General features: G+C 37.1%; 2 protein-coding genes across 3 annotated transcripts; one reads left to right on the top strand and one right to left on the bottom strand.

The window, feature by feature from the left end:
- Window positions 1-3120: 3120 nt before the first annotated feature.
- On the top strand, window positions 3121-14082 carry CHDH (choline dehydrogenase). Its single transcript, XM_026076873.1, has 8 exons — window positions 3121-3193; window positions 4731-5540; window positions 5992-6143; window positions 9928-10057; window positions 10681-10815; window positions 12006-12148; window positions 13012-13114; window positions 13664-14082. Exons 1-8 carry the CDS (start codon window positions 3172-3174, stop codon window positions 14080-14082), a joined length of 1914 nt encoding a protein of 637 aa, XP_025932658.1. The 5' UTR covers window positions 3121-3171.
- Window positions 14083-18410: 4328 nt separating this feature from the next.
- Window positions 18411-230173, bottom strand: CACNA1D (calcium voltage-gated channel subunit alpha1 D). 2 transcript variants are annotated; one of them, XM_026076611.1, is made up of 50 exons: window positions 230137-230173; window positions 227518-227836; window positions 224733-224838; window positions 158103-158242; window positions 154160-154302; window positions 152591-152743; window positions 151817-152013; window positions 138974-139077; window positions 125954-126123; window positions 122040-122117; window positions 115430-115517; window positions 114677-114703; window positions 108157-108317; window positions 107369-107594; window positions 107003-107210; window positions 105174-105294; window positions 103976-104090; window positions 103209-103275; window positions 102494-102563; window positions 100866-101010; window positions 99604-99733; window positions 96081-96140; window positions 91403-91509; window positions 90203-90290; window positions 89614-89721; window positions 89399-89451; window positions 88975-89121; window positions 87955-88156; window positions 86471-86629; window positions 84347-84457; window positions 81240-81269; window positions 78707-78790; window positions 67082-67120; window positions 66539-66667; window positions 65734-65799; window positions 63951-64042; window positions 61289-61448; window positions 60080-60207; window positions 59873-59969; window positions 57946-58048; window positions 56728-56829; window positions 50783-50913; window positions 33029-33145; window positions 31122-31480; window positions 30768-30794; window positions 29983-30132; window positions 27539-27702; window positions 23445-23566; window positions 21555-21875; window positions 18411-20606 (listed from the first exon to the last, which is right to left on the bottom strand). In XM_026076611.1, the coding sequence occupies exons 1-50, from the start codon at window positions 230171-230173 to the stop codon at window positions 20313-20315; spliced, it is 6555 nt and encodes a 2184-aa protein (XP_025932396.1). In that variant the 3' UTR covers window positions 18411-20312. The 2 variants fall into 2 exon arrangements, with proteins under 2 accessions (XP_025932396.1, XP_025932405.1); XM_026076620.1 differs by lacking the exons at window positions 81240-81269; window positions 96081-96140; window positions 122040-122117 and adding exons at window positions 78301-78384; window positions 96221-96280 and having other exon boundaries at window positions 20313-20606.
- Between the last annotated feature and the right edge of the window lie 618 nt (window positions 230174-230791).

Here is a 230791-nt window from a genome sequence, read left to right as displayed (position 1 = left end):
GCGCAGCGAGTGCGTGAGTGGGGCCGCGGCCGGGCGGGACGGGACGGGAGGGTCGGGGAGGGTCCGCGGCGCCATGAGGGGGGCGGGCTGGGGAAGACGCGGCCCCGCCGGGGGAGGGGGGCAGGCCCCGGCCGCCCCCTCCCCGAGGGCCGTGCCTCGGCCTTGCTGGGCCCGGGCAGCGGCAGGGGTCGGCGCGTAGGATCGTTCGTAAAGTAGGCGGAAAAGGCGAGGTAAGCGGGCTTGGACCGTCGCAGCAGTGGACGTGAAGTTTCCCGCAACGCTTTCGCAAGCGGGCGGACTTTTTTCGCAAAGCGAAACTTCGCTGCAGACACTCTCACAGGGATCAGCCGGAGCTGCGGGTCGGAGCGGGAGGAAGCAGGATCCGCTCTCACCCGGCGTCGCTCCTCGTGGCTGCGGGGACAGGCCCGGCAGGACAGGCCCGGCGGCGCAGCCGGCGTCCCGCAGAGATCCCCGAGGCTCTGCTGCGCCCCGCGCTCTGCAGCTGCCCGAGGGGGCCTTTTATCGTCGTGTTCACCCTGGGGAAATAGGGGAGAGAGCAAAAGCTCAGCCGGGGACCACCCGCTGCTTGCGTCAGGCTTGCTCTGAAGGAGCGCGGGTCGGGTACCGCTCGTGCGGGGAGGCCGCCGGCGGATGGGGATGCGCACGGGCCGTGTGGCAGAAGGGCTTGTTCCCCAAAACCAGCGTTTTAACGAGTCCCGCCGTGGATGCTGGATTCAAATCGAGTCGGATCGGTTTGATTTTTGACCTCCACGCTTCGTTTAAACCACTGAAATTCATGAACCACCTACACACCGATTCTCAAATTCGCTCGGACACCATGGTCTGGACACTGTAAACTGACTTCACTCCCTATTTAAGTTTTAAAGTTCAAAAAGTGATTCTTTACTAAGTGGACTGGCAGTGTAATATTTGAAATATTTTTCCAACTTAGGTGAATTTATTGATATAAAACAAGAAAGCAAAAAGACACCCATGAAATAACATTTACATCTAAATCTGATCAACATATGTGATGAAGTAGACTCAAAATACTGCAACACTTACTTGAAAGAAATACTACGTATACCATTCTTGGCTGGCAGTTCTCCCTTCTAGCCCAGACAGCGACTACTGTAACTGACTAGGCACAGAAGGTTTTTTTTTTAAAGTCAGTCTTATTTCCAGTTAGATTAAAGAACAGGACAGCGCTGCTTGGCTAACAGTAGTGCTGTCCAGTGTCCTGTAACTTCCCTAGAACCACTTTCTAACTGTCCTTTTGTTCGTAAGACCCCCTAGGAAAGCAGCTTGCTCTCTTTGTTGTGGACTGCAAGTCCTTTTAGTCTAAAAGGCTAAGAGTCAGCGCAGGAACATAACTCCCAGCACTTCAGCTTAGCTTTCTCACAGAGAGGGCAAGCTGATCTAGTCCTTAGATGGCCTACACAGCCTTGTAGGTAACTTTTTCTCTCCTTTTTGCTTCCCCCCACCTTTTTCAAAGAGTGAAGTAACACTTTCTCCATCTTTCGCATTTACATTGTCCCTTAGAAAAATACATTTTTGTACATAGCCCCAAATCAACAGTCATACAGTTGCAGTGTTAGGTAACTGGGTGAAAAAAATAAATAAATAAATTGGGGTTTATTTACCATGCAAGCCTGATACTGCATTTAGCTATGTTACAATGTTAGAACTGGCCCCAAACATGTAATTTTGGAACTCCATAGACCACTTTTAGTTATGTAGCTTACAACTACATACATTGCTCTTGTGTTGTAGCAATAGAATTTTGCTGCTGAGATGTTCTTCCTCCCCTCACTCTTTTTAAAACCACTGTCTTTAGGCCCTGCTTAGAAGCATCTACCTTTTTTTTTTTTTTAATAAATAAAGTGAGGTACACATTTTTAAGTGCTGAAGTACTCCAGTGAATACGCGTATGTATATTTTATGTTGCTGCATGCATTTCTGCAGGTCTGTTAACTGATTCCTGAGGAACACCTTACTGCATAAGTTCATAAAGAAGGCATGATGCTTGGGAATCCAGATAAAGATGTACAATAATATCCAGAAAGACCAAAAAGACAACTTCTTGGTGGTGGTAAGTATAGAGCACTCCTGCAGGACCAGGTTGTTTAAACCTCCCTATTCCTGTTGTTTTGACACAGCCATTACAATGCTTAATCAGAGCTGGCCTTAAAACTAAAGCTCCTTACTGGGCAAATTTCATAGTCAGCTGTCCCAGCACATCTCAGAGCCTCAGGTGGATCTATTTGTTGGGATAGTAACTTGATGTTTCCAGTTCAGTAACTGGAAAACACACATTCAAATACAGTTCCTAGGAACACTGCACAGGTTATAAGTTCTTGGCAAAAAGAACCAAATAAATTTAAACTTTCCTGTAGTTTTAATACGGCCATAGGTGTAGCAGCCAGCACTTTGGTCAGGAGGTAAAGTAACATTTAGTAGCCTTATAGAAGCCACACCAAAATAGGCTAGGTTTTGTTCTGGAGTTTGTGAACTCCAGGTATCTAAATAATAAGGTCAGCCGTCTTTAGAACCAACATCTGAGAGTTCCTCCTTCCTCAGAGGTAAGTTTGAATACTTTACCTGTCATGGTGAACCTTCACCAGCAAAAGTGTAACTCACATTATAGAAGTGAAGTATCTTTCCCAGATTGCCAGGACCCAGGCCCATATTCCACCAATACCATAAGCCATATGCCTTCTGCTGTTCCCGAAGCAACAAAATACTGCGACCCACCAATTCTGCAGTTTAAATGCTGTAGAATTGTAGTCCTCCCAATGACAAGTAAAATAAATTAGAAACAAGTAAAACCTCTCTACCTTTTGCTTTTTCCTCTGCTGCATCACAAGAAACCACCAAATCTTCCAGTACAGGAAACACCCACATGAAAAACAGTCCCCTACCTTCAGCTGGGATCCATTTTGAATCTGCCATATGAGAATCAGGTGTTTTGACTTCTGAGTCTGAGATCAGACCTATCCCCTGCATTCTTTTTTTTTTTTTTAACAGAGCAAATTGTTTTCTGATGTAGTTGTTTTTCATTTTGTAGAAGTTTCAGAATTTGTACAGCCCATTACAAGTCTTCCTAAAGCAGAATAAGTAAGATGTATGCTTCTTCCCATCCTTTCCCCTTGAGAAGAAAACTATATTTGCATGTGGGATCTTACATCGAAGTGTAAGTAAATACAGTTGTATTTGGAAGACTTTTAAAATTTGTCAGGAGCCTGCACTGAACTTAGTTACAAAGTTGGGTCTTAAGTGATTCTGTGTCCTATCACAAATTGTGCATTAGGATTTCACCCAAGAAAATGAGTATAGTTCTGTTCTGCCTTTAAGTAAGAAAAGGCTGATTATTTCAGCATCCTTAAGACATGTTTCCTTTTAGTGAAATTAAACAGACATTTTATAAAAATACAGGGCTTAAATTACAAAACATTGGATAACTATGAAACTTTGATGTATGGAAATCAATAGACTACTGAATTCCTTTCTAAAAAATTAGATTGCACAAGAATAATGTAGTACTGAATAGATTTCCAGCACAAAGCTTGCTTAACTTTCAGATGGGCAGCACATTACAGTGTTCCAGCCTCTGGATAGGTGGCTGTGTACAGAGTCCACAGCGACCCCTTAGACAGAAACCATGGGCCGGGGAGACAGACTTGTTATAGCTTATTGGTTAGGGCAGCCAGGAATATCCTTTTCTACTGATTGATTATACCAAGAGAAATGGCTGCAAGGGGAGAGGGTGAGAGAAACACACTTCAGATTGGCTAGTAGCATCAGTACTTGGGACATTTACTTACCTGGGCTGAATCCAAAATCTTGGATTCAGTCCCTGTATTTGAACCTCCTACTCAGCCTCAGGATCTAGTGGTATCAGACTGTACCCAGAGCACTTCTGCAGGATCTGATCTTAGTAAGGAGATAGGAAGCCACCAATGTACAAATTTTGCCTTTGCCTCAAAAACCAGTCGTTTTTCACTTTCGGGATAGCTGAAAATGAGGTTCACTGTTAAGCATGTATTTTGTGGAGACATCGTCCTAGGTGTGGTCTGGCAGAAGCTACAGTGGGCATACTCATCGTTTCCACTGTCATGAATTGGCCATGCAGGATCACTGACTGACAGAGAAGTTACAGAGAAATTCATGAGATGATTGTTTTTTGCTTAAATTCTCATCTACTAGAAGTAGATGAAGTGAGACTACCGGACAAGTAAAGGTTTCCATCCTTTATGGTTTTGGCAGAGGCTTGAAAATGTGCCTCATGTATCCACCTCAGGAACCAGAAGCAAGTCAAAAGCAAGCAAACCATTTTTTTATTCAGTTTCATGGATCTTTGAACAACTGTGTTTATCAAGATTAGGAATGGGATAACATGAACTGCTATGGAAAGAAGACATTCTGACCTGCTATATCTTTCAACATCCACTGCCCTGTGCAAAAAAACTACTGTATTTTACAATAGTTGTAAGGAGTGGCCCCTTTTCCTGCGGTTCTCACATTTTTAGTAATTTTTGGGCTTTATTTCTGTTCTACATATGGGAGTCTGCATAACTAATCTGGGAATAAAGACATTTGGATTCTGTTTCTGCTAAGTTGCTAAGGAATCATTAGCATGTACACCTTTCATGTTGAAAACAACTGACATTTTAGAGGTCTTACATTGTAATGATTCTTACATCTTATTTGGGACTTTGTTGTTTTTCTAGGGCAAAACATTGGATTTTATGACAGAAGTTCTACGAGAGTGATGCTATTAGTAAAGATGTCATATTTAATCAAAGGAGTTAAGTGTTACAGTCCTGTGATTGAAATGCACAAAGTAACAGGAGCTCTGTTTAAAGCACGCATACTAAAGAACACCTTAGGCAGCAATGAACAACAATTTAAAACCTCACGTACGTTGTCAAAACTTAGTTCTGAAAACACAAACTCTCATAATTACGTCATTGTTGGAGCTGGATCAGCAGGGTGTGTTTTAGCCAACAGATTGACTGAAGACCCTCTCAGTACTGTACTACTTTTGGAAGCAGGCCCTAGAGATACCCTTCTAGGTAGTAAAAGACTGATGTGGAAGATTCACATGCCTGCTGCATTAACATATAACCTCTGTGATGAGAAATATAACTGGTATTACCACACAACATCGCAAAAGCATATGGATAATCGAATTATGTACTGGCCCCGGGGCAGAGTGTGGGGTGGCTCCTCGTCTCTCAATGCTATGGTGTACGTTCGTGGGCATGCAGAAGATTATAATCGGTGGAGCAGGGAAGGGGCTGTAGGATGGGACTATGAGCATTGCTTGCCTTATTTTAAGAAGGCACAGACACATGAACTGGGACCAGATCAGTACAGAGGTGGAAATGGACCCCTGTATGTGTCAAGAGGGAAAACAAACCATCCTCTTCATCATGCATTCCTGGAGGCAGCCCAGCAAGCTGGGTATCCGTTCACAGATGATATGAATGGTTATCAGCAAGAAGGATTTGGCTGGATGGATATGACTATACACAAAGGTAAATCACAAAGGTTTCCTTAAGTAATTTATGTTTCTGAAGCATCAGTGGTACCTTGGAAAGCTTTGTGGAATACAAACGTATAATCTGCACTAAATGCCATTTCATTGTTTGGCTTAGCAAAGAGTTACTGCACTGTAAATTTACTGCCTGTTCATTTTACAGCAGCTTCCTATCAGTGTAGTGTGTGTTTCAGTGAAAATTATATTGGCTTACAAGTCTTGATCCATAGTTAATTTTGGAAAGGAGGGTAGGTTTTCAGAACGTCTTTGTGAAGTTTGTCATGTTAAAATAAAATCTTTAGTTATTACTTTGCATCACATTTGCTTTGAACTCTACACGAGACTGTTTTCCCCTTTTCCCTATATAAACATCCTGATTGCTATTGGGGAAAATCTTGAAGATGACTGAGCATGACTATTTTGATGTTTAATGTAAATATATGTTGCAGGTCAAAGATGGAGCACAGCTAGTGCTTACCTTCAGCCAGCCATATCACGCCCAAATTTGTCAATCACAGAGAAGACAATAGTAACAAGAATCTTGTTTCAAGGAACAAAAGCCATTGGTGTTGAGTATATAAAAAATGGGCAAAGGATAAAGGTAAGAAATTTCACTTTCCTGTATGAAAGACATTAGTCAAAGCAAAACTAAAACATTGTTTTGAAAAAAAAAAACATTTGTTAAAAGTGACATCTTACTACACAAAATGTCTGCTTTTGAGATGTTATATTGTAAGTTTTTTCTAGTATGTGATTCCTTGTCAATTATTTTACAGTAGGTGATATTTCAGTTGTATTGATTCAGATATTAACATCCCAGTTATATTTCCCTACATGCCCTCTTTCAGAACTGAGGGGACAGGCCATAACTTGATGTTACACAAGACTCTCTGTGAGGTTTGTAGTTGTAACCTATGCTGTAATCACACACTGTCTCGGCATATTGACTGTTCTGCTGAAATGCTGGTGCTTCTGAAAAACAATTCTGAAAATGCTGTTCAGGCATAGGAAAATCTGTCAAAGCTGAATACTGGAGCCTGAATTGCTCAGGGGAAAAATCCTGAATCATTCGCTTCTACACTGCCATTATGTATTGAGTTTTGGGCTAGTCATGATGAAACATAGTGAAGAAACAGGCCTTGTGGCTGTGCAATGAATTTGCAGTCTCAGTCCAACTTCCACTGAACATGTGATCACGTCTCAAAAATCCTCTTAGGAAAGGGCTCTAGAGACCAAATCAAGAATGAGATTGAGACTAAAAAATGCCCTTTTACTATAGTTGTTTTGATAAGAGACGGTTGGGGTACTTTAGGAACAGTGGAAGGAAGTTTGAATCACCATTACATCTTAATTCTGTAGATAAACAGCAGTTTGTCTTAGAGTCCAGTGACTTCCATAAGACCTAAAACATTCTCATTTCCCTGAAGTCTATAATATTACAGCTGATTATGGAGTATGTAACTAGGAGATTGCCTAAAGGGGATTTGTATGTTAATAACTTAAGATTATTAGTAACAAACAATTATAAAACAATTGAAAAAAGTTTCATAGTAACATGCCTAAAGAGAGGAGAGTACTGGTTCTGACTGTCTGAATTCAGTAAGGCTTACAAGACTAACCGGACAAAGGGTAGTTCTGTCACTGAACACCTGCTAAAAGTTAAAATGTAATATAAACAAACTGTTCTTTCGTCTTCTAATTCGCAGAACAGATCAGTTGTTTTCTAAGTGGATTAGTATAGTGATTATCATTAATAATGTAAAACAAAAGTTACAGAAGTTTAACTGATTTCATGAGAGGCTAAATGTCTGTGAAATCAGTGTCTCTGGTTGCTGTTCTTTTGTCATTATCAAGACTAATTTTGTTGAAGAAAGTCTTGGAAAGGTAACTACATATGATCAAAGACATGTTCTGATCACTGGACCACTTTAACTGCAAATTAGTTTAATTGCTATGAATTTCCATATATACAAGTATATATGTATGAATTACATATCATAAATTGTTGTCTGTATCATAAAAAGTACACCTTCAAAGTATTTCCCTTCCATTTGTTAAACATTAGAATTGAAGGACTTATCTGCTTTTACTTTCTGGAAAATTTTATAGCTGTCAGGATGGAAGAGCTAATAATTTTATAACATTATGAACATCGAGGTGAGACACTTGATTGTATTAAAATGTTTCTGTTTTTACAGTCTATTTTGGAATAAAGTTAAAAGATCATCTGGCTGATTCAAAACCCATTCAAGCCAGTGGAAAGACTTAACTGATTTTTGTAGACACTGGGGCTGAGGAGAGCACTCAGGAATCCAGTAAGCACTTTAACAAAAACAGGGTAGGTAGACTGAGCATTCATGGAGCTTCTGAGTTCAGAATCAAGCAGAAGAGTATGTCTAAAGGGCAAAAAAAATATGTTTAATGCATCAGACTAAATAACCACTACAAAAAAGATTCAAAGTCAGTTTTTCCCCCTTGCCTGTTACCCTTAAGCCCAATGAACGACCATATATGGGCTAGGAATAACTATAGTGCTGACTTTGCAGTAAGTGCAAATCAAACTTGCATTGTTTGAACTCTACCTGAAACAAAAATAATACATATCAAAATAGTAAGTTTTGAAACATGCTTTTAGCTAGAAATAAAAATCATAATGTACACTTATGTTACCTGACATACAGAGTCTCTGGTACCTTATATAACACACAAAGTACAGATCTCGGTATTGACTCAGCAGTCCCAGATATGCTGTTTATTAGTCTAAACATATGAGTAATTGCCCAGACCAAAACAGGATCGGACAAAATGTCAGCACTGGCTGTACCTGCAGCAATTTTAGATAATCGATCTTCTTACTAGATTTTCATTTTATTATGAGGAAAAATCTCATTCAGCATCATTCTGTATAGCTGAGGTGTCATTCAAAAATAATAGAATTACTACAAGTTAATATGCATTCCATGCTAATCTGTTAACTGTCACTGTACTACAGAAACAATTAGCACTTTTTTTCATGTTGCTTTAGAAGCTAAATATCCCATCTAAAATGAAAACAAGGAGCTACTCATCATAGAACCTTAAATTCTACCAAAGAGGACAAGCATGCAGCTGAGCAATACAAGATTCGTTTCCTTGCACCCTTGTGGGTTTTGCTGGGTAATGAGAGGAGGTTCAGAGGCCTAATCGTATGCCTAGTCTACTGTGTGCTTGGTGTTGTCAGACGGATATATATTCGCAGATCAATATTATGGTACTACTTCTGCAAATGTGTATTGCTCTAAAACATTGAAATAGCTGAGGTAGCTTTAGAATTTACATCAGATTTAAATTGTTCCTTACTTTTTATTTCTTCCATGGTGAATTTGTTCTTTCGTCAAGATAGTGAGCCTTGAATCTTTCTTTTCTAACATGCAAGAATGCTATTCAGTTGGTGTTTAGTTTATAATCAACCACCTAAGTCAGTGTGCATACAAATGATATCTCGTATGTCAACAGGCAAAATACCTTCGAGTAGGGAGAGCAGAGTGCATCGAATGGGTGTGTTCCTGAGCCATCTCACTGCAACAGAAAGGGGTAGTTTGAAAAAGGCCGAGTTCACCCACATCACCTTCTTTCAAAGAGCAAAGGGAAAGGAAGGAAAAGGGAAAGAAGATGTGCTAGAAACATTGCAGAGAAGGTTTTAGAAAAAGAACTATGCAGCACAGAAAACTGAATCAAAAGCAGATTAATAATTTAGCAGCCTAAGTAGTGACCAGCTCAGGGGCTAATACTCAGACTGCTCTATGAAAAGTCTGGTAGTAAAACAGAATATACATATATATATACACATATACATACATACATACATATATACACACACGCTGTCAGAGTTTTCACAGTTGTGTGTTAGTGACTGAGGGGCTTCTGAGGACTCAAATGAGCAGAGAAACCAAACATCAGTCTTGGTTCAGTTGAGGAAATAAGTTCTTGAGGATTTTTGAGCTACCATACCTCTGAATTCAAAATGTCCTTAAGAGTGTCAGTTTTTATTTACTAAGCCTTACTGAAAATGGAACGGATGCTTGGCTAACTGATCCGATCATAGGTACTTTTTTCCTGGCAAGGAGCACCGGAGTTGCTGGCAGCCATGTTACTGGCTGAACTACAGTTTGAGCACATTATAAACATGGGAATAAATATGGAAATGATCAAATTGAAAGCTTGATCATTTCTCTCTACAGAAACTTGTGGCAAGATAGAAAAAGCATTTAGAATGAGAAGGAGGCGTGAGCGAAGGGTATCAGAACTGAACCAGAGTGGCATAGCTTAACAGAGCCCCTTGACTTGTTGGCTGTATTCAGATCAAGCATAATAATATTAGGTCTTTTGTGCTCATTTCATTTTAGGCATTTGCCAGTAAAGAAGTTATTTTAAGTGGAGGTGCCGTAAATTCTCCACAGCTGCTTATGTTGTCTGGGATTGGCAATGCAGATGATCTAAAAAAACTGGGAATCCCTGTTGTTTGCCACCTTCCTGGTAATTTTCTTATTTCTTTTCACCTTTCATCTTCCGAAGGATGCAATTCAAAGACCATTAAGTGAATGGATTGACGCCAGGGGATTTTAGTAGTCTTTAGGTCAGGTTGTGTGGACTGAAACTAACAACATTACAAAGTTACAGTGGAAACATTCATTGATTCATCTGAAAAATGCCACTGAGCAGCTTTAAAGCAAAACAGCTTAGTTAGTTAGAATTTTGAAGGAAGAGTTTTGATCTGCAGCAGATTGTCCCATTATCATCTATATTCAAAGATGGAAGGAATAACATGAATTTATGAAAAATATCCTTTAAACTAGAAAATCTGATAATGTATTCAGAGGTCATATCTGGCACTTTCAGAACAAATGTTATATCTGCCATTTAACTTTCTATTTTCATCCTGGTTATGCTATCTTTATGTAAAACTTTATTCTGACATGAGCAAAAGACCGACATGACTCAGGGTCTTGGTGTTAGTCATCACTGCCCCTGTAAGAGGTTAGTTTAGTTCCCATTTATGCTGTTTTCTGGTAGCGAATGTTGTATGTAGCTGTTCTGTGTGAAATAACTTCATTTTTTTCCTTTCTTTTCCCCACACCCCATTTTAACCTTTTAATCAGGAGTAGGTCAGAACCTCCAAGATCATTTAGAAGTGTATGTCCAGCAAAAGTGCACCAAACCTATTACTCTGTATAATGCACAAAAGCCAATTAACATGATGAAAATTGGTCTAGAATGGCTTTGGAAGTTTACAGGTATGAAACAAAATATGAAATTGTTCTACCCTTCGTTACTTTAGAATTATCACAAAGTCTTTTATCTGTGAACTTCAAAATCTGGGACCCTTCATATAAAATTTTTTCATATCCTCTGCACAAATTAGAGCTGGAAATGGGCTTGAATGGTTTCTTTTTCCTAAATCGAAATCTCTTAAAACAAATGTTATGTCTTAGGTAACAAGTGAGGTTTTCATACACTGTTTTTTAATGCCTTAAAATCTTTTTCATTTTAAGAAAAATTCTACTTTTAAATCTGGGCACCACTGAGAAAAGCTGTTGTAAAAAATGAAGAAGAAATCCTATTTAGAAATTGATATCATATAGAAAAAAAGATATTGTGAGCTGGATTCCCTTTTTCCTTTTAATTGTCTGAAAAGAGTTATTTTGTTGCTGTCATCAGAACCCTTCAGGCTTGCATGTAAATTAGAAATTACCCTTGTTAAAATAACACTCTCATTTTATAATAATCCAGCGGTAAATTGTATCTTAAAAGGAATCTGTGAAAGTTATCCTTGAAACCAGTAAAAATGGTTTGGCCAAATTCAGGGCCTTCATCACTTGTAGAATCGTTATTGACCCAAAGTGGCAACTTACACTGGGTACGTGTGGCTTTTTATCATACAGTAAATATTTATAGAGGACTGAATCATGGTGCCTCTGACGTTTTAAGTGGATGTGAAAATAATATAGTATAAGAGGCAGAGGCACTGCAGGCTCTTCATCCGTCCCCTGCAGCGTGGGCACTGTGGGTGGCTGTTACCTGTGACGGATGGAGCGGCCGTACTGCATGCGGTGCAGTAAGGATCGGGCTGCTGCGGTCTGTTTCCTGCGCGTCTGGCAGGATCCTGAGACCAAATCTTCATCTGGAGTTAGACCATAGGCAGCGCTTCTGCCAGTTAGAGTGAGCTAGCTGTAACATCCCACTCTCACTCAAATAAGTGGGACTTTCAAAGTTATGCATACTTGTATTTATCTCGTGATTAAAAAGCAGGTGAAAATGATGCATATTGCTTAAATTACAAGTTGTTCGTTACAGATTTGTATTCTTGCAATTTCCACTGTGAATATGACTTATTCATAGTGGTGAAACAAGGGTTAAGAAGTGTTTTTCTTGTTTTTTTTTATGTCTTTAGTGGCATTTTCTCTCTCTTGTTTACACTCTCTAGGTGAGGGAGCAACTGCGCATTTAGAATCTGGTGGTTTTATCCGAAGTCAAGCAGGGGTTCCTCACCCCGACATTCAGTTCCACTTTCTCCCTTCTCAGGTGATTGATCATGGTCGGGTTGCTTCCACTATGGAAGCTTACCAGGTGAGTTGTTGAAGGATGTATTGCAGTAATGTTCTGTAGCAATTAGCAAGGAGGCTTACACTTTATTATAAATGTTGATAATTTGGCTATATACTGAATTTTTCAGTATTATATAAAAGAGGCTGGCTAATCCCCTTCACTGGGGGAAAAATATGGACTTACTGTCTGATACTGCTACCAAAATTATCTTGCCATTTATCTCTGGGAAAGTATGGAAGTCTTGTACTATTATTTGTTTGCGCTGTACTGTAATACCACAGTGCTATGGATTAGGATACCATTGGGCTAGATACTGTACAAAACCAAAACAAGGTGTTCCCTTTTCTACTACAGTTTAGGCAGAGGTTTAAATTGGGGGGGGGAGAGCAATTTATTAATTGGTGCAAATCCAAGCCCTATTTTAGAATGTAATATTGTCCTTTTTTTTTTTTTTTTGCTTATCTTACTTTTGAATCAACAGGGAATGTAGATTCCCCCAAAAATCTGTGCTAATGCCAGGGAACTGTCACTGAATGTACTTGTTCGTTCTTGCTAATCTCTTTTCTACAGTGGTGATAGTAATTTGGTCCTCTGAATGCTCAGCTACTGCTAAATTGGAATGATTGTATTTTAAATGAAAAATCACATTTTTTCATTTAAAAATCAGTTGAAAACACAGGTATGTTTCTCCCTTCCCACCATGCAATATCATATTTACAACTAATTTACATAAAATGGAAAAGTGTTCATATTTTGGCCTTTTTCATTATCCCTCTTTAACACTTGGTTAATTTTCAAAGACAGTTCGAATTGCAAAAAAATCACACTGAGTTCTGAAATGTGTCGGGTAGGACTGGGTCACGAGCGTTGTGTGGGTATTACAGGTCCATGTGGGACCCATGAGGAGCACAAGCATGGGCTGGCTAAAGTTGAAGACTGCAGACCCAAAGGACCATCCTGTCATTGAACCTAACTACATGTCAACAGGTAAATGCAGCTTCTCTTTGTTCTTATGTCAGCTTAATGCCTTCCTGTTTCAGTAGCAGATTTTCATATCTATTCAACCCTGATTCAGAAGTGCTGATTGGTGCATTGTTACTTATTTTCTACTTATAAAAGTCAGTTAGTTTTAAAGAGATCATTGTGCAAAACACTGGGTGAATCAAAAAGAATTCCCTGTCAGGATTGCAGCACCCTCCTCTTCGTCTCATCCCTCTCCTCTGCTGTGGAGGAAGGGGTTGTGCTTGTTTCTCTGTGCTGAGGCTAGTGTTCTTGGCTAGAAAGCGAGTGCAGGGAAATAAAGAACAATTCTTTGCTCACTTATTCTTGGAGTGTGCAATACAACTGACAGTTTTGCTCACAGTGACTGTAAATATCTGTGATTTTGAAAAAAGTTCTGCTTGATTTTGGTTTTCAGTAATAAGTGAGGGGCTTCTCCATTTTTTTTTTCTTTGATGCCATTGTTTGTGTTATGTACAGGGAAGTATAACTAAGTGAAGGGAGTACTTAAACGCATCTTATTTTCTCTCCATACAGAAAGAGATATTTGGGAATTCCGCCAGTGTGTCAAGTTGACCAGAGAGATCTTTGCTCAAAAAGCATTTGAAAAATTTTGTGGGCCTGAAATTCAACCAGGAAACCATGTTCAGTCTGACAAAGAAATAGATGCTTTCATAAGGCAGAAGGCTGATAGCGCTTATCATCCTTCCTGCACCTGTAAAATGGGTCAGCTTTCAGATAGCACTGCTGTAGTTGATCCCCAAACAAAAGTAATTGGAGTTGAAAACTTGAGAGTAGTAGATGCCTCAATAATGCCTAGTGTTGTCAGTGGGAATTTGAATGCCCCAACCATTATGATAGCAGAGAAAGCCGCAGATATAATTAAGGGGCTCCCATCACTTCATGAGAGAAATGTTCCTGTATATAGGCCCAAGACCTTGGAAACCCAGCGATAAACAATGTTTTCATCTTCTCACACCTTTTGCCACTTTGGCTTTCACCCATGTGTTGGTATCTCATACTGGAGCTGCCCACAAAATAAATGCCATGCAAAACAACATATCATTGTTAAAATAGTTATTAATTTGATTCACTCCCTGATCTTAGACTATCTAATTTTTTTTAATCATTTGGCTCAAGCTGTTCATTTTAGTTAGACATGGCTTTTGCGGTACAATTTTAAATTTTTGTTGAAGAGAAGTTATTTCTAAATGATGGGTCAGCTGCACATATAAGCCAGACACACTGTGTAATTGCATGAAGAGATTAATGCATGTTGTTTTGAAAAATCACTATGTTACGCCCTGTTGGTTAAAGGAGGGATTTTTAATTGTTGTAAGCAAGTTATCCAGGATAACAGCTAGCCAGTAATCCCCACATCCTGCAAAGACTGGCTAAGTAAATGTAAGCATTCATTTAAAACTCTCCCATTCACGGGACAAAGTAGTATGTATTAGAATTCCCACATACCTGTATGTGCCCAGAATTTGTCAGATTTCTTTTTTTTTTTTTTTTTGATGGGAGCAACGCGCAGTTTACAAACCCTCACTGAAAGTCGGCTTTAACCATACTTAGCATTCTTAACTATACATAGCATAGAGAAAGAAGATATACATTGTACTTACCAAACACTTGAATTATTTTTCTAATAAATGCAGAACACAAGCTGATATTTGTAAAAAGTACATTGCAAAACTTGAATCTCTCCTTGCTTTTTGGTATGTAGCTTAGCAGCATTCCATTCACAGTTTAAGCTGGTTTGGTTGTACCAGTTTATCACTTACCGCAGCGCTTGCAAAAGAATTTTCTCAGGAAATATTCCAAATGGTGCCTGACTATTGCACAAGCTTTATTAAAAAAAAAAAAAAATAGAGCCAAGATAGAATTAAAATAAAAAGTTACTCAAAGTCACTGCATCAGGTCAGATACAGATGATATGGGAAGAGGTTTTTTTTGCTTTTTTTTAATTAGGGAGACAGCTTAGTGAACCAATGCTTATACTTTAGTTAGGAATTAAGTCTTTGTTTTACTATTTTCAGATGTGTAAAGGAAGGTATGTCATCTTTCATGGCTGTTTTCTGTGTAAATCTAACTTTCAGATACTGATTAAAAAAAACTAAAGAAATTGAACTCAGAATTGTATGGATTTATTAAGTATTCTAAAATAACTACTGACTAAACAGTTGTCAAATTATAAAGCAAATGCTTCTGTGGCCTGACACTTTACAACAGATAATGTAATCATAATCAAGGAACTGTTATCAGCCTGCAGAGGATACGCTTACTACATGCACTAACAGAAAGCTCCGATAGTAGGTCAGCATCCAACTTTTAGAAATTGCTGAAAATACTGTAAATACAGAGTTTAGAGCTGTGAGCGAGTAACCCTCTTACAGTTTGCTCAGGACTTCCAATGAACAGAAGAATAAACTTTTTTCCAGAAAAAAATGGAATTTTACACTGTTTGAGCAGATTGTAAAAAACCTGCTGACTCAAATGTTGGCTAGAGGGACAACTGCAGATGTTTAAGGCAGATACTTCTACCTGGTGCTGCTGCAAAGCAGTGGTGGGAAGCCCTGCTACTAACTGAGGAAAAAGACTTCATTCACTGGAGTATCTGCATAAAGAGTAAACAGAAATACTGAAGATGGGAGACGACAACAGTGAACTCTGCTCCTAAAGGAGTCAGGTAAACCTCTTCTTTTTGATGCATTCTTTAGGAATAAGGGAACAGCAAGAATATTTTAAGTAATAGGTGATTGATTAGCTGTGTCAATAAGATAATCTGATGCAACTGCCTTTGGGGAAAGAATGAACTTTGTATGGTCTGCCTTTTTATGGGAAATAGCTTTTATTTAGGACTTGTGCTTTTAAGATTTTTCATTTAAGGTATCTTAGTCTCATTTGGAATAAGGAGTATTAGGATACTCAGAATAACATATACTGGCGAGACCGCAGTCCTGTACAGTAGAAATGGGAAGCAGTTTGGAAAGACTGACTCTTGAAGTTCCTGCATTTGCAGATTAATAACATGGGCTTGCACGGTGGGAATTGTTATTATACAACTGCAGAGGATTAACTCGCCACTGTCTTACATAACTTACTACTGGACACACACAGAGCCACACACTGGCATTACATCAAGCTTTAAAAGGTCAGGAAATAGCAAGCTTACATATACATGCCAAATTGCATGTGTGTCTTATGTTCGGGTACCCACTGCTGCACTGTGCAATCAGATAATTAGTCATTTCTTCCAAAACATCATCACCTTTTCTAGCAGTTCTAGACATATATAGACATCTTGCAAATTCCTCCCCTTCTAAATACTTAAATTATTTTCATTGCTCTGAAGCTGTAGTTGCTTTATTGATTTAGGCCCCACCGATACTTGCTGTTGAGGCTCCTTTATGCCATTCCTTTGATGCAGTCTTAAAGGAACAGCCCAGTTATTTGATAGCTTTAGCTCCCTGGGGAAATCTGTAGGTGTCATGAAACCACAAATAGTTTCTCCTGCACTGTATCCAGTTGCTGATACAGATTTCCTGGTAAAATTGTTTGCTTCTGGGTGAGCTGAGTCTGCTGAGGGATACTGAGAACTGGGACAAGGTACTGTGCAGCACTTGGAGCCTGCTAGCTAATAATTAGCTGTTTTTATGCTGTTCTGCTATGGTGCAGAGGACAGGTGGACTATTCCAGAGTCTTACTTATTTAACAAAATAGTATGGTGTGTAATTCAGTATTATTCTCAGTTTTATCCAGATTTTTTTTTCTGTAAATGAGGAGGAGATACTTACATTAAGTATTCAAAAACAGTTAACTACAAAAGCTGTTTGACTTAAGAATTTGGAAGTTACTAGACCTGCCAGCATGGCCTGAGCGAGCAATGTCCTGCGAGTGAGAACATCAGCATTTCCATGGTAATAGCTTGTTGCAGATGTTTCAGACAGTTGGAGGGCTCTGGCTGGCGACAATCACATTAAGAAAGAAAGGCTGACCAAAAATGTTTCTTCTTGCACACATCTCATCAGTTCAAGTTGCTTCAGTGTAAGAAGTGCTTTTAAAATCAGCAGAACTAGTATTAGTACTACCATTTACAAAACTGCATTTTGTTTGGTTCATGTAAGGCCACACAAGGTTTTGCACACCAGTTTTGGTGGTGTTTCTCCAATTTAGAGTCCTTTCCAGGTGTCTAATTTCAATTGGTCTGCAACCAAATGAGGGAGCTATGTAAACACTGGAAAATTGAGCAGTGAGATTGTATCATGCATTTTCTGTAAACTCATATTTTGTGGAATAATAAAAGCATTTATGCATCTTTCTAAAATTATAATTAAAATAAGTTATTGTAGAGAGAACACAAGCATATCTTATTACAGTATTATAATTTTTAGTCTATATGGTTGTCATCCAAGCTCCAAAAAGACACTGTTCAAATAAAATATAGTACATATATTTGCTTATTCAATGAAAGTACTTCACTGAAAAACAAAACAAAAAACTTACCTGTGTTTCTTTTCTAATGATTAGCTATAATATTTTCTGTCATTATATACACACATATAAACAGTCTGGAAACTCATGAAATATGTTTTAATTATTGAGATGACTTCTAGTTTTTCTGTATTTAGTAAATTCTATGATTGGCAGTATTATAAGTTGCCATTGTTATAAAAATGTGGTTCAGCTGAATCTGCTGAATTTGACACATGCTATCAAAAAACCCAAGGATTTAAGCAACCTGGGTTGTGGGCTGGGCTATTTCCCTTCTCTTTTTTTAATGTTCAGCTTCAGTTGCCATAAAAATGGTTGATTTTTCAGAAATTTGACAGTGGGTGGAATTGTGAAAACTACTCACTGGTATTTCACAGCGATATCAGATCTAGAGAGTTTATTTTGCTCTCCTAGCATTTGTTTTTGTAAGCTGGGAAAGTGTAACAAATCAGAAGTGACTAATGCTGGGTAACCTACCCAAGTGTTTCCTGGCAGAAGGCATAAAGATTTGGTTTTGACATTTTTAAGGGGATTTTATTCAGATTTTCCTAATTATTTTCATAGATTTGTATCTAGGGGAGTGATACTGATACCCTTTTTCATACAAATACTCTAATCACTTTATTTATGAATGTTGTTAACCAGAAAAAAAAGACAGACTTGCACCTTGTCATAATGTAGACTAATAACTATATTCCACACATTCCCTCCCATTGTCCAAATACCTCAATCAGAATTTAACTTTTGAGCTTCTTGGTGAAAAACTATTAGTAAAAGGAGTCCCAAGTTAAATAAAATTATTACACAGTTTTATTTTGAAGAACATTTTGCATTTGTTTTAATACAAAATGATGTAGGTCAAGAAATAATTTACAAACCTTTAAGTTCTTATCCTGGCATTCAAAATAAGAATGATTCCAGAGGAAGTTTGTAAGGTATTCATAGGAAATTGTTATTATGTACAAAATGTTTATTGACATGTTTTAAACATCACATTTTTAAAAATGTGAACTGGATTGCTATCTAGCATATGAACTACAGGTAAAACCTGATAAGATAACTTGTTAGAACAAGTCATGGTTATCCAGTGCTAATAAAATAGACAGTAGTTTTCAACGCTTTTGATTTTCCTCCAAGGTTGTATGAGCCTCAGTCACATCAGGGTTTTACTGCATTGCGAACAATATCTAAGCCCTCTTTTGATTGCATAAAAATAAATCTTTGAAATAGTACACATAGAACAACAGAAGGGCAGAGGCAACAAAGTAGTATATTTTTCACATAATCAAGGTTTTTTGGTTCTATGAAGAATTGTTTTACCATATTTCTTTTCTTTCTGAGCAGAGTAGTATGCAGTACTGAAGTAAAGCATTTTCATTTACCTGTGAAATAATTTCTGCCCTAGATGTTTCATATCAAAGTAGGTACTTAGGGTGATACACTTTGTCAAAACCAATTGTCTCATGGCCAGTGATACTCTGGCATGAACCTGCTGATTTTTTAATGATTTTTAATATTTACTTATAGCATGGGATTAGTACAAAAATAAAATCACAGCTTATTGTCAATCAAAAAGTTAAAATAATTTCAAATCTTTTACTTTCCAATTATAAGACTGCAGATAGTCAACTGTGCATTCCTTATGTAGAGAGATGCATTTGACTCAAATATTAAAAAAAAAGTGTGTTGTCAAGTTTAAACTTGATAGTTTATCCCAAAAAGAGATTTATACTGAGAAGTGGCTCTATTTAAATATTTATGCTATAGATCTATATATTCCAAGTAAAAATACTTATATCTAGAATTCTGTGGAGAGTTACAATAATCAGGGTCCATAAATATTGCTGCAGTTCAATTACGGTACAATAATTACAAAATATAGAACATCTCTTTACAAATACAAATCATTGTATATTACAATTCATTTACAATAATTTCTACTATATAATTTTTAGCAAACTATCTTATCTAATTCTACTATAACCTGGTTGCAAGTGCATTAGTAAGAATGCAATTATTCCAGTATATTTTGCCCTTAACATGATAGTCATAAAACAGACTATCTGAATGATATTTTCCTATGTAAACTGGTGTTACATATGACAATATTATCTAACTTCTTTTTTCAATGATCTCTAACAGGTAGAGCATGACAAACTATTTTAGAAGAGCAATAAGAAAAGAAATCAGGAGGCAAGTTTGAAAACAAATTAGAATGGATATGCAATGGGTAGCTGATATGCTATTGAGTGCTGAGGTAACGACACTATTGGTTGTCATCACTCATGTAGTTATTTCCCACACAATTTTGTGCTGGACTTATACAGACATTTTCATTGACAAAATCCTGCTCTACTATGACGGACAGCAGCACAAGGTTGAAGGACAGGCAAGATATTACACCTCAGAATCCCACTCTAGCCCTCAAAAAACTGATTGTCAGAATCTGCTTGGTTTCACAATAACCTTTTTCCTACAGAGGAACCAAAGATTCTGTGGTAGGAGACTTGATGTACTGCAGCTCTGATCCCATTTCAGTAACCTGGAGAGAATCTATTTATTAGTTATGGCTTCCTTGAGGTGTGACATCACTTGTACAAAACTCAATCGGTTATTAACTCCAGCTAGTGCCTAGCATCTTTAAACTATGAGGCACTTTTTCTGTTATTAAAATAATTTTCCTTACTAAATACTATAAGCTTGTAATGCATATCATTTCATCAGCTAAGTCTTCTTCATATCGTCCAGTGTCTGGTTCTTCATCGCTGTATCCAGGACCAAAATCTTGAAGCTCATAATCTTGTCTGCTTAAAATGGGAAACATATCCCCATTGGTCCCATTGCTAATGTTTCCATTGAGCAGATTACTTGCTGCACTTTCCATCTCATCAATAGTCATGTCACATGCATCAGCAATCTCATGTTTTGTAGCTGAAACAAATTTAGGGTCCTTTGCATACCTTCCTAGGCCTTCAGATATAAGTACCTGGCAGGTGGAGGGATGAGGGGGGAGAGAATGAAATATTCAGTGCACTTACAGAAGAACAGCTAAATCATTAAAATGTTTCTTATTTATGGCAAATTCTGGAAACTCCATGTTAACTCACTACAGCAACCCACAGCAAAATTGTATATATGAAGAACAATCAAATAGCTCCAAACTGCACTGTATCAATTTTGTAATAATGCAACTGAATCACTTCGGTGATAATGTAAATGCCAGACACTTGGGGTTTTGTTGTTTTTTTTTGTTAGAAACTTACTTAGGAGTCTCAATAAACCTCAAACATCAGCTTGATGTACTAAAGGCAACAGTTTATAAATCCCAGATACTGTAATTGGGGCAACTGTCTGAAAATGTAGAATTCTAGTTTCATTATAGGTACTTAAGAATACATGAAAGAAAGCTGCTGACATCGCATTTAGAATCAAAATTTAACAGAAAGGAAGTGATAGATGGAAGCAAGAACAGTAATTATGATACTTAGAATTTCTATATACTTTTATCTTCAAAGCCCCACCCCCCCTTCAAAGAAGAAATCCCTAATTTTCCTGAATACATCTGCGAATCAGACCTTGTGGTCCTCCTTCACCCTCCTCACCTAGTATATTGACTCACAGAGTTCTTTTTCTTGTATTCGGATTAGTGCAAAAACAGTGATGAATTTGGGCTCTGGATAGAAGGAGCAGATCTCCATCTGTGATACAGAAACCTGACACTAATGTTAAAATTTGGATTCAGTGGAAAACCTTTACAGTATGACAACTGAGAAGAAGTTCCCCTGTCTTCACCTAAAAAGTTTTGGGGTTTGGAACTGAAATACCACATTTTCAGAGAGGTAATGTGGACTGAACTATAAGCTTTTCACAGTTAACACAAAAAACTGAACAGACAGACACTCTTGGCTACTTCAGAGGTTTCTGTAATACTTACCGCTTCTACCAAACTGTCGGCGCTCCTCTGTTTGTCACTATGTTTATGCCTAAAGTCATTAGGTACAGTTAAACTGGCTGGTGTAAATGTTCGGTAGGAAATATCGGGGTCATCTGTGTACCAAGAGCTCCTGTGCAAAGAAGGCAGGCTGCCATTCATCTGTTCTGCAGATTCAGTCCTATCAACTTGGATCAGAGGCGTGTAATACGGCGTGCGGTCCCTGATGGGAGGGGTTGCAGGCGGGGTAGCCCAGGAACGTGTGGAACGACTTGGGGAATGTCTGTGAGCTTTACTGGAATCCAGACCTGCAACAGCCATGACCTGGTAAGGGGAAGAATTTTAAAAGTTAGTCAGTCTCAAAGGGCCCAGGTCAGGCTCATTTCTCATTTCAGCATTTAGTTCAAACCGACTGTTTAGGCAGCAGCTATGCAAAGTAACATTTTCTGATATTTAATAGTCATGTAAAGGAGGAACAGGACTGCAATTGGTAAATTTATAGTATAAAATGGTATTTTTTCTATTACTACTCAGATCATAAAATCTTGGCATTAGCATTAGTCAAGAATAACTGCTTACACAGTATATTAAACAAGGGAAACAGTGTAGGAAGCTGTCAGCTTTACACTTATAGTTGCTTTTAATCACTTTGCTTTCTTTGGCTTCTTTGAGGAAGAGGGAGCTACTCACCTGACATAATTTACAATTGTTTAAAAACTCTTCTTATTGCTACAAATCCTATAAATCCTCTCAGTCAGCCTGATGCTGAAGTAGGGGATAGGAGACTTGGGCTACAGGGAGATTTTGGTTGGTCATATGAAAACAAATGATTTGATTTAATTTGAAGTAATAACAAAAACTTACTAAAATTCAATAGACCACAGATTACAAAGATTTAGTTTAGATCCGATAAGTGGGAGTAAATACCATATAAACAAACAGCAAGCAATAACCTGATTGACACAAATTAGATGCAGCTTCAGGACAAAGCTAGCATAAGGAATTATTTATATTCATCATATATGTTTCCCATGCTTTCTAAAGGTCTTTTCATTATTCCAAACACAGCATCTTTATATTTCAAAGCATCATCTTTATACATTACAGTGACCATTTTGCACTGTATATGTCCATCATATGACATACTAGGAGCTGCTGTTCTCATTGAACCAACAGCTTTTATGCAGCATGAAATAAAACAGCGCACTTTCCCTTGGCGATAAACCATGAGATTTCTTTTTTATTTTATTCAGTCCTTATTTGGGCAAAACATATGGGTTTGCCTAAAACTACTGACTTAAAGATCTTTCTATTTCACCTGATTCAGTAAATCAGTGGAAGAACTTCAGGAATTCACCCAGATGATCAAATTAAATGCCGTTTGCTTAAGAATTCAAGTTTTCATATGCAGCTTGCAGGTACTGATGATTTTCCAAGCATTCTGGATGGTTTCTCTAGGCTATGGAAATCACTATCTTTTTTAAAATACTCAAATCAGAGCTGATTTATGAGCCACAGAAGATGTGCATGTTGTACTTGCAAACTCTCACAAATGCAGCTAACTTTGAGTAACAGCATATGCAAAGATTAATAGATGGTTGCCATATTATTCAGTCCTGGTCAGAAGGCCTTAGAGTATTCAGCCTTTTTGTGGACACTGAGAGTCATGGCAGCAAACTATTCGCTTTCACTGCTTTTTAGAAGGTAGATATTTGAGAAGCCTTGCATCTAGCAACTATAAGAAAGAGCATGCCATACACATGCCTGGAAGTAGTGCATAGGCAAACAACATAATCCACTAGTACTATTTCAAACAACCATGAAAGTCAGAGGTACAATACAGAAGCTAAAATGACATAATTCATTATTAGTTAAAAAAGGTTTTGGATTTACCTGCTGTTGCATTAAGTGAAGTGGTAAAGCAGTGCGGTGGTGGAAAGAAGGAGAGAGCGGTATGTCATCTTGACTACTTTGTCGGCGGAGGCATTCAAAGTTAAAGGAAGATCGTCTATTTACTACAGGAGAACCATAATTCATTAGGAAAATAAAATACTTATTTTTTTTCTTCAAAGTCCAGTATTTTGAGAAATTCAGTGTGGGTCAAATCTCACCCAAATAAAAAGATACCCCCCCCCCGATAAGAAATGTTAATAAATTATGTTGATTAACAGAAGCAGGCGGTGACTAGAAGGTGGAGGACAGATTCCTCACATGAGCAAATGCAGTCCTAGGGAGAAACCGTATGAGTAACCCAACACGACAGGAATTTGAAGCAGCTATGTTTCACACAGCATTTGCTATGCAGCCAATTGGTTCAGACACTACAGAGTTTTGCTGTTAACTGCTGCTCTAATGAACCAGACTTCCCACAGGAAATTGCAACTCCCCAGTTCCTTGGAATTAATGTGAAATATGAAAGAAATATATGCAAGTCAAAGGCAACTAATGTTACATTTTCCTGGTTTCTATTCTGTTGCTTATGACAATGGTAAACCATGGTTTGTACTGTTATGAAGAACATTTACTATTCATGTAAATGCTAGAAAGGAAAAAGCAGAAATCTAAACTGGATCAAGATGTTTGGCCGACGCAGAGATGTTTCAGTTGGTCTCAGTGGAAGTTGCCCAGCAGCCACCCCCGGATATAATTTCTCTGTGTCACTTTCAGCATGAAGAAAATCGTGGTGTTGAACAGCAGCTGGAATCCCAGTACAGCCCCGCAGCTCTAAGCACCATACTGCAGAACTGGAAATACAGCCTGACCGTACAAAGCTAAGATAGAAAATTGTGCTCTCCGGAAACTAATTGAAGCTATTGAAACTATGCTTGGTATCTTTTTTCAACACCCTGAATTTGTGAAAAGAATTGAACATCGACTTAGATCCGTCGCTTAGAGTCATCGTGTTTATCACTAGGCACATAGTGTTGGACACTAATGATCTAGGTTCCCTAAAGAGCCGCTAGAGCAAAACAGGCACCTCCAGAAGTTGATTGTCCATCTAATATGAACTTTATGTCTCTTTTGATTACCTCTACAATGAATCCAAATTTAGGAATGTCAGCCCGAGTCTTAGTTCCTGATCCTAACAAATGCTAAATATCCCAATTTCAAATGAGTAAAAAACAAACCAAAAAGCCTCCTCATCCAAAACAAAATGTTCCATTGCACATGCTTCTCGCCAGGAGAGAATGAAGAACATATGTTAATCACATTTCTCAGTGCACTTCTGGAAGTTGCTCAATTTACTAACTACAGTACTCAGCCAAGGTCTGTATGTTACATTACCTTGGACTGAATTCAGATGCAAGTAGAAACTGCTTAGTGTATTGTTGCAGGTTCTTTTTTTTTCCTGTCTTTTTTAAAGTGAGCACATCAAGGCTTCCTCCCCACACTGAAGAGCACATATGCTAATTAAAAGTAATAGGTTTGATCATCTTTTAAACCCTGCTGAGATTCTGAGCCTCTAAAATTTCTCATCTGTATTCCTGAACATTAAATAAACGGTTATGGCAGGAGGCCTGACTCTGCTCTTATGGCATCATACCAGTATAAGTTAAAGGACTTCAGTAAAGTTCTTCCCACGTTACCCTTATGCAAGTTAGACCAGAACAAGATCCTCTTACCCTAGAATATCAAATATCCTCCTATCTAGTACATTTATCTAGTCTCTCATATATAAGATAAAAAGCACTTTTTTTTTTTCCTATCAGTAAGGTTCCTCTAAAGACATGCCAGCTTAATAGTGTCATCAAAACTTCATTGAAAAAGTTAAACGAAGCCCAAAGGCTGCAGTCACAGGAAGTCTCCAGTCCCCTCCAACCCCATCCCAACACTTCCATGGGAAGACTCAGGAGGATTTTTCCTGCAATGGGTATGGAATGGGTACGTGAAGCATCAATTTCTTTCTTTGGCTTAAAATTCCTCTGCTGTCAGAAACAACTTGTAGAAAGATGTACAAGAGTCTCCTTGCAGAGTCAAGAAAACTGTCTGAGGAAACCTTTTGCTACTGGAAGAAAGCCAGCAACTTTCTGTGCACTTCACTCCCATTCATCTGGAGTTATTCACCCTCTGTAGCGGGAGGCTCACATATACTTTGTGCCCTTTTCCATCTCTGCCACTCAAGGTCGGAAAGCCAAACAGCAGAACGCTTTATTAGTCTTGTCCTAAGGAACTCAGTACCAAAAGTGAGGATGCAGCACAAACAGTATTGCTGAAGAGTGTTTCCTTTATTATACAATGTGTTCTTTGCTTCTGTCCTTGACTACAGCTTTCTGTAGCTTTAAATAGTCTGAGACTTTACCTCAGGCAATGTATAAAGATCCCATTACACTTACCTCTGAAGCACTTTTTTTTTTTTTTTTAAATCTGTATCTGCAGTGTCTTCACTGTGTCTGAGACAGTGAACAGAATGAAACCCATCTGCCTACCCCAGGAGTCCGTACAGTCATACTTCCATAGGTAAATGGGCTGTGGGTCAGACTACTAGTATCACCAAAAAAAAAAAAAAAAAAAAAAAAAAAAAAGACACTCAGGTGTTGCTAGAAGTCTAATCTATGTAATGGCAGACAAATCCTAGGAACTCTTCTAGAAAAATGATCCTGAATTGCCTTGTCTTTATGGCACTGGAGAGATGGCATCACCAAGGACATATGTAATAGGCTTGGCTGTGCTGACCACGCTATAGGTAAGAGTAGCGCTGTGGGGTTGCACAGAGCTTGAGTTTTGTTTCTCATGCACCTCCATACCTGCACTAACCCAGTCTCTTTAGTTTATCTTTGAAACGAGGTTTATTTTGGGCTTCACAAGCTAAACAAAAACTGTTTCCTCTCCATTAAGTGTCAGAAGTCAAAGACCCAAATCCAGGAGCTTTGAGTCTGTGCCTAGTTTCACGGGAAGATTAGCACTGCTAATCTCCATAGTATGGCCCGGAACGTAGAAAACAGAACTTGTAGGATAAGAAACATTAGAGGTTTTAGAAATGCAGATAAACCAATATTATGCTTGAGATAATGGGAAACCAAAGATCTAAGAAGGAGAATAAATGAAAATTAAGGAAAGGGGTGAAAAATCTGAACGCTGCCGGAAACATATGCAAGTCTGTTGGCTGATCCATGCAACAAGATAGGACACTAATGCAATCTATAACTTCACAATGGAAACGTTTTCTCTCTCAGAAGAAATGCCCAGAATTTTAAGCAGAGATGCTTCTGAGATGGCAGAATCAAGTTCCAATGTGAATCTGAACTGAAATGCTTAGCCCGGCACAACAATATTATTTTTCACAGGGACTTGAGAAACTCACATTAAAAAGCTAATGGCACTTCAAAAGTACCAGGAGGAAAAAAAAAATCACCATTAAACTTGCTCTTAGTTCTGCTTTCCCTGAAAATTATCATACTTCAGTCTCTAGTGTTTACTAAAACAGGTTGAGGCAAAGATGTAAATGGGACTGATTACAATGTCATTAAGAGCCTGAGTTAAAAGAGAAATGGGAAGTGCCAGCAGGTGAGTCACTAGAGAGACAACGGCACTGTTTGGCTCATGGCCACATAACGCATTGGTAGGTATGAATAAAGGGCACAGAGATCAAAAACCTCTGATAAAAGTTTCAGAGGAAACCACTGCTGCGTTCTACCTTGCTCTTTCTTCATTTATCAAATCAAGTTAGAATTAGCAATTAAATATTTTTATATTATTTGATCAGTGATGCAAGAGACATAGGAACGATTCACTTGTATGCCTGCGCAGGCTCCCCTGACAGTGGTGTCAGCCCCTCTCCCAGGCAGTTTCAGGCCAGAGCCATGATTCTGTGAGCAATCTCTCAGGGTGGATAGATGCGTCTGCTGCACACAACATTCTGCTAGCAACATTAATCAAAGAATGTCATGCTTAAAATCAGAGGCACAAGAAAGCCTTTTTAAACTAGAAACTCTTAATGAATTTAAATAATTATGGATTTGCAAACAAATAGATCCTAATCTACTTACATGTTGGTGTTGGAGGTAGCAGCCGTCTCCTAGGAGATCTTTTTGTATCATAACAGGTCTGTGAATCATCTTCCTCAAAAAACCCATGTGGGTGATGGTAACCTTTTGGTCTCTCAAAATCTGAGTCATGGCAGTGATATCTACAGTGGTAGTCATATATATGCCTGAGTTAAAATACAATAAAGAAAATATTATTTCAGTGAGTTTCTATAAGTTCATCTATTGGTCTTCTTCTAGATGACTTTCAAACATTTCTTCTCCAGCAAGATAACCAAACAAAACCAGGTAGAACCATGTGATTCAGTATTAAACATCCTGTTTCTGTATTCAAACTGATTTTGAGATAGTGAGCATACACTATTGGATTAGTATAGTTACATAGTAAGTTGTAAGGTGAATGTTTATCAAATTATATTTAAATGAACTTATCAGTACAAGCTAAAATATAAGACCTTGGTTGTACATTGCTTAAAAAAAACCAATACTCTGTCCTACTCCGGCCACGCTCTCTTAAGAGCTCTGGGTAAGCTGTGGAGCACAGAAACTCAGAGAATGGAATTCAGCCTATTGCGCTCTGGGTCTTTCTTTTGTTGGAAATCAGATCTTATAAGGGATGCTATTTGACTGTAATTATCAAAAAATGACTGGCTACAGAGAAGAATGGAAGTTAATATAGCTTAGTTTCTAACTTACATGGACTAATCCTGAGAATTCTGCAAAACTTAGCTTTTATGCAAACCAACAAGATGCAGTTTAGGGAGCCAATCTTGTCAGAGTTCAGGTGGCAAAGAAAGATAGTAGAGGAGGAGAAGAATATAGTGTGGTTGGCACATGAGCACATGCACTTGTGGATCTAGGACAGAATGGCAACAAATTCTTCCTCTTCTGAACTGGACCTCAAAATAAAAATTTATTGATAGAAGTGAAGGATACTTCTGTGGAGTTGTCCAATTTATTCAGCAGAAGTGAAGCATATTTTTTGTAAAGGAGGTGAGTACAGTCTACTCATGAAGCTGTAAGTGCAAATGTCTTTCACTTCAGAGTGGGAAAGGGAATATTATCAAATTCAAAATTCATCAGATATTTGAAAAAAAAAGTTTATTAAAAAAAAAAAGTTAAGTTCAGTATTACCAAATAGAGGTTCTGTTCCATCACAGGTTAGTACTTAGAAAATACTGGAACAATCTCACTTTTCAAGACTTAATCAGGGATTCCCAAATTGTCAGATGCAGATTTTCTTCAAAGTAACGTCCAAGCGTTGCCTGAACAACTGGAAACCTGTTCACGTATCTGAATGGTCCTAGCGCAAAGCGAGGACCTGCTGTTGCTGAAGCCATGACTCCCTGAAGCCAACATCACAGTGGCAGTGCTTAAGCCAAACTAACTTGGGAACCACAGTTCTAAAGTTAAAAAAATCCTACCCCAGACCATTTCTGAGGGAACTGTGTGAAACAAAGCTGGCAGAGAAAAGCTTAGATTTACCAAGATTAAATCAAAGCTTCTTTACTCAAATCTGTGAAACTGAGATTCTGAATGCAAAGATCACAGGTGTTAAACACATGGAATCGGGTAAGAGTTGTTACAAAAATGCTAATGGGCAATGAAAAATTAATACTGGGCAGAAATACCCCAATTAACTCAGTCACCATTCTGAATTTTGGCAGAAGAAAACAGAAATTAGTTAGAAAATTGAGAGGAACTAAGTTACAAAACTAGAACTTTGCAGTTACAGCAAGGGGCCTCAAATTAATACTAGCTTGCACATTATTCAGTAATACAAAGAATATAAGAAATGCTAGTATGTCGACTGAAATTCAATATATGACATTTCCATAAAGTTTATGAATAAACCATAAAAAAAATCCATTCCAGACATATATAGGCCACGACAACTATCAAAGCATTAAGTGTTTGTATTAGGGAGCTATAAAATGGTGCCAAGAGGAAGATTATTAATAAACTGGTATAATGAGAATTTTCAAAAGGAAGTTGAGCCAATACATTATTGGTTAAGCTAATACTACCTTACAATCACATTCTACAGTCTAGCAGTTTCACCTTTCTTTTTGTTTAAGTAAGATTAAAAGAAGGAAACATTTCCAAAAATTTCTCTATGTAAGCTTGATCCTGCTTCCATTAGAGTTGAAATTTTATTTATAAATGAAAGGCCTTCTTTGGTTATGCACTGTCTGGTTTATACTCAGTTCAAATGAACTTTGTGCTTTCCTTTGCATTTGGTACATAACTTTTCCTGGCATCAGCACTTGATACCAAACGCAGAGGTCTATGGTACCTACAGTATTCTTATTCACCATTAACAACCATAGTTGTTGGCTATTAATTTCGTTAGAGGAGTTTCAGCATGAGAAGTGCGCCTAGTGAAGCCTTTAAGGATATATACGTCATTTATTAACTTTTTTTCCCAGTTTAACAAATATCCTCACCTGCTTCCTGACAACATACTGTCTTCCTCATAATATTCTTCTCCACTAAAATAATCCTGCTCTCCCAAATAATGGTCATCATTGCAATAGTCCTGAACTTCATGTTCTTCACGGCAAATAGTAGGTCGATGCCCATCACCAGAGTCAGACCTGTAAGTGGCAAACAAATACTTGGGACTAATTATATTTCATTCATAATTCTTTTAAGGTGCTTTCAAGAAAAAAAGACAAACATTAAAAATTCTCTTTTAGTCCAAATGTGGTTTTATAGGAAATTCTGTGGAACTATAGAATATTGTAGAACATGAGTATCTTATCTGTTTTTTTAAAGATAATCTCCCTTTATTTCCTTACAATGCAAATATAAAAAGCATTAGTATGGGGATGTTGAGCAAAGTCAAATACATTTCAGACGTTTTTGCAAAATATAAATTCAGAGTACTTTGAAGAAAAATAGTCTCTCTCAAATGCCTGAAGTTTGGCAAATGGCTAAAACATTAAGGAGTGTTCAATGAGGTCTTCCAGTAAAAATCTGAAACAGATATGTAAATCCTGCACAAACCTGCCTGGACTTCTACAACAGCTTTAATAGTGTTAAACTTTTGGTAAAGTTTACCCTTTTAGAACAGGCAGTGCAAAATTTGACTTTGAAATTTCCACAGAAGTTATTCAGCATATGCTTTGCTATACAGCCAATTTTGAAAGTAATATTGCTTTTTGCCCCCAAAATTCAGAAGAAGGTACCACTTGTGGTTTTTAATTATGTCAGAACAATATTAACTCACCTAATGTACGTTTCATAGTAGCGGGTTCTGTCCAGGTGAGCCATGAAAATACGGAGAAAGGTATTTTAAAATCACGTAGTTCCCAGAAATTCATTGGTGATTACAGTGACTGAGCTGTAACTAATGATTTTGTTTTAAAGAAAACTATTTTCAAACTTTTTTAAGCAAATGCAAAATTATATACTTTGCTATATATTTTTCCCATATATAAGAAGCATATTTTAAATAGGTTTTACATAACAAAAGCAACAAAAATATCTATAAAAATTAGTTTCATGTAGCATACTAAGTTTTCTTACAGAACAGTTAAAATATGAGAATTTATTTAAATGCAACAAGTATCTCTAAGTTTACCTCCTACTGCTTGGCCTTCTACGCTTCTCATGATCCGCTCTGGAGTATGAATGGTAACCATTTTCTGATCTGTGCTCATGATTTCCAATATTTACGTGCTTTCCATGAACAACTTTGGACATGTTGGCATTATTAAGATTGGCATTTGTTGAGTTTGGAACATGCTTTCCTACCGAGTTGTGATTGTGATATACAGAATTTCCTGCCTGAGGATATATATTTTTCTCAGTATCACTTGCAGATGGAATTGAAGGCCGCTGAACATGTAAGGGACGGTGCGTGGTGTTGATCTGTTGAAATGAATCTCGTCTGTCGCTGCTAATGTGGTTTATGTGGTTGCCAAACAGGGCACCATTCCTCTGTTTTAGGAAAAGAGAGAAAAAAAAACAGATAACAGAACGTATTTTTCATGGTGGTGACTTATTTTTCTTTCTTACATGCATACAAAGGTAACTATTCAATTAATTTGTGTGATTTTTCATTCTAATTTTATAATGATTCAGATGAGATCTCCTAGGGTGATACAGATGTGATTGTGATAACGACGGTATTTGTATTTCAGAGTCAAATCAACACCATGAAGTGATCATTATTCTTTTTGCTTACAACTAAATGTGACATCCAGCTTTCTCCATGTTTTAGTATGCAGGAGAAACCTAGCTTCCCATACACGAACATGCACTAACTGCCTGAGAAGAGAACGTGTCTGCTCAGTTTTTGAGCTCGCTTTGGTGGATTCTCTCCCTTCCCTCAGGGCACCGCGTTGCTCCGAGTGTCGCTCAGACAGGATGGAGCGCCATGCAACAGCTCACAAGCGTATCTCAAGTAGACTAACTTAAGCTTCAGTGGTTCCACTCTTTCTCCTCACGGAGGTACACGATAGAGCAGTAACTAACTGTTTATCAGCCCTGGGAGTGTAATGGAAGGTGAGAGAGTGGAGTGGTAAATTGTGTTGTCAAAAATAGGACGATGACATGCAGCGCTCTTTTACATCTGACCCAGATTACGTAGCCTCCCTGTCTAGCCAGGTGTGGGACTTGGGTGACAGCAATCTGTCCTGAAGCTCAGTCTAGAGAAGACAGGAGGTAAATCACAGTTGGCAGAGAAATGCATCTACTGATGGTAATTGTGGCACTGTCTGCACAGTGCGATATCCTCCTCCTTCGTTAAGGACAACACCAAGCTTCGGGGCTTTTGACTTAGTTACTGCAGAAGCTTGCTTTTACATTTACTTCTGAAACTGCTTGTGAAGAACTAGGCTGTCTTGCTGGCTGACAAATGGTTTGCAGATAGCTCCCGATTATAACACTGACTTTAAGTGTTCATCATTAGATTGAATATCTAAAATGTAAAAAGAGGAAAAAATATTTTTCTCTGATAGATTCTTACTGATATCCATCACAGGAAATCGAAACGGGCACTTATGCTTAGTTGGCTTCTGTGCAATTCCAGGCATTTGTTTCAAACTATGCCGCTCTGTGTCTGTTGTGATTTGGCTGCCTAGAATTTCATCTCTTCTCCCCATCTACCACTGCAGAAGTTAAGACACTTCCAGTTTAAACCACGCCACTGTCACAGTCTGAGATGGCCAACTGTCTAGGCAAAGTGTAAGGCTCATATTTTTTTAAGAAAAATCCTAAGAAAAAGTAGGAATTAATGAAAAAGAATTAAGGGCAGGAGAATGACATTGCACTTAAGAACTACTTTCTAAAATTGTGATGAAATGCACATTAGTGCATTAGTGATATTACGGGTGTGTGTGTGTGTATGTGTAGATACACACATACATATATTCCTGCTTTGGGTTTCTTTTAATTATTATTATTCCATATTCAGGGATGATCTCATTCTAAAAATATCTTATTATATAATAAAAAATTCATCCTGTAATTGTGTTCTGACATTACTTTATACACATCTTCCTCTTCCTCTGGATTGTTTTCCTCTGGTTCATCATCTTGCAAGTCACAGGATATAGCTCGGCGAATTTCAGGGCCAATATCATGAAGTGTCCTTAGTCCTGCCTAAATCAACGACAGTATCATAATACATTAGGAATACGAATTCTTTTTCTAACCTTAATTATAGGCATGTAAAATTTTTAAAGAATAGTCAACAAAGATTTTGTATCCTGACATACATACAATAACTGTTATATGTCTCTTTACTATTATTAATAACAGGCTTATATTCCACTACAACCCTGTTGAGGTGGTCATGTCTTTACTATCACAGCGTAAAGCCTCAGTAAAAGACCACTGATGTTTATGGAACACTGTGGGGAAAAAAAATCATCTTACCATAAAACATCAAGAAGCAGTCAACAAAAACTATAATAAAATGTATTTCAATGAGATGTATATTTAATTCAAAAAAGGTGTTTGCAGCCTCTCTGTCCATACAGGAAACACGAGCAGATCTTTGCTACAGCAACAGCAGGTTTAGCAGAGCTCAGATAGAAAAGGAAGGAGTGAATAATTCCAGCTCATCTACACTGCACTGTGGTATGTGGATACTTGACTTAGAGCTTTGGTTTAGGACAGAAAGCAATCGAGCAGCAGTAGCTTGGACCTCAGCACAGACTGGCTCATTTTCCTTCCCAAGCCCGCTATCACAAGTGATGTCTAGGACGAGGGCTCGCTCCCACTATCAGGCACGTGCCCTGGAGCACACCACTGCACTGCAGTCAGGTCTCAGCTCCGAAAGGAAATAGCTGGTTTGCTGCGGAGCAAAACGACATCCGTGCAGCGTGGGCAATCAGGACCTGGAAAGGCACGAACCAACAAGCTAAGTATCTAACAGTGCAGATTTACCTTAGGTTCCTCTTCAGGTTTCATTTGTACCAGTCAGTATTTCACTTCCCGAAAATGGTGTTTTACTAAGCATATTAGCCTACATATTTTTGGCAATTGTATTTTATTCCTCAGGGATGAATTTTGAGATTGATGTTATAGTTTAACAAGTCTCTAAAATTATTTACCAGTGATAATGTGCAATACAATTTTCATGAATACATTGTGCTTCTTCCTACTATATGAAAAGATCAACCAAAGAACAGATAAAATACATGCAAGAGACATGTTTAGACACTATTCTACGGGGATAACATTAATCAAAACTGCACACTGAATTATTCATGCTGTTCTGCAATAGGACATCTGTTGTTTCTTCTCAAATTTTTCTATTTGGTCCAGTTTTTTTGAGGTAGAGGAAGAAAAGAGATTCAATATTTGAATATTTGAATGCCTCTAAATTTATTTCTGAGATTTTACTCTAAGTTTGAGAAAAATAAGAGTGTTTTCTTATTCATACACTTCCTGTCTGATGCATCTTTGATGCCTTCTGTGCTTAAATTTTCCTTCCAGGCATGGGAAAGATGAGCTGCATCAGTCCAATGGTTAGTTAGCAAACCAGTGACACTGAGTGCGATGAACAACATAATTACATAATAAAACCAACCATGTCTTTAAATAGACTTTCCTGTAAATGCACAAGATGACTTCAAATTAACATGATAATTCCGTGCAGCTGTGCTTTATGAGGCATAATAGCACCTGCAATGTTTTCAAGATGGCATAAGGCATTAATACACCAGTGCTGTGTGCTAAATAGCATCTCAAGAGACAACTAATGATGCCCCTGTCTCTCACAAGGCATTGAGATGACACACATGTTCTTTTCAATGCTGAAATAATAGAACTGTAGGAGTCTCCTAGTGGAAGAAGTGTCATATGACTAACAGCTGTAGTTTCTGACATGGTCATTTACAGAGAGAAAGATAAGCTTAAAGATACTTGAAAAGACCCTCACTCCATAATACCCAAAACATTTAAAAGTTAATGTTTACATTTAACAAACCCCAAATAATTCTCTTTAATCAGTTTTACACATTTACAGTATGCATAAAAAACATTTTAGATACACATTTTATATTAAAAAGATTGTGTATAATGCAAGACTTCAATCATGACCTTAAAAAAAATTTAGATGTTTATAAACACTAGAATGACTCTCAACTGCAAGAAGATAATTTTCACTATATCTAAAGTCAGCCCACATCATTTTTGAGATATAGTGCAACCTAGATATAGATGCAGTTTAAGCTTATTTTAAGAAATGTAATCACAATACTCTAATTTAAATAATAAGAATCATTATCACCACAGTATTTTAAAATATTTATCACCACAGTCATTTAAAATATAACATACACAGCCCTCCCTCTTTTGAAACATTTTATAGCGATATCAGGAAATGGAAGAAATACTTGTAAGTTTTGCTTCCCAGATTTTAGAATAATGATGGATATTTAAATATATTGCTATATAAACTCATTAGGTCTGGAATACAGTATAAATATGAATCCTAAATTGTTAAGATTTTAGAAACTTCAGAATACTGAAAGAATATGACTATGAAGATGTTCATACAAACCACTACATTTGTAGATAATGCACATAAGTTTTTACTACCTGCATATTTTATATCAAAGAAAACCAAAATGAACAAAATCCCCAAAGCTACACTGATACTTAAAAATAAACTGAAGTTAGTATGAACAGAATACAACACAACAACTATTAAATTAAGAAAATAATCATGCAGAAAAATAGCTGAATAGACCTACGCTATAGCAGTGAACATAAGAGACATAGTAGACAAGCCTCGATTCCCCAGCGTTACTCATCTCCACAGAGCCCGTCTCTAACCCTGGCGCCGAGCGCACCGCTCTACAACTACACAAAAGCTCTGTGCTTTCGGTCAAATCCAGACTCCCTTCAGCTAAGCCCTTCTCTGAACACAACGTGAACATGGGAGCACAATTAAATTGAAGTTGAGCAACATTAACCCCTCAGCTGATGCCTACTAGAGGTTTGTAGCGTTCCCCCCCCCTTCAAATTTTAATGTAGGACTGAATATTGCTTATCAAATTTGCATAGGAAAAAAAAGCATAATTAATTTAATCTGAAACACATTCCCAAGATCAAGTTAAGCTCAATAAATCTGTGTTTTGTGAACTTGTGACATGAAGGGAAATATCTATTAACTTTTATTTGTATGTACTAACAAAGAGGGATACATGTAAATAAATGTGACATATAGATAGGTGTTTTACACAGTACAGAGTAAATATCTTCCCTAGGAAAAATAGAGTGAATGAATTAATTCTGCACTAAGCATTAGATGTAAGTAATTAAACTTGTTCATGCTTCACTTAACATTTATTTTACCAGCAACATGACTGCTGTTAGGCTCAATACAAATTTCCATCACCACAAAAAGACATCTCCTAAACTACTGCTACAAATATAAATTTGTTCCGGTTTTGCTCTCGCACTGTATTTGTTCTCACTGCCTAAATATCAATCAATAGCTTAAAAAAAGGCACCGTAAGCAATTCAGCCCTAAGGAATTTTTTGTCTCACTTCCTAAGAGTGTCTGCAACACCATAAAGATGGGAGCAGCTACCTAACCTGAACTCATCAGCCTGAACCACCTGCGCTTACTGCTTCGGTAGGAAGGGCCGAAAAGCCCTGGATCTGCACAGTACCATCAGCTTGGTAGCGCCCCAAGGGCTCTTGGTATTTGAATTCTGAAGATGTTTTCAGTGCAAGTTGAGACAAACTGCAGCTGGTTATAATTTGGTGTCCTCTTTTGACTGAGGAGGAATTTGAAACTTCATGGCATTTAGGAAAGATTCTACTCAATAGCCTGAGCAGACAGTGCTCTTAGGCCCACCTCACCTGACAGCGTACGTCCTCTGCTCTGAGTACACGTACCAAAACAACCACCTGCGGTAGGATAACTACAAGTGCTGCAACTTTGAGGAAAAACTGAGCTACACAAAAGAAGAATCACCCTGAATGCAATTACTGCCAAGTAAGAACTGAAACCCCTGCCTACCACATGCTGGCAGGCATTTAGGAAACAAATCGAGTCTTGCAGGTTACTCAGCCCTGACTTCCCGATTCAAACCCAACTTTAATAGTTTCTTCTCCTCCCCAAACATTTCTCAAATCGAGCCTAGGAGGAAGCTGCTTTCCCTGCTCCGTTTGGGCCGAGGCTCTGACCCAAACGCGGGGAGAGGGCAGCCAGTGCAATTCTTTCGACACGGTGGGCAAATATTGGCCTCGTGTAAACAAACAGAATTCAGCCAAAGGACGAGATTTGCACAAGTTTGCACAAGTTTGTTTGTTAAAACTCCCAATGCCTTAACTATAAAAACCAAGTATTCTCTACCTAGTTTGGTGCTAAGGCACAGGCTGCTGATTTTACAACTCTACTCTGTCTCCTGAGAGGCAGAGCCGCCCCTCTCGCTGCAGGGCCTGGAAGAGTCTCAGCAGACGCCAGACATCGCTGAATAAAAACAGCTTACAAAGGTAGTAAACATTTACCCATCCATCACTACCAATTTTCCCTTTCTTTCCCCAGTTCAGTTTGTTACATTAGCATTACAAGACTGGCACAGTGCAAGAGAAGTATTTTATCAAAGCAAGGACAAAGTATCACTAGCTTGTAGAGGGAGAAATTCATGGCAAGCTAAAGAGAAATGGAAGATGGAGAAAAAAAATTCTTTTAAAACAGATGTTTTTAAAACTCTTTTAGTTTTCCCATAGAGAATTCAATATCCATTTCAAATGTATTCAGTCACGTTAAATAACTGTCACTGACCAAGATCAGCTACAACTTCCTCCTACTAACCAGCCTTTGAAGGGCAGAGGCAGCAGTTTTCAAAGCACTGCATGAAAAGCGAAGCTCACTAAGCACAAATCCAAAGCAAAAGCAGAATCAAGGGTAACAGCATTAAAGAACTGGTTCAATCTTGTTGGCAGTAAGGCAGAGTAAACCCCCGTTATCTCTAACGCACTCTCTGAACCTTGAAAAAAAGCTTGCTGGCTTTTCTTGATGTTTCACTGCGAGGCAAGAGAAGCAGCAACCAAAAGGATCCTCTTGATCTGATTCCTATAACATTTAGGATTTCAGGGCAGACTGTGCAGCTTGATCGCTGATCAGCACGCATTTCTCTTTCTCTGCCTCAGAAGGTAGGGCACCGCCACAAAACTTCACTGGACTATCGCGACCTCACAGAGTTTTATCTTGTTTTATGCACTTCTCTTCAACTAAAGATGTACTTGACTCCTTATCTTTTATACTAGCGTTCTTTAAAGTGGTTTTATTGCTGAAAACATTTCCTTTTATGACCTTGAACCTTTGTTATAATACAATGAAGATTTTGCTCTGCACTTCTGCAGAATTTTTATCTCTTACGTCAAAGGTCTTAAATTACTGCTTGTCATTTTTCTCTAACAAGGTTAACATCAGTCATTCTACCAGAAACAGCAGCATAAGAAGTAAATATTTTAAACAGTTTTAGCTAAACGCATGCCATCCAAATTAATATCCTAGAATGCAACTAAAGGACCAGTAACAAAAAAGGTAGGCCTACTTCTCTTGTAAGCAGCAGTGCCTCAGACCATTTGACAGTTACATAATTTTACCTTCATTATCTTCAAAAGTACTAAACAAGATCACCTTAAAAATATATATATATATATATATCACTACAAGTAGGGAACATACGGAATAAAGGAAGACGAAGAAGGGTGACCTATGTATGAAAATTTTGTCTCACACAGTTGCACAAACAGGGAAAATAGCAACATCCATAAATTTCTTGCCTCAAAGTTGCCCTGGGAATTAAGGCAAGAAATAGATTTTGTCACAAGAAACATGCACCTTCTTTCTCAAAGCGGAAGTTTTCAGTTTTCAGGCAGGAAACATCCACTTTGAGAATCTGCAGACCATAAAACTATACCTGGCCTCTTGTACCATTTAATGGTTAGGGATGTGTTATAAAGCTTGAGAGCATATTGTTCTCTCCCTTTCCTGCAGCAGAAAGAAGATAAGGCTAGATTAGATAATGCAGTGACTGAAGGATTTATGACATTCTTAGGAAGCATGTTCTTAACTATTAACTGATTTTGTGGGTGCTTCCAGCTGTCCCAAGAGAAAATTACAGATGTTAGCAGAAGTACAAGAACATTTATTGCTCGTATAACTTTTGCCACAAACCGGAACAGGTGGTGGTGCTTCCTACCTGCTTGTTAGTTTAAGGATCTTGCAACAAGACAACTGGTCTGCAATCGGGTGAAGTGCTCACAAGAATGTGAAAACATGGCTGGTCTAATAGGTACAGATCAAGGGTCAGGCCTGAGCATCTGTGGACTTGATTACTTCATTTAGGCTCTGACAGTGACATGCAGAATAAAGTCACTTACACTCTTTATACCTCTGTTTCACCATCTGCAGAAGGCATGGTATGGGGCTTCCCTGTCAATAAGCTCTCCGAAAAGTCTCAACTGCAAGGTGCTACATGACTATGCACGTTTAGTACTTGATAGTATCAGTATTCAAAAACTGCTCACTGCACAACTGCTTGGCCTTTGTGTAGTCCTAGGTGCCAACCCCACATTCCAGCACGATCCAGAACAAACTTCAGATCTCATACTGGTGTTTCTTTGACAGAGTCTTCTAATAACAGTTGCATGGAAATCCTCTTACTGTTCATCATCTTTTTAAAAAGCCTACTTAGATAAGTGAAATAGAGTGAGGAACCCACAAAGTGAAAAAGCTATTACTTTCAGCTTTATTTAGTGCCTGCTGACCATTGACTCTAATCCTTAATGCCAAAGAAACTAACCACAACTGAAGACTTAAACTGAGGCTAGATCCTCCTGCATAAATTCTCCATGAGGAAGTAATTTCTCATGAAATGAGAAATTTCCTCTTGACCAACTCTTCCCAGACTATGGACAGTATTTCCAGGAGGTCTAGTCACCCTTGAAATTAAGTTCCTTTTTGCCCTCAGAGCATAGGTGTGCTTAAGGCATTAATATGAGAATTCTATTTGTTCAGCTGGTAGCTAAAAATCTAGAGATACACATGGCAGATAGAGATCCCAACCCTTTAAACCTTCTGGCTGTACTATACATACCTACTTTAGACTATGAGGTCAGAACAGGAACAGTGACATTTCTTCCTTATCTGGACTCAGAAGCTTTCCTTAAAATCAGGAGAAAAAAATCCAAGGAAATCCCCAGCTGATATTTAGACAGAAAAGGTTTACTTAGCCCATCAGTGTTGAACTCATTGTCAGGGACAATAAGTATCCTTTCTAGTGGTGAATTCATCATATAATATTCTCTGCATCAAAATGTTCCTTCTAGGTTTAGTTATCCCCACTTTGTTTTATTTTTGCTCAAACGCACAGCAGAGAATGAGTAATTTCAGCATACCCATGCACAAAATGAGAGAGCATGTAGCTGTGATGCAGGGCTATTGCCACAAGCAGACACCCTCGCTGGAGAACCAGAGACTGAAAACACTTCCTGGACCTCACTGCCTCTCAATTATTTAAATCCAAATATACTGAAACAGATACAGTCTGGGAACACAGAGGGTCTCATGGTCAGATGAAGACTGCAGTTCATGGAAATCGTGTATTTTTGCTACATGCTTTCCACTTTAGAGAAAAAGGTGGAGCCAGCAAAAGACAGCCCTATACTCAACCTACTGAAGTTTCAGTCTCACAGACACCAGAATGGTGTGATAGATATGAAGCCAGCCTCACATCAGGGCAAACAAAATAGGAGCTAACTGACCGCCTCCCTTACCACGCAGGTGGGAAGGGGTTAGGACGAGGCTCCCGACAAACCAGCAGAATAACATGCTCCAAAGCTCACCTTACAGATTTGAAAGGAGAAAATTGACATTAGAAGATATTTACGCAAACCTGTTCTTTACAAATAGAAGAATCATACCTGATAAAAATATCTTCCGTATTTTATTTAAAGCTTTCATTAAACAACTCCTAGCATAGGAAGATTCTGAATAACAGAGCTTGGAAAAGTAAAAGACAAGTTCAGCCCAGCTTCTGCTATTCTCTCCCCTTCTAGCAGTCCAGAAAGCAGATGCTCTTTGGAGTGGTATTATCATGACTACTAGATATTATGAAATCTAAAGTAGTTTAAAGGAAAGACTAAAGAAAAACACTTGCTGAAGTCACATCCCTGCCCTGGTTACAGGAAGCTTCTAATTTCAAAGAGAAAGCTTTCAAAACAACTAAAAGATAAAACAGGTAAATATAGCTCAGAACAAAGACCTAACAGTTAAACCCCCCAAATCAACAAATAAAAGCAAACATCCCCTCTTAGAGTAAGAGTGTAACCATACTCCTTCATTCTCCCTATGACTGACAGAAAGCAGGACTGAAATCTGAATGCTTTTATGTCCAGAAAAAAATCCCAGAAATCTCCTTTTTAATGGGAACACACCATTCATTTCCAGTGAAACGAAAGCCACAAATTCTCTTTTCTCCCATTTACAAGAACCACCCGGCATTTCAGCTGTGCATGTATTCTCTCACATATATGTACAGGCAAACTTGAAAAAGAAATAATCTAGAAAGAGAAACTCATTCTGATCAGTGATCAAGCTGCACAGTCTGTCTTGAAAGCCTAAACATTTTCACACTGCGGCCTGTACTCTGAGCTGTTAATCCTGTAAACTAGTAACGCAGGCAAGGATACACGGCTGCATTGGTATTGACATTCTAATGCTGTTACCAGCAAAACACAGCGGCATGGCAGTCATCCAGCGGGAGCTCTATTGCTGCAAACGAAAAAGCTGCCCTGTGGAGATTTACTACATTATTTTATTCTAGCAAAGAAATTATATTTATTTTAGACATACATGTCCAGCATTAGCTACTTGTGAGATTCTGCAGGAAGGGAGCTCAGTAAACTTCAGCACTGTACTGAAAGCTTCTTGTTGCAAGTTTGAGGGTTTGCTGTGGCTATAAGATCAATTCATAGCACATATAAATCAGCCCAACTAATGTCAATGGAGCTACACCAGTTTGCTTGTGAATATAATGCTTTCAAGACTATTTTTGTCTGCTTTTGCAGGAAATGAAAAGTTACCATGAGCCATTACCAGGCTAGTGATTTCTCAACCCTGTCTGCCAAAAAATGTTGCATCTTAGATTTCTCTGAAGAGGTTAAAGATCAGTCCACTTGCTTAAGATGACATGTTTGCAAGTTATCAGTGTTCATGAATTAGCTTTACTCATCTGCACTTTTAATGAAAGATAGAGACTAATCCCACCCAGCTAGAAAAGGATGAATGTTGTTTTCTTCACAAAATACTGAGATCGAGTTCAATAGTGAAAATGCAGGCACAGCAGCTTGAATACATGACAAGCAGCTACACGGTCTGTCTCAAAAGCCTTCTGATAACAGAAGTAATTTCCCCTGCAAATTTCACTGGTTAGTCATGTGTAGCGGTCATTTTATTGGAGAAACCAGGGGAGCACTGGGAACCTGGACATTCCTAATCAATAGGCCATCTAGTGCTTTATGAATTGTCCAGATTTATGACTTGTCCAGATTTAGCCAAGAATTTACTAGCAAATCAGAAACTATGGTTCTGGCAAGGATAAAATCATAATTCGTAAGTAGTAAAATTCTATCTCAGAAAGAGGCATGTGCTGGCAAGTTTTCTAGTATTTCATCATGAATGACTGACTGTGTATATTTTATAGGGAGGGAAAGATGGGGAAATTATACTAAACTGTTTCAACTGAAAAGTGAGTAATTCTGACCTCAGGCACAGAGGAGTATTCGTGTCCAGTATGGATTGAGTGGATCTCTCTCAGTAGGGTTCAATTCCTTTTCCAGGATGCTCCTGTATTTACTGCTCCAGATATGCTCCCATCGCTACTGCTGGTGAATGCAGCCTTATAGGCTGCAACACCCCATGTATTCTGGCAGACAGAGAAAGGGGAGAAAAGGGAAAGGAGGGTATCTTACCTAAATACTGTCTACTGCTATATTTTATACATTTCCTTTTTTGCTCTTCCCTCATTTTTATTCTTGCCTGTCTGCATTTCTAGGAGAGGGGTTTCTGGAGATTGATTCTGATTCACTGACACAAGCACCAGGCACTAAAACTGCTCCTATTTCAAGAAATAGTGAAATGGTATAGCTCTGCCGCAGCTAACTTCTGGTGGGTCCTTTAAGGGTAACGGTGGTTTAGATGGCCGCCTTTTCTTTGCTCTTTATCCTGAGAAGTCTGCTCCCTGACTGTTTTCATGGGAAAATAGTTGCTCTTATCTACAAATATATCGACAGACTTTGCACCTTACCTTGAGAAGATGATAAGAACAACATTCAAAGACATTTTGCAAACTAATTTTTTTAGCTTTAAAGTTTGTATTGGAAGGACTGGAGATCTGGAAGAAATTTACTGGTATTTAAAGGAGTGTCTGTATTGCCTTCTGAAGAACCTCAGAGGTTGCCCTAAAAAAGAGTCACTTTTTTTGTTTACTCCATAAAGAATCAGAAAAGAGACGCTCATCAGGATTTCTGAAACTGCTCCCAAAAAAAGAGAGCTGTAACCAAAATTCAGAAGATCTAATGCATAAAAGAAATTTTATAAAGCAAACAAGATCCCTACAGGCATTTCTGTAGGCTGACAGAGAGTCCTCAATGCATTCAGACTTGTGTGGACCAGTCTGCAAGACCACCACAGACATGACTTACAGGTCTTCAGCCTGGCAGGCACGCTTCAAAAGGGCAATGCTGATACTCATTACTGCTCATGACCCACAAGTTTACAGTTATCACAGTTCTTGAAGAACTGACCTAATTTTGAAATTTGTGGTGGTGTTCATCACAAAGAAACCAGATGGGATGACCAGATGGGTATAACAACTTCATCAGCATCAAGATCATCTAATGAAATATTGTCACTGTCAAAAGCAAATCTCAGGATTTAGAAATGCAGGGATTATTTTTCCAGGTTTGATTTGCATTTACTTCAGGAAATGCAGCTAACTACAGAAAAGAGCATCCTCTCAGGTGTGGAATTCTCTCAAAATAGGGTTGTCAGCACAGTAAGATTAGCAGACCTGCTAGACCTCTAAAGCTTATTTTTGTTTCCATTCAGTTTAATTTTGTAACTGCCCAATTATCTTAAATAATCCCAAATTCTTTGCCTTTATTTTTATCTTTCTGGACAAACTGTTTTGTTAGACTATAAAGTTAATTTTCCTTTCTTAAGCTCCTCTTCTTACAGTGAGTCTGGAAAGAATCCAATTCTCTCAGTGATTTCTTTCCGACACCCAGCTGGTATCATAAATATCAGTATCCAGCATCCAACTTTCCTTCTTTTGGAAAACTGAATCAATGCTAAGTTTAAACATATCCTGGTTGGAGTTGTTAAACGGCAGAAGCTGAGACAATACGGGGTGAGTCTTAGAGACTGCAGCCCAAGACCCTGCAAAAAATTGAACAGGAGACAATATTTAGCCTAGGACATGCCCCTTCATTTCTCTCTCCTTCCCCCACCAAATATGTGGGGTTAGACAATTTGTACTCTTGCTTTTGACAGCAGAAGAGATAGGAAAACATTACAGCTAATTCTTGAGCAGTAGCTGCAGGACCATATCAGAAGTGCTTGATATCAAGCCTAACAACATTAGATGAATTTGCCTTACATATATAACCTCAGGGCCATTGCTGGAACACCCAGTGCTTGAGATCATATCGCTCTCATGGTGAAATGGAAACGAAATAAATTCAACAGAAAATCATGGCCAATGTATTGTCAGGACTGAAATATAATTTACTGTGTTGACCCCACTGAGTCTTCCTGAATGACTACCATTTTTATAAAGGAAGCTAAAATTTAAATAAGCAAGAATTTTGTAAGAAATAGTGAAGACTTTATTCCAGTAGAAATCTATTCTGACAATACCAGTAACTTGGTTTTCATTTGAGCAAATTATTTAGCAAAAAAATGAGCAAAGAAAATTTTAGCACAATTATTGGCAATATTATCCTTGTTGATAATTTAATTTGGAGAAATAACTGTGTGAATCATGCTTCAGACACACTTTTTCCTTTATCTGAATCTATGCCAGATATCTGTGGGTATGAACAGAGGCACATGCTAGAAAAACCGTAAACCTTTGCAGTGGAAGCAGCTTGACTTGAGAAATGACCATTCAATTAGAGGTAACTGTTTTGTGCTCTCACAGTTGCTGTTTAAGCATTGCTGAATGTGACCTGCCTTGATTTGAAATTTAGTTTTATCACCAATGAAGCAATTATCCTTGAGAGAAATTTATGAAGGTGCAAGTATAGAGCCAAGATTTCTTTCTCTACATATCATATACATTCCTACATGGTGAGGGGAAGGCAAGGGCAAAAGGCAAACCACTTGACCTGATTTACATAGCAAAAAGTGTATTTCCAGGTGGCTGGCTATTCCTCTTTAACTTATATATGAATCAGATAGCTGTACATTTATGGGGAAAGTACTACATTGCATCTAACATTCAGAAATACCAGTGATGTTTATCATGGATATGATACAGAAACATGCATACAGATATGTGGCATATCTGTTCAATCCAAGTGCATTATCTTAACTTTATGGCAAATGTAATTTAGTTTTCTAGACTTGTTAACAGATGAACAATCTGCAATGGTAGGATTTCCAATCTTCACAAAATGTGAAGTCTTGATGACAGCTATCAAAGTCATTTCCTGACTGCTTGTATTTTAAATTTTAACAGATTAATTAATATTTTAGAGGGGCTTATGAAGAACTTAATTTTTTCTTGTAACAGAATAAGTAAAAAAAAAACAGACAAAATGTATAGTATCAAATAACTATGCGAATTATATATGAATTAGATGTGCAGTGATATATTAGTTGTGTTTTTTTCTCTACAGAGCTCCAAAAACTTAAAAATACAGAAACCTCTTTTTCTACTCCAGCTACAAATTTGTAACATGGCAATTCTTTAACACACAAAAGTTGAGATCTTGTGGTTGTGACTTTAGCCACACATTGCATTCACAGGATGACCCACCAGCACTCACTCTCCCTAGCAAAATCTGAGGAGAGTTCAGCTTAGTGATTCACCAACACCAAGTTCCACATCTAAGCAATGACTTAACAAATACAGCTCAAGCTAGCACAGATTCAGTAAGCAGGCTGCAGTACGATTACCTCTCCTATTACCTTCCTGTTTAAATAGGCAGTCTGTCAAACGCTTCCCTCGATGTTCTAACATGTAGCTTATCATCATTGTTATGATATTACTAACTTTATTTTATATCATTTATAAAGCTTAAATAGAAAAAATTCTTATAATAGGAAGACAGCCATAGTTTCTTATTTCTAAGAAACTCAGGAAAAAGGTAGATTTTATGAAAGCAGATGCAAGTTTACTATCTATTAGAAATGTGTGGGAGCTATGCTTTGTGTGCAAATTATATTTATGTTTGTATGTATGCATCTACCTAGCTACGTATCTATTAGAAGCAGTTCACAGGATCTTGCTGAACATCCACTATCAAGTGACTAAGAAATATTGCAAAATGTTGACAGTCCTGAATAATAATAAGAAAAATCTAAAGAAGAAAACTCAGGAATTTTAAAACAGTGATTATAGAGTTCTACTAGTGTTATTACATGGATAAATTAATTTAGATTAGAGTAGGGCTTGAATTTAAAACAAAATAACCATTCCCTATTAAATAATACCCTTTGCAGACACTCTTATTCCCAACTAAGAGTGCTGTATCTCAGTCTAATTAACATTGATGCAGAATACAGCATTCTTAGATTGAAAAGAGAGTGTCCATGCTGGGAGTTCACAGCATCATTAATCATAACTCCTTGTATAAATAGGTCCTGTATTTATCCACAGATTTCAGTGACAGGAACTCTGGTATAGCCGAGCACATTTTTCCTCCAAAGAGGAGAAGAGGCTAATTTAGTTTGCTTGGGAGAATCTGTCATACCTTGTAGGAAAGACTAAACAGCTTCCTGGGAAATCTTCAGGCTATAATCAGGAATGGCAGAAATGCTGTAAGACTGGTTAGAGTAAGGCATTTTAGTTTGCATTGCTTTGAGATTCAGTAATTGGACAAAATGACAACAATTTACTTCTGCAGGACAGGAAAAAGGATTATGGAAACAAGGATTATGAAAACAAGGCAGAGCAGGAGTTAGATAACTTAATACCTACAGGACACAGCCTTTAAAGTTAGATCTGACACTTGTACTGTAGTATCGCACTGGCAATTTTCTTTTACAGTGATAACTGAAGGTCATCAGTCTGCACTTCTTTTATATCCATCAGTTTCCTTCCACGCAGCTAACTATAAGATTTTTTTGCCTGTCTGTAGACCACAACACAGAAAATCATTTTTACCTCATGGAATCCATCTTCATCAGCTAACATTTTTCATTAAAAAGCAATGTTTTCTGTTGTATATGTATTAAGAACTCTGGGCACTGTTCTTAATTGGTACTATACTTCTGAAAGAAACTGTAAAAAGTAAAATAACTGTACTTAACTGTAAAAATCCACAGTGCCATGGATCTTGAATATTGCAAGAGGTTTTGGTCAGCTCCATCTCAAAAGGATTATAGGGGAATGGTAAAAGGTACAAAGTAGAGTTCCAAGGATGACTACATCCATGATACTGCACTTTATAGCATTCCTGTCACGGCCACGGTCCTTTGCACTCAGCCAAGCACTGAGGACCTAAAGGTGCACTGTAGCCAAATCTTCCACTTTGTTACACTTACTCTGTTAGACTTAGTGAGTCAAAAGTAGCCCTCCTCCGAGTATTTCATATGGGTCTTTAGCTGTTGTTGGATTACAGGAACAAACTGATTCACTAGTACAAAAATCCTGATTTAATAAGGAAGTGCAGTAGTTTGTTGGTTTACAATCTGTTCCATCCATACTTAATAAGCAAAGTCAGCTATCAAAGTTATTTAAATAGAGGGGAAAGTATTTTATATTTGCCGTCATCATAGACTGATCTGCTTTACTTCACTACTGTTTTAGGATTTCAACAGGAAAGCAAACACTGCAGTGGGAGGTGCTGGAATCCTGTTTTGCTCTTTGTATGATTAGTTTAAGAAGAGATATACACATAATCAGAAAATTCATTTGGATGAAATGGGTAATATAAATACAAAACCACCATGACTGCTACATGAAGTACCTCCAGTGTTTATAATGAAAGTGTGGCATATATTGATAAAGTATTCATCACAATTTCCCCAAGAAATTGTATGAGAGACAGAATGACATTGTATGTTTCTACTGTTATTAGTATATTGCTTACCAAGGAGACCTACAAACATTAACTTACTTAGAGTGAGCATTTGTAAAAATAAAAGGAAAAAAGAGCTTTCAGTTCTTCACAGAGAAATGACATCCTCATAGTTATAAACTTTTCACAGATCATTCAACAAAATCTTTATAGTTCAAAAAACAAGTTTGATGACAGTGGCATACTCATAAATTATGCTGCCAAAAATATAGTTATGGACATAGCTTTTTGAAAACATTAAAGTTTTATAAACATATAAGCTTTTGAAAAAGCAGATCTGAGGCTGAAAATGGAGACATCTTTTTTTTTATACATTGCAAGGCTAAAAGGATTCACTGTGTTCATTTGTACTAATTTCCTTATAATAAATCCCATAGGACTGCTCTATGGGGCACTGCTCAAGAGAAATCAATTCCTCTTTGAAGTAGAACAGATCTTTTAGAAAGATATCCAGGTCTGACACAAGTCTGTATCCTCACAGAATTAATCTAACATACACAGCATTTTGACTTTGAATTTGAGTTGCTGTAGCTTTCAGCATTGAATTGTATTACTCCTTTATATGCTGTATTGAAAACCAGTAAGAAAGGGCTTTTTCCCAAATACAATTACTTTCAGGTGTCTTGAAATAGTATTTATACTTATATTTGGTAAATCAAGTTGAATGACTACCTGTTTGTTCGGAAAACAAAGGTGGAACAGAGGGAAAAGGAGGGAAAAGGAGAGAAAGAGAGAAATGACCTCCCATCCACCAGCCTGGATAATTTCATTACCATAGCAGCACTATTTTAATCAGCAAAAAATAAATGACATGCCTCAAATCCCATAAGCCTTTATAGATTCAGGGCCAAATTTTTAGCTGTTGTGAATTGAGAAATATTTATCTAAAGACAGAGGAAGAGCTAATTTATCCCAGTTTCGTTCTTCCCCTCTTTATTGAATAGGGAGAAGGAACTGATAATAAACTGAGCATACTCCCACGTTTGGAAACTCAATGTTTGTTTCTATCCTGTTACATGTGCAATTTAGAAAACACAAGTGGAAAACCATAATACTTGGCTTAAAACTTACTTTGAGCTCCTTGTTACCAATTGCTTCTCAAATGAAGAATGACAGAGCCTGCAAAGTCTTTTCTAACAATCTCTGATGTCTTTCACTTTCAACTCTGTATCCAGTCTTTTTTTTATCTCTTTTAGTCCCCATAATATTTCTTTTCTCTTGTGATATGCGAATACAGCTCACACTATACTGGCAAGCCATTTGCTCACACATCAATAGCAAGAATTGTAATGAATTTTTCTCTGCCTATTGCATCTCTTATGCTTATGGAGAGGTGGAACAGAATGCATTGGAGTTAGCAACAGACACACTCCTAGGAAATACGAATGGAACAAATTACCCATCGGATAGAAGTACAAACCAGAAATTCTCATAACCAAGAAAACAGTCTCTGAATCAGGTTAACATATTCCTGGTGGAACTGTGATGTCCCCATTTAGAAAGAGATTCCATAACATCCTCCTAACTTTTGGCATCAGAAGAAAAAAAGCTATCAGAAACATCAAAAATGTTTACTGTTCGTAGGAATCTACTCAGCATTAAGTGAAACTCAGGAAGTCCTAACCCAACACAAAAGATGCAGTGTATGATGTCTGGAATTATTTGAGGATAACCTTCCATTTGCCTGTTTCGAAGTTCATAACAAAGGTTATCAGAAGATAGAAATTTTCAGAATATAATCTTTAAAACACTTATGCTCTATGGACCACTTGTTGCAGGACTGTTGAGAAGTAGATAGCCAACCAGTACTATCAGTTGTCACAGTTTCCATTTGATAGTTTGTTTTAAAAAACAGTAGAAGACATTAACTTAGTGTGTTAATATTACTTCCAAAAATAGAAATTGATGAAAGTGAAGTTCAAAATGTGCAAACATTAAAAAAATACTACAGGAAGGCATTTCACCACTAATTATGAACAGAAAAGAAAAAGAACAAACAAATATGCAGAAAAATTATTCCATGTAACAACCTCTTTATTATGAGGCAATGCATATTAGAAAGTCTTTTGAGACTGAGAACTGACTTAAAAATTGCAGGAACACAAGAAATCGAACAGTTAAATATAAAACAAAGAACAGAAATGATAGCTCAGAAGTACTTATTTTATCTGATTTTGCATCAACAGCATTAGACTGTGATGCCTCAACTAGACTTGCTGAAAAAGTTTGCTGTAACTGTTGCTACTGTTTGAGTAATCCACAGAGAATAACTTTTTGCACTTACCTTGTCAAAGACTGAAAGCAGAATTACTTTTTACTTTTCTGATGAATAAGGGCCAAAAGTGTCCCAGCTAAATAAAATACTTGCAGCACTGCACAATCATGAATATTCATCTACCTGTTATTTCAAGTAAGCTCATAAAATGGTTAGTTAAAATGTAAAAATGAAATCACCTGCAGAGCAATCGTGGTATTCTTCGCAGGATATTTCCCCACCAGTCCTTGTTCTTTGCGTTTCTTGAATTTCCTAAAGTAGTCCTGTATCAGGAAGGTGGCATAGAACTTCCCCACGGTTACCTCATCATCTAAATGAACAGACCAGACACATCTCTCCCAAGTCAGCGCATTTTTCAATAGCCTGTACACTCATATCTGATTTGGGGGCAAAAATGTGATGGGTGCACTAGGCACTATGTTTTCAGCTTACAATAATGGAACCTGCAACTAGCTTAAAGCAATGTTTTAGCAAGCAGTTTAGGCTCATCCTTAATAAAGAAGGAAACATAATACGTTACCAAGTTTCACATACTTCTAAGTAAGTTCATGTAAGCTTCTAATAAAACCAGGAACATGTTTGTATATGCATAGAAGCTGAACTACTGGCTTTAGTTACATGGAACAATTGGATTAACATAAGAGCTACTGTGACTTATATATACTTATGTTCATAGGAGTGACTCTGTAAAAAAAGAAGCCCTGCTTGCAACATGTTTTCGCTCTTTTTTTTCCTGCTGAACCAAATTTTCTTAGCCAGTATATCAATATAACATTACTCTAATTGCACAAGATCTTGCCATCTTTACAGCCTGCTTCGCTTTAAAGTTTTTGTATTGGTGTCATACCCTCGCTATAATACCTGAGCATCTTTCAGTTTGAATTTGATCTGTGTCCCAGATACTCATGCTGGGTTGTATCTTCTATGACCTTACTGTCACCCAATATTAGAAATTCTAGACTCTGAGTTCTGAAGCAAATCCCACAGCCTTTACAATTTCATGTATTTTTTGTGAGCTTCTTGTTTGACTGAAGATTTGGTCCTTAGCCACCTTCTAGAGAGATGATGATGATGATAACAGGAAATATGAAGCAGACATGGCGCTTTCCCACATTATTGTATTGCATCAGCTCTGAAATGCTGACAGAAATGAAAACAACTTCTGCCAGTGAATTTGGTATAAGTCAGAATACACACAAACAGCAAGTGCAGTAAAAACTAGCATTTTTTACAGAGTTATTTCTGTGAACAAAATACAAATTTCAAAGTTTTTGAATTTTAAAGGCAGTTACCTTATGAGGATATTGAAACCCCCTGGTTCACAGCACATACATGCCCATTTTGCGTGTCCCCTTTGAGATTCAGCTGCGGGAGTTTGATACCCTGATGAATAATGCTTGCCAGAAAACTAGGAATAGTTTTCTATTCAAAAACATTGCTTTTGTTTTCACACACTTTTTTTCCCCTAAAGGTATCTCGCATGAAGTTAGCTTTTTGGCTTTCTGCTCTGTTGCTTAGCCTCTTCAGTTTTGTAATATATTGCCATAACTATTTGCAACATGGTTGCTAGTTCCCTAATGGAAGAAGGAAGAAAGGAGGAGTGTGCTGTAGGTGTCCAAGGTCTCTCTATTGGTAGGGCCCATATCCTGATAGATAATAAGCTCCTGTCATTCCAGTTCTCCTTGCTGTGACAGACAGGTGCTTAATACATCTCAGGACCCGGGTCACTCCGTGCTGTTGCGACTTGTTTGGCCAAATACAGAAAAATGAATACATCTGGACACATTTGAACATACCTTTGATAGAAAGTATACTACTATTTTCTTGCTTTCTCCTTATTTTAGCTAACTAATGAAGCTTTAGGACAAACATAAGGGGTTTTTTTGTTTTGTTTTAAACATATGAACACGTTCTCTTAAACAAGCTTTTTCTCTGTTTAGCTAACTAATGTTTTGTTTCCCAGCAATTGTACTCTAGAGTTAAAATTACCACCACCTTGCGTTTCATAATACTGATGATGTAAGTAAATTCTCAAATTGATTATAATATACAGTAACACGTCATATAGTAACATTTGATAAAAGCAGAGCCTCCTGTGTCTTTGCTTTACCCATAATAATATGTCCCACTGTGTCTCACTAATAATAGCATTTCTAATAGTATTTTTACCAGTAGTATAACAGCTTTTGCTAATTTAAATTTACTTAGCTTTCTTCTTTTAATAATGGTTACTGCACAATATTTCATTTTCATGATCTGCTTTCATGGCAATAAAAAGGATGGGGAAATCCAATCCAAGTGCATTACTGTTTAAACTTGCTTTTATCTCTATGACAAAATCTGTCTCAAAATGGATCCTCTGCCATTCAAAACAGGCATCTTTCATAATTCACAGGATGTTTTTCACTATAATGTCGGAAGTGGGCTCTGTTCATCTGAGAAAGTATGATAGCATTTAACTTCAGTAAAAATGCATTGGGGATGTAGTCTCCCAGCATTTTATTTTCTTTGTCTTTACACATATCAAAGCAAAAAGAATTATGGTAATTGCCTTAAAATATCTTCATTGGGAGACCAGTCTGTTGCAGGAAATGATTTATGGCATTAAAAAGTCTGCTCTGATAAATACTGACAAAGGTATCCAAGGTCTAAGTCTCCCCAGTTCCCCCTGGGAAGCAGCGGGGGTTACACAGCTCACAAGAAAAGCTCGCCACTGTGCAGATTCAGTCTCAACAGTAGAAAGCTTTCTAATGGACTCCTCAAATCTAATTTCTAATCTTTCGGTGAGCATTTGCTTTGATGTTCACCTGTAATCTCTCTTGGCAGCTGCTCAGGAGACTAATGGATCTTTGTATTAGGAAGATTTCTCACATGAAATCCAATCTAAAATTATCTTCCTTAGTTTAACTGAGTCCACTGATTTCTGCAATATATACTTGGTCAAATTCCCAAGATAAGTCTTTCCCCATCCTTTATACTATTTTCTTTTAAGTATTTGAACAGAACTTTTAAGGAAGTGATATAGCAAATTGCTCCTAGAAAGAACAAGCACACAGAAGTGACAGACTTGATATAACATGTACTATGGGTTGCGCTTAGAGCACGTCTCAAGTCAGGCTATGACGTCGCGTGACTACTGACTGTACCTGAGATGACAATACCTGCAAAGTTTCAGTATGCACAAACGAAGGGCCCTTCTTCATCACTGTGGACATACACCAATTCTTTTATGAGCATATTAGATGAATGTGTTTCCATTCCACCTTACTGCATTGTGCATGCCAAAGTCTGAACGTACAAACAAGGTGAACGTGTACTTCGCAGGCACAGTCAGTTGTACTGCAGACACGGGCACACAAGAACTGAAGCTTGGTCAAGGGAGCCGTCCTTGACTTTATTTTTTTTGAGTCACACACACATAGCCAGACATGGACAGGTAGGGAGGCAACTAGGCAAAACTGACCACAGTACAGACAGATCTGTAACTACAACTAGTGACAGCAAAAGGAATCATTTCAGTAGGAAGTTTTCTGAAGAGGGCAAAAAGTATTAGGCAGGATTAAATAGGCTTGCAGGCAGAGATTGGGGAATTTAGAGAAGAGAAAGCAGATGAATCTGTAGTTGGTGGTATGAAATTCTCTTACTCTGTATTCTCCTAAGAATATTAACTCCTTCATACATTCAAGCATTTGACTAACTTTCTATGCTTCTGAAAAGCAGTTTCAGCTTTCTGTACTGGAAATCTGTTGCTAACTATTAACAGTTTAATTATAGTAATGAATTATTTAACCAGTACCAAAAATTAGTTAACTGTTCATTTCTAGTGCATCTATTTATAATTCAGGAAAAAAAAAATGCTATAAAGATTATTTTCATTCTGCTCTGCAAATAATTGATTTATGTTCTGGAGGCATGGTCATGAGCACATGAAGGATCTAGTATTCAATAACACAGCAAAAGTAATGCTGGACAAAACCACTATAAACTAGCCAGCTCAAAACTTGTAAGTGCAAGTGATTTTAATATATTGAATTTGGATGCTTTGTTGATTTTTATTGAAGAGGGTTTTCTGTCTCCTAGCAGATTGCTACTTATCAGCTGTCACCTGTGTTATTGTTGCATACAATTTTCTATTGAACAGTAAGCTCCAGTAGAAACTAACTGCTACTGCATAGTAGCTATTATACACTCCTATGACACTGAATGTAAAATAGTTGTATCCCTCTTTTTTTTTTTTTTTTAGGTAAGCTGAAATATTTTCAATTTTGAGGCATGTCATATCAAGGTCTACAGAGAAACAAATTCAAACTGAAATAGAAATTTGATGAATCTTAAGCACTTCCCAGTGTGTTCTTATTTATACTAGGCCATTGAAGCCATAATATTTTCTATCATTTGAGCAATGGTCCAGATTTTCAGACTTCTAGCTACACTGGAGAGCTATATTTGCAGAATTAATATTAGCAATGAATTTTAGTATAACTGAAAGTAAATATACAGCTTATATTCAGCAGCAAAATGAAACTGAAATTAATGGTGAGTTACTATGTAAGATTAATTCCAGGAATGTAATCTTTAAAGATTCTTTGTCAGATTGATTTAGGCAGGCACAGCTCGCTATTCTGAAGCATGCATCTCTATTTCAATAAAAAAAGTAGGGGAATGAAGTTGGCAAGAGGCAACACTAATTCCATGCCACCACCCTAAAACAGAATTGCTTCAGAATATTCGGAAAGACTGATAGTTGAAAGGAACAGAGGCTGCAGAAAAAGCTCAAGCACATAGTTACAACAATAACAAAGCAATTCATCTATGCCATGCAAGCACTTAGGTGTAAAGCTAAAAACAACAAAGTAGAACACAAAAAGTTGTTTTAAATGTGCAGTATCAGTTCCCCTTTTGATAGTCAAATTTGCCAGATTTTTGTCTTCATCCCCACTCTGAGCTGGCAGCCACCACACCAGTAGCAAGTGGCTCCCTCCAGCGACAAAGCTAATGCTGCTTCTTGGGTCATGCTGAACAGCAGTGCAGCCAGCATGCTCTCTCTCCCCAGAGACCAAGAGGGTCACCTTCAGAAAGGGAGCAGCCTCCACCACCATCGGGCCTGGCATCTCGAGTCTGCTTCCAAACCTGAGTCTGAGCAGTCTTGAAAGCTGCTGTGACACTACAGAAGTACAATAAACTACAAAAAATACCAGATGATTACAATGGATCTGCATCTTGGATATCTAGATAGATAGATATATCATGGGTGTGGGTGACACCATGCAACAGATCCTGCACCTTTAAAACTTGAAAAAGCAAGTAAAAAACAGTCGCTTAAAACTACACTACAGCATATTAATAAAGATGTATATATTGAAAAAAGGCTAAATATATATATTAGTCTGTATATGTATATATTTTTTTAAGTGATATAACCAAATATTTGACGTGTCATTTTACAGCACCTAAGAACGAGTAATATAAGTGCCTTGTAGTTCTTGCAAACGTATTAATACCTGGATTTAAATATCTGTTTAGTTGGGCCATATTCATATCTCAATCATACTGGCATAAATCAGAACTAATCCCATTTTCTGTTGGCTATGAAATTGCTCTGGTTTAAACTAGTATAACTGGGCTAATTTAGCCTCTTGCTTTATCAATTTAGCAAAAATGTTATTTTTAATTTGGCAAGTAAATTTTATTAGTTTCTCCCAGAAGTATTCAACATATACAAGGATATAAGCTAAAATATCGTGTACATTGTCAAGCTTAATTAGTACAAAACATGTTATTTTGCTGAATGCATTGAAATCAGGCTAAGTTGGGCATATTTTGCTGAATGACTTGAAATCAAGACTAGGTTTAGGTGTAATAAGGTATTTTTTTCAAGCAAGCAAATAAACTTAAAATATATCTTCCTCTTTTTCTTTTTATCTAAGAAGTTGTACTAATCAGTCCTATCTGTATTATCTAGCCTAACAGGATATAACACTCTCTATATTTATTGCAATTATTGTTTGTGGTCCTTTAATGATATTACAATTTCAAATTTTAATAATTACATTTCTTTGGTTCCTAACCATCTGTAAAGTCCAAAATGCACAGAGAATAGCATGTTGCAAAGTATCACACTGACCGCCAGCTGGAGGGACAACTTGATCAAGTAATTTCATGCTGGTTTTCTTCCATATTTTCTTTATAACTGCTCTAAGTTCTTCATTTGCTTGCTCTAGGTTACCTGTGGCAATGAAACAGAAAAATGGAGGATGGCAATTATGTTTCAACCAGCTGCAATGAATGATCCTTTGGATATTATTAGCTACATACAAACAAAAACTGTGATAAGGATCTTTTGCAGCAGCCTAAGCTACCTAAATATATATAGAAATAATGAGACAATAATTAAAGAGAAGAAATGGTATAAGAAAGTGAACTCCTATGGGATTACCAGATCAGTCTCTGGAGTATTGCAGAGGTCAACAGTTAGCTACAAATCTTGGCTCTACTCTGTAATTACTTAATATTTGCTGCCTAAATTGTGCACAAAGTGGTGACTTGATCTTTGTAAGCCATTGCACTTCCGATCCAAAGCTGAGCCTTTATTTGTTTAATCACAGTAATTACTAACTCGTACAGGCTTGCAAGTTCTGGCAACTGACTACCGAGGAAAGATTTTCTGCTTTGCAGCACCTAAGCCACAGAGATGCCTGGGGCCTTATTCTAATCAGTTTGTTACTGGCTGTGGAACACAAAATCTGCTGAGAATAGCAGAAGACAGGAAACAGTAATAAAAGATAGTAAAATAATGAACAAATATATAATGATAGAAAGCAAAATTCTTTGAAACATACCACTGTTTTTTTTTAAATTTCTCCCTCTTTGATGCAAATGATAGAAGTCTATCCAATTCGGTCAGAACTGGCCTCCACCAAACAGGGGATTTAGCTTTCAAGTGTGAAAAGTTGCAGTTCCACTACTGCTGGGATCCCAAGCTAATAAGTTAAAGAGCAGTGAGGAAGGAGCATCTTGGCTGGACAGAAAGGGGACCTCATTCATTCCTTGCAGTAGAACTCCTGTTATGCCACTGTTAAATGTTTTTACCTGACCAGGTAAAAGCATGTAATAATTTCTGAGATTACTTGGGTTTTGGCCTCAATGTCCCTCTTCCTTTCATTTTCTAACTAACTATTCCCAGCAACAGCGAAGACAACCCATAATTCGCAAGCAAACCAAATCCAGTGAGAGGAAGACAGCCTTATTCATGTCCAACAAAATGAAGAAAGTAAATTACAACTTCTCCTCATTGCACACCTTTTGACAAGTGCAGTAAAGGCTTCACATATAAGAACCTTACCTTCTGTTTTGATCTTTAGAGCAGTCCTAACTAAAGCAAACAAAGTAGCATTGAACATGACGGTTCCATCACTGTTTAGTGGCATATTCATGGCTACTAACCTCTGTAAATGAGAAAAGGAAAACAAACTTTGATAGAAAAAATCTCCTGCAATGTTCATTCCTGAAAGCTGATGTGCTCAAAGAATAACATCCAGTGAGAGGCCTAATAATTATGTAACTCTTCAAAAAAAGGATAGGTCTTCCCTCCCAGCTGCCTACAATATTCATCCCATATCACTTATTTCTGATATTGATCACATGGATGCTTCTACAAAAGATAAAATTGTCCAGTAGTTTTCATGAGCTTCTACTGAGTTAATCTGCAAACTTGAAGCCCAGTCCTTGGCTGAAAGTCACACAAGTGTTAGGGACATATGTAGTTACAGGTCTGCAAATGTGTGTATTTTGGATTTTGCTGCCTGCTATGTGCCAGAATCCACTTGCCCTGCACTGAGCTAAAAGAATTTTTTTTTTTTTTTTTTAAAAACAGAGACACATTCAAATGAAGGCATGACAAAGGCACATGCCAAGATACCTACACTAATCCCATTTAGCTTGCGGGTGGTAGCAGCCGCAGAGCAAAATTGGTAGCACAGGCATTAGTGTGCTTTAGTCATCTGAAAATATAGCAAGGCCTGAGGGAGCCCACAGTCTGGTTGCAGTCACGGTCCAAGTTTCCCACAGATTCCTCCAATGTCATGCTCCAGGAAGAACACAGCATCAGGTCTGGCTTGTGAAAGCTGATACATTTCCCAGACAACTCTTCAACAGTGCCATGCATCTCTCATGCTATCTACACTGAATTTGTCTGAAAGAGGCTTCCTTTTTGGCCATCACCCTGCATTAGAGTGTTCACCTTTTAGAGCAGTATCTCCCTGACCCTGTCTGTTAGAACAACACTATTTGATCTATCAAAATCTTCTCCTAACGTCTAACTGGATTTTTTTCTGTTCTAGTTTAAAAGTATTTACCCAATTGGGTAGTATATCCTAACAGACAGATTTATTACTGGTTTGCCATAAAATCCCATTTAGCATTCCATTTGAATCCAGTGTTTTCTATGTCAACTTAATTATTTATAAACAGATATAAATGAAATCCAAATCACAGTACTGCTATAAGGACCGTTGAATTAAAAGGTTTGATTATATTCCCACTGAAATTGCTAAAACCAGAATAATATCCATAGTTTTGAAGTCCTCAAGTAATATAATAATTATTCATCTCTTTTGTGTTATTTTTGAACTTTCATAAAGAGCTAAAATATCTGCTCAACACCTAAAACAAAAATGCAATTAATCTTCATCTAAATTGCACATTGTGCCTGACAAATTCTAGTTTACTTTAAATTCCCTTTAATTTTCAGTTTTCTTGCTCACTGCTACATATTGTATTGCACAGTGGTTCACTTATTATTATTGTTATCATCTTGCAGTCCCCACCCTTCAATCTCAGTCCTGTGCTTCATGGGCAGCAAAATTCTCACGACTGTGATTATAGAAGTACCGTATCAGAATGTAATTGTGAATTAAGGTAAACAACTACCCTCTTTGTCCCTAGGATTAAAGAGAAACCAGAAATGTCACTGAGGCTCGTAGGACCAGCGCTGGGTTGAGGCAGTTCACAGATGTGACAATAAGAAATAGTGACAGGTTTACAGACCACCTCCTTTCATTTTGATGCTCTGCAAAGGATTTTATGTTGGTGATGACTACTCAAATGAGTATACTGAAAGAAATGATACTAGTTTTTGTGGGTTAAGTTCAGCCTCTATAAAACTGGAAAAACTTGAGTCACTAGACAGGATTACTGTATATATGCAATACAAATTTGGCAGAATTATGAACTATGAAATAAATTTACAAGGAGAATAGAGTAAAACCTACCTTGCAGGCCACTCGGTGAGGGCATAATTTGCCAAAACCAAGCGGGGGCTGAATGCGTCTCAGTAATGTCACCACATCAAGATGCTTTATTCTTCCCCTAGAATCAATATATGCCAATTATCAAATACACATGCATTCCCAAAGAATACACTATGTTTTGCTTTTATTATTAAAAAAAAATCCTATCAGAGAAATGATCTAACTTACTTTGCTTCAGGGTCATATTCTGACCATATCCTTTTGAACTCATCCAAATGATGGGGACCCAAAATAGACCAGTCACGTGTCAAATAATCAAAGTTATCCATAATGACAGCCACAAATAAATTGATAATCTAAAAAAAGCAGTCGAGAGCACAGATTTACCTTCCTTTTTCTGAAATACAAATATTTTCATAATTTAACTCTAAGTTATAAAGTAGCAGGTTTAGAATTCAAGCAACCAAATAAACCCATCTTACAAATAATATTTATTGGAAAATATCATCAACTACCACAGAAAACACTTGCCTGATCATTTAACTAACTGGTACTCTATCAAGTATTCACATGACAAGAATGTTATGCTGTCATATAGCATTCAGTCTTTGACATAGGGTATAACATGGTTTTGTTTCTGTTCCTTGATTTGTTAGGCCAAACTACCTTAAGTTAAAAGATTGGATCAAATACATATATCCAATACACAGGAAACAACTTTTGTATTAACAGGATTCCATGACATGACAATAAGACTTCTGCGTATGCTTTGTTAATGTAAAAGATATTACAGAACAGAAAATACATATGTTTAGGGTAGTTCAGAATTCTGTTCAACCACTCTCCTTTTGCAAGGACAAGGGTACTGTGAATAGAACAAATAAACCAACCTAGACCAGACACATGGAATGAGGAAAACATATTTCAAAGACTATTTTAGTGCAAATAATCCATATTGCCATGGATTAGGAAGAAAGTTTTTAGTTTACATCTCGTGTGTCATAATTTGAGCACACTTACAGATACACATATCCAAATTCTGCTAAGTTTAAATATTTTTAATAAAGTTTAAATAATTCTAATAATATTACTAGTAAGTCAAAGGACCTGCAACTTCATTATTAACGAATTTTTAATGATGTTATTGAAAAATACCTGAAATAATAGCTGATGAAAATTCTGTTAAATTAGCTTTCAATTGGGCAAACAACCATTCCTGCATACGTGGAGGCTTGTAGTCAGAAGAACATCTTGCACATGAGACATTACTGGCATTTAGTAAGATCTACAGGATTTAGGCAAGCATATGAAAAATAGAACCTTGCAAAAATTATTTAGGTAAGGGACTTAAAATTATTCTCTGACCCCACTACTTTGTTAGTTCAGAAAAAAGTCAGCTAAAATTCACTTCTACTACTAAGCACAAGCTGGACTCACCAAAAATGCACAAAGCATGTAAAAACTGATAAAATAAATGATGGCAAAATTGCTTCCACATGTGTATTCTTCCCCTGGATTATAATCAGATTCTGGATCACAGCGTTTTCCAGGCAAACATGCCAACATGATTTCCTGCCAGGCTTCTCCAGTTGCACACCTTTATAAGGTCACAAAGAGAAATTAAGTATTATTAGCTCAAAATGAACTAAAGATGCATTGATTTGTTAAGTTCTGACAAAATGCTTAGAGCTGTACAAGGACAAATGCAAAGACAGATTATAGTTCCTCAGATCTGGAACTAATAAAAACGTACAGAGTATATTTCAGAAATCACAAGCTTAGATCTGACATTGTAGACCCATTTTATAGGGTGCACCAGAAAGGTGTAAAAACTGAACCCAAAACTGTCATTTTCAAGTTACATACTTATAGCTGTAGAGCTGCTGTGTACAAAAACCTGTAATAGAAGTTAAAAGTACCTATTCATAAAAGAGGAATTGCCTTCTCCTCTGCATGGCTGAGGAAATGCTTGTCTAACTTTCTGCTATTGCACTTTTTGCATAGTTGGGTTATGCTTGTGCAAGGACCTATGATTTCAAATATTTAAAAACAGCTACATACCTATGACATTTTTGTCTGTGTTCATTACCTAATTTCAAAGTCATGGCAAAAGTCTTTACAGGCATAAAGTGACTTTACATGCATAAAGATCCCACTGGGTGATGCCCTTGGTCTCAGACAAAGAATGACCTTTCAGTTTTGTCAACTAGATCAAGATCAGAGGAGCTAGGAGAAGATGGTTTCTGTTGCACCCACTGTCTTCTGGCTATACCATGCTATCGTGATAGACAAAAAAGCCAGTAGTTCTTCCATTTTCAGGACTGGATACCATAGGTCAGCAGTCTTTAATATCCAATACCTGCAGCATTGTAGCAGACCACAGATGTTGAACCAATGGGTTTCTCAGTTCATCTTTTCAGTAACGTACTCTCTCCTTTTTCTGTCTTTAGCATATTTTCTGGGGGTAGTCAATCATCTCATGGAAGATGATAGGAATTTTTGTACGAGGAATAACTAAAAAATGATTTAGGGTTAGTTAATGGTTTTCGTTTCACTACCAACATCCTGAAGGTTTGATTCCAAGCTTTCCTGAATTAAATACTGAAGCTTGAGGTTGATGTCCAATGTAACTTGTAACTAGTAAAGACAAAGAAGGGTTTTTTAGGCTTATTTGGGAACTGTATTTGTAGCTCAGATTTTTGAGTGATTTGTATTTAACAGAGAATAAAATGTAGTTATCAACTGAAATATACAAAGTCTGTCTACAAACTATTGATCTGTAACATGATCTGCTAATGCAGACCTCATTCAGCATAGCTCATAAACAACAAGATCCTATCCTATCCTGGTCATATATACCATGAAGTATTCTATAAATTGTGCATGAGCAGATAACAAATGTTAAAGAAATTTTTGCTCGTTTCTGACTGACTGTGATAAAAAAATTCTTAAAATTCAGCTCTGGCTTAAATCTACAGCGAATGTGGAAGAAATGCAACATCTGGGGATACAATTTGGTTGAGGGTCAGAGGACTAGATGCAACACAGCAGTAATGGGGAAGGCTGTGTGGCAGAACATAGGCCCCTCTTTCTCCTCCTCCTGGTCCTCCTTGGAATCTGTCCTAGAAATTCAGAGCGACTCAGAGAAGCCAAGCACAGAACTGTCAGATAGGCTAGCTCCAGAACTATGAGCACTGTGTTAATGTTGTTAGCTGTACGGCTTCTGAGATCTGTACTCTGCACTTTGCCATGCAAACACATCTACTTACTTAGACCTGGCTTTGGTATCTCCACGTAGCCCTGAATTGTATCTGCTATCTTTTGATGTTCTTGCCAAACACATCTGCTGCAAAAGAGGACCCCTCTTTAGGATAGGCTAGCAACAATGCATAGGAACCAAGCGGAGTTACAGAATCCCTGCAGATAGAGCTCTCAAAGTACTCACCTTTAGAGGCATTCCTGATCCAGGTCATTCCCTCTCCTTGCTCCAGGGCATTTTGAAGCACTCCTGGCAGAAGTTTACCCTGTTCTTAAGCTCTCTAGTGATGGAGATTCCATAGTCTCCCAAGATGATCTACATGAATATTTAGCTACCCTTACCAGGAGAAAGTTTTTCCTACTGCTTCTCTGCAATCTCCCTTCTGCAAGTTAAACCTACTATTTCTTGCCATCTTTTCAGCAAACGTAAAGAACGGTTTATTTTCTTCATCTTTGCAACAACCTTTCACATTTCCAAATTGTTGTGCTAGTTGGCCTGTGTTTATAAAGAATACAATGAGGACATAGTCTTTTCTACCTTTCTTAACAGTTGCACAGTGACATCAGTGCTGACTATATTTGGGCTCTGCATGAAGACAATTACTCTACAAATGAGACATTTCACTATAACTGTAATGACTTTAGGTCTGTATCACCTGGTTAGAATTTGGCTGTTCCAGTGACCTGTCACCACACAGCTGAAGAGATTTTGTACTTGTTATGTTAAATTGCTTCTAACTCACAAACACATTTTGAGCAAATCTGTGGTGCAAAAGCTACAGCCCTTTTCCATAGATCAATTAAAAGGGATGCATTAAGCAAAAAGTTGAGGTTTGCTCACCTGAAGAGAAGCAGCACAGCTTGGGGGAAAGTCTGAAAATTGTTGTTTCTGTTTATTTGATTGTTGTCCCTCATGGCCACTTTTCCAAATACCTACAAAGAGACAGGATTTTGACTTTCATCCTAATGAGTTGTAGTGTCTGATGCTGTAACCCTCACTTCAGTATGTATGAAAAACAGTGTCACAAATATTCTTTCAACTCTCTTTAGATTTTTCCTGATAATAATGTAAATGGATTAAATACATCACATTTACAAGATAATTCTTAAGCATTTAATTTGCCACTGCTAACAAACCATTATAATACTAATACACACGCCTGTATTTTAGGTGAGAAAATATTATTTGATTTAAACTAGCACCTAGAGCCCTCAACTCAGATTAGAGCCCCACTATGCTAGGCATTGTGCATACTTGTAATAAGAAATCATCACTGTCCTGAAAATTTTGAATCTAAATAAACAAAAGAGATACAAAGATGGAAACCAAACACAGAGAGTCTGAGCACCTAGTTCCAGTCAGAGCTGGGAAGTGAGTTCAGATCTCCAAAATTCAATTGCAATTCCTTGGTCTTTTCCAAGGACATATTCCTCTTCCAATATAACACATTTATATACTATTACAATGCAGTGGGACTGTTATTTAATTTAGAAAGATTAATGTCACTGTGTTCTGGATTGTAAGTTGCTTTTGGATGAACAGCGAAGAAATAGAAAGAATCAGGAGGCAAAGCCACCCTCCATAGCATATTTCTTCTCATTCCATTTAACTAGGGCCTCACTTTGTGTTGGTTTGGACGGTATTATAACTTTGACAACAAAAGAAATCATCTGTAACTGTTACAGAATGCCTATCCTAAGGGCTTATGACAGGAAAACTAGTGTCATCAAGAAAAAAAAGAGAAATGCAGCCTGAATTCAGGATGCCTAACAGAAACTTTTGCCAATCAAAGTCTTGATGAACTTCCAGCCTTGCTCTTCAGGCACCTCCTTCCCTTAGGCAAAGAGCAGATCTCAGGTGTGGCACAGAGACTACCATGCACCCCAACTGCACTCCACCTCCCAGCTCCATACTGAGCACCTTTATCTGCTTGCTTTTCCGCAGCCTGTGCACTCCTCTCTCAAATGCCTATCCCATTCTCCCACCAGAAATGGCTTAGCAGGAATTTTCCCACAGTTTTCTGACAGGTCTCTCCTACTTCGCTATCTCTAGTTATTAAGACTCTGGGAACCTGTCCTGCCCTCACAGCACGGCAGCTGGTCTGTCGAGTGGCACCTTCATCCCAACACAGTATTCTCACACTAAGTTACCTAAGTCCCGTCTATGCTTTTATATAAATCCTAGCCTTGACTGACCACAGGCTCAGCTGTGGCTAAGTTTTTAGCTAGATTCTTTTCTTAGTTCTATTTTTTTAATATGGGAAAGTCTTATTAAAAAATAAAGACTGGGGTTTTAATGGCTGATTCCCCAAATAAATCTTCTGCAGCAAAAAAACCCATGCATTCTGTCATACATTCACGCACAGGGATAAGCTTCACTGTACATGGAAGATGAATGGCTCCTTTCAGCAAACCAAAACACTATAAACTCACGCCCCGTCCCTTTCTTATATCTTTTGGGGTTTTGTGACTGCCAAAATCACAGCCTTTTTACATTAGTCTGAAAGCTCTGGCTAGTATGTAGCACCACTATTAATGGAATATTTTGATAAGCACATTGGTAAACCAGTCTCAGGTTAGCCAACACCGTACTTTCTTTTAAGACTAAAAAAAGTTGCAATTACCTGCATTCCAATGACAGCATAGATGAAGAACAGCATGGCTATCAGAAGGGCAACATAAGGCAGAGCCTAGGAAAGGGACAGGTGCATTGTATTTTAATAATTTCACAGCATAATTTCAATTTCCACTTACAAAAATAAGTTCTCCATGCAATAGAGGCTTTTCCAAGGTTTTTCTTTTAAGCACATGCTTAAAATGTTATCACCTGTCACTCTTAATATTCTCCCACATATAATGAACACATGAGTTTCATTATATTTTAGATTATTTCTGCCAGTAATCCAGGGGGAAGAGTAATCTTTAGTAGTTTTATATTTCATTTTGATTACTGATTCTGACAACACAAAGGTACTTCCTACTATACAGTTAAAGAGTTCCATTAACTTCACATTCTTTAGAGTTTTCAGGAGCAAGGATTCAAACATCTATTTGCTACATTTATGAAATCACTTTTATACAAACAGAAGATTAAATTCCTTGTTTAATTTCTTCTGTAGCCATCTAAGATCATGTACGACCTATACATATCAAACCTATCTTTTGTTTAATTTCTCAAAAAATCCTATTTAGACTTACAAAATAACTTTTTTGTGAAGTACTGCAAAAATTTCATGATAACAGCTAATATTACATGACCCTTGGACTCAGTGAAGCAACTGGTGATGTTTCTTAAGGCATTAATAAGTAACTATATTTAAATGTCTAACTGTTGGTAGCATGAATTTCAAAAGAAATGTTATTTGCTTCCTAAAATTTAGTGTATACATGCTTGCAATTCAAAAGCAAATTTAAATGAATTTTACTAACCTGAAATGACTTAATAAAAGTCCACAGTAAAGTTCTGATTCCTTCTCCTCTGCTAAGCAGCTTCACCAACCTCATCACCCGGAAGAGACGGAAAAAAGTGATGGAGATTCTAGCGCTGTCTTCGGAGTTCTGAAGAGTATCATGGAGAAGTCAAACCAAATACAAACCCAAACATGCAACACTTCCAGAAAAACAACATCAAATGCAAAGGTGGAAGAGGTAAGATTTGAAAATGTATCTTGAAGGCCTTTTCACCTTGATAAGCATGATATGAAAGGAAAAATTACATGCTAAAAACACAGGACCTATAGAAATGCTTCACACATCACATGCATTTCCAAGTTTTCTGGTTTGTTAATAAGGATCATGTTGGGTTCATTTGTAGTAGACTTCAATAATACATTGACAACAAATGCAAACCACTGCATACACCTTTCTAGAAAGACAGTTATGAAAAATACAGAAAAATTGGTGGAAGAGACATGGTAAAAAGAATAAACTCAAGTAGAGGTAAAACCACTGGGGTCAGTTTACTAATCTTACCCCAGACTCATCAGTTGTGACTGTTTCAGTTGGCTTTGGCTTTAAGAAATTAAGAACATTAAATATTAAAATCAAATAAAAGACCAAAAAATCAGCTTCACCATAAACAGAAGGAAGGACATTTTTCATTTCTAAATGTAAATGAACATATTTTAACTCAATACACTTTCTGAATAAAACATTAATATCTTTATTAAAACTTTCCCTTTAGCATTTCATATTGGCTGACTCATACTAAAACATTGTTGGCTGACTCATACTAAAATCTACAAATATAAAACATCTTTAAAAGAGTAAACTAAACAGTAGATAAAATGAAAGAGTAAACTGTAAACTAAATACAAAATAAAATACCTGCTCCCATGCAAGCCAATCAAAATTAGCCATTGACTTCCACTGGATGTTGGAAATTGTAGCAGTAAGCCTTAAGTAAAGTTCAAGAACAAAGCTTGGGGTAAAACTAGCTTTTCAAGATCCCTTCCCTTCTGTGCTCTTTTTGAAGGTTAATTACTCCATCACTAGAATCCAACCATATTCAAGTAAGTGCATTTTATATCACATTAGTGGCTCCTTCAAAGTGAAGTAATTCGCTTGAGTTACTCTCTTATTCACTGATCAGCATTTGGCTCTGCAGTGCAAGGGTGTATTTTACTCTGCTAAAGTGCTAAGCAAACACTTTTAGCACAATGTCCTGAAAGCCAGCCCTCCCATAGGGGTGCAAATGAGGAGGTAATACTCCTTGCATCCTCTCACCATCTACTAAATATCCATAAACATAAGCTGACATAACAGAATCAGGTATGGTGAAAGGGCTTTAGGGTTTGATCCTGCAGGAAGAATCAAACACAAAGAGATTTCCTTTGACCCTACTGAAACAGGGTCCTATTGACCCTATCGTACAACCCTGATGAGCTACCATAAGGAGCGAGGGAGACACCAACTTCCTGTTCACAGAGACAAACTCCAGGTCCTGTGAAGGAGAATCTCACTTTTCTTTTTTCAAAGTCTGCCTTCTTTCTTTGGAGAAACTGCCTCAACATCCAAAATAGTTGGACACCTAGGCAAAGCAGCTAGCAGAGTTAAAGGATCAAGCGTCTACACTTCCTTGTGTACTGACACATTCACAGCAGCTTCCTCCAAACTGAACAGGAAAGTCCTTGAAAACTTTCCAGCACTAGAACAATGGAATTCTGGAGGGCAGATCCAAGGGATGGGCCTAACTGCTGCTTAAAATGTTCGTATCATCCTTTGAAAGTGGCACCTTTCAACAGTTATTGTCACATATAGCTACAATAACCATGATGCCTCTTCAGTGCTGCTTCCAACACAGTGACTCTGAGAGACATTTTCTCTACGTCAGCCTTTACTGAGTAAAATCTTGAGTATTGTTGCTAGATAGAACCTGGGGGGGGGGGGGGGGTTTTTAAAAAATTTTTTTTTTTTTTTTTTTTTTGTTGGTTTTTTTTTTTTTTGTTTTTGGGGTTGGGGGGGGGGGGGGGGGGGGGGGTGTCTTAAAAGACTGTTTTCTCTATTACTTTTTTGGAAAACATATGAAACACAAAGTTACTGCAAGGGGAGAATTAGGTCAGAATAACTCTTTGTTCGACTACATGCAATTTATACATATATATTAGTGCCCTACCAGGATTCCAGTGATTTCTGAAACAAAGAGTTTTAAAACTGTTTAAGGGGTTATTACTGAATTGCTGCATTAATGTTAACCAAAACCTATATCTTCTCAATAGACTTCAGTAAGCAGAGTATTTGTAAAATCAGTTGTAATGTCTGAATTTTGTAAGCAATATTATAAAACGTACAAAAAAATTAAAATGTGCTACCGATGATAGTTGTTGCATTAGAAATTCCCTGAATATTTAAACAATTTAGAAAAAAATCAAAATACAGATTGAGAAATTCATAATCACAAACATCATAAATGTCAAAATATCACATAATGTAGAAACAATTTTACAAAGCTGTTTACTTACATCAGTCACAAACCTGTACTATAATACACACACCCATACTACTACTGGGTTTTTTTTCCTGCAGAAATAACTGCTTTTTATCTGAAATTTTTAAGGAAAAAGGGTTTCATTTATACCTTCTGCAGATCAAGCCTGAAGTTTCAAATTAATTTCTGGCAACTGACTCTCTGAGATAGATACTGTCTTAATCAGTGGCAAAGGGTCTTAACTAGCATTGGCTATTTTTTGTTATATTTAAAAAAAAAAAAAAAGTATTTGACAGATATAAAACAGACTAAGCTACAGTATCATTACATGCTGATATCATAAGGATGAAATAAAATACTAGATTTTGCATTTAGAAGTTTTTCCACTAGCTTTTATAGGAGAAGGACTGGGCCCCAAATAAACTAGCAACAATGTAAGGATATCAGTATGTAATGGGATATGTAAAAACTTTTATTCTACAGATTTATATTCAATTTCTTTCTCAAAGAAAAATTCATGAAGGGGGCTATGCAAAAACAGTATGCATTATGATAACTGGGTTTCATTAAAAAAGCGCACAAAAGGAAAACTCAGTATTGCTCTGTCACAATCCTGATAAGAGATCTAATAACGGAAAAGAAAAAAAAAAAGATAAACTACTGATAACTAAAGATGCTCTCCAAGGGCAATTGTGAACAAGACTTTTTTTCCTACACATTACCATTTTAATAAGTAATTAATTCCCACTTTTGAAAATGCAGACAGAGATCAGATTACCAAATTTGTATGTGAATAGTTCTACTGCAGGTACTCAGGAGATGATGAGTGTAAAATCCCTCAATGTGTTTTTCTGTCTTAAGGACACAATTTGCCTGCGCACACGCTCTCCTCTCATATGTCACCCCTTCCTCAGCTTCTTTGGACAAAGCTGTCCTAACCCCTTGTTTGTGAGGGCCGATCTGCTGCTGCTGGCAAGGGTTGGGATGTCACACAAGAGATTGTAAATTATGGATACTGGTAAGAGCAAGGCAGGAATGAAAAAGGAAGACACTCTCTTCACAAACACTAAATAGCGCAAAAATATCAGTGCGGATCTAGATGTTAGAAACAAAGAATGAAAATAAATTCCTGGTGTCAGAGCATTTTTTTTCCACTGGAGACCAAAATATTCAAACTCTTTCCATCATTGGCCAGGTGTTTTGGGTACTGACATTTTGAAGTGAATCTATCCAGTTGTTTCCCTTCTCTGGCATTCACCTCTTCTACTATGGCAACTTAGATCATATTATGAAAAATAATTACAATAAATTTAATGTAGTGATATACCACAGAAAAAACATTTTTCATACTTATTTATATAGGAAATGCTCATTTAAGAGAGATTAAAGTTAGTATTTATATGTGTCCAGCCAGTACAAAAATACCAGAAAGATCTGGGAAACTAAGATTCAGATAACACTATTTTTACTAACAATAATGGAAAGACAGACAATATCAGGGAACATCTACTTCCTACACACAGGGAAAAAACATATACTACCAAAACACAAAATCCTATTTAGAACTTCAGTAATATTACTCAACATGTACATAGGATAAGTAGGTGGCATCTTATGTATATGTAGGGAAAGTATTAGAATAGACTTGAGACTGGGGGCAGGTTGAACACATAGCGTCTCTTTGGAAAGAGCTGTTGACAAGAACGCAAATCAAAATGTTTGTTGTGGTCAGGCAATCTACCTAAGGGCTCCTTTCTCTCCCACCTTCTATTAATTATTCCAATACAACTGGTGTCCCAAACACATGGGGCACTGGCTGGTCATTCTCATGATTTTTCTGTATCTGAAATCCCCGCTGGGACTACATGATTCCTAAAAAGAGAGACATGTGCTTCTGGGTCATTGCTAGAGGAAGTTTAGTAATGGGCAATAGATCATAGCACAGCTAGAATAAATGAACCAGCTTCTGCTTTCAAAGCTTGCCTAACAGATGCATTGCAATGAGATAAATGAGGACTGAGACTGGTTTAATTATTCTATCTTTTCTGTCAGCCATGTGCCAGCTACACTGAGAGTCCAGTTTAGCAAGAATGTCATCACTATGTAATTTTAAGCCCATTCTTATAGACTTCAAAGAGGCAGTAAATCAGTAACATATGAAACTTTTTCCCCTCAGTCAAAACTTAACACAGCAGTTTTCTTCCCAAATACTCCCAACCCCCCAAAAAGATTAACCGGCAATAATCTTTAATTTCTGGCTCATTGATTCAAATCTTTGCAACTTGCTAACAATCTCAATCAGGTACTTATTGCTGCTTATGAAAAACTTTGTGCATATAAGAGAGACGTGGAGCTACTGGAATGAGTCCAGCAAAGGGCTACTAAGATGATTAAGGGACCAGAGCATCTCTCATGAGAAAAGGCTGAGAGCTGGGACTGTTTAGCCTGGAAAAGAGAAGGCTTAGGGGGATCTTATCAATGCATTTAAATATCTGAAGGAAGGGTGTAAAGAGCACAGGGCCAGACTCTTTTCAGTGGTGCCTAGTGACAGGACGAGAGGCAACGGGCACAACCTGAAACACAGGAAGTTCCACTGAGCACAAGAAAACACTTGTTTACTGGGAGGGTGACTAAGCACTGGAGCAGGTTGCCCAGAGAGGTTGTGGAGTCTCCATCCTTGGAGATACTCAAAAGCTGTCTGGATATGGTCATGGGCAGCCTGCTCTCCGTGACCTGCTTGAGCAGCAGCTTGGACCAGATGATTTCTAAAGGTCCCTACCAACCTCAACTCTTCTGTGATTCTGGGATTTTCTGAACAATAACTCCTGGTTACACTGCTTATACTGCAATGAAAGCAAAGTTCCAAATAAACATCCTAGCTTTGGAAAAAGCCACCGTATGTCAAAACTGTGACCAGTGTGAAACTGATTGCATCATGCATTGGAAGCAAACTGTAGCTCTGTGTTTAAGAAAAAAATAAACATGGTGCAAACTGGTGGATATTAGTATACAGTGTTGATCAAAAGCTTCTTGTTACAGATTGTGCCAAAGGGTACTACCATATGCCAAAACAAATTAACACATAATAATGATGCAGTCGTGATTGCAAATATAGCAGGAAACATCTGAATGACAAATATGACAATAACATAGATAGGAGAGTATTCAGGTTGCCAAAATATCTTTAGAAACATGTGTGTGTGTGCATGTACATATATGATTTGTTCAGAGAATAACTGCTAGGATTCAAACATGCTAATACACATTTTTTTCATAGTCTTATGAGAGCTCTCTATATTCCCATCTCAATATGAACCAAATACTCATACACATCATTTAATAAAAATTTTGAAGTGATACAGAGAACCCCCAAAGCAGATTAAAAATTATATTTTTCCCTAGTAAAAGATTTATTTAATACATCATGCTCATGAGATGACATAGCATATTATTTTGGTTACTGCCTAATGTAGCCTGAGCTGTCCAATAAAATAACTAAATTGTCAATACTTAATATGTTCACGCAGGCAGCTCAGAAATTTACTTCTATTTCCAAATTCAATATTGCAACACAGAGTAGATTACATATTGCAATAAGGCTTGATGCCAGCTAAAGCAAAACTATATGAGAATATTTTTTTCTGAACTGTCCTTAGGCTTTAAGAGATACATTTGCAAAATTCTATAAAATGTATTCATAGTATTCACAAAAATGAATTAGTATCAACAAAGCACACGATCTAACATGTGATACTGATGCATGAATTGAGTTCCAAACCAAATTGCAGTGCTTTTGTTCAAATCTGGAACCCAAAATCTCTCACAGGAGGTGGAAATGAGGGCTTTAATCCACTCCATCTAAGAAGCAGCATGAACTGTCCCACCAGTTACTATGTGAGTGGGAGGTTATATAAAAGTGAGCACCAGAAATCCCAGTATACGTTCCACTAGCTGTCTAACAAAAGCAAAGTGTGCCCCGCTGTTCGCAAGTCAACACTATGCACTTTATGGTGCTGAAGTGGTAATAACGGTGCTCCTTCACACCAAATGACGAATATCCAATTCTATTTCTGTGAGAGACTTTTTTGATTTATCACATTGCTACTAACCACTGTTAGTTGTTATGGTAGTATATGCCTTTAATAAGTTTATATGTTTACAATGGTGAGTTCAAGACAATTAGATATTCCTGAGGGACTCGGAAAGAGAGTATCAATGCTGTTCCTTTAAGCCCTGTTTCAGCAAAGAATTTGAGTTTTACTTAACTTCAAAGCTTAAGAGTAGTCCCACAGGGTCTGCATAAAATATTTACACAAAAGAGGAGGAAAGTGAACTCTCCATTTCTTGACATTTTGGCAGCACATGAATGGTAAAAGAGATGAAAATAAAAAATGTGAATTAAAACCTTCGTATCTACTACTGTAACAATGTGATCATGCCTCTAAGTCATCCATTGTTGGTCATCCAAATGGTTTCTCAGCAAATATGAACTGCAGGTAACTTCTCTACAGTCAGACCAGATTGAAATATGTCTGTTATTTCCATTTAAGAACTTATTCATTTATTTTCATTTATTCCATATATTTCATTTCATTTATTTCATCTATTTCACTTATTTATCTCTATCTTATCTGTAGGTAAATTACATATTTTAATGTTCCAGAATGGACGGACCACATCTTCTGTGTCACAATCACTACTCTGGGGTTTCTTTTTCGTTTTTGTTTTTTAATTTAGAAGGAACCATTTTTATGACCACACAAGATCTTGTGTGTCATGTGAAACTCTCTGAAAACAAAAGGTTACCAAAATGCAAAAATAACTATATGGGTTTTAGTAGTGCTTTTAAATTTTGTATTGCTATACCATATATGTATTTACTTGTATATACTTGCCTCTAAAATTTTCTAAAAATAAAATGAACATGAAAACCAATTAGGTTCAGAAAAGAAGAACTGGTTAAAGGAAGGGATATTAAATGACAGAGTAAATAAAAAAACAATCATGGCAAATGGTGTATTGTCAAAATACATGTTGCACTGAGGTGGGATTTTTTTGGAATCAGTCATTGATCCAGTCCTCCAGGATGCTGAGCAGTCCTGTAAATTGCTGAACACATTAAACACATTGACTTCCGTGGGGTCTGAGAATATTCAAAGCACAGTGATTTCCTGGATACTGTGTGAATGGGGAGTTACTGGATCAGCAGAATCAGCCTCAGGGCACCATAAACATTATTATAAAACTTTAAATAAAAATAAGGAGAGGAACAAGAAAATAAAGAGATGACATTTCCCAAATTTAATACTGAAATCAAGCTGATATATAACTAGAAAGTCCAACCCACTCACTTGAAAAAAACTGGGTCAGATGCAAACACGACATGTACTAGAGGAACTTGCTGGCAGTTGGAATTAGTCTAAAGTTATACAGCTACAATATCAGAATGATGCCTAGTTGTTTCCACCACATGAGGCAATTACATATGCAAACATATAAGAATGTTTAGCTTATCTTGAAGCTGTGTAGATTATTTTAAGTATTTACATTCTTTTAAGTCTTCATTTACATTGACCAACTGAGGTGGCTGTACTAGTGCAATTACAACTGCAACAACATATGATTTTACATTGGTGCTAGCAATTTACACTGTTTCAGATCACCCCACTTTCAAACAGGGCTGAGCATCCTCAGTTTAAGAAGTTTCCATAGCGGGTATTTACATAGGTGCCATTTCAATGGTGCCTGAAATCCTATTGAAAACAAAGCCTTGTTAGCACCTTAGCAGGGCTGTAGATTTTCCAGGACCACTGTTATTGTTAGATAAAAAGTACAGATGGAATGGCACATTTTAGAGTGTCAAAGAAAAGATTCTAAAATATTCAATTTGAATGACACAGATTTACACAAAACTAATGATGTAGGAATAATTCAGTGGAATCAAAACAATAAAAGTCATGTACAAACCTATAGATTTCCCTGGACAGTTTACAGAATTCCCTGTTTCATGTTGAAAATGGGAAATCAAGCCCAGAAATACATTGAAACCACAGTACATTCATGACTTGCACAAACAAAGCACAATAAAGTGGAAAAGACTGGAGACAGACAATATTTAGTACACAAATAAAGGAATCTGCTGTGCAGTACTAGAAGACATCAAAGATGAGTCTTTTCTCTAGTGAGTGTAGCATGAAAAACTAATAAATGACAGCGCTAGTTCTTGATACATAAAATCCAGACTGTGGTGTATATTTTAGCTGAAGATCACTACTTTGATCTCCAGAATATTTTCAAGACAACTGTGTGAATTACTAAAAAGACAGTGTTCATCACAGCTGTAATTAGTTACAAGTAATGCTGTCAAATCAACACTGTCCATACAGTGTTAAATACAGAGTTAAGTACAGGGCCAAGTACAGGGCCAAGTACAGGGCCACCTTGTACCATAACTGGAACACATTTGAGCTGTTTTTCAATATCTCTTCACAATCAAGTATATTTTGCAGCTATTAGGGAAAGTGATATGCTCCTCAAATATTCTTTCCAGTAATGCAGCCGGTCATGATATTCTCATACAGTTTAACACAAAATCAGAACGAAATTTTAAGGTGAATGAGCCTTAGAATTATTTTGATCATGTTTATTCCTTGAGCTGGCAGTTTGCAAAGCTTGCAGCTGAATAAAGAAATCTGAAGTCCTTAGAGTTAATAGACTGTGTATACTTGAAGGCATTTTGCCATCTTCAAAAAAAGTCGTAACATGATAAAAGAATACATATTTTTTCATATAGGGTTTAAATATATTAGTAATATGTATTACTGTGCTTACCAAACAGACTAGAACCAAAGAAGATTAAAAACTCTTCACATCACTGTTTCTCAACAGCAGCTACTGCAAGTAATTGATGTTGTCCAGGCCAATGTTAATAGGCTCTGAAGGGAGACCTGTATGGGCACAGTATGAGAAGTATTTCTTTTGGCAGCAGCCCCATCCTCCTTGCCCTTGTCCACTCATTCTTGCCCCATCGTGCCCCATACTTGTTGCAACACCTTGCGGTCAGGACCCTGATCCAGCCAGCTCCGAAGCCCCACAAACGCTTGGGGAAGCACAGCTCTCGGAGCTGTGGGAGTAGGAAGAAGGGCTGCGGGTAAAGGCTGCTTAAACTCACAGAGATGCCAAAAGAAATCCTCATCAAACCATAGCCTCAATCTAGATCAGCCTGACAAATCCAAGCTCCTGGTAGCATGGTTTACTGATCTGAACAAAGCACTGAAAGCCCCAACTGTCTTCTAGATGGATCTTGAGTTTTGTCTTTTTCCTCTTTTCTGATCCTGGAACGCTTGGAACAGATCACAACTTTTTCAGCTACAGCTCCTATTCCACATTCCTGGGCATCTTTATTATCCTCGTATTCACAGTTCCAAAACCAAGTTACTGTCTACATGAAATACAAGGTATTGTTTCTGCTATCGACTGGAGGGATGTGATCCTAAGAATTGGGTTCCTGACACAAACCACTGTGGAAAATAAATTTAAAAATGGGTTTTCTCTGAGAAAATGTTCCACTAAAATGGCAATGATAATCACAAGATGGATCATGAACTTTAACATTTAAGAAATTACAAAAGCTTATGTTCAGTCTTTGAATACTTTTTAGTTATGTTAACATTTAGGTTTTACAGAAATGGAAGTGTAGTGTTGAGGTTTTCCTCTCTACCTTCTTTTGATAAAAATGTGTTTAGAATCAAAATCTTAATACTCTTTGCAGGCTCCTCCTTGCATTGCTAGGAGTTTGTAATGCATAGGGCTTAATAGTGACTGGACTTAGTAACTGACTCCAACTACTAAGACCTGTATCATAACTCTTCTGCCTCATTTCCCCCATATATAAAAAAAATCCACCATCTGAGAATATTATTTATTTAAAATTTAAAAAAATTTTGAAAGATGATAAATACTAAATATCCCTACTGAAAAGAAACAATTTGGGTAAGTAATGGAACCCTCTAGAAAAAAAAAAAAAGGGATGTCTAGCAAGGCGCTTACTAAACCAAATTTAAGAGAAAAGGAATGATATTAGCTAGCTCATAAACTGGGTTGGATACAGAAAAATATCTAAGCTGAATATCTTCAAATAAAATAACAGCATGCAGTTATTTACATCTATAGCTTTCTCCAATTAATCTATTCTTTGACACAGGGGAATTATGCAAGTGTTGGGGCCCTGCACCTCCACAGGTATTTCTGGATAACTCAGTTATCTCAGAATGATAAGTAGGTAAGATCCTCAGCAAGTTCAAGAGCCTAACTTCCCCCAGTGATCTGCGCATTCACTGAACATCTTGAGTTGCTGATGTGGATCCAAGACTCACCTTCATTCTCCCTTCCTGAGGTCTTAAGAGGCATTACAGGGAAGAGGCACTTTCCTCTAAAATTTGATTGGGACCAGTTAAACAGAGAAGCATCTAAGTATGGGAAGCACCTGCATATCTGCTTTCATTTTATCTTTTTGTTAACTTTCATTTATCTTTTTCATTATACAGCTCTCCTTGTTAAAGCTAGGAAGTGAGACAGAAAATAGGCAAAAATCAGTGTCTCCCTGTTTGTTCCTTGGAAAGGGATCTTTGTTGTCCAAACGCCTATACGTGTAATGCCTGTCACTGAAAATTTTGGTGAAAAGATGGAATTTTCAAAGTACTTTAACAGTAATTCAACTGTCAGAACATTCACTGCAGGATGGGAAAAGCAAAAGGGATATAAAAAATACCATTTCTTTTTCACAGTATGGAAAGCCTAATTTTCTGTGTACCCTTTCTCCCGCCACCTCATGAGATATGAATGCCAAGATCAAGCTAAAATCAGTCTTCCCACAGAAAAAAATCATTATTTGTTAAACAGCTGAGCCTTTAAAATAATTTTATGCTTGAATTACCAGGGTCAAGCTACCTAAAGAAATTACTGGGCTTCAAATAAAATAGTAACAGAGGCCTAATATTTCCTTTTTTATACATAAAATGAGTTTAAAATATTTTCTGTACATCTATAGAAAAATGTCTTTCTCATTGTTTCATTGTGCTGTGTGTATGTGTATATAGATCCATAATAATAGCTTGTACAAATATCTATATCAATATTTTGGCCTTTGATTCCAGAATATAACAAACTTGTTTCTAAAAAAAGGAGTTTTGGGGATAAAATTTACATTTTCTGTATTTCTTGATGACAGCAATTACTTTTTAGTGCATGAACAGTTGCTACTTACATTAACTTCTGTTATAGCAATATCAACGACGCTACCAACAACAATTAAGGCATCAAAAGTGTTCCATGCATCAGTGAAATAGTGCTGTTAGGACAAGCATTCAGCAGAAAGAGAGCAAGAGAAAAACACAAACAGAAAAAGAGAAGAAAAGGACAGTGTTATAACACAGAAACACTCTAGGCTTCTCCGATGTACCACTATACAATCTTTCCCTTTCATAGCTAAAAAAATTGGTAGAGGAAAAGGCTATTTATTTCCCACATCAACATAATTGACCTGTGACTGGTCTGTACTCAAAGTTTAGAAACATCAGATCAAAATCTGTGACTTGTCCAGATGATGGAAATAGTGGGGAGACAGAGAAAGAGAAGTAGGGACTGGGGAAAGTAAGCTGGGGTATACTCACATCAGCTTCACTGAGAACGACGTCTACTATGCTGCCAATAACGATGAGGGAGTCAAACGTATTCCAGGCATCACTAAAATAGCCCTGAACAGAGCAGGCAGGGTGCAAACGTTTGTGATTACACATGAAATGTCAAATATTTGCATACTTCTGTTTAGTTTTGCATAAACAGAAATTAGTTAAACAAAACCTGTGGTCTAATGAGAAAACAAAACAAAACAAACAATATTGCCTACTGAAGGAAAAGCAACATATATGTACATGTGTGCGTGTGTGTGTATATACATATTATATATACACGCACAGACACACAGACACACACACACACACACACACATACACACAGTACACATGCATAATACACCATCATACAAGCACAAAGTTGGCAAGCAAGCCATCATCCAAAACACTGTTTTGGAGTCCCAGCAGTGCTGAAAAATCCTCACGTATATACCCTAACAAGCACAACAAAGTCCCTTTGACGATATTTCTAAAGGACCAAGCCAATGGAAACCTCCTTAACATTAGTGACTTTGCTCATAAACTAGGCTTAAAATTTAGGAACTCGCGCTACGTTTGCAGTCAGGGCCCGATTCTGTAGCCAGTGAAGACAACACTAAGACCCACAGGAACTTGAACAAGTCCTTAGGGGTATAAATGCAGTTTCTCCAGTGTCTGAAAAGTCATCTTCATAAATTACTTATTCCCCCTTCTGACACTTTCTGGCTTTAACTATATTCCGTATGATGATAGTACTTTATGACCATTTGCAGCAGTGTACCCATGTTATGTTCCGTACTATCATCAGCTAAGAACCCCATTCAGCACTGTCTATTGGCATCAAAACTGTGCAGGTTTGTGCAATAAGATATTTGAAAAGAAACTTTGAGGTGGGTTCCAGGAGCAAACTGTCATTAGTTATGAACACTGGAAACAAATCCAGATATATTCATTTGTTGAAGGTGACTCTATGGAGACAAGGTATGTAGGTTTTCTTCAATATGTGGATTCTGCCTAGTTGTTACAGAATTTCAAAACTGCAAATATTACTGGCCTTCTCTTTCTTCTTATTCAGATATACTGATTTACCAGCCAACTATGCCTAAGGGATGTACATTATGTAACAATGGCTATAATGTACATTTTGTACATGCATTTTGCCTTCTTGGTTATTCATTTTAAAATATTAACTTGCCAGTTGCTACTGCAATTTTTAAAAATAAATTTACAAAGAGTTTAAATGGCAGTATGCAAATTAACCTTATGTCTGGTTAAACTTTTAGACTACTTTAAGATGATGTTTTAGCTCAGTGGGTTAAGTTGCTAGAGATATTTTTAGCACAGAAAAGCAAAATCAGCTAGAAATTTTTTTTAGAAGTGGACAGTATTTTTCTCAAGATTTTGAACTGTCAGAATTTCTAGTAACTTTACAGTTTAGAAGTTACACTCAAGTGAATGATGATTCAAAAAATGCTAATTTCATGTGAAAATTTGCTCTTGGAAGCTACGAAAGCAGAGCTACAGAAGGAGACAGCTCTACACAGTGTTCCAGAAGAGTAAGAACTGAGCAGAGTGTCAGAAAAGTCTCATCATGTTTCTAATGCTACTCTGTTTCCCAGAAATGCCGTACTTACTAATACTATCCTATTTTAAGTCTCATCTCCTTTAAAAAGAGAAGTGCTATAACCATTCCTTAATTTAAGCAAGGGGCTGGGGGAGGAAAATAGGTCTGACTATCGCTACAGCCCTTGTGCCTCATGCTTTGGTTCTCTGGGATTAGTCATCAGTTCCAGTTTTGGGGCATAAGGCAATGTTCATGGATTTGGTCTCCTGAACAAAAATATCCACTTCTGAGAGCTCCTGCACAATTCCCTACCACTCCTCCTTTTAGCCCTCCCACTTCATCAGAACAAGCTGCTCCTGAAGTTTCTGCTAAACATCATGATGGACCGCCTCAACGATACCGAGATGTTTAATTCTAAAGGAGTTAGTACTTGTCAACTAAACAAGGGAAGCTACTCTCACAGTATTCTTCCTGACCATTCACATTCCCTATTTCTCTTGCTTAAAGAAAATATATTTCTTGCTTTTTAAACAATGAAAACTATATATAAAAAATAAGAGACTACTGGCAAATAGCAAACAGATAATTAGCAAAATCCTGAGGAGTGCTACCCGTCTTCCCCTACAACAATGGGAACCAAAGAAAGGTCCTCCAAAGAAAGGCTAATTTCACCTACACAAAAAATAGCTTTACTAGACATACTACAATATATGGCACTTAAATAACATATTCACATTTTGATTCAATACTGCTAAAATACTTTAAACATTTATTTAAGAAACCTTTTCCATCAGTATGGACAAATATTGTTCAAAGTAATATGTAAAGCAAAAGCATACAAATAAACAAAAAACTAAGAGAAAATAAAGATGGTTTTGGAAAAGGGAGGAATGGACAAGTCACAGCAAATAAACATCATGCAAATAAGTTGTTTTCACCACTGCAATGACCCAAGATCAATTCACTTACTAGCCATCTTTCCTTTTTTCTTACAAAAATCTGATGTAAAATGACATGGAAGATCATTACAAGTTTAAGTAACAGTTGGCTATCATGAAGCTGTATATATGGTATGTGTAGATGTATTGTTTTAGATTTCATAGATATATTTTATAATGTACTAACCATGCTAAGTAACAGATTTTAGCATATGTGAAGAACAACATGGATAGAAAAAAGCCTGCCCTTTTAACTTACATTGTGAAAAAGTTATTCATTGAGAAATGCTAAAGGATAAATCACAAATCCTGGGGAATATACAGGCATACAGAATTAAAGACAAAAATATGTTTCTGTTGTTCTATTACATAAATATTTTAGTCCTCATAATGCTCTGTTGAAAAGTTTAGGCCTCACTCTGCAAAGTACTGTGTGTTCCAATCTCCCAATTGACAAGTGTGCCAGACACTAAGCAGCACCTTTAATATCTGCCACTTATCCAAGTTTTATATATTTCAGAGCTGGAAGGCAGTCTTCAGTACCTTAGTTTTATACAACACAATGTCATACCAGGAGTATCAATATTTATAATAGTCTTAGGTTTGCAGGAACAGCAAAAATGGAAGATCACACTTTTTACAGGATTTTTGACAACATATTAAGGGGACACTGTCAAGCAGATCAGATAAAACTAAATTTTTTATATTTTTATTTTTACACAGTAAATAAGAGTTTTCATTTGATGTTTTGAGCATCTTCAAAATAATTTTTTAAATGTACAAAATTAATAAATAAAACTTTCAACTTTGCCAGACTAGACTAAGTAACCCAATGGTGGCACAAACAGAAGAAATTAATCAGTTTTTCCTCACAGATCCTAAAGCAAAAGGTTAAGTTTGGTTTCAGATTGTTCCTAGTATTAATAAATTTTAATAATAATTAAAACAATTCATTATTTTCTTAAACATGTATCTAATTTTAAATTTAGGTTGCTAAAAGACATTCACATTCTGCTTAAGACTGCTAACTGATTTGCAGCTATTAAAAAACTGTAATATACATTGCCTATAGGTGTCTTGCTAAAGAATACTTCACAATAAAAAAAGTTACAAAGAATATCAGGAAACACCTTAAAGATAATTAATTCCATTCCCTTTCTGCTAATTAATCTCTGGCAAAAATCTGATTAATATGATGGCCTTTTAACCTTGTCCTGCTAATTAGCAAGTTTAAGGTCTGCTGCATCTATGAGGGAACAAAATTCAGGAACCGAGGACCTTTCACTGACAGGGTCTTCCCTTCAAACAATCAGCGTTCAGATCCAGAGATCTGTTACAGTAAAAGCATCTAATCAGATAGAAAGCATGTTGCAACAGCTGGAACCCAAATCGTACAAAGTCTTTGAGACTAGTATTAAGACACTGAATATCATTCAAAAGTGAGCAGGAAGTCCATAATACCAATGGAGCACTGCGATTTATACGCTTATGATCAGACCACTGTATTTTGCATTAGCTGCTATTTCTGACTATAGTCACAAGTGCATGGAAAACCATACAAGGATTGACAATCTTCTTTCAAAGAACAGATGACAAAATGTAGCAAAATCTCCTGAGACTTCAGTGTGAAACAAGGATACAGAACAGGAAATGCAATCATGAAATACAGTCAGCATACTCATGGTGCTGTGCTCCACATATCTTAACTCTCTCCTCTGGGGCCTCATGTTATGTTATTTTTGGTGTGAAATCCCTAGCATTTAAGTAAGATAGGTGACACAAAAATACAAATAAATTCATCAGAAATATATACAATGGATTGGCCAGGGCAGAGGGGGACTACGGAAGAGTGGGTAAGCATTCACCCAGAACTCCACACTTCACATCCCAACACCAGACCTCAAGGGATGTATGACTTGTTCACTTACGCAAGCAAATACATAAAGCTAGCTTTAAATCAAGTAGCTCAGGCTACACAGCAAAGCTAATGGCTAAACGCAAGCTCAATAAATAGTCTCGAAAAGCTGGACAGTAGTCACACGTGTTCCCCATGCTGAGCTCTGGGCTGCCATGGCTCTGAAGTGTCAGAGCTAGTTAGTTTAAAGCACCAGTAAGTTTGCCCACAGAGCCTGCAGTCACGCAGTCTGCTGTTTAAAGCACAGGAAGGGCAGAGCCCACATTCAGCTTATGGATGCAGATGTCCTGACTACTTTAAAAGAAGGGCAATGAAAAAAGAAAAATACCGGGCCTAGATGGTGAGATCAGTAAGCCTCAAATGGCATGGCTGGTTTTTTTCATATTCTGTGCAGAGTGAGTGACCACATTTTACTTATTTACATAGATATAAGACCAGAATAAATATTGATTTCATTGTAACTGAAACCAAAATTCAGTTTAGTTTTTCTTTCTTAAATTTCACACTGTCATAAATGGGATGTGAGAACTGAACAAATAAGACTGGATGAACTATCATAATCTGATTTTCATCATTCCTTTTCAATTAGTAATTATAGTTATCAGTATCTCTGTAAAACCTACTTCAGAAAACATGCTTGCATTGTTCATTTTGACAGTGTCCCTTTAAGGCAAGGAATCTAAGCTGCTTACTGTGGGTCCCTCTACCAAATGCTGTGTATACGGAATTGAAAACAAAAAACTAAGAAGGCTACTTGAATATGCAAAGTTATTTATGTGTATGTTTGTAGTACTTAGCTATATTTTATAAAATAAAGATATATTATAATTTTGCATTTTAGAAAACAAAGTATGACATAACATACAAGTCTTTACTGAGCATTAACTTTGTTTAAGATTATGAATACAGTACCATGAATATAAGAAGCGGTAATGCTTGTAACAGGAAAAGATTTATCTGATTTAGAAAGGGACCTTTCCATTACCCTCAAAGTATTCCAAATTTCATCAACTACCTTGTAATATTTTTTCTGATATCTGTATTTCATTTCCTGGAGTTACATATACACATATAATCAAATTAACATTTTTGTGAAGATTTCACTGATAGTTAAATGTGGGAAACATGTAGGTTCTTCTTGTTAATTGAATAATATATAATGTGATACTTGTTATACTTAATTCTTTTGGTGATAACCTAATTAAAGCACATCTAAAACTTACCTTGGGTTTGAACGCAATCACTTTCAAAACCATTTCAACAGTGAACACTCCTGTGAAAACCATATTCATAATGTCCATTGCATCATTAAAGAGCTTAGACTGTCCATAGTGCTGTGAATGAAAAATATGACACTTTTAAAAGTAAAGGATTGTAAATATTAAATGAAAGTAGGATAGCATAAGACGAAGTTGGCAAAAAAGCAGTCCAGGAAGATGTTTTCTCTTAGTATTTATGATGCAGACTTATACGCATAAAGACTAATTGAATATTGCCGGTCAAAAATGGAGTTATCTAAAATTGATTCTGTTAAGGCACTGAGTGGAACAAATTTGTCATTCCTCTACATACTTAGAGGATCTCCAGAGAGACGGTTTTGAGAAGAAAACCGGTCCCTCAAAAATGAGGTATTAAGCAAAAGCAATTTCCCAAGTTGTTTATGATACGCTTAAAAGTTATATAACTTTGTGTTGCACTTATTTAGAAAGTCTGCAGTATGTTAGTCAAAGAATAATATGTATTGTGTAGCAATGATAATTTTAAGGGGATACAGCTCCCACAAGTTTACAGCAAAAGTAAGCAGAATGGGTATGTAAATTGGATTTTAGCTAATCTTTTTCTTATTAAAATCTAAAGTATTGGGGAAGAGAAAGAAATAACTGGGAAAAGTAGACAAGAGAAATAGCTGGTGAAAAACAGTGCGTGTGTAATGCTGGAAAAAGAAGAAAAAGGTAAAAGTATATATACACACACACACACACACACACAGAAAAAACACACAAAAATACGCACAGATATATACACAGCTAATATATGAAAATAGATGTTTGTATGAGGTTTGCATTATCATACAGTTCTATGGTTATTCTACACATGATATTTTTAAGCTTCTGAAGAAGATACAAACACCAGAGATAGAAAGATGGTGTAGTGCGTATACAAAAAGAACACAGAACAAGTACAGAAGCTAGAAGGAAGTGAAGTAATGCTTAAATGCATTATGTAAAAGAATATATTAGATAAAAGATCTAACTGATTGATAGAAATGTTTGCTCACAAAAGTAGGCTTTTATGTACTCTTTAGATTTTCTTGCACATGGATGGTCTTGGGAATACACAAATGTAAATTATATTATGCTGCAGGTAAAAATACGGCACAAAAGCTTGATTTTAGCATAGGTAACTCCAAGAAAAACTGATTTTTGCAAAGTATTTTTTGGTGCAAATTAAGTATTTAACCACACAAGCGGCATTAAAGTATCTTCCAAAGGACGCTTTGGCAAAGACTGCTATTTCATATTTTTGGAACATATAGGTCACAGAGTCCAATATTACCCTTTCTGTACTCAGTGGACTTTGTACAGGAGAGGATTGTGGAATCTTGCATGAAGTTACTCTCTCCACTAATTGCTTTCAAACACTGACTGATGAATATCACTTACAGTGTCCAATATTACTCTGAGCTTTTAGTAGCCTTCACTAATTATAGTGTGTTCTTTCACAAGTACATAATTAATAAGTATAATCAGTACAGCAATTATTATTTTGATCTATCACTAATAATCGGACTGCACAGCATGGCTGGGGAGCAGTGTTGTGGGGGAACATTATATACATAGGAAGAGAAATTTTGACACAACTGTAAAAAATGGTTTGTTCAAGTCTTTGAAACTGATCGAGTTTTCAGGATACCCCTCTTGTACCTCCCCCTTTTATCTCCAGCTGCTTCATCAGTTATCTCATATCCTTCTGTCATCTGAAGGAAGAATAACTTTAGAAATAGCGAAAGCTTAAAACAGAATAGCACCCAGTAATTTTCCTTTGGAACACTAAAGTCTTGAGGGAAGAAAGTGGAGGGAGGGAATCTATGCATTGCTTCTCTCATTCCTGCCATTCTTTCTTGTTAGGGAAACCTTTATCAACATCAAGCAGTTTTAAAGAATTTTACTTCACAGAACTGATACACAGATTGGAATATGTCACTGAAGAGTACTATGTCCAGAGGGTTTTTTTAAATTTCACTACATAAAGAAGTAGATGTTGCCATAAATGAAAGGCACTGTATCTCCCATATTCTTCCCTGAAATTCATGCCAAAGGCTTCAAAAAAGCTTCTGGTTTTCCTACCTGCATAGCCAAGCAAAGTGTGTTCAGCATGATGAGGACAAACATGATGTATTCAAATCCAGTAGAGTTCACCACATACCAGAACTTGTACTGGTAAGGATTTTTTGGAATATATCTACGAAGAGGGCGTGCCTTCAAGGCATATTCTACACACTGACGCTGTAAAAGTAAACACATCAAAAATTGTCAGACTGTACATAACAGTGAATCACTAGGGAATACTATTTATAAGTGCAAATTCTTAAATAGAAGTCTAAAAAACAGGCAGTGTATCTACTTGGTATAGAGTTTTTTATTATTAAGTATTAATCAAGTAATCAAGTAGCTTACCAATCTTCACTTGGTCATTTACAACTGCAACTAACCTTATGCACTACTCAGCCACATAAAAAGAAATCAAAAAATACTCATGGAAATTCTGAAATGTTTTGCCTCTATATAGTGTAGTAGCATACAGTAGTACACTATAGACTACATGTGTGTGTGTATAGGTATAGTATATAGTACAATACCTCATGTGTAGTATGGATATTACTCATCATGGTGCTATCCAGCCATCATAATTCTAATGAATTATCTAGAATTAATTCTAAAGAATCTTAGCTAATAATAAAGATGACTATTAAGTCACCTATAAAAGCCATGCTTTGCCTTTACGCAGTTTTCAATCACAAATGTAACAGCACAGCATAAAACCACAGAGTCAGGAAAATAAATACTGGAGGAGTGTTATTCATAACAGTTCAGTTAAATTGCCCAGTAAAATCATGTTACATAGATGGGAACATAATGGATTCACCTCCAACTCTATCAGGGTTTGAAATCTTCAGAGAGGTTGGGCCTTCCCCCTTTCCTTTTGAAGGATGCTTACATAAGCTGACTGATAGAGCACAAAATGTCATATGAATGCTACTCAAAGTTTCATGGTTAACTTCATTTAAATATGTATTACAGTGGAATATGTGTACCTGAAAGATCATGACCCCTGACTGATGAGTTTCTCAGTCAAAGGATTAAACAATAAGAGGTGCAGAATTTGTTCGAATCTGAATACAAACCATGAGTTTCTTTATAAATAGAAAAAAACAAGCATAAAAATCTACTTTGAACATTTTCCTTAATATGGGACAAATATTCAGAATGTAGTATTTATATTTCTATTCTTATTGTAAAACCTACCCCTGCCTACAGATAAGTTGGCAAATGCTACATTCTTCTTAATGTGACACCAACAAGCGAGACACTAAGAAGCTGACAAGCTTAATGTAACACCCTTCATAACAAAAAGGCTGAGATGTTGGGCTTACAGAAAGAGGAACATCGAGTGACTTGCATAGCTATTGACAGTAGTATTTACTAATTCTGTTTTTTTACTAAGATATGTGCTTGGTGCCCTCTTCAGACCCAAAGCAGAAAGGAAGCTCTTCATGCATAAATAAACAAGGATACTTTCAAAAATTAAAGAGTTCATTATTTATTTTAACCTGATTTTTGTCCAGCTCACAGTTCTTATATTCTTGTTCTCCCTGTTCTTGGAATGTAACAATGACAAAACCAACAAATATGTTCATCATAAAAAAAGCAATAATGATGATATAGATGATGAAAAAAATGGAGATCTCCACTCTATAGTTGTATACAGGTCCTACATTCTCGCCATTCGAATCAATGGCTTTGTACAGCAGTCTGAAAAACAAAAAAGTGTATCTTTATTATCATTAAAATGGCAAAAGACAGTAAAATATGCTGACTTAGAGGATGGATTTTAGAAATGGCCTACTGTTTTACAAGTTTTGTAGTGCAAGTTTTACTCAAAGGCCTAAAATTTTCATATTATTTAAAGGGCATGGAAGGATAAACATCTAAAAGGATTACTTCCATTAGAGCTGAAGAACAGTCCATTATAGCAGAAGTAGCTGAAAGATTAGGAATCAAACAATATAAAACATAAGATTACACTGATTTTAACAGGCACGCACACACACACACAAAAAGGACAATACTATATCCAGAAACCATATGGTGCTTTTATGTTATCCTATGTGGAGCTCACATTTTTAAATTGATTTTACTGGCAAAAGACGACTTGAATAATGAGCATTTTCAGCATTCAGTTTGACCTAATACGCACTAATGATGAGTTCTCAACAGCTGTACTTTGTCTATTCTGTATCCATAGTGAAATCTCAAAATATAAAATGAAGACTGAAATCTCATTTTGTTGAATTCCCGAATCCAACATTGCCCACTCACTGCTCCATTACAGACTGCAAAGGCAGTGAATTGCTGAAATACAATTATAGGAAAAATGCACACAGACTTTTATATAAAGAACAGTACATTCAGAACAATGATATGCTTTTTTCTCTTCCTCCGTTAATAAGTTTTTATATCATCACTTAGGACTGTTTTGCTCCCCCAAAAAACCTGGTAAATGATAGAGAACCGTTCTGGAAAATGCAACTGTGTTAACAATGCTGTGAATACAGGGAGAATTCACTCACGCTGGCCAGCCTTCAAAAGTAGATACTGTAAAAAGGGCCATCATAGCAGACAAAACATTGTCAAAGTTGAAATCACTGTTTTGCCAGACCCTCTCTTTGACCATTGGATTATCAACATCTCCATCTTTATAAACAATATATATCCCCCTGTGGGAAAGGGAAAGAAAAACTGTGATTAGTGAAATATTAGATTAGCCTCAGAATTAATCAATCTTCTATTCAAAATAGTTGATTTGATGCCATCGCTAAACTTGTTTAATTTCCTTGCTAACTTTGGTTGACCACCTTCATGTTTTAGAGTTTGCTGGTGGATTTAAGATGATGATTCCAACTCACATAAACCTACATGGCTTGAGACATACCTGCCCAGTTGCTACAGTTTAAACTATAATGTGTCACATTCATAAATCAAAGGAGTTCTCACCGGCATTCCTCAGGATTCTGTTTTGCCTCATCAGTGCACCTATAGAATTTTCCCTACATACAAAACAACAACAAAAAAGGTAAAATGCAGTACATATAAAATAAACACATTTATACTATGACTGGTTCAAAACAGGACCAGCCCCAGTTCCAGCACCAAGTCACCAAGAAGAGCTTTCTTGTTCTTGATGCAGTGTAAATTTTGAGTTTATTTACCTTGAACAGCTGCACTCCAATACAAGCAAACATGAACTGCAGCAGAGTTGTAACAATCATGATATTACCGATAGTTCTAATAGCCACAAAGACACATTGAACAACATGCTGCAAAGAAAGAAAAAAAGATTTTAACACAATTTTTACATAGTAGTATCATAAAATACATACAAGAGTAAAGGCATATTTTCTCACATTGATTATTTTTTAAAAATAACTATTTTTGTGATGTCAGTATTATACCTAGACTTGTTTTCTAAATTTCTCAGATGTCTGTTGAAATAGACCCATTAACATCTGGTTAAAAATTACAAATGCACAGTGGAATGACAATAAAAATACTGCTGTGACACATTGGCTCATAGCAAGTGTAATGGCCAAAATCTGCACTCAGTGGCATGATACATATAAACTCTTGTAAGAGTGGGCAGAATCGGGCCCAGCATGCTTAAGAATCAGGAACTGACTTTTGGCCTTGCCCTGTGACCCTCTCCAGGCATTTTCTTTTGTAGTACAGTTTTTAACCTGAGGCAGGACTGAAGAAACAGGCCAAAAGAAATGGAAATTAGAAAAAGATAAAAGTAAAAACCTTAAGTCCTTTTGCTCTGTTTATTGCCCTTAGAGGCCTCAAGACTCTTAAAACTCTGAGGATCTTCACAACTGAGATAGCACTTGATCTAGGGAAAAAAGAAAAGTTATTCCGTTACTTTTCAGTTAACTAGTTTTCTTACTACAAATAACAATGCTATTGCAACTTCCTTATATATGAAAATTCAGGAAAGTCTTAAGATTTTTGAAGTCCTTTACAGATCTTTTATGAATATTAAAAATACTATTAATCTCAAATATTGTAAGAATGATTTTGATTTCTGGAGCAACTTGGGAATTAACAGCTCAAAGGCTTGCCTGACACTGTAATGCAGCTAAGTTTGGTCACAAGCAAAATACTCTCTGAAGTATTTTTCAGTGTTGACAAGTCTATCGAAGACATTGTGCAAGTCCCGTAAAGCAATGAATACCTTAATTTCCAACCAATTGGAGATGAAAAGATCTTAAATGACTCACACTTTCTTTGTTTAAGTAGCTAGGCCTGCATTTTGAGAGGAAATAATAGCAGATGGCCTTTTAAAGAACATACCGCAAAACTGAAAGCTTGCATAACAGGTGCTCTAGTACAAGCACAATGCAAATTGGGAAACGGTTGACTGACGCTCAGCCCTTGCTCTTTTTTAAGTCAGTAAAGGTTTCACAGATGATTATAAATGAGGCAGAACCGCTCCTTCAGTGAATCAATAAGCGCCTTTAGACTCTTAGATTACCATGTTTTGCCTGATCCAAAGGGAGCAAAAAATTTCTTCACTACCACTCACCTAACCAGTCCTGATTATAGTATAAATTCTCTCCCCTTCAGATACTGTCAGGTTATACACCACACTATGGCAATGCTGAAAGAACAGGCTCTTAGAACTGGATTGTACATTTGGCAATAGCACAAAAGAGGGAATCTAAACCTCCTGAAGCTCCAGGAATTACTTGCTATACAGTACAGTGTCATGGTGCTCTTCCTTGTTCTCTTGGTAATAGCGGGAAGCAGTAATTTGTTTCCAACCTGTATTAGTAATGAGTTACAACACTCTCCATACAAAGCACTAGCTCGTCCCGTTCCCAACCCTGAATACTGAACTTGCACACCCACACAAAACAGGGGAACAAAAGGAGCTGAAAGACAAGTTCAGTTTAAAACCCTAAAGCAAAAATAAATCATTCACATTATAACTATAATACTTACTGAATACCAAATGATACCAGAGAAACACCCACAACCAGCAAATCCAGCAAATTAAAATAATTCCTGCAGAAGGACCCTTTATGAAGGAATGCTCCGAAAGCTGTCATCTAAAAATAGAATTGTTACACATTTATTCTCTATCTGTATTAATTCAAATTCACATTTAGGCTGTTTACAAGACACTTGCCTAGAGTGCAAATACATACAATAGGATCTCACCTTGTAATTAAGATACAAAACAATCCCACTACGTATATAAATAAGTTTCATTTAAACTAAACAAGCTATGCTCAAGCAACACCAGCAAACGTGCTAATTGTTTCTGATATCAATAAATGTTCTACTTCTGTGTAAGAACTGATTAGGCTGAGCTGATTTCACTGAACTGGTTGGGCCTTTGTTAGAAAAATGACTAGTAGAACCATAAAACTTCCAAGCTTACTAAATTCTAAGGTCCAGATTCTGGCTCCCAATCGTTCATATTGTCTTGGGAACTGGAAGGAGCTGAAAAGGTACTGCAAAAATCTGAGAGTAAAACCCGGTGTAGAACCAGCATAAGGCTCTCTTATGCCCCTTTACACTGGTGCTTGTCATTGTCACGTGGGAGACATGTTAGGAGCATGAGCGTGCATCTTGGTAGAATAGGCATAGCATGCTTGTAGTATTTGTGCTTGTGATTCCCAGGGCAGTGGAAAAAACAGAGACTGTTCTGTATTACATGTAGACAGTAGTCCCTGAAGTTTGCTGGTTTGGTGGAAATACCAAACACTGTTCTTCCCATTGGAAACACTCTCCATTTTTTACTTCCTGCGCTTGTGATTAAGATGAAAAGAGCACAAAAGGGGTATCTTGTGAGGGAAACTGCACAACATTATTTGCAGGTTTCATTAGGAGACAGCAATAGAGGCTCTATCAATTATGGCTGCAGACAGAATCTGGGCAGAAGTCTTCAGGTAGCACAAAGTTGAATTTGGCTCCTAAATCTATAAGTTAGCTTAATTGAAAGTAAATATCATTTTAAGAAATGCATAGAGGGAACCAGTTAGGCCAATTAGAAGCACAGAACTTGCACTTATTTTTTGCATGGATTCTTAACAGTTATGGATTAAGAATGAAACTCTGAAACTAAACTTGAGATTAAAATAAGGATACTTCTGAAAAATACCTACTATTCAGTTCAGGCCCATGGATTCTAATATCTCCAGCTTTAAGCACCTTTTAAGAAGAGCTGAGTACTCTCAGCTACTCATTGTTTTCTAGAGATAAGATAACTCAATACCACTCAGAGAACATCTCATACTGACTGAATAATAAAATAATAGAGAATAGGGCTGGAAAAGATCTCAAAGGGATATATGGTTCTGTGATTGCTGACAGATCTAACTTACCAAAAATTTCCAGTGATGGATAAACCACAACCATCTTAGACAATCAATATCAGTCTTACTACCCTTACCATTAAGAAAGCTCATTTTTTCCCCAACACTTATTCTAAATTTCCTCTGTGCATTTTCAACCCATTACTACTTCACTTCTCTTCCCTTTCCCCTTTTCCCACTTCCCTAGTCTTTTGCATTTCTATTTCTATTCACCAAAGGTGGAAAGATTTTATATCCTTTCCTCTTGCAGCAAACTATTACATCTTTCATTACTGTTATCAATAATAAAAAGCAAACCTTTCCACAAAGTAGAAAAGAGCTACCAACTGTTAATGGGTATCTCAGTCCACTGTATCACTGCTTGTGTGCATAAACTTGCAGGTCTTTTGCATGAAAAATCCATCAGCTTTGGTGGAAGCTATACATGTGAAAAGAAATGCAAGGTCCAAAGGATGCTTTTTTCTTGGAAGCCTTTTCCTTCTTATTTTTATGTGCAACTTTGTCATGATCCAATTACTAAATGTTGCTCAAAATTAAAAGAATAAAAACCCTAAAGCTTTAACCTATGCCATGGCCTTAAGTGAGGCAATACATATTATAAAATTCCCAACTCTTTTCTCTTACAGCTTTATAGAGGATGGCTTAAATCCTGAAGGTAAGTGCCTAACATTCATTAAAATCAGTGGGAGTTAAAGACCAAAATAACCAAAGTTACAAAGTATACAAAGTTTAATGTATAGATGCCCACAAATGCCAAGATATATTGACTTAAAAGTACAGGTGAATTATATTTTTCCCCACATTCATATGGCTACTCATGTTTTAATCATTATAAAGCCCAGTGGAAGCATTTGACTAAAACCCTTCTATAACAAAATCATTCTAACCCTTTCACAGATCAGGACAAAAGCAAGGCCTAGACCACATTTGATGTCGTGAGCGGTGTTACAGCCTTCAGTGGAGTAGGTGCTGGAGAACGCTCACTAAGCTGCGCACCCGTGGGTCCACCAGTATTGCTCTTTTCCTTATGCCCGGAATTCCACTTGAGTGGGAGCTGGTTTAAATGGTAGGGGATAAGCACAGCTGGTGCAAGGTTAAAAGCAGAAGGCCCTAACCTGACCTTCACTTTGATGTTCTCACATTTTCCAAGTACTGCAAACAGGATGGTAAGCTGGATTTAAAAGCCACATAGGGGTTATGTAAGAGAATTCTTAAGTGCTTTAAACTGCTATTGCAGCTTTTCTGTTATTCATATTCTCATTCGTGTCCTTGACCCCATACCACGTGGAAATCCTGATGTCTACAGAGCAGTCAATAAAATACAGTGCAGAGACACTCTCCACATGTTGCGAGTTATTCTGTTTTGCTTGCTTGCTTTTGGGACATTTACAAGTTTCTTCCCTGCAGCTGATGATACTGCCTCTGGTTATTTTAATCCAGTTTCATACACTTTTTGTCTGGAATTTAAGGAAAGCTACTGTCACTACACATCTAGTCTTGAACTTCTTCCTTGCAGAACACACGCAGCTTCTGTAAGACTTGGGTACTGTGGAGAGCACAGCGCAAAACCCAACATAGACAACATCAAGGACTCCAGCCATAAGCAAGCAAAGCCAATGTCTCAGACATGTTAGCAAAGCAGGGCACTGCATATGTACATATGTCTCGTTCTGGTTGTCTATTAAACTTTCTATGCTAGAGTTTATTTTCCTTCATAAATACACATGACTGTTGAGCTTCCTAGAGAAAGCAGAGTCAGGAGCATCAACATTTTTGGCTATGGTGGTGCTTCCTGTTTCTTTGTATCATTTTACAATGCCAAATTTCAGTAGCCCCCACTCTAGTGCTTCCTACTTTCCTTGAATAATTCTGAATCACTCGATGTTAGAATCTTTTACAGTTCGCAGGTATGTTCGTTTTCTATACACATATAGTTTGTGCCATGCTTAATTCCTCTGGCTCCTTCAGAAACACAACTGGAACTGCAGGGGCTCTACAACCTGCTGCTCAAAGGATGTGGATGTTCTCCCGGCTCTCTCCTGCCACAGCAATGGTGGCAACACATCTAGTACAGCTTCTCAAATCCAAAGTTTGGAACTAGTTTGATCTAACAGTATGATCTTTTCAGTGCTTCATTCTTTCCTTTAGTTTGACCTTTCTCTAGCTGAAAACTTATTCTACAATGCCACAAATGTTAAAGATTAACCAAGTCCTTAGCAAGCTTCTCACTGAGGAAAATGAGAAATAAGGGGATAACATAAGATAAATGTAAGTTTGCAAGCATAGAAATAGTTTACTATTTACAGTACAGCTTATCTTGTAAACAGCCCAAATATTGCATTAATTAGTATTAATCAAACCGCACTGCGAAGAATATGCATAGCAATATGAGCAAAAGCTGGGAAAAGAGTTTTTGTTAAGCTTAATTCTCAACAAGAAATGCAAAGTTTATGTACAGATTCTTAGTGTATTGAAAAATCTGTAAATATAAGTATCAGGGTTACTCAAGCAAAAATTCAAGGCGCATATGTACTGCATGAAACTTTTAAGAAATGTGTAAATCTCTGAAAAAAGTATTTCAGCGATTTCCAAAAAATTTTGCTTTTGTTCTGCATTTTCCCATATGTGAACCCAAACCACAGTTATATGGCTTCTTTGCCTCATACAGCCAAAGTGTGAGTAATCCCAAAGGGTATGCTTAATAATCAGTACACAAACTATACATTAAAATGCCAATTTTGGACTCATGCATGGGTAATACATTTAAGCAAGCATATTTATGCCTTTCTGTGTAGTTAAATGTATGCCCAAGATAAGATCAATGCAAAGTATCTTAGTATATAGATAAATGCAAGATATCTTGCAAGTCCTATTGCAAGAAAATAGTTATCTACTATTTTAGCTCTGTGAATATAGATCAGCAAGAGAAATGAGAAATTACATGCTCCCTTCTGAAAAGGCTGATTATCTTTTTTGGAAATGCCAGAGCAGGGAAGAGGAAAAGCTCATGCGCAGTGAATTATTTTTCCCTTTTCTGACAACTGTTAAGTTTAAAAAGGGTAAAAAGTGAATTATTAAATTGATGTAATGATACAAAAATCAGCTTCTACATGCACCCAGTGGTGAAAAATGACCAATCAAAATTATGAGAAACTGTCAAATAAAAAAATCCTTTGGTTTAAAAGATGTTTAGCTTTGATCATTTAGAGAAAAGGCGAAGAACACTTCAAGTGCCTTTTCTTGGCAGGTGACACACAAGGAAAATCCTTTTAAACAAACTTCCTTTAAAAACCTGTTACCTTCAAAATGATCTCAAATGTAAACATACTAGTGAAGACATAATCTGCATACCCTAGGATCTGGAAGGTAAACAAAAAGTTACAAACATTATTGCTAAAGCTGCTTTTGAGCTAACAAGGATCAATTAACAACGCATTACCTTTAACAGGATTTCAACAGTAAAGATGGCTGTGAAAGCATAGTCAAAGTAACCAAGTATCTGCAAGGTATAATATGTGCCACAGTAAGAAATTCATCTATAAATAAATTTTTACAGTTTAGACCACATGCACAAAAATAAATGAATACATCTAAGCAGGCAGATGGGGAGCTTAGACAATGTAGTTTAAACTTCCAGCTATTGTACAACCATTTTTGTTTACTTAAAAATTTATCAGATGACACTGTGCTTCAATATAAGATTTCTGCACCAAGGAGTTAACAGGACCCAATATGCAACATTTTCTTTCAATTCAGACTTTCTTCCATCAACTTTCACAGGTACTTTCTTCACCTTTAGCAAGGATAAAGAATCTTACACAAAGAAAAACTGCTTATCAATAACAGTGTTTTTTAATCACAGCATTGCATCAAAAAAAAAAAAAAAAAATCAAATTTCAGTGGATGTTTCTAGACACTACATCATTCTACATTCTGCTACATTACATTCTCCCTGTACGGAATTGGCCTGAGAGTCACAAAACAAATTAATGAATAAGTACATTACTTAAAACCAACACTACAGCTATTTTTTCCTGAATATTGAAGATACAGCAGTGATTTATTTGTAGGAAATTTAAAAGAATCAACAATAGTTGTATAGTGATAAGCAAACTTTTAAAAAGATCTTGGATTGATATCGACTTCACTGTTGTCAGTAGAAACACTGCCATATATTTCAGTAGAACCAGGATTTCACCCTTTCAAGGTGACAATATCATTAGCACCTAATCTAGTGCACACCATATACTGCAGTACTGTACTAGTTTTATTTTCAAGGGAAGTACTCAAGGATGCATCTACCAAAGAGTTCTGCACAGAAACTTGGTATCAGTGGTTTAACAGCTAATTGAATGCGAAGGAGAAATAAGACAAAGGGACAACAGACAAAAAAAGTGTTCCTATTAGATTAAATGCATGAAAAACTTTTTTCCCCCCATGTTCCGCTGAAGATCACATCCTTCTGTCTCTTGCAGTTGCTGAAAAAGCAGGTAAATATTAAAACCATTCAACAAAGATCAATCAGTAAGGAATTCATCCTAGAGTTAAAAGGAAATATTCAAACCATTCCAGCTTCTAAATCTGTTTTGTCACTCCTGTTCTGTGTCATGAATTTTAACAGGGAATGGTGTTGAAGCTAAGAGACTCCTCAAGATGGTTAGCTACCATGTTCATCAGTGCGTTCAGCAGAGCGTGACTTGTTTGGTTAAGGACACAGCCAATGTGCTGTCCCTTCTGCTGGCACCTTACCATGGTAGGATGGCTACAGACAAAACAATCTTCAGCGAAGAACAAACACAGCATATTCAACATGAAAAGCACAGGATTCTACTCAGTGACTTAAAGGAGTAACTCCTGCTATTAGTAGAAAGCAGGGATATTTGCAGAATGGACTAAGACCCATTAGACAGCCACATATTGAACTGGAGTGCCACCTGGAATAAGCAGAGTCAACTCTTGCAGAGACATAACAGCTGACTGTTGACATCAAACCTTCCAGTACTTTTGAGACTTCCAGCTTCCAACTCAAGATCACCACTAAACTCTGCCCATTGTCATTCCATAGCAAGTTCTTTCCCTTGCTGAGCTGGTCAGCTGAAGGAAACATGATCATTCAAGGTAATAACAAGAAAAATACGCAGGTCTAGTGCATTTGTGAATATCTACAGCAAGGGCAATGTCCTTCTTGAAATCACTCATACATTTTACCTGCCTGTGTCCCAAATAGAAACAATCCCTTCAGTTACCACCACTCTGGAGTTACATCTTCCTAGCATTCCTCTAGCTACAAAAAGTAATATCAGCTCTTCAAGTCATTTCCACAGTAACAATTTCAGTATTGCCTGCCAGCTCGGTTCTTCTTATCCATTAGCTGATCTTTTCATAAGACAGAAGCACACAACCCCACTTAGTGTGTTTGTGCTTTGACCTCTTTTTACCCTTTAAGAAAGTTTTAGCTTTTTGGTATTTAGTTTTGTTACTGAAAAGATATTCAGAGAATGTAAATGGTCCAAAGAGGACTCCAGAGGCTACGTCTACATTAGCAAGAAATTCAGTGATATAGGAGCAGAAGTTCTGTCAAAGTATCCCAAAAGTTCCCACAGAGTATTATCAGGTTGCATTATTAGCTGTTTCATACCAAATCTAAAGCACACATAACCCACAATAATTTGAGAGGCTTTTTCTTACTTAAACACTAATATAAGTAGTACAACGATAGTGAGAAAGTTATTGTTGGCCCCGAGAGTGGATTCCTTCTTGTTTCTCTAATAATTGTTTATTTGAGTCCCAGACAAGTCTTCTAATGAATTAAGAACTTAAAACGGTGGACTCAGGAACTTGTTTTAGGAAAATGCAGATGTTTACTTACCATACTAACTACACTTTTAGTGAAAATAGACACATTTCTGTAATTTATATTCTAATACAAATATTTCATTTCTACAACTGTATCTAAACAGAGGGATGCAGAAGCGCTTCTAAACTTTCAAGTTTGTATATAGGCTGAAACTGCATCTTGACTGCACAATCGTGACTATATGACTCATACCCAGCAAGAGCTGAGCATGCTCTGATCCTCCTCCCATGTGCAAGTTTAAGCAAAAGTGAAACTTGTTTTGTTTCTGATTTAAACAATCAGGAATTCAGGATTGTTAGCTATGCTGTGGCACTCTAACACACAGTAGTGTGGGTGCATCCTAATCTACTACAGATTAGAGTATTTACAGTACTGCAAAAAAAAAAAAAATGGAATATGATATTCATGGCACCAGACACTTTGGAAACTAATTGTGCTAAGCTCTCCTCTTTGAAAGAAGAGGTAATATCCTTACAAACACATACACTCGCTAACAGAGTGATAGTCCAAGTTCCTCAAGACCAGATAATAGAATTAGTGCTGGAGAAGAGAGGACAGGTCAAAGTCGATTCCCAACATGTTATAAACTGATATTTTTACTGTCACTTTTAAATCACTGTCAAACACTGAGAAGCACCAAAAGTGATTCAGGAAATGCACAGCAGTCATGGCCAACTGCAAAAGTTATGCTCAGCTTGAGCATAATTTTATCCTGATATATTAATATCCAACACAGGAATAATGTTCTGTAGATAATAAATAGTTCTAATATCTCTGCTCTTTCATTAATAAAGTTACCTTTCTTTAGAGATTTATGTTTTTTTAAAGCAAAATATATAAATTTATGACTGGAAAAGGGAAAAGGAAAGTTTCTTAATTTGAAAATTAAAAAACAGGCACTAGTTCTGAGGATTGTTACTGTGTGAGGATACATTTATCTTCAGACATAAAAATGATGGGCTTACATTATTTCGAAAAGAGTGGCTGCGAATTGGATCTTCTGCTGCTAGGGAAACACTGCTCAGCATGATGAAGACAAGGATAAGATTAGTAAAGATGTGGTGATTGATGATCCTGTGGCATCCCACTCGAATTCTGAAAAAGAGATACAAAAATACATCACGTGTGGGGAAAAAAAAAAAAAGCAGATGGTTTATAAACAAAATGTTTTCTATTACTCTGCCAACAATGACAGAGCAGAGCAACTATCATCAGTTAAAAGCAGTGTAAACACTGAAGCTATTCCTCTGGCTCATAAAAGTGTAAATGGATTCAGAATGTGATCCACCTGTTGTGAAGGTGGACTTACTGAAGGAATTTATGAAAGAGGACCTCCCAGCTCCTACTGGTTTTCAGTGGGTTATGAAATGCTAAACATTCCAGTGCTTTGCCCCACTGCGCACACACATAGAGGCCAACGTCAACAGCACCAAATGCCAGATAAGTCACTCAGATCCTGAGTTTGATTTCATTCTTATTAAAGCTGTCAAAAATATTCAGTGAGATGTGGATTAGGCTGCAGATCTCACTGTACTTCTTAGACTCTATCCAAATCAGAATCTCCTGTGAATATTCTTTTTTTTTTTACAGAATTATAGGACAAGTGGGTGCTGAAGATCAAACAGATGCTAAGATTTAGCCACGTAACGTGAAGTGGAGCTGTCCATGTGCTTAGAGTCACTAAACACAATAGTATTACGATGCTGTTGAGTACTTCCATGGAGCTGGTCCAGGATTAAATCGGCAAAAAGGCAGGATCAGGTTCATAACTCAATAACATTAAAGTTGTCTGAAATATTCCTCTGAAGAATCACAAGGATCTTAAGCAAAATTCATTCTCCTGTTATTAATGAGATGATTTGAGTACAGTGTATCTCAGTTAAGTAAGATGGCCATTTTGGCCTGAGAATCTATAGCATTAATTGAGGCCAAAAGGAATTTGACATGTTCAGCAAATCTAAAATTTTTGCATTCAGCATATGTGTTCTTAAAATTACTGATTCAAATAACTTTTTTTTTCCAGTGTGTTTGGAAATTCTGAAAAGTATTAGACAACCTATGCAATAAATAAGATACAACAAGCCCAAAACATATCTTGATCCACACATCATCATCTAATCTTAACCGTGAAGACCTCTACCATGGAGAAGATTGCGTTCTCCCACACTAAATAGCTTAGTGCTAAACCTCGAGGGGCTAAATAAGTACTTTTATAAATTATACTTACGGATTGGTGCTGCTGAAAATGAAGAAGGCACTCCCTTCAGGGATTGGTGTTATCTTCTCCTTCATATTTAGTTCTGATATTCTTCGGGGACGTGGGCCTGCTGGTACCTCTGGTTCTTCTTCCTCATCTTCCTCATCTTCACCTACTTTAAATTAAACACTTTTTTACTATAAAATAAAAAAGATTGAGTTTTTGTTCATAACAGTATAAAAGTATGACTTATATTAAAATATATATTCATAGCATGGTTTTTAAAAAAATCTATGAATACATGAATATCCATCTAGTTGTCATGAACTTATATATGTGTATGCATATATATGGGCGAGTATGTCAGGGCCCTGAGAGCACTAATAGGCCTTAATGGCCCTGCCCAGACTTACCTGGGGCCTCAACCCACACCGCTGCCCAAGAACCCAGGATCTCCATTTCAGCTCATCCCGGGACCTTCAGTCCCTGCCTGAGCTATGCTGGAGGAGTGCTGGTCTCCAGCTCAGCCACAGCCATGCCTGTACCTGGCCATGGATCCTGCTGATCTGGACCCTGACTCACAGACTGACTTCCCAGCTTGCCCTTGGACCTCTCTCATCACTATAGACCTACGTGGCGATCACTGGACTATGTCCTACTCTGGTCACCCTCACTAGATGTGATCCTTACCCTGACCTGTGGGCTGATTTCCTGACTTGTCCTCAGACCTGCCTCATCACCATGAACTTGCCTGATGATCTTGACTGCTCTTGGTTCAACCTAGCTACCATCTCCAGGCTTGCACTGCTCGTCTTTCTTGGGTACTATGGGGCTGAGCCCTGGCCGGCAAGGTCCCTGCCCTGCTGGCTGTGTTATCTGGCTCCCCATCCTTTGGGTAGCAGCTGGCCCTCACTGCTCTCTGACAGCATATATAGAATACAACACACAAAATAAAGGGATATATACACATACATACTAACAGGAATGCGTAACAAGAGGTTTTAAAGGCAATTACTTGTATAACTCCAGGTAAAAAAAAGTGCATTAATTCAAGGCATTTTTAATGTCTTACAGCTGGGTGCGGAAGTGATCTTAGGCAAGTTCTCAAAATCTTTTTAAATACCTCTGAGGATGGAGATTCCACAACCTCTCTACCTCACAACTTTCCACTTTCGTATGTGCCAAATCCTCACATATCAATGTCAAAGTACATAGACTCCGTGCACTGGTTGAGCACTGAGTCTCAAAAGGTAGTTGAGAACAAGATTTCTGTAACAGGAATCCAGTCAATCTGACAGAACTGTTTTTTAAATAAATACATTCACTGGACTGGAAGAAGCTAAGATAAAAGTGATCGAATGTCATGAACTCTGGAATGTCCCTTTTAGCCAAACATTTCAAAGAAATTTATAATTCCCTCTCACATTAAGTAATACCAGAGCAGTCTTCAGGCTCACAGTATTAATTCTCTTATGCTGTTTGTACTGTCTAGTGAGGCGCAGAAAAAGATAGTATTTTGCAACCTACAGGCCCATTTATCTGCTGATAACAGAGTACAACTTCACTGACTTCAAAGGGATTGATTCAGAACTTAGTGAGAGTAAGTTTAGCGTATTTCAGCAAACAAATGTTTGTTTTCTGGCTTGTAAGTCCCATACCTGGTACATCACAGGGTGGATAGGGATCTTTATCCTCATCTTCTCCTTCTCCATATTCAGCAATTGTCACCTATGGCAATGAAAGAGACACAGCAGAAGAAAAATAAATTTCAATATAGCTTGGAGTACAATGTTGAATTGAGAGCAAATCAAAAAAGCCTCTGAAACCAGGGAAGTAACTCCCATGCTTACTCTCTGAGGTTCTCAATACAGGATAACTCTGAGAATGGAGGAGAGCTGACATTTCAATATGTATTTTTAAAAGATGAATTTTTTAATAATTCTTATGGCTGTGTAGATTACAACAAGAATATAACTAACAGGCTTCTATGGAAATTACCTAGAATATTTAAAAATTCTGTGAAGAGTTTATCATTCGCTAATCTCTTCCATTGGATTTTTCAGCCAAAACACCTACAGGGATCCTAAGGTAATGTCAAATTTGTCCAACATTAACTATTTCATGCTCTAAGAGCTTTCCTTCCCAGGATTCTTTGAAACCAAAAGGCACTTATAGGTTAAGAGGTTCTTTGAGGGTGTAAACCACCAGAACCAAGTTTCCTAACCTTTGCCTGAAAAAAAAAAAAAAAAAAAAAAAGTAGGTAGAATGGATTCATAAAAGAAATCACAGAGGGCACTGTAGACTTAAAAAGTCTTCCTTAGCAGAATTACTAAAACAGCTTCTTAACTAAGACACAACTTTCAAAATAAACACCTTACTATCCTTGGGCTTCTGGTCACTTTCCGACTTCTCGCTTTTTTTATTTTCCAGACTCTCTTTTCTACAAAAAAATAAAAATAAAAATAAAATTACAAAGCACATCAGGTTAAGACAGATTTTAAGTGAGCTATACCCATTTCATGAAAAGTTAAGAAAGTATACCAAAAACATATAGTAAAATATCTGAAGTGAATTGAACAGCGGTAAACACCAGGGCAATAACATTTATTGCATTTGAATACACTTGATCCATTTAAAAGATTATAATTTTGAATAAAATTCCAGAAGCTAATCCCTAAAACATTCAATGTGTGAGCATTACTCCTTTCTGTGGGGATAAACTGTGCCCTTGGACTCATACAAACAACTTGTATTGACTTCAATAGGTCAGTACTCATTTCAAAAGAAGGTTTTCTTCTTGTATATATAAGACTTGTAGAATCGATTCCCCAGGGAGTTGTGTGCCAGCAACAACAGATACACTCTTGTTCCAATTGTGCAATAAAATCCTACCATTGCAATGTTTAAATATCAGCTGGCTTACCATTATCTCCTTAGTTCATCCCATTTTCCCAATTACTAGCCAACTTTTATCTAAAATCATATTAATTGGGTCTTGTTTTAATGTTTAGGTAAATTCTTTTCTTTTTTTTCTGTCTGACAACTTTTGAAGATGGCAAAGGTATTTATATAAAGAAACCCTTTATAAAAGAAAGACTTCAGTACTCTCCTCCTCATTCGATGTGCTTGTGCGATTTTACCTTGCATTCTTTTTCCGTTCTTTTTCTTCTGCTTCTTCTTTCTGAGCTGTATTTAGACTTTCAGCATCTGCCAAGTTATCCACAGCAATGGCCAAGAAGACATTTAGCAAGATATCTATTTCAAATCAGATTAAGGGTATTATGTGTTATCATACTTGTTTGGTTTATTACCAGCATAAACACTGACAACATGAGAGACATGAAACCTATGTTCCCAGCCTAAGCGTAGAGATATGTAATGCTGGAGAGTAGTGGTAAAAACACCCACTTAATGGACCATATTAATACTGGGTGTAAAATAAGCAGAAATCCATTAAAGCCACCAATTTTAAAACAGCAGAATACTTGACATTTTGTAAATAAATGAAATTTAAATTTACACTAGCATGAGCAAATTTCAAATATGAAACACTGCCTTTTAAAAGTCTGTTGAGGCATCCTGAAAAATTTATTTTTAATGCACTATTTTCTGTGTCAATGACAATCTATATCAAATCCCACACTTCAGTTTGTATCAGTTAAGTACCAATACAGATACAAGTGCCATATAGTACAGCAAATAGAATGTTTTTGCCCTTTTATTACCTCCTGACCTTTTAAGAATTCTAACAACATTAGTTTCTGTTGCTACATGGGGGCAGTGGAGTATTTCCAGTAAACTGAAGAAAGGGAAGGGAAATTCTTTGGTGAGCTTAATCCACGCTGACTCAATATTGCTCCTTGCCAACTTCTCTCATCTGGTCTCTGCACTCTGCAGCGGATCACTGGCTCCGCTGTCAGAGCGTGTCAGAATTAACACAGCTATTCCAAGCATCAACAGGATGAATGGGAAATTTCTGTCACAGAGATCAGACTACATCCATGCATTCTGAGAGGGAGAGATGTCAAACAGAAACAAGCAGGTAGAATAAGGCTGTTTTCCCACTGAAGGAAGAAAGAGAAAATGTTCTGGTTTCTGCCAGTGTGGTCATTGGGGATGCACTCAGAGACCACCGGAGTCTCCCTCGTTACAGAAGATAAAATAAGGGAATAGATGTACAAAAGAAAATCTCTTTAAAGGGCCTAGCACAGGCAGAATGAGCATGCACGTCCACAGCAACTTACTCCATCCTAGACAAATTTTGCCTATACCCTTGGTGTGGTTAGGCCCTGGCACACAGCCCCATTTGGAAAAGTTTCCAGTGAATGCAAAGGATACAGTTACCACAGATGAAGAGGATAATGAAATATATACAGACTATCATTCCTGAGGATGATGGGCCACCATATGCCATTATGCCATCATACATAACAGCATTCCAGTCTTCACCTGTTAGAATCTAAGAAGCAGATATATTATTAACAACTCAACAAAGACAGCAAAAAAGGATTGTTTCCTCTGTCAACAATACACAATAAAGCTGGCCTTCTTTATTCAAAAGTAATACCATAGTCTTTTTATTAATATGTAGTGTTTTAAAATTTCCATTTAAATAAATCCAAGCCTTCAAGAGATGCTTAACTCTACTAGTTTTTATTTTAAGCTAAGCATTTATATAGTGAAGTTCAAAGGCAAAAGTAATAAAAATAGAAGCCTGAAATTTTATTGATATTGGCACACAGAAGAGGCCTGATTTTCAGTAATGCAACATACCTAGTGATACAGCACATTCATCTATCTTGGTAGCTATTTTAAACTGAATGGAACTCAACTGCTGTAGGAGAATTACATGATTTTCTTATTTCCTGTTGCTTCACATAATTTTACCAAAGTCTAAAAGAAGAATTTTATAGAAATCTGTTAATTAGTTAAAAGAAGCATAGTTTATATTTGAGCAACTACACTTTTTTCTGTACTACTATTTTGTACTACTAAGAGTCTGAGTCTTACACCTCAAGTTATTGGGATACTTTATATATTTCTAAGTAAGTTCTTAAAAATTACTAGTTCTACCTTGGGAAAACATGTCATACTAACTCTCCTTCCAAGTAATGACATGGCTGTTCAAGAAAACCATAGGCATGTCAAGTTCCAAAATCCATCTCTGGAGACCTAAACTTATCATCTGATTTTCATAGCTGCTGAGCACCCAGCAGGTCCTTCCAGAGCATATTCTGAAAATGAAGGAAATTTTCTTTGAAAATCAGGCAACCTAAAATCTGAATAAAGCCTAACTTGGCTGAGTTAGGAAGTACTGCCTTCAGTTTTTAAAGGGGCAATGTCAGGTCTAATGCGGATACTTTTCTTCTTAAGGAAGTTTCTCATTAAAATTTCCTTATGTTAAAATAAGAGGAAAGATTTTTTTGTTTGCTCCAGACAGTCACCAGATGAAAATTCTATGGAGGCGATGGGAAGCTGACAGAGTCAAGCCTTGCGGGGTCAGCTCCAAACACTCACCCACAACGTCTGAAACCAAACATTGTGGTAATGTGCAATGCCTGCAAAGCTGAACATGAACATGACTAGAAAGATGAACTGATTAGCCTGATTCCAGTGTCCAAACTGAGAAAAAAAAAAAAATCATGAAATAGTGAAAAGTAAACTGTAAGCATGGCTCTAATTCTAATAATATTTTCACAAGTAATAGACAAGATGTTTTAAAACATTAAACCTGACAGTGTCTCTTTAAATATATTCATACTTAATTTATATTAGAGTAAGTGATATGACCATATGCAAATATGCACTCTTACAGTGCTTCTCAATTTTTTATGCTTGGGGATAGCTGAACTTTTATATAGTTAATGAACTTAAAGAAAACATTTTAATTAAAATAAAGTAACATTCCACCTCTTTGATGGACAAAGAAGAATTAATTTAATGAAGTAATATGACAGCTATGTTGCATAGATAGATCAAATAAGACATGAAACAAATGGTACAAATGGTGCAGAATTACCAGAGTACTGAATTTAATGAGCAGAATGCTACTTAAAGTAAACTGAATAAATAGTATTTGTGATTTTATTTTCAGGAAACATGATCATTTAAACAGTTCTGTTGATCATCAAAGGTAAAATGTTTCATAGGGGGTGAAAGAAAGTTACCTGGAATACAGTTAAAAGAGCTTGTGGAAAATTATCGAAGGTGCTCCGTTTTGTTTGAGTTTCATCAAAATTAAATTTGCCTCCAAACAGCTGCATTCCAAGCAACGAGAAGATTATGATGAAGAGGAAAAGCAGAAGCAACAGTGAAGCAATGGACTTCATTGAGTTTAACAAGGATGCTACCAAGTTGCTCAGGGATGCCCAGTGCCTATAAATTAAAATGCGTGTGTTAACACACACACACAAAAAACAAACAAACAAACAAAAAAAAAAACAGTAAAAGAGCAGCGCGTGATGAAGTATTACAAAAGAATTGCTGATCACCATTCAACTATCCTTAAAATTAGCAGTATTAGTTAATCTTACCTCGTTACTTTAAAAATACGCAGGAGACGAACACAGCGAAACACTGAAATTCCAAGGGGTGACATAATTTCCAATTCCACCAAAATGGTTTCAACAATGCCACCACAAACAACGAAGCAATCAAAGCGGTTAAAAAGAGATACGAAATAAGCCTGCAGGCCCAAGCTGTACATCTTTACTAACATTTCACAGGTGAATAAAGCCAGAAGAACTTTATTTGCGATATCTGAAACAAAATATTTAAAAAAACATGACATTTCTGAATTGCCCTATAGACTCCATTTTTCCTTTAACATATTATTTCTACACTTTATATACTAGGTTACAGCCTTTTGCCCAAAAGGGAAGTAAATGCTGCTTCTTTACATTGGCAGCATTTTTTACACAAGGATTTACATTACTTTACAGCCTCCTGCCACCTAAAAACTGTTCGTCTTTCCAATCTACTGTGCTGTGCTCATGGCTTGAGTCCACACTGGATCTCAAGCAATACAGCCCACAGCATATTCTGCTATGCCAGTTACCATTTCCTTTCTCTTCTTTCAAGCATGGTTAAATGACAAAAGTACAGGTATTTACAATCTAGTATTGTCAGGTTTTTGCTGGTATGCCATTAAGCTGTGTTACAGTTGTGGGAATGTAATACATTCAGCCATTTCTTGTATTTCTCTCTGGCTGAATATCCTTCAGGACAGCAACAAATAACAAAATGGCAAAGTACAAACATAGGCACTGATAGAATGTAACTATCCATAGTTAAGAACAGGATAAATAATTTTTGATCATACCTTGGATCTGGGTCAGCCAGTCAGGTTGATTATAATGCTCCGATGAGATAGTTAATGTGTTCAGAAAGACCAAGACAATAACAAGCCAATAAAAAGTGACAGACTTTACTGCAGCTCTACATTTTCTTCGATTAAATCGATTCCAGCGACGCCAGCGTCGACTGAAAATTCAAATAAAAACAAATGTATTATTATATAGAAAATGTACATGAACTTGAGACGGGTTTCTTCTGTGTAGAAAATATAGTGCAAATATGTATGCATGAGTGGGTGCATTTACATAAATATGCACATAGCACTTCAGATAGTTGTATAAATTATTACCAGCTGCAGATTAAGGGGTATTAATTTCTTTTTCATTTTTTAGATTTGATTATAGATTTTTAATCAAACTACAACCATTGCAGACTCTAATTGCCTGTGACACGATTAGATTAAGCTGCACTTAACATTTCACGGAGTAACAAGATAAATCTGTCTTCCCAGGCCCCATACATTTAATAGCAATAAAGAAAAGCCCAAAAAGCAGTTATGAGCTGAATTCAGATTACGTTTGATCTGAGTGATCTGAATTTAGATTACGTTTAGTCTGAAACTGTAGGCCTTGAGTTAATCCATGGACACAATACAGGTAGGATTAAAGAACGCAGAAATGTTGAGGTGAACTTTTCTAAATCTACCCCGTAATATTAGAAATATCAGTCAGCGACTCCTAAAGGTTTCTGCTGATGTACCTTGAAACAGTATCAGCAGACAAATGTTTGTGAGATGACTCAGGGTGATAATCAAGGATGCGGAAACAGGCCCTACCTAGATACCAGTTGGATTCATAAGTGAGGGCAATAGCTTAGGACTCATAAAACTGGATTCAGTTTTGGCTTCAGCCCTGGGAACTTTGGGAAACCAGTTAGTCTCCTTGGGCTGCATTTCCATTTGTGAACTGTCTTGCTGGCTCATAGGAAGAGGAGAACTACGAAGCACTAGATGTTGCCTAAATGGGAACCATATAAAATTCACACACCCAGAACTACAGCTACGGACTCAGATAACAAATTTTAGCTGCTGAGAGCAATTATTTCACCCAAAACTCAAGGGGCAGAGCAGGCATAGACTTCAATAGAAGCTTGAACTAGCCTTAAAATAGCAAAGAACTGAAGGAAGTGTGCATGCAGAAGCTTCTTCCGCTGTAGTTTCACAAACAAGTTAGTCTAGCATAAAGCTGCTGTGATGGAAAGGGTTGGTCTGCCCTCCCTGTTCTTCCCTCTCCCTTCCCTTTTGCCAAAACTAACCTTAACATAGTGAGCCAGATCAGAGAATTGACTGGTGGAGACCAGTTTCTTTTTTGGGGGGTTAATTTTAGCTAGTCACTTGTCTGATCCAATTCATTGCATTGCTGCATCACAAAAAGAGCAGGAAGAACCAGCGGCTAAGTCGGGGGAAGGGCACTACGGCCCTTTTGGCAGTTTCACAAATTTAGGGTGGACTGACACAGAACTACAGCATTTGAAAATTGTTACAAATAACTAGATGAACTTGTTAATGCTTCTAGTACCTGAATTAGCAGGTACTGTATGTAGTATGTATAAAATCAGAAACGCTTTAAGTCTGCCTTGGGTAGTAGATCCAATACGCAATAACGCTGCCAATAAAAGTAACCAAGCTTGGCAATATATTCAAGCATTAACCGAGTTTTCTTTATGCACCTTCAATTTTTGCTTGTAGTAATGGAAATTAATACTGGCTTCAGACATTGGTACAAAGATGGTTCATGCCCTTGCACTATTAATAACCATATACAGAAAAAATGTTCTGTCCTGACCTAATAAAACACGGTATTCAAGATCCTTCTTATCTTGCCAGTCCCCTGCTAAACAGCATTATGCCCACAGCCATCACCAGCACGGCTCACTTCCGGGTAGGCAAAACAGCTTTTTTTTTTTTTTTTTTTTTTTTTTTTTTTTTTTTTTACACTTACAGAACATCCCATCATTGAAGTCAATTAGATGAGCATAATACTATTTGGATATCTGTACTCATGTGAGCCAACAGCCATCTCAAAGCACGTAACTCATGGCTCACTGAAGCCCATGGGATGGCTTTTGTGGAAAGGTCCGCAGAATCAGCAATAGAACAGTTTAGCTAAATGGTGTACCTATGAAAACACTGCCCAACGGGTACGCGGGGGCACTCACACGTAGAAGTGTTTGAAAAGTATGAATGCATGTAAGAAGCCTACAGAAATAAAGCAAGAACTCAACACGGAGAATAGGAGAATAGCAGGTTTTTTCTGTCTTCAGTAGCTCTGTACACCTAAAGAAATAAAGAGAAAGTAGCAGACCAAGATAGACGGCCTGTTGTGACAGAAAAACTTGTGGCTACATAAAATATGAAAAATATTACACAATTTTCACTCAGTAGTTTTCTACCTTTCAGTAACTGCCCCTCCTAGCTTTAACATAAAAGCATATTCCTTTAAAGAAGGATGAAATGTAGCCTTTGATTTTGAAGTGAAATTCCATTTTTCATAAATTAGTAATGACATAATGCTGTTTTTACAAAATTATCAAGCATTTTTCACAAAATGTAGCAGTCTTGAATAAATACTCAAATCACAAAGGATACTTAAAATTGATATAATTTGTTACAACAAACCAAATTATTCATGCTTCCTTTCTCATTAAATAATTTATCATTTTTCTCTTCCCAACTATTTATGAACAAATCATTATTCTTACAAATATGTTTGTAATTTCCACTTTCTTCCATTCATATATTCATGTTTAGTTGGTCCTTTAGGATCCAGTCCTACATTTGAATCCACACATGAGAAATCCAGCTGTGCGCTGAGTGTGGCTGAACTTGGTGTCAGCCAGCCACGCACAGTCTATGAAATTTGGCTGGGTTACTTGCTCTCGGCGTGTTTGCACACTCATTCGGAATTGCTATTAGACCTATGCAAAACTGTGAACAATCATTTTATTTTCAGATCATTTTGTATCAGCAACATTTCACTGTATCATGACATTTTTCTGAATTAGATGTTCTTGTTAGAACCATATGCATAATTCCTGTATCTGTGAAACTGGGGTGTCTCATTTTCACTAGTCACCTCACAGAGATATAAAGACTGATGCCCAAGATTAGAGAACACTTCTGTAATTGTGGGCATTAACATCTGTGTGGAGACCCCAGATTTCACTACTGTTCTTTATAAAATAAAGGACAGAATAATTGTGCCAGAGCACTCACTCATTATGAAAAAATAAAAGCCCTTAAGATTAGTTTTCCGTTCCTCATTTTTGTGATCACAGGAGTCAGAGCATAATACTAGCTTTTCAGCATGACTTAAAGGTTCATACAATCATGTACTCATACTGAAAAATGGGGAAGTGAATTCTTATAGGGAGGGACCTTCACATAGGACAATGTACAAAAATGTCTTCTCTTCAACTAGTAGAAATCCACCCTCCTCTAATCACAACTATATCACTTCCATTTGAGGAGAGAAACAGTTGATCTAGTATCAAAATGTCTCAAATTCCACCTGGAAGGTTACAAACAGGCTGCACAGATCATATACCAATATACAACCTAACACAATGTTTGATTGATACAAATCTGCACTTCATAAACTGGCAGATAATTGCTGCATCTTGCTCAGATGTAATTCTCTTGATTAAGTACCCATCTGACTGTACAAAAACATACTCTGGAGGATTAACTTCTATTTTCACTTATGGTATAGCAGGTCAGCTAGCTTGGAATAAAAAGCATTTTCTATTTTGATTCAAAGGCCAAGAATTTTATGGTCAAACCAATGTCCTTAAGAAATCATGTCCTGAGTTACTTTGCCCTGAGACATGGTGTACCACCACTGCAGAATAACATTCCTGATATTGGGAGTGAGGATCAGGCCAGAAGAATGAGATACAGACTGATCTCCCTGAGATTTCGAATTTGACTTAGAACGCGTCAGGACATCAGTGACAGCTGAGCACATAACCTAGGGCTTTTGTTGCATAACTGATGATTTTTGTATTTTAAGTAAACAGAGCTTTTTAGAAAAGCACCCAAATTACAGAAACTCCAAATCAAGAAATCAAAAATAAGTATCTTCCTCGGTTTAGATACAAATCTCAAACGAGATGGCAAAGTCTTCTTCTGACTTACACATATCAGAAAAACGGATTTTGCAAATATGATCAGTTAAGTATCCAGAAGCAATGGGATCAGAAGCACAGTGAGTCTGCAGATCATTATAGAGATAGAAGACCAGATACACTCAGTTCTTGGCAGTATTGCAAAGCCAGGAGCTCTTCAAAGTGCTTTTCTTTCTAAGAATAGATATTGTCAGTTAAACCTCTAGGGATCTGAGACATGGCGAAAGATGCATCTTTTTCGAAAACTATGACAAAGATTGCTGGCACTATTGTAATGTTGAGCCCCATTGCCTCAAAATTGCCCCTGACATGGGTTCATGAAGTTGAAAGGAATGGATCTCTCTAGGAAGCCACAAGCAAAGATGTCAAAATTGCAGGAGGAATTCCCATTAAAAAATTCAGCTTAAGGTTTAAGAAGTATGGTTGAACACCTCACCCCTGCAGCACTTCCAAATGTGAGACACCAACGTCCTGCTGCTCACTGCCACAAATTCTGTGAATAGATACAGCAATGCGTGTATGAACGAACTTCTGTGTGACCAGGATGAGATTGTTTTTATTGCCACAGGAAAAGATTCTGATTAAAAAGCTCATCCAGAAGACATTCAGGATACTGGCATAATCTAGACAGCTGGCAACAGACTTTGATGACTTTTTGTCTCACAAGTAACTTTTCTTAGTCTGCTTTGGGTAGGAATTTATAAGATCTCATCTAGCAGAACTTCTAGAGTTCTGTGTCTCATTTTCCTTAACGTGTAAATAATGGTTATTGCTCAGAACACAGGTGTTCCTTCACTTCCTCTATAATGCTTCTGTGAGTTCCTGCTGTGCAAGCAGACCAGACTTGGAAAGCATGGTATAATGGCAGTCTGTTGCACTGACTGATATTTGTAGTTTCATGTGACCACTTCAAATTCAAGTTCCTCCCTGGAAACTGATGTTGAGTAGGCTTCACAGCAACAACTACTACGCTATGGGGTTAATTGGAGACAATCTTATAATTCAAGGTAATCATGCTATTCGGGGATTCTCAGATAATGAAATATTAAACAAATTGCAGATTCATTTGTTCCAGTGATAGTAAATGGAAATGATGAAAAGAGAAATGGTACAGAGTATTAGCATATTGAATTGACTTCTCTTCATTAACCTAAAAGCAGCCTCATCTTTTACAGATATTTGTCATAAAGGGTCAAGCTCAAAGGTCCACATGGACCTAACTGGTCCATTCAGTTGATGTAGTTAAGGCCAGTTCCTGTAGCAGAAGGCATCCAAGAAATGATACAGCTTTTATCACTGATGATGTTAGCTCTAAAAAGTTAATCAGTTCTGCACTATCATCCTAAATGGCCATATCTCCACTGGCCACAGGCTTCAGCAAAAGTCTAAGCAAGCCATTTTTATACACTGTCACCAGTTTGCTCTCTGAAAGGGGTGACAAAATAAAGCTTGATCATCCTGTCACATGAAAAGACTCTAAGTGTAGAAAAGCACCACTAACTGTTGCCTGGGAGCTCATCTTTGAGAAGGGACACAAATCCACTCCAACTCCAGCTTACAACTGGTAGGTCAGCATTGCAGATCATTAGAGCTCGTAAGGCTAGTAGAATAAACCTGGGTATGCTATTCCTCTTCACTGCTGCAAGGAGAATACATTATTGTTACCAGTGAATTATTTGCTGCACACACCAGCCCGAAATCAGTTCTACTCAGTGTTGGAACTTCTCATTATAATCTTGATTGTCCCTTTGTTCACTGAAAAATTTATATGAAATATATATATATATCTCCAGTGGGTTGTCTGCAACTGTTGGACTATCTTTGCCCTTCATGATTATGTCTGCCACTTGATTCCTTACCTAAGTTACAGAGCATTTCGTTTGCTCCTTGATGGAGCAGCCTAAGCTTTTTAAACAGAAAGAGGTCTCTCTTCTGTGTTTGCAATTATCCTTTGCAATTACTCAATATGTATTCTGTAAGACTGGAAAATAAAAGTAAAATAAAACTCCCTATTCATTTGGTACCAGCACACCCAGTGTTAACACTACCAGCACTATTAATTCTTAATTCTGCTCATGACACTTCCTTTCTGCAAGCATCCTTGCAAATAAAAACTCATTTTCCTGAGTATTCCTCAATAAGTGAAGAGAGAGCCACAAATATGAGTAAAGCAAATCAGAGAGTTTTATTCCCAGGAATATTCATGAATACTTTTCTGTTGTATTCACCAATAACTTTTAGGAACAATTTGCACACAGTAAGACCAAATACAGTAAATAAAGAGTAATTATATGGGATCATCATGATATGTAAATAGTAACATGGAAAAAAGTGATGAACAGAGATAGAAAAATACTGACCTGAACTTGGATTTTGAGATAGTTTGACTGAAAGAAAAGGAAAACATTTTTAAAAAATGCACTGAAAAAATAACTAACACAAATTCATTCTCTTTAGAACAATGCAGCTGAAAATCAATACACCAGAATTATTCAAAGCTTATGCATTAAAACGAGCTCTCAACAAAAAGCTTCATGAATGCCTAAATACTATTGTCTGCATTTGTGCTATTTTCTGTAATGCCATTCCTAAAGCTTTACAAATTTTCAAAGTGAAACAAAGGAAATTGTTTAAAGCCAAGTCTGATGCTAAACAAACTGCTCGTACAGAAGCTGCTTGGAAGCCATGAAAATTTGAGTAATTGAATAGTGAATAACATGGCATTACAGAAATACTCCCATACATTCAGCTATTGCCAACAAAATATATATTCTTCAGAGCATGCACAAGTTAACAATGTCATAGGTGACTTCTGTTTTTTCTTATTACCTTAGACAATAATTATATGCTATAAAAGCTTTCAGAAAAACAAGACTCCACTGGAAAGTTAGTGGCATTTACCTACATCTTCTGAATTGAAATCTTAGCAGTGCTTTAATGCTATAATAATTGGTCTAATATAAAACAAGTAAAAGGCAAAAACCAAGGGTCACACAAAGTTTGACTGTTTGAAAGCAATTTAGGCTGAATAAACAATGGGGAGAGAATGATTCTTTTTTATTTTGATATGCTGAGAGCACTGGGATACAGTCTTTCAGTCTGTAGGTACTCACCATAAACTCCCACAGCATGCTGGGTTCTCTCCTTCTCCGCTCACATTCTCTGTGTTCACTGATTCAGTTTCACTAGTGGGCATGCTTGCTGTTAGGAGATAGAAACTCTTTTAGATTTAGAGCTAAGCACAGCAAGTTACTCAGAATCTGCTCTCCTGTTCCATACAAGAACACCTCCAATTTTTGCAGGTCTAATGAGAGCTTCAAAGGTTTGAGGAATATCAGATGAAAGTTAGAAAGATCCTTCATCAGTCTGCCTCTTATAACAAAAGAAACACAATTCCAGAATGTATTACAGCTTTTTTTGTTTTGCTTCAGTGATTCAACATAACTGTTGAAAACGCACTACAGAAAATGCACTACTACAGAATGCAATATAGAGGAATTTCACAACAAAGAGCATGCTGTCCCTAATAAAGAAATGAACCTCAGCTAGATTTTTGTGACCTCTTATAAGTGTTTCATTAACACTTTTGAGGTGCTTATCAGTATCAGTTAAGTCTCGCTAATATGTTTGCTGATTCCAAGAAATGCCATCAAAGTTCCTCTGAAAACAGACACTATCACACTCTGATCATACTGAACGCTCTAGGCTTTTGTAACCATTACGAAATACCAAGGCAAGAGTCTAGGAAGTAATTTTGCAGGCACATACTGTAAGAGTAGACAGGAAGGAGCACTGGGAGTGACAGAATGGATAGTATAAAGGATAATGAGGCTTACTAATAATAAAAAGGGAATTATTACTTTTTTTTTTTTTTTTTTTTTTACACATCAGTGAATTACTGCATGTAGGGTAGAATCATTACTGAATAGTTAGCAATTGTAGCTAATGGTTTGTTAGACAAAACTCATTTGCACATTGGTCATGGCCTTTTATTTCCAAATCAACTGAAATACACAGAGAGGACAACATCTTGTCAAAAGGGGTTAGGAAAGGATGAACAGTGTTCTTGGTACTTTCTAGGGGAGAATACTTCTATATCCGCAAAGCAAGCATGGAAGGAAAATCTTGGAAACAAAAAAGCATACAATTAACATTGCTGGTTTTATAATAAGAAATACTATATAAAATAGGAAAAATAAGAGAGAAGGTGGAGAATGCACACCAAGAACATAAGTGAAATAGAGTATCTTAAAGTTGTTTGGGGATGTACCTGCTACTGCTTTGGTTTAGTTTTTTTAAGTCTCTGAAATGACAGCATTGAAGGCTGAAGGGCTATATGCCCATTTCTATTAGGCATCTCTTATTACTGTGGTAGCCTAAATGAGCCTTGAAGTGGGCTTAATCACACACACCTTAATGCAAGTGAAAATCAGGCCCTGAATTTTCTGTCTATGGATCAGGTACAAAATGAAAACTGTTGGTAACAGCTTCTCGCCACAGCCTCTATACTGCACCAATACTGACCTAGAGAAACGTTTAAGTGGTAAACGGCAGTTCGGTTTCCATGCCCATTAATTCCATACTGAATGTGAACAGACTGACAGGTCTATGCAGGCTAGATGCTCAGCTGGCATTTGCAACAAGCTGAGAATCTGTCCCCACAAATATGTCACCATCACATGAAATTTTAAACACAGAGTTGGCATAATGGAGAAAAGATGCAAGATCCAAAATGTCCATGCAGGTGTTTGCATAAAACAAGACAGTCCAGGCAGTAAGCACAGCAAAACCTTCATTTGCAGTGTTCTTCTCTTTTTTGATTATTCTTTTAAAACAATACTATAGCTGTTTTCTTCTGAGATATTCTTGGTTAGCACCTGCGCACATCTCAATTATAATACCAAGTTTCTCTTTATAAATAAAAATTTTAAAAAATGAACACTGCTAGCCTTTTGTGAAATTTCCAGTTTAGAGCCACAGAGTTCAAAAGGAATTTTATTTTAAAGTTTAACACTAAAGCACGCAGTCTTTGCTAATATCCAAATTCAAGAATTAAAATTTTAAAAGGTTTAAGAAAAAAATGACAGAACTATTTTGGATACTGTCTCAGATCTTCAGAATGAATATTTTTTATTTAAAAATACAAGGGTCTTTTGCAATAAATGCAACTGGTTTCCCTCTCTGTTAAAAAAAAAATGAAATGTTTCCCTTGCACTGGATGATTTGCATGCAGACAGAAAACACCATTACAGCCACTTAACAATGAATGTTTTTGCACACGTGGGCAACTCCAAAATACCAGACTGCAGAGGTCTTGTTTTGTATGTTATTAACAACTGCTACACGAGAACAGAAGTAGGCCCACTTTTGCAAGGAAGTATTAAATATACAAGGTGTCACACATTTGTCAAATCAATCCTTCCCTAGTCTAAAAGCAGTACCTAAAATTCAATTCCTCATAAAGCATCACTCAATATCACACAAATGTTATTTGCTTTTAATAAACGCCAAATAATTTAAGAAGTGTAATGAAATATAGTTTTAATTCAGATCTACCCAGACTTGATGACTTTATCTACAATAACAAAGTTCAGCCCTTCTGAACATGACTGGATTAAAAAAAAAAAAAAAAAGTACCGAACAAAAGAATCTTTGTCCCTAATGAAGGCAATGTCACTTTTGCTAATTATTAAATACAGCCAGAATGTCCCCCTCTATTTCAAACAGGGCTGTTGCTCTAGCTCTGCTAGTGACTTGCAGGTGCTGCATTGCAAAACACAGAGGAGGAAAAAACAGAACCATGAACAGTTCATTTTAAATTAGAAACTCACATATTATTTTACCGCAATTTATATACCAGTAGAAAACTTGACAGAAGTACTGCGAACACGTGAAAGTCTAGCTCCAGCAATGCTAGTAAGTCTTTAAATCTTTAGCTGGAAGAGAACAGTAGCAGCACTGCATGACCACATCCACTCTAGCTAATGCAAGCGCTTGGCAAGCTTCGAAATGACTCGGTTTCACGACCACAGCTTTTTAAGGCAGTTGTCCGTTGGGGCAAAGTACGCCACATACAATGAATTTTTGAAAGACCATCTGATCTCAATAAGACCAGCGTTGAGATTTTTAAACTGGTGCTCCAGTATTCAAAGGAAGATATCAATACACACTCTCAAATTCAAATTGCCTTTATTCTTTATTCTCCTTTTGGCCTTTATTTTCCTGGTGCTCTTCTGGAAAGATTATCTAGATTCCTAGATAATATCACCTCATTTCAAATTATGGTAATTGGTTTTAAATGAAAAAATGCTTGCATTAGGCAATATAAACCACCCACATGCAGCTTGATACTTTCCCGAGTATACAGTAACTAGGTCAAATACACTGGCTTTTACCAGGCCCCTGACTGCTGCTAAGGCTCAAGCAGTAGCACCTTCTCCAGCAAAGTTGACTGCTCCAGTAGTATTGTTACATATGGGATTTTCGACAATGTTCTTTTCTAACAGCACTTAAACAAGTTGCTATTTCTTTCATTTTTCTAAAAATAAGTATTTTAAAGTCAACCTTATTTTCTTGACCTAACAATATTTTTGTTTCTCTGCCTATGTCTAAGAAGTATGTTTTCAAGAACTTTCTAAAGGTTGGCATTTTAAAGACTGATCAAGTGCAGGCAAATTAAATAGTTCATAACTGAAGCATCTCAAACAGCCTTGATTTGTAACTCTGAGTAATTTTCCAGAGAGCCTTCCAATATCCACATATCTTAATTTCTTGGACTAAGAAATGCTGTTCAAAGCACGGGTGAAATGATTGGTCAAGACAACTTGCTTGATGGAAGTGTAATGTTGCTATGTTTGTCAGTTCAGCGCCATCTCTTCATTGCCTCTTTCAGGCAAAAATGCCTTTGATTTTAATGTCCATTACTTTCAAACAACCAGAACAGAATTCAATTCTGAACCCGAAATCCTATTTAAGTGAAATAAATGTAACATATTGAGGCTAGCTAGAAGTAGTCACTTCCTTCTTCAACTAGTAGTGCCTACTAGTAAAGCGGTTGAACACTTTCTAGTACAAGAGCCTGCTTTTAGCCTCTAACCAACCTTTATTATCTTTACTGCGAAATTTGAATGCTGGGTACTTTGAGAGAATTTCAGACAAAACATTTTGAGGATAAGAAAATAGTTTTTTCTTTCATGGTAAAATATGGGGTCTTTACTCTAAACAGCTTTCAGATTTTGGAGCAGGGATTTCAAACTCCCATCCACGACATAACAGAGCATAACTAAGAGCAGGTCAGCATCCATCAGAACTGATATATCCTAGCTGGCTGGAGCTGGAAGAAAGAAATTCCAATATTCCTACTATGCGACAGTTTAGTGTCACTATGGAATCCAGAAGCAGGCTAAACTACACCCTGAATTGTTAAGTCTGGTGGTACGTATTTTTGTCACAAATGTTCTCCTCTAGAAAGCATGTAATTTCTATTTTACTCCATTTCAACTTCAGTTATGTATTCTTGATCCATAGGCTGATCTCATTTCCACACTGATGTACCTTGGTGGTAGTTGTCTGGCGATTTATGTGCTGAAGGGAAAGTATCTGCAGAAGTGCAGCGATTGCAGTGATCTGTACAGCTAACACAGAATAATAAATAATAGCTACTGGACAGAATCTTAGTTATTTAAACACGATGCTATACCGGCAACATTTTAGAGGAAACCTTACAAATTGGTCTTCTTCCGCCTTCTACTAACATACAACTATTTCCATGAGTTCCAAAATTGTCCTAATTCTTTCTCAATTCAGTACATGGATTTTCTGAATGCTGAATGCAGAATCTTTCATGTAGTTAATTAAGAAAGCAGAACAACAACAACAAAAAAAACCATAAGACTCAATATTTTCATTACAAATTCATCACAAATTTTCTTAAACCTGCTGTATGCCCAGAAAACACACATCAGGAAGAAGTGGTACTATCTACTCTGGCTGTGAAGCCCCTCAGGATAAATTCAGTTCAAGAAGAAGCTGCTTAGAAGGAAATGTTCCACATGATATTGTATCCAGGCATCTGTTTAAATAGTGCAGACTTAATTTTGATCCTGTCAGCATTCATTCTCTCTCTTTACTGGTATCCCATGGAAACTCAAGATACAGTTGAATGGGCTTGGCTGCATGGCAGTGGAAGTAGCGTAAAACAATCAGTCCTCCTTGCAAAAGCATCACCGAACCAACAGCTTCTAGCCTGAAGGATGACATTATGAATCTTAGGAATGTTGTATACCCACTAAGATGGACAGTCCTCTCTTATATGGAACTAGCTTAGAAAAATAAACCTCTTCCTGCACCCATCTGCAGATTTGATTTTTTTTTTCTTTTAATGTAGAAATAGAGGTACAGATAATATGAAGAAAAATATCCAGGGTGGGATTTCTAATGACATCCAGTGCCAATCAAAATCTGCACTACTCAGATCAGCAGTAATAGTTTCACAAACACAGAAATTGAGTTAGGCCACTGATGTGTCATCTGGAAAAATCCAGCTTGTTAAAGGGATGCCTGCCCTGCAAGGTACAGGTGAAACCGCAGAGCAGAGCACACATGCTTGCAAATGCTTTTAAGAGTCAAGGTCAGGTACTGGTAGCAAGACAGAATTCATCGCCTGCAGATATTTAAGCAGCATGGACTCTGCTGGGTTCCACACTGCTTCACGACTCTCAGTAGAACCAGAACCTGCTAGTTTAAAGGCTCTGTTGAAACACAGGTAGTACCCAAAGTAAAATCGCTAGCACTATCTTTCAGCAATTCGTATGGAAAAATTATTCCAGCCTGTAAAGCTGTGCAAGCCATTAGACAATACATATAATAGTTACATAAATAATTTCAAGCAGACTCAATATTTGTGGAAAATCAGTCCACAAGATGATATCAGTTCACATATTTCTGACCTAATATTTTGCATTCTCTAAAGTAACTGGGTCAGATTTGTCAGCCTCAGTCTCTTATCTGCTATTTAACAAAAGTGATTCTCTCACCACAGCAAGTCGGCCAGTTGCTCCAATAATTCTGTTGTAGGCAGGTTTAAAACTAGATCTCCTAATTGCTACGACTGTGATTTTGTCAAATCAATATGTTTGCCATCATTTAAAGGGTGAACATTTGAAAATAATTTCCACATCCTAAAACCCGGTCCATCTCCATTTTGGGTGGGAAAGAATAAAACACAAATCATGAATACAAAACTATCAATATAAGAAAAAAGCAGATGCAGTAAAAGCTTTTTATTTCTTTTTTTAGATTCTACATGAAAAGTATAATCCAAACAATAAATACATTCATGCTCTTCTAAATTTACACTATGATCAGTTATGCAGCTTGCGAAACACTTCGGTGGATTTCTTCCCACCTGAATTTAAGACATGGTTTTATATCTGGTTCACCTGAATAGGAAAATCTAGGCTTAAACAAGAACATTCACAAAGATAATTCAGTGGAAATCTAAATGAGCTAAATAAGATGCATTAGGAAGTTAGAGCACTGCACAGTCTATTTGAAACATGCACTTAAAAAAGCAGAAAAACTGCATGCATGAGTGTCTACATGCCAAAGACATTTATACCTCTATTTTAGGAAATGCATACAATATGTGCTTTCAAAAGCTAACATATCAGATGCATTATTGACAGAAAAGAAGGTTCAACTGCAAATCAGAACATGTTTTACCATGTTTATTGGAAGAACGGCCAAAGCAGCTAAATCTGCTTTTCTTCTTTTCTTCCATTAAGTCAGCCACTGTAATCCCTTCATGTTAAGTACATGTAATCCCAGCATTTACACAGTAGATGGCAGCAGTTGCAACGCAAAAAATAAAAAAGTTTCCATATATACAACACAAGCAATGTTAGGCAAAACAAATTGAAATTACCAGCAACATAATCAGAACTAAATCCTTCATCTCTCACACTGATTTCTGCATTTTGAACTAAATTCTCATCCCTTTGAAGTCAATGAAGTTCTTCAGTGATTTCAAGGGAAAAAAAGTTGGTACATAATAAAGATAATAGGTTATGACTTTTGCTAGAGACATTTGCAATTCTAATGTTAAAAGGTTCAACACCACTGAATATCTGCCCACCAGCAGCAACATAAATGTACAGATACATGGATAACATATATAAATGATTTAATTTAATGAAAACAGACTTCTCTAGTTAGAACTTCTAAAAGCTGAAGACACAGGAACCTAAACTACATTTTTAAAGGATCATGCAAGAAGCTAATAAATATTGACTTAACTGCCTTTGAAATCTGCACCTCTTCCTGCCATGGTGGGAAGAAAGCTTCTATATCCTAAAACCAGAGCTCTTTCACATCATGAATTATCTTTCATCATCATAACCAGCAGCAGCAAGCTTGACTGCCCAGGGCTTCAAAGTAGGCCATTCAAAGTAGGGCCATGGCTGTTTAGCAGCTGGCAACTGCTTATCTTTCCTGTCTTTGGACCCAGACCCCCTCCTTTAAGCTTCAAAGCCAGTTCTAGAAATACATTATTAGTGTATTTGGAGAAAATTTATTTCTTAGGCTTACTACACAACCTTACTAATCTGGTGCTAGCTAGCTAAATTTCACCTGGCTCCCAAACAAGAAGTTCATTATCACAATTGTCCTCCTAACCCAAAAGCTTTTTGTGGAATAACTGGATAGCTAGCTTGTGCTCTCTCTCATCACACCTTCCCTTGCAATGTGATATGCAGCAGAGCACTTTCTTGAATGCAAGCAGGTAGAGCAACTGAGCAACCCTTCCTCCTTTAGACCCTGTTGCAGGTCATATTAACAATGAAATTCCATGCAACATTTTTAAGCACATGTGCACGAGCCTAGAGGCATGCTAGGAGATTGTCTATTCACTGGAAATTTCCACTCTACATACATACGTATGCTTGCTTAGCGCCAAGAGAATGCAGGCAAATCAATACTCTACTGCAACAAACCAGTGAGCTGGTGCAAAGTGCATTACGAAACCTTTATGACTCAGCCAAATCAGGACTGATTTTTGCAAGACAGCGGAAAGGTAAAACTTACAGTCCATTGCAGAAAGTTACATGCGCTGTGCCTGCTTTGTGCAGGAAAACAGACTCATCCTGCCAGAAACAGATCACCAAGTCTATAGTCTCAGCTGAGGATCTAGTACACTGATGCCTTCACCATCCTCATTTTTTAGTTCAATTTTCTTCTTAGAACAATATCTACAATGCTAGTAGAGGTAGGGAAGTATGACTATCACCAAGTCTGCCAGCTTTCTATATACTCTCCACTGCTAGCACAGTGCAAATCAACCAGTTGATAGTCAATGTATTAGGGCTTGGAAGATGTAACTACACATTAAGTGTTCAGTAGAGTCTACTACACTGATCTAAAAGGCCTTTTCTGCTATTTCTTGGTATTTCTCACGTTAATAATTTGACTTTGATACTGGATATTTAAAATAGAAGCAGTGATCTAAAATTTAACTACATATTTAATAATTATATTTGTTTTAATTATATTCTGTATCCTATTGTTACTCTGAAAGTCTCCTCTAACTTACCCTAAAATAATATTTAACAATTTAGAGCCAAAAGCTGTCTCAAGTTCAGCAACTATGCCAAACAAGTATTTTTGGTTCATGAAAGACCTACATGAACCAGAAGCTGTTCAAGGAACGCTAGGGCAAACGGTTCTGTGGCAACACATTTAACAAACATGCAACATGAACAAAACGCAAAAAATCCGTGGGATTAGAGCAGCAGACTTGCAAACCAAGTCCTTAAGCACCACAGGTGACAGCACGGTTGTCTAACACTTTATCTAGTCTAGCATCAGCTACAGCCCTGTGTGGGTTTCTTGTACAAAGCCTATTTATTCCATAAAACGTGCAAGTTTTTACTTCTCAGTCTTAAGATTTTATATGGACACTCAAAATCATAGTTTATGTGGTCCTTTCAAATAAAATCAGTAGCAATAATAAAATATAGTGAACTCCATGAAGTCTGTGGCTTTTTTGCTCTGTTCTAGATGAAAATTCTGCTTGGGGTAGGGATTTTTTATATAGTTAAAAAATATTCCTTTTAGGGTGATGTTGGCATCAACACCAACCCACAGGTTGTCTTCCAGGCTCTCGTAAAATGAATTTCTTCCCTTCCAGTCAGTAACACAGATTCTGCCCCTATTTATATTGTGAACTAAAAGAGTGAATTTCTGAAACTTAAAACTACTAAGAATTTCAATAACTTAACTAGGTACAATACAGAGGTAACTTTAAAAATAGTTCAGTATCAAACCATGTAATTTTCACCAGCTTTTGAAATTTTCATTACGCCTTGAAATCACTTTTAATTGCAATATTGACTTGTAAATCAAAGAAATATAATACAGATATTCAGTATCTTCAATACTCCATATTTAAACTTCTGAAAAGTATTATGATTAAATGAACAGTTTATAACAATCAAGTAACATCACTAATGCAACGAGAACAAAAACGATGAATTATTTTGGCAGAGAAACTAATATTCTAGTTTGCCTTTGATAAACTGCTTGTAGACGCATTCCATAATGGTATCTATCTGGATAAGCACCATTACCTTCTGGACTACCACCTGAATAACAAGATGCTATTCAACACAATATACATACTGAAATCTGGACCTTAATCTTATGCTTAGTATTAAATCATAAAACACATTCTGAATCCATGTTTTCATTCATGTAGAGCATTAAACAGTTCACGTGAAAATTTTAACCACTTCTTTTTAAACACAGCTAAAAATGCTAAAATTCTTCTTCTACTAAATTATCATATTAAAATACTGCTGGTTACTTGAAATTTCTGACATACAGAAACCAGATGATAACAGTATAGTTGCAATATTGTGAAATTAACTTGTTCTTTTGTTCAGAAGCCCCAGAGGCCCATTATGGCATAAATTACCTTTCCCATAACACACTGCACACTACTGTCTAATAAATACATTAATAGCAAGTGACAATGACATCTCTTACTGTTGAATAAAAGTCCCAAAAGATTTAATGTATTTCACACTCAATTTATACATCTAATAAAAATGAATTTATATAGTTTTCTTGAATATCAGAAAGAAGGAAAGATCCATCATGCTATTTCCTTACTCCAGAACTCATGACAATACTATTAGCACAAGCTTATTTCTTGACCGGAGTTTAAAAATGTATTTTTAAAGCATTTTAATGATTATTTACTTCTAATGCATGCATCTATAGGCAAATATACATCCTTCTTCACCAAGGAAAGTTTAGATTTGAGATGTCACTTAGTGGCCATGTAGTTTGTATGCAATAACTTTTTAGAGAATATGAATAAAGCTAAATTTTTAAATCTCCATAGTGATTAAGTGCAGGCAATGATTTATACATGGGCAACTTGCAGCAAAATTTAGTTGTAAGATTCTAAATGATCCTCCATGACTGTAAGTACCAGTATAGTAACAGATATGATTGCTCTGGTAACAAACACTTTTGCAATCCAAAAATCAGATAGGCTTCATTCTTCCCTAGTGTAATTTCCTTAAAAGCAGCCAAACTGTCCCCCATAGAAGTAGTACAGAGTAAAGAACACGTACTGTTCCGTTTGCCTTCTTCATCAACCTCTTCATCGTTCTCAGGATCAATGTCTTCTGCCTGTGTAATCCAATCTAAATATCCCTTCAAATCTTCTTCAAGCTGCTGCTTTTCACGTAGCTTCTGAAAGTCCCCTCTGGCCTTGGCTTTTTCTCTCTCCTTGGAAAATTCTCTATCAAATTCAGATAAAGCAGATAAAATGCTGATTGTGAGACTGCCAGACATTGTGACCTAGGTCTTGACATTGCAGAATAACATACTGACATAGAAAATGAACTAAAGAAACTACACAGAAGATTTGAGAGTCTGAGAACAAGACAGTGGTTAAAAGAAGCCACAGCAAATTCCTATCATATATCATCAAAACTTTCAAAGCTTTTACAATTTAATTGAAAATTAACCAGATTCTGGACTCCTCCCACACAATTTGTATGCCAGCATTTGGTTACGTGCTCTTCCAACTGATTTTAATATCATTTTTGTCTAATGGCTATAAAGAGAAAGTGACTTGTAAGAAAGTAATGAAATGAAGCAACTTCAGAGAACTTATGCTGAGCACTGCTTTCAATGCAAAGGAGATTCTGGCAGCCAGCTTTAAAAGATTTTCCTTCTCTTCCAGCCATGGTTTATTGGCCACGTCCAAAAATACCTATTTCGGTGCATGGTCCATGCAACTTCACTAAGCAGCTCTCTCAATTCTGCCATGCACAACACCTGTGCTGGCTGAGACCTGATGTTTTGCCCTTTTTCTATGACAGAACCCAAAAATCCTGTTGCTCACAGATCAGGAGTACTTTTTTTTAAAGAAAAAAAACACACAAAATGAATGCCCTATCTGGTTGCGCACTTCTCAAGACAAATGATGTATTTGACTATCTGTATTATCTGTATTTCACCTCTGCTGCTAACTCAATTTCTGAAATTTAGTAGTGATTATTACGTTGTGTAGAAAATGAAAAAAATAGATAACCCAAGCTAACTAGTAGCTGTAAAAGAAATTACCACCCCAACAATCTCATACTGGTGAAGTTCTTTTAATTTTCTTTTTTAATTATTGTAAAAAGGAAAGACTGATAACACTGTCTAAAGTTACAGAGAATGAGCAGGCACTATGAAAAAGTCCAGATGAAGCTTCTCTGCTAATTCTCTGAAATCCTTTTGTTAGTCTATGAAGAAATCTATTAAGTCTATTAAGGAACATGCATTATTTGAAAATTTTATGACATGGAAAAATATAATCTAGCATTCATGTATACATATCCCAAACTTGTATCACAATTCAACTCTGTGTATTAACAGACACAAGATCTATTTTGCCGTCATCTCGCTTCACTGCTTGCTCTATCACAATGTTTACTGGACTCCCTGACAGGCCAAGCACTGTTGCCTGTTTCAAAACTTAACCATATTTAAAAGAAAATAAGACAGAAAACAGAACTTCCAAGGAAAAAATAGAGCTGAAGCAGGAAGTAAATGGGTGACAAATTAAACAATCTCAGACAAATAATAAGGGACAGCTATTCAGCACTTAAGTTGGGCCAAAACCCTCAAATTTATGGTATATTTAATGAACATGACCACTTTTTGTACTTGCAAATCCTCACTGCTTAAACTGTAGCTTTTTCAATCTTATTTATTTGAAATTTTTCACCAACAAAGCATGGCAGACAATTACTTTACAGAGCAATCAAGAGCAAGGCATTGCAAGTATTCAAAATTCAGTAGTGTCTGAGCACATCTGTCACTTGGAAAATTTCTGTTTTTACTTGGAGACATACAAGTCTTGAAGCTGACTGCTCTCAGTTTCAGGTTCTCTCCTACAATTAGTGTAGGCTGAGATTATAATAGCCTTTCTGAACGTGCATTGTTAAGCGCTGAAACACATTTCATTCTATGTAATATTCTTCTGAGCGGTATGTAAAGCAGTACACAGCTATACTATCCATACCCTCTACTGGCAGCCCAATATCTTCCAATCTTGCTCTGCAGACTAAAGTAATTCCCTGGCATGAGCCTGCTCAAAAACCTTCCTTCCAAATATCTTTTCTCTGAGAAACAGCTACTCAGATCATAATCTCCCGGATAGGCTGTTATCATATTCTTGTAATGATATGAAAAGTTGCTTCTCCTTTTTCCTTCAGAGCAAATCTCAGTTACACTGGGTAGTTTAGAAGAGAAGTACTGATTCAGTATTTAAAACTAAACTTGTTGTTACTATCTTGTTTAGCTTTCACTAGGGCTGTAATTAAACCAAAAAAGGGGTTACAATATTTCCTTTTACTATGAATTTGATAACCCTTTATTTACTGTAAACTTTCACTTGAAAACATTCCCTAATTAATATACTGCCGAGGGGAAAATTATTAAAGCACTAAAGATAATATACTCTTTCAAATGGAAGATGATATTAGGAAATTAGGGGGCTCAAAATTGTAAAACTTCTGCAAAATACTTTAACAAGGTGAACACTATTATTATGATGTTGCACTGCTAACAGGATATAACAAAATAATGGAAAGTCTCAATTTTTCAACAATATTTCAGTTCAGTGATAGAAATTACTTATCTGGAATGGCAGACATACAGTCTCTCTGAATTTTTTTTAAATGTTCATCTTACTTGCAGTCTTCAAGCCTATCTTCCAAACACTAAATTCTGCTCTGACATTAGAAAATTTAAAAATTAAGCTCTTTTTACATACAACCATTCAGGATTTTTTTAAAATGTTATATTGTAGAAGCTAGCCACCTTTATATTGCAAAAGCTAAGAGGCAGACGCTTCACCTTTTCCAGCTGAGGACTTAATTCAACAAAAATTAAGTTTAGCACGTGGAGAAGATAATCCTGTTTTATCTGACAGCATCTTAACGAAGCTGAAGAATACCAGTGCTTACATTGTATTTGCTACCCTTCACCTGGTATCCAAGGAGGGGGTCCTTCAAAAGGGCATCCCCTTTCACAGAAATGCTTGTGACAGAAAAAGACCTCAACAGATCTCTGATTTATTTCATTAAAAACAATGAAAAGGGTTCATTGTTTTGGTAGAAGATGTCACAAGCCTTTAAGAAATTGTTTGCTTTATGGAATGCTGGTTTTAGACTTCTCAGACACAGAGTATAAAAGAGACTGCCCTTTATGTCGGACTGAGGCAACACACACTGGCTCTCCTGCCATAGGCAATATCTCTGAAAAAACCAGCTATTATTGTGTACTATGAACTCAGAAATAACACTCCTTCCTAGCTCTTACTAAGTATTCCTGTTTTGTTCAATTAACGCCCCCCCCCCTTTTTTTTTTCATTAGAGTGAACAATATGATCTGTGTGGGTAAAGTAAAACGAAAGCTGCTGTTATATGGATTGAAGAAATCATTTAAAAATGAAACAGCATGGTTGCTACTTCCAACAGCACTTCACCCATAACTGATCCCCCTTTTAACTTTGGCTTTTTATTAAATAGCTGCACGCAGAGAATTAAACACAGTTTTCTATATACGCAGCTAACTACTACCTTTCTTTCTAATACAGCAGAGAAGCCAGACATTTTCTTGGTTAAAATCTGCTGCAATTTATTGGTAGGGGAAGATGCAGTCGTGCTTAATTCCCACAATGTTTGTAAGTTTTACTTTTATTTTTAAAAGCTGGCTTTTTGTTAGGAACTATAACACATCTGAGAAGACTGCATATTCAACTGTTCTTCATGGGAGGGAGGAAGCTGGCTCTATGGTATTTTCTTCTATCACAGTAACAATAAAGTTTAAACATCTCTAAGATACATGTATGTACACATTCCTTTTACTGAAGTACCATGAATGAATATATGAAAGATGAATTAAACAGAATTGGAAATTAAACATTATTCTGTTGGCAGAAAAGCATTTTTTCCAAGAAACAAGCAGTGAATTGAAAAAGATGAGGGTGAGGTGACAGAGACATGCTGGCTCTTTAGGGCTGCTAACAGAGAGATGTAGACAGCTGCATTGGCTCTTCTCCTGGAAGCAGGAGTAAAAGAGCTGCCCGCACAGCACTTCGGGGCAATGGAGAGTGTTAGCTGGGTCCAGGGCAGAAGGAAAAAGTTTTCGGCTACCTAGGCACCACGGACACTGACAAGTTGGACTAGCGGCCTAAACTGGCCTCCATGGCCATGATCAACCCAGCTCACAAGCTTACGAAGTCGACAGACTTCGGAATCTGTACATTAATTATGGTAAGTGGACTTAAGCTACATAAATGTTTGGTTTCACAAGTACCTATGCCACAGGCTAATTTCAAAACAAGTATTTCATTCTGGTTTGATAAAATCACCTGGATCTGGTATTCAAGAGGGTACATTTGGGGGGTTTTGTGCATTGACTAAGCTGAAAAACCTGTATTCAAAGCACTGTTGTAATTATAACATGCATATGGGTCTCCTCCCTAAAACATGATTTAAAGCAGTCTTCACTCAAGTTGCTGTAAACTGGAAAATACTGAGGAACCACTCTGAGTTGACAAACTAGTACATATGAAATGAAAATCTGGCCTATTACATGTAAAATTTCAGTTTAAAAATAAAGTTGATGTAAGTAGTTTTCAGAAAGGAGTCAACTAATATGGTTTTGTCCTAATTTCCACAACCAGAAAAAGCCAACCTTACTACTGTTTCATATTTTTAAGCACAATATGCTTCAAAATTAAGACCTCTTAGGCTAGCAGGGCTAGAGTTTTTTGAAAGTCTGTACTTCTATGGCGTCTTATAAAGCAGACCTGTAACATTTGTATAACAACACCTTTTGCAATTCCTCTGTTTGCCTTCAGAAGTATATTTTTTCTTCAAAATAGTCTATTGCTAGCTAGATGCGGTCAACTGAGTTTTTGCTTTCATTGCAAACGCAATTAAATCAGAAGACCCAGCCCCAGCAAGTCTAACTGATGTAGTTAAATATGACATAATCTGAGAAAATCTTCAAATTCAGAAAGTCAGTTAGTTGCATCTGCAGCAGAGTGGGGACATCACTAGCAAAACAAAGCATTAGATGCATGTTCACCTACAAAAATCTAACTTATTCAGTGATAACTAAGTGATCATATAAAACATAAGTTTTATTCCTGTTGTCTGAAAATTGTCTCCTTGCAAAATAAGGATGTCAATTCTCTACTTAGGTACAACACCATCATCATCAATGGTTGTTGAGGCAGAAGCATATATATTGGAGCAGTGAGTTCATGCTTTGAAAGTCTGGGCACTCTTTAACGGAGTGAAATAGCTCCTGCTGGTATGCACTAGCTGGGAATAGCTTGATGCAACAGTGTGGAGGTAGCAGCAAGGGGGGTACCTACTGAGACTTGATTACAGCTCTCTGGTTCTCAGACCTTAATTCATGGGAAGGGTAATATCCACAAAACAATCCCAAGAGGACCAATTGGTTAAATGAAAATATCTGGTATACAGCTATGTCTCAGCTCCCTTCTCTCTGTAATTCATGGACATAACTAAGGAGACATCTACACTGGCCTCATACCAGCTGAAAATTCTTCCATGCTAAAGGCTAGACACTTTTCATAAGGGAGCCTGGGCAGCAACATGAGTGCTGCTCTATCTCCTGCGCATCACTAAGCGGCAATGACAGGAAAGTTTCCTTAGATCTCTAAGCAAAAATCGGGATATTAATTCTTGGCTGGCCATATTACTGCCACTTTGTGTCACTGCAGAACATAAGCCAACAGAGGGAAAGAGAGAATTCATCTATTAGAGCACGTAACTTACTGTGCACAGGGTCTGCTGCTGGAAGGTTATGCTCACGTTTTATGTAGAACCATCACTGAGACATCCTAGACTCATTTATTCAGAGTAACATAATAACGAAAATGTACCCACATGAATACATTATTGGCCACCAGATGTACAGAAGGTTTCACATAGCAGTAACTATACCAGCCAACAAATCAGCAGAATCAAATACGAGTTCTCCAACTGCTTGAACTGTACAGATAAGCATGGACAATGGCTCACAGCTGGGTGTAGTGTACCACAGAGATGTTGTATAGAGGCACACAAAAAGTAAGTAATATTACATCTTTATTTAATTACTGGAGATTTATATACATCACTGTTACCTCTTCTGTTAGAAGGAATTAAAAAAAAAAAAACACAGGCTGAACACCACTGAATTATTTCTACAGCAAAACCATTGATTCTAGCAGGAATTTTGCTTGCACAAGGAGAACTGGGTTCTTGATGAGGAAATGCAATCTGTTATTACCTAGCTTTAGTTACTTCTATATGGTTGGTTAACAATTTGCAAATGTATATTGTACAGCTCCAGCACAAACTCTGTGGCAGAGTCTGTATAGCATTATTACTCCACAGAGTGCACATGAAGGCAATGGAATCATCTGGGGGAACAGCATGATGTGGGAACAGCTTGACAGGGGTGGTAACAGAGAAACAAAAGAGAGATCTAATGTTTCAGACTGTAATCATATTTTCACACTAAGATGGACTCATTGGAGCAGAGACCTGCTCTAATAAGCCACTGGGCTTATTAGAGGAAGAACCAGCAGTTTTCAGGGTAAGATTATACCCCACAGACTATACCCCACATACCTCCAACCCTACCATTGTGATGGGCACTTGTCAACTAAGTTCTGGAAATTGATGTGGTTTGTTACCTGCCAGGAGCTCATCAGCACCTCACAGGACCAGTCGCTCAGAAACCTTAGTGCAATGAGTACAAACAGGACATGAAATAAAATCAGTTCCCTTCAAGCTCTTTCTAGTGAGCATTGAAATACTCCCATTGAGTTGAGATGTCTCTGTTTAGAGGAGTACTGTTGCATACAGTCAAAAGTGTTTTCCCAATTATTTGTCAGTATATTTGATTCAGCAGGATACTATTTTCTTTTTTCATATCTGTGTGTTTTTTATTTTTACCAGCCACACAACAATCAAAAGAACCTGCTTTAGATCATAACCTGCTGAGTTCTGCAGCTGAATTCCATTTCCTCTTTTTTAATGTATATTCTGTTTATTCATGTGAGGTAGTTAATTTTTTTTTTTTCTTTTTTGGGGGACTAAGCCTTCCCTCTCTTGTGAAAAGGAATGCTGTCAAAACCTGTTCATTTCCTTTTTGCTGAAAGACTACAGATGACAGTTCACTGCCATTTTCTATTTTGTGAATCATTATTTAAATGTCTTTCTACAATTTTTTTCATGTATACTGTAGACAACAGTTCTTAGGTATATAAGCTTATCTGTGCTAACATATTTTACATTACATTAACTAATGGATATTGCTGGAGAGATTAGCATGGATGAGTATGTGCTCTTAGTTTTTAGAATCATTATGTATACTGCAAATAATACTGTGAGCATGATACGGAAAAATTAACATTCTCTTAGTAACCAACAAGACTTATATGTAGGAGGATGTATATAAGGACATGTCAAAGCTTATGCTTTGGTGTCCTCTAGCAAGGAAGTAAATTCAACTTATAGAGATTTATTAAAGTATGTTTGAAAGATCTTGTTTGCTCCCATAGCTACCTGAAGAAGTACTAAAGCCTTCAGCAGAAAATGCTGTCAGCAGAAACCAGCCTCTAATGATAAGTACTATCTTGAGGAATAGATTATCATGCATCATTAAAGGCATGCCTCTTAATAAATAAGTTATGAATTTTTATCATTTATTTTCTCTGTTCATAGTAAAACAGTTTAATGCATACTGAATTACTGACATTATTTATTTTAACTTTCAAAACACTTTAAAAGGTACTTTCAAGGTTGGTGGTTATTTCTGAATTCCTGTCCCTTACTTTTTAGGGATAACCTCTAATTTTCTAACTTCTAAGCTAACTTTCTAAGTTAATTCAGCCAACCGTCTTTTGTACTGATGGTGATGATGCACTCTGGTCTTTTATCCTGGCATATCTTGAGGAGACCTGCTGTCAGGTCCCAATTTCTGTTCCCCATATTTCATGAGCTTGCAGAATATAGGTCCAGCGTATGCCTGGCAGACAAGCACTGGAGCAGGTTGCCCAGAGAGGCTGTGGAGTCTCCATCCTTGGAGATATTCAAAACCAGAGTGAACATGCTCCTGGGCACCTGCTCTAGGTGACCCTGCTTGATTGGGGGGGGTTGACTAGATGATCTCCAGAGGCCCTTTCCAAACCCAACTATTCTGTTTGTGATCAACTAACAGTTACAGGTGTCCAGCTGGATTTCTAAGGAATACATGAATTATTGTGCTGAAAGAAATTGCTAACATGGATGTTTTGGATCGCATTTCCCAATACATTTCTAGAACTGGATTTAGAGCCAATTTTTTCTAGTGTGTTTAGGGAAAAGCTGTTTGCCAACTCTGTTCTCAGCCCAGAGCTACAGTATTCTCCAGAACTCTCTGTTAAAGTTGGACCAAGAGCCATCACTGCAGCCCTCTCCTAGAGCCACATCTAGAGTCATTTCTGGAGCCCTTTCCTGGAGATGAATCTTAGGCAATTCTCCAGCCTATTCTAAGAGCCCTTTCCCAGAGCTGGACTAGAGCAAATTCTTGAGCTGTTTTTTAGATCTGGATATAGAGTCAATTGCTCAGCCATTTCTTGGGGATGGATCTAGAGCTCTCTCTCAAGCCCCTTCCTATAGCCATTTCTGGAGCTCTTTTTTATAAAAGCCCTTTCTAGAACTGTATCCAGACCCTTTCCTGGTGACCTTCTCTGGAGTCCTTTCAGTAGAGCTGCAACTAGAGCCCTGTCTGGAGCTAGGCCCTGTGTCTGGAGCTGAATCTAGACTATTTCTAGAGCCCACTCCTTCACCCTTGAGTCTATAGAGACTATAGTCAATTCAACAGACCCTTTTCCAGAGGTTCTTTTTTCAGAGCTGTGTCCAGAGCCAGTTATGAAGATCCTTTTTCCAGATGCCTTCCTCCTCTAGAGCAGTACTGAGCACATTTTTAGGAACACCCCCCCCCCAGTAGCTAGTCTAGGGCTCTCTATCTAGCAACTCCTTTCTAGAGCTGGATCTAGAGAACATTCCCAGCATGCATGTCTAGAGCTGGGTCTAGCACAGTTCCTAGAGGCCATTCCTGGAGCTGGGTCTGGAACCAGTTCTGGTGCCTTTCCTAAATCTGGCTCTGTAACCATTTCTGGAGCTGGATCTAGAGCCCAGGCTGGTTCTAGAGACATTTCTAGAGCCCAGGCTAGAGTCTTTTTCTAGACTTCCTTTTTCTATAGAGTACTGCAAACTGAACTGGCTTTTCACTTTAGAATTCACTTTGAGAATGATGCGAATACTACCAGTGTTTAATACAGAAATTAAAAAACTGAATATTTTGAATAAGGTGAATTACTGAAAAACAATTTATACTGATACAACCTCAAGCCCATGAATTCTCTCCATCCTCATTATTCAAGGGAATATCTAGAAAAAAATCCTGTCAGGTTCCATCTAAAATTAAAATATTTACTAGATACAGATTCCACACACACATTATTTCTCTGTTAATTTACACATCTGCTATTAAAAATATGAACTGAATTTTTATGTCTCCTTAAGCAGACAAAATTGACATGAATCACCAGGAAATACTCACCTTCAGAAAGGGCTAAATGTAAAATAAAAAATCTCCCAAATCATCAGTGCAATATAAAATATATCAAACATGCAATGCACAAGAGGCAGTACAGAAATACAAAAGGGGCAGATGGTCACAAAGGGGGGGGGCAAAGAGAATGAATATTTTAAAACAGCAAACATCAAAACAGCAGACAGATTTAAAAGTACACAGCATAACTTGACATTACAAGAAATATTATTGTCATAGGGAAAAGGTGTATTAAGCATTCAGATTCCACTTCCAAAATCTGTATGCACAGACATGCTTTTCAAGTCAGCTAGCATAATTTTTGCATTCTAGACTTTGATTTGTTTAGTAAAATTTGACTTTGTTTGTAGATTAATCATAAACCAAGTCTCATGATATGATTTGAAGAGCATAAAATATAAAAGCTAACAGTTTTTAAATAAAAACAAAGAATGCATGTGTTACACATTCTGTGCCTGGGTCAGAATTGAAAAAAATAGCTTTATGATAATTAATACCAACACAGTCACAGGATTTTACTAGCACAAATTTTTAGATGTAGAATTTAGACAGGTAGGTCTAAACAGAAATCATGTGGAAAATATTTAGAATTTTTATATATAAGGCATTCAGTGATCAGAATAAATCAATGTAACAGCATTCCATACTGGTCCCTGTCAGAGTTTCAAACAAGTATGCCAAGCCATTTTCTTTCCTTGTGTACCAAACATTAGTTTGGTATAATAGGTGTCTTACAGGAACATTACCTTTTCCTTTCTTCTATCCTTTCAGTTTCAATCATTGGTGATATTTATCACCGATGATTCAGTTTCAGTTTACTTGTATCATTTTCCCTCAACACGGAAGTCACAAACTACTGGAGCATTGGGAAGGTTCTTTCACGTGTTCAGGGCAAACACTGATTCAAACATTCCATCAAGCATCCCAAAACGACACTGCAGTTATGTGACATCGTGGCGGAAAATGAATTTCAGGACAGTTCACATGATACTTGCCACCGCCTTTTTACTTTGCTGGAAATCGATGGCAAGTGGGCAAGGGCTCAGAACAACAATAGATCTCTGAGCTTATGAATCCAGCAATACTCAGAAATCAGTGATCATTTCTCGTCTACAGAATGGAATCCAAGGATAAGTAAACACCTTTTCCTCTGCATTATAACAGTGGCTGTAGAACAACTCCATATTTCAACAAACTTTCCTCAACAAAGCTGGCTCATCACAACAGAAGCAAGGGAAAGCTCTTGAAATAGTACCAACACTGATGCCCTAAAATACACATTCAAGATCTCTGGGTCATTAAATATAATGCAATTGCAAAGGAATGCAGTCAAAAATGTTCTACTGCAATTTGCCTGTTTTACCCAGCAAATTTTTAATAACTTTTAAAAAAAATACTTGATTAAAAAAGAGACACCATACAGTCAAAACATATAACTAATGTATTCTAATGTTGTGAAGCCTTATGAAATATTTTAAGTGTATTAAATCAAATATAAAGCTCAGCTGTGAGGATCTCTCTAAATTTCCAAGGCTTCACTGGAGGAAATGAATGTGTGCATCAGAAACATCAAATCTGGAATTACTTTCCCCACAAATTAAAAAAAAAAAAAATTTTTTAAACCCACAAACAAAAGCTATTAATCTGAATCGTGCAAGGGAAAAGGGGAATATTTAATTAACCTTTCTCACACCTTCACAACAGCAGGAAGAAAACCAATTGCTGCCTTTGACCTTCTTAAGGGCCAGGGAAAGGAACTGCGAAAACCTAACTCTCTAATGACTTCAGTGGGAACTCTAGCCATACAACTATTTTAGGTGACAGGATCAAAGTTACAGAGATAAATCAGACAGCAACTAGCCTCATTTATCTTTCTTTCCTTTTTTTGTTTGCCCAGTATAGTGTTTGTCCAGTTGTAGACATGAAAACTAGGTCCTTAGCTTTGCAACAATTTGCATGTTTGTCCCTGAATAAAACAAAGCTAATATGACTGTATAAATAGGCCTTTATAGGGTGGGTATTGGTTTCAGAAGGAAGAGATTAAATCCATGAATCAGCAGTGTGTTCTTAGTGCTCTCTCACTTTGCTTTTAAACATCCTGTTTGTAAAGTAATTCTGACAGTAAAGTAACCAAGGACCATGTTTTCCCTAGTTTCCTATGTATAACAATAATCTATCAAAGATAAATGACTTGTGATTTTAAAAAACACATTATAAAACCACTTATTAGATAAAAATGCCCTTGTAATATAGTTCTCTTATCAGCACTCGGAAATTTTGTTTCCGATTGCCTGATTCCTAGGAATAGAATAAGGCATTATAATACCTTTCAGATCTAATCCAAGACAGGGCAGAGCCGTGAGCAGTGCTGTGCGCACAATCAGCAGTCTGATGACACCATCAGCTGTACGGCTGCTTTCACTGCAAGCAAGAGAGGTTCTTCTGCTGGCTGCAAAGATGGGCACAGCTAGTCTAAGGTTGCCACAGCAATGTCCAATGTTGCGTAACTCACAGCTAATACATAAGACTATAATGCACATCATTTCCGTTAAGGACTCAAATGCTTGCAGGATCTTTTCTTTATTTATCAGAAAATATCTTCACCACAAACTGGAGTTTTCCAAGCTAAGGACCCCAAGTGGACTGGAAACCAGGAAATGGCAAAGGAAATGGTCATGACCTCAGAAAGGGGAGTATGTAAAAAGAAAAGCTTGCAAATTATTGCCATAAATTATAGTTCTAAACTGCATTATACAACTACAGCTGACATAATTTCAGTTCTTGGCCAGAGTCTGGAGTACACAAACCAACAAACTGCCATGACAACCTCTGCCGCTGAAAAATGTATTACACTGTTACTTGATTATTGATAAATATATCAGCTTGCTGGTGCAAGTTGTGCTAGCTCCCATTTCAATCAATGGGAGCTAACAGCACACAGCTCAGCAGGACAGGAAGCACTACATATTTAGTATCACGGTAACCCAGTCACACTCTTTCTGTAAGACAGGTCTTGAAACACTCATTAAAAATATTTTGATACATGACTGGTAAATACAAATAACACTTTGCTTAGTTTATGTACATTTGAACAAAAGCGCAAGTTGGGCTTTCCGAAAAGGACGCTCAGCTATAACTAAAGTGGGGAAATGTTTGTACAGGTGCCATCCATCTCATTGCGCGCATTATGTTTCTCCCTGCTGGAATATTATACAATGAGAAGATTAGTGCCTCATTTAATGAGTATTTTTTGGCAAGCATGGTGAACGTGATGTCAGACAGATACAGGCACTAGGATCACACAGTTCAGTCAAAAGAGCACACATTGGTAAGATGACATAAGAATCTCAAGTGCATGCAAAAAGCCATCACTGAGAAGCTTGAGTAAATGCAGAGGCCGTCTTACAAGTAGCAGTAGCATACACAATGTTAACTCAACTGCTTACCCACTAAGTACACCAAGAACCAGGTTAAGTACGAAAAATGAGCCAAGGATGATAAGACTAACAAAATAGATCCATGGCCATTCACATCCTATTGCATCATTTACCTGTAAAATGTAAGGAAATAAGTTATGATTCAGTCATTCATTAAACAGCAGAGTCCTTTTTGCAGCTGCCAGATCACGTAGGTTTTAACATCAAAACTTTTGGCTTACTTCATTCTTAAAATCAATGAATTTTCATTTCATTTCTTTACTTACCCAGACTAAACTGCAGGTGTGATGCCTTATAACAGAAGATATGAATTAAAATAACATATTTAAGTACGTACAGCAGGATTATTTGTCCTTTTATAATTCTGCCACAAGCATGGACATGAAGAATATATACTGGTATGTTTAAACTCTGGATTTAGGTATCTGTATGTTATTTTTATGAAAGCTACAGAAAACCATTTCTGTTCTAACTACAGGAGGAAGAAAAAGAATTTTATTAAGAAATGTCATCACAACTGAAGTCTCACCTGTATAAGATAACCTGTGTGTTCATGGCAACTGAATTCAGGACTCTGCCTTCATGATGAAAAAGGTGTATGCTTACCCGCTCAATACACCAAGAACAAGATTTAGTACGAAAAATGACCCAAAGATGACGAGACTGACAAAATACACCCATGGCAATTCAAATCCCATAGCATCATTCATCTGCAAGAAATAAGATGATCTTATAGAGTAGATCACTATAGTAATAGCAATGAAGAGTCAGAGAAAAAGAATTTAATCATTCAGGTGAGATAGTTTTCTATGCATTCCTTCAATATGCATCAAAGAAGAACAATATAAGAAAAGTCACTGACCACATTCACTTTGCGTTTCTAATACATGCTCTAAAAGAAAAAACTGAGTGAACCTAGCGTTCAGATTAAAAATACGTAGTCAAACATAAATGGAGCACAGCAACAATTTTGCTCTTTAACTCCTAGTACAAGAACTGAATTTGAAATTTAGCTTGTTAATTAAGTAAAATGATGCTTACAAAGTATATTGAAATATCAGGATTTTTAGTTCATATACATCTTAGCTATATGAATGATCCTTTGAGAAAAGTGACAGAAACATACATCTCAACAGTACAAGTAATATTTTTTCTGTAACAAAAACTTCAATAAATTTTTCCTGAGATACCAAATTTGGGTGCAGTCAGATATTTTAAATTAATTGAAAAAGAAATAAATGAGAATGCATTTGTGTAAAAACATGAACACAGTTTTATGAAAATGAAAAACTGAAATCAATTTTTAGAAATACAGTGGAAACATGGAAATATTCCAGAAATATTTCTGAACCAAAATTATACCAAGATCAAGTTTAAATGAAGTTGTCACTGACATATTTTACATACGGTTAAAATAAGTGAACTTTAAGTGTACTATTTATAAGCTCACACAACTTTTTCCTATAATGACATTTTCCACTGACAGTTTTTAGCAAGCTCATTACACCTATCAGGAGATGGATTCAAGAAACATATACATGGAAATCTAAAAAGCCCTATTCAGAAAAAAAAAGATATTTTGAAACACAGGAAATGGTTTGCGTGGGAAGCATTTAGGTGCAAAAAGACATTTCAGTAAGTTATAATGTCACTTCTGACTTGGAACTTCTTGGACATTTCTCTTATGAGAGAGGAATTATTTTGGCTTTTCTGATTATACTGGCAAGTTGGCATTAGGTTCTTTTAAAGTTGTTTTTTATCCAGGAAAATTCAGCAGACTTAAAAATATTGTGAGGATTATTGACTGATATATTATTGTAGAACAATGTTTGGGCAAACTTTTTTCTCTTCTGTGAACGTTGCTGTGTGTCTGTATGTTGTATCTGAAATTTGCAATTATGCCTTGAGTTTTGTTGACACTCAAGTCGAGTTTGACTCCAGTCCTTAACATCTCTGTTAGAACACAGAGTCCCACTTTAAACATGGGAGCAAAAGTTTGATAAACAATACTTTTTTTTTTAAATATCTTTTTAAAATGCATCTTAGCCTCTAGTTCTGCAAGGTGGTACTATACACAGTTAGATGTAAGCGCACGCATTAAGTCTTTGCAGGTTAAGGCCCATAGGTACTTTCCTTCAATGGTGAGCTGCAATGACACCATTTTATACTAATTAAAGAAAACTGAAGTTTTCAAGCAACTAAAGATTGTTACACACCTCCTTCATGTGTCTTTTAAAATAATCCCTCTATATATCATCTATTACAATGTTTTAGTAATTTAACTGAGGCATTGAAAAGTAATTTACAGTTTTTATTAGACTTGCTAGAAAAAGACAGAAAACTAAAAATATGTATTTGATTTGGATTTTTTTCCCCCTCTTAATTCCAGTAAAATTGTATTCTGGAGAAATTAAAGTGGAAAAGGGCTACAGCCACTCAGAAGGGCAAGGATCATTGCCTTCAATTTGAAAGAACTTCAAATCTCCACAATCCAACCCTGCAACAGAATGTTCATGTGAAAAATAAGGTCTTTCTTAATGCTGCCATTACATTACCTTCGTAACTTAGTAACTACCTTTACTTAAGCTCAGTTTCCTGTGCAATAATTTTAGCGATATTTAGCATGTCAGGTGCCTATGCCAAGGAGAGAGAATTATTTCTTTTTATCATCCATTTTCCTGATCTAAATCATCTTGAAAAAACCTGAAAGATGAATCATGGAAACTTCACTTTGAGGGGAAAAAAAAAAGTTTTGAGAAAAAAGAGCTCTAAGAATTATTGCAACCCAACTTGATACATAGTGCAAAATATATGGAAAAAAAAAAAAACTTTTATGCAGTTTGATTTTTTAACTCCTTATTATAGGGCTAATCTAACTAGGACTAATGCTCTGCGATGTGAAAATTAGAAACTGCAGCTAACCAGTGCTAGAAGAATTGTTTTGGTTTTGGCAGATGATGAACCAATTCAAAAGAACTGCTAACTTGGGAACCCTTAATCTAGTAGAACATCTTGGCAGTAATCTAAGACTGAATTTCTGAAAGCAACAGCCTGAACCTGCTTCAGCTCAAGATTTTTACCACTTCAGTCTGTATATTTAAACTCTATTCAAGTAATACATTGTACTTTCTATTCATGAATTAATATTTTTATTACAGTAATACCAGAGAGGTGACAGTATAAAAAGAAGTCTTATCCATTTGGAAAACTTTACTGCTCATTTCAAGGATGCCAAGTGGCATTTTCCATAAATTTCAATTACAGAAACATTAAAGGAGTCAATTTGCCTTCTGACTGAAAATGGAAGCAGAGCTTAGTTAGTATATGAGCACAGAAAAACCTCCATTCTCAGAAATAAGGCATTTTCAGTTGAAAAGATTAACACTAACTTCTCACCTGAAGTGCAGAATAAGGAGTTAAACAGACACAAATTCTAGATCTACAGGAGTTGCAACTAATAAGCATAAAACAATAAAACTCCTTAAATTATGCTACAAACAAAACTAGGAAATCTAAGCGATGTGAGGTCTCAAATCCTCAAACAAAAAGCCTTGCAAAATTCCCACCACCCGTGGCTCATTGATGTACTACATCTCTAACACCTAGCACAAACACATTCCCATGTGCCATCCTTCTTGCCCTTCTCTGTGCCTTTTCCAAATTTACTGTTTCAATTCCAGTTCTAATTAGTTTGTCCATCATGTCATCCAGATAATGGATTAGATGATATGAAAGGCAAAACAACTATTTTTCATATCACTTAATCTTGTTTCACAGTAGTGGCCGGTGCCCCAGTAGGCAGATGTGAACTGATCAGGTAAGCATTTCACAGCATTCATTCTAGCAAGGTGCTACTTCTGGCTACAGCCTAGCATTTTCATTACTTTCATACCGACTTTTAATTACAGTTTTTATATTGTGCATTTAAATGGCTTTGAAAAGAATTCTGAATTGAACTTTGAAGCTCTTTGGGTCCCTTTCACAAGGTACACAGTCACTGACAGCTCTAAAGTCCTTGTAAAAGGACCCATTTGTTGGCAATCCTAGATTTGAAGAAAAATTACTCTGGGCAAATAAAAGTGGTAGAGAAAAAATAATCTCCTTTGCGTATTTGTCACTATATTTACAGGCATATATTTGAGTGTATTTCTGTAGTCTGGAAAAGTTATCTTGAGTTGATTGGCCAAATTTGGTACAATCTGAGTCTGTCTTATCTGGAATTTGGGGTGAATTATCTTGCTAGTTGTGCTGCAGTTGGAGTGAACTGTCCTACAATGCAGCAGAGATGATCGGAGATCAAGAGTCTGAAGTGAAAGAGAGAGCAAGCGAAATTTATAGCACATAGTTGCTAGTATTACACAGAAGCAGATTTAATTATTATAAAAATCTCATTTATCCTTACTGTGAGTACAATTCCCATGCATGATTGCATGAGAATTGCAATGCAGATCAGGGCTTTACTTTGCCAGACATCTGGTACTGGTTTACTGAAACTTGTTGCAAACTCTTTGAATGTATTGACTAATCTAATCCCTAGCTCAGGACAAGGATAAAGTAATGCAATAACACCTCTAATTCTGCATTTGTACTACTACATATATAAAGCAGTAATGCATAAATGCATTACACATTTTTGATTATTTTCTACAATTTCTCAAGTTCACTTAACTTCTTAAGTTTTTACTTTCCTTAGTTTTCAATTTTACCTTCTTCCTTTTATAACATTTTAATGGACACAATTGGTGGGTTTATTTATCTTTACCTAGAACATCTCTGGTAAACTCTTAAAATGATTAAGAATTACAAACTGTCTCTTGAAGGGTGTAAATTCCTTCAGAAGTCAGTGTTTTGTGAAATGGGAGTGATCCTGCTTTTTTTTTCTTTTTTTTAAAAAAGCGTGCACTGTAGGTTCACAAACCCATAGATCACACAGACTAGCCATTCTATTCATTTTAGAGCATACCAGACAGCTTTTCAAAGTCTGCTAGCTTCAAAGGTTGTGTCCCGATATATTCTTGGCTGAAGTGGAGTTAACTTAAAGCTGGCTTAAAAGGGGCTGTGCTTGAAGCATAGCAGCCTCCAGACTGGCTTGTAAAAACACATACTTTTATCTTCAATCTTCTCTGGGTTCTGGGTTACAGCATAAATTCCCCAGCTTTCTCCTCGTTGGCCAGACTCATCTTTATTATTCTGCTCACGTAGAAACATGCCGAGATGTGTACTGGTGGGATGTAAACTCTTGGACCACTGCTCTGTTAAGCATTTCAGTTCATCAGCAATTAGTAAATCAAAATTCTATGGCTGGGGCATTAAGGTTGGCTAAAGAGAAATATAGCCCCTGGGGAAGTGAAAAATTTTTACAATAACTGCAGACCCTCATAATTAGTCAGCTCTAAACTTGGCCCCCATCCTCAGTACATACACTTTACATAGGTGACTCCTTCAAGTTAAATTTAATCTTCTAAGAAATGGTTTCAGTTTTATTATTTTGCTTTTATCTATCCAAAGAGATGTTTCTGCCTTCCGTCATTTTTAACTACTGTTAGCTACTACAGCAAATAACTTAGTCCCTTAATAACCATTTAATTCTTCAAAGCTAATCACTTAGAATTATGGTTTTCTCTAATATTGATTAGAAATAAGTTTAGACAAAGGCCTTATTTTTTCATTCAGATGCATTTTTTAGCACCTAATGCTATTTTAGTTAATTAATGTAGGTGTCATTTAAGCATTTAGTTTACTGTCTTTGGCTAGGAAAAAAAAATTCAAACAATTTCTCCAAGGAAGGCCTAGATATCAAACATGATTGTTCAATAAGAAATTATTTTCTCATTTCCAGACAGCTAGCCCAGGTTGGATCATTCTGGCATCAGCCACCATTGGTGGCAGAACAGACGTACGCTACCGCAATGAAATGCAGAGCATTGCCTCTGCAACACAGTAACCACCCAGAGATGTTTCCCTACTGAATTGTTTGAAGTAAAGCTATTACTCTACCAGGTATAACAAATCTGAAGTGCATGATTCCTTCATTGATTGCAGCATGTTAATTTGTGATTAACACAATTCACTAGCATTTCCACCTATTTACCTGTTCCACATAGGAAACAAAACCCTCATACTGATTTGGTTTGCAAAATTTCAGGGCTCAAAAAAAAAACTTTCTAATTACTGAACCAAATGAACTAGTATGATAAACAGTGTGTTGATTTTCTAATATTTAGTAATAATGTATTAAAGTGCAGAGCAATAGTATCTGCTTTTGTGGTACATACAAAGTATCTTTTTTCTTTTTAAATCTATTATGCCAGATAATTCCATATGACATTATGTAACAGTTGCATGCAGTTAATATTTCCAGTTTATTTAGGTACAAGAAAAATGCAAGCATAATATTGAGAATTATTTGGATTGATGGTGTGTAACTGTCACCTTAAATCAGGTAAAGGATGTGCAAACAAAAATCCAATAGCCAGGTTAGATCTCAATTTTATTAGATAAACAGTGTTATACTGGGACATCCTGGGAATTAGGATGATTCTAACGGCATTATTTGCTTTTTGTGGAAAAGTTTTTAGAGGAAAGTATAGGTATTAAACTGGTGGAGTTCTCAGCAGCTACCTAAAGTCTAGCCTACTTCTAATCCTGTTTTTGTCCGTTTTATTTAAATTTTCTGGGGGAAATAATATGTTCTCTTGAGTATTTGCAATGATCTGTGACAAGGAATTAGTTCCATGCTTTGAATGCAGTACAGGTCAGCAGTCAGCTAGAACTGGGATACTCGATATCTTGTCAAAGTAAATCAGGTTCAATCCATGGAAGAGATATTTTCCCTTTGAGGTAGTTTAAAATCCTCTCAGGTAGGCTCTTTGTGCTAAGCCACTTGTTTTAAAAAATTACATTACATGATCATCCCTTGTCACGTTAATTCAAACTTTTTAATATGTCTAGTCCCTGGCTTGGCAGTGCTCTCTGCAGGTCCTTTTCTCTCTGTCTGTAGTTTCTAATTTATTGGTAAACTACGTATTGTCTCTTTACAATCTAAACTTTGTTGATTCTGAGCTTTTTATATCTAAATTAAAAAAAAAAAGCTTAGTCCAAATCATTACCTAGAAGGTGGAGGGGTTTTAGCTACATTTTTACAAGAAATTTAATTAAAGTGATTAACACTCAAAATTCAAACAATCCTGTCTGCAAATTCATGGCTCTTAAGTGTGATTTATGCAATATATTGTCATCCAAAACTTCTACCACTCTTTCTCCAGCTGGATATCATGTGTTAAATTTCTGGCTATTTAGTCATCAAAGGCTGGGAGCACAGTGCAGGCAGCACAGCAACGCCTTTGGGGATGAACTGCCTTGTTTCGCTCGAGAGACTCCCTTAGATGACCTGTGAGTGATGTTGAATGAGACCAAGAGAACAGTTTAAAGCTATTCTCAGTATATAAAAGGCAAATAAAGGCAGAAATCAAGATTTTGCAAGATTTTCCTAGCATATCCCCTCAAAAATTTTAATGTTGTTTCCTGAACATTCGCAGCTAACGTACACAAGGGCAAAAAGCTGTCAAGCATCCTTTGACTTCTCTCGGAATACAAGCTGAAATTCTGAAATGCTGACAAGTATTGTTTGGATTCAATAAAAAGCCTTCCCGTCCTGCAGCTATAAAGTGACTAATATCACTTAACTCAACCTATTTCTAGTTGTTTCCCAATTTTTACTAGATCATTCAGTTCAAGGTTTTAGGATCTTAGTGCTTATTAGACTGTTAGTTACATTTTTTGAAAGAATTTTTTTTTTTAAAAGAGATTCCTGCTCAGCAACTGATGACAGTTTTGATAATGCTTCAAATGCTGTCCACAAATTTTATTTATGGGCTGACAGTACACTTTATGTCAGAGCCAGATATATTTCTTAAATACAATCAAATATTTTGCAAAAATCTTGGTTGTTCTTCCAAATGTATTATATCCCCTTATAACTCCTTTTGGTAGGCTGTCCTCCAAGATGCTTAAACACAGAACATTATAAGAAGTGACATGACTAACTGACTGTCTGATTTCCTGAATATCTGATTGACATTCTGAAGAAAAAGAAAAATGCTTTTTTATTATTGTATTTTCTTTTTTACGTATAGGTTTATGTGGGAGTTATAACCATTCTTTCAAATTCTTACCCAGTTAGAAAATAAATATATAATGGTTTTCTTCCTTTTAGCCTACACACAATAAAGAGAGTTGTCTTGTACTACTAGAAAACTAGTGAGAATACCATAGTTCTTGTTCTTTTTTAAGGAAATAAATTAAAAGAAGCATTGATAGAGTTTTTCTATCTTAAGATACTTATGTTTTTCACAGCAACATTAAGGCAATGTCTGTTTAGACACCTGCATATTAGAGATATGCAAAAGTGCAATGCAGTCTAAACAGATTGCATCACAGAAATGATTGCTTTTATTTAAATGTTCTAAATTGCCACAAGGAATATATTGGGGCATGCAAAGCTTAAATTCTGAGGTAATAAACAGTTTTTTTAAGCGCATATGTTTTTGTTACAAAAGCAGAGGATTTTTGAAGGGAGTGTTTTTTGATGATGACATATTGCCATCAAGCAGTTAGTAAACGACATAGTTTTAGAAAGTTGTCATGTTAAAAAAGGGTATATTGAAAAACACCCAGACACCTCTATGCCTTAAACCTTATAACAGTTTTAGATATATTTTAGATTAGTTAGAAAATTCCATTAAGGAACTGTATACTTCTAACATGCATCCTTGAGATAACATCTTGTTAAAAATATCAGTAATTGTATTAATAGGCAAGAACATATAAGACATCCTGTACCATTATCCAGCAATGCAAGCCGGAGTGCTGCGCAGTCTTTCATCCTAAAAATCTCTAGATCACATCATGAGCTAAAAGCACCATTCAGGTTGAGGGGACTGATGAGCTGTTAGTATTTGAACTAGTAAAGCAACTTCTGCCCATAAGATTGACTTAGTACAAGTCATTAGCCACTAAGATAGCTGCATCATCATTTAATCATCTATGCTAGTGATCCGTCACGCCAAGTAGTTTGACTGTTTCACAGAGGCACTCCTCTCATTCAAGGTACAGTAGTTCATGTGTAGATAACTAATTTCAGTATGGAGAAAACAAAAAGAATTGAATACGATAATTCTGGTATTCATGGAGAAATTGGGGGTTTTACTGGCAAGTACCAGTTACGCGTATTCCTACTTATCAATTGAAAGAGATAAAATACAATGCAGTTTACAAAATATATGCTTGCCACTAGTAAACTATAAATCTGGGTGGTTTAAAGACACAGAAAGAATTCTAGAGCCAGATTTGTAAAGAAAAATGAGCATATGTAAATGCACACTCAGATTTTGTAACTTTTGAGTGCTTGCTAATGTAAATTGAAAATGGGGCAAAGAACACTAAGCTCTCAGCTTTAGAACGTGAGCCAGAGCGTTAAACACTCAGGTACGCGAAAGCTGCCACTTTGCCAACACCAAGGCCGGCGCTGGGTTCCACAGCCAATGGCACAAGCCTTCAGCTGGAGCTACAGAGCAGTCAGATAGGGCTCTGACTGAGAGCACGCACAGTCCTGACATAAATGAAGATGTACAGATGTGCATCCACGAACATATTACATTGTTCAGGAATACATATGCTGCACTGGCTGGTGAGAACAGCAAGGACTCTACCCTCTTATTGCAAGTCTAGCATTCGCCATTAAAAGTCACATTTTTCGTAGATGAAATATATAATACATGCTAGCCAGTGGGTTGCGTATAAATTAGAGAAGAAGTGGCCAGACACTGACACCCTAGAAACAGTCAGACACATGCAAATCAGACACAAATTGGCAAGTAGCAAGATGTCCATTTAAGTCACCAGGATCCGAAGGGTGCCCAGCAGTAGCAGGATCAAGCCCTCAGTCTATATGAGATGTTCATAAGAGAAAAATTACTGAAGCTTGGAGAATTCTGAAGCAGAGTTCACTGTTGTTAACCAGGTGACAACAAGCTGTGCTAGCGAGTGTTATTGGAAGCTGTCATGTTCAGCTGTCATTCTTGCTAACAGAATGCCACATAACATGATGCAAAATATTGCACATATTTCACCCACTCAGCTTACACCTGCTAGCAAGATAAGCCTACATAGCTAATTTTACTGTTCACATAGTGAACAAATGGAAATCAGAATTTCATGCAGTTTCTAATATTTGTGTTTATTTACTTATTGTGTTTATATTTTGTTTAAAACTCATCCAATCTTGGTCTCATCAACAGTTTTCTAACTGGGGGGGGGGAGAAGGAGGGACAAAACCCATACACACACATATAAAAAGGTTTCCTTCGGTTCTTCAGACATTTTTATTAGAGACTGGTATATTCCTAATGTTTTCATGATTAAAACAAAATCTTTTCTATTTACTAGCTAGCAATAGCTAAGCCTACCACAGCTTAAACAAGGGCCAATACATGTGGAATGTTGTTTCTCCTGTCCAATCAAGCGATGTCAGCTTGACAGTGGGCAAATCACTGGGTCTACTGAAAGACCCGAGATCCATAACAATCATATAATGTACGTTAAGACAGATACAAAAGTCAACAGAATATCTGACTTTTATTACATTTCACAAGGTCAATATGTTTCTTTGCTTCTCCAGCTAATAATCACAGTGTCATTGAAACAGAATGAATACTGACATCTGTGTACCTAGAAGTGTCTTTGGGAACTCATTACAGAGAAATATATAAAATAATTCAGGCGTGCAGTTTTTCAGTTTTGAATTTTCTTTTGAAATAGTCTGACCATGACAATTTTCAGAGTAAACTACTTTTTTTGTGTGGTGCTGATGGAGACTGCATCAAGACTTTTAAAACCACATCTAATCAATTAGCTAATTAATTCTTTGGGAAGAAAGCTGTTTACTACTGAGACATTCAGCTTAACTGTTTCTATAATTTTAAACTCTCCTAAAGCTTTTAGATTAATTTTCCTCAAAGATTAAGACTTGGAGCTGGAATTATCATCAAGTACCAAAGTCTGGGCATACATGTGTCTTGAAAATTTTTTAAAATGCTTGTATTTTGTCTAGAGAATCATGGCAATCCTTCCATTTCCTTTCAGAGGGGATGAAAATATAACTGCCATCATCACAAACACAAATCATATAAGGCACAGACTAACCCCACATGCCCATAGTCTCTTAGAAAATTAGGAAGAGTTGGAGAGAGGAAAACCCATAGAAGATAAGTCTACACTATCAGAACCAATAAATTAGCACATGTGTAGTTCCTGTGCTGTTGCTAGACCCTTAGTATTCAAGATTTGCATGCTTATAGCCAACTTTATATCTCTAACAACAGACAGTAGAAGGTAGATTCTTATTTTGTCAAATTTTTTTGTCTTTCAATCCTAAAGGAAAGCCAATTTACCATTTTTATTATTGTGTAACAGTGATCTTATCTTACAAACGTCAGAGTTCTAGTATCACAGATTTTAATCTGTGACTATACACACTGGTGTACTATTTTTTAGCTACAGCATATTTCATCTTGATTTGAAGCAAATGACCATATGAAACATAATTGCTCATTCACTGGATAATACTATATCTTTAACTGCATGCAATACTTCACAGAATATTTGATATTAAGAAATAGCCCCCCCCCTTGGCCACACTGACTTAATCTGTGAGCAACGTATCCTAGAATGTAATTCCGGTAAGGAACATCTTGAGATAGCTCATCCATTTTTAACAGCTTCCTAATAGTGATCCTTATTATTAAGCAATTTTCTTTCATAAAAATTTTCCAATATTCAAACTGTTAGACTTACATTTGCTATAAGGTCCTAATTGCTGCAAAGACTTACTGCTGAGTACTAAGTAGTACAGAATCTTCGCACTGATTTTCAGCAATTACATTAGGGAAATCCAGAGTTTTGGGGTTCAACTTTTGGTTCTGCCATAGACTTCCAGAATGCACTTGGACAAGTCACTCAGGTCAGATATGTAAGTGCTTAAAGATTCACATAAGCACCTAATGCCCTTTGACTGGAATGCAGCTAGGCAAAGAAGTGCCTACCTGCCTTTTTAGGTATGCCTATAAAAATCCGTATGTTCTTCTTCTCCATTTCTCATTTGTAAATGGAGGATGAATTATCTCTGGTTTCCCACTCTGTGTCCAGCTGCCTGTTTATGTTGTAAGATTGTGAAGGTTCCACACCTTGATGCTAAAGCAGCATTTAAAAGTAGAGGCTTACACCAGTAGCACAAGCCTTTGAATATCTTTTGCCAGTTCTATAGAGACAATGTTGGGCTTACAACTCTTCTGAGTTTTGTTGTTTCTGTATGTTTAACAAATATTTTTCAGTCCCCAAGGCAAGCAGTGACAGTTGAGAGCTTGCCTGGGTCTAATTTATGTTAATACTGTGAAATATTTCGCAGAAATATTGCAAAAAGAGAGCTCTTAAGCTTAATCAGGAAAGACATACTTAAGAACTGTAGGCTTGCATGAAAAATGCTAGTCCAAAGGACATAAATATGATATTACATTTATCCAAATGGAATAGGCAAAAAACACAAACAAAACAAAAACAAAAACACAAAAACACATACCAAGTAAGCAATGAATAAATTTGTTTCTAAAGGGCCTTTTTAGCCTGAGGAATCCACTAAGATGCTGTGACTGGAAGAAGAACGCAGCTGGGCTCCTTTACTGCAAAACTCACCAAGATTTCTTTGCTTATGGTGTTAATAAAACAGCTTATTTTTCATCTGAGCATTGAAGCTTGTTTAAGAACAGGCAAAGCTCAATGTTTTAAGAGGTTACTTACCCAGTATAACACATCAGTCCATCCTTCCATGGTTATACACTGGAACACAGTCAGCATTGCAAATGCAAAATTATCAAAGTTGGTTATGCCTCCATTCGGTCCAACCCATCCACCCTTACATTCGGTGCCATTCATGACACACTGACGTCCATTCCCTGAGAATGCACAAGGTGCTGGGTCTTCTTCAACTAGTATATCTGAAAATTGACCAAAAAAATAAAAATACACCACTCAGATCTCAAATTTTTGTGAATTAACTCTCATGCATTAAGAAATACCAGCCATGTTGGAAGTCCAGATACCAACTTTAGAAATACTGAGAGAGGGTGTCCACGGGAGCTTCAGAGCTTTTAGTGTCTCTCACATTTAGGCCCTACAGCCCTAAAATTATTTAATCAAAACTGAACATATAAAAGACTTCAAGTAATTAACCAGTAAAAAGAAACATGTTTACAGTTGTAACAATACAACACATCTCAGAATCTCCTCATGCTGTTTGCTTCCTTTTCATTGCTCTTTCTTCACTTCATTACACTTCAAATTAACATATTCCTTCCTTTCACCAAGGAAACAGTCCTAGACTAATCCCTACATTTAGTCTGCTTCATTATAAACTTAGCTGATAGAAATCTAGCCTTAGCCATCAAATAAGATCTCTCCCTCATGATATTTCACTCCTTTAAAACTCTGAAACCAAATGCTTTCATTGCATCATCATGACTTGAAAGAGAACAGAACTAAGCCTTTAGTGTAGTTAACAGCTTCATGACTTACCTGAATCAATAAGAAAACAAGATTTGTGCATTTTTCCAATAAAAAGTTCCAATCCTATAATAGCATAGATTATGATTACAAACAATACCAAAAGGGCAATATGGAGCAGGGGGACCATGGCTTTTATAATGGAGTTCAAGACAACTTGTAAACCTGAAAGAAAAAAAGATGATACAAGATATGAACCAGACTTCAATGTCTTGCCTTATGTCGATTATGAAATCTTCTGTAATTATACATTATTAGAGATTAGTGATACAGGCATGCAGACTGCCAACAACTTAAAGTTTCTACTGCCCAGAACCACAAAATGTTACTGTAATGTAAAATACTTCATAAGAGTCTAAAGCTTTGTGTCAAAACCTATTTCCTCTGTTAAATAAGGCTTATGCAGAAGATGACAATCCCTGAAGTGTGTCAGAATTTTTTTTTTTTTTTTTTTTTAAAGAAAGAAAGGAAGGGGCTATAGTCAGTGTGTGGCTGTAGGTGATTTTATATGATCTTTAAAAGTCATATGCTACAACTATGACTTTGTGACAAGTCCAGAGAATATGTACACTGAGACAAGTGCAGAATTGTATCGTTGATCTGGAAAGGTAACTAGAATCTTGCTACATGGGAAAATACATTTTTACTCTAAACAAACTTACATTTTGGTTATTTATTCCTCGCATCATTTTCAGAACTACTTTTTCTTGTCTTCTCTCCTTAATCACAGATTTAGTCAATTTTTATTCTTACTAAAGAAGTAGATCCCAGAATAATGAGGTTAACACAGTATCAATGAGAAAAAAAATGGCTCATTTTTATTTCAAAAGATTTCTTTCCTTCCTGGCATATCATGAGAATGCTTCCTTCTTCCCTGCAATTCTTTTACCAAATATACACTATCACAATCATTTCCATGTAACAGACTGATGTAATACGCACAGGGCTAGGATTCTTCTTTCAAAATCTATTGGAAAGAGCTGAGTTGTAGGTCATAAATTCAGCCCAAATAACCTCAGTAATTATTAATGCATGGAAAGAAAATAGAAAGAAATATTAGAAAACTATTGCTTTTTTTAAAATAGTATTGCTCTACTTTTCAAGTTTCCTAATTTATCTGTTAGATCTATTAAGATAAACAGAAGGCATTCGTGTGCATTGGAGGGGGTAGAAAATATGAAATGTGTAATGTGCTTTGGCATATACTTACCAACATATAAACTATTTTAGGACCACCTACACTTTCAGATCTCCAGGATTTTGGAATAAAAAACCCCTGAACTTTATTTTCTGGTGCACTTGCATTTTAACATGTAATTTACTTTTACATAAAGCTTCTAAAAATGAAGTGCATTCCCTTGTCTGCTTACTGAACTGTGTAAGAAGATCATACACTGAATGAATTTACAGTCCCTTGTTTGAGTTGAAAAAGGATATCATTCATCCTGAAACTCACTTCATCTACATAACAAAAATCAACTTTATATTATCGCATTTATGCTAGTGTCTGGAACAAGAAAGTTAAATAATTTAAACAGTTATAGTATGAATTCCAATGGAATTAAATAGAAAAGAGCTTACTGGGCACTCCTGATACAAGCCGGAGAGGTCGCAATACACGAAAGGCTCTTAGGGCTTTGACATCAAAGCCACCAGGTTTGCCACCTGAGTGGCTGCCACCTTCTGTTTCTTTGGTTAATTGTTCCAAAATTACACTAAATAATCTAGAAAGTGAGATGAAGAGAAAGGTCATCACCATGCATTTACCATGCAATCAAAGATATTAGGAAGTTACCTGAACAGCAGATAATCTTAAAAGTTGTTCAGCTGTCCAAATGACACATACTTATGCATTAAATCACGACAGGAAGAGTTATGAAGTGCAGGAGTTTCTAATCCCTCCAGAGAGGGATGATCACACAGTATCCAATAAATTAGTATTCTGCTAGTATACAGTCTCTTCTGTTTTTAAATACATGAAGCTACTTTGCCACATCTCTTTGTTCAAGCATTTTAGCTGTAAGGTTTGGAGAATTAGCCTTCTCTTTAGAACACGAAATAGATAATCACAAGAAACCATCTGTTTTCATTTTTATGGAATATATGAACTCCAAGTGACACTGCTGTTCAATATTCTAAATGCATTCAGCAAAAACTGAATATATTAAAAATAGAGTCCAACATTTAATAAAGTCCAAAAGATTTCTTTCTTACTCATAATAACTTTGAGGGTAAAAATATTCCCTGATGAGTCACTTAATATATTGTATTTCTTGACTGAAGAAATGAGCTAGTCATTCATTAAAAGAGTTCGGGAAGACGAGAGTTATTTTTCTTTCCCACTTCCAACAGCAATTCAAAGTGACCCAAGCAGTTAAAGTTCAAAATAGTCTTAGGGTTTTTTTTGTTTTTTTTTTTTTTGGGGGGGGGGGGGGGAATCTGCATTTCAGGCACGTGGTTTTCTGGACTGCAGTTCTGGATCAGGCAAACCACAGTAAGTACCTCATCCTTTGCAAACAGCCTGTACTTAAAAACTTGCAAAACTGAACTTTTAGTGAAAGGATTATGAAGTCAATAAAGTTTTGATAATTCTACCATGTGTTTTGTACTTGTAAAGGACTCCTGAAACATACAGGTTTTTGGTTTTGTCAAGAGAGATTTTCACAACTCTGGTTATAGAACATCTAACATGACAGAGTTGCTAGAAATCATGCAACATTTCATAGCTTGCCCAAGCTACAGTATTGAAGGCTTTCCTCCTCCCCACTAAGCCATCAATCCGGGTCAGTCAATTCCCATCGACATTCCTTTTCATTCTCCTCCAGAATAAAATGCGGCCACAAAGGAGGAGCATGATACAACTTTTAGAATGAGCACCAAGACAGCAACCTACCTACTATCGTAGCTGGAGAAATCCAGGCATTTAATTCTTCAGGTCCTGATTCAGCAGCTTAATTTAATAGAACCATAATTCTAAAGAAAATGAGCCATCTCAATGAGTTCAGAGTGACTATTCATGCTCTAAAGGCAGACATGATTAAACAGACTTCTGAGTCAAGTCCTGAATTAAGAGAAACCACTTTCAGCCTGTCAGTCCATATATCATTCAGAAAATTAAAGGGCTACAAGTATAGGAAAGTGCTATGAAAGCTTTCTCTTTTAGGTTCTTATTCTTTCACTGGAATCAATGAAAATTATGTGGCAAAGAATGCAGGACCAGGCACGTAGCAGACTGCTCCATAAGTAATTTGTGCTCTGACTGGTTCCAGAAAGAAGTGACAAAGACGAGAAAAAAAACATGACATGCACAGCTCCATCTACAGCTCTGTCATTTTATGCCTACTCTATAAAGCCATTAAAGTATAAAACCACCAAGCTCCTTTATTACTTAAAAGAAAGAAAAAAAATGAGACTTATTCTCCTGTACAGTTTACTAGAGTTTAAATCCCCAACTTGACATTAAAAAAAAAAAGCCTCTGTACATGCCTGCTTTTCCCAGCAGATATATATATATTTTTTGGTATAGTTGAAGATTTATTTATGCTAGTTTCTGCTGAGAAAGCACACAAAGCAAATTTCATCTACTATGTTGAATATAGGACATCATGGCAGCTCTTTTAAAGCTATTAAAGTACATAATGAAATTTCACAATGACACTAGTCAAATAGAACCAGATCCAGAATTGATTTTTTCATTTATAACCCAATGTGGATATGGAATCAGTTTTTCGCTAGGATTTTCCCTAACAGATTAAATAAATGGACCCATGCTTGCTTACTTGCTTATGTATTTTTCTACTACTTATCTTAAAAGATGACAGTACAGTGCAAGAGCAAAAATATTGCTCACAGAATTTCATCAGTGCCTTAAATGTCTTAGGAAGGGATCACCTGTCTTCCAGGTAGGCTGATGACAACCTAGAATAGAATTCATACTCCAAAACTGCTGTTCTTGAGCTAAGATTTAAATCTTATTGGATATATTGGGTATCTGATGAGACACAGTCCATTTTTTTTTCTTATTTTCTATGGATTCAGTGTAAGCATTTGATATAACTAGACTCAGGCTCTAATAATGAGTGTTTCATGAGTTAACAGAAAATTTTTAGTTATCATGTATTTAGGACAGAGCCAAAAATAGCAGTCACGTTAATTAGACTGCTCCAGGGTTACTGTAACTCCATGGTCACTTGACAAAAAGGAAGAGGTCTATTCAAGTGACAGCCTGGCAAGAGAAAAGAGCTTTTATGTATGATATTCTCCACACCTACCCACCAAGCTTCCCCTTCAGGCACAGAGTCCAATCTGTTGAGAATGACTTGACCCGATGAAGGACCTATTTATGCACAAGTTTTAGTCCTGGACCAGAACTGCCTGAATGCCAAGCAACTAGCCCACATGCAATCTTCTTGTAACTTCTACCATCTCAGAATTAAATATCTATAAACTGGGTATTCACACATTTATAATACTTCACAAAATCTAATAATGCTTTACTATAAATTCCTTTAATTTGCATCTTTTTTCTTCCCTCTTAATGTAATGACACGTGTTAAGAGCAGTATACTCTCAAATTCCTGGCCCTTTTCAGTTACAGTTTGAACTTAAAAATGAAGTACATTGGCACATTGTGTGCCAAAGTCTTCTTGGCAAGCCAGCCTAAACATACAAAGTTATATGTAGAGAATGTCCCCCATGTACTATATATATCAATAATGTTTTATTATATATTGATAATATTACAACTAAACATAACATGCAGTACTGGAAATTACTTGTTTCAATATGATATCTTCCGTATTTAGGGAATTACAACCTAGGCTGTAAGATTAATTCCCTTGATTGCTGAAGGTAGGATGTTCTAGTCAACTAGCACAACAGTTGAACCAAAGCTGCTGGCACAAAAAGACAGATGGAGGAGCGTGGGGCGAGGGGAAGGGGGAGGCATTTTTAGCATACATTCTTCTCCAGGCAAGCCACAATCTTATACATCAGATCTCAGGAAGGTCAAGGAAGCACTCAGTCACTCTCCATCTCCCCAGACCATTCTCCTCCACCTCAAAACAGGTGGGTTCTTCCAGAGGTCTATGTAGAATAAATGAACTCTGCACCACCTTCAGTATGAGGATAGATGAATAAATGACTTAACACCGCATGGACCTAACCAAACAAACTTTTATTCATATGGAAAGACAAAAGGAGTTCATCTGGAAAAACTCAGATGGAAAAAAATTTGCATGACAAAAACTGAAGAAAGTGCATCTTCCTGAATTTTTTAGGCAGAACTCAGAATTCACTAGGAACTTCTGCCATAAAGCCAATAGTGCAATATAGCCTACAGCAGGCTATAGCCTTGAAAACTTTTAGGATTTCATTTTGAATTCTTCACTCAAATATATATATATTTTTAAACACTCCAAAGGAATAAATGTCAAGCTTAGGCCCTTGCTCATAGCCAAACAGACCTACAACTACCATACTGTGAAGATTTTGAAACCTTTTTATAATGAAGTATGTTACTTACCCTACTACTACTATTACAAAATCCAATAAATTCCATCCATTTCTTACATATGCGTTGGGGTGTAGTAATAATCCATATGCTATAATCTTCAAAAATGTTTCAACTGTAAAAATTATCAGGAAGGCATATTCTACTTTTTCCTGTAAAAGACAAAAAATACAATGAAAAAGGAAGTAATTTAACAGCCCTTTCTCTAGCTGGAATCTGCTAAAAGCAAACAGGCTTATTGATCAGAATTAAGATACAGTACCTCATGACAGTTTATTTTATGGGTTTTAATGGCATAGCATTTAACAGTAGCTGTACTGACAAGGTTATAGTCACATGATAATTTTCCTGTTTTCACATTCCTCGAGAGAAACAGAAAAAATATCAAGGCTCTGTTTCTGCAAACAGTAAGTATACTGTACCTTTACTTAAGCAAATAGTCCCATCAAGGTTTAAGGGGCTACCTTTGAGCCGGAGTCAGTGTCATCACATACTAAGGAGCTTCCAAAAGCAAACTATTTACTGGTTCTACTTTTTATTTAATTTTACACTTTCTTTCAACCTTTTTGTCCTGACATGCAAGTTTACATTGACTTATTCTTCCTTCCACATCACCATAATTGCTTTAAATAATCCTAGTATGGTTGAAGAAATTGCAAGTTAGTGCATCACCAGCTTGTATCATTTATCACATTTGCGTCAATGATTTTTTTCCTCAAACGGTTTCTTCATTTTACTAATATTCATATTTTAAACAAAGCTATATGTGGAAGCTCTCTTCATAGCTAGCTGGATAAAATATTTTTGTGGCTTCCTCTGTAGTAATAACACATTTGAATTTAGATAAATTGTAAAAATCACTGTTATCAAAACAGATCAGTTAATACACGTGTTCTTTTTACCTTCAGAAATCATCATTTCACTGCTTTGTATAATATTTTCTTTAGTTATCTGTTGCTATGCAAATATTAGAGCCAAGAATACAAGACAAAGAAAGTGAGTCATGTTTTTTTATATTTGTTTAGGAATTCATGGATGTTGTTCACTGTTATCACATACAATGTTGATTATTTGGAATTTAAACTGCTCAGTAAGGATAACAATCTTCTACTATAATATACTCAAATTACACACAAAACCAGGTATTTGCTATTTACTTGTTACACAGCATTGGCACTTTCACATACAACCAAATAAAGAACAAACCTTGACCATTTACAATTTATAAGAAAGATCCTGTGCATGTCTTAATTTGGGATGCCAGATCTCTTTTTCTTATGAAAAGGCCATCTGGTGTTGGTTATGTATACAAACATGATATATTGTTTTTATAAATCTGACATTGGTGAATTTAATAAGCAGCAGAAGCTTATCAATAAACCATGTACTCCCGCCCAGGCCTTTGCCTCTAACATGTGTCAAATTGGGATCACAGAGAGACACGGCTTCTTCCTAGTGCAAAGCATAGTTCCTGGATCTCATCTCATCTGCTCATCTCTGTCCCATTCACCTGCCTTTTTCCTCTGCTTTAAGCGCTGCTCAAACTCTGGAGAGCTTCACCCAAGGCAGCTTCTCCTCAGCTGCATTACATTTTACATGAGTTCTTCAGGCCCAGTAAAACTGATGGACTATCCTCCTTCTCCTCACTACCTTCTCCCCCCACCCACCCCAATATACATTTCAAAATCGTCCCTTCCATTTAACTATCAACTTGTCACCAACAGACTGGAACAATTACTGGATAACAAGAGTGAAGTGGCCAAACAGAAGAAATCTGAATGGCTTGTGCACTGAGAGCCATCATATTTCTTTGGCTATAGGGCACCATGGAGGTTACAATAATATGAGTTGACGGAAGTCCTGAGAAACATACTGTAGAAATACTGAAATTCAAGCAAGTCCTACTATGTACACATTCCACAAGAACAGCTATTTCTGTGTCTCTGCATATAACTAAGTCTGTAACTTGGATATAGAAAGATAAATTATTTAAGACAACATAAGGAAGACAAAATTATAGTTGGCATTTGCTGTGGGCAAAATACATGTCAGTTATCATAGTAGTAAAAGAAAAGGTGAAACAAAAGACATAAGGGATTTAATATATGCAAATCTGAAAAACAACTTCACATGATAGGGACATAGGATTGAACAGGGCCTTCTGGGCCAAGATGACCTCTTGGGCCATCCTGTCCAGCATCCTGGTATTACAGGCAAACATGTAATTTAATCCATAAACCTACCAGACTATGTCCTAAAAAGCTCCTTCGCCCTTCACTGCTCCTCTCCAAAGTATGTTCTAACACTCTACTGCTATTTGGGCTAAACATCATTCATAATCCTAGTGTAACTTACTTAATGGCTGCATTATACCCCTGCAGTTCATTTGAATGATTCAGTTCAAATCGTTGTAACAATTCTAACCTACTACTTAGCATTTATCTTTAAAGAACAACATTGGTCTTTTTACTGTTAAATTTTATTGACTTCTGTTCTGATTTGCTGAACAGTAGTGCAAACATTCTATTGAAGCAAAACGTGATACAAGCCAAGCTCATTTTTTTAAACCCAACGGTGGTTACTCTTACTGTCACTAATATATAACTTCTGGCTAACAGACCAGGGAGAAAAATGAGGCTGCAATTTCAGCGCAATTACAACTATGTCTACCTTTCAAGATTGAAAAATGACAGTACTAGGAGAATAAGCATTTTGGAGCAGACAAGATAAAGTGAAATAAAGTTTGAGCACCAGTAAGGAACAGTTTCTGTGGATGCGTGTAACTTATGCAATATATTCTTTTGGGATGTTCATAACTATTTTCCAGTTTTTCAAGTCTTCCTCCACTTAGTAGGAACAAAGTGATTTTTAATGTTATTCTCACCCTACTAAAGTATTTGCTAAATAAGACCTCCTCACAATGTGTTTACGGGGCAACATGCTGTCATGACTATCTGGTCCAGAATGAAAGTAATTGGATCCTATACTTCTTTCGGGCATTGAAATGGCTATTCCAAAGCAAGCCGGAACTCTGGGAGAACCTGGTCCATTTCTCCTTTCCTTTTTAATGCTTTCTCTATCTACAGTTTCCCCAGCATCTTCTGAAAATGGGTATATTGACACTGTCAGATAATTTGGGTTCTTTCATTCACTCTCAAGCTCGAGTCCCCTCAGGTCCACACTGCACATGTTATTTCACACCACTCTTCTTTGGAGCAAATGTCAGTTCCTTTCACTACAAAATACCACTGCCTTTCTAGGGATAGCTCAGTCCAGGAATTGCTCCCAAAAACAGTAGGAAAAAGCCCTTGTTGTTTGGCTCCCTTCACCCTATCCAGTCCTCCAACACACCTGCAGCAGGGAGCTAAGGTCTAACAGTGGACTAAAACTACTTGAACAGGAGTTACAAAGACAACAGAGACAAACTCTTCAAAGTAGAATCAAATGGTAAAAGAAGGGGGAACAGCCACGATCAGTGGCTATGGAGGTTCAGACAGGATGTTAAGAAAAGCTTCTTTACTAGGAGGGTAGCGCAGCACTGGAACAGTTTACTCGGAGCTGGTGGAATTTCAGCCTTGGAAGTTTTGAAGACCCATCTAGACAGAGCCACAGCTGACATGACCTAGTCCTGCCAGGAGCTAAAGGCCTATGTGGCCTCTGGAGCTCTCTCCCAGTTAAGCCTTCTGTAATTTCTATAATTCTGAGAGTATCTCATGGAAAAATATGGACAGAACCAGGACATGTACAATTACCTATATCCACTACACAATCAACATGCAAAAACCCCTGCTGTCTACATAGTGTTGAACTCTGGGAAAGTTTTCCTTCTCTTTTGTGAAGGGATGGAAAGGTTTCCACCCATTCTTGTTCCCTGTGGTAAAGCATATGTACACCCAGGTTCCAGAATTTCCCATAGGTGTGTATGTTCATAATGGATAAATGAAGAAGTCACAGAGAGATGCTATTAACTGAGCCAATGGCACAAGGAACAGATGCTTTTTAACAGAATAGCCCCTGGGCAATCCAAAAGCCATGTTTCCCTGGAAGCCTTCAGAAAAGGAACCCAGAGATTTTTATCTGTCTACAACCAAGGAGACCTATTAACTTCCACACTATGCTTTTCTTCCTTCCCTTCTTTCTTCCTCTATTCCATCCTTCTTCTCTTCTTCCTTTCATCTTTTTATCTTTTTCTCTCTCTTGATCTCTCATGCTCTTTTTTTTTTTTAAATCATGGCTTGCATTTTTTGCAGAGGCTGGAGGAATGATTTGGCCCAGTCGTTAATAACAGTATCCAAAGTACAGGCTGTGCTTTCCTTACAAACTGTTTAGTAAGTGGGCAGCCAACAGATGTTCTTAGAGAAACTGCAAAGTTGACAACCTGCTCCCCCTCAAGAAGGTACTGGCAGTCCTTATACACTTCTATAACTTCTTGCCAGTCAGTACAGACATCAATCTTCTCCTCTCCAACCTAAATATATCTACAGGCCATGCATCACATAGCCTGTCCAGAGCTTAAGTGAGCATTACTCAAGAGTAAGCAAAGTTGAATCTACCATCCCATTTCAGTATTACCAGAAAGGCTGAAGAGGAAGGTTTGCAATGTAAAGATACACTAAAGCAGTAACAGGTAAATTAAAAATACACACTGAAAACTGAAGTTCTAACAGACTGTGGCATACATTTATCTACTTTTTTACTTGTCTCTACAATGGAGAAAACTACTCCTGCACATTTTTACTCTGTTCATATTGAAAGATCTTTAAGCAAATACTTTATTCCAATAGAAATGAAAGGGGGAATACTAAGAAATAAGAAAACTGAACTAAAAATAAGGAAATTTAAGACAATCTCTAAAAACAAGTTTATGTTAAACAAACTGAGAAGGCGATTTTACTTCTAGAAATTGCACAGATTAAATTAGAAATTGCACATAACTTCTAATATCTATATTGAATTTAGTTCTACATTGCATGACAAAAGTAGCAGATAAAAACACAGATGGCTGAAAGTCTAGAGAAAAAAAGGAAACAAAAGTAGTATGTCTGTGTTACCTAAAGATCTAACCCTATCTCTGAATAAATTAATAGTAGCTTGTTCACAGATTTCATTCCACACAGAGCTGGGTCCTTTCTCTTTACAGAGGTAGGGTCCGATTCCTGCAAGGTTGCCCAACACTTCTGTCAATATGGAAAAGACTAATGAGTGTCACTTTGATATTGAGTACAACAGTATACATACATTTTTTAGCCTTTGTTTTGTACTATTGTCCAAAAAAGGTCACCTTTAGCCATTGGGTTTCAGCAAGATCATTAAAACTTCTTATTTTTGGCAAAGAAACATGCTTGCTTCCTTACTTTAACTAAATCAGCTTTGCAGAAGCCCCATTGCTCAGGAAGAAATTCCACACACACCCCCCTCCAGCCAGATGGTGTACATTAGTCATCATTTATTATCTTTAAATTTTAAAAAGCACCGATATAGGCAAAGCTATTGCTGTACGTTGTAATGTGATACACTGAAACTCAGCATTTAACTTTAAGATGCCTCACAAGAAAATGGTTTCAAAATATGAAGTCTTTAGTTTGCAAAACTCTTACCATATTATGTAATTAAGAGTCTTCTCATATTAATTCTCTACTCCCTGGGCACCAGAAATCTGGATTATTTATTAACTGGGGAAAAAGTATTTTTGCATCCATAGACCAACATGCACGTATCAGAATAAAAACAGCTTATTGGATGAAGCGACTCAAGTGAAGAAACTGAACTGATCAGTTTTCTGCAGTTCAGACATGCACAGAAGAAAAACAAATGCTTTGATATTCTTGGTTGGGGGGGGGGGGGTTAATAATCAATCATGTGCTATTAAACAAGACCAGCAACCCGCTGATGCCTTGACAACATGCACAGCCATGTATCTTTTTGACAAAGAGCCACTTTTTTCATATTCTGTCATTTTGAAAACACAGCATTTACTGTAAGAGGAAAAAGTAACTGAGTTTTGAATTTCAAAATATAAGATCATTTGATTTTTCAATGCAAATATCTAACTCCTCCTTAAAATCATTTGTGAACTGCATGAAAGCAATACTAAAAAAAGGAAAAGGAAACATTGTTTATTCCCACATGTGAAAATGCCCTTTTTCACATTTATAAAATGCCATAGAGGGTTCCCAATACAGAAAATGAAACAGTAAATATGAAATCTGTAATCTACCAACAAGAAAAGGGCAATAAAGCTTTACTTTGTTTGTCCCTTTAGAGCTGATGAAATAATTTATTTCCTGTATTAGACTTAGAAATTGCGCTCCCTTTATTAGAAGAATCAGTAGAATTACTCCCTTTATCACTCAAGAATTGGGTGATAACTTTTGGGTTAACTATCTCTTCAGATATGCTGTGGCTTGAAAAACAATGTTTTAAGGACGTGTGTTTTGACCAGTCTACCTGAACTATGTCGCATCTTCTTGATCCCCCTGAAGGAATACAGCTAGCACTCAACTAGGTCAGATGCCCGAGTTAGTGTTTTTGTAAGAGCAGCTTCCACTTTCTGACAGTTGAGCTCCGCAGCAAAGTTTAAAAAAAGGAGGGGAGCAGAAGGGGGGAAAAAATCACTTTAGATAGAAATATAATTACTTATCCATAATTCTACTACTTAAACATGGACATAGACCCATAGACACTGCTTCCTGTGCACATGACGCTCCATGTACATGAGACCATTTTATGTTTCACCAGCAATGTCTCCTGGCCTTAAACTGCTCCAAGGACACCCTCATCCCCACATCTCAGAGCCCAAAGAGCTGACCAGACCCGATGCCTTCAACTGCGCAGAACCCCTGAGGACTAGGATTCCAGTGAGGAAAGGAAGGAGATGGCTGATGCAGACAACATTTTTAAAATACAGTTACTGCACATATGAATTCCACTTTTGGTGGCTCAGTTATCTGTTTCTGGTTAAGTAGTAGCATTCTTCCTTAAACAGTAAGTGCTGAACAGCTGCCATTAAAAAAAGACACCTCATCTGGAAGTATATGCTAAAGAAAAATGTTTTACAAAGGTACAGACAAAGATCTGAGCTGTTCTTTTTCAAAATTTGTAAACTTGTAAGATTGCAGGGGAAAGAGCACCAAGACGGCTATGTTGTTATGGTATGGTTAATTTGCATTATGTCTTTATACAGTCAGAAGCCTATCCGAGGAAACTGAGAACACATTTCCTAACCCTTATGATTTTATGCAAGGGTCAGAGTATTAGCACATTCTTGAATTATATCTAGTTAAGATTTTACAAAACTAGCTTCTACAACAACAGCTTCTGCCACAGTTGTAAGGGTCTGGAAGAAGAAAACTGAAGTGAATACATTGGCTTACATGTAAAGTCCAAGGCAACTTTGGGCAGGACGTTGGCATTAGGCCTAGAACAATCTCCAGCCTTCTAAGACTCTTTATAAGACACTAGAGTACTTGCTATACGCCTTAACTATTCATAAAACAGTTTTATATAAATCTGAAGGGATTTTTCATTCCTTATAGCACTGTCTAACACTGAATCTCACAGATTTTTCACCATTTACCAAAGAGGACGCAAAATCTTTTCACACCATTTGAACTGTGAATTCACAATCATTTGTCACAGCTTCAACTAAAAACAGCTCCACTCTCTAGATCCCAAACAGGCATGTACACTTAAAAGACTGTGCAATAGAATATCTCAAAAATACTGGGCACAGTAAATGGACAAAACAGGTGCGCAAGCTACACGCTAAAGCGTAATTAAGGGCCTTAAACTCCCTTCTTGACCAAAGCAGCGCAAACTCGCATTTGAGTAACTAATGTCACTCAAATACTATCTCAATCTTCAAAGAAAGTGTTAGGTAGCACTAATGCTTATACTTTTATCTGACAAATTCTGGCTACCAGAGACAGGTGAATAAGAAGATCATGTTATCACACTGATTACTTTTCTTCATTATAACCTGTAATCACTTCCCGAAAATGTGCTGTAGGCCTGCATTTCACCTTTTTTTGAGTGCAAATTCTTCTTATATGTTTAATCATGTATTTTACACTTTACCTTGTAAATAACACAATTATGGAGATATAGTTAAGCACCTCAGTTCTGTAAACAAGTATTTGTACAGACAGAAAAGTGTTGCCCCCAGATTTCAAGCTTTCATTCTGATAACAGACAACTGTGTGGACCCATGCCATTTTTGTACATGTGAAGCTTTATTTACTATATATGGTAAATGTGCATTTACCATTCATAACATTAAAAGGAAAAATACAAGTTCTTCATCTATTTTTCCCCACTGCATATTCAGGCAATGCTTTCTCTGCTCTGACAGTTAATACCGAGCTTTGCTGAGTAAGAACAAGGTAGGAACAGACATCTGTGTTCTACATGTACATTACTACATACGCTATTCCCACGCCCCTCATTTACTAATGCAGTCACAAACCAATCAATTTACCATCTACTGAAAATATCGTCAAGAAAGGGACCTTATCAAGGAAGTGTGTCTCAATGAGAAGGAATATTTGAGTTGTTTTGCACATAAAATATGCTGAACTGAAACAATCACTTAGCAGCGACTGTACACTTGCAAGGTGTGAAAGGCAAAAAAAATAAGTTGCAGAAACGTTAATAGGCATTGAGGTGTGAGCTCCAATCCTGAATCCATCTCGGACGCAACTCCTCCTGAAGACTGAGTGCAGTATGCCAAAGAAACCGAATTGCACAACAGAAAGCAGGGGAAGTAAGTAATAAAGAATGTAACTGGAATGTAACTTGGGTGCCTTTCTGTCGCCTGCTTTTTTAATTGATGATATTCAGGAAAATAAGGTCAGCAAAGTAGGGAAAGCAGCAGAGATGATACTTACATATGCTTTCAAGTAGTTTTACCTTACATAGTTGACTAGAGTCAGTGTTAAGTGATGAATTAAACCTGTATCTAGTCATTAAACAGCATTAAAGAAATACTAAATATGTTTTATTTATTCAGAAGAGAGCAGATTTTTGGCTAGAAAAATTTTTTTTTTTTTAAACAAACACACTAGGTGTCGGATACCTTAGCAAACATATTCAAATTCTCAGAGAAGTTATAAACCAAGAGGATTTACTAATCCCTGTAAATTCACCTCTGATCACCCAGAAACCCACAAGCAGGAAACAGAAACACTGATAGCAGTAAATCCGCTACTGACCTCAACTTTTTTGATACATGTTGGAACTTGGAAAAACTCTCAAATGTCATGAGATCAATAACCAGCTTGCTTCCTGTCTTCAAAAAGCATTTCTTAGACTTTGACTCCCCAAAACTTTCAAAAAGAAAACAAAAAATGAGGACAAGGTGGGTAAAAATCCTCTGAAAAACAAAAAATTATTTTTCTTAGAACAGAAAAAATCCAAACTGAAATCGTAACCCATCAAATCAGAAGTATAATGCCTACATTTCAGCATTTCAAAATGAAAGCTACAAGGAAAGAAAAAAAACATGGCTTTGAAAATACTGTGTGAATTTTACCCATGTTCTCTGTAAGCACACATGCATTTTCTTGCTAACCCTACTTAAGACAGATATATATACACACACTGACGCAGTCTAACCATAGCAGTTTCTGAAGAGACTACCACAAAAAAGTAGATGCCCTATTCAGGTAATGCGGAGAGCTCCTTGATTCAACCCTAACCACTTCTTCCTACGTCCATTTTCCGACTGCTTTACGATTTGCCAACCTGTACCGTCTTTTGCTCTTTGAATAATGCAGTTTTGAAATGCATGAAAGAATGGTTCCCATACATCAGGTGTTAGTGGTCACCTTGTTCTCAGCTTTTATGTAAGCAAGCATGCCAAAGCATAATAAGCCTACTCCGAAAGCCAGAACGCTTTCCAAAAGATACCTACTTTCTACAAGTCCCTTTGAAGGAACATGGCATCCCAAATGAACGGGAGTGAGATGACCAAGACCAAAAGCTCCCTTTTTGTGGGTTAACTACGCAATGATAGCTCTATAATCTTCCAGTGCTGCAGTTTAAAAAAAGCCAAGAACTTTGCGTAAAAGATTAAAAATCAGTATGGAGCACAGATTGTTTTTACTTTCATTGACTTCATTTGGAAAATTAAACAAGCAAATAATTTGAGATTTTTTTTCATAAGTTAGCAGTAAGATGTTATTTTTATGAGCAACGAAAGAAAAAAAGATGACTTTAATCTCAAGTGTTGTACCTAAAACCTGAATCCCCACAGTATCTAGAACAAGCTCAAGCCTATACTCAGAAATATTTCAAGGTTGGGTAGTAACTTCACCATTACTTTACCTTTTCTAATGTCCTCCTCCCTTGCTTTCTTTTTCCCTCCCCAGGAAGCATCTTTAAGGATCTCTGTCCAAAAGATACTTTTTTTTTTTTTCCCTCTCCTTCCCTCTGCCCAAGTTAAAAAAGGGGAGGGGAAGAAATAAAGCAGGTCACATTCAGAAACAAAGTATTATCAGAAATCAGTAAGTGGTTTTTAGGATGTACTAGAGGACTTGAACCTGTTACGTTAGGATAACAACATTAAGAAATCTGGTCAGATAGAAAAATACGTATTTAGTTCTTAGTCTGATATTGGAAACACTAAACAGTAAACTATCACTAGAATTTCACACAGAAAGTACTGAATGCAATACATGATGTGGATATGACACTTGTATACTGAGCAGAAGGTATAGCTGGAAAGTAGCAAGTTCCATTGGGAAAAATCTAGCAGTCTTCTGGTAATAAGCTACATGCTCTGTAATTTCTTTTTGTTTTTTTCCTCCCCGAAGGAATTTCTTACTATATATTAATTTACTTTAAAGCGCTATCTTTTACATTTGTTGATAGGTAACATGCAATCCTGCACTATAAAAAAAATAACTCTCAGAATAAGTCTAGGAAGACTGCATTACTTATGAGTGGACATCCTGTCAGAGCATTAGAAATCATGAACTATAATGTCAACAGCAGTGATGTTATGAAATGAACTTTGAACTGTAAGAGAAGGCAGCACAGAATACTCACAGCAGACATTCTCTAGAATAAAGATGTGAAGAACAAGAAATGAGTTTATCCAAACAGACAGGAGGATGGTCTGCAATTTCCATGAAAGTGTTAAAGTACAACTTTATCCTTGACTGTCTCAGTTTGCTGAACAAGTTCTTCCTACTGCTTTTCATTTTCTGCTGCGTTTGTTTCTGGACCAAATGCTTGAACTGTCTATTTAATAAAAAGTTTATCCCTCAGTTTACACAATATCAAAAATAAACTTTTCCACTGACATCAGATACTTATATGAGATAATACAGTAAATCCCAGAAATGCAAAATTCAAATTAGCTGAAGAAACTCATAGTTCCCTGCATCACGATGCTGCAGGGAGACTTCCATTTTTTGTGCCCAGCAAATAAGTGTTTGGATAACAACGGAAGGGAAGACATAAGACCTCCATTATCTTTATGCATAACACTGCTGAGGGTCAGATTGTTCTGGCTGTGCCATAACCAAGAAAATGTGAATTTGGAGGGAAAATAAGGCTGCAAGAAGAAATATAGTCCTCTGATGGTTGTGCTCAATGGAAGCCCTTGGCTCCCTGAAGTAAAAGGATAGTAGCCTGCCCATGCGCTGCAAATGTAGAACACAAGGGGAAAAGATACTAAGAGCGGAATGGCTCCATGTACATATCAAGGAGCTCCAAAAAAAGAGGTTTTTTAATAGCATAACACCTATTTGTACTTAGTCCACATACAAAATCAGTGATATACGCATATTGACTTCAGCATTGTTAGTCTACTTTCGGAGTTACTGTAACTGTAGTTGTTTGAATTAGGCAGCTATGCTTAGGTACTGATATTGGTCCACTCTTTGAAATTCATTAAAAATGAATATATATTTAGCTGGGTTATAGTAATGGCACTATCTCTGAGCCTTATTCTTGTCCTCATTTTAACTTGTATATCATGACAGAAAAGTATTCAACAGAAGTAACAAGAAGTAGAATAACTCAGAAATAAACACCCAGAATACTACTGACAGTCATTGTTGAAATACCCGAATCCCTAGGACAGTATAAACAAAATTGAAATAAATTGAATAAAGGTGAAAAAAGTCTGTTCCTCATTCAGTATCCAATGCACCTTCTTTCACTCTAAATAAAAAGTCTTCTGAAATACTGTATCAAAAACTATCTTTAAAAACTAAAGACAATAAATTAGACTTGTTATGAAATAACACTTCACATCCTAAGATCTACAGATCAAACCTTAGTGATATAAATCTTCAGCTTCTGATAGGAAGGAAAGTATGACTCTGCCCTGAAGCCAAACTTCTCTTCTCTGTGGATGAGTCAGTTCTCCTTCCACCCTGCGCAATGTTACTAACATCAGGTAGTGCCCCTCGGTGCCTGCTACAGTTCCAGCCCCACAATCTGCAAACCACTACTCATGGATTTTTCTTTTTAATCACATGGTCAGCAAGAGAAGGCAGTAAGTAAGCTGTGTTCAAAAGTCTGATACGCTTCCAAGAACATCCTTGAAAAACTAATTTCAAAGACAGAACACAAAATAATTTTCTTCCTTTAATTGCTGTACCATTTGGCAGCCCAGGAAATGTATTTGGATTTTTAGTTGCTTATCCCATTTTCCAGTTTCTCCACATAGAACAGGATTGATCAGGCAGATTTTGTTTCTCGCATTGTTTCCATCTGAACTGTATTTAGGCCTTTTTTCTTTGCTTCCCTATCTTGGGAATCAGTTTTAATTTCCACAGAAGTGTCTTTAACAGAATATTCTCAAGTATTTTATTATACTCTATCATTGTTTCTAGTTCACTGCCATTATCACTATAGGACAGTTTGAGTATATCAACATCTCCTTTTTCCCCCCCATCTATAAAACAGCTCTCCAGCTGATGTAAAATGCCACAGGCCCTGTGACATTCTGGAGAACTGTAGCCAGGCCTACCTAACCACTTCCAAGGGGGCAAGGAAAAACCTATTATTTGATCAGATACAAATCAGGGAGATCAAGAGGCTGGGTCATAAGCTCCTTTTTTGACTTGACCCATTCCAACCCTTTAAGTTATCTCACTAATGTCGAACTGCTTACAACATTAAAGATATTTGGATTAGGCCCTAATTCTTCTCTGTTGCACAAACATACAATCAAAAATAAGCATCTTCATCAGCTATAGGGAATCTAATTGCCTAAGTGAGGACGTTCTACGGCCAGAACAGCCAAATTCAAAATGCTGAGTCCCTTTGTCCTAGTGATTTAAAGAAAGCTTGTAAAATTTTATGGTGCAATTTTATGTTTTAGTAAGTATAATAGCTAAAACACAAGTTTTTACCTTTATGGCCTTGAAAGATGCTGAGATATGAAAATAAGTTTATACTGCAGATTGATTTTTAAGACAGGTATTGAACATATTTACAATTATCACAATCCAGTACTACAATGTGCAGTGGCCAGTGTAAATACTGGAAAAACTGAAACCTAACCCTTAACATGGGCTAAAGACAGAGGAATTTACCTTGCATGGCCTTAAATCAGAGTCAGTCTGGAACAGACGAATGCCATTTTCTACTCTCCTTGGTTAACTGGTAAGTGCATGTTGCAAATTTTCTAGCATTTGAAAAGCACTGAGGGTCTTCATCTTTGCAAAGATGCCCAATGCTCTGCAAGATCTAGTCCTCAAAAGAAAAAGAGTGCTTTAATTAAAGCTATTTCTCTTGCTCAGTGCCATTTCTAACTTATGATTTGCCAAAGGCATTGTTTTACTCATGTTTCGATGAAATACTTAGCACAGTGTGAAATAGATAGCATCTCCTTTGTAGCAAAAGTGAAAGGTTGATTTCTGCCTTGGGCACCTTTTATTTTCTAAGAAAGCTTAGAGGTAGAAACTGAAGCATGATAATCAAACCTTGAGGAAAAACAGTGACATTATAACAACTGTTGCCTTCAAGTGATGTAAGTATCTGTGCGGTGATATACTTAATTCATAAGAACAAACTGGTAATAAACACTAAAGCATTAAGCCATACTAAATGGGACATGCTGGAAGATGGTACACTTCACTTATGTTCCAGTAAAGGTGCAGGTTACTATTTGACCAAAAAAAAACACCCTGCCACATCTATTTTTATAATTTTTCAGAGTTCACATTTATTATACATGGCATATTAAAGAGGTGGTGCTGATATTCTCCAGTGCCCAAGGCATAAACCTGGAAGTGCCAGTGGAAATAACAAGTGATGTAACAGAAGTACGTAAAACCTGAAGCAATAACGCATCATGGTCAAGAACCAACGGTTTTGCTTAAGTGACCAATGCTTTCGCACTCAGAAGTTTTGCCTCCCCCCCCCTTCCTTTTGGTTAAAGCTTTCAAAGTTGCAATCTCCTAGTGAGGTGTGTCAGAACTAATGTGGCTGAACATAGTTCACCATAATTGAAAGTAATTCACGCTGTCACATTTACTGTAACAAGAGGTCACATCTCGAGGGCCATATATGCTGTTCACATTAATCGTAACCGACACCTTCCTCCTCCTCCTCCGGGGAAATTCAGCCATATTACGTGGCTTAGTGTTTGAACTTCTTGGTGTTTTTCAGATTTTTAAAGAAAAATGGCAAAAATAAGAACAGCAACAAGTTGTGCCTTGCACAGATAACAAAGCTATCTCACAGAAAACTAAAATGATCATTTCAATTATCTCCAGAAAAATCAGTTATAATCTCCAAAAATTCCATACATTACTGAAAATTACTTAAGATTTACCTATTCTGGAAGCAGAATCAGTCCTTAAATTATACATATACGCATATAAACCATGCTCAGAAGTACTAATTAAGGATGCAGCATACTGTGAGACCATCAGGTGGACTGTACACGTTTATCTTTCACTAGTAATTAAAGCTATTATGATTTTGGAATCATAAGATCACATAGTAAACAATTTCTTTGGAATGTTAAAAACTAAATTATATATAACATACATGCCAGGGAACAAACCTCTAGCCTCAACAATATTATATGCGTCAAAACTGATATTTAAACTATGACCCCATTTCCTTTCTGAAATATAAACCAGCCATTTGGGTTCCCACCCCCCAGCCCTGCATATAACACATTTTTTTCTTTCCCTGACAGAGCCACATGGTTATTCAGTTGAAGCACTGAATACAGGTGTATGCCATACATAATTAATATAGTTTATAGAAACCAACAGGCTTTTAATCTGTATGCTTAGTGTATCTTGGAAATAGAATTAAAAGAGGAAAGATGCCATAGAGGAGAAAAGGACACATGAAAATACCCTGGGGAGAGTATGATATGCCTATTGACCAGAGAATAATCTTTATTTCTTGGTTTAATTTTTGTTGGGTTGAGCAAGGATTTGACTTTTCTCCTTAAAAATGTTTCACTGAGTACATGAGCTAAAACCAACAGAGGCATCTGAGCTCAGAAACAAAAATATCCTTTTTCCCTCCCCAACAGGTATTCACGGGAATGCAAAATACAAATTTTCATTCCTTCACAGGAACAGCTAGGATACAAAGGTTCCTTGATGACTCTCAGAATTAAGTACAAAACCAGTGTAGAAGACTGCAGAAGACAGGAACACAAACAGCTTCAATTCTACAACATATAGTTTATAATAATTCATTATTTTTCAAAAGGCACATTAGCTCTAAAACTACAGTTATTTTAAATGGCCATGTAGCACTTCCAGAAAATCGGATGCCCAGTTCTCCTCTGGTATAAATCAGTAGTGACACTACTCATATTAGATGAGTTAGACAAGTATATGAACTCTGGGAGAACCAACACTCCAAGGTCATTTTCTGTTACAGATCACAACTCCTCAGGCATAAACAGAAGTGAATCTTTTTTAAAATCTATTTTTCTGATTCTTCTTTATGGCAATAAATGCCATTGAAATAAAAAGCTCAATGTATAAACTGTAAAAGCAAAATGGTAAGTAGTTGACTGAATTAATAATGAACAATGTTAAAGGGCTTTTTCCTGCAGTATTTATTATTTATCAATACTCATTTTTATGTTGTGTTTTCTCGAAGAGGTTTTTTTCCCGTTTCTTTTTTGTTTTTTAAACAGTATCGGTTACATCTCACTCTAGAACAGAAACTCCAAGCACTTTGACAATGTCATTTCACTTTGCTGAAGCATCCAGCAATTGTGTAATTTCCATTTCCTACAGTAGTATTTGGTGGAGAGCTACATAAAACATTCCTGTGATTCCATCAGGAGAAGTGAGCTGAAAAACCTAGTGTCACTACTTTCAGCAGAAAAAGAGACAACAACAATAATGCCCGAATTCACTCAAGTAAAAAGGCCATATTATGCTTATTCCTGTTGCTTATAATTAATCTTAGCTCTATCCTTCCATTTCAGGATAAGAGGCAACGGGCACAAACTGAAACTTAGGAAGGTCTATGTGAACAAAATACAAAACTTTTTACTGTGAGGATGGGTTGTCCAGAGAAGCTGGGGAGTCTCTGTCGTTGGAGATGTTTGAAAGCCATCTAGACGTGGTCCTGGGCAGCCTGCTGTAAGTGATCCTGCTCAAGCAGGGGCTTGGATTTGCTGATCTCCACAGGTCCCTTCCAACCTCAACCATTCCATGACTTTTTTTTAAAATGATGTCACTCACCACGTCTCAGAAATAAATCTAGGTTTTGCTTCAAAACTGGTAAGCACTTCACAGTATTACATTTCACATTATTATGCAATACTTATCTTGTACCAGTACCTACAATACTCGTGAAAAAGGATCTTGTGCCAAACAGGATAAACAAGAATGAAAACACAGCTTTCACCTAAGAGGGTTCCCCATCCTTGGGCTTCTCATATGAATTTTTCGCCCCTTCTGTGTGAGGCACTCTGCCCAAGCACCTCATTTATTCCTCATTTCACAGGTTATCATTGATCTACAAGTTTCCAGTACATCATCCTTCAGGAAAGGAGCTCAAGAATCATACTGAAACTATAGTCCAATAAATCATCATTGCCATTAATCCCTCATCGTTACAAAAAGTATGTATAGTTAAATATCTACAGACTTTCAAACTGATAAAGAGACTTTTGCATTACAATGAAGAGAAGAAAAATCCCTTAATGATCCGATGCTTGGGAATATCTTTCCTGTTCTGGAAGGAACGAACTAAAAGGTAAAAATACCTTTAGATGATAAAAAGTGCACTACTATTGAGGTCTAAGAGACTAACCTATTAAAACCAGGTGAGATACTAGTTTAAGTATTCTCAATGTACTTCAATAATCTATCAACCACTGTAATTCCAAAGATTTTGGTGAAAACAAGCAGCACCAATTAACTGTCTTGAATAAAATCTAGGTATTCTGTCTTTTTGCAGATATAGTAAGTCTTATTCTTGTACAATGATATTCACAAAAATATACAGTCTAGTACTTTATTAGCTTTGGGGTGACTCAAGAGATATTTTTACTTATTAATACGGCAGCAAACTTCAGATTTGCACCTTTTTTCCTACTTTATTTCTTGATTCTTTGCTGCACTCTTTTCCAGTGGAATTGACAGCATTTAGATAATGTGAAGTTGTCCCAGTTTTGGGGGCCCAACCCTGCAAACATGAATGTCCTGTTTACTCCTACTGGAAGTCTGTTCCCAAATCTCATCCCTCTGCTATTTAAAAATGGTCTTCTAGTCTCTAATATAACTTTACTCATAGCTAGTTTATACCCAATTGTTATCGTGCCGACATTATCCTTCCAGTAGCTTTTCTCCCTCCCTCATATTTACCCATGAGATTCTCTGTCTTAATTTTCCTGGATGAAAAATGCCAAACTGCTACAGTCCCAGCTTATGAAAAAAAGTTTTCTTTCCATGATTATCCTTTCTCTGCACTTATATATTTGAATTAATTGATCCAAAAGATGATGATGAATTTATCCTCTGTTAGAAAGCAATCATGATGGTATGACAGCATGCATGTAAATCTGTGATATAATGTAAAAATATACATTTACTTATGTCTCTATTTCACTGAATAATTCCATACTGCCTTTTTTTTTTTTTTTTTTTTTTTTTAAGAAATTTAAACACACACACACACACCCCCCACACCACTTTACGGTTGAAATTTTCACTGCTTAACTCCAAAGAATCAACATTAGTTCTTCTAACACATTTCATCTAAATTCCTTATGTTATTTTTTGAGGCACCAAAAGTTTACATTTTAGCTAGGTCACCTCAACCATTTATCCTTTCTATACAAACACATAACATTTCATAACATTTCATGTGTGGGAGGCCTTTGCATGGGGGTCCTTAAAAACGTAGGTGAGTTTTGTTAGAAAAGGGTCATTCTGATGTTTGCCTAAAGTTGTCTTTTCATGTGTTACATATGCCTTGCTGATGCTTGTACTGTTGTGTATTTATCACATCTGGCTAGACAATACTCTCAAGTCAAAGAGAGCAGGACTGAATCCAGAGTTTGGAAAGCATCCAGTGATACTTTGTAGTAATAAATGTTTTCTTTGGATGAAAGATGTTGAATAAATGTAAAGCCTTTTTACTATCATAACAAAATATGGTCAGATTAGGTCTTTGGGCTATGCACTTGCCATTCAAACTCCGCAGCAGCGGTAAGAGCAGAGAGAAGTTCACCAGGCAATCAGCCCCTGAGATTACTGAAAAATTCCAGATGTTCAGATAGTTTTTGAAAAATAGCTCATATTAGAAAGGAAGAAAGATTTTCCACCTTTATCTGTAGTCATCCAGAAGTATTATTTTCAGGAAGAGCCCTATGTAGCTATTTTCATATAACATTTTCTATACTGTATGCCAATACAGGATGTTTAAAATGCTATCATTTATTTTTTTAATCTTTTGAATGAGCATATCCTCTCACATTAACTTGCTTTTCCAAGAGATAATAAAAGTACTACAGACAAGGCCATTCTGATACTACTTAGCTGAGTGCAAAGAAAATAATTGCAAAGTTAGACTATAGGTCATTGCAACTATTAGCCCATCTCTGACAACCAAGAAAACATATGATGTTTTATGCCTCAGGTTTCAGTTCATTACATTAGCAAGTACAGTATAGATGTGTTATCAACTAACAGGATTCAATTATAGGACATATTCTAATTTCTGTAAGAATTCTGTGTTGAGATGCTATGCATTCTCCCCTCAGGAGAAAAGCATAAAGGTCTCAAGAAAAGGCCTCAGCTGCTGGATGATCCACTGCAGTTTCCAGATCGAAACCCACTGTTCTCAGGAGAGCTGCTGGCTGGGCAGAACACTGCTTCCTTGAAGGACCTGAGAAGCCGCAAGTCAGGTAAAGCCTGAAGTCAGGCAGGAGATCATTACTACAGAGATGGGACAATATGAGTACTGACGGTCCTTTGACCTTCTGTCTCATCTTCAAGACAAGCTGATACCAAGCTTGTTTACTTCCCTGGGAAAATCCACCAAATTCCCAAAAAATTCTGTGGGAAGTATACTGGATGTTTGCAACATGGAAAGAAAAAACACAGCATACTCATAATTCATAATAATAATTCATAATTATTGCGTTCTTCTTTCTCACGTGACAGAAATATTTGTCTTGGTAGTTTGGAGAAAACATACTTTACATTCACCCCATGTCTCATTACTCTGTGGTGTCACAACAGACATTTTACTTGTGCTAAGCTGTGCTCATACTTCTTCAGTTACTTAAACCAAGCCAAGTGTGATTAATACACATGTACTGTTAACCAGACTGCATCAAGAACAAATATTTGAAGACATTTTATATCTATAGATACATACATGTAATTTTACCTATAGTGCCAGTGCAGAAGTGACTGTAGAATATATAAGGTAGATTAATGTCACCTTTAATCTAGTTGAGTACTAATAGCCTCAAGGTTGTGGCAGCAGACCTTTAGCACAGGTTAGACATCTGAAATGTGGGGAGTGAAGTCTCTGATACTGCAGCTGCACTCTTACTCATACCCAAAGTAGCTAGCTTTAAAACTAGCCTATACATTAAACCTCTGCAGCATATACCAGCTAGACATTGCAGGTTGATGGCACCATAAAACCTGATACTGGCTGGCAAATAAAGTAATCTCTGATAAATTATAGCATTATGGCTATCTAGGGTTTCTATTCCAGCCTGTAAGAAATATGCACTCTCCATCTGCCAGTAGCACACGTGGCAGCGGTGAGACAAGGCACTCCAAATTAAGAGTAGGAATCTGGCCCGACACCACTCAGCTGGAGTTGGAGGTGGCTACAACACTCTTAAGCACTAATACTACTTTTTTTTTTTTTAATAGTAGCTTAGTTAGAAATATTTCTAACATACAAACCATTTGGTACAGCAAAAAACAGAAAGTAGCAACAGCTTGTAGAAATTATAGGTGATAGTGATTCCTCGCAGCATGTTCCCAAATGCCTCTAAAGCACAGTCCAAGGAGAGAAAAAGTATTCCCTCCCTTTCTTCAAAGCCAAAGAAAATAGGGCAGTATGACTTCCCTGACATTTTTATGCAGGCAGCTATGGCAGACTGCAGGGAGACAATTAAAATACACATCCATTAGGAGCTCTTCCATGTGTTTGCTATACTGTTAAATACAGAGACAGATGAAGCAAGCAAAGGTAAGAAGCCAAGAATGTAAAATGGGGAGGTTTTATTTATTTAATATCTAAATTATTTTTGCCCTAATCCTAGTGTAGAGAATCCTTCCTTGCCATACCAATATACTGCAGATGAATGGTTCTGGAAAAAAAAAAAATTTTGCTTCCTATTATTTTCAGTATCTTTGCTCTTTAAAAGTAAGAGGCAAAATATAAGCCTTAAATTTTCCTTGTGTAACATAACAGCTTCTAAATGCTGCAAATATTAAAACTAAATCATTGTCACTCTTCTTTTAAAAAGATTTGCATTAAGGTTCCCCCACCCCAAACAGGAAAATGAGATTATGGCAAAAAGTCTAAAAAACCTGCATGTGTTCATCTTGGGATAAACACAAATACAGAAAGCTCATGCAAGTAAATTCTAGCAGAGGAGTAATAACCTTTAAAATACAGCTAAAGAGCAGGTTGCAACAGGATACAAACCCTTTCACCTACCAATCACTTGTTCAAATGCAGTTTAAGTTCGTAGTCGTTGAACATGGATTCTTCAAAAGTTCTTTCGTAGCCAAATATATAACAGATGAACTAACACACCCATGGCAACTTCTGGCATGCGTGGGCCCAAGTTCTAAGTAGTTGGACAATTTGTTTGGCACTAACAGCAGAAAAGCTAATACCCTCCAACTTCTCCCTCAACTGAACTGCAGATGAGGTTAGTATTTATTAAGTAAATATTATTAAAATATATATAATATATACTATCATTTAGAAACAGTTAGTATTTAGTTATGCATAGGAAGATTCAGCTTGCCACAACTTGCAGGCAATATTCAATACAAATAAAATACCCAATAATAAAGATGTAAATGAAGGATCGTACACATGCTTACGGAGAATATAACTTTGTAAATCAGAGTCCCTATTTTTCTATGCTCTGTTCTTCAACCAAAGGGGAGAACAGAAGAAATCAAAGACAGAGCTGAATCCTTTCGGTATGCTGAAGGAAAGCCTGCCCTGAGTTATGGGTTATATGGCAGGAACCTTATAATCCTTATACTGCGCCCACTTGAATAGTGGCAGTATATCAATTTAATGAAGTTTAGATCAAGCCATTTAGAAACCATCCTAATATCTGTCTTCAATCACTTGCCCAAACAGATCAAGTTCTAAGTAGATACAGTAACTAAAGTACTCCAGGCACACAAAGCATCTAACAACTTTCATGGAGACCGTCTGGATAGTATCTTTTTGTAGATAAAGAAGTTCAGTTTGCTTCAAGCAATAAATTGCTTTCTATAAAGGCAGATGGTTGGATACCAATATGATGAACGCAGTACAAATCTTACATGAAAGTAGTAAGCAAGCGGCTACTCTGTTCATCCGATACGAAAGAAATTAAGTTTACTTGATATTCAAAGTTAATTTGCAAAGAAGATGTATTAATATGGCACCACACCCCTACACATGGCAGGTGTTTTACTGTGCTGGTATGTTTGCACACTAAGCTTACCTCCGTTTACCAGCAAAAGTACAGAAAAAAACATGAAACTATGTCAGCATTTAAAAATGCATAAATAGTTTAAGACTTTCAGCCCCTAAACTGCAGAAGGTCAGTTACAACAAACGCTGAGATTACAACATCACATTTCTGTAGCATGGATGCTCTCACATCCCACTTACATCATACAATACCAAAAAAAAAAAAAAAAAAAGTGAAGTTGTTTTGGTATACTTTCCCTCAACATTTTCATAACTACCTTCCAGAAGAGGATTACAAGCACCAAAATACTGTATGTTCTGCAGCTACCTACTGTAGTTTGTACAATACTTTGAGTCACTTGACAACTGCATATCATAATAGCTGTACCTCTTCCAGTGTTACACTGATCACAGAATTCACTGATTAGTTCCAAACAGAAACTCATTAGCCTTCGAGACTTAAAGACACAGAAAATAAAGTTCTACACCACTGTTTCAAGAAGAAAGACTGAAACACATGTATTACTACATAAACCATGAAGCACCCTTCAGAAATATTCTTCAAAATATTATGTCTCTTTCAAATGTATTTTTACTATAGTGCTGGGGAAAGTTTATGCAATCATTTAGCATATACTCATTCAAACATAAGAAAACCATGGCTGGAAGATCTGAACTCAGAAGTCTAGTGGGTTGCTAAAATGAGTTCTTCCCTTAAAATTCTGCTCCAAGAATTCAAAACCAAGACAAGCCTGAAAGCTGAGGATGTAGTTTCACAGCATCAGATCTGTGTCTGTTCACCCAGTAATAAAAGTTTGATTCACAACAGACATGGTCCATGATCATGTATCTCTTCTATTATCAAGAGCTTACAGTTTTTGACAGCTGTAGTAGGCCATATGATCCCTAATCCAGCATAAATCCTAGTAGGCCAAAGAGACAATACTTGCACTGCGTAAAGTCTATCAGTGCAAAGTTAATGTATCAAAAAGAAAATTTTAGCAAACTTGGAACAGTGAAATGAATTTACATGAGTTTAGAGCACTACACCACGCAATGGTGGAATTTCTGTTCTAGTACTTGGAGCCTCTTAATCAGACCATTTCACTGAACTTGGACAAAAAGGCTAGATTTTCCACAGCGTCTCATATGACATTACTCCCAAGTACAATGAAATACCTGTAATTTTAGGCCCAGTTCGCAACCCCTCTACCAGATAAGGAATTCAGGAGTGGACCTTGACAAGCCTTTCTTTCAGAAGTAAAAACTGGATTTACAGATGATGTTTCTCTCCATCCTGTCACTCATTCTCACTCAGGCACTACTATTTCAATTACATGAGCACAGCTACTGAGCACATATTGATCCTGTTAATCAAAATTGGGGACAGTGGCTGTTTTAATACAAATTAGTTTGCTGAACTGTCTCAAACCCAGCTGTGCAAGGAATTACACCAGCACACTCAAAGATGCAGACCCAAGCAGTGGCAGACGAAGGGCATGCTGAAGTAAGCAATGCAACTCAAAACTGCTAAACAAGCTAAGATCTCCAATGTTCTATCTCTGGGCAAGGAGAGGGGAACACACATGTTTTAGGAAATACAGAGTCTGTATTAAAAAAAGACATAACTGAAAAGTCACATCATCTAGCAAGGAAATCGAGTATGATCCTCTGAGTAACTTCAACACAAGAACAGAAGAAGAAAACAAAACTAGCTTGATAACAAATTTCACCTTACAGAATTTGAAGGTGGGACCACAGAAGTTACCAGCATTGGTAATAAGGCTGTAAAACCAAGCAGAAATCATTGTTATCCGATTCCCCATACAACGCAAGCATAGACAGGCTTTGCCTCTGGCCAGCCTGAAATGACGACTGCCACAGCAACCCAGGGAAATGTTTTTCTTTTTTTAAAATCAGGCTTTACTCTACACCTACAAAACAAAAAAACAAAGTGACTCAGCTCAATGAACAAGCTTCTCCTTTCCTAGAAGCTCTAAAGCAGTGTCCTTCAATCAACCTAGATGAAAGAAATGCAGCTATGAAGTCTCCTTTAATGAATTATATTTAGTAATTCCATTCTGCCCTCAAGATCATACCTCTAATCCTCTGCTCCCTCTTGCCTGGGACCCTACATAAACTTCTCAAAAGGGAACCACAACACATGAAACTGCACATAAGTATTAGGAGTGAATACTCCTGCACTGTGTCTATGCCATTAGAGAGCAGGGTCAGCAGCTCTGCCTGGTCTCAAAAGGAGCCACGCGCGTGATTCCAGAGAAGTCAGCATGCCTCAGCCCCTGTTTGAGCAGCACACCGACTAGAAACAACATCCAGTCTGGATTTTCAAATGGTCAGTACAGAGCATATGCAACCCCTACTATAACTACTGTCAAATTGCTGCAGCGATTATTTGTGCTACCTGTTTAAAACATCTATCTTGCAGCTTGTCAGAACTTGTATATCTTCTGCTTTCAGCACTGAGACATTTAAGATCAATAGATCAGAGGGGTTCAGGCTTTGGGGCCTTGGATGGAAAAACATAATAATCGAGTCTGAGTATTTCATTGTCTACACACAGAAATCTTTCTATTACGTGGGCATTGGTATACCTGGATAACCTGTTCTTAGATCCCCTAAATCTGTGAAAATGAGTAACAATACACAGTAATCCATCTAAACAAAGTACAAGATTAGCAAAGGGTTGCACGTTAAAATGAAAGGTGATGTAGTTAGGGTTAAAGAGAATACAAATCTCTCTAGCTATATAGCAAGAAAAAATTCTGACTTGCAAAACAAAATTGAAGAACACAGTTAACAGCAATTACAACTGTCAGCCTACACAAAACTTGAAGTTGGGAAAAACTAGTGATTTCACAGACAGTGATTTGCACTAGGCCAAGCAATGCAATCTAATGCATAACGGGAACAAGTTGGTTTAGCACTGATTACATAGGAATTAAATGCAGAAGTACTCAAGGGAAAAGACATGCAAACTGCCTTCATGGAACGAGATTTTCTTTGGGACTCCAGAGATTAGACCAACTTGCTTCAGTAACTGAAGGGGAAGTGAACTGAGTAGTTTTAAATGAAAGAATCTATTCCACATGAAGTAAAGTGAGAAGTATTTGTTAGAAGTCCTTTAACTGTATGTTTAAGAAAACACGATGGTAAAACTTTTTAAAGCCTGGTTGGAAAACAAGAATTAGATGAAACAAGATTTTGACCAAATACATACATACACACATATATATATATATATAAAAAATTTTTTTAATTGTGTTTCTTCCCCCCCCCACCAAAACTCATTCAAGTTCCTTTTGTTCTTATGGGTACCGCTGCAGCTTGCAGAGATAACCTTGCTCAAACTTCAGGTCTCAGAAGGTAAAACTGAGCAAAAAAGTTATGCTTTTCCTGAACACAGTTCTTGGTGGCTGCTCAATATCATGCTTCAACACAAGCGTAAGCCAAAGTACAGTTTTTAGTTTCCTAATTTTTGATTATTTTTAATGCCTATGAAACAAATATATGCATATGATGCACTACAGTGTTTTACTGGAATGAGTTTCTTAAAATTCATGATATAATCATCAATACATTTTAAGTGTGATGAAAAATAACTTGCAACTTTGTTATACATTATAGAGGTTTTTTTAAACCTAGCAAAATCAGTATGAAAAACTGGTAGATTCATGCTAAGGAGACCAGAGAGGGGAAGTTTAAGAACGCAAAGACAAATTAATTTCAACTGTTTATATTGCTGCATCAATATTTATGTCAAATAGCCTGCAGAAAGTACAGCTTATTCAATCGCTAGTATTAAACTACCTGAAATGCTTTTGTTTAGTGGATTACATTTTTATTCATCTTTACTACAGTTTAAAGTTCTTCTATCTATACCATTTCTTGAAAAATTCTTGTAACTTCTAGTGCAGTGATTTTCAGCAAAAACATGTGACTACGTGCTAAGAGCCCCAAAACAAATACAAAATTCAAAATTTATCAGACTCATTTTCATTCACATCTCCACTAGCGACCTTTAAAATATTAAGTTTCCAATGTTTTCTTCTATCTGAAAGCTCAAGTACAGATAACAGATAGATCTGATCACATATATAACCAGAACACCCTTCTGATAGCTTCATAAAAAAAAAAAAAGGTTACTGTAGACTTTGCCCAGCAGCAAAGTCTACAGAAAAATATGTAAGTTAATTGTCCCCAGAAATTACTCGTATTGTTTTTTTAAAGCCTGTTCTTCTTAAGCTAAGCAGCAGACTACCAGAGCACTCCTGTGAAACACACAGTGCATGTGAAACCATTGTTCTGCTCCCAGAGACCTCTTGTTCTGATGCATCAGGACTCTTAATTCCCTCCTTACAGACAGACAAATTTTCCATCCAGAATTCTGGCAGGACATTAGAAGGTCATCAGTCTCAAACTATTCACTGCTGACTATAGACCTTGGTTTGGTCAAAGAAAAGTAACACATTTTCCACTGTGATCACAGTCCCTTCTAAGGAAATGATTGAAAACATGGTGGAATGCTAAGATATTTAACAAGAATGTATTTTAGAAGTTGATGCTGCAGGCAATTTTACTAGTTCTGTAAGTTTGTTTTACAGTATGACTGTCTTCCAAATCTCAAATACTACCACCTTTTTTGGGAATACTTAGACCAGAATCTTAAACAGAAAAAAGTTCATAAGCTGTACAGAAGGGAGGTCAGTAGGCAACAAGTAATGAAAAAATATTCAGCATTTATGATATGATCTTTAATTTACAGTATGATGACAGACTAAGATAAAGTAAAAGCTTTGGCGTTCTGAAGCACATTAGCGCAAGTTTGTGCAACACAAAATTGAGAACAAACACCTAACAGCCTGTGCACTCAAAATAACAGCAGTGCAGAGAAAGATACTCCTACCAACCCAGCAGAAGCAAAGCAATGTATCTGTTATGCCACTATTCATAGGAAGATATCAATATTCACACAGAACAAGCATCACATACTCCATATAAATCAAAATAATTTTATCTTTGCATGACTACATTTTGCACACCAGTTTTGTCTTATACAGAAATTTGAACTAGTTTTCTTTCATATTTTTCAACATATATAGATAGATATAGAGGACATCTCAGGAAAGTACCCACAATCTCGCAGACACTGACAGTGACCATTGAGAATGTCCAGAAAATGAATCTGTAACTCAAATCACTGTCTGGTTTCAGATTTCTTTGAAGTTCTTAGTTTTGTCCAACTCTTCTGTCTCTGATCATGTTGAGTAATAATTCAGTCTAGAAAATCCTACCAATTCCATGAAGGCTACTCATGGAGAACACCATGCTATTTAATATTTAATATTCCCTTAGGGCACCTCCAGAGCAGAGACCGATTCTTTCCTCTGTCAACATACTGGGATCTATTTCCTTTCAGTACCATATAAGAATATATTTACTAAAAATAGTTCAGTGTGAGGAGGCTAATTAGAAGTGGAGTCATTGTGATCAAGCGTTACAATAATCAACTAATAATTTAATCAAAACAAATAGAATTACATTGTGAGTAGGATACTACTTACCTAATACAAAGGTGGCTAAATCATACCCTAAATTTTAAAAGGTCCCATTCTGCATATAACGTTTTTTTTCTTAAAGCTACTCCAACTCACTTTAGGACATGAGACTAGCACAAGCTTCAGGATTCACAACTGTGAATATCTTTTTTTAGCTACAGTTGAGGATCTTGCCTTAAAATATTTTGGTTACCCTTAAAAAAAAAAAAAAAAAAGAGAGAGAGAGACTGATTTATAGTGCAGTTAATATGACAGAAAAGGACTTTACCTGTGAACTGCTGGTAGCTCAGCACTGAAATTAAAAAAGTCAGATTTTTGCTTGTAAAATCTGATAGCAGATTTTGGTGATGCAGTGCTTGTATATAAAGGTATAAGACAGAAGGCTGGATAGCTGTCACTTTTTGTTGAACATTCTCCTGTGAATTTAAAACTAGTATAGTAACAGTAAATAAACCTAGGTATCATTACCTTAAGAAAACCTTCTGAATTGAGAAAGTGGGAATAAAATAAATTTGCAATTGCACATGTATCATGTTATTATTAAATTAGTAAGCATTTTATTAAAATATATGCCTATTTCACAGTTAAACACAAGCATATATTTGCTTTTTACACAGAATTCTTTACTCTTCTAAGAATTTCAATGATCTGGTCAGGTGTTCTGAGACTTCAGTCTCATTTGACTACAACTCAAACATTTTATTCAAGGAAAAGTGTAAAAGCAGATTTGAAAAACCTGCAAGATAGTAAACAGAGCAGTTCAAAGATTTCTCCTAGTCTGGGTTGAATCAAAAAGCAAACAATGAGATTTTTTACATGATGAAAGTCATTCCACTGCTGTAAGGGACAGTCACAGCTAACTGACAGAAGAAAACAAAGTATGTTACCTATTTTTGACTAAGATGATTTAGTTCTTTAGCATACTACTGAACACAATGTCACTTCAAGAGCAAAGAGAGTCATTTGTAACCAGGTAAAATTTAGAAGTCATGTCTAAAGCAACTCCCATTATATAATTAATATAGGTCCCATTCCTAGATTAGTACCTGCACAAAAGGAAGCCTTCTTTATATAGAGATCTAATTACAAGATTGTAGGAAAGCCAGCTAGTTCCCAGGGCATGCCACTTCAGCATTCATTGTCTTTTTCTTTTCTAAAAAAGAAAAATAATAATAATCTTAACAACTATTGGAGCAGAAACACAAGGAAGTTCGGACTGAAATGTATAAGAGTCTTTGATTCCNGGGGGGGAGAAATTGTTCACAGATCGCTAAATAACATTTTTGTATCAAAGACCTAGTTGATAGTCTTACAAATTATTAACTACACATCTTAAAACATATGGAAACACTAATTTGAAAGTGTTCCAAAACCCAGGTTTTCAAGTGCATAGATAAAATAGAATTATTTATAACATAAGCATGATTTAGTTAAGGGACAGAATCTTTTTCTTTCTTCTAGGTTAGGAATATATCATCCTTTTTCTCAAATTGACTATTATTAGTAGTTTGCCCTTCTATTGCACTTTCCTTATCAGATCCCTTAAGCCCTATAAGTTCCTACATGGAAATGTTATTTCTATTTAAGATACAAAATTATTTTCTCCCATAACACTGTGCTTTGAACAGAAATCAGCACATTGGAATTTCAGACATGAATACAGCCAATAGACTCGTTTTAAATTCTTTTAGTACATCTTAAAAGAATCCAATCCAAAATATTAAATAATTAAAATTATTGCAGAAGGGATGACAATTTAAAACATTTTTATGACCTGCACAGTTGGCTCCTTTCCCAGAAAGGCTTGGGGGGTCACCTGTACTACCGCATATTTTGCTGAGCAAAACTGAAGAGTTTCCTGCAAATCCAGGCCCCTACAGGCCGCTGAACCACATCAGTTTAACTTTCCCTGCAAAACATTATTTCAACTTAAACTAGTCTGTGATTAAATCAGGATTATATAACTGAGTTCATGCTAACTGACTTGCAAAATCATCCACAAAATATATCAGAAAAATAATACACTCCATTGAGAGTAACCTAAAGTTCTGCAACAGCTGCTAAGTTTAAACTGCTCAAAATTTACCATGGAGATGCTTAAGTGCTGTTTAGAAATGTAACCATTTCCTTGCTCATATTCTTTTTTAATCACATGGAGAAATAAAAAGAAAAGAAAAAACCCTATTTCCTCATGTTATGAACTTCTATATCAGTATTTTAAAAGCAGTATTCAGTGAGCAAACAGCACTAGCCAAGATCAGAAAACAAAGAGAGATCAGTATGTTTCAGGTTGCATATGTTTTTTTAAACTCGTAACTATACAAAACATAAGAAAAAGGAAACAAGATTTGGAAAAACATCACAGCTTGAATAAAGTTATAACATTACGCTCACACATAAGGTTAGTTTCCTAAAGAAAGGAACTTCACACATTTTTGTGTCTTTTAAGGCCTAAACCAGCAGTCCAGTTGACTTCCACAGATGATAAACCTGACCAGAAGGTTAAAAAAAAAAAAAGCAGAATAAGAAGAAATTTGCTTTCTGGCAAAGTAGTCTACCAGCGAATCTCCAAGTCAGTCTAATATGACGTTTTACAGGATTCTTCAGCAGTATGAAGCAGCCAGACTGTATGAGTGGACTTACCAGCTTTCCACTAGCCTTAAACTTTTCATTGCTTTTCGCCACATTTATCAGTTATTCCAATATTCATACTAATCCATCTGCAGATATGCATACATACACTTCCTCTACTTTCTGCTTGCATACTTTCCAAGTTTGCCCAATTTTTGTGTTCTAGTTTAGTTATTTTAATGCAATAAACAGGAGGGGGTTTTGTTTGTTTGTAAGTTAGTGATCATTTTTGCTACTATTCTTGCCAGAGAAAAGATTCTATTTTTGAGAATTAATTTAGGACGCATCTTCTTCCAAAGTGAACATATTCCTCTTTTGCCCTCTGTAAGACTGAGACAAAACTGAGTTCGGGGAAGAACCACTCCTAGTCAAGGAGCAGCTGGATAAGGAACAAGGCTAAATACACTATTTCCTGGGGGGGGGGGGGNATCCTACAGCTTAACTCCTTTTATAAGTGAGAACTTTTATACAGTGTAAGCTCTTCATTGTATTTGATGTGCATTATATATTCAGTAAGGACACAAAGGCAGCATCTGATCCTGTAAAAACCTCATGAGGGCAGTCAACAAATGAGAAAGGGACTGAAAATACCATTATTTCATTTTGTTTGCAGTATTTGTTCTGTGCATACATCCCAACTTTTGAGCACATTAAGAAAAAATGGAAATAAACAATAATCTGACACATAAAATGCAACTGCACATAGGAGTTGTTTACTTCTCATCTTAGTTGCTTATATTCTAACTTTTGTTAAGTAACATCTGAAAATCTAAATCCCATGTGAGCAGCAATAGATACCGAAACTGTCTTTTCCTATCATTTTATGAACATTCTAGTTCCTTTCTGAGATAAGCAGACAAACTGCTTTGCTTATTATCATCACATTAAACAATTACAACCGTTCCCAGTTTTAATTTAGAATGTTATTGCAGTGACACTGGAAAACTACAGATAGACCTGCTCAGGAATAATGCTGCTGCTTTGGAATCTTTAGCCCTAAACTCAAGCAAGGAATCTGAGCTTGACATTATCTGTCTAAAACTAAACTGAGCAAATGTTAAACTAATCTCTGAATTTCTCTGAGGGAACAATTCGTAACTTATTGCCTTAAATCTAGCATGACAGATATAGGCACCATCCTCCTAGCCATCAGTCATATAAATATTTCCTTCTTCCTGTAAAACCTATGCTGAAAGCAAGAGCAGGCAGGGTGGATAAGCAAGGACTCGCTAAACCGGGTAGTTTGTTCCCAGTTAATATTTAGATGGATCAGTTAACTAGAGAACATGCACTGCAGTGGTTGAAAATATCGCCTCCCTCCAAGACAGCACTAACAGCACGCATTATGTCATGGGGATATGCCCACAGGTCTGAGGAAACAAGGCATGGGAAGACAGGCTACAGCATCACCTTGTGCAAGCTATGCTAGTGGAGAGTCATTCCCTCAAGGAACTTTTGTAAGCAGATACTCCTATACTACCACAGCATCAGCGTTTCAGTATGAAGCCCTGGTCTTGATTACTGTAGTTAACCGTCCCCAAAAATACTGACTGAAGAAAACATTCACTTTTACAGTTTGCAAAGTACCACAGCACACATCAGAGCAACAGTTATGAGCACCGTTCATACAGGTGCATTATAAACTGTAATGAATTTACAACTTGCTTCCTTGTCTTCTAAGGGGCATTTTAGAAGCATCTGCCAGACTCCATAGAACCATGGGAAACGGACGGAAAATCAAAAAAAATAAAAATAAAATGAACACAAGAAGTTGTAGTCCAGGAGAAACATTTAATTACCCGCATCTATTCCTAACACTAGGTTTAGCTACCATTTTGAACTGCAAAATATACCAAGCTACAATTCCAAATAATAAAAGCAGTTACAAACAAATATTAGCAGAGCAACATACAGCTAATTAATTAATTGTGCACTCAAAAAAAAATCATTAGAATGGTCTAATTTAAAAATACCACATATTATCTTCCAAACATAAGCTTCACAATGGTACTTTCTGTAAGTTTCCCCAATCCCACGATTCATCAATTTAAATAGTCACAAACTCGATTAAATTTACCCCAAGGTACAACAATGAAGAGTAAGAGATGAAAAAGATCTTGTAAATCCCCACCCTGAAAGTCTAAAAAGCATAATTGTTTGACATGGTTAAAAGCTACAAGCTCTACACACCAACAACTTTGTGTCATCTAAGTTCTCTCTAGGGAGATCTATAAAGGTCTCCCAAAAGTGAGGCTATAGTCTGAGGAAACACTCAGTTTTTAAAGGAAAAGGAAAAGGCAAAGACCCATGAAAAAACAGATAAATTTACAGAGGAATTGAAAAAAAAAAAGAAAAAAAAGGAACAGAAATCTACCCTCAGAGTAAAAATATTAGTTCTGAATTCAGCTTGTTTGAGCAGTCAGAAGATAGCTACATGGAAATCACCTACAAATTCCCGTTTGCAAAAATTCCTCTGTCCTTCTGTAGATTCCTGCCTGCTGCATATGGTTCCACAGATTTGTAGCTCCTTGTAAGATTACTACTCAGAGTATCTAAGGCCCTCCCTCCGCCTCAGCCTTCTTTCTGCCAAGTCCAGCTTTGTTCAGAGGTGCTTCTGTGGCTTCTGCCGGTCTCTAAGTTACCATCAAACTTCGAGTCTTCTGACTGATTAAAGCAACAGATTACAGCTATTTATCAAGCAAATGACCTCCTCTCGGTACCTTCTTTCAATGTGTAACTGAAGAGTCTAACAACATACCATGTAAATGTATTCTTTTTATTTTTAAAATAATTTTTGTTTCTACTTATTCATCAAGCTCAAGATTTTCTCCATACACCTATAATGTTCTGCATCCTCTTCCAGGCTTCAGATTTAGAAAAATCACTTTCAAATGTCTTAGTAACTAGAATAAGGCTGGAAACTTTTTTCTTTTTTTCTTTACGGAGTGCCAACATCAACAAAACACTGTGCTTCAAGGTCAAAACAAGCTGAAAGAACTAACTTCGTAGTATGAATACATTTAGTTTTAATAAAAGAAAATGGTCCTTAATTTTTCCTCCTACAAAGGCAGAATTTAAAAGCAAACCATATGCCACTGAAATCCAAACTATAAATGAAAATGAAGGTCCACAATCCAATGAAGCAAACACATTAAAATATAAAATAGAATTTTGACCAATACCCCATCCTTTTTGGTGTCTCATTTTTCCAATGCCAATCTTGTTCATTACATAATCCTATCCTTGCCCTAAACTTTGGTGCAGTTCTCTAAACCTTTGTCAGGTAAGGTATTGCCACCTGACTGGTGAATTTCAATGCTATTTTCTGAACCTCGTATGAGACAGGCACCTTTTCCAGGTTGGGCTTGTTAGGTGGCCCATCCACCCACGTCAAATCCAGTGTGCGTCACTGGACAATGGAGGCAACACCTGTATCTAGATGGAAGTGCCAGATTAGGGGCTTGGTGGAGCCGATGTTATTTGGGCTGCCCAATCTTATGCCCTGACAGATGCGACAACCGCCCCAAATGTCCCTCCGGCCCCACAGCCGGGTAGTAAAGCATAGACAGAGGTTCAGCAGATCTGAAAGACTAAGCCAGATCACCATCTACGTGAGGAATTTTACTCTGCTTTAGTGAGGCTAAAGGTTAGTATCGGCACGCCTGAACTACTGAGATCAGTCAGGTGGTAGGCTACCTGCCACCTGGCCCTGCTATCTCACACAAGGCCAGAGGACCTCCAAGGGCTCACACCCTGATACAGCACCTGCAGAGCGCAGACACTGGCTCAGGGGAAACCACTGGATAGGTCTACAATGGCTGTCAAGTGCTCGAATAGCCAAGGGAGTGAGACATGCAAAGCCTGACACTACTCATGCAGTGTACATGCCATGTTATATCCAGTAGGTTGTGGGAGGTCATTTCCCCCAGGCAGACCATCATGACATCCATGGCAGTTGTCAGACCACCACCATGCCCATTCATTATAATTACCACTGGGCAGTGGCATTTGAAGGGGACTACAGAATATTTTTACAATGCCAATTTTCGCCGCTCCTTTTCTGCTGAAGATTGAAAGGATACTGAGACAGGGAGAGGGCATCTAGTAGTTGCCACAATCACTGCTGGGATGGCTGTGCACTTAGTTCCTTCAGTAGGGGTATCCAGCGGGACCACGAGGAGGCGTCACAGCTGATTAGAGCCCAGTTAGTAACTAAGAGAGTCATAGTTACACTCCCATTAAGTGATTGCTATGCACTCTCTACCTATTGTACCATAAAGAGCAGCCAAGATCTTTACACAGATTAAAGATCACACAGAGTACTTCACACATCTCAGAGGAAGGGCTCCATATAACTCCATTACAAACACAGTTTGAAAGTCTGTGACTAAGTAATGAAATACTGGACTCACTATCTCCTTGCAGCCTTGGAGAAAGCCACTTGATAGCATCAAGCTAGATAGTTTCAAACTTTCACATCAACATTATGGATTATACAAGGGGTATTCAATCTGACAGCCTGACTGGCTGGCACCTCTTACTCCAGCAACAGAGAAAGACTGGGGCCTTTCTTTCGACACACAGGAGGACCTGCGCATGTGCAGACTTGCCAAACTGAACACACACAGTACCCCCGATAACCTCTGCAAGTATGTGGAAGTAAGTGCTCCTCAAAGCATGCATGCCCCTCACCAGTCCCAAACTGTCCCTGATAAGTGTATGGAGATGCCAACTGCTGCCAAGATAATTTACACAGCTTCCTCATAACCACCTCTTCAGAAGGACACCTCAGAAGCCGTACAGCTTAGCAACCAGGAAATAGACAATGAGCCAGGCTAACTACTCTTATGACGGTAGTCCATTCTTAGCTACCAACTTACTGGGAATACTTTGGCTTCTTCTCTGCCACATCACAAAGACAAATTGTAGCCTTGTATCCCAGCAAATATAGTATGGCCATTGCCAATAATAGGCTACAGGCTTTGTACTCAGTTTGCACGGTCTCAGGACTGAGGCTTCTCAGACACACTTTGAATATGTCTCAACCTACCTGAAGCTTTGTTTTTACTTGGTTTAGCTGTAACAGCAATTTTTTCTAATGACCAGGTGGCTATGCTACAACTAATTTGTTTTATTTTTGCTTATTTTCATATGGTATAGTGATAGCTGTATAGAGATTGCAGCAACAAGTAGTTATTCTGTGTGGAATGAAATACGTATGACTAACAATGATTAGTGTAGAGGAATACAGGCCTAGTATGATAGTAAAGGTCTTGAGAAGTGGGAACGCAGGACGAAGCGTAGAAGAATACAGGCATGTGATAAGAGATGGAGTTTAAGCTGACACTGGAGACTCCAAGGCTAAAAACAGTTAAAGAAATGCAGACCCAAAGTGGGGTAAAAACAGTCTGAGGGGTAACAAAGAATAAGTATATAACGTGTGTAAAACACACCATATTTTTAAATTCAGACATAATGTAAACTTGCAGACCAACAAAGAGCAAGCAAGGTGTAAAAGCATGTTAGCAAACACAAAAATGACCTCAAATTGATCCTAGAACAGCAAAGTACAAACCATCAACATCATAATCCTCCTAGCAAAGAACCTGGGATGCTGACCACTCACCGTACTCTCCCACCCCCAGATCAAAGCTATAGCTCTTATGACCCCGGAGGGCAGTGGAAGAGTAAGTATAATGGCAGAAAAAGGAACAGATACTAGGAAGTGTGCATGTATAACAATTTTGACTGTATTAGTGAGACTTTTTGTAATAGCAGTATTCTTTTCTTTTTCTGTAATAACTAGAGCTGGACTAATAACCATTATTTGATTAGACTGTTAAGATTTCAACTATACTAAAGTAAATTCTTGGCTTTACCTATAAGGTATGCTTTCTTTTTGCCCATAACAGGATTTTGTATATAACAAAACCCATAATATGATGACAGAAACAGTGTAGCAGGGCTCCGGAAAAGCTAAAGCAAGTAGTTGATCAAATTATCCGAACTGCATTTTGTTCCTAAACTGCCTCAGATAAGAAAACTGCTGGGAGAAGGCCACGAGCCAAGTGATTTGTCCTAGCAGGCTACAGACAGCTAAGACAATTTAGAGTTACTTGAAGTCACAGGCTGTCTTTTCACTGCCCATCATTTGCCAGAGAGGAACTGTTAAATCGCAGTATCAAAAACTTCTCTTCTTATCCTGGCACTTGCTGATACCAGCCCCAAAGCTAACCCCCACTTCTGAGACTGCCACGCTTATACCAGAACACAAGCACTCAGAGAATTTTTCTGCATACACCAACTTATTCTCATTTGCTGCCTCCATATCCTAGATATTCCAGGCTCATCTGAATTCACTTTAAAAAACAAATAAATTAAAAAGTGAAAAGAGCACACAGCAAAAGATTATGTTCCTGATTATAAAGTTAGAAACAAAATTACAGAAGAAATTCAAAACCAGTGAGACATAAACTTTGAACATACCTGAAATGAGCACACTCCCCATCATATTTTAGCATATTTCAGAGCATAATTGAGCCCAAAGAAGCCAGGCTCCAGTTCCATCCTTCTTCCAGAATATTCTTTCAGAATTACTTTTAAACTAGGTCAGGAGATGGGACAAAAAGTACAACCACTTCTCTTGAGATCATTCAGGCCTGATACTGAGATATTTTTTTTTTCCCTCCCCTTGTGCAGCTAAAAATCTCTCACATCCATTTCTCTTCATAACTGTCTTACTGCTTCTTCTATCCAGCTCCAGGAAGGAAGTATCAGCACCCTGAGGGCACTAATAGGCTCTAATGGCCCTGACCAGCCTCACCTGGGGCCTCTACTCACACCCCTGCCCATGGGCCCAGGAGCCCATTTCAGCTCAGCCCTGGACCTTCAGTGCCTCCCTGAGCTATGCTGCAGGAGAACCAATCTCTAGCTCAGCCATAGCTATGCCTGTACCTGGCCCCACTCAATAGACCCCATCAAACCAAACCCCCAACCCATGGACTGACTACTCAGTCTGACCTCAGACCTGCCCTGTCACCATGGACCTGCCCAGTAATCACTGGGTCTGGTCCATACCCGTAGACTGACTTCCCAGCTTGACCTTGAGCCTGCCTTATCGCCACAAACTTGCCTGGTGATCTCAACTCTTGGTTGAACCTGACCACTGTCTCCAGGTGTGCCCTATTCACCTTCCTCAGGGGTGAAGCCCCTGCCATACCACCTGTGGGATCTTCCTCGGCTCCCCTTCCTTAAGGAGCAACTGGCCCTCGCTGCACCCAGACACAAAGAGCTCTTTGTGCCAGATATGACAGTGATGACTCCCAGCTCCTCCCCCCCAACCTCTTTAAAGCTGGGTTTCTTTCCCATCCCATTATCATGTAGATGAAAATTTCAGTGGCTGTTTTTAGGCTTGATCAATGAAAATGAAGCACACAGGGCTTATGGGGAATGACAGGTGGATATTGGAACACTTGCAAAATTCTTACAACAACTCAATCTCTGGTTCTTACCTAGGCCTTACTCACAGATTTTAGTTCACCCGTATTTGTTTGTAGATACTAATGTATGTGAGATACTAATAAAGCATATCAGAAATCAGGCAATTAGAGTTCTTTTTTTGAAGCCATCTTGTCACTTTTAAAGGGTGATGCTATCATACCCCTGAATTACATATGTAATACAATATAAACTTTAACACTACAGGCATAAAGGAGAACATCCCTGCATTTCTAGTCAGCAAAAACTTCAAGAGTATAAATACAAATGTAAGTGCCTAAAGCCGGACTTTCATGCCATGTCAGTATCTAGGTTTCAAATGTAATAAATGTTTATCTAGCTCTGAGTGATGGGAAGAGTAATCAATAAGATCCAATCATACAAACTACTTAAAAGATTCCTGGTTACACTCACGTTCTAACTTCAAGCATTTTACTCGCATGCCTAACACGTGTGAGCCTAAAATCATACTGTGTGATCACACTCCTCTGTTCTCATGGCTCCCCTCGAGCTTCCCCGCAGCATTACCAGCTCTCCATACAGGCACAGAGGTCAGTGTGCACACATCAGCTTGCAGGACCATGAATTCATACATTTGATAGCGTTTCAGAGAGGCTGCACTTTACTTCCTAGAGAAAGGCATTCATTAAAAACATCAAACTCAGTACCTAACTGACCAAAGAGTACTGTCTTGTACTGGACCTACTTTTGATCACTAAAACCACTCTTACAAGAAATGTTAATGCCACTGTAAAATTTAGAAAAAAAGACCTGACAGGAAAGTAATTATTACACAGTAATTTAAGGTCACATGTGCCTCCTGTAATTATAAATTAGTATTTTAATTAAAAATAAAGATTTTGACCTATTTTCTTCCTAAATATATTTAATTGAAAAAGAATCTGAAATACTACCAGGACAATGAAGAAGCTTTTTTGGTTTACTGTTGAACTACTTAGAAATCCATTATATTGGCATGACAAAACCGACTCCAGTAACAATTACACATTAGAGAAAAAAATCAATTCCTTATGCTTTTTAGTAGAGATGCATAAAATATTAATTTCTGGTAGAGTATGTCTGAACAATGGTTCCACGGAACAGGAACTCTTTTTAGGCGCCTATTTTTCCTCCAGAAGCACCAGCAAAAACTGCCCTAGGAAAGTGCATTTTTGCTGTATGAATTGCTATGACCACAGCTTTGCTGCGCCAGCAGAGTAGTACTAAAATAATAGAGTAACTGTTGGTTACATCCCTCCTTTGGTGTCTCTGGTGACACGAGGGGCTGTATTCTGACAGCCTACATTTCACCTCAGTTTCCTACCTGCTATCTGCACTAGCTCTCACTGATGCCACTTCAGCCCTCAGAACCGCTCCTCAGCCACACCTGTCAGCTTTGGTGGGATACAGTCCTTCTGAACACAGACCACTGTTTCCAAGAGCCACGTTTCAAGAGATGTATTACATAAAGAGAGGATATTATCCTGATGACCAAAGAAGTTAAATTCACCAGAAGTGTGCACCTTTGCCAACATTTTTTGTGTTTCGTAATCAGATCAGAAGTGCATAGTAAAATCAACCCCCAAATACATGAAAGGAAGTTATAAACAATATTGTTTTTATAGTTAAACACATATACAATGATGTAGGCAAACATGACTCACTAAACATGTTAGAACTAAAAAGCTTTACCCTGCTCTTTGTTAAGTATACAGTAGACCGTAAGACCATTACTGAGCTAAACCTCTGACTTAATGTCAACAGACAGCAGATGCTCTAACACATTACTGCCAAAGCATACTGTTCTTTAAGTTAATAGAGTTCTGTCACAACATGCTTTGAATAATATCTACATGTTAAAAATGCAAGTGTGTAGATTGTTATAGGCATTTGTTAGATTACCTTAAAATATATTAAAATAGACAAGCTGTTCCTAACTGAAAACTGAATATATTTAATACTGCAGAAATCAAGAAAAATAATTAAACTCCCAGGAGTAGACTTGAATTCACTCCGTTGTGTATATTCATGGCAAGAGAATTTCTTACTACAGGATAACATAACTGCACCATTATTTTGCAGTAAGTGAATCATCTGTTTGCATCTATACCTTGAGAAAGCAATGTAATGGGGTTTTTTTCACATAATATGGCCTTACGTGTTTTTTTCAAAGCTAGAGCTAAAATTAGATATAACTCTAGAATTGCAGCATTTAAGTCAACATTGGTATTACTAAAAGAAGAAATTGGCAACATGTTTCTTCATGCCTTGTATAGCATTAAAGGTACCATCTGCATGCTTAACAAATTGATAATAATGTCTCATTACCAAATGTTGCATGCTCATGTATGTATTAAAGCTTCTACACTGCATATGCACTGAGGCATAAAAAAGGAGACATTAATTCTGAATTACCTGAACTAGTACAATTAACGTCTTAGTCATGCGCTAATGTTAAGTGCCATTTATCTGTAAAACAGAAGTGGTCCAGAGACAGCAAAAAAAATTCCAGAGTTTCCATTCCCATAATATCAGTCTTTTTTTTATTCCACTGATGATGAAATTGCATCCTTCCACATATTTTAAGGAGTATCACAGCATACAAGTACTGCCATAAATTTGTTGAAAGAAAAGCCTCAAAGAATCCATCAGAGGCAATCTCACGCCAGCCCCTTTCCCAAGGGCTTCTGCCTGCTTTCCTCCATCCCTCGCTGCTGTGTAACAACAGAAAGCTCCCAACCTCTGTCACCTCCTGCACTCCCACTATGCGGAAAAGGAGGGAGATTCTGGTGGCAATACCTCACGGAGAGGAAACCATGTCATGTTATTATAGATTATTTGTCAAATTTAGGAATGAAACTGTGGGCAGACATCCTCTTCTGGATCCAGTTGTACAGCAGAAAGGAGTATCCCACTCAGTCTGTTCTTAGCTGCTCATCACTGCTTAGTTTGGAAAAAATAAGCCTTATTGTTTAAACTGTTTAGCTCACACATTGGACTGAAACATTAGGGGTAGGGACCAAGCGGAGTAACAGTTCAGCTGGCAGCTATGGGACAATGGATATGGGATATGGGAATCTCAGTTCAAAAAGTACAAAAGAAGAAAAATTAGAAAAAGTGGAAAAAGTAAGGAAAAGAGTAAGAAAAACAGGGAAATTATAGGACAAACCAAAATATATAAACAAGTAATCAAGATAAAAGAACAATAATCAATGTCAGGGATGACGTTTACCTATTTGTTCATTTAATCCCTTTTAAATAGGGTCCAACACTAAACAAGGAATACAGAAAAGTACATAACAAATTACAGCTTCAAGTTACTATCATCTAATTAATGTTTAACATCATCTTGGGCCAGATCTAAATTACACTGTGAGCAGTAACTGAAACAGATATGCTCCTTGAAATCCATCAGGTAAATCAGATAAATGGTTGCTACATTCACAGCTTTGTTAAATAGGCAATAATCACTCCCATTTAATATACTCAAAAACTAGCACAGATCACATGTTTAGGCAACAGGGCAGAATTTCACAATAATCTGGCTGAGAATTCAAGTATTTTGCCTCAGTCTACAATGAATGGATATGAAGTAGATTGACAAAATTCACTCTCCTAAACTGCACTACTTATCCAAAACACTGGGAAAACTAAAAGGAAAGCTGAAGCTAAAAAAGACAAGGAGAAATGAACTAAATGTTTCAGTGTCACCTGAAACAACTGTACCAAGCAAAAGTGATTTCTAAGGTTCTATTTATCTTCATGCTTTCTTTTTGCCATTTTAACTATTCATTCCTAGAATTCTAAACATTTAATCTTTTTTCTTTAAAATTTATAAAAAATAACCTACTCCCCTCCCCCCCCTAAAAAGGAAGAAATGATAAAAGTAAGAAAAATTCACAAAAATAAATATTCTTTTCTCAGAAGACTATTTTGTTCCACTACAGTATGTATGGTGTGCTCTTTGGAAAATCAGAACAGACACTATGAATAAAGTCTGGGATTTTCAAGAAGCATTAAAGCAAGTTTAACATTAGTTTGATTTCAGATATGCCAGAAACTTATGTTTAAAGAAGAAGAAAAAATGAGTGCTATAATAAAGAATATTCACCAAGCACAGCTGGATACAATATCCAAAATTTCTCGGTATGATTTCTGTTCTTGGCAGGGGTTTCTCTCCTCTCAAACAAGGCCTACAGCTTTCTCATACATACAAATTTATTGGTAGTAAAAGAGAATTAGTCTGTAGAGTAACTAAAAAGCCAATGTAGTGTGAGATGGCTTGTTATTAAAAGAAAACAATATGACATTTCTAAGAAAAACAGACACTGAGGTCCACAATTCACATGTCTATAAATTCACATTACATGGCACAGTTTGGCACCTAAAATATAAAGAATTACAAGATGTTGAAATCACAAAAAATTTAGATTTCATAAGCACATTCAACAATGTAATTTCAAAACAAAACCTATTATGGTTATTTAAGACACCGATGATTTACTATTATACTAACTGAATTACATAGTATACTTTTTGTTTTACTCAATAATATCTTTTCACAGCAAGGGGAATTGGTACCATATCTCAGTTCTGGACCAGTTCAGAAATCTAGACATTCTGAATGAAAGACAGATGACATAATACAGTATAATTCCTGTGTATTGTCTCTGTCATCAACCAAACTATTCATGTTCTAATATCATCGTATCCCCTCCACCATAATTACAGGCTTGGGTATTGGAGACCTCTGAGCAACTTTTAGGTCATTGACACTTCAATTTTTAAAAGGAGATGGGTCGAGTTTTTACGGCAGCTACATATATGCACACAACTTGCAACTTGATGACTGTGTTACAAAGACATAAATGCATGACATTTCAGATACACATTCACCAGTGATCTCTTTAGTCCTCAGTCAATCATGTCAATTCATGTTTAGAATAAACACTAAAATATGAAAACAATTGCTTTATAACCTTCTGGTCATGAGCTTCTCTTTGCTAACAGCTAAACCTTCTGTTAAATCAAATGTATTACTGTCTTATTTTTCTATATGTTGTCACTCCTTAAAATAGGAAAAATAGATTATAATTTCAGCATATTGTTTTTGGTGAAAAACTTTCCATAAAGCAACTGATGAAGCCAACAAATTCTGTAATGCTACAGTCAATTAAATGTGATACTATCAAAAGGAATGTAATTTTAGAAGAAAATGATCAAAAAAGAGAATCACAAACTAAACATAAGCATCTTGATTTTGTATAACTTAACATTTAATGGGTTTTAACACTGCAAAACAGACATCTGGCTACGACACTTGAACAACACTTGTTTAGAAGCTATGCAGAAATCTGTGCATGGGCCGAAGTTTGGTCATAGAAATTAAAATCTCAATAATGTTCCAGTCCAAAGCAAAAAGCTTCTATACTCTAATTTCAAGTAACTTATTTTTATATTCACTACATTTCGTAATGGATATGACCTTGATACTAATTCCATGCAAAGCATCCACTAAGGTGTTTGTATTTTTTTCTCCCAGCCAAAACTGGATTAATATACAGAGTTAGAGTTGTAAGCTCGTTGTACAACATGCTGTTCGCAAGATGCTGATGTGGGATAAGACAACTTTATCATTGCTGAGTAAAATGCCAAAAAACTGCAGGCTCATTCCTCTAGAGGTAGTTGGCAGATTTATAACAGATAACATTAATGCTAATGAGACACACAAAATCTTCTACATTTTGATGAAAGGATAGACAACAAAGCAGAATTTTTTCTCAGCATGAAAGAGCTTTCTCTTTAATGATTTTTGAAGTATTTATCAGCAATGAAAGCAACCCACTGCATTCCTCTCCCAGCTGTTGTCTACATCTGAAGATAAAAGTGAAAGTTACAGCTGACTGATGAACTAAATGAAAAGGCTCTTCTCAGAAGACAGACAACTTTTACAGTCATCAACCTTCAGCACAAAATAACTGTCTTTTATTTTTCAAAAAATGGCAAGTTGTGCTACATAAAAATTATGGTAACATCTGTATTTTGGGGGAAAGCAGAAAATACAAAAATACAGAATATAAATGCAAACATACTATAAAACACACTAATTTATAAAGACTGGAAAACATTAATGTGTTCCACCATGTATTTTCCCTTTTTCTTGTAACTTCATAACTTCTGGTTGACATAAGAGAGTTCACCATTAATATTGCATCCTGCTGCACAGGATGCATGTAGTTTTTTAATAAAATTGTTTTTTGTTCTCAGGAATTAAATAATCACTTTATATTGTCAGTACAAATGTAGCAGGACAACATCCATAGTTTCCTTAGGTACCACTCAGTGCCTGAGCCCGTTTGTCTTACCTCCATATCACGGGCACAGCAGACAGTGTTCACAGCACAAAGGAAAGTGTAGTCAGGATTCTCTTTTCCCATCTTCTTCCCAGTGGATGTCTATGGCCAGTCTAGAAGGGTGGGATCACAGTGACCAGCTGGCCCCTGTGCCCTACAGGCAAATCAGCTTGGGGATCTTTCCTAGACAGACCCTAAGGCTGTGTGCTGCATGGGCAACGAAATCTGTAGGCATCGTGCATGCAAACTTTATTTTAAACTGTGGCATGCCAGTGCTGAGCAACCAGTGTCCGGAATCCCAGTAATACGTGGACACCAAACAGAGCAAGTTAGCTCAGGGGTTCCTGGGCCCACAAGATGCAGATTTATAGAGAAAGACACAAGGCTTAGTTGAGATAAATAATCAGCAAGATTCCTCACTGAGTCTGCTGGCCTTGGACGAGCAATGTGGTTGCTTGTGAGAGCTTTGCTCTCACATGGCTCCTTATTTAGTAATCTGTACCACTTAGAGCCAAAGACTCTCCTTTAGGAACTCATAAAAGCTACCATTATTGGTCCAAAAACATCTTAATGGAAAAGGAATTCCTGTAACATACCTATTGTCATCATTACTGTACTGATTACTACATTTTTCAGTTAAGTAGGAGCTGCTAAAAAGAGATTTTACTTTTCAAGTTCTTAAAACGATCTCCCAACTAAATTTGAGATATATTCAACAATCAAGGTAAGGGAAAGAAATGGGGGGGGGGGGGACAGCAAAATCCTGGCTTTTCTGTCAACAGGTAAAGAAACTAGGACAATGAGTAACCATCTTGACTGGTCTAGCTGTGTCAGCAGATTTTTCAGATATTAACTGTCCTGTTTTCTCATACAGAGGAAACACTCTGGACTGATATGGTATCATCTGTATATTCTTTTAGAATATTATACTGTAGTATATACATATATATATACACGTGTGTGTATTCACACACACACAAATACACGAACAGTATCAACTTCAGCAGTAACCATTTCTTGAATAAAAGTGGCAGACTTCCAAAGCAGTAGTTCTGAAGATCTTAGCCACTGAGGACTTTCTACGCATTATATTAAGTTGCAAACCACTGAACATAAATCAGGATCCATTAATTTTATCTCCAAACATCCAGAGATGCTCCTGGCAAATATGGATTTAGAAGTGTTAGGAATTTTTCTTTAACAATCTTATCAAGTAGACAGAAGGGATTTTTCTGAGCCTGTTTACCTGGCTTCTCATCTTTATTTCTTATTTTGATGCAGTATTAAGACTTAACATTTCCCCTAAGTAACAATGCAACAGCCATATATACATGGAAAATGTTTACTTTATTCTGGAGACTCTCCAATTTGTTTTATGGTAATTAAAGTCAGAGAAGCTTCCATAATCTAGGCAACTTACAAAGGATTTTAAAAATGTGTCAGTGATGAAACCCCAAACTGAGAAAAAAATGGCAGAGAAAAGGAGGTGCAGGCATAGCTTTGTTATTGGTGGGGGGGTAAACATATAAGCACGAAGCTCATACACAAATTGCCAAACAGAATCCCAAATTTTTAACGTTTACAGTTTGGAAGACTTTAAAGTTAGCAATTTTACAGATAAGAAGTGTTCTCTGGAATCATCCATCCCTTGCTTATTATTCACCTTCTCCATTTCTTTGTTTAGCTACCTTCCCCAGCAAGATCATAAAAAGAATCTGCATAATAGAGGAATTTCAGGAGAAATAAATGTGCAGTCCATTCCTCCTTACTGCCTAGTTTAATCAAGGCCAGGATAGCTGAAGGATGATACCAACTGCTTGACAGGCTGTGAAAAGAAAAGTCCAAGGGGAATGACATGTATTAACTAACAGGGCAACACATCTTTTCATGTCTTGGCTAGGCATTCATTCATTAGGGCCACTGCAATCTCGAACACAGACAACATTTGGCCTGTAGATCAGAAGAAGGACCCGATAATGAAGGTTGCTCCTCAGAAGCATGCCTGCTTCCAGAACAGCATCCCTAGTAGCAAATTTTGCATCACAATCACAAAAGCACGTCTGAAAGGGATCTTTCAATGAATCATTTGGAAGGTCCTATCGATCCTAGCCTCAGACGGAGGCTTTGGTCAGTCTCGCTGGCAAACAGTGAAGCAATGGGATTGCCATCATCATCTCAGTTACAGGACTGGGAGAAAACTGGAACAGGTTCATGAATCAAGGCTGAAATACTGCTATTCAGGCATTCAACACTTCTATGAGATTCTTATTTTTAGGAAGCAAAGAGGGAGGTTAGATTTCTAAACAAAACAGAAACAAACATAGTTTAGCACAATTTAATTCTAACTAAACTTTGTTTTCTACTGTTTAACTCCAGTGTCTTATTTTCCCTTAGATACTTACATACTGACTACTTGATTAACTAATTTGCCATTCATCAGTTAATGAAGATAGCGTAAGGGGGCTGAAAACAACAGAACAGTTCATTTTCTTTTAACATCCTACTGGGGACCAATTTCAGTCCAACTGTGTTTTCCTCCTACTTCAGCTGGATTCACCAGTTTCTTTCAGTATCTTCTAAGACACAGAATATGTTATTGGTTTATTGTAAGTGTATCTTAATTTGATAATCGGGTAACAGAAAACAGTTCTTCTTCAAGTGAGGAAAAGTGTACTCTAATCAGTAATAAAGATATAAAATTTGACTAAAATATTGGGAAAAGAAAATAAAGCATGAATTAGTTGTTAAATTGTACCCACCATACATTTTGATTCACGGATGAATGTTTCAGTATTCTATAGCTTACTTTATCGCTACTGGACTTCTGTATGAAGAGATTATGAACAAATTTATGGTGGCATGATACAGAATATGTTTCAATTTACTAACAAGCAAACTAGGAAGACATTTCATAATTCTACAGTATACTTCTGTGAGAAATACTGCAAGCATGGCTTAAATTGTAATCAGAAACAGTGTTCTGAACCATCATTATATGTACATATATATAATGCAATATCATTAGCAATAATGTGTAGAAACTATATTTATATATCTGAAGATAATCTGATTAAGCAAAAGTCATTACAAGAATTTGTCCAGGACCTACTGGCTTTACTCTCTACCAATAAAATTATTCAAGAGTGTTACAGTGGAATGATCCCTTTAAAATGAGAAATTTGTGACAGTGTGAAATCTGCTAAAAGGCATAGTTGACACAGCCCTAAACATTTTAGTAAATTCCACACAGATTTTCTGTTTACTTGCAGTATAGAAGAAGCAGATATAGTATGGACACAGCTACTTCTTTATCAAAATGAACTTTTCTTACTACCCCTTCCATTACACAAGAAATACTGCTGTGGCACAGAAACTCAGAAATACAGAAGAACAGACATTGCCTCTGGATGGAGGAAAAGCTGCAGTATGTAGAAGCAATTCTATTATTTTTAAACTTGGAGGAAAAAAAATCAGGCCAATACTTGCTGTTAGATTCAGTGTTTGACACCTGACACTTACAGAAAATATTTTGACTAGTTTTCAACATAAAACTTTTGAATAACAACAGAATACTCCAGTAACCCAGATACTGACTTGGTAAATACTGGGTCAGTATCACCCTGTGATGACTGATACAACCCTGATATCACACACTATACATGGCTGCTTCTTAGATCATCTTTTCAGGGGATCCAAACATGATTGTGCCATGAATAGGTTCTGGTTCAAAACATTACTACTGAAGAATAACTCTGTAGCAACAATCATGTTCCTACGTTAAGGAAAATCTTGCTAAAACACAGAGTTGCTCCCAGCATGACCAAGTTCATTTTAGGGCACATTCAAAGAAAAATCTTGACATTTAACTTCACCTACTAATTACAATGCTTAAATTGCTTAAATTACAATTGCTTAAACTTTCTGAACCTTTTTAGAAGCGTGAATACTTTTCAAATTTCCATAAAAACAATGTATGCAGACCAGAAATCAATAGCTCAGAACAAACACAATGCTCTATTTTAAGCTGATGTATGCAGAGTATTTTAAAATAAAAGGAAACGGAGTGCTTGATCCTGCCCTTTGGAAGATCTGTGTCTTCCCAAGCTGAAAAGGTCTCCAATCACTATGCACAATTAGGACAGCAGAACACAGACCAGATGTAGCTCTCTAAACAAAGAATTTCTAAGCATGTCTTCGATTTTTCTTACAATTATTCCAAGCAACGAAGGACAATGCAAACTACGTAGTGCACATTTTACTGCTCAATATCGCATATATTAAAAAGTGGCTAGCAACTATGAACTAAAATATTTGATATTTTTCACGATTCAAGCGTAGTGTGTTTTAAACAGATATTAGCATCATGTCCTCAAGTAATTATCACATCAACATGCTTATTAATGGCAAACATAGCAGCATCCAGTTATTAGTGAAGTCAAGGAAAAGCACTCACTGATTTCAATGTATTTTGAAATATGCTATTACTTTCATTATTGAAATTACACTATTTTTAAAAAGCTATTATTATGGGAAGAAAAACGGTATTAGAAAAACTGTATAACAAAATGTCCCACAATCCAACTGTTTTGGTAGAGTTGAAACATACATGTAACACCTGACTAGTCTACAAATTAGGGACTGAGTTCTCATATTTTTTTTTTTAATCAGCCCTACGTAGTTACTGACAGAGCAGATTCCACCATGCAGACATGACACTGATCAAGATCGAATCCACTCAGAATTTTCCCCCTGCTTCTTCTGCAACTTCAATGTAACATATACTTGTCTATAGGTTTGCAAAGGTGAATTAATAATTTCCTTGATCTTTTGGGGAGCAAAGCCTTTAGTATTTTGCATTAAAGCAGTAATTGTTTATCTGTCAGCAGCAGTAGCTACAGATTTCTCAGCTTGTAACCACAGACCTATGGGAGTCTGTGGCCTGCATCTAAAGGATCAATAAAAGATAACTAACAAACACTTATTATAAGTAGTTTTGCATTCTCTATACAGAGCTCCAGATTGCCACTAGAAAATCTGTAGAGTTTTGCAAGTCAAAAGAAGCTAAAAATTGTTGCGGAGGGGACATTATATACTAATTAGTGTACTAGTATACATTTATATCAACTATCGTACACTGCATAACAATCTAATAAGCACAAATACATGTACATCTGATAAATGAAATCAGATGGATTTAACTCTGCCTGTTTAAAATACTGCTATATACAACTGTTCACTATGCCTCTCTGCAGCTGATGGTAACACCTGCACCAGAACCGGAGAAGTCTGTATTTCAACCGCTACAATTCCTAATCCAGAATTTTAGCTTAACAATTAGTGAAATTTTTCCTGGTTCAGATGGGCAATTCAAAGCTAATGAGTCTGACTCAAAATATCTGACAGATTTAGTTGAAGCTGCTGAAAGGTTATGGCCTCCCACTGTCCCTCCAGCACGTCACCAATATTACCTCCCACAAAGTCAGCAGGAGAAGCAAACACATACGCCTGTCTCATCATCTACAGTTCATGGGCCAATGTCTTAGTCTAAACTGAACCACTGGCAGATTAAGTCAATGTGCCAGGCTGTGAGCTGTAGCAACTGAGGACTCAATACACAATTGTACCTGCCATTCGCACAGTCGGGACAGTAATTTCAGGCAGAGAAATAAGCTGGGCAGCTAAGGGCAGTAACCTTTCAGCCACTGCATATAAAAAACAGACAGTGCGAGCTGGAGCTATAATGCACCTCTCACAGCTGTTTTGGGATTCTATAAGGACTGTGCTGCCCATTTGCAGAAATGTGTAGCCCAGTCTTCTTTCCACATGCTTTCCACCGGGACCTTACTGTTCCTGCACTCCATAACACGTCATTTCCATAAGCAAATTGAGTTGTTGGTTTTGATGTAGTAAGCTCTTCATGGATTGATTTTCATGTATCTTCTCAACTACCTTCCTCTTTTTGTCATAGCTTGTCACTAGAAATCAATGGAAATGCTTAATTTGAAGGTGATTGCACCCACTTTGCCAGAGGGCAGCAGTGAGGCATGCTCAGCAAGCAGCTCTCACCCCTGGAGGTTACTACTTCTCCTTTCATATGACAGAAGTTATTTGTTAATCTTTATCTACTTTCCATCATATTGCAATATTCCATCATATTGCATATTGGGTAGAACAGCACAGAATTGACTTACTGGAAAGGAAAGCAAGTTTTAGTGGGCAAGAAATATCTTACAAGTTGTGTTGTATCAATAATGCTATTTTAAAATTTCAGAAGAGGGCTACTCAATTCAGCTTATTGAGATCCCCTAATCTCAATGGGGGAAGCGCATTTGGGTTTACTTTGCACAAGTCAAGCACTGCATGCATTTTTCAAGGCCCGGGAAGAGTGGCAGAACACTGCAGAAGCACTCAGAGTGCTTCTCTTAGTGCTTCTACACTGAGAGTGCAGAAGAGGAGAATGGTAAGAAGTACAGGCTCTTATGCAGCAGTGCCAAAGATACATCAGTCTGGGACTTCAACAAAGAAAAGACAAGTGCCCTTTGAGTCCAGATCCAGAGCAAATCCCATTTTTTATCTAACCTTGCTTAGAAGCTGAAGTGGATTTATACTGAAGATAGAAGGAAAGAGTTAACCAGATGAAACAAGTATCCACAACATCGTTAATGTTACAAAATGACAAAGTATAAACTTCTTTTCCTGATTTGAAAACATGTTCAGCAGTTGAATTATGAAGCTCATTATTTAGAAAGCCAAGTTCAATGTACGATGTCCATACTCTAGGCCTGACTTAAAAAAGTAGAATCCCTTGAAACTCTATATTCTACTCAGTTTTGTAAGTACTATAACATTTAATTAATTACAACCTGAAAGCTGAAAACTTGTTTGCTCAATGGGAGTCAGGTATTTTAACGTGATCATAAGCCTACTGCAGTTTATCACTTATTAGATAAGTCATTATACTTTAAGTGTTCTTGTTTAACCTGTCTTAACTGCAAGTAGGCTGAATTAATTTAAATCATCATAAACGACCAAAAAGGTGGCATAAGTTAAGGTGATACATTTTACAACCAGGGTTGCCTAAGAGCAACACCCAATCATTTTTAATGAAATGAATACACAAATACACACAAAAAGACTAATTCACATTTTAGTTTAAGAATAAACAATCATTTTAAAAAACAAATTTCAGTCTCATTTTTACCTTCTGGATAGAATGATAATATTCTTTACTATGTTTTAATATGCTTTGTAAAATTCCTTTTTTCACTTACAAACTAACAAAGCTATAATATCCATTTCTAGAGAAGGAACTACCACTGCTAAACCGGCAGATTGCTAAAATGCAGATTCTGAAAGCTTTTTCAAGCAGTGCAGTTTCATCTGCAACACACATGCAAGTCCAGAACCTTTAACTTCTTCAGAAGTTACAATCCAAAAACGAGTAAGCCCTTTAAATCATTTTGCTTCCCTTTCGAAGTCAAGACACATGCCTATAGCTACCCCTTTTTCATCTTTAGAAAAGCAATTCCACCACAAACTTAAAAAATGAATATAATATTCACAATTGGCGTAAAGGCAAGTAAGAGTGAGGAAGAGTTTGTGGTGTTACAAGTCTTTGCTAAAATTAACAGCTTTGTAGGCTCTCTCCTGAAATGCCCCTCTATTGCCTGAGTACAGTAAATTCATGGACTTTTTACTCATGGTTACTCCTCCAAAGCTTAAGAGGAGAAAGGATAGAAAAACTTGGGTTCTCACCTCCTAAGATTTCCCTTCAAAATGCCTTTTCTCCACATGCTAAGAAAGGGCCATATATTCTACAGTGTAGAAACAGCTGCTGTTTCAGGGTCACCTTACATGCTGAGTGCTGACCCTGTGCTGGAGTGTCTGGCACACTGCATGCTGCTTGTTAATTGAGGAAATGCCTCCTCAGGACAAATGTGAACCTACATATCTGCCCCTTGCCCAGGAAACTGAAGTATGTTGGTTATCACTGACCTCTCTAATAATTTAGTGAAGAGAGACATCAGCACTGCACTCTAATTAGGCAGAGTATGATTGTGCAGACTGACTACAGAGAGACACCCAAGGCTTCTAAGTTTAGTGATAGCTGATGAGGTTACTCATCAGTTCATAGCCACCTTAAGAGTGTTAGCTCACAGAGGAACAGATGAGCTCCCATTACTTGCCAAGAAAAAAATTACATTATTATGGTGGAAACATCAGTTTGGAGCCTCCACTCCCAGCTTTCTCCTCATGATACACTGGTGAGTGGGTGTCACAGCAGATCCAAGGCTGCAGTAGCATTTACAATCTTTTCTCAGAATGGAAAAGTGGAATGAGTAAACAAGTAGGTGGGAAAGAATCTAAGTACCTGGACTAACCTGGTCCAGCTTGGAGGTCCTTTATGTTTGCTAGGGACTTATTTTGTGATTATTGTGTAATTATAGGACACACTATACATCTCAATCACAAACTCTTCAAAATACCATACTGGAAAAAGATCAAGAGTCCAATACAAAATATTAAAGTTTTATAAATATGCTATAAAATGGCTATGTTCACTTACATTTTTAATAGTTTCACCCCTTAAAAGAAGATTCTTGTGGTTTTAGACTCTCCTTTTTCTTCCACATTCAGCAATAATGTGGTTTACATGTTTGACAGAAAAGTTTGAAGATCTGTTCTAGTAATTAAACCCTCTCCATATGAGTTATATCTTCTGGCATGCACTTGGGCCCATAGGTTGCTTCTTTCTTTTCCTTGTCTGATAAGCAAGCTTAAGATTCAAACATTCAATTGCAAACATTCATCTTATAAAAATAAGAAAATAAATTCTGAACTCTGAAGACCCTGTATCTAAATAATGATTTGCCTAAACGTAAAATTTGTTCTTTTTTGGAGCTGAAATTCGAGTCAGAATATTAAATATGCTATATACTTCTGTAAAAGTAAATTCAGAAGTATTTAATAAGTAGTACATAGTAATTCAGAAGTTTTTAGTAGTGTCTCAGAAAGTCACAGAACAGAATGATAACATTATTGTATGTCTTTTTATACTAAATGCTGAAGTATGGAATTTAAATTAACATTTGTGAAAACAGAATCTTGCAACTAGAGTCTGGTGCACGGGCCAATAATCAGTTTTTCAGTGTCACCACTTTGCCTTAAGATACCCTCTTTATAAGCTAAATAGACACTTTCAAAGCATATTTTACAAAGTAATGCAGCTACAAAATAATCTTTTATGAAGAATATTGAAGCATCCTTGACAACTTAAAAGTGGTTCACTTCTTGAACCATTAAAAAACAGCTATTGTACAGAAACCTTTAAGCACAGAGCTTTAATCCATCTCTTCATATACTTCTACTATCTTCCACCCCAAAATCTATGGGGTTTTTAGCTCATTCATGTTGACTAACCTGTCTGAAGGTTATCTATTAATCAATTTGTATTTTGTTTCCTACACACTTGTTTAAAGGCAAGAAAAAGACAATTCTAATGTGCTTACAACCCATGCTATTTAACCCTTCAGTTGAAATCTTTCATTCACTGAACACCCACCAGTGTCAAAACCTCAGTCATCTGTAAATCTTTACCCTATTTTCAGTGGAACTGAACAAAGCACATTCAAGACAAAAAGGAAAACAATCTAACATTGACATATTTTTGTTCAAAGACTGGATCATGCTCATTCTAATTATTTATTAAAACAAGTTATGTCTAACATTAAAATACTCTATCTTTGTGCAGTTGTTCTTTCAAGTTAGCCTTTCCAGTTGTTGCTGTTCTTCTGATACCTTCTGAAACAGCCCCATTAACAACACAGACAATGGGGATTAGTTAAACACCAGCACTAAGTCCCTGTGTGGACACTAATTCCAACATTCACAGTGTTATTTCACTTACTTTGCATCGCTTCAGAAGACAGTTTATCTAATCCATGCTGAATTGATTAGCTAACTTTCCTGAAAGTTCCCGTGTAAAAAAACTACTCCTCCTACATCTTTTGTTTGAAATTCATTTCCTGTTCTGTATTTAATGCCCTACTCTTCTTACTTCATACTTTTACTTTATCTCAAAACAATTACTATTACAAGAATGAAAATTTTAGCCACATAATTATTTGCTTGGTCCCCAGGCAAAAGTCCTTACATGATCCCAGAATCTGCACTGACCAGTGGACAGGCAGAGAGGTACACATAACCATGCAATGCCTCAGTCCTATTTTTCATTGAGTAAAAGTAAGTACTAAGGTCCTGTGTTTGAGCTTTCATATGTCTATTTAAAACAATTATTTGGGGCTAATATGTATGTAATATTTGGATCAACAGCAACATTGCTGCAAGGGTTTCTAAAAATACCATTGTCATCTGTGTGTCATGTGGTCACGCTGAAAACGCCTTCTGTGGCACCATTCCTAACCAGCTGGACAGTTCACATGAGCATATTTGTGCACACTCAAAACATCAGGCTACTCTCGCTACGAGCAATTTCTGCTGACAGGGATGCTGCCTGCCTTGGTTTCACGGAGGGATCACCCGTTCCAGGAAGTGGCTGGACTTCCCACCAAACACTGAGGTGTGCTTGTGCTATTAATACAATGATCAGAAGATCAACATTAACATTTTCAGATACACATGAAACACCGTATGGAAGCTTACTGTATCTTCTGAGACATCTAACAGTAACTCCCCCAAATTTCCTTTCCCACTGCTGTTTACCTAAATGTCACCGCTTTTGCTGTATCACTATGGGAACAGTGGCTGTTCCTTCTGTTCCTATATTGCCACTACCAATCACTTTTTCTTCACCAAAATTTGTTGCCAATACATGTTACATTCTCAACCTTGAAATATAGCCTCTGATAACAAAATTAATGCTGATTTCTGGTGTTCACCAGCAAGTCAGCCAAACCGTTTCCAGTTAAAGAGAAAATGAGAAATGACGTTTTGAAAGAACTCCCCAGACTTCTTTACCATATTTATGTTCATATCTGAACATTTCAGTCTCTAAATTCCTTATTCTTTTGATGTCCTTTTAGAGCAGAAAACTATTTTATACATGGGAAACTAAAATACCAAAAAGATAAATAGCCTGTCCAAGATCACAAAAGTTGGGGGCAAAGTAGATAATTAAATGCTCATTCCTTGAGTTCTTGGCTAGCATCCTATCCACCTTCTCTTATCCTTTCTGCTATGGCACCAAAATATTTATTTCCTTAACCAGCATAATTCAGTGTTCCTGTTAGAGGAGACAAGCAGTTCTGTAAGCATGGAAATTAATGAAGCCTCATTCCTACAGACTGGCACTGGCTGATTGGCTTTGGTGTGACATGTGGGCTCCTGCTGCAGCCTGCCTTTGAAGGAAAGAGGGAACAATGATAAAGTTTCTCTCCTCTGCCTATTCTTAAAAAATATGTAAAATTAACTTTGAAATCTTTGTTTCTTCTGTATCTGGTTGAAATGAGACACTCTAGAAATTACAGGGCACAAAGAGATACATACACATGAACTGTGACAGCAAGAGCGTTTTTCGGGGGGCTTTTTTTTTCCCTTTCTAATAGGAAACTCTTAAGAGAATGACCTTAGCTACATCACAGCTCGTGACCTATGTATTTTTCATCCATATTGATTAACACTGTCATTCATAGCCACACAGAGCTTAGGGAAAATATAGATGTGAGAGGCAGCTGACAGTCTTTTGCTACAGGAGACGGTCTTTAAAATTGTCACAAGTCTTTGCAGATATGTGCAGACAGACGAGGTCCGTGCATGCTCAGTCCACCTATGTTCAATACGCATTAACTATGCGAGTGTTAAGCGTGCAAAGCTTCCAGAGTTCATGGTAAGGTCTTCTTATTGTATTAACAATACAGATGGTAGGCATGTCTGGTCTTAACATGGACTCACGCCAAGATATCCATGACAATGCAAACACAAAACTGAATCATTAGCCAGTAAAACAACATGGCCCCTGCTAAAACTGTGTTTTGGGGAATATCAATTTAATTTAATACTGTTTCATTACAAGTAAGACAAAGCTGCGTTACATTGGCTAATACTATGACTCCTATTCAGCATTGCCTTTTAAATGACTTCTTAAGGATCAGGTAGCATAGAACTTAAGAATCCATCTTTTGGATGGGATGAAAAACATGAACAGATTGTCCACAAGCTGCATAAAATATTAACCAGCTTTGTAACCAGTTTCAATCGCAACCCACAGGTATTAGCGAAAATTGTTAAGCATCATTCAATTTGGTAGTAGAATGTAGAGAAACTTTCTGTTCTATACTATACCTCAAGAGTTGTGATAGCTGAGGCACTTCTACGGGAGACAGAGCCAGCTGTATTGCACTACTTACGCAGGCCAGAGGCAGGGACTTCTTATCTGAAAGTATTCATCTTTGCTCTAGCAGTCAGTCAGAGCACAAACTGTAGTGAGCATCATTGAACATTACGAGTCTTTTAGATATAGTTGAGTTAAACGTTGTATTTTTTTTTATTATTGAGTTTCTTTTATTTAGTTTATCTTAAGTCAGTAGTGTCAAGATATTTTGAGACCTGCCTATTCTTAAAAATAAATGTACAAGGTCTACATAATTTGGTAGGCTGTTTTCTTTCAGCCTTTTCCTTTGCTATAGCAAGAAATAAACTACTGAAAGATAAAATCTACCCAAATTTGGAACTGTTAAGGGGATGAAAAAAACATACAATTATTTAAATATAAAATAACAAACTGATTTTACGCCACCCATCATCTGCATGTGTTTTAAAGGATTCTGGACCAGTATTTGAAAAATATATATGTAATAGTACCATAATGAATTAATCAGAGTGAAAACAGCATAACAAAATGTCCAATAAACATAATACAGCTTTGGGGTATTTGCTGTTCAGTTCCATGGAAAGACTGTATTTTTCTGATTAGCTGAGTGGCAGAAGACACCATCTTTCTGGAGGCTGCTGCAGCGCTGGAAAGCAACTCTAGCCTCTGTGAGCCAATCCTTTTAGCAACTGAGTTAGAAAAATACAATTATTAAGCTACTGAACCTTATTAATACAGATTTCTTATGTTTATGTTCTTACACTCAGAAGATCTTTCCTGCCTTTATGCCTTACAAATGTAACTGACTCTATATGCTCCTTAGTGCCATTGTTTCTTCTGCAAAACTCTACTGAAGCCAAACATGACAGTTCGGTATGATATATCTAAGCTGTCAGATAAGATAAAATACAATATACCACCTGTTTTTTATCAAGAGGGTATAGCTAGGAAACAACTGGCCAAATGAATCTTTAGGCTGAACTACTATCCTCAATTAAGATATATCAAATGCTAATTTCTTAGAAAACATGCAATAAAAATATATTTCTAGAAAGATTCACTTCTGGTCTTTTGCACTGGTATCATCCTTTCTGCTATACTGATCAACCCTGGTAACGACTTGTATTATGTGTGATTTACCACACTAACAAATTTAAAGATTCAGATCTTTGATAATACCCATATTCTAAAAGTTTTCAAACGTTTATGTAGCTCTTTATCCAGATGAACAGTGACTGCCATGAAAACAGCCATGTCATGGCAACAGAGCAGTCAGACTCTGCCCAAACTTTTAGCCATGCAACAAAACTGAAAATGTATTAGCAGAATACCTTTAATATTAAATATGAGAGAAAAAAAATCTTGGTTCATAACTATGGAAACAAATCAGTCTGCTCAATCTGCTTACCACTTCAAAGTTTTATACTGCTATTAATCACTACAGCACTATTCTAGAATACTACCTACCAACACTGAATAGGAAAATAATGTATCCTGGACAGCTGTATTGATTTTACTGAAAATGTTCTTGTCATAGTTAAATTTTGAGCATAAATCTCATGTCTTTATTTAAATTTTTATTTGAAATGCTGAAAATGAGCTTCAAGATTTCTGAGAAGAATCTGCATTATTATAATCACATTGTTTAATCATGGAATTGTTCAAGAATGGAACTCTAAAAGCACTTTTCTTCATCACGGGAATAGAAAAACATAAACAACAATAATTACATTGCTAATTAGTGCTACCAAGTGAATTTTACAGGAGTGAGGACTAAGGGAGGATATTTTAGCTATAATTCATTAAATAAAGTTTATATTGCAGAAGATTATGCAATAACCAAAGAAGACTAGCACCGAAAAGCCAATCCATCCTAATTAACATTCTCCCACTATCATTACATAGTCACTTAACCTTTCTTCATACCCCTGTCCTTCCAGATGGCCCAGCAAAAGAGAAAGGTTTTGGAGCTTGACATTAGGATAAAAAAATTTGAATTCTTGCAAAATGAATGGTGAACCAAGTCACACATTCAATTAACCATCATTGAAAACAGTTTGACATTAAACCTCACCAGATTAGAAAATATATTTTAGTTGATCTCAGCAGCTGCATAATGAGCCTTTTGAAGCAACCAGGAACAAGCTTTTCAAAAACTCCCAGAACTGTTTCATTTCTGCTCAAATGAATTAAGCAAGTGAACAGGCCCTTGCTCAACACTTTCAAAAGTCATGGATCCCAATTCTGTAAGATTTCAAGACACAGCACTTTCACATAACAAAGACAAAAATGAAAAAACAGTTCTCAGCGCATAATATGCTTCTTGAGAGAAACAACTTTTTAAAAAATAAACATATCTATTCTACATAACCTGCCATTTTTAACAGGTTTTATAAAGCAAATTCTAATAATATTTATGACAATCCACTTTTGGCATGGCACAGATACATGGCAATGTGTAAAAATTCTCCATTTTATGTGTATATTTGCTGAGTAAACACTTCAGAATCTTTTTTTTTTAAACATAGGGACTATTCTTAAGGAATAAAATCTGTGGATTAGTATTTTGTCAAATTTACACACATTAGTATTGCAGTAAATTAGTAATTCACATGGTTTACCTGTATTCAGTAAACTGGTTTTATAAACTAGGGTTGTTTGTATTTTTCATAGCATTTAAGCATCAACTTGTACTCTCACTATTACAAGAGTTTGTATGAAAAGTACAAACTTCTCCCACTCATCTTGAATGCTCACTTTAAACTTGAATGACAACAATTTAAATGTCAACATCTAACTACTTTCCCACCAACCATTCAACTGATATAGTAACTAACAAGATTATTTGGAATGTTTGGAAGCACACTGATTTATTTTTATTGAGACAGGACTACACTTTAAAGTTTCCTTGGCATACTTTTATCAACTGGGAGAGTAAGGAAAGGGAAAAATAAAAAACAAAAAAACCCCACACCTCAATTAAACTAGCAAAAAAAAAATGCCAGTGCAGCACTATTCTTTTGGGGAAACTGATTTTAGACTAAATAGAAAAAGAACTCTTTTTCTGGTATACGCTGTATCTCCCTAGGCAGTTTGCCAGTAGAGCACTACCAGCAAATCTTTTTAAGGAGAGACAAGCCCTTAGTAGGAATTCCTCACAGGAACAAGCTTGCAACTTTGAACAGGGAAAAACATTTCCTTCCAAATGAGAATGATTAAGTACATCTTTGTGTGGGGCCTTCTGGTTTGGATAGCTATCTACTGCATTAAAAAAAAAAATGGGGGAAGTTATTTTTGCAGTGCCATTACTTAAACCTGTACAACTAAGTTGTGAACCTTCTCTTCAATCCCTTGCTCTCTGAACAGTCATTTTTATCTGTGCTAAAGAAACTAGATCCTAATAAAAAAATAATCCTTTCCTAGGAGCAGATCTGGTCCAGGCTATAATTCAGAGTAACTTGAGGACTAGTCCATGTTATTCCCAACTCTCTACAAACCCAACTAATCCCTCGACCAGTTGAAAATTGCCAGGCATCTTGGTCATATCTTTCTTCCAGAAATGTCCCTTTTCCTAAGGCAGAGAATGAAATAAAAATTCTATTTCATTCATCACTAGAGATAGACTTGACACATGGCAATTCTTTTCACCAAGAAAAATCGAGAACCAGCTGGTTTATGCTACTAATACAGTGCAGAGTAGACACAGTAGGCCTAAGAACTGGATGCAGTACAAAGCGGGTGTAAAACGCTACCAACACAGAGTTTTCATTTACTTTGCAGAGGTGTGCATTACAACGTGAAAGGAAAAGAAGTAGTCTTATGTGATGTCGTGAGCTTCTAAAAACCATGATCTGCACCGATAAAATAAAAGCAATCCATGATAATTAGCTAATACATATTACTGGAAGTTTTGGCCCTGTAGGAATATAAAAAATTGGAATACGAAGATAGGACTGAGTACAGCATTATAATATTTTTTTAATAATCCCCTTGAAGAAATGTCATCTATTAAGGAATTCTTGCAGCTGTGCAAAGGTTACTTGCTGATGCATACTGTCTCAGCTTATAACCATCAAACAGCCTTACTGTTAATTTTTAGAAAAATAAGTCAGGCTGCTCCAGTAGTTAAACAGTTACTTCATGTTTTTTAATAAGAAAATAGATGACAGGGTAATCTATGTACAGAAAAAAATAGCAGAAACCAAAAATGATAAAAACTGTCCCTCAGAAAATTTACATATGCACATAGACACAAACCCCGATGAGAGAATTCAAAGCCTACTCATTTTTAAGCTTGCATGAGAAAAAGGACAGCTCCTATCATTTGATTTTTCAGAAGTAAACTACTGACATTCTCTCAGGCCCTTCTGACTAGTCATACACAGAGCTATAAATACATTTCACTGACTTGAATCAATAGGCAACATAACATTCACGTTGTACATCAATTACAATTAGATACAATATTTTTGAAGATTTTTTTTTCAGATTAAACTTACTGACATTTTCCCCCTCAAAGAATTAATCTATTACCATTAGTACCAGTAGTTAAGCAGTTGGCTAAATAAATGCAACAAAACACTGTAATGTCTCCATCATGTTTTTCCACATGTAAAATGAAGTATTTTCAATAGAGTGCAAATTATCTTCCATCTTTCCCGAAAGTTTACTTGGGTAACTTTCATGCTAGCTATTACAAACATTAGGAGAGAGCATTAACTAAGAACCAGAAGATAGAAAAATATCTGAAACATGGTGACAAAAAATTATTTAGATTGGAACATGTTCCAAGTGAGGGGTGAGGCATCCAAGATCCCTAAACTAAAGAAGTAAACACAGCAAAGACAGTATATATACACAAAATATTTTCTAAAATATATCACAGAACACTTACCTATTCAACAAGTGAATCTTTAGACTTATTATTTATTAAATGTGGTTACAATTAATAACATCATGCATCAATATTTTCAGATATTTATTAAGGCTCTATATAGAGGATTTCAATAACTAGGTGCAAGGTAAAAAACAAAACCTTTTCAATGGGTGTATTAGTCATGTGGCCTTAGGACTGAACGAGTCATGGGACTGCTAATGGGATAAGGATAAGAAGCCTGACACTTCCAGGTCACAAGTTCAACTGGGTCTTCTCAGAGTACTCTCCTGCCATGCCCTAGATTGAAGACACAATTAACAGTTCAGGGACAACACTGGAGAGTGGACTTTCCTATTGTTGGAGGCCACTGAAAGATCCACACAAATCTACTTAAAGAGGAAATCTTTGCCTGAAAGAAAGCATACAAACAGGACCTTTCTGTCCTCCACTATGGCTCTCCCAGTCCCAACTGGCTGAGAAAATAGAGAGGAACAACAGAAGGTGCCCAGGTCACTGCACAGCAGACGATGCATACACCACCTTCTCACTAGCTCTATAAGCACAGCATGTTTTTCTAATGCAGAACCCCACTCTTGGAGAGAGTCCCCCACTGACAATAAGTCAGAAACAAGGCCAAAGAATCCTGTTATCTGGAGCATGGAGTCATTACTGAGGTCAAGCTCTTTATGCAGATGACTCTGCACTTGCCAGTTTACTGTAATTCATGCAAGTCCCCCAAAATGCACAGGCTTTCAAAAAGCACAGGCTTTCAATCTCTCCTCAAGTAGAACAATCTCACCAATGAGAGCCTTTGTGGTCTAGTCACAAGAGATGCAATACACTGAAAGCACACTCAACTCAAACTTCAGGGATCTAGTTTTCATGGAATCAGCATAGATGGCTTCTTACTGTTCATTTATTTTTAAAAAAAGAAAAAGAATAACCGAAAGAGTCTTGCTCATGGCAAAAATTCAGACCTGCATTGTGCCAGTCTGCCTGTACATTGTAAAGTAAGCAGTCCAGTGCAAGTCAGACCAATGGGAAAGTGAGTAACAGACAAAACACAAAGCAGTAAGAGAGAACACACCATCGTACAACAGGATGATACAAGAAAAGATATTGAGGTGGGAGAGTGAGATAGAGTAAAGCATGCTGCAGAAGAGGACAAACAGAAGAGTAAACACAGAGGGAAGCCAGAGGGCAGAGACAAAAGATAACAAGAAAAGAAAAAGAAATGAGTGGGAAGTTAAAGAAGACAAAAGACATGAAGGGAAATAACATAACACAGATGGGGAAAAAAACTGAAAAGACAGAAACAGAAAGAAGATGTATACAGGAAACCCATCTTGCCAGAAACTGCTTTTCATCAAACTCAGACAGGAGACACTGGCAGAAGTAGAGCTGAATCAAGCATAGGGAAGTTTAGATCACCTGAAACTTCTGAAAGGCAGGAGAAAGAAACTACTTGAAAATCTGAATGAAGTAGTACATTTATGTCAAATTCATCTCAGAATATACAATCCAGTTCTCCTGCTACAGGGCAGAAATAACTTCCTTGGATCAATAGCAGTTTCATTATCTACTGGCAGAAGAACTGGTCCCACCAGTTCCCATCCCACCACAACCTGTCTGTTCCCTGTTTTTCACTAGCCAGAAAGAACATCAGCTGATTAGGGACTAAATTACTCAATAAGTAGAGTTCAGGATCAAGCTGAATAACTATTTTTAAAGCTCATTAGACTGTACTGCACTCTTTGCAGTTCAGAGAGCATGACAGAACTGGTCCATTCAAGGTAGAGAAGAGAACATCCCTTCCTCCTCTCCTGGCACACACCAGAGAGATGTCACGGTGTTTCAGACAAGGGAGTAAATAAACTTCCCATCGCAATACAGGACTGTAATGCTGGCAAGTGGTCAAGCACAGTTCAGTCTGGTAACTTAACTCTGCACTTAAGATTTGCTTGAAATGTGTTGTTTGGCAACATCCAGCGCTAATACATTGCCTTTGAGGAACAATAAGAATGACAATGAATCCACCGCGCAAAAAAATAGCTATAGTGCACCCTCTATCCTCAACAGAGAATGGCAAAAAGGCAGAACAGAAATTTAAGCTTGTTTACTCAGAAGAGGAAAAGAAAGGCCAAAAAAAGAGTAATAATTCCTACAGAAAGGTGTATTAATAACCACAAAGAGGAAATTTTTTATTAATAAAGGCTGTTAGCCAAGAAGGTGTTAGAAAAGTGGAGCTACATAAATTACCAAAGAAAGAGACTGCTATCCTACCAAACCAGTGATAGCTGACTCTAGTCTGCCGAGTTTAGAGTCACTGATATGAAGCAATCTTTTCTTGTTTCCTTAAAAGTTATCATAAGTATCTCAGAGCGTACTGTCGGCCACATCACAAAAATCTCAATAATCACACCTTGCATATCAGCAAAGATGAGTGACCAACACAGAAAATATACAATTGTCCCAGCCTTATGCTTTATCTGTACTGGCAATTTTCTAAAAACAGTGTACTCTTCCAACAACAATGGTGTAGAGCCTTCTCACAGATATCTTTAAGACACGTTAAGCCAAAATTGACTCAGATCCAGGAATAACAGATACCCAAGACATGGCCTATTTTCAAAAGTTCATTAATATGCATACATTTCATTTGTTACTTCTCTTAAGACATATCTATCTGTTTCTTAAAATGTCCATCATATTTTTGGTTAATTTATCATAAAACTTATTTTGCTATTACTATTGCAGAGAGTAACTGACTTTGTGTTGATTATATGAATTGGCAATACGTTCTGCATGTTAAAACACTCCTGAGAAAGGGAGAGCAGGGCTCCCTGACAGCTCAGCCAGCAGTTAAGTGATATTTGGTCAGTGTTTCACTAAGTCACAGGCAAAGACAAACTCAGAACTTGTATCTCAGGTTTCTCTTACAGGCCTTGGAAATTCCATCATACAGAAGCTGTCTTCTAATATCCCATCACAAAGAAAAATACCTATTCTGCAGACCAGAATAGGTTTGGGGGTTCTGTATAATGAGGAAGTGAAGGCACCAGAGGTAGAATATTCCTGCTCTTCACTCCCATCTCCACAGTCCGCAAAGCACTATATGAGAGCAGTACTGCAATCTGTACAGGGTCAGTGGATCCCTGTGCCCACAGAGAAGAAAGGGTAAAGAAGAGGCTATGGGGTTGATGGGACTGTGAATCTGGGTTGGAAAGAGAGAGGGAGAGGTATCTCATTTGCCTCAGCTTTTGAATTGGTTTTAACACCAGAATGGGGTAGAGTCCCCCAGAAAGATCAAACTGGTAATGTAGTGTTAGTAGAAGACAAGCGTGTCTACATGCAGGGCACTAAAATCCTACCAGACTTTGTTCATAAGATTTAATACTTGGGTGATACTATGATCATTTTTCAATTTTTCAAACCAATGTCATAAAGCTTCTGAATATTATTCAACAGATGTAGAACTTCAGCAATAAGCCAATTACTGCTAATTCCAAAACTATTTATTTTATTAGATCAGATACACAGGATATGTGTATGCATGTTCCCTTCATCTGACTTAGTCTGTCTCAGCACCTGCAAGTATGTTGTAAAGATAAACTCTGTTCTTGAGCAGCTGAATTACTCAAAATTAACCTCAGTATAAACAAGATGCAGATTCAAACAGGAATTTGAGAGAATTTAAAAGGTCAAGTTATAAACTTTATGCACATATATTTAGGGGCATTCAAGACCCTTTCTACTGAAAATGGATAAGGATCTCTTACTAAAAAAGTATAATTTATTTTTGCTTAGACCGATATGGCCACATTAGTTTTAAAAAAAAGAAAAACAAACACAGACAAAAATGTGCATTTCTTTCTAAATGCTAACAGCTTGTAAAATTAGGTCAAAAATATCAGACCTTGGCCTAACAAAACTAATGCTAAAAAACATTTCTTTCAAAATGATTAGCCTCTGACACAAGTAACTGTTTTACGCTTTTCATGTAATGCTTTATGAAATTAGTTATTAGCAGATCTTGTCATAGACTGACAGCTATGGAGATTTGTGCCATGAATTTCTCAGGAAAAAAAAAAAAAAGACAAAGACTGTTGGTTGGCTAGATACACAGCTGCATAACTTGTTCTTCACACTGACCTGGATTATTCTGCCTTTTGCCAGCATTTTTTGTTGTCCATATTTGCTTAATCTTGATAAACAAGAATGTATAAAATGGGTCATAAGCATAGAATAATTACTTTTAGAGAAATAAACAAATTTACACACCATGAAATGGACAAACATCTCCATAAATAGAAGACCTCATATCAACCTATTTTTTCCAGATAAAATAATCTGAAATTACTTATTTACCAGTTTGGGATTCTGATTCTTTATTTTTTGAACTCCTCTCATCCTACAAAGAAGTCACATGCAGATTTTGAGAGAGCACAGGACCACTGAACTCTTCTATTTCAAGGTAGTGTTTAGAATAAACAGTGGAACTATTACAATGTAATACAATATTAATCTTGAGTGTGATAGTCACTATAAGTGTTATTAAAATACACAACTCTAATAAAAATTTTTTTCATGATACATTTTCAAGTAAAACACTAGTATACTATTTTCAGCCCAAGAAATACAGCTCTACAAATGAAATATTTCTTGAAGTACCATCCCTTTTAAAAGATCATTTTTAATAGCAGCGACCTCTTAAAATTCACATTAATGTTCCTATCACTGTAAAATGTATTACTGTAAAATTTCCCACTTTTGTCTAATACAAAAATATAGTTAAATTACACCATTAAGATCCGAAAAGAGATTAGACAAGTATACTAGGAAAGGCAATAAAACTTCAGAAGGACTGAAACACAGATATATAAAGAATACAGTAATGACAAGTAAATATATTTAATCAATGCAAGCAACAGAAACTCAAAATATTTTTATATTGTCACATATACATATATGTTCAGCATAACATTAACTTGCATTCTCCTCCAAAGAATTTCACTCCTGAAAACTGTACTTTAAACACATGACACAAGGAAGTACATACTAAAACTGAAAAAACAAGGCAACGGCATATTGTAAATACATTTTATCTCAAAGTATCACTACATACAAATTTTTTTTTACTAAAATTATCATCCATACCTTTTTCTGCTTTCAAATACTAGCAGCTCATAACTTGACTATCAAGATAAAAAAATAATAAACATATATATAAGATAAAAATTCAGGAGTACTTACCAAATTATGATTAGTTGAATTAGAATCATCTTCTGGGAATGGGATGTAAACAGCTAAGGCCACACAATTGGCAAAAATAGACAGTAGTATAAATATGTCAAATGGTCTGGAAAATCCTGTTAAGGAATTCATCAGTTTTGAATATCTACAACCTTTCAGTTCAGTTCTCTTTTCAGTTTCAACATTCATAAAACAAATCTTACTTTTAAGGCAATTTTTTGACTGATAACTGTGACAAACACTTCTTCATCATCCTTAGTTATATCACTATATCAAATTATTTTCTATCATAACGACCTTTTATTGTCCTCTTCTTTTTTTAAAAAAGTAGGAAAGTAATACTCTTGCTGCCTCAGAACACTCTATATTAAATTCTAGAGATGAATTTAGCTAGACAGTCTTAACTCAGTATGCGGGTCATCATGGTGGGTAAGGAATACTTATTGAGCTGTTCTGTCTTCAGATGTTCATCTATGTCTCGTTAATGTTAATGGAAATGATGTGTTTGTTCAAAGGAGAAAAACAATTTCAGATCTAGTTCACATGAGAAAGATTCCCAACAAATCACAACAACAATTCTGCTCTGTGAGTGTTGGAAGCTGTATAATGCACACAGAGGAGAGCTCTGAGCCCCTCCTCCTGCCTTTGACAGCTGGACTCCCGAACGATTTTGCCTTGGCCAGGGCAGATAAAAGTTTAGGTGAGTAAACTGTGGAATAGAATATAATTACTGGCTCTGCAGTCATACAGACTGAGAGGTTATAGGCTTTCACATGAGGACAGCAGGAATTGTAGCTTACGCTTCTATGCCCAGATCTAGATAGCAGCAGTTTAAACCTGGAGATAACCTTTTGTCTTCCCAAAAGAAAAAAATCTCTCTTAAAATTCACATGCATGAAGTCCACCTTCACCTTATTATTAAATGAAATTAGTACTTCTCCCAAAGTATTTCATTATTTTCTTGTAAGTACAAATACTTGGGGGTACATGGATGAAACTATTTGTTAAGTTTGGATAGGAAGAATGGTGCCTAGCTATGATTTTTTGACATTTTTCCCTCAGTTCAACACACAACTTCCATATGTATAGATAACAGCTCCATGAAAGACTAAGGAAAGAGTACTGAATAAAAACTTTGTTCCCTCAGAAGTACAGTCTTGTCAGTTTAAAATATTTTTCTGAAGCAAACTACAATAATATGTCCCTTAAGACCTTTTAAATCCTGTTTGTTGGCCTAAAAAAAATGTTTTGCTGCCAGTGCTGAGTTTATGTTCACAAAGCCTATCAACATCAGTGGTTGCTATGTTATGTATAAAATAAATTTAGAAAATACATCTTAATCTGTAGTATCTTCCTGAGAAATGAACAAATAATATCAATGTGAGATTGGCAAATTTGTTTTATGACGTAGTGCTACTGCGACAAATTTTGCCCTGACTTATTCCACTCTAAATCCACAGTAATTTCATCTAACTGACCTTAGCCAAGGAGAGGCCAATTTACTGAAATTAGTTGGACTTATACCAGTTTAAATGAGAGCAGGATCTGTTTCACTATCTTAAATTTGTAATTGAATTATGTTCAAAGAATTGAAGAAACAAGCCCTATAAATGAGTAACACTTGCTATTGCCAGATTGGGTGTTCTGTTTAAAGTAACAGAATCAGTTTTACCTTCAGTAATCTACTCTCTTGAATAGCTGTTTCCTATTAAAGGTATCTTGCCAAGGCTAATAGGCAAACTTTTTTCTCCTCTTCCCTCAACAAAACTGTATACTTCACTTCAAAATTTTTTGAGAATTAAATGATATACCAAATCTACATGCTATTAGTTCTTCCAAAAAAATCCACGTTCTTCCAACCTACAGCCACTGAACCAAAGAAAAAGCAATCTTTCCCCAATGTACAAGCCATGATAAATACATGCCAGTATATCTGATCTCCTATCTACAGATGTTCATGTTTCCAAATACATTTCATGGTAAATATATGTCATAAAAGTTGAGAAAAGGAATATATTTCAGATACTCACATATACTTACAGTGAATCCTTAGCTTGGCTCCAAATTTCTCCTACTTTTAGCATTTGGCAAATATCACTTTTGAAAGATTTCTACAACAGGTTCACTTGCCTTAATGGTAATACACCAGATTGCCATATGGAAGATATGGGTTTGACATCTTAGGTCATTAAGAACTATCTCCCAATTAACACTGCAAGACACACTCCCATCCATTCAACCATGTTTGGAAGGGCAATTAATGCAATATAGAGATTTACTAGAAGAGTATATTGTAGAGGAAGATATAAGGAGGGAAGTAAAAAATCCACAGGGGAAATTAAAGAAGGAAAGGGCTCTCGCAAGATGAATGTGTCAGATGGAGAAAGCAAGATGACGACTATTTTACAATTGTAAAATGAGTAAACAACATAACTTTTAAAAAGGGCATACCCAGAATGCTCTCTATAGATAAGAAAAGTAAGTTCTGAATGTGAACTCCTCTTCCCCAAGAAAAAAGGAACAGCTATGAGCTCTCCTCTGAGTTACTTACTTCAGTGAAATGATACTCTGCATCATTATGACACAGATTAAGAGGCTATCGTCAACAGGAATTTAAGCAAAATTAACTACCATCAACATTAATGAGAGTTACCCACATACATGCAGGCAAACTAACATGTGTTAGCTGAGAAGCTATAAGAGGTGTTGTTAAGACAATCTCCTTGATACATTTGGAAAACTCAAAAAAACAGATCATAAAAAAGAAAACTGCATCAAAGGATACTTCCACTCTACTAGACTAATGCAGGCTCTTCGTATTGGGTTGTTGAGGGATAAACAGAAAAGGGCCCGGGGCGGCCGACTATTGGACGTATTACCCTGTTTTTTGCTCTTGGCATATTGCTGGCGTTTTCTTTGGGACAGAGATCCTACAGGCTGGGTTGTGGTAGTACTCATATTTTGGGCAGCCTTTGCTTGTCTAGCAGCATCAATTGCAGCTTGCCAAGACAGAACAGTTTGCTTGGATGGTGCTGAACTGTTTGACTGAATAGTTGGTCCGTCACCAGGGAGAGGAATTCTGGTGCTGCTTGCATAGTTCGCCTCTGTGAGAGAAGAAAAAAAAAGAAAAAAGTATTTGGTTATTTTTTTTTATGATAAAACATGTCATAATATTGTTGATAAAAAGATTTTAAGAATTCTTGATGGTGTGATGATTCCACTACAGATACTACATGGCAAGAGTACATATGTAATTGCACAGTAAAATAAGGTTCAGGAATCAGTACTATAAATTTAAGTTTAATCTAAGTGTCAAGACAAGTACTACACACAAATATCTCACATTTTGATCCTTCCATTTAGTTCATAGTTTCCAAACTACATGTCAGCTTTCATGTCACTGTATTTAAATCCAATAAACCACACCTCCTTCTTATAACCAACTTTGTTATAGCACCTTAACATTTACTATTTCCTCACTTTGTTTTGGTCAAAAAATTAGTGGTTTCAAATTCTTACACATTTTTAATTGAGAATATTCAACACTGTTTGAAACACTACCCAAGAAAATTCCTGTAGGCAACTTAAATCTTGCCCTATTCTGCATTCTCAAAGAAAAACGCATGGATGCCTCCAACAAGTGAAATTTGATAGTCTGGTGATAAATACATTCATATAGTACTGGTATCTTCCAATCGCAAATTCCAAGAGTGAAACCACTATAAAGGAATGCTTTTATTTTTCTTTTTTTTTACAAGGGAAAAAAAAACAAATTTCACCTTCAGAACAATTAATGAAGTTCTGTTAACCGAGATGGCAACACAGAAGACTGAACACCACCACCTAGCAAAGATCCTTTGACTGGAGCAAGAGCCTACTCCTAAATGCACCTGTAGGAGGGAGATACTCCCGAGAAAATTCAAAACTTGAAGATGCCTCGGTGGGAAAAAAATGGAGGAACGGCACAGTTACGGGTACGGCGAGTTGGAGACGGAATGACTGGAAGACAGCTACCGAGGCGGGAGCGGAAAATAAACGCTCGACGACTACTGTTCATCAAATACAAGCGAGACACGAAGTCGTTCCCCCCCCACCGCCCCCCCGACAAAATCACACTCCTCCTTTTCTGGGTGGGGGGAAATAAGCAATAAAAAGACGTGAGAGCCCCGGTACGTGCGCGTGGCGGGGACGGCGCCTCTCCCGCGCCTCGGCGCGTGTGAGGGCGGGAAGCGGCGCGAGGGGAGCGAGGGGCCGCGCTAAAATGGCTCCCGGGCTGGCGGCGCGGGGGCCCGGGGCTGGCGGGGCCCTGCCGCGCGGAGCCCGCGCCTCTCCGACCGCAACCAGCGCATCTTCCGCGCACATCCAGCCCCGGGGACGGCGAGCGGGCGGGAGGAGGTGGCCATCGGCGAGCAGGCGGCGCATCAACAGCTGGTCCCTCGCTAGGTTACACAAGAAGGAGGCTGCCTCCTCGGGTTACGGTTTGACAGCGAGGGCAACGTGTGAATTTAACCTCCAACATGTTTCCAAAGGATGGATTCTTGCCTTTTTTTAAGCAATGGCATAGCCACCCTCCCCCTTCCCTCACCACCCCCCACCCGCCTTCCGCCTGCCCTTTGGGATGCCATAAAACGTGGCTCGGCACAAATAAACCACCAATCTATCTATCATCATTTTAAAATCAATACTTGAAAGTGAAACAAAGCCCGAGTGCCTGTGTTCCCCGGGGGAACCCCTGCCCTCCAGCAGGGACAAAAATACAAACTTACTGCTAATTTCAGGAGGGAGGAATCATTAAAAAAAAAAACAACAACAATGGGGGATGTAGCGCTGCCGAAGCCCGTTGCAAAGGAGATTAACATATAGGAACCCCGTGTGTCGTCTCTGCGTGCGCTCCAAGCAGCGACATGACGGGGAAGCGGGCTGAAAACATCGCGTCCAAAGCCCTGTAATAACCCCGCACCTGCCCTCCTGCCCTCCCGCCCCCCGCACAAGAAAGCCGCTGGGAAGCGGCATCTCCAGGCAGGTTTATCCACAGCCACACAAATACGAGGGAAACATGCACAAAGCCATGTCCTCTCTCTGCCTCTCTCAGCTCGACCAGCTGATATTAACGGCCCCGGGGCCAGAAACAGACATGTATAAACCCGCTCCCATGTTAGTTACACACTGAGGGCAGCATCCCTGTCCCTTCTAAACCTCATCCCATGCCCTTCCTATTCCCCGAGCCCTTTCTCCCGGTCCCTTCCTCCAGCCCAGCCGCTCATCCCAAATCTACCCCATCCTCAGCCCCTTCCCTAATCTCCCCCAATGCCTGTCTCCCAAATCCCTCATAAATCCTCCCCCGCCTCCCCCTCCCCTCAGCCCCAGGCACGCTGCTGCCCTTGGTGGGCGCTCCGGCTCTTACCTTCAGGGTGCTGCTCTTGCTGCTGGTGGTGATGCATTATTCTCACTTTCTCCGGTGTGTGAGAGGAAGGAAAAAAAAAAAAGAAGAAAGAAAAAAGCAGAGACGCCCCCCACCCTACCCCCAAGCCAGGTGTGCGCTGCCCCCGCGCTCCCCACTATCCGACCCCCATGGTAGTGTCTAGCGACACGCGAGGGGCTGCTGCTGCTGCTGCTCCTCCTCCTCCTCCTGCTGCCGCTGCTGCTGCTCCGCTGCTGCTGCCGCTGCCGCCGCTGCCAAATCCCTTAGAGTTTGGGCCAACATGACACTCACATCCGGGTGACACGGGATCTCTCCATCCCTAGCAACCCGGCTGCTGCTGCCGCCGCTGCCTGATCCTCAGTCCCCCTGCTGCTGCTGCCGCCGCTGCCTGATCCTCAGTCCTGCTGCTGCTGCCGCTGCTGCTGCCCCCTCCACCGCCGCCGCCACAGCGTTAACTCCCTCGCTGCTGCCGCCGCCGTCGCCGCTGCCGGAGCCGCGGCCACCGCCACCTGCTGCGGCCGGCCGGGCGGGGGAGCGGAGCCGCGCGCTAATCTCCCGGAGCGGCGGCAGCCGCAAATAGAACCGCGGCGGCGGCTTAACCCCCTCGCCGCCGCGCCGCGCCGCCCTCCCCTCCCCT

This window comes from Apteryx rowi, unplaced genomic scaffold (genome assembly GCF_003343035.1).
Source record: "Apteryx rowi isolate R43461 unplaced genomic scaffold, aptRow1 scaffold_111, whole genome shotgun sequence".
Lineage (NCBI taxonomy): Eukaryota > Metazoa > Chordata > Aves > Apterygiformes > Apterygidae > Apteryx > Apteryx rowi.
This window is presented reverse-complemented; position numbering and strand designations above follow the sequence as displayed.

Bases quoted from the DNA above. Each gene is read 5' to 3' on its own strand.
- CACNA1D (XM_026076611.1), bottom strand. From the start codon at position 230,173: ATGCATCACCACCAGCAGCAAGAGCAGCACCCTGAAG. The intron at 89,452-89,613 runs GTAAATAAACTC...TTTTGTATGTAG, and splicing joins TTGGAGTGCAGCTGTTCAAG to GGAAAATTCTATAGGTGCAC. The intron at 65,800-66,538 runs GTTAGTAAAATT...TCCCTTTCCTAG, and splicing joins CTTTTATTAAGTCATTTCAG to GCTCTGCCTTATGTTGCCCT.
- CHDH (XM_026076873.1), top strand. From the start codon at position 3,172: ATGTGGGATCTTACATCGAAGT. The intron at 5,541-5,991 runs GTAAATCACAAA...TATATGTTGCAG, and splicing joins GGATATGACTATACACAAAG to GTCAAAGATGGAGCACAGCT. The intron at 10,816-12,005 runs GTATGAAACAAA...TACACTCTCTAG, and splicing joins ATGGCTTTGGAAGTTTACAG to GTGAGGGAGCAACTGCGCAT.